Here is a 277,146-nt window from a genome sequence, read left to right on the forward strand (position 1 = left end):
CAGAGCAGGTGACAGAAACCTTTAATTTTCTTCCATGTGGCAGGAATCTCTGGATTTGTTCCTCCAAGCTGTGCTGATGTAGTATTTCAGCATTCAAAAAGGCACAGCTGGGACCTGGGCATCTCATAGGGTTGCTTTGTTTGCATCAGTTTTGTTCCAGATCAGAAACTGTGTGTCCTGCCAGCTGCCCATGTGCTGAATGAGTAGCTACAGCCAGGGACTGATTCTAGCTGAAATGGAGTGTGCTGTGCCTGAGTGCTGGAGCACTGGGTCACATCGGCAAAGATGTGCTCTGAATGACTCTGAGAAGCCCTGCTCTGAAGTCCTTATGTGTTGCTGTCAGGGAGCAAACTACAGGGGCAATAATGAACCTGAGCCAGAGCAACTGCAGAAGAATACAGGTGTTAATACTGGATTGTAGGGCTTTACATGGATGCAAAGGACAGGGGAGAAATGTGTCCTGTAGGTTCAATAGGACTGCCACCAAACCCTGTTAGAACAGCTGGTAGTGCAACTGTGCTGATTTTGTTTAATTTTCCATCTCCACAGGCCCTGAGCTCAGCCTGCTGATAAACTATGATATGGAGTTCCCTTTCTGTGGCACCAGGCCCTCACAGTGCTGCCAACCTTTTTCAGCAGGCAGTATTTTGGCATGGGAAATGTAGCGGGGAAGGTAGGGAGATTGCTTTCAGGCCCCTTGTGCAACCTGGAAGAGATGAAAGTTCAGCCAAATGGGCTCAGGTATAGGGAGGTTGAGACCCTAAACTGGATCACTGCTGGTTTAAGCCCAATGCATGTGCACCCCTTTATCCCTCTACCTGCACACTTCGATTGTACACCTGTACCACTCTCCCTCACATTTCTCGCCTGCTGGTCCCCAGCCCTGGCCTCCCCCTTTCCCCTGGCTTTCTGCAGGCATTCCTGCTGATGCCTCTGCTCCACTTAGGGCAGGCAACCCAAGCAGTTTAACCCTGCTCCAGCTTTCACGTTGTCCTCATTGGCGGAGCAGCCCTACAAGTCTCTCTGCTCAGCTGCAGGCCAGAGCAGCAACAGCAGCCTCCCTCCTGTGATGCTCACTGTTGGTTTTGAATGCACATGTGGGCTCGCCCTTCTGCTCCTCTCCTCACCAGAGGCACTGACCTCCCTCTCACCTCTGTATCTCTCAGGTCCCTTGGCAGCCAGCTCCCTGCACTCTGCCTGCTTCAAGGCCATGTTCAGCAGCAGACTCTGGGGCTGTCTGGGGAGCAGACTGTGAAGTGCTGGAATCCTGGGAAGGCAGGAGGGTCAGATGATGGCACACTGGTATGAATAATGCCATACTCATTGACTTGTAGGCATCATGGTAATTATCGAATTGAGGCAAATCCTCCTGTTCTTTATTGCTTCAAGGCCTTCCAGCCTAGGTCTGGTCTACAGTTCTAGGCAGCTTTTAGCCCAGAAAGCAGAGGATATTTTGCTGACAGGAATGTAGAGGCAGATGTCACTTTTTGAAGATGCAGTTCCCACCCCAGGCTCCCTGACCTTCCCTATACCCTGCTCCGGCAGTCTGGAGCTGTCATCCTCTGCAAAATGGGATAAGGTGGGGGGGGACCCACATATTTCACCCATCTTACCTCAACATAGGGTACTGTTCTATCCCATCCCATTTTCACACACACATAGCCCCAAAAATGCTTCCAGCCTTGGGTCGTGGCCCACCCCCCACTTTTTATGCCCCCACTAGGCTGCCTTGTTGCAGTCCCAAACTACCCCACTGCCCACTGATTCACTCCAGCCCCTCTCCACATTGCTGTTTCCATCCCGAGCAGTGACCCAGCTCTACCCTTTCTCTGCTGGAATTCCCTTGCCCTGCCTGCAGCCCTATCCATGATGCAGGGATGCCCCAGCTTAGACTGAGCCAGCAGTGGCTGGTGCAAATGGGGTCTGAACCTGCTGTTCAGTGCCATAATTTTTCCATCCCTCATCCTTTGCTGGAGATAAATGCTGCACAATTCTCCACTGGTGCTAATGCCTCATAGCAGTGATGGGTGAGAGGCAAAGCAGCTGCACCCTCCACCCAGGGCTTTCGGCGAGACAGAGCAAGGACCACAGCCATCCCCACGTCCTTCCTGGAGGTTTATTTCTGTTCGGGAGATTTTCCCCCAGCTCATAGGGTGAGTCCAGGCAAATGTTCAGGCCTTTTGGCTGCGGGACCAGGCAGGCAGGGGCGGTACCTCCGTAGCGCCCCCCCCCCTCAGCGGCAGGAGCACTTGCAGGCGGCCACGACGGGGTATGGGATGTGCCGCCAGGTGCAGTTTGGGGGGCCGGGGTGCTGCGGGGTCCAGCAGTGCCAGGCCAGCAGCTTGATGCGGGTGAGCTGTGCGGGCCGGCAGGTCATGCCGGGGGGCCAGGAGCAGCCGGGGGGGCCGGTCTCGCAGGTGGTGTGCCGCACCCAGCGCGGCCAGAACACGGGTCCCAGGTCCACCCAGGCGGAGGTGAGGCGGCAGCTGGCCCGTTCCACAAGCCACTGTCGCAGGCGGCGGGCCAGGGACCCCGCCAGCTCTGGGGACAGCTCTGGGGCGGGGGGCAGCAGGGTGGGCAACTCCAACCCCTCCACCTCTCGCCACAGCTTGCGGTGATATCGCCCGGCACCCTCGGACAGCTCCCTGCTCGTGGACTCCAGGTTCCCCTCGAGGACGCTCCCGTTGCGGCCGCGGGGCTCCTCGGTCGCCATCCAGAAGGGGTCGAAGGCTGAGCCCAGGAGCCGGCGCAGCCGCCCGGGGCGCAGGTGCCGGGGCTTGGGGGCGTAGCGATAATCCTCGGGGGAGAGCGACAGGCTGTAGGGCCGCTCCGGGGCCGAGGGGTGGCCGCGCAGCAAATGGGCGGTGGGGTCAGCGGGGCTGGACGGCGGCAGCGGCGGCTCCCGAGGCTCCTCCAGAGGCGGCGGTGGGCCTGGGATGCCCGGCGGTGGGAGCAGGCAGAGGAGGAGGAGGAGGAGGCAGCTGCGGTGTGGTCCCTCCATGGCTAGCAGCACTGTGGCAGGCTGTGCCCGGCTGCAGGCTCGCTCTCTGCCGCATCTTCTGGGTTATCGCCGCGTCCCGAGGCATGGCCTTCCCCTTTTCCCTGGTTACAGCGGCTGATAGGGAGCTGGCGGGGACGCCTCGCTCCTTCCCACCAGAGGGGCAGGTGGGGGGGGAGAACCCGCATGGTCCCTCCTGCCACAGAGCCAATGGGGATAATTTGGGCTGCTGTGGAGGAGAAGGGGCCAGTGGCTCCTTCTCCACATCCTGCTCCATTACTGGAAGAGGTACCCACAACTTTCCCAGTGAAAGGAAGCTGGTGGCCTTTGAGTCTTGCTGAGAAAGGATCACCAAGCTCTGCTCAGTCTTAGCACAGCTGGAAGACCTCAGGGCACAGGTGCTGTCACCAGGATGGACATGGCAGCAGAGTGGCAGGGCAGGAGGGCTGCGTGGGTCACTGTCCTCTCCTGGCACAGCAGCCAGCCCCTATATGTCTCAGACAGCAGTGATGGAGCTGGACCTCTGGAGGTGGCCATCCTGGCGGTCTCATCCTCCCTCCCATACTGCAGTACTGGTGGGGTGGAGACCTGGACTGGATGGAATCCAAAACCTGCTGTCTTCCCTAGGTCAGACATTGTGGGAGAGGCTCAATCTGCTCTGTGCTACTAACAGTTAATTAATAACACCTAGTGACAGCAATTAATTACTCGTCCTCCAGAGGGTTTAGGACCCTATATTCAAGGGACAGGGCAGGGACCAGGTTCACAGTGGTGGGATATTTCCATTCCCTGAAGGTGTTGGACAACACGTTCTGAACACTCAGCACTGAGAGGTGGCCACTGAGGTCCAAGGGACCCTTTCCCCCTCCCTCCTCCCTTTGCTACCTGGGAGTAGTGAGCTTTCTCTCTACCACCCCCCTCTCAGCAGGAGGAGTAGGGAGCAGCAGAGCCTACAGGAAAACTGGGCAGAGAGGAGTTAATTTCAAACCCAACCTCAGGGAGAGGGGAAAAAAAAACCAACAGAGAGCTATGGATCAGCAGCAAGAGCAGAGGGAGGGAAAAGGGGGAGTCAGAGAGAGAGGAGAGGAGCTCCAGAAGGAGAGAGAGCAGAGCTGGTAGCGGGCAGGGGGAGGCAGCGGAGCACCAGGCAGGAGTGACTGGGATGACCGAGCTGCCCAGATAAACTCTTCTGTGGTTTGCATTCTCCCGCTACCACTGCGTGGGCTGGACTGGAGGCCTCCTCCTGAGCAAGTGGCAAAGCTGCAGGCCCTTCCTCAAAAAGGTGAGTGCCGGGTTCCAAAGCTGAAAGGTGGTCTCAGTCTCCCTGAGCAGAGACACCCTGGTGCATTATGCATGCCCAGGAGACTGGGCTCCTCAGCTTCAGTGAGGAGATCCCACGGGGCCAGACAGGTAAGCTGGAGGGTACCTATTAGTAGGACAGAGGGGACCAAAGACACAGACAGGCAGGGACAGTCTCTTGGTGTGATATACAAAGCAGCTGGGTAGCAGAAGTGTCATGAGCTGAGAGATGGGGGAGCATGGAGTGAAGGAGCTTGCATGACCCAAAAACAAGTTAATTGCTTGTCAACGGTAGCTAGATAACAGTGTCTTTCCTTCTCTGTTTTTGCTCAGAGAAGGACAATTTGTTCTAATGACAGCACAACAAGGGGAAGGCTTATTTGGAGATAGGCTGCTGGTGTTCCCTGCCTGAGCACAGTGTTATTCGGGGCTGGAGGAAGTTTCGCAGCAAATCACAATACCTTGAGCTGTGATAATAGCAGGCTCCTTCACAATGATCATCATGTTGTATTTCAAGCAGCTCCAGGGGCTCCTCCCAATCATCACCTACCTGCCACCATCCAGCCCTTGACTACCTCTCACCATGAGGAAAAGGTGCATTTAGTTGCCTCTTCTCTGTGGAGTATAACTACTGCACAGGGAGCAAGGAGCAGCCAGCTCCAGGGTGGAGGTGGTCCCAACTTAAGGAGCAACCTTGGGGTGGGAATATGTTGGGGTGCTGCTGCTGTGGGGTGTGATCCAGGCATAAGTTCTGTGCTGCTAGAGGTGGCATAGCCTCTGGGCTGAGTGTGCATGCAGCCCATGGTAGCCTCCTACCCCATGGGCCTGTTGAATACTAGCCAGGGTTTAGACTTGCCAAAGCAAGCAATCCCAAGGGGTTGAGCAGCTTTGGGAGCGTAGGAGGAACATGGGTGAGGCCAGGTGGCAGGGCAGGAAGGATCCTTTAGGGTGCTGGGAGCACAGGAGATGTTCTGATGGCAGTGTGAATCCAGGCAGAAGAAAGAGGCTTCAGCTCTGCTCAAGCCAGGCAGATGTGGGCTGACTGGCCACAACAGCATTCTTCCCAGTGATGTCACAAGGGTCTTGGAGGCATCATTTAGCCAGCTGGTTGGGATTGGCATCTCTGAGAGAAATGTGAGTGTCAAAGGCTGGAGTCAAGCACCTTGGGGCCTATTTTCCCTTTCTCCCAATGCAGGTCCCTGCAGTCTGACAGGAAGATGCCAGGGGGATTGAACATCTCTTCTGACAGTCCAGAGCTACAAGCAGCGGGGATTATTGTGCCCATCATCTTTTCCCTCATCTTCCTTGTGGGTACTGTGGGAAATGGGCTGGTGCTGGCTGTGCTACTTTGGAATGGCCAAGTCAAGTACTCCACCACCAACCTCTTCATCCTCAACCTGGCTGTGGCTGACCTGTGCTTCATCATCTGCTGTGTCCCTTTCCAGGCCACCATTTACACCCTGGATGGGTGGCTCTTTGGGGCCTTTGCTTGCAAGGCTGTGCATTTCCTGATCTACCTCACCATGTATGCCAGCAGTTTTACCCTGGCTGCTGTCTCTGTTGACAGGTAAGTTCCCCCTTCCCTTTGAGTTCTGCAGCTCAGGGACACTGTGTTTACCACTCTTGAGCTAAGGGTGGGAGAAAAAACGCTACTTACCCTGTTGGGTGTCCTGTAGGAAGTAGGTTGGGTCTCCCCAGAGGTAGGGCCAGCAGAGCCAGTCTCCCCAGCTCCCCATGCCTTCCCCCTCTACTAAGCCAAGTTCTCAGCCTAATAACCCAGTGCTCACCTGGGAAGGAGGGGAATCCACCATGCATAAGCAAGAACAGCAAATCTCCCAGGGCAGCAACACAACTCAGAAGAAACAGGAGAGTCCTGCTCCTCTCCTTCTCTTACCCGGTTCAAGAGGTACCCTGCCTTTCCTGACCTAGCACAGCAGAGTGGACAATTATTGGAGTGATCCTGATATTTTTGTGAATTCACTGTAACCCTCACTCCCAGAAGGTTTGGGAGGGAAGAGATGGGTGGCTGCATGGGAAGAGGTACACAAATGGCAGCTCCATAGGGCAGGAGAAATACCTCATGTCACCTGTGTTGTGTTTGTTTCTCCTTCTCCTTCCCCTCCTGGCCAGGTACTTGGCCATTCGCTATCCACTGAAGTCCCGGGATCTCCGCACATCCCGAAATGCAGGAATGGCCATTGTGGTAATCTGGTCGCTGTCACTGCTCTTCGCAGGGCCTTACCTCAGTTACTACCAGATAATCTATTACCATGGTGTCCCCATCTGTGTCCCCATCTGGGAGGACCAGAGCCGAAAGGTTCTGGACATCATCACGTTTGTATTTGGATACCTGCTGCCTGTGACCGTGGTGAGCCTGGCATACACTAGGACCATCAAGTTCTTGTGGACTTCTGTAGACCCCATAGAAAGGATCTCAGAGTCTCGGAAAGCCAAGAGTAAGGTCACCAAGATGATTGTCACAGTGGCCATCCTGTTCTGCCTCTGCTGGCTGCCCCACCACCTGGTCATCCTCTGCTTCTGGTTTGGCCACTTTCCCTTCAACCGGGCCACTTATGCTTTCCGCCTGGCTTCCCACTGCCTTTCCTACACCAACTCCTGCCTCAACCCCATTGTCTATGCCCTCATCTCCAAGCATTTCCGCAAGCATTTCAAGCAGGCCTTCACCTGCCTCTTCTTCCAGAGCAAGATTAGGAAAAAGAAGAGGAGGAGAGTTGGAAGGAAAGTCCATATGGTCAATGTGGAAAGAGGTTTTGCCAACAGGACAGGAGATTTCTGTGGAGGCAACACTGAGGTGACCCACATCCCAGAGGAGAACACCAGGAAGAGGGACCAGGAAGGTGCCAGTCGAGCCAGAGCATGGACTCGGCAGGTACAAGATGCCATGGTCTCTGTTGAAAAGGAGCTGCTGGAGGAGGAAGTTTTGGCAACAGCTGGCCATTCCTTAGATGTGACCCCTCTTAGAGAAGCTGTTGGACAAGACCAAGAAGAAGCCCTAGAAAAGGGCTAGAGAGGCAAGAAAGCAGTATCCATTTGTATCACATTTTCTGACAACATCACAGTGCTTTTGCTTTCCTCCAGGATTGTCATACCCACACCTTATTCCCCACTGAGACGGTTTTGGTGGTGGTGAGAGATGAGCTCACTCATTCAGACCCAGTAAACAAAGTTCAAGTCCCCCAGAACTCCTCAAACACCTCCTCCACAATCCTGTAGCCATGTCTGAGACTTGTCATCATCCCAGCTCAATATTCACAGTAAACTTTAAGTGACTGCAACAGCCCTGCTTTTCTTTATTTACGTATGGTGTTTTATTAGTGTTATGTGGATCCTGAATATGTAACTCTTAATGTGAGGCAGATCTGCACTTATAATTTTTAAGAGGTGAAAGATGGGAAGCTCAGGAAGAAGTGTTCAGGAAAAGCTGTGACATTGTAGGACACTCAGACTTCCACACTGAAGGTGGGAAACAATTACAGGTTGCCATGGCACTTGTAGGTGTCCTGAGCCCTGCATGGGCTACAAAATCCTCTGGTGTCCTCACTTGTCCCCATGCCTGGTGCTGGAAGTTGTGTCAAAAGTAAAGAGGTTTTGGCCCCAGCCAGTGCTTGTAGGCATTGTACAGTGGGGCTGGGTGACATCAGGCAGCTTGCAGAGCTGTGATGTGCATGAGCAGAGCCATGATTCTCCCCCTTATTTCTCTTATTTTTCTGTTCCCTACTTCTGTTTGTGTAAATCTTTCCATTTTGCTTTGTCCTGCCCACTCTTAATCCCCAGGTGACATGATATTTCTAATGCTCACTGAAGCTCTTCTTTGCCTTGCTAGAGCTCAACTCCAAGGACATCCCTTTTTCTGTGTGGAGGCTAACTGAAGAGGAAGGCCAACTGTGCTGGGAATTAGCTTTCTTTTTCCATTCAAGTGCCTGATGTTGTTTTCTGCACTTTGAGCCCCCCTTGCCTCTATCCTTGTTTCTGATTTTTCCACCTCTCTCCCTTCATGGTGGCTGCCACTCCTCTACAGTAGATGTCTTTCAGAAACGTGTCCAGTGTGCCTTACTCACCTTCCTGGGAACAGTGAGTTCTGCAGTCACCATCTGTATGTGATGCCATGGCTGGTGGCCAGCTCACATGGCATCAACATTTTTCCAGGTGAAGACTCACTGCACAGACCAAAGCATTGGAGGGAGAAGGGAACAGCAGGCAGGAACAATGATGTGGCACTGCTGGATGCTGCTTATTCTTGCCTAGAAGCAGCTGGGCTGTTGCTCACCCCTGATCCCGGTCCCAGCTTGCAAAAGGAGCAGATCAGACCAGGACTCACAGCTGCATGTTGGGGTGAAGCCTAAATGAAACCGGACAGAGAGGACAGGGAAGATCTTGGGGAGAAGGTGCATTTAGCATGAAAAGTGTCTGCAAGCCCTGGGCCTCTTCACTAAGCTGTGCTTGGTGCTAAGCCCCAATTTTGGGGAGCACATGAACAGAAAGGACAGGTGCTGAGCCTAGGGTGAGAAGGCTCTGGAGTCAGAAGGGGATTCCTTTCTATCCAGTACCAGTGTACATGCTTCAACTGGTTTCTTAGCTCAAAAGCAGAGGTGAAGCAAAGATGTCACATCCTTGATATAGAGTCAGGTTTAATTAAAACTGAAGGAGTTTGATTGCTGCTTTCCACGCAGCCTGCCCTCCAGACTGATTGGCATTCTGCAGTCCCTGCTCCCAGCTTCTTGCCTTAATGACTCTTTCCTCTTATTTTCTGTCCTACCTTTTATCACTCAGGCTGACAAGATCATCTTTAACCCTGCAGGGGCTGGTTTGCCACATCAGTAGAGTGCTGCTGTTCAAAGATCTGGAACGGGATAGATTAAATGGGAGAGGTGCGAACGGGTCAGGGTTTTGCATCTAGCAGTAAGCACCAGCTCTTGTCTGTGGAGTAACTTAGTCCTGCCAACTGTGTGCTGATTCTGGTGTCTGGCATCTCCCTGGCATGTGTGATATGAGCATGACATCACTGGGAGGTGTCAGACCCAGGTGCCAAGAAGCTCATCCCACTTATGACCCTGTGTGCAAATCTGGCAGCACTGGAAAGGGAATTCTGGTTATTTACTTTTGGATTTAGCTGCTGGTTGCTAATCTATTACCAGCCTTAGCAGGCTGCCAGCTGATTATTTTAATTCTTCCATGTGCTCTCTTCCCCTCTCAGAGATTTCGTTAAAAACCCCAGAGGAAGGCTGTATGCCATACCTCCTTTATCATCTTCCTAATCAAAACTTGCTGATTCCTCCACCTAGTCACCCCATGGGCCCTGGCCTGCCTGGGGGCTGCTCCCCCAGGCTGGCCAGGCACAATGCATGAAGAAGGCATCTTTTGGTAAGTATCTTTCTGTGATGGAAGAGAGTGAGCAAAGGAAGTGGGTGAAAAGATGAGGTTTGCCAAAGGTGCTTCATGGGGCGTCCTTAGCAGCACAGATAATTGCTGTGCTGGATTTGAAGTCTGCTAGAAAGGCAAAGTTGGAGGAAGTAAATGAGTTTAGCTGTTGGAGATTAATTATTTTGGCTGCTGAAGAGCTAAAAAAGTTCTTGATGTTCAGACACATTGCAGCGTGTGCTTTGCGTTTGTCTGTGTGGGTGAAGTGACTGCTCCAGAGAAAGATCATTTGCTTAGTAACATCCATGCAGCTTTGCTGGGAGGCCTTGTCAGGGCTGTTGCTTCTGCTGTGGCTCCTCTGTGAGACACAAGTAGGTTCTCAGCTGTTTGCTTGCTTGAGGCAGATCCTCAATCTGGCTGGTTTGGGTTGCATCTTACAGAACTGCAACAGCCTCAGAGCCAGGCAGGTTGATGCTGGGTTCAATGGCTGGGAATTCTGCAGATCACATGCTCTGTATTAGGAAGGGAAATAAAGTGTATTTGGAGTTCAGGTAATGGTGAGAGGGAACCAAAGCCTGAAGTCCCAGTTGATACCATAGTCCTGAGAATGGGGACTAATCATTGCTCAGGAAGGGATCTGGGGGTGCATTTGGTGGTGTAGCACAAAGAAAATTAGAAGTTGGGACTGATATTAATGGCAAAATAAATAGCAGAGGGAAACCTATGCTTTTGTTTCCATTCTGCACTACTGCAGCAGACACCTCTGGGACACACAGAAAACTGCCACCAACCTCACAGGTTGTGCAGGGGAATCGGTGGCACAGGGTGCAAGGACAGAGAAAAGCTGCTGGGAGAAGCTGAACCCTCTAGGCCAGAAGCAGGAAGAAAACCAGGCAGTGCCAGTCAACAGCTCTCAGCATGGTGGGAAGCCATGTTTCTTCCTTCCCTATAACAGCCTCTTACCTGCCCAGCACCTGACTCTCACTCTGCATACAGCTGCTGAGCATGACAGGGTAGTTAAGGCTCTGGGTATGACTGGCTGACACAAAGAAACCTAAAATTTTCCTCCATCCAGTGCCAAACACGATACGTTGTGGTAGCCCACAGGGTAGCCCACAGCTTCAAGCCCTGAGGCAGGAAAGCAGAAGTGACTGTGGTGATTCATGGAATACAATTCCTACATCATACACTTTTTTCCTTCACTGAAAACCAGGTGCGCTTTTCTTTTTCTTACCTGATGTTACTGCTAATGCAGTGGCAGAACTTCCTACAGCCATTTGTTTTTTTTATTGCCTCTCCTGCCATGGTGGGAGCAGTGCGGCAAAAGAAACAAGACAATTGCTCCTGGCTGGCTGCAGCACCCCTACCTTTCCCCTCTGTCAGGAGCTGTTAAGAGAAAATCCAGCACCAGGCAAGAGAAAAGCCTGAAGAGCTGTGGACAGCATCACGTGTGCTGAAGCTAAAAGCTTCTCTCTGAGTCTCAGCTAGATGTGTTCCTGGGTTTGAGGTAAGCTTCTAAGAGGTGTCTACTTAGAGACAACATCAGCAACTGAAGTAACTGCGGGGATAAAGAGCATTTTAACATTTAGGTGCTCTTCAGGCACCCTTAATGGTCTCCTCAGCAACAAGGCTGCTGAGGGCACACACGCTGGCAGCTGAGTGTATGTGGACACCAAGACTGGGCTGTAAAGACAGGAAGAAACAAGTTCAGTAAAAACTGGGCATGAAAGTCACCTGCCCCTCACATAGGGGCCATGTTGGAAGTTCTCTGCCCTGCCCAGATGTCCCTCATCCTCTTGCTGTTTCTTCACAGCACAGACATTTAATTTGGCATGGGGCAAGGCTGCTTTTTCTCTATGCAAAATATATTTCCAGCTTGAAGCACTCCTGCTGGGATTCTCTTTCTTCTATTTGTACGGTTTCACAGCAACTACCTAGATTTTAAATTTGGATTTCTTGGCTCTGGAAGTCAGGATCAGAAAAGGTCAGCCAGCAACCATGTACTTCGATCTGCAAACAAAGTGGTGTTTAAACTCAAACAACTTTGTGTTGTTACTTTCTGATTTGAGAAGCAGGTATGAGAGTAGCAATGTGTGTGTGTGCAGTGCATGGAGCCTGGAACAGACTTAAAGAAAGGAATGGGCTGCTCTGAAAAAGAGAACTTGGCTGAGGAGATGCAAAAGACTGACAGGATTTTATTGAAGCTGAAAATACAAAAAGGTCAGATTGTCTCCCACCTTCTCAGCATCCTTCCCATCCAGCACATCATAATGAAGTATCAATATGCATAGTGACAGCTCCAGTCCAGCCATTGGACTGCTGCTCCCAGCTGTGTCCTCCAGCAGGCCACAGACTAAACCATCTAAAAGCCATGGTTATTTCTGGTATCTCAGCTTTGAACAGAGGTCCACTTAGCCTCTTTCTGGACAAGAGGCAGATATCAGAGGGTATGCTGACCTAAAGATCTCTGAAGAATGCTCCAAACCCTGGCTGCTGCATATTTAAGCTGAATCCTAATAATAAACTCTTTCAAACCAGTGACTCCCAAGCTGTGCAATAGGTATGGGTACCAGCACACCATGGTGTGGTACACAGGTGGGAATTCAGATTACTATTGGCATGTTCCTGTCACCCTGTTGCTGTTGGTGCCCTAACAATGAGATTTCCTACAACAAACCAGCCTAAATCTTCATTGCTAACCACAGTGGGCAGAAGTAAGAGAGCAGCAAGAGCATTTTCCTGTATCACTTCAGGTTCCCAGCATAAGCCATAGTTAACTTCTCACACTGCACTTAAGGCTCTCCATGACAAGCAAGAGACACAGAATGGCGGAGCAGTGGGTTTGGTGCTGCTGAAGCAGAGGTAAATCCACCTCCACCCTAGCCCAATAATACAGCCTGAATGCACAGTACCTCCTGCCACAACTGGACCTCTTCCCTGACACTGCCAGTAACAGGAAACACAAAAGTTAGTTAAAAGTTAACAGAAGTTAGTTTTTTTTGCAAGATGTAGATGTTCACTAGAACTGTGTTAAGACTGCCACCCTCCAATCCTTATGCTCACCTGCTAGCTGTGTACCTGGGCATTTTTTGCAAGTGTTACACTGTAATATTTAAGCGCTAACTTGCAGCAGACTTAAAAAATGGGTCCAGTGAAAGGTGTTAGTCTAGCTGTGAAAAACTTTGTATTCCACTTGTAACCAGACACATTCTCCGCCCTCTGACAGCAGGCTCTGGAAAAGGTGAGGATTAAGCCTCAGTGCACATTTCTTAAGGCAGAATGTTTACTCAGCTTCTAGCATGCAGAATTAAATGTGTGTTCTTCTCATAGCACAAAGCCTCCTGCTGTTCAAGGCATTCACTTTCTCTCTCATGCAGTTGAGCAGTATGGAGGTGGCAAGAGGTGCCTGTTCCAAGCATTTCCGTGATGCTGGCCAGCTGCTGAGTGCACTAGTCAGGGCTGGTAACTGCACGTGGCACTGGTCACCACCTACATCGAGCTGACATACTTAGGAGTAGGCAAAATATCTCTGGAAAGGGTATCTTATTCATCGCCAGCCCATCTGGTAAAAAGTAGAGCAGCTCTTTTACCCCAAAGTCACAGCTGCAGCATTCTTGTCTGTTGGCTTTGTTGTGCAAAGCTTGCTGCCTCCCCATGGGGCAGCTGTGGCAGCACCAACAGCAACAGTCTGAGCACCACTGAAGAGTCAGTCTGGCAGGAATGGCCACTGGCAGCAATGTTTAGTCAGCAATCTGGGAAGCAAATTTCAGCTTCCTTTTCTTCTCTCTAAGGCTTCTCCTGCTGTTTCAGGAAGATGATTTGGCGCCTATTACCTGTTGTCCATCTTCTGCATCTTCAGGCTGAGTGATGTGAAGCTGGCCAGGAGGTCTGTAACCTCATCCACCTGACAGAAGAATACAGATGGCCATCAGGAAGGGGAATGCAGCTGTGCAGCTACCCACCCCGACAGAAGAAACCCCTATGCAGCAGGGACCAGCCCTGCACTAGAATTGCCAGTAATGCCCATGCTGAGCTTATACTAGGACAGGATCTTTTTGGTACCAACAATCATGCAGAAGGGCGACTATCCTCATGATCAAACAAGCCCTAATCTAAGGCAATGGGAGCTTCTCCCCATTCTTCAGGAGGTGATACTTAACTTCCACTCTGTGTGATTTAGCCAGTCCTTAAAATACAAGCATGCTGCTACATTACCCAAAATTCAACAAAGGTGTTAGGGCTGTTTCCTCTAAGCCTGTTTCTAGGGGCCAGTCATTTGAAGGAAAAAAACCCAGGCCCTGCAACCCCGTGTGGTTGTGCTGATCCTGGCCTTAAACTGACTATGCCCTCAGCCCATCTGATCCTCAGCTTCCCTGCTGCTTGGCAGGGAATGTTTACCTAAAGGAGCAGCATGAGTCATCATGTAACTTGCCCACAACTCAAGGAGGTGAGTCAGAGTAGCTCAATGCTGCCTACCTGCTCCTTTGTGCTAGTCATCTGTAGCCTGGAGCAGAGGTCATCCAGCTGTTCCTTCTGCTCATGCCTCCCAAGACGATCCAGGTATTCCCGCAACATCTGGATAATCTGAAACAAACAGGCATAAGAGGCAAACATCAGAGAGCTGTACCAGGCTGGGGTGTTTTTACAGGAAAAATCAAACTGCAATTAAATTGTCAAGCACACAGCCTTGAAGTTGCAGCACATGGCAGAGTGGCAGAGTACATGACCCCTAGAGACAAACCCAGGCAAAGCAACTACATGGCACTAATGGCAGCATCAGAGGCCAGTGAATCACCAAAGGCGTTCACCAGTCATAGACAGCCTAGCTGTGATCCTTGTGCCTGGTTAAGAACAGGGAAGAGAGATAACCCCAGCTGAAACAGCATAAGGTCTAGCCCTGAAAGCACCAGACTTTTCTTTATGGCTAGTTAGCTTCCCTCTCTGTGAGGAGCAGGGCCTTCTAATTCCAGCAGGATCTGCTTGTGTACAGAGGATAAAAATCCTTGAGGCTATGTGGCTCCTGAAGTGAGGCCCACACCCTATGCATCTGCAGCCCCAGGAGTGCTTTCCTATTCCAAGCCTTCACATACTGGAGCAGGATAGACTGTGCTAGGAATACAGAGAATGTGTACACCACAGCTACAGCCTCATGCTGTGGTCCCTCTCCTGCCAAAAGGCATCTGTCTTACATCGTGGTTGAAGAAAAGATAATGCTCCATGCAGCCCAAGAATTTAGACACTCAATGCATCCTTAGCTTACCACAGCCAAGGGAGGCCCTGGAAAAAAAAATAAAGTAGAGGCTGGGAAAGCTCTCCAAAAACAGAAGTCAAACTCCTCCCACAGCAATTAAGAGCCTATAGATAGGCATTTAAGTAAAGGGTGCAGGAGGCTGCTAGGGGCTGCACCACCTTACCCGAACGTGGGACCGTTTCTTTTACCTGTTTCACTTCAAGGCGTACAGCCTCCAGGCTGTGGGAGAATCCTTCCTGAAGGATATTCAGCTTTGATTTAGCAAGGTGCAGTGGGGTTCTGCCAGCTCGATCCAAGGCATCAACTCTGGCCCCTGGAAGATGCACAAACAGGGACAGTGAGGTCTGTCTCAGGATTTGGTGTCCCTGGGGAGTATCAACAGGGCAGGAAGGGGATAGGCTGTAACTATTACAAAGGAAATGTTACCTCCACGAAGCAGCGTGGTGATGACAGGAACGTGATTCGTGCAGGCAGCTGGGGAGGGAAAACACAGGACACAAACCTCAGAGGTACAAACAAAAATGAGTTTCTGCTCAAGCAAGAGCTTGGTGCTTCCCAAAGGGCTTCTTTGCCAGGGGAAAAAGGAACAGCCCAAATGCTAAAGTCACCTCCCACTCAAGCCTGAGTACTCTATCTGGAACACATCTTGCACTCCTTCGGGCTGGTAGAGGGAGGGAAATCAACTTTCTCAAATTTTTTCTTTGACTCTTTGTGAGGAGTGAATCTAATGAAGTGCAAAGAGACTCTCCTAGGTCCTTAAACTTGTGCATGCATTCTGTAAGGCACAGGCAAGAAGAAGGGGGAGAGGAAAGGAACAGTAAGGAGGCTCTCACCTCACTTCTCTGCATGCAAAGCTCATCTGTGTGGCACTTACCCAAGTGTAAGGGAGTATTGCCCAGCCCATCTCTCTGGTTTGGGTCAGCCCCATGGTCCAGAAGCAGCTGGACTAGAAACAAGGAAATAGAGACATATCAGTCCCTTCCCTTTGCCCCACAGGTCCATGTGGCAGCCACCAGCTGTCTTACGGGTGATTCTGTTGAGCTCATCAGCCTCCTTACTGAGACAGGGACAGGGGTTTGCACAGCAATGCAGAAGGACCCAGCACAAAGCCATGCAGTGCCACTGCTCATGGGCTCCCTGACGGGAAGAACTGTGAGGAAGGACACCCTTCCCTCTGCACCAGTATAGCTCTTAAACTGGGAGGTCCTGCTCTCCCACCAGGAGGCAGACATGGCAAGCCCTGGGGCTAGAGTTGGCAACTTTGACACAAAAGGAACAGGAAAAAGCAACCTCTGACACGTGCTGAATCAAAATTAAAAGCACCCTTCAAAATCTCTGCCACAGAGAGGCTGGGAAGACAGAACTCCCCCCTTGCTCACCAATGTGATCGTTGCCATTGCAGGAGGCAAAGTGCAGGGCTGTCCGGCCTTTGTCATCCGCAGCACAGGGGTCAGCTCCGTCCTCCAAGAGTTGCTGCACTGACAGAACCAAGGAGAAGAAAGCAGGTAAGCTGAAGGGGTACCTGATCAGAGAGGGGTAATGCTATCTGCTCTTTTGGGGGTAGATACACATGCTGCCAGCTGCTAAGTCAACTGGACTTGAATCAGTTCCCACCAGAATCCTAGCTCATCAAAACCAGCCTTAGCAGCATAACCTCCACCCTCTGATTCACCCTTCACCACCTTCCACATGTTGCCATAAAAGATAAGCCAACAGCTCTAACGGCTGAACGTCTACCTAGCCAAATTTTCAAGCTCCAAGGACAATCAGCAGCAAATACCTAGAGAAGAATACAAAAGGATAAGAAGGACTTAGGGCTAACTCTTGGTTTCAGTCAGGTGCATCTCAGGCACTTCCCAGGCTAGAATTACTATCCTGTGCTTACTACCCCTCCATGGGCTTTCCCCGTGAATTTACATGGTCATTTTGTGCGCCCGTGTAAACTTTTGACATCAAAATGGACCCGTGGTCAGAAGTTACACAGTGTAACCACAGGCAGAGATAAAAGCCACTTCTTCACACCTGTTTTGACTACGCTCCTTCCTAACCAATGGTGGCTACAGTTTGGGAAACAGGAAGGGGAATGCACCGAACTGCCAAGAGGCGAGCAAAGAGATCTGGTAAAGGGTGGAAAGATTAGGGACATAAAAATAGCACCTACAGCAACACGTGTTAGGGGCAACTGTAAGGGCTGTCACTCCTGCTGTTTGGAGATCATCCTGATATACTGTCTGGTGTGTAAAATAGAGCTCATTCCATTGCTGTTAAAAATGCTGGCAGGTTCACTACATTTTGAGATCTTTAAACAGCATATTCTACAACAGTCGAGACTCTTTCAGGCCACTGAAAATCACCATTCATCTCAGCTTCCAGAAAGTGAATTATAGCCACCTTTGAATCTTTTCCTGTACACCTCCTACTTCAAGTGTTGTACAGAACTAAGAGGAACACCTGAAAAGATGGAAGTGGCATTAACAAGGAATGTTTGATACTTCAGAAGAAAGACAGGGAGACTGACAGTGAGAACCATTATTAGGAACTCTTTAGCTACTCTTCCCCTGAACCAAGCAGGAATGACATAACCTCTCCACCTGGTGTCACCACAGGAAACAGTGAAGATGTTTACTTGTTGAAGAAAAATAAATTAATCATAGCACACTTCCTCAAGTATCAGAGTAAACAAAACACAAGAGGATTGTAGACATGGAAACCCGTCTATCAGATCCAAGGTGGACTGAAACCAAGACTTCCATAAAACTGTATTCTTTCATCTTCCCGTTGGAAATGATATAATTTTTCAATAATTTCAGTGAGTGGTTTTAATTTACTTTGAAATTAATTGCTTTAGTTAGTCATCATCTGTAAATTTATTAATTATAAAAAGTGTGTGATTCTTAAATTATTCTTAGCCAGTATTCAGCAAACAACATACTTTTGTAGGCACACAGCTTGGGGAAAATACTGAAGCTTTAAATTTCAGTACCTATAGAGGACACAGTACTAATTAATGAGAATTATGTAATTTATAAACAATGAACATTAATTTCTTTGTCTGCTAAAAAGCATAAATAAGTGAAGAAGTTTTATATCTGTGTCTGAGTGGAGGCCAGAATTTTATGAGCCAAAAAAATCCCTCCTGGCCAACAACAAAGTAATATCTTAAACACTAACACTAAAAAGAAAGTGTTAGAGGGGTTTATTCACCCCAACAATTTTAGAGGATTTTGTAACAATTTACTGGTGACCCAGGTGAGACAATACATTTGACATTCCACAGACTTACAGGATCAAGGACTTTGGTGCACACTGAAAGACTTTTTTTCAGGGAAATTTTTCAATCCTCTGATCCAGGTGAGTTCAAGGCAAAAACCCCTGGGTGCTTATTAAGACATCACTGAAGGTTTAAAAAGGTATATCTAATCATAAGTTTGCACTGTCTAACACGATGGAGTTAAGAAAGTGATGATATAATTGGTTATTTTCTATTAAAAATAAGTGTAAAACTCTCTAAGTGAATATTAATGGAATTGTGTTTGAGTCCCACTGCCTAGTTGGAAAACTGGAAATGTAAAACTATGTAAGTGACTATCAAAAGTTGTCATTTGAGTCTTCACCCTCTGCTTTGCCCACAGATTAGTCAGGCACAATGCTGCTTGCACAAAGAGCTACCCTGAGGAAGGGCTTTGCCCAGGTATTTCTTTGCTTATTAAAGCCTATGGTACATGTTAGTGCTGGACAATGTGAGCGTGTGGCAATCTGTGTTATACGTAAAAACTGAGTTTTTATGAAAATTCACTTGCTCCAAGAGTGCTGAAGCCACTGTATGTTTACTGTGAATTTCACGGTATTTGATGTGTTCTAAATGTTTGGTGTTCAGTAATGTAAATTGTTAAAGCAAGGATTGTTTGCTCAGAGCTTTCTCCTTGGCATTAGCACAGTGGCTACTGCTGTTTCAGCGACTGGAATTGCATTTGTGTGCACAGAGCGCTCTCTCATGGTGGTTTTAGTGATTGCTGGAATTTGTTTTGTTTTGTTTTTTTTTTTATTGTGGGTTTCTGTTTTTCTTCTCAAGCCCAGGAAGAGGGGGAATACCCAAATGTTTGCCTTTAGGTTGTATTTTGCAGCAATGGAAAGAATTTAAAAGCAATTCTTTAACTCTGACACAGTTAATGGAATATTGTATCCTCTGATGGCCAGATAATCTATTAGATAATAAAGAAAAGTGGCCAGTTAATGGTATTTTACACCAAAATGGTATTTTAAAGTTGATGTTATATTGCCAAAATAACGAGAAATGGAATGACATACCATACATAGCACCTCAAGCAGTGATGAGATTGCCAAAGACAAACACAGAGAAACACACTGAGGAGCAGAAGCTATTAGAGATAACTTGAAACATCAAGTAATTAATGTAAAAACACCACGAATCAAAAGTGTAGTCAGTAAGCGTAAAGTATGTTTGCAAAACAATCCACAGCCCAACAAAATACCTCCTTTAGTGACTGCAAAAGGAGGAAACTGTCATGGAGCTTATAGGCAAATAGATTTTTTTGAGTTGCCTGAACAAGAGGGATATGGATACCTATTGGTTTTAGCTGACACATTTTTGGATAGCTTTTTACACCAACAAAGGAAGAGAAGTTACCAAGATATTGTTAAGAGAGATGATACCCCAATCTGGAATTCCATTTGGAATGAATGATCTGTGACATAACAAGACACAAGCAAAATTTTTGCATTTTAATGTCTTAAGATTTGTTATACACCCAATTATTTAAGGGGAAGCAATCTGAGAAGAAAATGAAGATCACTTCCAAAGGGGGGAATTGTTGGAAATGTCAGAACTTTCCAGTCATTTTAGTTAATTGTTTTAATTACCTTGTAAGTTAATTGTTTAGTCATAATCAATAAATATGAAATAATTATAATAGCGTGTTATTCTTACATTACCCTTAGCCAGCATCTAGCAAAGTTGTCATTAAGTTATTTTTGTAGGAACGCAGATGGCAAAAACTACTAAAACTTTTAAGTTTTGATAAACCAATTCTGATATTCTTCAATTAACAAAGCCTGAGAGAGATAGATGTAGTGTTGAGGTTGAGACATTTGGAAAGCAGAATTTATGGACCACAGGGGCATTCTTCAGAAACCAGAAGGAAAGAGTCCAGCTCTGGCTCTAATCTACTGGGTCATGCTGCCTCATCACACAGGGTATGGCTTAGATAATTGTAACTTTTCCACCTAAATCAAAACATTATTCTCTTGCTGGTAACAACTGGGCAAAAGAATTTACCAAAACAGCTGGGACAGTGCAGTGCTGATTTAGGTCCAGGCAGATGGAAACACTATGAACCAGGTGCAGTGAAAAAGTGAACAGAATAACCAGCGCCACTCTGCTCAGAGAACAAATCCAGGCTTTAAAAAAAGCATCTTCTAGATCTGAAGTATGTAATGCTTGCTGTCCACAAACTATCTGCACCCGCTTCCTCCTCTCCTAAAGTATGAGCCCTTGATATACTGCATTTCCAAGAAGAGGTTCCAAGTGGGACTGACAGAAACCTTACCTGTGTCCAAGTCATTGCTATTGGCAGCTTCACGCAGCCTTTTCAGAGCTATGGAGGAAAGAAAGCGATTACTAGAAAGCACAGAGGACAAAGGCACGTTTCCCTACTGAAACATTCCATCCCGGTGCTCGAGCGCAAGTGCGGGGCCAAATCACGCTGCTACGGGCTGCAGAGAATGGGAAGCAGATCAAAGCACCAGGTAAGAATCGTTCTCCTCGCCTCCTCCCGAAGCCGGTAGCGGGCCCGCCCGCTCCTGACGGGCACCGTCCCCTGGCAGGACCGGGGTGCCTTCCCCAGCCGTCCACCGAACCGAGCCGACCTCCCTCCCGCAGCCCCGTGCGGAGCCGGCCGAAGGAAGGACTGCTCCGCAGCGGAACAGCGCCTCTGCGCGCCCGCCGCTCACCGTGGGCCTCCTTGCCCGTCGGCCCCAGCCGGCGGTGGAGGCGGGTGGCCCTGCGCAAGCGTCGGGCCGGGATCTTGCCCGCGGGCTCCTCCCGCTGCCACAAGACGTGCAGGTAACCGAGGGGTGCGCCCGGTTCCAGTGGCGGCAGGGCGATGCGCGCCTGTGACTCTGACTCCGACTCCGGCTCCGGCTCTGCCTCCGGTCCCGGTTCCGGCCCCGCGCCGGGCGCCCCGTCGGCCCCACCGCCGCCCTCCATCCCGTCACGGCCCGGGCCGGGGAGAGGGGCGGGGCGTCACCGTAGCAACGGGGCGGGCCGCGTCCTCTCTACCAATGGAGGGCGACACAACCCCGTGCATGCAGCCAATGGAGAGGGAGCGGGTGGGAGGGAGGCGGGGCGGGAGGGGGGCCGTGACCCGGAGAGCCTGACGGGCAGTTGTTTTCTCCAATCAGATAGAGCAGACGGCCATGGCCGGCCCGTGGCTGCTCAGCGGGATGAAGACAGGCAGTTGCTTTAGCCAATAGAAAAGCAGAACCGCCCCCGTGCCCGCCCCGCCCTTGTGCCCGTGCAGCTCCAGTCCCGCGTTTCCGCCCGGAGCGCTTTCCGTGCCGCGCTGCCGCCATGGCCTACCCAGGGGAGGACTACGACAACGAGGTGCGGGCGGGGGTCTGGGGGGCGCAGGGGTCGTGTCCAGGCTGTTCGCGGGGGTCTCACTGCCACTCTCTCCCCACAGGCTGCCTACGACCCCTACGCGTACTCCAACGACTATGATATGCACACGGGTGAGTGGGAGGGCCCCACGCGCGCCCCTGGCCTGCTTGCGCCCGGCTGGGCCTTCGCGCCTCACTGCTGCCTCACTGCTCCTCCTCCTCCGCAGGAGACCCCAAGCAAGACCTGGCTTACGAGCGCCAGTACGAACAGCAGACCTACCAGGTGATCCCCGAAGTGATCAAAAACTTCATTCAGTATTTTCACAAGACCGTGTCAGATCTCATTGACCAGAAGGTGTACGAGCTCCAGGCCAGCCGTGTTTCCAGTGATGTTATTGACCAGAAGGTGTATGAGATCCAGGACATTTATGAGAACAGGTACAATACTCTTCTTCCAGCAGATGGAAGTCACTGTTTTAGTTAAAACTGTGATGCCATTAAAGGGAAAAGCTGACTACTACCTGTGCTGTTCCAAACTTGGGATTTCTCTGAAACACGTTGGGGTTGGTTACTGTGGGAAAAAAATCCCTGGGTATTTCCAGCCCATTAGACTAATGTAGGTATAAACGAGTTGTGATCTGTCTGAAGGGAAGTGTCAGCCCTGGCCTAACAGGAAGGGAGGCTGCAAAAAGGGATCTCAATGGTGCTAGTCAGGCAGTTTTCAGAAAACTCTGAGGTGTAGCTTTTGTATCTCTTCCCAACAGCTAGTTCCACTCCTGCTTGTAGCCATGTCAGCTTGATATAAAGGGAATGTGGAAGTGACATACACATCTGTTTCATGCCTAGGGGATAAATAGAAATCTCACTGCTTAGTTTGCAATTCTAGTTCTTTGCTTCAAGGTCGGACTTGGTAACAGGGATTGGTGGTGCTGTTCAGCTTTCACCAAGTCCGAGGTCTCTCTCTGTTGTCATCTCTTACTCCACCACTGTTATACTGAGTGTGAAGTGGCTTCTCATACTGCATGTGTGTCTGTTTTTCAGCTGGACAAAATTGACAGAAAGGTTTTTTAAGAATACTCCGTGGCCAGAGGCTGAGGCCATTGCTCCTCAAGTTGGAAATGGTGAGTCTTCCACTTTCCCTTGGGTTATCAGAGAGAGAAGGAGCTGAATCCCTCCTGATCCTGAGTTAGCAGGTGCACAGCATTGTTGCTGCCTGAGTCAGTTGCCTTTGTTCACTCTGGCAGCTCCTTCAGCAGATGCCTGGCAAGAAGTCAGACTTGAGCAAAGCATCTTTTTGTGCCTCCCTTTATTGTTGTGGCAAGAGGCTAATAGGCCTTGTGTTGTGTTAATGTCCTCTTCTGTCATCTATTCCAGATGCAGTTTTCCTGATCCTATATAAGGAGCTGTACTACAGGCACATCTACGCCAAAGTCAGCGTGAGTGTTGGCCCTGTGTCTTCTTGTGGGTTGTGTGCTGGATTCTCTGTGCCAGCAAACTTGACAAGTCTTGCTGCCATTACAGTGTCAGTGATCCCTAATCTTTGCAGGGCAGGATTGGATGGGTTTGTGAGCTGTAAGTCACACTGATTTTAGGGACGCTTAAAATTCTTACCTTTTGTTAGTTTAGTAAGGATTCACTGATTGCTGAAAAGCAAGAAAGACTTGATTGCCTGTCTGAGGTTCATTAGCTGTCTCTTCAAGCTTGGTGGTGATGAGTGTGCAGGTTTCTCTGGTAGCTCAGGTGAATCAGGAGACTGGATCTGAGTGTTCAGGAGGCTCTTTGTTGCTAACAGCAAATGTAATGGTTAGTGAGTTAGGGACAAAGAGGGTGTTGGAAGATAACTGAATTTTCCTTTTTATTGCTTATGTGTGTTTCTTTGTGGGTCCTCGTCAAATGAGCAGGCAGTGAGAAGGGGTGGCACAAGAGGAAGGTTCATTATTTGTCATAAAAACCTCATGGGATCAGAGTGCCTTATGAAAAGGGAAACATGGATACTGTAAAGGATGGAGAAGGAGGAAATGAAAGGAATAATGATCTCTTAGTGAGAAAGTCATAGTACTTGGTTTTTAAAGGAAAAAATCTCAACACATTCATGAGTTATGGGTAAATAAGTAATAACTGCAGTTTTACTATGGACCAGAGGGTGGAGAAATGGGCACTTTTGAAAGGCTGCTGTGTTAACCCAAGCCAGGCTTCAACAGGAGAAACTGGTTTCTCAAGCTGTGCTATTAGTGGTTCTCAGACTCAGTGTCTCCAGCTGAAACAAGAACCAGTAGGTCAAAGTGTTTAGAAATGATGTCCAGAAATGGCATTGTTGATGTGTTCAGGCTTCTCATGAGCAGAGAAGTAAGGAGAGCTGGTGAAGGTAGTAGGAAGTTCCTGAATCTGAGCAGCAGAGGGGAACAGGGAAGGTTAATGCAGAATATTCACCGGAGGTTTGGCTGCTTGACGTCTTGGGAAAAGCTACCTGTACAGGAAAAGAAATCCCTGTTTTGTGGGACAACAGTGCTACCACTTTCAGGTTTTCTGGGTGATGCTGGTTAAATATTGGCTCTAGCATTCCTGAACTAGACCCTCTACTATTGTGACTGTCCTTATGCTGCTGCCCATGAACTCCCTCCTGCCCTTCTTGAAATGAAGCAGACTCTGCTGACTTCTCTTTGCAGGGGGGACCCACGCTGGAGCAGAGATTTGAGTCCTATTACAACTACTGCAATCTCTTCAACTACATCCTCAGTGAGTTGCTGCAATTAATTTCTGATTTGTGAATTTTGGAGAGAAAGATTGAATGGAAAGGGCAGAGCTGAAGAAAGGGTCAGAAGAACTTCAGCATGTTTGTTTATAAACAACAGAGGGAAAGGTAGTCTATAAGCTCTCTGCACATTTGAGTTTGTTGAATGAAGAGCAATTTACATCCATGGATTTAAAACCACTACAAGCAGAAATAGTTTCCAGTGCTTTCTGAAATACTGTAAAGACTAAAACTTACTTATCTTTCTGTCTTGCTGAGAGCTGCTTTACCTATCTTTATTAAAAAGTAAAATGAATCAGTAAGCTAAAGAGAAATTGCAGTGTTTCACAACTGTTTAGTGTTGTTAATTCCCCTTGGAACAAATGTTAGTGTTTATGACTCCCTGCCAAGCCTCATGTGGAGAATGGATCAGTTAGGGTAAACCCTTGCAGTCTGTGTGCAGCTTCTGAGAGTTGATGCTGCTGAGCAGTCGTGCTCTAGAGATTAACCCTGTGCCTGTTCATAGTCTTTGAAAGTGAAGACAGTTGAGGTAGTCAAAGCTGCATATCTCAGCCTTACTGGCAGCTTCATTCATCTGGTGCTCCATCTCCCATTTCAGGGAAATTCTTGTGTTCTTTAATTTGTCTATTCCTCCAGTTCTGACAATGTTCTTGCTGAAGGTGTTTACCCTGTCATCTGTTCTCCTACAGATGCTGATGGCCCTGCTCCTCTGGAACTGCCCAACCAGTGGCTCTGGGATATCATAGATGAATTCATATACCAGGTATGTGATTATAAGACTGGGCCATTTTGGGGTAACCTTGCCTTTATTAGTTATATAACTTTTCCATCTCTTCCCTTGCTGTGATTTCCATAGCAAGGGTACCATTGCAGGTTGAAAATCATTGGTGATCACTGTAACTCTTGTGTTAGCAGGTGGATGAAGTAGTTGTAAGCGTACAGGTTTTTAAGTTACAGGGTACTGTTTGGGGAGTCCTGAATTTTTGTGCCTGTTTGTCTTTCAGAACAAAATTTCTATCTTTCTTAGTCAGTGGGGCCTTTATGCATGCACTGAGAGATTGATGACCTGATTTGAAATAAGCTGTTGTCTGAGATCTTGACATTAAGGAATACTTTTCCACTTACTGTTCTGAGTGCAACAGTACAGATTTCGAATGCTGTTCGTTTTTCTCTTTAGAGAATACATTCCCTTCTCTGTAACTTTTTATTATAGAGCTGCCTGGAATTCCTCAAGTGCTGTCTTGTCAATCTTGAGAACAAAAAGGATGTGTGCATATAGGGGAAAAAGATGTGTGTATGCAGACACATTTTATAATGTGGTTATTCTCTTTTCTACCTGTTCAGACAGCAAATTCGTGTTTAGTTGCCTTTCCTAAGAGATCCTTTTTTTGCTTTGATCTGTCCCCTGGCCCTTTCCTTCTGTACTGTGTAATTTTTTTAGTTGCTTTAAAGGTGGTGTAATCTACCATTTTGATTTCCATGTGATCGCACATGAAACTTTTTTTTTCCCAAGAAACTTGTAGTTTATTGTAATGCATTTGTGAGAGCAAGTTGTAAGCTTAGTGCACTTAGCTGAGCATCTCCAAACAAGCTGCTCATCACTGAATCTCTGCTTTTCCCTGTAGTTCCAATCTTTCAGCCAGTACCGCTGTAAAACAGCCAAAAAGTCTGAAGAGGAAATTGATTTCCTTCGTTCCAACCCCAAGATCTGGAATGTCCACAGTGTCCTTAATGTGCTGCACTCTCTGGTTGACAAATCCAACATCAACCGACAGCTGGAGGTCTATACAAGTGGAGGTGAGCTTTGAGTGGTGCCAAGCAGCACTGGTGCTGCCTTGCTTTAATTTGACCCAAATTGCTTAACTTTGTTTGAGAGATGGATCAAACCCATAATCAGTGGATGGATTGGCTGGGAATGGGTTCTGTTTGCCTTAGGTGAGAAGTACCAGTGATTGCATTTCAGGCAATGCTCCCTTTGTTTTATACAGAAAAGTATTGAAAAGGAAGCTTGCTTCCTTGGAGGATGGCATTGTGGTTCCTTTTTTCCCAAGGTGACCCTGAAAGTGTTGCTGGTGAATATGGGCGTCACTCCCTGTACAAGATGCTGGGCTATTTCAGCCTGGTTGGGCTGCTGCGTCTGCACTCTCTGCTGGGAGATTACTACCAAGCCATCAAGGTGCTGGAGAACATTGAGCTCAACAAGAAGGTAATACAACATGGTTTAACCCTTGTATTGCATTCTTCCAAATGCCTCTGTTCATGCATGCTGGTGAAACATTGCTGTACTGAATCTTCCAGCTGAGGAACTGTTTGTATCTGCTGTAGTTGTCAGGAGTTTGTGGCTGAGCACAGCTGGAGCTTTGGCATTAAATCAAGCCATATGATAATGCCTGATGCTGTTGCAGCACAATTGCCCAGTTTTTTAGGAGGTTTGCTGTGTTGTGCAAGGCAGTGTTCTTACAGAGGATACTGCTGGAACAGCAAGTGGCAGTGCAGTGGTAACTACCTGAACACACCATTCTTATCTTTGTCAGTGGCTCTTTCTTGTATTTTTGACTTCTGTTCTCACTGTGCCTGCTATCACCCAGACTGTTTTTGCCTTAGGATTGAATGCTTCTTGTGGCTAATAAAAGTTCAGCTGCAAATGGGTTTGGGCCAAGACTTGGCACAGATCTACATACGTGCTGTCTGGCACAGGATGTGGAGTGAAATAGGGGGAAAGGGAACTGAGCACAGCAGTGTTAGGCACAGAGCAAGAGTCCTGTCCTTGCAGGAAGCTGAAACTGGAAAACATAGGAAATGGGATGATATAATAAAACAGTGAGGAAGCTGCTGCAGGGATGGGTGGGAGGTGAAGTATCCTGAATTAACCCTCTCCTTTCCGTATTTGGGATGGGATTGAAGGCAGAGGTGGCTGGATTGTGGCTAACAAGCAGTTTGAATTGTTTCCCCTCTAACATAGCATGTTATTCCTTCCTTCCCAGAGCATGTACTCCCGGGTGCCTGAGTGCCAGGTGACCACCTATTACTACGTGGGCTTTGCATACCTGATGATGCGGCGTTACCAGGATGCCATCCGTGTCTTTGCCAACATCCTCCTCTACATCCAGAGGACAAAGAGCATGTTTCAGAGGACAACCTACAAGTATGAGATGGTAAGAGATGGAATAAACTAGACTTCCTAAAAGAAAAAGCTGCTGTTTTCTTTCCTGTCCTTCCTCTAGCTTATGTCTAATGGTCCAGCTTTGTTATCCTGGACTTTGCTGGTGGTGGTGACTGGGGATCCTCTGAAGTCCTTTGCCACGTGTGATAATATTTTCTCGTAGCTACATTACTAATTACTTCGGGTGTTCCTTATTCTGTTGTCCCAGGTCCATCTGCACTCTAGCTCTAGGCAGGGTTGTTAATGAATATCAGCTGCTGATGATACTCTCCTTGATGCTCCTTCAGTCTTAGTTGTGTTTCTAGTCCAATGCAGGTTGCTGCCATTGTCCGATATATTTTCATTAGCTGATAATTATTCACAGACACAGCTATAAGAAAGCTCCTCTTTCTTTCTACCTAAGTTGTCTTACCTCCTGATTTTGGTTCCTGTTTTACCTGTTCTCTCCTTTTTATCCTTAGGATTAATTCCTAACTCTTTGTTTAGCCAAATCCTGCCAGTCTTAATTCCATGACACTTCAAAAAGTTGGTATGTCTGTTTCAGCCATGCAGCTGTCCGTTTCATGCCACACTCCAATAAATCTTTTTTCTCAGTCTTTTCTTACTGTCCCTTGCCAAGAGATGATTGTTAAAGTATCTGCCTTCCCTTCTCTGCATGTTCTTGTACCAAAACAGTCAAATGTGCTTCTGGCCTTCCGGGTTCTGTGTGGCTCTGGATGCATTTACTCTGCGCCTTCCTCTTATCCAGCCCTCTCTTTTATTCCTGAGAGCCTTGATGTGTTATTCATCCATTTGCTTTGCCCAGAGGCACTGCGTCTTTGTGTTGTCCCCCTTGAGCGTTAGGACCATAAAGGATTCTCCTCTGCGAAGTGCAGCTGCCAGCTCCCTTGGGCACCCTAAAACCTGAGCACTCTGTGGTGCTGACAGGGTCTCCTCTCTGTCTCAGATCAACAAGCAGAATGAGCAGATGCACGCGCTGCTGGCCATCGCCCTCACCATGTACCCCATGCGCATAGACGAGAGCATCCACCTGCAGCTGCGTGAGAAGTACGGGGACAAGATGCTGCGCATGCAGAAGGGCGACGCGCAGGTCTACGAGGAGCTCTTCAGTTACGCTTGCCCCAAGTTCCTCTCCCCTGTGGTGCCCAATTATGACAACGTGCACCCCAACTACCACAAGGAGCCTTTCCTGCAGCAGCTCAAGGTCTTCGCTGATGAAGTTCAGCAACAGGCCCAGCTCTCAACCATTCGTAGCTTCCTCAAACTCTACACCACCATGCCTGTGGCGAAGCTGGCCGGCTTCTTAGACCTCACAGAGCAGGAGTTCCGTATCCAGCTGCTCGTCTTCAAGCACAAGATGAAGAACCTGGTGTGGACCAGTGGCATATCTGCCCTGGATGGAGAGTTCCAGTCTGCCTCTGAGGTTGATTTCTATATTGACAAGGTTGGTATCTGCCACTTGCTGGCTGGGAAATTCTTTCACCCAGGAAATTCTGGAACTGGCAGCACCTAGTTTTGTTCCATTCTGTGGGAAACCTTCCTTCTTCCTTTGCCATTTATAGGGCTTGGCTGCCCACGATGAAGTTGTAGCCCTGCATAAAAATAGTGTCAGTGGATGAAGAGTGATGGAATATCACAGGCAGCTTTGGCAGTCAGTGTACCTAGAAAACAAGCACTTCCCCAGGACAGAGGGAGCTGCTTGTCAGTGTTCTGGGAGGTGATAACTGAGTGACAGATAGTGTTGTTGTTTTTGTGTCAGTGGGATTGTCTTTGTAGGTGTACCCCAGATCTCTCCTTTGTTTGACAAAGCAGAGATGTTGCTTGGTCATGTTACATGCAGATCTATTTTGCACTGGAACAGCATTTAGTTGTGGCTGCTCTAGGAGGAATCTAAACATAAGGTGTGGGGCTATCACCATCTATTCTTGGAGCTCCAGCAGCAGGAAGCATAGCAAAGAGTCTCGTAGGACTTTAGTCAAAGCAGTAGCCATTAGGTTTCTTGCTAGGAAGGAGACCAGGTTTCCCTGTGTTCTTGGTCCTTATAGCAGACCTCTTCTTGCAAGGTCTCTTGCCATGTCTCAGCCCAGCTCTCATAGCATATAGCATGACTGAAAAGAGGGAAGCACGAACTGGGGTTGGAGCTGTCAAAGTGCTGTAAGGAGGACAAAAGCAGAGTGTGTAAAAATGTGGGAAGTGAATACACCATAAACTGGGACCCATCCCACACAAAGGTATGAGGGAAGGCAGCCCAAGGAGAACTGGATGGGTGACTAGCACACAGCAGGTATGTGTGATGCTGAACCATGGCTGGGGTGAAGCCCCTTAGGTTGATCCTTATGTTTGGCAGTTCTTGCTGTTTCCCTGCTAGCAGTACAGTCCTTTTCCTAGTCTCATCCTGTTCTCTTCCCAGGACATGATCCATATTGCAGACACTAAGGTCGCTCGGCGCTACGGGGACTTCTTCATCCGCCAGATCCACAAGTTTGAGGAGGTGAGGCCTGGGCAGGAGAGCTGTGTAGCTCTGTAGGAAACATGGGGCAGTCATTGGGCTGTGCAGACCCTTGAGGGTCCACACTTGTGTGAAACAGCTGTGTATTTCCATGCTGGACTTAGCCTGGCTCTGCAAGGCACTGGACAAAGGCAGGTGTTCTAACCAGCAGCTGATGGCCTTTGAAGAATGGTATGTTTTTGTGAGAAGTGCTCAATTGAGCCACAGTGGAAAAAGACGAGTGTTTTACTGTCCAGGGATGCCAATTCCATTGTCCCTAGATAAATGTGGTGTCCCCATCAGTTAAAACAACCAAAATGACATCTCTAACTTCACAACTATGGCTCTAGAAAATGGTCTCAGAGATTTCTGGAGCATGGATGGCTTCAGCACTGAGCTTGGCCAGGAGACAATGTTCTGTCACTGCTCCTCTCTCTCCCAGTGGAGATTGTTCTGCACTGGAAACTCAGGGCAAAATTCTGAGATTTGGGGACTTAATACAGGGTTGTGATATGCTGCTACAAGTTTGCATCCTCTCCTCCCCTCATCTTCCTCTCCTGTCTACTTATTCCCCTTCTACTTGACACACTGTATTTGCTTGAGAACTCTCTCGCCAGAGAGCTGGAGAGGAAGGAGTTAAGAGGCATTGGCTAAAGTCTGAGGAGAACAGTAGTGTGTATCAATCATTGTGTATTTTTCTGACTTTGCTTTCTCTAATTCCAGCTGAACCGAACATTGAAGAAGATGGGCCAGAGACCCTAATGTGGATGCAGTGCAAGCCTGGGCAGAGAATTGGGTGGGAGAGATTATTCTCTGTGTTGAGGGAGGGGAGCTCAGGACTCTGGCATTTCTGGAATCTCCTGTGACTCAGAAGGTATTTTGTACTTAAATATGCGGACTTGTTTGGCTCAAACTATCCTATGAAGGATGAGACATCTAATAAATTAGTGGAATTTTCCTGATGAGCATTTGTACACATTTATTTTTCCTCTGTGGACAAATATAATTGCATCTGGAGACATGGGCAGCTGCTGTTGGCTTGTGCTCTCTTTGATCCGTGTTGTTGCAGGTAACAATAGGGAGCAGATCTGCTTTTGTGCTCTGTACATTCACCATGCACAGCAAATGGGGAAGGTTGCAGAATTGATTGACAGGAAGAAAATGAGCTGTTCCACAGTCTCTTCACAGGTTGTGGAAAGAGATGCAAGTTAACACTATTCCTTTTAGCTTTTGCCCCATGCATTGAATAGACCTGAGTTGTAGTTATGTTCTTAGAAAGATTGCTTTTTTGCTTTTCTTCCCCTCTATTTTATTTTAGTTGCTATGGAGTAGAAATGCCCCAAAGTGGATTGTCGTGTTTTTAAAGGAGTGGGGAGAATTTCTGTAAACATTGAACCAATATTAACTGGTTGTCTGTTGAAATGTCCTTGCTGGAGGTTGTGTTTTATTTCAGCAGAAGTGATACCCAGGACCTGGCCCTTAGTTGAATGGAGTTTAGTTTCTCTGGAAAACTCCCTGAGGGCGTTTAATTTATTAAAATCCTTTAAATGCAAATTTTCTGTGCTCTCCTGCCACAAGTTTGTAGGGCCTTAAAAAAGAGGGGGGAAAAAGTTGAAAATGAGTAACATAAAGGGGGATCAAGGATCTGTAGATATTGGGGAAGAGAATGCAAAGAATGAATCACATCCCTCCACACCCTCTCTCCCTTTTGCCATCTTTAAATAGTTTGGTGTTTGAGTGGTAGAAACAGGTGCAAGAGGAAACCTTGCATGTGTGATAGAAAGTTACACAAAGCATGTTTCAGAAACACTGTCTGCCTTCTTGTACCTCTCCCTCTCATTTCTTTCCACTGAGAGAGGGGTCCTAGCAGTCCAGTTTAGCTCTGTGTGTGATTCTGTTTAAACAAAGGGAATAATTAGCCTTTGTTGGATTATATTCTGTGTTTGAATGAGGGTCAGGTTTCCTGTGTCCTAGATACTGCTCAAAAGTATGTTTGTTTCCCATCACAAAGTCAAGTAACTCTGGTGGGCAGGGTACAGGCAACATAGTGAGATTGAATGGGCAATTCCTGTTGGCCTTGTAGCTGCTGTTGTTGGTGTTATGGATGCTAGGAGCTCACTGTTTCCAGTTCTGGAGGGTTTGAGGCAGACAAATGATTAAGAAATTAAAGGACTGAGATGCCACTGCATTGCAGCAGCCCATGGGGAGCTGTGTTTATATCAAGCCAAATCTGCTCCTTTTTGATTTTAGGGCTGGCACTTTTCGTTCTGTGTATTTGCCAACAGCAGCGCAGTAAGCATAGCTGTCAACAGCAACTGCCCTACTTTCTTACTACCCAAAGCCTAAATCTTTCCCAGGACGTGTTCAGGTGGATGTTGATACACAACATGAGAACCCTGACAGGTAGCTCCATGATCAATTCTAGTTCATAGCATAGCAAAGGAATCCAGTGTGTTACTTGGGATTTTAATAGCTGGTTGGCATGCTGGAATTACAGATTTTAAATGCATATCTGTATCATCTGAAACACTCCAGTGGTTACAGGCTGTTCTCAGGTCTGTGAATATGCTGCTGCTTTGTTTCCATCTGCCAGAGCAGCTTCCAAAGGATGCACAGAGACCATCCACTGATCTCCCTGGCTCCACGCCTTCTCTGAGGGACTGCCGAAGGTTAACTGAGCAGGACTGGCACTTGGTGGAACAAAGCCAGGAGGAGCTTGCAGTTCTCACTGGGTGGGAAGATGGGCTCAGCGAGCTGCGGTGCCTGGCACTGCTTGAAGCCGGAGGAATGCAGGGTGTTCAGCAGCCTCAACAGAGCCCCGCTGGTGCTGGGAAGGCGCTCCGGAGGGAGGTGGGGGTGGCTGGAGCTCGAGCCTCGCCTGCTGCGGCAGGATTTGGTGAGTGGAAGTGGTTCTGGACAAAATGGTTTTGTCAGAGGGAGCCACGGTACAGGGTCATGCACTCTGTCTCTGACCTACAGTTGTGAAGGGGCTAAATGTAATCATGGAACCTGGAAAAGTCAAAATCTCACACATCCTACTGTCCCTTAGGATACATCAGGAAGATCCTGTCAGGCAGACCGGGGGGATGCTGAGTAGCCAGCTCAGTTATTACAAAACCGACACAATGTTTCATTTCCTTTTTTGCTATAGAGTATTTTTTTTCTTGTGATTTACACCGCAGTTTATTTGGGGCGCTGAGTGGGGAGATTGTACAAACAAGTCAGAGAATTTATTTTTCACTTGTTACAGTTCTGGGACTGTAGAATGATAGAATGTAACACTGGAGTAGAAGAAAGAGAGTGCTATGTGTGGAATCTGAGTGAAGGAAGGAGTGTAGAGCCCATCGAAAATAACTGCAGAGAATGAACTCATTAAATGTTTGGAACTGGCGGCAGTAAACTCAACATCAGTGTGCTGGTTTGGTCTTCCACAGAGGTAGCTGTTGAAGGTGAAAAGAATGCTAAGCCAAATAAAGTAGCCTTTTAATAGTGTGCTTCCCCCCGCTTGTCAAACCATCACCCCGAGCGTGCACACCAGCTCTTGTGACAATCCATCGCCACGATGCTGCGGTTCCTGAGATTGTATCGCACTCTTCCTCCGCTTCTTCCAGGGCTTCCTGTGAAGCACTGCCTGTGACTCCAAGTGTCTTGATCTTCAAAGCTCTCCTTGGCCCTGAGCCTACCCTGGGAGCCACCTACGTCCCTCATGTACTCCACTGCCAAGGCTTATGCCCCTAGGACTGCTGAGATCTGCTTCTGCCTGGAGCAGCCTCTGCCTAAGCCTGAGAGGGATCCAGAAATCCCTTTGCCGACTGGTTTTTAATCTAGTTGAATTTAAATTGCATTCAGGCCCAACTCTTTCCCCGAGGTTGGGAGAGGATGTTCTCCCCAGCACGCCTCCCTGCTCCCCGGGAAGCGCCGAGCCCGGGGGCCCGGGAGCTTCCTCGGCGTGTCCGGGCCCCTCCCTCCGGAGCCCCGCCCCGGGAGGCCCCGCCCGGCCCCGGGCTGGCGGCGGCGGCGGCGGCGGCGGCGGCGGTGGGAGCGGCCGCCCCGATGTCGGGTCCGCGGGGCGCCCTGCAAGCCTGGTGCCGCCGGCAGTGCGAGGGCTACCGCGGCGTGGAGATCCGCGACCTCAGCGCCTCCTTCCGCGACGGACTGGCCTTCTGCGCCATCCTGCACCGCCACCGGCCCGACCTCCTGTGAGTGCAGGCCGCGCCTTGCCCGCCGCTCGGACGGGGCGCCGCGGGGCTGCTGCTGGCACGAGGAGCGGGGCCGCGGAGGTTTGGGGCGCGGGACCGCTGGGACCCCCCCCTTTCTCCAGGGGTTGGGCTGCCTATGCCCAGCAGCGATCACGGGGGGCTCACAGGGGTACGGGGGGGATGGAGGCGCCGTGGGTAATGGCTCCAGGCTGGCTGGCAGGGAAGTTCTCTGAGCATGGACATGAGAGGATCGGAGAGCGGATGTGTCTCCGTTGTGCTGATGTGCTGGTAGGGGATGCGCTGAAGAAGATGCTGTTGAGAAGTAGTTGGGTATTAGGAATGAAGGATTCCATATTCCCAGGCAGTGGTCAAAGCCAGGTTGTATGGGGCTCTGAGCAACTTGGTCTACTGGAAGGTTTCCCTGCTCATGGCAGCAGGGTTGGAACCAGATGATCTTTCAGGTCCCTTCCAAGCCAAACCATTCTATCACTTTGTGTTTTGGCAAACGACCTTCTGACCTGGTCCTGCAGACCTGTCATGGTCAGAGGTAGCAGAATTCCTGTGATTTAAGGCTGGTGAGAGCATGGAGGTGAAGTAGGTCCATTCCCCGAAATCAGAGCCTACCAGAGAAGAGACATGGTGTTGGTATCTGGGTGCAGGGGTGTTTTGCCTCAGCATAAAACGAGCTTTCACACTTTGGGAGGGCCAAAGGCCTGCCCTGCACAGGGACGTTCCCAGCTGCCAGAGGCAGCCACTCTGAAATGTGTAGAGGCCTGGTTGTTGCTTGCCTTCGCTTCTAGCTTGTTTTCTCTGGATGCCACAGTGAAAGCAGGAAGTAGCAAATGCCAGTAGGGGTGTTAAGCCTCTCTAGCCTTCCCCAGCTTGGGTGTCTCTGTGAGGGAATGTGAGTTACAGGAGGCAGACAGTGAATTTGGGATTGCTTGGGGGCACCGTGTCAGGCTGGAGAAACTGGCTGAGCTGCTGGAAGGAATCTGCCCAGACCTGCTGTGTAACCCTGAGTGCCTTGGTGGTGCTGGGAATCCCAGCTGGTGCCCATCTGCTCTAATCCTTGGTAGCCCTTGCAGGGCAGGTAGGCATCACCCCACCTTGCTGTGCCTCCACTGGGCACATGCTCCTTTGCCTGCTGCTGAAGCTGGCAAGGGTGATGCATCCCCTGTCACGTTCTGTTCTGGGACTGGTGATTCTTCCTCAGAGCTTGCCCATATTGACCAAGTTGTCTTTCCCAAGCTGGCCTGAGGAAGGCCTTTTGCCATGACAGCAAGCTCTGTCAGGCTGAGGGTTGACTGTGACTCCACTGTGGAGCTGTGGTGTCTATGAAAGGGTGAAACAGGTTGGTGTCTTTACCAGCTGAAGCTGAGCAGGTAGGCTGAACACTGAACTGCTGCCTGCTGTGTTCCAGGTGGTTGCCCTAAAACCCTCAGCATGGTGCTCTGGAATGATTGAGAGCCAAGACATTCAGTGTCTTTGCATCACTCTGGATCTTGAAGGAGTTGTGTAGTCTTGTGTCATGCAGCTCTTGGATGATGGTATGGCTCACTCTGACTAGCTATAATGGAGCCTCTGAAAGTGCTACCAGTTGCAAGGCTGCTGGGGGGGAAGCAGCAAATTAAGGACAGGAACACTTGCAATTATTAATTTTTTTTTGTAAATGGCAAAGTAACTGGGAACTGAAAAGCAGAGGTTCAGTAAAAGCTTATGATAAACACCACTAAAACCACCTGATGGTTTCCCATTAACTGTATTTACCATCCCATTAAAGCAGAGGCTGCTGCTCTTAAGTTGTCAGTGGGCTTAAATCTGCTCCTGGCAGATGTCCTAACTACATGCTTCACAGGTCCTCTGCACGAGCTGCATTGTAGAGACAAAGTCCAGGGCCTTACAAGGACATGGCATGTTGTAGAAGGATTTTCAGACCGCCCTCAGGAGAGTAGCATCATTTCATCTGATTCCAGCTTCTTCAGCCTGTCCCGATTTGGAAGTGGGAATATTGGATCAGAGACAGTAAATCTCCTGACGGCAGAGGAAAAGTGGTTGCCCTTCTTTTCTTCTAAAGTGCTTTTGGTCAGCCCAGTAATGGGGCTTGGCAGGGATCTGTGAGTGCATTTCTGACCCGGTGTGGTCTTCCTTTTTCTGGGGCTCCCCTGGCCCGCGTGAGACAGCTGCACTGCTCCCCGAAGGCTCTGCACGCAGCAGCTTCCCTGCTTCCTGCTGGCTTCTCCTGGGATTGCAGAGGGGAGGAATGGGCATATCCATAGGAGACCTGAACTAAAGCTCTTCTCTACCTGTGTGACACTGTTCCTCTGCCACCCTGATCCCCTGGGCAATGCTGCTGTGGTGGCTGTCAGACTGTCCCGGTCTTCTGACCTTGCCTGGATGCACCCCTGTTGTGCTACTGTGCTGAGGGGACATGCTGAGGAAGAGGCTGTCATGAAAGACCTTATGGGTATGGTGAGACTGAGGATAGTTTTCCATATGACCCCTGATCTGAACACAATCACCATGGAATAAGGCAAATGGCATCAGAGGGACGCAGCCCTGGAGGGCTTTGGAGCAGCTCCCAAAGAGTTCTTGGAAACACTATAGTTTTGGGCTTTTTCAAAGAAGTCGACTGGAATTCCTCAGTGTCTGGTGAGTCCAGCTAAAGGTGTCTTGAAGTGACCACCAAGAATGAGGTGCATACCTGTAGGATCTGTGTGTTGAACCATGCACATGAAAATCCCTGACTCCGCTGTTGTAGGCACTTCACTTGGCTTCTTTGCCTTGCTGTCCCAATCAGGGAAATGGGAAACTTGGATTTAGCCTCTGACTGTGCTGCTGGCTGTGTGATCTGGAGACGAGACATTTAATCTCTTCTCTTTCCTTTTCAGTTAAGCTGGCAACATCTAGACCAACTTGACAGTGGACTGTGGGGATTAATGAGTTTGTTTGCTCAGTGCTCTAGAAATCTGAAGCATGAAATTAGTGTTTACAAGGCATTTGCTACAGCTAAATGAAGCAAAAAGCATCTTTCAGAGTTCCAAGCTGTACAGCCTCCTCGGTGCTCAGGGAAGAATCTTGGTGTTCAGGGGTGAGAAGAATAAAGGAGTATGGCACTCTCCTTTGAAGTGCTGGGGGAAATGGAGACTTGAGTAAAACAGGAGATGAGAGCTGTTTTAGAAACGCTGTTTTGTGTCCCTAGAGCCGTGGTTTGGTTACAGGCAGGATCACAAATCTTATTTGTTCCTTCCCATGTACAGCCTGCATTTCCCTGACAAGACCTGGAAAGCTGAATGGCTTATTATGTGGCACTGCCTTAAAGTGCTCATGATTTATATTTGAGGAATCCAGGAATTTGCTCTGGTTTTAGCTGTACAGCACACCCTTCCCCCCTTCCCTGGATGTGCTGCTTCCCTGGCAGCTGCCCTAAACCCTGGAGTGCTTAGTGGCTGTGCATGTATCTAATTAGGTAAGTGCTTGGGGGGCGGGTATTTGCATAGAAATATTACTCCAGGATATGGTACAACACTGAGGTTTGCTGAGTCAAGACAGTTGTTCAGCTGGGATAGCCAGAGTCTTGCTTGTTCTTACATCCAATCCCTTGGATGGATATGTTGGCAGGAGAGCAGCGTGAGCAAGGCTGGATGAAAGACTGCTGAGATCAGGGCAAAGAAATAATGTGACATGCAGCCACATGTCACAGAATTGTGAGATGGCAAGTTCTGGACTCTCTGCAGAGGAGACAGTTTATAGAGGGGAAAGGGATGTGTCTGGTGTGATTTTTCCCCGTGCCTGAGAGGCCGTGCTCCTTGCACATTGGTACTGGGAGTTTACCTGGAGCCACAGGGATGCCACATGAACAAATGGCATATGGGAGTGCTCATGTCAGAAGCAATGCAGGTCAGTGTGGTCCTTGGCCTATCAGAGAGGGAGCTGGAAAATGCAGTGGAGAGGGACTGAATAAACTGATCCCTGGGGCCTTGTACTGATGGACCTCAACATCTTGGGTAAAGCTGAGCCTGCAATCCTACATTAGTGGAAAAGAATCTTCTATTCCCTTGATGCTTGGTAACCCCTCGATACCTCTGGAGCTTTACATCCTCTCTGCTGGCATCTGCTTTTCCTAATGGAATTGCCTTGGTTTATTAAAACAGCTTTGGTTCACTGGGGCAGAGTAGAATGGACATGATGTTTTGTCTGTCAGAAAATTCTGTCCCAGCCCAGCCCACCAAGGAGTCTTTGAGCTTCCAGCTACATCACTCCCATATCCTGAAAGTGAAAGCATTCAAAATGAAGGTCATGAATGTTTAGAGGGCAGTTGATATATAACTTTCCTGTCATTGCTTCTCCTGTGTTCCAAGTTGGCATTTTCTTTAAAAGGGAAAAAAACATACTGCAAGGTCAAAAGACTTCTCTTGGAAAAAGCAAAACAAAAACTTACAGAAAAAACATCTCTCAGTGGAGACTAGTTATAATTACAAAAATAGCAGTGGTTTTGACATTAAAGCTTAGGCTGCAGCTGAAGCCTTTGCTCACCAGCATGTAGAGAATAAAAAGTTGTGGTATTTTGAGCAGTCTGAGCTCTGTACATTTATTCACATGAGCTTTCAGGAAGGTAACAGAGCTGAACATCCAGCCCACCTTTCTATGTGTCTGCTGCATTTGCTCTCACAGCAGCGAGTGGCTGCAGCTTCGTTCATCTGTGAGGAAACAGCACCAGCAGTCTCTTGCTTTTGAACGGAGGAAGTGTGATTTTATGGTAGTGTAGGCAGCTGGGAAAACCTTCCTGAGCTCATCACGGACTTCCTCTGCAGCTTTGGGAAAAGGGGTGTGTGGGGGGCTTTGAGTCCCCCTGCCATGTGGCGCCGGGGCAGGTTGTGTCGGTGTTACAGGAAAAGGCAATAAAATCCAGAGGGGGATGGAGGAAGGAGGTTCCTGTAGCCCCTCTCTGCAGGTGCATGGTGCCACCTCACCTGGATCCTGCATACCACCTTCGGGGTGGGGAATGCATTCCCCCCTCTAGTCTGAATTGTCCTTCTGTTTTGATCTCCCAAGCTTTGGCACCTCTCTGTGGTCCACTGGGTGGGTTTGTTGACCCTAAACTTCTCTGAACTGCATCCTCCCATAAATCCAGCTAGCAGGTGCACCAGGCTGCTGCGTGAGGGTTTGGGGTTTTTTTGTAACAAAGCTGAGATCGTTGGCAGGAAGGAGCTGTAAAAATGATGCAGCGTGATGCTGTTTTCACACGTTATACCCATGCAAAAGGCATAACTAACTCCTTCCTGCATTTCTCCCCCTCTTTTGAAAGCCTGCAGACTGCTTTAACTTTCTTCCCTCTGCTTCCCTGGTGAAGGCAACTAATCAGTCCCTGTGGCCAGGTTGAACCCCCAAAGGGCTCCAGGGGAACAAGTGAAATGGGTTGGAACAAATTAATTCCCTGGTTGGAGACTGCTGGGATTCCTCTCTGTGCCCTGAACACCTTGCATTCAGCTCCAAGGGCTGCAGCTGAGGACGGTTTGTTGTACACTGTGAATGTTTGGGGGAAAGCAATGACAGAAGTGCAGTTTAAGATCTTCTGTGCCACCCCAGATTCCTTGAGGTGGTGCAGGGAGGTTTGTCTAAGGACCTTCATAGAGCTACCTATATTTGTTTCTTCTTTCTCTTGAGGTGAGGGATCTGTATCCCCATCCTCCACTGTTGTGCCAGTGGCCTTGGAAAAGAAAGTTTGGGATGATGTTGTGCACTCTTTGGTGCAGCCGTGTGTGGTGCTAATTGAAATATGGCCCTGGTATTTCTGCAGCCTTTAATCTCAAGGGCAGAAGCAGGTAACAAGAGACAAAAATGACATTTTAATTTCCTGGTCACCGCCCAATTGGGACTCGCTTTCTTTTTTTAATTGCAATTTCCCTTTGTCCTTTGGTTTCCTTGTCCTGTTACAACCTGAAATCTGCTTTGCCAAGGTTTTGTTTATCTAGGATTTTATGCGTTGAGTTGTTGTAAGGTTGATTGTCCTGGGAATCTACATGTGATGGCATAGGGGCACTTTTCCTCTGTACTTCATGTGGCTATTCTGTGCTTTCTCATTTCAGAGACTTTGATTCGCTCTCCAAGGATGACATCTATGAGAATAATCGCTTGGTAAGTCCCTGTTCTGCAGTACACAGAAGGAAGAAGTGATGTGAGAATGACTTGATGGAGGTCATGTAGCATGTGAGGAATTTGTGACAGTGCTGAGGTTATCAGAAAAATATGTATTTGTAACAGGCAGGAGCTTCTCTGGAAACAAGGGAATCTGAAACATCAGCTTCCAGCCTGGTTATCCTAATAGTTGCTAAGACAAAATATCAGGTGAAGATTTAAATGGTGCAACGTTTTCTTGAGTTCAGTTGTTCCAGACTGGCAGGCAATGGAAGCAGGAAGCTAGTTTTACTTCAGGCATCAGCAGAGAGGAAGGTCATGCTAGAGCCTGGTCTGCAACATTCCCTTCCTGCATGGGACAGCTGGAGCCAGTATCAGAAGCAGGCAGTATGGAATGGGGAGGTGCCCAACCCCAGGGGCTAGTGGTAGGACAGAGCAGCAATATCCCTGTTTTTTTTTTTTAAATGAAAGAAAGACCTAATTGCTGTAGGCTCCATCTGATAGTGTGTGGAAAGGCATAGCCCATCACCTTCCCAAGATAAGTTTTGCTACATACAAATATCTTAAGGGTGGATATTGAGGATGAGGCCAGAGTCTTCAGTGGTGCCCAGCAACAGGAGAAGGGGCAACAGGTACAAATTGAATTGCAGGAATTCCTCAGCTGAATATAAGGAAAAACACGTCTTACTGTGAGGGTGACAGAGCACTGGACTAGGCTGTCCAGAGAGGAAGTGGAGTCTCTTGCTCTTGGGGATATTTAAACCCCAACTGGATGTGATTTTTTGTCACCTGCTTTAGGTGAACCTGCTTTAGCAAGGGTTTGGACTAGATGATGTCTGAGGTTTCTTTAAACCCCAGTCATAGTTCTGTAATTCTGTGATTTGGGATTTACAGGATTAGGGCTGTCCAGCTGTGTCCTGGCACGTCCTTTCCTACACCAGTTGGCCTCTTTCAGTCATTAGCAGCTTTTTCCATTCAAGACTCACACAATGGGTATCTTGTCCTATTAGAGACTTCTCAGGTGGGGTCTGTCTTCACTCCTTGCTGCTTGCAGCCTTGTGTTCAGTAAGACTCAGTCCAGACAACTGGCTTAAAGCTAGGCTGAGCAGAGCAGCATGTACATGGGGGCACTTTTACACCCCTAGTTACTGCAAATATCCATTTTCTTTTGTTTCTCCATTCTTTTCCTTTATATCTCACACCCTGCACAGCACATCATGCACCAGACACTAGGCACCTTCAATCTTTACACACACTCAGTACTTTTACCTGTGCACCTGTACCTTACCATTCGGTGCCCAAACCACTCTCATCTCCTCCTGGCTTACTTCTCTTCAGTCCCTGCCATAATCTTGCACCCCCATCCCTGGGAGATCAATGTGGCTACGTTGCCCTTGGCTCAGCAGAGGGATGGCTAGTGTAGAGACAGTAACCCACACACCTTGCAAAGTGGGAAACTCTCCAGCACTTTTTCCCTCCTCCATTCCTTCCTTTTGGGTAGCCATTTATGCAGTTGGAGGAGATGGGTGCTTCTTATCAGTGTCCTTGTTTCTGCTTGCTGAGACACAGAAAAGCACTGAAAGTACTGGCTTGTGCATGGCAGGGTGCTGGATGTTGAGCCAGGATGGCTCTGTTGATTGTGGGAGGGGAAGGTGTGGCACCCCAGAGCATGAAAGGATGGGCAGTCAGTGTTTCTCTGGGGTGAGCATTTGGGGTGGCTGGGGACACTGCCTGGTAGAGCTCAGTGTCACTGGAAGTATCTGCCAGCCCTTGGCCATTTGCAGTGCCAGCCAAGACTGCCAGGCTCTTGTGTGAGGGCACTGCTGGTTGAGCTGAAAAAACACTGGGTTGGTTGGTTTTTTTTTTTTTTGTTTTTTTTTTTTTTTCCAGTGGAAACTGGAAGGGAACCTTGCTTCTCTTGCTACTCTTTTTAGTCAACCAGCATGTCTGTAAGCTTCTGACCATTGGGGATGCCATTTAACCTTCCCTGGGGTCCTTCCAGTTTGATATTTCTGTTATTTTTCATGAAGCATCAGTTTTGTTTCCTTAATGCCTCTGTGCTGTTCCTGCAGGCCTTTGAGTTGGCAGAGCGGGAGCTGGGCATCCCAGCCCTGCTAGATCCCAATGATATGGTCTCCATGAAAGTCCCTGACTGCCTCAGCATCATGACTTACGTGTCTCAGTACTACAACCATTTCAACAACCCCAGCCAAGGTGAGTGTCCTCCCACCACTCAGGCTTCCAGTTTGCTCCTGTTTGAATACAGGAAACCCAGTAGCACCTTGTGCTTCCTCCTTCCTGTGGCAACTGGGAGCTGTGTTTGTGGGGAAGGGGAGAAGAGCAGGTAGTACCTGCCTCTCCTGCATCTTGCTGGTGCCCCTGAGGAAGGCCTGGAAGAGAGAGTGTATTGGGGTGAGGTTTCACAAGAGGTGTGAGGTGATGTAACAGCTCAGGCTGTGGAAAAAGAAACGCCTTTCTCCTCCCTCTATGCTGCATTCCTGCCAACTTGGGCTGGGCCACCACCCCTGATGCTCACCAGAACCCTTTGTGATCTGCTCCAACCCACTGAAATAGGAGAAAGCTAGATAGGAGTCCATCTACCACAGCTAATTTTTATCACATAGCTGTATGTAAAGTGACTGGAGGACAGAGGGAGTGGAGCCAGGGTGGAATGTTTCAAATCAGCTCATCTGCCCCTACAACTGCAGCCTGAACTGAGTGCTCTGAGACAATTCTTCCCAGACATCCTTTGGCTGGGTGGAGATGACAGCTCCAGGTCCCTCTGTTTCAGTCTGTAGCCACAACTTCAGATAAATCTCTTCCACTTGTATATGCTTCTCCAGGGATGCTGGTCTCCCAGACAAGCCTGGTGTGCGAGTTCCAGCCCTGACAGCAAGAGATGCTTCACAGACTTGCTGACAGGCTGGAAGCCCTGGGGCCCAGTGGGTCACAACAATACCTCAGCCCAGCTGCTCTGGGCTTTGAGCATTGCTTCAGGAGTCAATTACAAGGAAGCCAAGTAACACGTGATGAGTAAATAAAATCACAGTCGGAGGCTGGTATCCTTGGGCCACAGAAGGGGATCCACAGCAGGCCAGGCTCTCTGGCAGCCTCACAGCTGACCCATTATTAGATTGTGTTTGTCTCTTCCACCTAAAATAAGCACTGAAGTTTTGGGAGCGGCAGGTCTCATCCTATGTCACAAGGCTGGATGATTTTACTTTTTTTCCCCTCCCCTTCCCGCACATGGGTGGTGTGAGTCATCACTGCTCTCCATGTCTGATCCTCCTTCCCTCTTGCCTCCAGCCAGTGTCCCTCCGCCTATGAAGCGACCAACTGCTGCCTCCTCTCCTCCTCTGCTGTCTCACAAGACGCCCGTGGCTGCAGTTGAGAGTCCTTCAGCACCACAGGTACCTAATATCTTGATTACAAGAGAGCCTGAGGCAGTGGTAACCCCTGCACTGCGGGTGAGGAGATGGGAAAAAGCCTTTCACGGAGCAGAGGCCTGCCTGTGTATTTTGGGAGTGAGGGGTGTTTGGGATTTTGTTTCCTTGTGGGATCCAGCTGAGAGTGAGTTTTTTCTCTGTGAGTCTGTGAACTGTGATTTGTCCATGGCAGGCAAGAGGTTGGGCAGATTGGTGCCGGATGGTTCCTTGAGCCACCCAGGGTACAAACATCTTCCTTCCTGTGTGGGGATAACCCTGTAGATGAAGGAAGAGCAGGAATCTAGGACTAGAAGGGCAGAAAATATACCTTTCATTTCAGATTCTAGCAGTTGTCTGGGATGGGACCTTTTTCAGTGTTTTGCAGGACCCTGGTACATGGGGTATATATTAGTCCCTTCCTTCCACAGCCCTTCAGCTGTAGATAGGGCCAAGGCACCTTTTGGAGTGGCTCCTTCTAATTTCGGAAGAGGCAGCCTGCCTGTGCCTGGGCTTGAGGGCAGCTGTTCTTTGCATTGTCAGCCCCTGAGGTCAGCCCCTGAGCTGTGCCACGAGTCCTGGTGACAGGCCGTGCACAGGGAGCAGCTGCTCTGGAGTGTCTGTGGTTTGGGGAGCAGCTCGTGGCCACCGCCCTGAGCTGCCTGTGCTTTGTGCCCCAGGATGATGTCCCCTTGGAGCGGTCCCAGCGCAGCACGCTCAGCAGCACCTGTGCAGCCTGCCAGCAGCACGTCCACCTGGTGCAGCGCTACCTGGCCGAGGGCAAGCTCTACCACCGCCAGTGCTTCAGGTATGTCGTGGCCAGGCCTGGTGGGGCAACCTCTCTCCTCAGCAGACTGGGGATCTGTGGCCTGCTGCACCCCATATTTGAGCGTCTGCATCCCTGGGCAACATGGAACTTAAACAGCAGTGCTTGAAGTGAGAGTGAAGGTGTTCCATTTGCCTGCCAGCCCCCTGTCCCAGAGGTCTGACTAGCTTCTTGTGTTCCTGTGCTCCATTCCTATCTTGCTCCCTGCCCCCTTTATGACTTATGCTTTCCCACTTCACTTCTTTGGAATCCCAGCCTCTTGAGCTTCTCTCACCTCCATAAAAAAGAATGCTCTGCTTCACCATCTGCCTACCCAGGACCATCCCCCTTCACCTTCCATTGAGGTCTGAGCCATGACATCATCCTACAGACCTCCTTCCACCTACACTCCACATCCTTAACTGGATATACAGGCTTCCATGCTGCCTGGGTGGTGCTGAGCTCCCAGGGAGCATGTGGAGAGCTGCAGACTGTTAACAAACTGAGGAATGAGGGTTTACACGTCAGCAGCTCTGTGGTTACTCCCTGAGTGCAGGTCCTTACCTGCAGCACCTGTGAAATCATTTCACTTTGCTTTCCCTGCTGTGATGATGAAGAAATGAGATCTCTCCCATGGGCCACAGGACAAGGATTGACATCTGAGGGCAGAAACATCAAGCCACTGGGAAGATGTGGGAGGCCTCATTCACCTGCCTAAGCCAATTGGAAATGTGCTGTAGAAACGGTGTCACAGGAGAGGAGCTGAGCTGGGGCCCAACAGGCTTCCCATCTGCAGCTGGAACAAAAGCAGGAGTTTTGGGGTGCAGGTGCAACATTCCCCCTGTCCTCATGGGCCAGAAATAGGAGAGGTGCCATGTCTGTCATGGCACAGCTCATGGCCCTTCAGACTGAACAGGGAGATCCCTGTAATTTTATCCCAAATGTTTTGCCTCCTGATTATTTTGTTGTCTATTTTCTGTTTGTTTGTTGCTTTTTTTTTCCTGTGCTGATTCATGGACTGTATTTGGTCAGAAAGGTCCTGTGGCAGTGGTTCCCATGGGCTGATGGAGAGAAACCCAAAGCAAACCACTTTTTTCCCCTTGTCTGAGTTTTCTACCTCCTCATTTCATCATACCCCTTTCTCTCTAGAGTCCCTATGTCCTCACACTTCTGCTCTCCATTTCAAAGGAAATCCCTGTCAACTGGATGCCCAGAGCAGAATTCCTTGCCAAAAATTATCTGCTGGCAGCATAGGACAGCCAGCTGCTGCAAGCACCAGTTATTCAGACAAGAAGGAACAAGCTTGGTTTTCATGGGAGTGCTTGATCAGCCCCTTGCCTTTGGCTGTCTTTCATACATGCTATCCACCTCCCTTCCCAGGGGGAGAAGGACTGACTTGGTTGCCAGTGGTTTGTGTCATGCTTGCACCTGGAGGGCTTCATTAGGGAGCATTCAGAGGCTCTATGGGGGAAGAATGGAAGATCCAAGGAGATGTGGCAGGCAGCAAAGGACAGGGAAGCTATTAGCCCAATTTCAACAGCCAAGGCAGAGTGTAAGAATGGCCCTGCTGCATAATGCGCTTGTCCTTCCAGTCAAATGCTGTGGCCCAGCTGGATGCCATGGTCAGCATTACTGAGGCTGAGCATGAGACCAGGCCAGGCTTGTGTGTTCCTTCTCCTGAATACTCTGGAAGCCTCCAATGCAGTAATTTCCTGAGTAGAAATTGATGTGATTTTATTTAATAATCGGGGAGTGGTTGTTTTGCAAACAAATGTATCTGACAGTTCTTTAACATGCCATGACCCTTGGCCCCCACAAGGCTGCCTGTAGGCTCTCTGTGCCAGTTCTGAACCAGTTACTCCCTAATTCCAGTTGATATTCACTGTTTCATGTCTGTGAATGGTTGATCCCTCTCTCCATTCCAAGTGTGGAAACCACACCATATCCCAATACCAACTGTCACCCTTCCACATCTTTAAATCCTTTCTGAGATGAAGGAAGGACCCAAATGCATGCAGTGTTTGAGTTGTGCACTTGCCATGGGTTCCTACAGTGGTCCGATTGCATTTCTCTACTTCTCTTCTTTCCCGAATGACTTACCCAAGGGCACTCTAGGATTTAACAGCAGGAGTAAGAACTAACTCTGTGTCCCCACAAGGGTCTTCCAGGTATGATGCCTTCTGTGAAGGGCAGGATGGCATCCCCCATCTCATGGTGCTCGCTTTTCTCATTGGCAGGTGTAAGGAATGCTCCAGCACGCTGCTCCCGGGGTCATACAAGCCTGGGTCAGAGGCAGGGACTTTTGTCTGCACACATCACCGTGGTAAATTGGCCGTGAGTGGAAAGGCAGAGAGGAGGTCCAGCCCAGACCGACAGTCGCCAGAACTAAGAACTGAGGCTGGGGCTGACAGCACGGGAGAGAATGCCCTCCAGGCAGGAGCACAGGTGGGGAAGGGTGATGACGACTCCCAGGAGACTGTGGCAGAGACACCTACGCCTGCAGAGGGCCCTGCTGGCCCAGCAGAGAAGGACAGCACAGCCAGCAAAGCAGAGACACCAACACCCCCTGCTCAGGCTGGCAGTGGGGCACCTGTCCCCCAAACTCCCCCCAGGCCTCCAATCCCCAGCAAGCCTGCAGGGCTCACCCAGGACAAAGCCAGCACGCTGGATGGACGGCTCAGAGAATCTCGTCCCACCCCAGCTCCAAGGAAGGCCACAGATGTGTCTGTTCTCTCCCCTCCATCCTCCCACCCTGTCCCTCGGCCCAGGTCCACTCTGCAGGGCGAGGGCAGTGAGTGTGGGCCCAGCATGGTGAACGGTAAGAGGGCACTGTGGTGGCAGGGGTTACCCTCTACATCCTCAGTGGCCGAGGTGGTTGGCTGAGTTCCCTTCCTTCTCTGCAGCCTGACACTCTTCTGCCTCTAAATCAATCTTGGGCTCAGACACCAGGTCTTTGATTGCCAACAATTGCCAGCCATCCCCATAGCAAGGAGAGCAGTATTAGTTTTCCTTCCTGTCTGCTCACTTGTATTTCTCCAGAGCTCTCCAAAGGCAGCAAGTCAGTGTGGAGGGAAGATGTTACAGCTGGAGGAGTTTGCAGGTGTGGGAACAGAGGGTCATGTCAGTTCTCCAGGTGTAGCTCCCAGAGTGAAGCGGGGAGAAAAAGGGAAAGGAGTGTTTGGGGTTAGCTGGCTGCATTGACTGTGGGAGAAATGCCATGAGATCTTCAGTGAGTGGGAATAGCCACCTTCCTGTGGGAAGGTATCTAAGAGGTGCCTCATGTTGATTTAACCTCTTTCTTTGTGTCCTTTTGGTGTTGTGACAGTCTGACTCTGTCTTTCTAGGTCGTGTACCTGACCCCAGCCCTCCAGTCCCAAAACCTCGAGGGAGACCCTGCTCCTCTGATCGGTATGTCGCTCTGTTTGCAGATCACCTGAAAACATAGCAGGGTGGGGCTGTGGGAATAGCACAGCTGTGGTCTTCTCTCCCACCTCCATCAGCTCCAGCTCTTAGGAGGATGTAGGCTTTGACCAGGTTTCTTTTCTAATAGGCGCTAGCCCAGCATGGTCAGGCTGACAGTGTTCATCCATGCCTCCCAGGGCATTTGTCTCATATTGTGAAGAGTTTGAGAGCCTCAGAAGGGTGTTTCTGTGGCGCAGGCAGATTGCCAAATGCCTTCTGAAATGGCCCTGCTTGTGGGTGTTGAGAAGGGGACGTTTGTCTGCACTGTGAAAGGTTTCTCCTGGGAAAGGTGGGAAGACTAGCTGTGCCCATAAAGCTCAAATTTTGTGCCTAGCAGATGAAGGCTGTAATATTCAGACACCAAAACACTTGGCCTAGCAGGCAAGTCGGGCAGGCTAGTCAGGCAGGCTTTGTTTCCCTAAGGCCTGTAGGTTTGTCTGGGTAAGCCTGGGGCCATCCATGGATGAGAAAGCTGCTTCTGCATAGGAGATATCCTGCTCCATCCTTCCTTTCCATGAGCTAAGTCCCTCTCCAGTGCCTCGCCACCCCACCTTGTCTCTGCCATCTCAATTTCTCTTTCTTCTACCAGTGGTGGAGCTGCTGCAAGAGCTAAGGACCCACCATGGATGGCCTTAGTGCAAGCAGAGCCCAAGAAGAAGCCAGCTCCCCCTCCTCCCCCAGGCAACAACCATGAGCCTCCAAGTAGGACTCCAGAGGAGGAGGATGGGACGGAGTTGGGGAAAGCCAGGAGTGAGGAGAGCAGGTCTGATACCACAGAGCCCAAACCATATAACCCCTTTGAGGAAGAGGATGAGCAGGAAGTGGAAAGTGCTGACACCCAAAAGAGCACACCTGAGCAGGAACAGAGTGAGACTGCTGCCAAACCTCTCCACCCCTGGTATGGCATCACTCCTACCAGCAGTCCAAAGGCAAAGAAGCGGCCAGCTCCACGAGCCCCAAATGCTTCCCCACTAGGTGAGCTTTCTTCCATTCCTTTATCTCTCCTCTGCAGCCCCTGTGCATCCCCTTGGAGGTTCCCCCTTCCCAGGTGCCTCTGCATGACCCTGGCAGGCCAGGCTTTATGCAGTGATGGTTGCATTAGCTTGCATTAGCCATGTCCTTTCTGCCCACTGCAGCACAGCATTTGCAGGCAAGATTTTACACTGACTCTTGTCTCCAGTGTATGCCACCCTCCCTTTCTGTCCTGGCTATCCCTTCATTCCTCCCTGAGCTCTCCCTTTGCTTTGCAGCCCACCACCCCATCTCCAGGCTGTCACACTCTGAGCCATCATCCTCCACCCCATCTCCAGCCCTCAGCCTCGAGAGCATCAACTCTGAGAGTTCAGCCAAGGTGCTGGGAGACACCGATGAGGCCTCAGTGCCCAAAAGCTCCTCCGAGCCCACGGTGCACATGCCAACAGCTGCCAAGATTTCCAGCGCTGATGCACCACTGGCCAGTGTCTCCTCCAGTGAAAGCCCTGCTGTCCCAGCCAGCCTCTCCACCAACTCCTCCTTCTCCTCCTCCAGCGAGCTGGCCAGCCTCAGTGGGGAGATGCAGCCCAGCACCGTGCCCACCAGCAAGAGCATCTCCACTGGCAGCCTAAAGACCAGCCCCAGCCGGCTACCCCCCAAGCCTCCAGCTGGGTCTAGCCCTACACCCATCCTCTTGGCTTCAGATGGAGGTGCTGGGAGCCCAAAGACATCTTCCTCACCCAAACCACAGCTGAAGGTGAGATGATGACCCCCATCCAGATCACAGGGCTTTTCTTCCCCATCCATCACTCGGTCACAGGAGATCTGTAAGTCCAGGATTGCCCCTTTGGTAGGCTTGGTGTGTGACCCCCTGAAAGCAAACTTTAGCCCTGTGTTAAATGGTGGCTCTGCTTGTACTCTGCCTACCCCATGTGCTAGAGAAGAGGCAGGGTATCATGTAGTCTGAGCAAATAGGAGGGGAACCATGACGGGAAATCTTTCAGCATGCTTGTGGGAGAGAGGCTGGGAAACAGATGTCAACCAGGAGCAGTTATTTTTTTGACTAGGTGCTTGTGGAGATGAGTGCTATGTTACTCCTTTAAGAAGCTATGGAGCAAGACAAACCCTAGAACTGCCCTGTCTGCTCATTCCCATCTCTTGGGATCCCTTCCCTTCCCTGGATGCTCATGTATCTGCCTTTGTCTGCCCTCTCCAGTCTTCTTGCAAAGAGAACCCCTTCAATCGGAAGCCATCACCTGCTGCCTCCCCCTCAGCAAAGAAACCTCCCAAGGGCTCCAAGCCTGTGCGCCCTCCTGCACCAGGCCATGGCTTCCCACTGATCAAACGAAAGGTAAAAGGGCCCTAGGGAGCAAGGAGGGAAAAGCCAGCTCTGTGCTATCCCCCAGGGCTGTAGCAGTCTGCAGGCACCCTGCTGATGCATGTGTGGGCAGGGATTGCAGCAGGTGGCTGTGGCTGGGGAGGAGGGTGTGTAGGTTACATCTTCTTCATGAAAGCACCACAGTCTTCCTTTGCTCCAGAGTGGGATGGGCAGTTCAAATCCACACTTTGATGGAATATTCTGTTGTCCCCCTGCCCTTTTTAGTGTTGACCTACCTCTGGATTACCCCTGGAAACTGGAGTCTGGTGGTAATGAAAGTATCTGATTTATGGTTTGGCAGGTGCAGACAGATCAGTACATCCCTGAGGAAGACATCTATGGGGAGATGGATGCCATTGAGCATCAGCTGGATGAGCTGGAGCACCGTGGGGTGGCCTTGGAGGAAAAACTGCGCAGTGCTGAGAATGGTGTGTGGGTTGGGCTGTCTATGGGTGTGGGGCAGGACAGACCCTAGGCCTGCCTTCTCTCCAGCCAATAAAATAGCAACAGTGACTTCCTCCCTCCTGATGGTCCTGGGGTTGGAAGAGAACAAGAGGCTGTGCTGGCCTTCAAGATTGGTCACAACATTACCCTGAACACGGAGATGTCCCTAGAATGAAAACAGATGGGAGAAGAGATAGGGTTTCTCTGGGCCTCATATAGGCTGAGGTTGGGTTGGCTGTAGCCCAGTGCCCCTCCCCTGGCTTGGCAGAGCCCAGCCTGTTGCAGGGGGATGGGATCCACCAGGGCTGGGAATGGTTCTGAATTGTCCCTTTGCTTGGCAGACAACCCTGAGGACAGCCTGCTTGTGGACTGGTTCAAACTGATCCATGAGAAGCACATGCTGGTGCGCCATGAGTCGGAGCTCATCTACATGTAAGTGTGTAAAAGTGTGTGGAGAGGCACTGACACTTTCTTGGGGAACCCTTTCTCAGCCCTCCTGAAATGATGCTTCCAGGGGAGATCCTGACAGGGCCTCCTTGCCTAGAAAAGGGAGGGAGTAAGGGCAAACAAATTTGTCCAGAAACACTGGGAACTGACCCACAGCAACACTGACCAGAGCCTCTGCAGCATCTAGTCCAGGAAGGCCTTGAGCAGCCAGGGCTCGTCCTTACTGTTCCTTGGCTCCCTGGCTATACAGGACAAGATCAGCATCTTGATGGATCTTTCCAAGCTCACCCTGTACTTTGGGATGATGTTCTGCCTCTCTGCAGCCTTGCAGTGCTTCCCAACATTTCCCCCTTTCTTTACAGCTTCAAGCAGCAGAACCTGGAGCAACGACAGTCAGACGTGGAGTATGAGCTGCGGTGCCTCCTCAACAAGCCAGGTAAAGCACTACTCTGCTGTGCTTACCCCTTTTTTCATAGAATCATAGAAAATATTGAGTTGGAAGGGATCCACAAGGATCATTTATCCCCTGGGCATCATATCCTCTCTCTCTAGGTAGATCTCAGGTGAAGAATGGCAGATCTGTAGGGATGCCAATGCAATCAGCTGGCTCTAGAGGCTCTGTCCCATCTCAAGATGTCCCAGCCTTGTGCAGGAACTTACTCCTTTGGTTCCCAGGGAATTCCACATGCAGGGCTCTGTCCCCACAGCACTGCTAGCCCAACTGGCCCTGCAACATGGCAGGGTAGAGGGGATTGTGCTGGAGATCTCTGCCTCGAAGCTCTGAATTTCAGTCCTCCTTCAGCTGTGTAATTGCCTGTCCTTCCCTGGGGTTTGGGTGGGTAGAGAAGGACTGGACCGATGAGGACCGAGGGAGGGAGAAGGTGCTGATGCAGGAGCTGGTGACCATCATCGAGCAGAGGAACGCCATTGTGAACTGCCTGGACGAGGACCGGCAGAGGTGAGTGAGGAATGGGGTGGGCTGGGGAAGAAGGGAAAAGCACGGCCTGTCTGACTCAGCACCACATGTGTGCCTTGTGGGAGTGTCCCAAGATGTCTGTGCTGCTGAAGTCTTTCCCAGGCTTCGCAATCCTTGTCTCTTTGAACGATTTGTGTGGGAAAGAGGACAACACGTGCAGCATGTGGGATTTTTCCTGCTGGTTGCAAATGCTCACAAGACAGTGATGGATCTGCCCCTCTATGGCTTCTAAGTAGGAGGCTCTCTGGCCTTAAACAATACAGCAGCTGTTTCCATGGCTGAATTCCTGACCTCTTTCCCATTCTTTCTTTCAGAGAAGAGGAGGAGGATAAAATGCTGGAAGCCATGATCAAGAAGAAAGGTAAGAAACAAATGGGAAGCTTTTTGGAGTGATGTTTTCACTGCATATCCCAGTAAGGGGCAGCACGAGCCATTCATGAAATTGTGTGCAGGAGAGATTGAATCTCTTCTGTGTGGTGTGGGGAGACTTTCCTGTAGGGCCAATAAAGTTAGAGGCACCGTTATGCTTCACACCCCTGTTACCAGAGGAAGTGTGCATGCAGTGGAGGGCTTTGATTCATGGCTCTCACCATTACCTGTTGTCTGTACAACCATTGATGTCCCACAGTAACAACCTCCCTTTGCAACCCCAGAGTTTCACAAGGAGACGGAGACCGAGAGCAAGAAGAAAGGCAAATTCAAGCCCATGAAGGTGCTTAAGCTGCTGGGCAACAAGCATGACTCCAAGAGCAAATCACCCAAGGAGAAAAGCTAGAGCAGGGGAACACCAGCAGTGTGAGGGAACCCTGACTCCCCTCTCCCTGGACCTGGCTTGCTTCTCCCCCTGCTCCCTCCCCAGGCACCAGAGCTGCCACCCCAGGGAGATGCCAGCCCTCAGCCCAGAGTGGGTGAGAATGACCAAAGCCCTCCCCTTCCCAAGGCTGTGGGGGAGCATGACCATACCCTCCGTGAAGCCTTGTTAACAAGGTGGGGAGAAGATGGATTTGCTTTTCAGATACGTTACCCAATTGTGTGCTCTTGTCATTAACTGAGAACAAGCAAAGAGTTTCATGTTTGTGGGAAAACTTGCACTAACTGCACCCCATCCCTTCTCCCGCTCTAACTGTGACAGTTCCACGTGCCTCTGACTTCTGCCAGGAAGGGACTGGGCCTCCCTGTCCCTCCTTGCCTGCCCACTCATCCCTTTTCTGTCCCATTTTTAACTTCAGGAGAAAACTGACATTAGAATCAGGATCCTTTGGGTTTTACTTGCCTAAACTAAAAGGTTAAGAAAATACTCCTGCATCACAAGGCTCTAGAGCCATAGCCAAAAAAACAACTGGTACCCTATTTATTTTGAGCTGTCCCCTCCTTCAAGTGCCAGGGGTGGGTGGGCTCCGTCCCAAGGCTGAGAGGACCCCAGGGGAGGCATACAGCTGCTAGGATGTAGCTCACGTGCCCTACTCAGGAACCCCACTGCTGCTAAACACTGCTGACTGTGTTGCCTTCCTGGAGAAGGAGGACCTGTTCCTTTTCCAGGCAAAGGCAGAAAAGCTCAAGATTGACTGAGTGTGGGCGAGGGGCACTAAGTTTGTGTCCCTGCTCACCAGTGCCACCCTTGAGCGGCAGGGGAGAGAGGCACGGTCACAACTGACCTTTACCCAGCTTCATCTGTGTATACTTAAAAATGTGCAGATGTGGCTGGTTATTTTTTACACTTCCTTTACTAGATGAATTCAAACCTATCCTAAAAGTTTAAACCCCTTATTTTATTTGTCATGTGTGTGTGTGTGTGTACATCAGAGGAGGGAATGAGGGGGCAGTGTTCTTCCAAACATCCCTTCTTCCTTCCATTTCTGTTTCCTGCCTTCACTTCCAAGACGATGAGTTATTTATTGAATTATTGGATCAGTCTGAATTAGAGTTTCATGGGTGTTTGGTTAGTCAGCTGTTCATGCCTTCTCATTAGCAAATTCGACATAACCAGCCCTGAGCCATCTGCTGCAGTCTCTTCTAAAAACCCAACAGGCTTTAGCCAAAATGCTCTCAGAGCAGTGCCTTGCAAGGTGGCTGGTGTAGCATTCTGGAGAGGGATCCTCATTTCCCAAAACCAGAGGGACCCAAGCCCCTCCTCAATCCCAGTGTGGCCCCATGCCTGGGAGCTGGCCAGCTCACCCCTGTGTTGGTAATGCCATTTCACCCTTGCCATGCCCAGCAGGCTGATGAGGATCAGTGGTAGGGGAGGGGAGATCCCAAAGCACAAGGAGAAAAAAAAAATCTTCTCCAAGGAGAAAAAATATCTGCTTTAAAACCTGCTCTCACATCACTGTTGCCAAAGGCCATTGGGATTGCTGCAGCTTGACACCCCTTGGCCATGTGCCCAGTCAGAAGTTTGATTTGTAAATTATACTGTACTAACTCCATGACTTCCATTCACCTGAACAGAAATAAAAGAAACATTGGATTTAAAAATGGTTGTGGATTAGGTTTCTGATTCCTTTGTGCACTCGTGCTGTCCCAGGGCCAGGGCATGCTGCCTGGCTTTGGAAAGTGGCTGAGTATTCCTAAGAAGCAGAGGATGAGATCTTAAGGAAATTGGAAACTGGACATTATGCTGGGATTTGCACAGGTAAAGTGGGGCATCGTGCTTCAGTCTGTTGGAGGACAGAGTTGCAAGTATTTACAAGGTGAGCAAACAGCCATTGCCAGTTGGTGGGAATAGAGTGGCTATTCTGCTTACCATGCTTTCAAGAACCAAAAAAATCACAGCAAGCCCACAGCAAAGAGCACCAGGCATTGGGATGAAATCCCCCATCCCTGCTTGGCACAGCTGTGTTCCTGAGCTCCTGCCCAGTGGGCTGCCACCAAAAGTTTGCTGATGCTGCAGGTCGCAGCCACAGTGACCTGCAGCAATGCCAAGGGCTTGTGATTGCACAAGGCTGTGCAGCTGCATCTTCCTCCAGAGACATTCCCAGAGTCACAGGGCCAGAAGCGAGCAGGTTATAGGTGTAGAGGCAGCATGTTCTCATGCTATCACAAGAAACCTCCACCTCTGGATAGATGGGAGGGAATGACATTTCTATGGATGAATTGCTGTACTCTGAGGTGCTGCACAGGCAAAAGAAGCCTCTGCTTTGTCAAGTTTTGGGATCCATTGCTATGTGTTTTCAGGTCTTTAATATTATTCAGCAAGAAGGGATCCAGTGTGTGGGAAGGATTTTACAACTTCTGTCTCTGTTTATGTACAAATGGGTCCTGCCTTCTAGTTTCAGGCAACAGATGGTGCTGCCCCCTCATTGGAAACAGACACAGACCACCCTCCAATTCCGAGAGTCTGGGAAGAATAGGTGGGAACAAATTGCACTTGTGTTTTCCCCTTGGCCTAGTCTTGGAGATTGGATTTGTTCCCAACAGGGAAGGCTTTTGTCATGATGTTTCTCATTTCCTCACTTCTCTTCTTGTCAATGGTTTCCATCTCATGCAATTTCTGTGAAGTACAAAGGCGAAGAGCTGAGCAGGGAAAAAGCTAGCAGCTTTCTTCCCCCTTCTTTTGCCAATCTCAAGAACAAAAATTCTATTTCCCTGATTAAATTACATGCAGAGATGGAAAGAAAGCTGAAAAATGGCTATCCAGCATTCCCCAGATTCATGCCTGAGCTGTGCTATGAAGGGAAGCAGCTCTTCACCCCCTTCCCTGCTCAGGTACCAGAGAAGACTCTGCTTTATGATCTCTGACGCATGGGATTCCCTCCATGTGCTGTTCAGCCAAGGCCCTTGCATACCTGTGAGATTTCAGTGAGGATGATCCCTTGATACTTCTTGACCTGTCCTAGAGCTTCCATCTCTGCCAGGAATTCCCTCCTCTCTTGAATTTCATTAATCACTGGTGGATAAGAGAAAGAACTGTGGAAACAGCATGCAGCCAAAAGGCAAGAAAACACGTTTCTGTCTAGGTCTGAACCCCAAATTTCCTAGTTCTACTTGAACAGCAGTCCCATCAAGGCAGGGTGATATCTGCTGTAACAGTCATCCTGCTCAACATGTTATCACATGTTGATAACTCAACATGTTATCATAACTCAACTCAGTAGTCCCTTACATAATGGGAAATGTCCCCTCTACCCAACTTCCTGCCACTCCCTGACTCCCAGGAACAGTAATTTTTTAGTTTTCTTTATGCAGACAATTCTCTTTTGCTTGTCAGAAATTTAACCAGTCTGTGGATGGAGACAGAACCTGCTGTTGAGGTTCATTAGGTGACATGCATCACTCAGTGACTGCAATGATCCAAAACCAGGCCTGGATCATCAGCTGCTGCTTTACAGCACAGACCTGCAGCCAAATCCTGTCACAGATGTGTCAAGGACAACATTCAGCTTGTGACAAGTGTTGGAGGCTACCAAGCATGTATGAAACCAGCTGCACTGGCTCCCTGCAGCAGGGACCAAAGCACCCCTTCTGTACACATTATTCTAGCATTGCCCATCTTTGTGCTGCCCTTGCTGGCAAAGGGCTTGCAGGGCTGTATACACACACTGAAGAGTAAAGCACAGAGAGGTATTAGGCAGGATTTTGCTATCCCAGGATACTCTCCAGGCCTTCCACTGCTTCAAAGTCTGCTCAACATTAAAGCTTTACTAGTATAACTGCTGTGATCCTGGAGTGGAATGGCCCAAACTGGGGTCAGGCTGTCAAGTGACCTGGTCTGTGTTGAGTCATGCATCATGGGAAAAGGATCAACAGTAGCTGAACTTGCTTCCTAGGTATCCCTGCACATCCCTAGGCTATTCCCCTGCCAGCAGGGTGCATTTTGTGTGGGCAGCCCAGAGAGCCGTCTTCCAGCAAACCTCAGCAGTATAAGTTCTGTGAAGATGGCTGGATCAGAGTGTCACAGCAGTGAGTCCTTTCTCTCACAAACTGGGCTTTGTGGCTCCTCCTGTAATGGGCTTCAGATTACTGGCAACACAGCCTGCCACCCCAGCCCTAGGAAGGAGCTGGCTTCCCAGGCTTCCTGCCTGCTGCCCTCCTGGAGACATGAAGACCTACATTCTTCAAACCGGTCAGGCTCAGCTATCTCCTCCTCCTTTTTCCGAACAAACACCTGCACTGCCTCATCCTCCACCTCATCCTTCCCTGTTGCTAAGATGTTTTGAAGTCTTCTCTTCTCCTTTTCCAAATCTCCTGTGAATGCCAAAGGAAAAAAACATTATCAGCATGTCTCCTCATGGAGGACCCCGATGTCACTGTTTCCTTGCTAACTGTGCCAGACGAAGTGTTTCATTAATGTCAGTCCATCCCTGGACTGTGTGCAAGCACCACACGGGTGTACAGAGCCCACCAAACCAACATCAGAGGTGTGTTTCACATTTATGTGCTAGTAAATCACATAGTGCTCCATTCTTACTCAAGGACTGTGCAGGTCCCTATCACCTGTCACCAAGAAGTCAGCAAGCACTTACAGCAGGGATCTATTTCTGAAGCATCTTTGAAGACTGAGACCATGAAGACATGTAGCAATTCAGATACACTGCCACTGCTGAGACTGAGGTAGGGGATGGACAGAAGGGGAAGAGAGGTTCCAGGCATCACTGTGTATTTATTAGCAATGTTTGCTGACTTACGTGTGGGCTGTGGCTTGAATTTCTCTCGGGTGTAGGCATCTCCTGTCTGGCAGACCTTGGCAGGCCGGAGAATTGGTCTAGGTGGAAGCCTGAGTGGTTGACAGGCTGCTGGGTAGGAAACAGGCACTGGCTGTTTGCTGGAGGGGGGGAATCTCTGAAGGGGCAGGGCATCTCCTCCTAGGGGATGAACCAAAAATAACAACAAATCAGGCAGAGGGAAGTCTGGATGGACGTCTCTGGGCCACTGCCAGCAGATCAACCTGTTGATCCATAGTAGCATCACAAATAAAGACCCCAGAACCCCAGCTGTCTCACCCTGGTGATTGGGCACGACAGACTGTGACTCAAGTCACGCCGTGACGCCTTGTTTCCTGGCTGACCCGTGGGGAAGCTCGCCCCATGTGTCAGCAGCTGCTGCGCTGCTGTTTTAAATCACTTGCCCGTCTGAGCAGGCTGAGGGCGAATGTCACCGTCTCAAGCCGAGAGGCAAAAGCTCCTCACCACAGCACAGCAGCGGGCAAGAGAGCCAGGGGGCCTCACTCACGTTTTACATAGTCCATCAGGTACCGCTTCTGGGAATGCGTCAGCTGCAACTCCTCCATCATCCCTGAAAAACATAACATGTCCATGAAAAGGCAGCAGACCGGGCAGGGGAACCCGCCCTGGAGTCACCTCCCCACACAACTCCAACCCGAAGGGGAAGATGCGGGTTTGGGAGACCAAGCACCAGCTACGGGCCCGCCCGGTTGCCGGACCGCGGTGGAACGCTCTACGTCGGGGCGAGGCACGGCGGGCGGGACTCTGGCGCCCCGAGCATCCGGGCCGGGCCCCGACCCGCTCCGCCGTTACCTCTCACTAACTCCCGCGTGCCCGTGCTGTACCGAGCCGGCCTGCCCGTCGCTGAGCCCCTGCCGCGGCCTGCGATCCCCGCCGTCTCCATCGCGACAGGCGGCGACCGGGAGGGACGCGGGGCACAGGGGCGGGGGAAGCGGCAGCGGTCGCCATGGCAATGGCGCAGGATTACTTCCGGTAGCGTCACGGCAACACGCGGAAGTGGGTCCCGGAAGTGCGGGTCAGGGGGCGCCGGGCGGGCAACATGTCCGACAACGAGGACAAGTAAGAGCGAGGTGGCCAAGGGAAGGGAGGGAGAGATAAGCGGCGGCGCGGGCCAGGTGGGGGTGGCTCGGCCGGAAGTGCGATGCGTGTGTCTCTCCCGCAGCTTTGACGGGGATGACTTCGACGATGTGGAGGAGGATGAGGGCCTGGAGGACCTCGAGAACGCGGAGGAGGTGAGTGCCCTCTTGGCCGCTGCGCCCGGGCAAGCTCTGTCGGGCCCGCAGGGTCGCGTCGCAGCCTGGCTGCTGTGGTTAGGGAGGCCTCAGTGGCTCCCCCCACACCTCACGGCCCCAATGGCGGGTGCGGCTGAGCAGCGGCGCGGGTCTGTTTCTACCAGGAGGGACAGGAGAACGTGGAGATTCTGCCCTCGGGAGAGCGGCAACAGGCAAACCAGAAGCGGATCACGACCCCCTACATGACCAAGTACGAGCGAGCCAGAGTCTTGGGCACTCGTGCTCTCCAGATAGCGTGAGTACTGCCCACTGTCTCCCCAGCATTGCTGCAGTTGTGTCTCCCTTTGCGCTGATAAGTGCTTTCCTCTTCCCTTAAAAGTTTCCAGATCTTCTGAATCCTTTGCATGACTGCTGAGCTTGCATGTCACCCTCTGCTCAACAGTGATGCACAGGACTGTGGGGCTCTTAGTTGCACCTGAAGTCTCTGTGTCTCTCCTTGCCTGAAACTGTGGTACTTCTGCATAAAGAGGGAGCGGTTAATAGCCACAATGAGTTTTCCTAGGTCACAAACAAAATTACTAGGGAATGGGACAAGACAGTTCTGGTTTCTGTCTTTCCTAAGAGAGCCAGCATAGACTTGAAAGTTTATAACTGGCTTGCAAGAGGTAGTGTTGGAGGGAGAGATGCTTCAAAACAGCTTCAGCTGATGCCACAGCGATGTAGGAATTGGGAGTGAAAAAGCCAACCTGAAATCCATTTTGAGTGCAATTGCATTGTTGGAAGCTTTTTTACAATATTTGCAATAAGGCCTTATTTATAATAGACCGTAACATGTAGAACTTATTTTATGTGCTGTCAAGGCTGGCTGCTCCATTTTCCTTTTTAGACTTGTTTTAATAATAAGTATTAAAAAGTGTTGTGCTTTTTGAAAAACTACCTTTTGAGTGAGATTGTTAGACAGTGGCAAGGGCTTACTCTTTGTTACAGCCACCTTGAAAATGAGGCTTCGCTTGTGCATGTTTTAGAGGCAGCCAAGCTGTTCTTTGCACAGCCTGTGAAGCTGTTCAGTGCTCATTCTTTCAGTTGGTGAAAGGCAAGAAAAATGGGGGGAGATGAGATGGGCCCATGCCAGGCCTTTAATCCAAAACACTCTGGCACCTCGTGTGCTTCACCTGCATCTTCTGCTTTCGGTGCTGAACCCAGACCAGCAGCACCCCCCATGGCCTTATCCATGCATCATGTGAGCTTTCTCTGCCACTGCTGTCCTGTGGATGGCTGTAGTCACAATCCTTTGCAAAACTATTAATTTTTTCTTCCAAGAGGCAAAATTAATTGTAAATCCAGCCCTTCTCTTCCCTTGATCAAGAGGTGGATGCTGTGAGCAAGTCAGAATGGAAAAGATGTGTTGGAGTTGTTGGAGGCTTGCTTTCATTGGATTAATTTTAAAACCACTCTTTTCTTCATGTTTAAGTATAGCAGAGGGCAGCTAGGAGAGTGTGGATTTGACCAGTCCTTGAGCACGAGCTGGTTAGCAGAGCCCTAGGCGTGGGACAAGAAGGACACTGAAGTAGAAGTTTGGTCTGTAACCATCTGTGGAATTTTCTTCTTGAAGTGCACAACAGAGCAAATCCGTTTTGCCAGGATGGTGTCCCACCCCCTACTTTATTGGCTCTTGTAGAGATGACACAGGTAGGCAGGTGTTTAGCTGTCCCTCTTCCCTCTGTGTGTTTTTGCTCAAGTGCTTGTTGCTGTTCTTCCTAGAATGTGTGCCCCTGTGATGGTGGAGTTGGAAGGAGAGACAGACCCCCTGCTCATTGCCATGAAAGAACTCAAGTAAGTCAAGTAAGATTTTTGTACTGATTTCTGTAAAGTCAGCAGTCCTCCCTCCTCCTTCCAGCATTTAGCAGTTTGTTCTAAGACAACCTTGTCTTCCCTCAAAAACAGTGAGCACTACAGTTGCTTTTTCCTTTTGTCACCTTGGAGTTTCTCCACATCTGTTCTCTCCCATCCTAGTTACTCCTACAAATACTGATGATTAGGAGTGCTCTGGATCTCTTCTACTTCACAGTCCCAGTGTTTTTTATTTCTGTGATGGGACCCCAAGGTCCTCATCTTTTGGGAACTGATTTAATTCCCCAAATGGAATTGTTTTGAAGCACCTGTGTGAACGGACCTTTGTTCAAATGAAGTGCTGGCAAAAGTTAAAGTAAGGGTCAGGATGCTCAGAATGTTTGTTTCCTGCACCCTTGCATGCTTGGCTTTTTGTGCTTTCCCCCTGCTTACACAAAGGTAAGTAAATCCTTTCTGATTGCAGCAGAGGCAGCTTTTGGATGACCAGTTGCAAGACCCACCTTTCCACAGCAGAGCTTCCTGCTTCCACAGTTTTCCTGCATGTTCTAGATCACATGGAGGAATCCTTCAAACAGCTGGACTCTGTTACTGATTAGGTCCCTGTTGTTGGATGAAATTGTCCCCCTGCTTCCCCAGTTTCTCAGTGCACTGAAGGTGCTCTTGCAGATTTTTTTATTGATTACAGCTGCCTTTGGCATTGCTAAAAGCTCCTTAGATCATATTCCTATCAGATCTCCAGACTCAGACTGACTTGCTTCTGGTCACTGCCTGTGTGTGAGCTCTGGAAAGTAAGTCAGGGTGGTGCATCCTCTTCTGTGCCAAAATTCAGTTGTAATTCTTAGCATCAGGGAGTTACTTTACTACTGAAAAAGCAACCTCCCCCGAATGTAAAGAAGTTGTGTTACTTTTCAAGTCTGATACAGTTCAAACCTGATGCCCTGGCTAGGTTCCAGACTGTCTGATTATGCTTTGCTGACTTAAATTTACTTTTATGAACTTAAATTGTATTCAGCATTTTCTTACTCTCTAATCAGAAGCACTGTTAGCAGGTGCTGTGCTCCACCCCAGCTATAACAGGTTTTGGTACCTGAATAGTCACTGTTTCATGTATCCTTCTTAAAATGTAATTGATGCTCTCAGGATGCAAATTTCCCTGTAAATACTGTTTTTTCCTGAAAGTTCTTACAATTCTGCCACCTTTTTAGTGTCGTGCGGGGGAGAAGCCAAGCAAAAAGTGGATTTGTTCTTCAAGTGCCTTGATTTATATTTCCCCCCTATATCAGGGTGTTGTCTCTTAGTGGGTTCAGACTGCAAGGCTCAATTCCTGCAGTAGCAACAGAGGTCTGAGAGGTCTTTGGTGTTCATAGTCTGAGTATGCTGAGTGCTTTGCATTGACAAGTGACAGAAATTTGTTGGGATTTTGATATATAATATCAAATCACTGGTGCTGCACAGCTCTCAGTTAAATCTGATGAGCTTATTGAAGCCACCAAGCACCTCACTTCTCTCACCTATTGAAGTGATACAGTGGAGATTCTGACATTTCTGTTCATCTTTCTTTCCTTCAGAGCACGGAAGATCCCCATAATCATCCGTCGTTACCTTCCTGATGGGAGCTATGAAGACTGGGGTGTGGATGAGTTAATCATCACAGACTGATGAGATTCCAGCCACTGGTTTTGGTTTTGCATTTCCAGGGATATTTCTAATTTTGGTTAGTGTTTGTGTAAATAAATTCTAAATCTTCCTATTTTAAATTAAATGTATTTGGGGATTTTTGCCCTCTTTCATCTTATGCATGTCTGAGAGATGACTTTCTCAGCTATCTCAGCCACTTTGGGTATTATTTTTTTCTCTGTGTGTCTTGTATTGTATTAGTAAGATTAGATTAGGGAGCCAAGTGCAATGCTGGCTTTTTAGCTTTCTTGCACTGTTGAAAGCCTTTTAGCTAGGCTAAACTCTGCAGTAACTCCCTCCTCTAGCACTGCTCCTCCCTAGTTACAGGACTGCTACCCAATTAAACTCCTGCTGTACAGAAGTGCTCTGGCAGATACTTTGGATTCAGAAAGACTCCAGCCTTCCACCACTGTCCCTTCTTAAAATGGGAGTGCTGAGACACCTCCATTGCTTCCCCCTAGACAGTTGGGCCTTTGTGCCCTGAACAGGTTGCTGTGGAAACCCCCCATTTCCTCTTTGGCCAGTGCTGACTGTGGGGCTTCTCAGGAGTATCGTAGAGCAGCTCTCATCAAGCCACCTATTGTTTCCCTGCTCCCTCACTGCTTATCAGAAGTGGGGATCCCCTTTCAGTGGCACTGCCCCAGCCGGAAGCACGGCCGCCACTCGCCGTCCCACCAGCTCGGCAGGTGTGGGTTGTTGTTGCACTTGCTCCTGGTGCAGCCATTCTCTGACACACAGTGGAACTGAGGTCTTGGGGATGGACCAGCCATCTCAGTTGAACATACACTGGTGGTTCTTATGGTGGCACAACTACAGCTAAATCCTAGAGTTCCTAGTGTCCCCTTCAGGTGCCTGCACTCTCACCTCTGATGTGCTGGGAGGTAATGTGCTTGAGTCGAGAGTTGGGTGGATGCCTTACAATCTGCAAGGGCTTCCAGCCAGCTGCAGATTTTTGTTAATTCACCTAGTTTTTGTTTCTTGATCTGTGTGTTTCAAAGGGTCTTTCTCTGCATGCAGAAGATCTGAGCTGGGGCAGTACACTCCAAATCTTTCTCAATTATCTTACTAAAAAGAGATCTCAGTGGTTTTGTTTTCTATTTTTAAAGAGAAGAAGGAGAAAGGTGCACCTCACCTATGATTTCTGCCTTATATTATATTTTTCTTTGCTCTGGTCCAGAAATAATATTTCTCACTAGTCTGTGTTAAAGCTTGTGCTTATATATAAAGTGATCATTCTCCATGCTGTATGTGTGGTCGGTGCCTGCATGTGAGTTTATAGCCACCTCCTTCAGAACTTGGCTCATGTAACCAGCCATGAATGTCATTCTCATACTCCTCCCTGTAAAAGCACCAGTCTATCCTTCCTCTCTTGGTGTGCACAGCAAGGGCTGGTTTCAGAGGTAGGAGCTTAATGGGTCCCTGGGAGATATGACAGGTCCAAGGAGATGCGGAGATGTTTGCAGGTGCATGGAGGGGGTTGACTGAAGAATGCAAATGCTTCTTGGTCTAGGCCATCCTTACCAAGAAGAGGTTAATTTGCAGCACTGTGGCCTTCAGCCTTCTCCCCCCACCCTCCATGGAATCCTTTAATCATGTTGGTGTGGTGAAATTTCAGCCCTGAAATGGTGCCTTTGTGCAATCGTTTTGGCGTCTGCCATGGAGCGCGGGGTCATTTTCTTGTCCTTTTTTTTATTTTTTTTTTAAATGGCTTCTTTGTTCCCTACCGGACTCCCCTCCCCAGCCTTGCATCTGTATCAGATACGATTAAAGGGATAGGGAATGATGCCGGGCCAGCTCCTGCTAGGTTGCAGGAGGAGTGGTTAACCCCTCTGTTACCAGTGCTGTTCTCAGTACTGTCTTACTTGCAACAACCCTCCTGTATGAGAGGATTCATCCCCTTCCATTGGAGAATGGTTGAGGCAGAGCCCACTCACCTTCCTAATTTGCTTCTTGAAGAGCTGGAGAAAAGTACTTACATGAGATTAAGAACTTTCTTTTCCCATTCATTCATGCCATGTCACTTCTCTCTCCCACCCCATGATCAATTTATCTCTAATTCCACATGGCTTCCCTTCCTCCCTACCCATGCTCCCAACTTGCTCAGCAGTGCCCTTCTGGGCTCTTCCACAGCCTGTGATTTTGCGTAGAGGTTTCTCCTCCTCTCCATGAATGGCCAGTCCTATTTTGCATGGAACTCTTTAGCTGGCATCACTATTATCAGATTAATTAAGCCATTCTGCTGTGAATGCTCTTGGCCAGAGCATCCAAACTTAATCCAAATAGTGCTGAGCTTTTTAAAAAGCATTGAACATGTTCCACAGTTCCTAGATGTTCTGCTTATTCTACTTATCCATAAAGTGTTTAGTGCACAGGAACTCACTAACATGCACCAGTATTGAAACTCTTCGGAATCAATTTGAAATTATTGGGAGTGTGGTAATTGAGCTCCTTCTGTTCTGCCATTTGCCTTGAGAGATGTTCTTAAGCAGAGTGATACCTGCTACATATTTTTCTTTCCAGACAAGTTCAGATACCCTCCCAGGACCTGACTATATACAGAATGTCTTCTTCAACAAGTAAGGAAGTGCACATACATGTGTTCTGGAATATACTCTATGTGTATGAGTGTTTGTGTTTAGGTTCTTGCCTGTGGAAGGCAAGAAGGTGGGGGGGTTGAGTTTTTACAGAGAAATTAATGGCTGCTTCCAAAATACACAATTTTTTGTGTATGTGGGGAAGTTGTTTTTTTTTTTTTAAGGTATGCCATCTGCTACCTGGTCATGAGGAACCAAGATGAGAAACTCCATCCTTCTATGCTAGAGAACATTAGCAATCACACTTAAGAAATTTTTGGGTGAAGCACGTGCAAAATAGTACTCTTGATTGCATGTGCTAATTCTCAGAACAGTTAATAAGTGTTAGTCCTTTTCTCATGGAAGAAGTAACTGGAGGTGAGTTGTAAACAGATGAGCTTCATCTCCATGAAGGAGTCTGGACAGCTAATGAGAATTGTGCCTGTGTCCTCTTCCTGGGAGGCACAGGAAGGCTGTGGACAGGATCTGTGTGGTGATGGTGTGTAACCCATCACACATGTACTGGGGGAAAAAACAGAGACTTGAAGGGAAGAGGTCAAAAAAACACAGACATGTGAAAATGAAACTTTTAAGTTTATTATTCCATATGTTTAATGCAGAGTTAATGGTGCTAGGATGGCACAGAGACTGAGGAAAGGGAGGTGGGGGAGGAAGGTGCTACTTGCATAAATAAGGGGACAGGGCTGGAAGAGGTTACATGCGTACAGGGAGCAAACATTCTACATGATCTTTTCAGACACCACAAGGATAAGTCATCTGTAGCTAAGGGAGGCAGGAAGGGCATCTGACAGTCATATCAGCAGAGGGATACAGCAGCATCCATCACAGTCCACATTTGGTTAAAGTCTCTTTCTAGACTGGACTATATATTGGAAAGTCCCACAGCATGTCTCTGCAATCAGCTGCCAAGAATCATCTTTTCCTGCAGCAATTTTTGTGCCATTTCACTCCCTGGCATGACAAACCACCCCAGTCCTGGAGGTGACAAAGGAGAAGCAAGCAGACTGTCCTCAGATGTTGGGCTGAAAAAAAGGTTGATCTCTAAGAGCTGGTTGCTTCCAGTTTGAAACCCAAAGACAAAGAAGATTACTTTGCACCTAAACAGGCTTCTTTTCTTTCATCATCCAAGACGGAGTCTGTATCTACCTTGCTTAAAGCCACAGGAGTATCTTTCCATTCTCAGCATAGGTGGCAGGGAGGTGTTGGCTGACTGGGAGACATGATGAACAAATGAGATCAGCCTGGGTTTGGAGTAGGAGCTCAAAGAGTACTGAAATCAACTCAGGGTGTTGGCAAGTGCATTGTAGCTTTCTTGGTACCTCTTCCTTTCATGTAGGCACCGTCAGACATGGAATAGGAAGGACCAAGTTTGCTCAGATGTCGTTCGGGGTTCTGAAGAGATTAGAAGAGACTGAGAGGGCAGAAACACCAGACATAAATGAATGATACAGAGTAATTTTTAAAAAGGAGGATTCACCCATAGCACCATAATGATTCATTGGTCCTTCCCCACCTCTCCTCTGCCTTCATGCATGAACACATGTGTGCACACAGGATGTGATATGACTAATGCCAGGACTGACCATACTCTTCCCAAATCCCATGTACTGTTCAGGCAAGCCTTCAAATCTCCATGCTGGGAAGAGAGTGGGATTAAACAGACAGGATGGAGGGAGGAGGTGGGGAGAAAAGCTAGAGTGCAGCTGTGGAAATCAGCAGGGAAGCAAGCGTAGGTTGGTCTTCCAAGGGGTTCAAGATTCATGCATGTGTGAATCTTAGGCAGGACTGGTGCACGATGCTGATCGCAAGGAATTGCAATCCTCCCCACTGCTCCTCCCATGACACATCTGCCGAGGCCGAGCGGCCACCCTGCGCCCGCAGCAGGTGACAAAGTGTTGGCCATTGTGGCCTGTTGGAAGCACTTGCAAACCCCCTGGAGCGGTGTGGGAGGGGAAGGAAAGGACAGTCTCTCTCACTGTTCAGTCCAGGGTGCACACAACAAAACCCACCACAGACCAGTCACTCCATGTCTAGAATCCTCATCTAGAAGGCCAATAAGGCATTGCAAGCCAGTCACGTGGCCTGTATGAAATCGATAAAGGGCGAAAGGACGATAAACCTTCCTCTAGGTGGGTGTGCCAGCAAGAGCTGGGATCAAGAAAGGCACTTCTGTATGCTTGGTGGGTTCTGGTGGCTGGATGGCACTGAGTGACCTTGGAGTTCGGAGGCTCTTCTGCCTGTGCTGATTCTTCGGAGCCTTTCCGTCGCTGCTTCGGTCACTGTTCCCCATTCCCTATGGTCTGGAGAGAGTTGTGTACACGGGCTGTTCCCAATGTGTGGGGCTATGGGACTGTGGCACGGAGGGTGCAGGGTCAGAGATGGCAGTGTAAAGGGGACGTTGGGAAGGTCCCATATAGGAGAAGGCAGAGTAGAGGCCAGAGGCTTGGGTGGAATGGCTGTAGTAGGGTCCCGAAGGCTGGTGGTCCGGGTAGTCAAACTGTGGCCTGGAGATGGAGGGGAAGGCCGAGCCGTAGTGGGGCAGACTCAGGGATGTGTAAGCAATCTGGGAGGTGGAGGGCTGGTCAGTGTAATGGCCTCCAGGGGCAGACCCCTCCGTTTTCACCTGGGCCTTTGAGTCCACCACCGTTGAGGTGGCAGTGGACAAGGAGACTCCATGCTGCTTGGAGATCCAGGCAGAGTGTCCGCTGGCCGCAGCCAGGGCGCTCCCGAGGCCGTAGCCAGCAGCGGCTGCTGCTGCATAGCCTCCAACGTGGCCTGGGTGGCTGGCGTGTCCATTGGGTGGCAGGTATTGGTCGAATTCATTGACATCAAAGGTCTCCATGTTGGACATCACCTCATGGCTGATCTCCCCGATGTCCACATTGCCAAAGTCAATGTGTGGCTTTCCCCCTTCCCCCAGGGAACGCCCTTCTCGTTTGGAATCGGCCTTGCCTGCCTGCATCTCGGTCTTAGGGGTGGTAGGAGGTGTGGGGGGCCCATGGCTCTGACCTGCAATGTGAAGCACATTTTCAGGAGGAAGAAGAGAGAAGAGGTGAGTTACAGCTTTATGATTGGCTCTATACACAACCCAGCTCTGTTCTTCCCAGTATGCCAGCAGCTGTCTAGCTGGAGGCTTTGGTGGAGGGAGAAAGAAATAGCCAAAACCAAATCTCTTTATATCATCTTATGGAAAAAAGGGAGGATGCAACAATACCTTGCCTGACTAGAGGAACACAAGTAACTCTGAAATTCAGGTATGTCTCTGTATGGTATGTATAGGTATGTACTGGTGACACCAGTCACGAGTAAGGTGTGAGCCCCATCACTAAGGCTTTCACCATGACGACTTATATGTTTTGAGCCTCTGACTTGGCTGTAGTCTGTCAAGAGATTCACTGAGACCCAAGACTCACCTGAAGAATGTTCTGGATGACCATCAGACATGGGCGACCCTTCGCCGGGATGCCTGTGATCCAGGTGGGCATTCTTGTAGTGGGCCTGGATGGCAGCAGCCCCACCAGCCTCCCCCTCTACCTGGCCTTCACCCTCGCCCTGTGTGGCCTTGCCATTTTTCCGCCGGCGGGGCTGGTACTTGTAATCAGGATGATCCTTCTTGTGCTGCATCCTCAGCCGCTCCGCCTCTTCGATAAAGGGCCGCTTGTCGCTTTCGTTCAATAACCTGCAGAGACCAAGGTGGTAAAGAAGAGAAGAGGGAAAGCAGTGGGGTAGGTCCATGAGAAAAAAAACCCCTAAGTTCAGTATTGTGGGACAGTGCGTAAGTCCGAATGCCAGGGTGTTGCCCCATGGAGGGTACTTCCCTGAACCATAGGAAAAACTCGGAGCATTTCCATGGAGGCAGCAATGCTTTCCTTCTTCTCCTTAGTCATTAAGCTCTGCCACCAGTTGGTACCAGTGCTGGGTCCCCCTCACCCACCTGTGTGAAGCTTCTCACCTCAGTAAGTTCAGCTTACCCTCACTTCCATTGCTAAAGGGTGAAGTGCTACCTTTTGTAGCTGTGTTAAATAAGGTTGGACAAGCTGCTATGAAAAACTTCGGGCAAATTAAGGGCAGTTGGAACTGTCCTTTGGACAAATGTAGTGTACTGCCTGTAGTGCTGCCTGCCCCATGTCTCTTGCTCTTTCCCATATTGTATTTGTTGTAGGTTAGCCTCCCCCCTTCTATAGGCTCTGCTCCTAGTCTGAGGTTGAATTGAGCACCAATAGAAACAATTGATATTGGCTCCACAGTAACCATGTAAAGCAACCTTTAGTCATCTGGCAATATTCTAAAAGGGAATTAAAGAAAATTTGGAAGGGGCAGAAACAGTGTATTGTACTATTCCTGGAGCTCCTGCTCACCTCAGACATGGATAATGCAAAAGGCTGAAGCACAGAGGACCAGCCTTCCTTGAACTTGGCTGAGCAGTTGTAAAAAAATTTAGCTGCTATTTTTCTGAGTTTGTAGAAGTAGATGAACCTTGGTCTCTGGATGAAAGGCATTGCAGAAATGTAATCTCCTTGTCTGTATTCCTGCCAGATCCTGGGCTACTCTAGTTAAGGCTCTCTGAGGAAATGGTGAAATGCATAGGCAGGATGCCTCAGAGCACTTGAAGATAATATCAAACTCATTGCTCAAGCCTTTTGCAGCATTTCAGCTGGAAGCACTTCAATTTCATGTTATGATTTTCCTCCTCATATTCTTGTGACTCAAGGTCATCCTGCCTCCAACCAAAAACCAGTGCTCTCAGAAGGGACCTGTCTTCTCATAACTGGGAACTCAAAACAGCCATTACAAATGGCAGTGCTCACAAACAGCAAAAGAAAAAAATCCATTAATGTTATGTCCCCACTTCTTTCTCCCCCCTAAAGAACTACATGGGGATGGGACTGTGCCAGCACCTCGGCACCCCCCAAGGTCCTTAGCACTAAAATGTGACTAATTCTGTTTAGCTGTAGGCTCTGGGGAAGAGAGAAAAGCCTGAACTGACCTGAAAAACTGAAGATGAAGAGGAGGCATGGCTCAAGGAATACACAGATGAATCTGGTGGGCGATCAGATGGGTCACCAGCAAGTAATGGGTTGGTCCCTAAACTTTCCCCCTACTCCTTGTGCATCCCCTCAGCTGGTGGACAGAAGGTGTGTGGCATGGTGCTGACCTGGGTTCACTCCAGTCAGCCTGAGTGGGTCGTGGCCACACACCACATTCCTCCACTGCCTTAATCCTGGAGATTAAAGCAACTGAGCCACCATGAATCCAACACCAGCTTTCCTGTCTCCCTCCCACCACTGTATACCACACTCACAAGTCCCAGAGGACTCTAATCCCTCAGCCTGTGCTGCTCCAGACAACCCTCCAAGGGTCAACCATTGTAGGCCTTGTGGACTGGGAGCAACCTTTTGTCTTGGCAAAACCTTCATCCTTGTGGAATGTGGGATATGGAGACTAGAGGTAAAACCTGCAAAGCTCAGCCTCTGAGATCTGTCTTGCAGACGGTGGGAAACCGTCCATTAGAGGCTACGCAGGTGTCGGATCCCTGCCCTCTGAGCTATGCTCAAATGCTTCACCTCCTCTCCCCTTGACAGCAGCCCATGGTTAGTGCCACCAGCAGGACAGAGGCAAGTCCACTCCCCACATCTTTGCCTTCTCTCCAAGGCTGCCTGCTCCCTCCTCCCTCCCACTGGGATCAGAATTCAAATCGGCTTTAGCAAAGTGAAACTGGTGTGAGCAGGCAAAGGCCAGGAGATTTGGGAGGATTTGGATTTCGCTTGCTTCCTGCCCTCCCCCTCCTGCCCCCCACACTCTCCAGGCCATAATGCAAAGGAATCTCGCATGGGCAGAGAAGTTAGAGATCACAGAGCAAAGCCCTTCATGGGGCTTACCCAAGCCCGACACCAAAATGCTCACCCCTGAGCTGAGGGGAGAGGGGCAAGCATCCAGCGCCGCACTCTGGGAGGAGAGAGAAGGGCGAAAACATTCCTGCTCACCTCTCACAGCCTCCCCTTCTGCTGCCTGGAATTGCACCACTCCGTGTGCCAGGCGCCTGGCTCAGCAGACAGAGGCTGACCCTGGCTAGGGCTCAGCTGCCAATGGGTCAGTGTGGTGATGGGCTTGGGCACTGGGGTTGATGCAAGCCAAGGGCTGGCTGGGAGCAGAAAGCAGCCTTCCTACATGTCCGTGGCCCTAGATTTTTGTGGGCATGAACCAATTCCCTGGGTGTTTTCACCCTCATGCAAAGATGCCTCCATCGGGGCCCCTTGCTCCTCCCTGCAAAGCCTTCCTCCCCTTCTTCCCATGCCTCCCTTGTTTTCAGCCCTGGAGGTGGTGCTGGCTTGGCATTTTGGCTGGGAGTCGTGCCGACATTTTCAGCAGCCAGCCTCCATTTGAGTGCTGCTCCCTGTCCCACCCTAGGAAAGGAAAGCATTCAAGGATGGATTTTGTGACCATCAAGCACAAAACCTCTCCCTTCTTTTTTAGTATGTCCCATTTGTTGTCTGCACCCATCACACACCCGAAGGCAGTACGGACCGGGGAAGGTGGATAAGGGGGCCATAAGCCCCCAGCACCATGTTCAGGGTCAGGCAGGCAACATGGCCATCAGGGCATATCCTGCAGCTCCTTCCATGAGGGCTGGTGTCTGTGGAGGACATGGCAGTGCAAATTCTGGGCTTATAAAAAAAATCCTGGGCCGTTGCATCCTATTTTGCAGATGCCTCAAGATTTCCTAGCCTCTTGCATTCCCATCCAGAGCTGATTGCTGGGGATGTGCTTGGTTTAATGGTGGTCTGCGGGGAGTCCCTGTGGTCACCAGCCTTTGCCTCTAACCTGCCCTTTATCTGTATAAACTCAGAACAGCCAACATTTTCCAAAGTGACAAGCCATGGCAGTAGGGTTTCGGCAGCCACCTTTGCAAGGACACTCATCAAAAGTCTGAGGCTAAGCCATCCAGACAAAATCTTGTCTGCTTGCAGCTGTACCCATTTGTAGGAGCTATACCTGGGGGAGAGTGTAGATAAGGCAGTGGGAACCTCAGCAGAGGAAGCCCATACATACCATGGTTGGAAGGCAAGGCTTTGGGCTACTATCCTGGTAACCTTTGGGCTGCCTCCCCTGGAGTTTTGTGGTTGATATTTCCCCCCAGCCTCACAGAAAGACACATGCATATGGCCAGACACTGACTGTACCCATAACCCAGCTTGCTGTGTTGTGTGATCTCCATAAGGGCCAGCACGGCTCAGGGAGCCTCAGCATGCACTAGGAGAGGAAACATTCAAGAGAAGCACCCAGGTGGCAAACTCAGCAGCTTACAACAATCCCAGGCCTGACCCCACAAGCTTCTCATCAGAGCCATGCTTCCTGGCTGTATTGTGCCCTAAGAAACACATGGGGACCTTGGCCATTGTCTGGCAGCAGTGTCCCACTGCTCTGAGTCCCATGTGGCCAGCAGCGGGAGCCATGTCCTGGAAGCAGGGAGGCATTTGGGTGTGTGACTGTGGCCACGGGCTGGGGGCTATATCTCCCTGTGCTCTGAATGCAATACCTGTGGAGGTTTCACTGCTCTGCTATATTTTCAAGGAAAATGCGGTGCTTGGAGGGAGACACCATTGCTCTAAAACCTGGTAAAATTTTGCAGTAAAGGAATGATATATTGAAATCAACATTTTAGGAATAAAAAGGATCCCCCCCCCCCCCCCATGACACACCTCCTCTTTTCAACACAGCTTCACAGCCCAGAGGCTGGCAGCAAAGTCCCAGGTGTTAGCAAGCGCTGTGGTAAAGGGAAGGCAGAGGGGATCCAAGCAGGAAAGGAGATCAGATGAGACATTTACAATCAATGCTCTGCCTTTGACTTCCCAAAGAAATCCCTTTGCTGGGGTTACATTAGACACTCAGGAATCAGGGTAAACAGGCTGACAGAGCAGAGGGAGAATCTAATGCCCAAGGGGTTGGTTCCTTGCAAGCTAGGCGGTTTGAAGCCAGGAATGAATAGCTGCTACAAGAGAGTGTTTTGAAGCTTCTGCTTCAAAAATTGTGTTGTGGATCACCCAAAACTGAGGGCTTCCTCTATGAAATGCTTTCAGGGTGAGAGAATGAGAGAGCTGTTTGCATGAACCTTGGTTTGTGTTGGTTGGTGTGAGGCAGGGGACTTGTGGCAGAAAGTAACAGATTGATGGGGTTATCAGCAGAGGGTGTCTGATGGGATGGATGCGGCACAGCCAGCCTGACACCTTTAGCTTTGGCACAACAGCTCTCTGCACATTCATGGGCTGGCTACACTCAATGAGGGCAGCCTATGGATCTGCAGGAGGAAGGAGGGGAGGCTACGCAAAGGACCCAGGATCTGCACAAAGTGAAAACAGGCTCACAAACTGGTGGTGCCAAAGGACAAACGTATGTTTGCTAGTGAGAAGGGAGGGCGTCACTCTGGGTGCAAAGGAATATGGGGTTCATTTGAGCCAGCGTATTCCAGGAGAGCCTGCTAAGGCTGGGTCTGTTGCAACTCTCCTCCTTTCTGTTAAGCCTCAGCTCCCGTTTCTACCTTTGTCTTTCCTTGTCCATCTCAGTGCACCTGCATGGCCTGCCAAAACTGGGACCATCCTGGGAAGGATGGGTGTCAGGCTCTGACTGCCTGTCTCCTTTCCCCTGACTTTCCTCCTCAGCTATAAATTGGTTTTCCTCTTGCTTTGTGGCACTGCCCAGAAAAGACACTCTGTTAGTGCTGGGATCTGAGTTCAGACAGGCTTGAGGCAGCCACCTGTGACTTAGCTTTTAAGTCTTGAGCTCAGCCAGTTTACCGCTAGTGCACATCTGAGCCCAATAGGGAGGGTGAGCCAAGAAAACAAGATCTCCCCAGGCGGTCAGGCAGGGAGGACCAGAAGGAAAATGTCCTCATGAGAAACAACAGGGAAACTTAGTAGGAAACACATGGAAAGGGCTACTGCCCAGGACGGAGGTGAGCTCTGCTGAGGAAGTCCTCCCTACATCCAACCACCACTCTTGCTCCAGTCAGCAGCTGCGCCTCCTGTGAGGGGGCTCACCGTACAGAAATGCCCTCAAGGGACACCCCTTCCATCCTGCTGAGTCTCCATCCTTCCACATGACCACACAGTCCTGTAGAGGACACCTCCAGACCTCAGCCCTCACACCCCACGTTCCACCGCTGTCTCTTACCTCCAGAGCTTCCCCAACGTCTTACTGAGCTCAGCATTGTGCAGGTGGGGGTACTGGTCAGCCAGTTTCCTCCGGGCAGCCTGTGCCCAGACCATGAAGGCATTCATGGGCCTCTTGACATGGGGTTTGCTCTTGTTACTTCCATTGACCCGGACGGGCATGGGAACCAGGGTCCAGTCATAGCCGCTCAGCACCTGGCTGACTGCCTCGCGGATGCACACCGGGAACTTGTCATCATCTGCCTCCGAATCTTGCTGTTCCTTCTTCACCTTCCCCATCTCCCCGTTCCCAGAGCCAGTGAGGTGTGGGGAGTTGTCTGATGCCATGGAGGGTCCTGGGGAGAGGCAGTGGTGGTCTTCAGAACCCACTGGGCTCATCTCCACTTCTGAAAGGTCTTGGTCATCAGCCATCGTTGCTCTCAAGCCTTCCTTCCCTCTTCCTTCTCGCTGTCCTTCTTCTCACTGGGGAGGGAAGGGAGGAAGACAAAAACAAAGGAAAGGAAGGAAAAAGGGGGAAAAGAGAGAAAAGGAGAAGCAACCACCAAAACTGAAAGGGACTAGAAGGTCTCTGAGGAACTGACCACGAGACAGGGGCTGTTCAATTACAGTGCAAGCAACGCAATTGCTGTGCACACCACAGAACCCGTGATCAATGGGGGTGGGGATGGGTTGGGGCCCCTGATTAATTAGGATATTGCTCCCTATATCTGCAATTGTGTGGAACTGACACGTGTGGAAGGGCCTGAAGCAAGAGGGATAAGGAAGGCTGGGGACCTGAAAGGAGGGAGACAAGTACCATTCTGCCTGGGCACAGCACCCCACAGAGGAGTGAAATGTGGAGGAGAGCCACCAAACTTATGTGGGGAAGTGCCCCTTTATTTCAAAGACATGCAGTGGTATGTCTGGGGGAGGCATGGGAGGGGAAGCACCAGCACCATATCTGTAAGCAGAAGAGACTGATACCCCAGGTGCCAGGGAACCTGAGCAGGTGGCACCACCATGCAGGGAGCCAGCCCAGGCCCAGGATCCACACCCAGAGACCCTGACCCCAGCTGTGAGAAAGTGCTTCTTGCAGGGGCATCTCATTCCTCACTATCCTCTCATAGCTGATTAACCAAATGCTTAAAATACATCTACACTTCATCCACAAACACACACTCCAGTATATGTGAGTGTATGCATATGCATGCTCACATTCATGTATGGATATCTATAACCGTATCTTTATTTATATATATCCAGGCAAAAAACACAACCAAGTTTAACTTTGAGACAAGACATAGCTTTGGGTTGCCTGTCCCACACATTCCGCCTTTCTCCTTCTGTCTGCAGTCACCTCTATAAGTCCCTGCTACTGTGCAGCATTTCCCCCCTAAGAGAAAGAAACACTCTAAAGACCTCTCTATCCTCCCCATCTAGAAATGAAAAAAAAAAAAAAAAATTAGAAGAAGAAATTAAAAAAAAAAAAAGTGATGGAAAACATGCCTTTGGCTTAACTGGGGAAAAAAAAAAGAAAAAAAAGAAAAAAGAACCACTGTCCCTCTAGTTTCAGAGGGCAACACAGACTCTTGTTGGGAAAAATGAAAAAAGTAAGAGAAAGTAGAGGGTGAAAAAAGCAAACGAAAGTGCGCGTGTGCAAGTGAGCTCAGGTAGGAAAACTTACATTGCTGGCCGGTGTGCCGGGCAAATCCTGCGAGGGCTGTGATTTGTATCCCAATAGCCCCCCTGTTCTCTCTCCCAGCCCCAGCCGTGTCGGGGCACGCAGCACGGGGAGGCTCTCAAGCGAGTGCCATTCCTGGAGGGAGGCTTGGTTTTTACTAATACCCCGGCTGGATGTCTCTAGCTGGCTTTGCTGCTTAGCACCGGGGGAGGGAAGGGCGGAAGGTGGAGCCAAGCACTCCTCAGAGCCAGAACACGGTCGGCCAGGGACGGCGGGGAGGGGACACAGGCAGCCCCCCACCCCACCTCAGCCACCAGTATGTTCCCTGTTTTCCATGGTGCCAGTTTGTTCCTGAGAATTGCTGGTATTGCTGCTCTCAGTGGCATGGCCACCCCGGAGATGGTGCTGGAGGATTGAAACCCTGGCAGGCTGAGGTGGTGGGATGCTGGAAGGGGTGTGGATGGTCTGGGGAGAAGGGTGTGCATCCTCAGGATGGCGGTCCCCCTCCTTCCCCCTGATAGCATGGTTACTCCTGAAGGGTCTAGCGCTCCCCGTGTGCTAAATGAGTCCCTAGTACTCCTCACAGAGTTGCATGAGGATTCCTGTATGCTGAAACAGGTTGATCTGGGACCCTGGCACTGTAAAAAGGGACACAATTCAGACCTGAATCTGCAAGGTAGGGAAGGAGATGCAGGGGATCAGAGGTGTTCTGAGTGTGGAGGACATCAGGTCCAGAGAAAATGCCATGCTGCTGGACAGTGGATACCAGTTTGAGCTTTCTTAAGGTTTTTGCACTCCATGGTGGGCTCTGTGGGATCTTGCCAAGACAAGCAGGCTCTGCTTCCTCCAGCATGCTGAGCTGCTCCTGAAGGCAAACATGGTCTCACAAGGAAAGTGGGATTTCCTGATGAGAAGGACTCTCACACTCACTCACCCTCATTCTTGCTGCTGGTGCACTGGGACACGTAACAGATCTCAGCTCTCAATACTTTAGAATGTTCTCCCTCACATCTTGTTTTCCAGCTCACTTTCCTTCCCACATTCCTCTGGTAGTTGTTTTCTTCAATTTCCTTTGTTACCAGGACTGGTATAGACCAACACCAACTCTGTAACCATGAGTAGTCACCCATAAAAATTCTGATCATCTCCTATAGTAGCAATGAGATAAACCGAGCTCTTGCCCCAGCTCCCTGCTGGAGACCCAACCTGAAGATACTTTAGTGCTAAGTCAGAAAATACAAAGAGATTAATGCATATGACTCAGGCAAACAGTTTGGAGGGATTTCAAGAACATTTTCAACTCCTATAGCAGATATTCACTCCCCAGAAGCTTTGTGTTAGAAAGACCCAGAAAACCACTGGCTGGCATCACATGGATTGTGAAGGAACCAGTCCCAAGGATGGTGCTGAGCACCTGAGCTAAAGCCCTCAGAACAAACCTGTGGGGCTAGTTGCTGTCCCTGAAAACTGGCTGACAGCTTAGGGCCATTTCCCTACATGCCTGGTGTTGTCTGGAGTAAATAAAGCTCTGAAAACATAGGGTGGCTGCAGGGAAAACTTCACTAATGCCCAGTGAGAAGACTTTACTGAACAGAGCTGGAAGGAGGAAATGGCTATATGCCATTGGGATCAAGCAGGCAGCTCTGCTTGTAAATAGGCTTCTTGCACCCCACAGGAAAAAATAACTGTCAAGGGATCATCTCCTACCTTTCTTCTCTTCAGCATTACCTACTCTGGATAAAAAGATGGGTTCAAATACCTTTTTGTCACATGATGCCTTTTTCCTTTTGGAAGAGAGGAATATCTTTTTGATGACAAGAAAACCCAATGGAGAACCTTGAAACAAGTGAGGAAAGGTCGCTTCACACACAGTTGTCTGTGGACCACTGGATGCAGAGTCAGTGATACTGCAGAGCTCATGGCAATTTACCCCAGCCAGTAAGGGTCATCCTCAATCTAGAGGGGCCCTGCATAGGAGTGTGGGAGAACTGGGGCTGGAAGTTTGGTCTCCTGCCCCTCAAGGAGGCAACCTCTGCTCAAACACTGCCCTGCTTGTTCCCCTGGCTGCAGTCAACCTCCAGCCTGGGGCAGGGAGGGAGAATGACACAGAAAATGGCCAGAAAATGGTATTTATTTCCTCTCCCTTCAGGTGGCTAGTTAGTTCCTATGGATTCCACTGGAAAGAGGCAGTGAGAGATTTCTTGTTTTCCTCTGGAGTGGGGATACAGGGTGCAGGGCTTCAAGTGGTAGGGAACAAGAGGCCTGGAGTCCTCTAGTGCTTTGCTGGAGAGGATCCCCAGTCAGGAGACTAAATAAATAAATAAATAAATAAATAAATAAATAAATAAATATTAAAGAAAAGAGCCCCACAAGGCACTGAGTGAAGTTTACAGCCTGCTCAGCTCATACCCCAAGTGCAACAGGTAAATTCTGCAGGGAGAGCAACTCCCAGCTGGGCAGGAATCAGACTTAGAAGGGATTTCAGTAACCTCCAGGGCACTGGACCAGTGTTTTTCCCAGTGCTTACTATCCCCGACAGAGCCTGCTGCCACCAACCAGCCAGGAGCCAAGTCCAATTTGTGCCTTGTTGCACACCCGTGGCTCTGCTGCAGAGAGGGATGTCCTCAAAGTTTGTACCAGCCACACAGTCTCTGCAATTTCAGTGTCTCCTCGTATTTAAGTGTTGAGGAAGGGGCTTTCCCCCTCCATTCTGCCTTTCTCCAGTTCTTGTATCTTGTCTCCTTTGGTCCCGCCTCCACTTTTTGAATTCTCTTTTATTTTGCAGTCCGTTTACCCCTTTTTTCAGCCCCCTCTCTGAGCACCGAGTGTTTGTATATCCTTGTCCAAGTCTCTATTGTCCACGTGCCCTGTGTCCTTACCACTCCCGAGGTTGATAGGAAAGACACTCTGCTCCAGTCTGGCTGCTCGGAGAACCAGGAGCATCATGGCAGTGGCACCTGCTTCATAGGGTTTCAGCAAGGACACCACAACGGTGGGACACCTCCTCCATCAAGGTGGGACCATGGAGGTTTCAGGGGAGGGGTTTTGCTAGATGACACCTATCTCCTGCACCTGTGGCAAGGGAGGAGTCAGAGGGGAGAGCCCATCCACAGCACAGGAGCAGCAGGATCCCCAGCACAAGAGCCAGCTTTTGTCCCCTGCCCAACTCAGGGGCACAGCACTGGTATTGTCCCAGGACTGCCTGGGAAAATGGGAGGGGTTCCCTGTGAAATCTTTCCATACACTAAAACAGCGTCAGAGCTGGGGAGCAAGGAAGGGACTATACAGACATTTAAAAAAATACACATACACACCCCCCCAGCCAAACAATACCCACAGTGTGCTGAGGGAAAGGGAGACCCATGAATTGGGAGTTTGATAAGGATTTTCTCCCGCGCACGCCTGCTCTCTCAACAGCCCCTTCAGTTTTCCCAACAACTCCCCCCCCCTCCTCCTCCTTTCCTTTCTGGCTTTCTTGTTTGGGCCTTAAACAGTGCACGGTCTTTGTTCAGGATACAGGTGAATGACAATCATGTGATTAACACACACTCGAACACACACACGCACGCACATAAAAAGCTTTTTAAGAGCGCCCAGCTTGCTCCAGACCCAAAGACAGGAGAGGAAGCCCAGGATAAGAGGAGCTGAGGCGGCGGCAGTGACCAGGATGGAGACAGCCACTGGGATGGATGAGCAGGCACCACCTCCTCTTTGCAAAATCCCCTTCATGTGGAGTTGGGCACGTGAGACAATGAGGGGCAGGTGGTTGGGGGGGGCAGGGGGCGAGGTCTGGAATTTGGGAGTGGGAGGGGGTCTTGTCCCTGCTGCCTTCTTGCCTGCACCAGGCAGGTTGGTGTGGATTTGCTGTGGCTGTATTCGCCCTGTGATGCTGTGGGAAGGACAGGGAATGGCCATACCAACATCATGTTAGGGAGGGAAACTAGATTTCTCACACCAAAGCCAAACCTTTGACCTGCCCTATCTCCAAAGTGGGATTTGCATCTTTGTCGGTATGAAGCTTGCTGCTGCTGTCTGACATGGCTGATGGGCATGGCTTGGTGAGGAAGACGGGGGGACAGCCCTCCTACTGGAAAGGGGGTCTGTCTCCTTTCCCATGAGGGAGAAAAAGGGAGGCAGAGGACCAGACAACCCAGATGGTCATGAGAGCTGAGCCATGCTGGAAGTCCTGCTGTCCCAGTCAGAAATAGTATACCCATGTACCCAACATCCTCAGTGAGGACTGCATGTGCCTTTTGGTGTGAAGATGCCACTGGGCCTTATCACATCTCATCATCATTGCCATGGGAGAGCTGAGAAGCTCATTACTCAGTCCTGGGGGCAAGTGAAAGCTAGTGGCCAGGTGATCATTTGACCCTCCTTCCTCCCCTCCCCTCCCCCCCCCCCCCCCCCCCCGCCCTCCCAAAGAGGAAGTCATGAGAAAATTGGAAAAACTAGAAAGGTTTCAAAGCGTTATCCTTTTAATTTGACGATTGCATAAGTGTGATGATCTGAGATAAAGCAGGGAAGAGTGAAGGGAAAGACCACTATAATGTCTGGAAACTCTGTGAGTCTGCAGATGGTCTGACTCGTGAGACATCATGGGACATGACTGATAGCAGCCTGAGAGAGATTTGGACTGGGTCGTACCCTTTGCTGGAGCACCCAAGCCCAGCCCCGTCTCCACCACTTCCTGATGCCCTTCTCTCCACATTCCTCTCCCATCCAATGTCATGACCGCTCTCCAAGGCTCCTAGAGTGCAGGTCATTTTCAAGGCTTGTCCATGAACAAGAGAAGCAGAGGCCATGTTTATGTCACCCTCCTCAGTTCTGTGTCTGCCACAATCTCCAAAGAGCCCTTTGTGCCATAGGCAGCCTCCAAACGGAGAGCTGGGCACAGAAACCACTGCTGGGGTCTGATCTTCACCACCCCTCATTGTTCTTGGCTGAAGCTTCTGTTGTTTGTCCTAGACCCTTCCAGGTGCTCTGAGCTTCCAGTTGTGGCACTGATGACCTGGTTGTTTGTGATGCAGCCTGAGGAGAAAGGAAGTGGTGTGGGTCATTCAGGAAATGCAAAGAGTTGCCTGCAGCCCTACCTGGGTTTTGGCAGCACCATACAGCATCCATGTGGTTACAGGACAGCTGCTGGGACTGCACAGGAAGTTTTGCCATGGCATATCGGGGGGAAACACAAGGCAGGCAGTGCCTGGAGTCATTTACTGGTGGACTGGGCTGTTTGACAACCTAGTGTTGTGTGAAGACAGCTAAAGAAATGTCACAGTGGCTGTCCTTCTCCAGGATTATCATTCTGCATGGGCAACAAAGCCTGGGGGTGCTGGTTGGTGCATAACCCTGCACTCCCATCACCTCAGGAAGTGGGGGGAGTCCTCAGGAGCTGGGTCTGGGATGTGGTTGCAGAGTCCTGCCTGGCTCCAGAGCAGGAGTAAAACCTGTTCTCTCTCCAAGGGGTGGTGTGGGATGCTACAGGATAGGATACCACAATGTTGCTGCCACTGTATGACCTTGATGTGGCCAAGCAGATTTTGCTCAACTTCATTTTTTGTTTGAAAGCAGTGGATTACAGTGTCAGCTGCTCCAGAGAGGAGGTGTAGGGAAAACCTTGTGGAAAGTGGAGAGGAGAATGATCTCTGAACATTGCAAAGACTCCAGCAGCTCCTGGCCTGTCATCTTGGCCAGTCTAATATTGCATGGGCATGGCAAGGACCTGTGATGGCTAAACGGGAACAATTTTCCTGCATTACTCAGGTTTGGGAAGATCAAAGAGGAATGGGGCAAGCATGTCTGTCTGCTACCTGCTTTGATAGATGGCACAGAGCCTGCCTGGCTGTTAACCCCTGCATCTCCTGCTGGAGAGGACAGGTGTACTTCCAAAAGGCTAACCCCAAAAAGCATGCACTGAAGAGCTGGGGGAGAAAGACCAGGTTGCCTGTTCTTGGATGGAGTCTGGCATATCCAGTGTTATGTAATGGAGGGAACTGGACACTCTCGGTCTGCACACCAGATGAGAGATGCCTAGAGGGGAAAAGAAGGGAATTGTACAAGATTGGGCAGAACAGCCAGAAAAGGTGATCCTCCCAATGGGACCTGTGTCTGTAGCAGTGCTGAATGACCCCAGTGGGCTCATTCTGTGGTGGTCAAGGTGGCTCTGGGGTGATCTTCACCTCTGCTAGTCCCCTGGACACAGAGAGGCTCACGGGGAGCCGGGGGAAGGGTTAAGTCAGGAAGGCTTCAGCCTGCTGCCTTGGCCCCTGTAATTCCTCCAGAGAGTAGGACTGGGAGAACAAGGAGCCCTTTCTGTTCACAGGAATTAATAGCAAAGAGTCATCTGGGGTGTCATTCAAGCCCTGATCAGCTCCCAGAGGAATGTGAGGGAGAGTGAGTGAGGGAGCACGGCCTCAAGGCACCAGAGCTAGGGCAGGAGCAGTTTGGCTGGTAACCAGAGTTACCAGCCAGCATTCGGGCAGTGGGACTGTGTTCCTCTTCACCCCAGCCTCCATGTCCTCACTGCCCTGTGCAGGGGCTCACCCTGACACCCACATTCAAAGGGCTCTCAGGCTTATCCCTTGCTACCCATCCCTTCATTCTGGGGAGGGGTGAGATATCCCAGCCCATCAACACAGCCTCCCCTCTGCTGAGCCTGGAGGGATGGGCCAGGCAAGCAGGGGCCAGCACAGCCCCACTACTCTCACAGTGGACATGAACTCCAGTAGGCATCTCCTTTCCAGGGCTGTCTCACCACCCCCAGCCTGTGATGGCAATGCTGTTGTCCACCCAAGCAAGCTTGCCCATGGAGAGGGCCTCCAAGGAATCCTCAAGCACAGATGGGGATATGGGGCCTGTACCTCAGGGTTCAAAGTCCAGTGCTGAAGCCTTTGTCGCTGCAATGGCTCACTCAAATTCATCTGGTCACTGCAATTTCAGGAGAAAAGGATCGGTCTAAGGATTTGCTATGCTGCTGTTTCACAGTGTTGCTTCATGTCTACACAGGAAGGCTTAAAAATACTGCATGGTGACACTGAAGCTTTGCCTGTAATGGCAGCCAGCTCTGGTGAGCTAAGGAGAGATTTTGGGCAAATCTCTATTTTTCTGAGAAGAAGACCTTAGAGTGATCCATCTTCTTCCATGACCCCCTGCCTCCTCTCTGCCCAGCTGCATCTTGGACAGTCCACGTGACACACCTGGTAGCACAGGGTGACTTAAGGCTCTGGTGATGCAAAGTGGTCAACTCTACCATGTGAAGTGCAGAATGTTCAGGTCAGCTCTCAGTGTGTGCATGGCCACAGCATGGACAGCAACCTGAGCTCACCAGCCTGGCAGCAAGTGTAGGTCAGGCAGACAGTGACCTGCTTGCCATGTAAACAGAGTTGTGCTGGAGTCATGGGCTGCTTTTGCTGGCCAAAACATTTCTTAGCAAAGCCTCCCCTCCTCTCTCCCCAGCACCAGGTCGGTGTAAAACCAGGCTTAAGCACCAGCCTGCATTCTCAGCATCCTCTGGGAGATGCATGGTGCTACTGGGATGGACTCTGCCTGTGCCCCACTCCCTGTGCCACCACCACTGCCACAATGAGTGCGCCTTGTCATAGATGGGTTAATAAATGATGCAAGAAAGAAGCCCTTTAATGCACAGTGACCTTTGGCCTTTCATAAATCACAGTGTTGGGCTGCAAATACATGGGGGGCACGAGGCACCGGGGGGAGAGGATCGGAGGGGGTCCATGCAGCTGCGCCACGGAGTTGACATTGTTCCCACCATCACTAAAGTGCAACAAATCCCTCTATTGTGTTCCTGGTTTATCTGGTTCCTCTTGTTTATTAGCAGAGGTTGTTTGGCACTGGCTCCAGCCCTGGGCGGGTGGAAAGAGTGTTGGCACGCACCAGAGAAGGGGAGGGAGGGAGTGTGGGGGGATCGGGACTGGAGGACGAGAGCAGTTCATCAATGGCTGTATTGTCCCATCTTTTTTGTTGCTCCTGTAATGATATGTTCGAAAAAAGGGGATTAAAAAAAAAAAAAAAGGCGGGGGTGTGAGGGGAGACGAGAGAGGGAGAGAAAGACAAACTGCACAGAAGGACTCGATAAGAATGGCCGGTCTGGGCCCACAGCGGATGCTGTTGCAGCTGGGGAGGATGGGTCGGGACAGAGCCGCGACGGGGCTGCTCTGTGCCTTTATGCTGCTTATTCAGGTCTGGAGTTGTGAGCCTCAGTGGCTCAGGCTGGACCCACCCGTGCCAACTCTATTCATGGCCAGCCGGGACCACGTGCTTATGGCAGGGAGGACGGGCAGCAGGAGAGAAGAGTTGGGGAGTGAGGAGTTGGGGAGGAAGGCTAATCCTCACATCCCTCGAGACTGAACATGTCTTTGCACAGAAGAGGCCGTTGAAGGACACAGCATCTTCTAAAAATACTGTCAGTGTCCTTCATCCTACTTGGTTGTTGTCCCCTAACATACCCACCTGTTATAAGAAGTAGTAAGGCTACTTCCCAAATTAGCAGGGATTTTCTTGCACCCAGACTTTGTTTATGCTTGCATTTTTTCCCTGGATCTGCCTATGGGCACATGCCCATGAAGAGGTCCATTAGTTTTCATGGAGATCAATGGGACAGTGCTTCCAGGACTGATGAAAAATAATAACTCTTTGGTTGCCACTGTGCTTAAAGGCAATTGCCGGCAGAGAAAAACTGCCCTAGGCACAGGGGCTTTGCTTGTCACTGCTCTGCCTGTTGCTACCAATGGAGCTGAAGGGATGCAAACATCCCTAAGAAGAGCACATCCCTCCATAAAGACCCTCGTTGAGATCAAAGTGAAATTTATCAATGAAAGAGTGAAATTCTGTCCGGGATGCTTAAGAGCATTTTTTAGTTCATTTCAGGCCACTACGGGCTGGTTTTATCCCAACCACACTGTCTGTTTCTGCTCCAGTGACTCCACCACCTCAGAGGTGTCAGGTAGGGCCATGCTGATCTGAACATACTTAAGAGTTATAGGGTTTTTAATTTTTATTTCAAATGGCATAACTCAGAGATTGAAACATTGTTTTGAACTTTAAATAGCAAGTTTTATTTCATTGTTTTAGGGTCTTGTGACAGATCTCTCATCTTTCAGCCTGGGTCAAGTTTTAAATGCAAAATGCTGGCTTGAAACAAAATGTCAGAAATTCACTTTGAAAATGTCCATTCAGAGCATTTTGGCATTTAGAAAAGAATAATTCAGGAAGATTGCCTTGAAAAGAAATGTTTTGATATTTTGAAAATCCATCTCCTACACTCACTTTCCAGTCAAAAGTGCTTGTTGAACTATGTCTGAATTTGCAACTTCATTCCCTTGAAGTCCCATTTCTTAGCAAATTATTTACCAATAAATGCTTCCTTGGTACCAGTCATTCCCACGAAATGATGCCACATCTTTGCCATAACTGGGAGGTCTCAAGGTCTCCACAAAGTTGTGGGGCATGCTTGAATTCATTGTTTCCCTGAGTCCCACCTTGGCACAAGTGATCTCAGAACTCACAGCAGGCCTGCATCAGTCTGTGTAGAACTCCCTGAAGGTCAGGCATGCAGCCCAGCTCTGGCACTGCTAGAGCTTTATGGCCTTCAAAATTAAGGTTAAGTTCATGGAACGTGGTCACAGAAGTTAGTGTGGTGGCAGCTCAGGGTGTTTCTAGAGGGACATATGAGGAGTGGCAGGGATGTGAAGGTCTGAGAGGAGGGAACAGGACAGAACCCCCTCATCACAGGGATATATGTCAGTGCACACAGAAGAAACTCCTTCACCTGAGTGGAAAACAAAGTGTGTCAAAGCCAAGAAGGATTGCTGACTTGATTAAAGTTAACATTTTTCATTCTTCCTTCTCCCATGTGAAGATAAAATGAGAGAGTGAATTGGCCATAAAGAAATGTGTAAGGTAGTGATGACAGGATTATACTAGCTGCCAGCAGCTTCCCAACACTCTATTTAAAGAGTGGTTCAGCTCCCCACCTCCTCCTCTGCTCAATCACACCTCTTCAAGAAAAGTTTGATGAGCTTCTCCACTATAGAAAATTCTCAAACTGGATTTTGGCTTCCCTCAGTCAGATCCTGCTCTATATCCAGCAGTTACTTCCACACCCAGTGTTAACTAAAGCATCTTCATGAAACCTCTGAAAAGAAGAAGTGAATAGGCAAGATTCAAAGCATGAATAAGCAATTGTCCAAGCAGCTGAACGAGAGGGAATAGGCAGAAACAAATTAACAGGAAGTTCCACCTGAATATGAGGAAGAATTTCTTTACTGTGCAGGTGACCGTGCACTGAAACTGGCTGCCAAGGGAGCTTGTGGAGTTTCCCTAACATTCCAGAACTGCCTGGACACAATCCTGTGCCATGTGCTCTGGGATGACCCTGCTTGAGCAGAGAGATTGGTCCACATGACCCCTGTGGTCCCTTCCAACCTGACCCATTCTGCGATTCTGTGAATAATTCTCATCAGCACTCGACATCACTTCTTGTTCAGATGAATCACCCAGGTCCACTTGTCCTTCCCATCCTTCAGTCCAGTGAGAGGGGACTTTATAGGACTTCCAAAGAGTTTCAGGGTTTTCCTTAAAAACATTTGGTCACTGGATGAGTTTGACAGCAACCTGGAAACAGAGTATAGTTTTCCTGGACCAGCTTGAACTGGTGGCAACATCAATCCTACACCTGAGCTGGACAGTCACGGGAATGTATTGAAACCAAATCCCATCTGACATTCTCATGTCTCTCTGTTTTCTCATGGGCAGTCTAAGTTTGGCTTAACCTAAGGCTGCCTCCCAGTCTCACCAGCCCTCGCAGCAGGTGGCACTGGTGACACTGAAGGAGAAGTTAGTGTCTGCCCAAAATAGGCCATGACACGTGGCAGAAAGGACAGAGCACTGGGACCTGGATTTATGCAGGCAAGTGCACCCCTGAGTGTCCTCAAAGCCTAGCCTGAGCTGCCTCCTCTGCAGGCAGCATCTTGATCACTCTGCAGATGTCCCCAGGAGCATTCAGTCAGCAGGGGTGAGGACAAGCCAGGTTACCTCAAGGCTGTGCCTGCAAAGTGCCGTAGTTTGCAGCAGGGACCACCTCTCTTTCCACATCAGCAGGTAATGGAAAGTAAAATAACTACATGCACGTGAAGAGGATGTCTCATCCCAGACCATTTGGAAGTCACTCCCTGGATTCTGAAGTCTCAGCTGTGCTCAGGGTAGGCTTGACTGCTTTCAGTGGCACCCCTTGGGACAGGGACAAGACTGTGGACTCACTATAAACTTCACAGTCCAAGCCACTGTCAAGAATCTTATCACTAGGTTTTGCTTCCCAAAGTTCAAGGAATCACTTTTCTGCCGGGAATGGTCTGGGAGTTTTTAAACGGGTATGAGCATCAAGCCAGAAATTCTTAAGAAGCCCAGATCGATTTCCTAATCAAGAGGTGCATTTGGGATGTTTTAAACCTAAGTGCCACCTCTTGGGCAGAGCACAGCCCCCGTTCCTCAGAGACAGCCGAGCCCCGTGCACTTTGCTCAGGAGCAGGAGAGGAGTCCCAGCCCCCCTGGCACGGGGGACACACGGTGACTAGAGGAGCATGGCACGGCTGGCGGAGCATCCCGGCCCAGATGGCACAGCTGAACCTGCGGGGTGGCAGGACTCCCCGGCACCGCCGGCTGCGCCAGTGCCTGCTCCCACGCTGTCCAAACCCAGCTGGCTGTGTCCCCTCTTCTCCCTGCCCCCCTCCCCAGGAGACATCGTGGTCCCCTAACCACCAACGTGGCCCCTCTGTCAGGAGTCGCCTGGCTCACTGGTCAGCTCTGTTTGAATGGTGGCATGAGAATTTCTCCCTCAATCGCACAGTCATCTTGCCTTGCCCCCCGCCCCCCTCAGCCATCAATATCCTCCTTCCCTGCCTCCCTCCTCCTTCCCCGCCACCTCCCCCTTCTCTCCCTGGAACTTCCCTGCAGCTGCAGAGCTGGCCAGACAATCGGGTGTTTTAGAGAAATACATTTTTGGGCTAATTTGCCATGCATAAGTGTTTCTCTTACCCTTTAAAGGCAGGGAACAAAGAGCACATTCTCTGGGAGCTCTGCCCTGTTGTGAGCAGCCCTGCAGCTGTACAGCACTGTGCTACCCTCCTCTCTCCTGCTCCACTCTCTGCTAGCTGTATAAGGAGATGGGGCTCTGCTTCTCCCCGGGACCACAACATCTCTTACCCATCACTACACATTTCCTTCTACTTTGTCGTTTTATTTTTTTTTTTTTTTAAGCAGAGACAGAACAAGTGCAGAGGGAAAGGGTTTGGCAGCACTGTGACCTAGACTGACTTGCCAGATCTGCCAGGTAGAATCCTTTATGTTGAGACATCATTTATTTGGAAACAGTCTTAATTTTCTTAAAATTTATTTGGGGTTTAATCCTGTGTCAAGTATTTTATTCCCTTGATAGGTAACACTGCGGCAATATCTTACACACACTATATTAGACTGGATGAAATTTTGTTCTATCAAGGAAACCTAGTCAAAATAGAATTCCTGTAAGAGGTTTTCAGATGCTGTTTTCTCACTTCAAACGCCTGTTACCATCCCTGCTCACCCCTGGAACTGCTTATGGTCAGGTTAAGTGGACTTTGAGGAACATGGTCTAGTGAGTAGCATTCCTGCCCATGGCAGGGAGTGGCAGAACTAGATGATCTTTAATGTCTCCTTCCAACCACACCATTCTATGATTCCACTATTCTGTGAGTCCTGGCTAGGGAATTTATCAGACAGGATGATTTTCCTTTCTAGGGCTAGAAGTGATGAACAGATTCGGCCTGGTGGATCAAATTGAGAAGAAGATACAGATGTTCTAATATGAATCACTCACAGGTTGTGGAGAAGGAGATAGCCTGGAGCAGCTGGACACTGAGGAACTAAAGATTTTTTGTCAGTTTTTTGGGAATCCCATTTCAGCATTTGCTGAATTATCTTTTTCTGTCCATGGAAAGCAAACAGCTTGCCAAGTGGGGTGACAGGCTCTGGTATAAGAGAAACAGGGCTTTTAAACCAGGCATAGTGTAATTACTAACACCAGTTCAACAGCACTGTATTGAGGCAAACTCTTTCCATCAACCCCGCTTCCATCTGCTGTAAATATTAATTCAGTCCAAATCAGTCCCATTTGCAGATCCAAATTCAACACAGCCTAAGGCAGCTAACAGGGAGAAAGAAGAGAAGAGAAGAGAAGAGAAGAGAAGAGAAGAGAAGAGAAGAGAAGAGAAGAGAAGAGAAGAGAAGAGAAGAGAAGAGAAGAGAAGAGAAGAGAAGAGAAGAGAAGAGAAGAGAAGAGAAGAGAAGGCTGAGAGTGCAGCCAGCAAAGGTGCACTGGGTGGAATGCATAATGCAAGAAAAAGTCTTATGAACTTCAGTCTCAGATCCTGAGCTTCTAAGCTAGGAGAAGCCAGCTTAGAGGAAATGATAACTTGGGAAACATATGGTAGAAGAAAGTGTAATCAACAACAGCACCCAAGTGCTAGGACAATGGGACAGGTTGAACCTCACCTGGCACAGCCCAATAAATCCCTCAGTTCCGTCCTGGCTCTGAGTTCTTTGCACTCAGCAAGGTTGGTTGGCATATGCACCTGAGGCCTCAGTTACAATAGGGGACCGTGAGTGGAGCCAATGCTCAAAGACCTGCTTTAATTGACAATGTAGTAACATATTTTGTTCACAGAACACCACCTGCTCTTAGTTCAGCTGAAGTCTCAATGTTCTGAAATTCCTGCTTTGCTGTGCTGTTGTGAATGAGCTGTATGAGGCAGCAGTGGAGAGCTTCAAGTTTTTTTAGTTTACAAACGCCAGAACTCTCTCTTCTGACCTTACAAGTAACTTCAGTAAGTGCCCATCAGGTATTAGAACCACACTGCCAAGAAAAAGACAATTTCTGCCAGACTCACCTGCAATAGTGAAAATCCCATTGAGCAATGGGTTTAATCATATTTAGCATCCCCTCTGGGTAAATGTCTTTAAATCCCTTTAGGAGACTGAATTTTCAAATTCCCCTGGTAGGCTTGCAGGGGACATCACACAGCACAGGTGGTCTGAGTAGCACAGGTAGGTTAAATGCCAACACTGAGTGCCAACACAAACACTCCAAAGCACTGGATGAGGTTAGTGGGAGCAGAATCCAACTCCAGCTTTTGAGGTTACCATCTTAGCAAGACAGAGAGAGAGAGAGAGAGAAAGGAAAGGGAGCAAGAAGGTTAGTGAGTGGGGGAGGGCTGGGAGCCTGCAGGCTTCTGTTGCCACATGATTTTCCTGGTTTTCAAATTGCTGCTCTAACAGACACGCACGAGTCCCATGTGATGGCTTATTTACGAAAGCAGAGTTGTAAGGCTGTTTGCATCTCACATCCGCTCGGCAGCCGACCTGACCACGGGCTCCAGGGGCACCCACTGCATCCTCCCCATCTGTGCCATCGGGCCAGGGGGATGGGTGACCCATGATGGCAGGACACTGCTCCTGGGTTGGTGAAATGGTAAAAGCAGAGAGGAGAAACGTCCTTCCACTGCTCTTTGCACCCCTTTGCTTGGCACTGTGTTAAGGGGCTCCAGAGGCAGGGTGCTCTCCCTCCTGCACTGTTCTGAGGAGAAGAAACTTTCTTTGAGATCTGTCTGTCTCACTCCTTTTGAGTACCCAGAAGCAAGATCACAGTCAAACTGACACAGCATATGCCAATATCCCATATTTATCTTCAAATAGGTGCAGATTCTCTTTCCTTGGGTAGACCTTTTTCTGGTACCATCAGCCCAGAGTCTCCTTTCACCCAAAGATCCACTCAATTAAAGAGGAAAATTCCTTATAAATAATGTGGAGGAGGCTAAGGAAGAGAGTTCACAATGAATTAAAGATTGTTGTTTAGGCATACTTTCAATTTGTTTATAAAGAGAACCTCTAACTCCGGTAAAATTGTTCTTCTCAGTCAAAGAAAGGACCAAGACATGAGCAAGAGAGGCATAATGTGTGAGGAGAGAGTTTTTGAAGGCCAGCAATAGAACAGAGGCTGTGATGGGACAAGATTATGGTGCAGTAAGCCATATATTTTAGGGGCGGTATTTTCCTTACTCCATAGCATCCCTAGGAAAAACATCAATAGAAAAGTCATGACCTCATATGCTGCAAAAACCCCTCCGGTGATCTCTTACAAAACAAAAGCTCCAATGAAGAAAGGATATCTGACATTTTAAAACTTCAGTATGGTCAAACCACCAACATCATCCCTAGCTCCTCTTCCCGGACAACCAACCGTTGTCTTAAATTGCCCAAGAGCCAAGACCACTATCTCGCTACACAGATTACATCTCCCGTGGCCATGCCTCCTCCCTTCACACTCAGGAAATCGCCTCCATGAAGGGTTAATTCAACCAGGGCCTTTTACTCCAAGTTGTTTTCCAAGTAGCCGAGAGAATAGGTCTCTTGTTACAAACATGGCTTCTGGGCATTTGGTGATGCTTTCCCTTTTCTCTCTCTTAGTGCCACAAAAGAATCTTTTGTTCTCGTCTCTCTGTCTCATTACTCTCCCCCACCCTGCTCTCGCCTCTTCCCTCCATTGGCTGCCAAGTGACTAAGGAATGGCAAAAAATGACCATAGCTTGGTCATGGCAAATATTTCTTCACCTATTATCTGATAGAGACCTTCAGCATCTATGTGAAGGCCCCTCTGCTTCCATTGGGCTTCTCTCAGAGATGGGGAAGAATGAGTCAGACACAACGGGGAAGGATATAAGTTGAATCAGCCCAACATGCTAATGGAAATATCCTGTGAATTGAGTCACAGTGCCTGTTTCAGGAAAATCAAATGATAGGGACCCAGAACTGGCCGGAGCCAAGTGGCAGCAATGTTGGGTCTAAACTTTTATGGGAATTTGTTAAAAAACATTTATTAAAAAACACATGGGAGGCACAAAATAAGTCTCTTTCTTCCTCCACATTTACTGATGCAGCTGGTTGTAAGCTGGAGCTGACACCGTTGGATGGGTTGTATCATCGCACAGTTTCCCGGCACTGTTGCTGTAAATCTTCTTCTGCATGATCTCCTACCTCAGAAAGGTTGTGGCAAATCCCCATGAGCATCACGTCTTCCCACACCCCACTGAAATTATACTTCAGGCATTCCCACAGGCATGCTTCCAGCTATAGTCTCCTTGCACACACTGCTTCACTGAGTCACCTTACACATACACAGATATGTAAAAAAATCACATGATGACAAAGTCACTGCAACTTCTACAATGACCTTTCTGCAGCAGAAACAATCCCTTAGCTAAATTCCCACCTCACTTCCTTTCATAGCATTTGGGTATATACTTCACTGATACTGTGTTCTGCAACAAAATAAAATTCTTCAGTCTCACCTGATGCAAATCCTTCTGCCTTTGTGCTCCCCTTCTTCTCTACTGCCCCTCTTCACTCCTCTGACCACCCTTTGTCCTGAGTCGGTCTCAGTCCATGTCATGTTTTAGATGAACACGGCATATGCTGCCTGTGTCCATCTGCCAAGCTTTCTGCACTCTTCTCCCATTTAGTGCCTTAACTATTTTGGAAGGTCCTTGAAACAATCCTTAAATTTCAGCCTTAACCACATCCTGCACACACACATACAAAGCTGTGGATGTAAGGCGTTATGCAGAGCATTTTTACTCTTGTAGAGAAGGGGAATGGACTACAGATAAAAGGGCCATTATATTCCCATATTAGAAGGACTTCTTGTCTGGTCGATTTTAACCAAGCTGGTTAAAACATCATGAAAATGCTGCACTGACCAACTCTTTATATTCATATGGGTCTGCCCACAGTAACAATTTTTGCTTAGTCAACCATAATGTTTCAAAGCAGCAGGCAGGGCAGCTTTCACTGGAAAGCCTCAAACTCATCCAATATGTAACAACAAAGGAATATATAATAATCCTTTCTCCTGCCTCTTGGCTTGATAGCATCTAAATGAATCCAAACAAAGACACAGAGATTTTCTGCAACCTCAGCTGTGGTCCACCGCTCCCTTAGTAGCTCTATCGTAGAGGGTGCTTGCCAGGGACACTGATCATCTCCATCACAGAAGACAACCAAAGCACCCTGAGATGAAGAATTTTGCCCTTGTCAAAAAAACAAGTCCCTGAAATATCCAGAAACTCATTAATTCAAATGTTGTGCATCTAACGCCTCAAATCTAAACCTTCCCACCAAACAGTGCCCCTGATGAAGCAATGCGTTGCTGGATACTCTTGGAATTCTCCACTAAAAATGGTAAAACTTCAAGGAAAGGGCTGTACTTCTCCCTGCTTCAATTCTCCTTCACACGGTGGGATGCCACACTCCTGATGAGGAGACTACTGTAATTGAAGGCATTAAACTGTCTAGAGAGCCCCCTCAGGGTCATCTCTGATCCCTGTGGAGACCAAGAGGTCAGCTGTTGGAGTCCCTTTGGAAAAAAGAATCTACCACCATCTCTTTCACAAATGAGAAGCCCAAGGATGGATTATGGATTCTTACTTAGATAATTTTGGATGAATCAAGAAGAGAGGAGGGATAACTGGATGTCTAAATTAAGCCAATGAGATCACATGTTCCGCCTTTTTATCTGCTTTTCTCTTTCTGCTTTTGGACAACAAAGCTTCCTTTGATACAGAAGAAGAGGGGGGTAGGGACGGTGGGGAGAGGGGGTGCCAGAGTCACCCCAATGGCCCCTGGTCACTTATCCATGCTCCTTAATGTGATGTTCCCACTGACAGGGACTGAAAAAAACAGTGATCTCATGATTCCAGAAACGATTCACGCAAACAACCCTGCGAGATCAGGGTTGAAGGGGACAGGAAAGAGGGATAAAGGATGACTGAGGGAAAGCAAGAATGAGAGAGGATAGGGTAGGAGTGATAGGGAGAGTGAACATGGGAAGCAGGACCTTGGGGGACAACTGTGAATGGGGGTAGAAACTGAAGGTCAGACTCCAAAAAAGGGTTTGTAATAGGAGTTGTAGAGAAAAGGAGAAAAACGAGGAGTCTTGAGACCAAGGGCAACAGGACTGGTGGAAGAAGATTGTGTGTGAGGTGTGACACTGTATGGCAGAACTTGAGAGCAGGGTCAGGGATATGAGTTGACTGAGTTGTCTATATGTAAGGAAAGGGAGGCTGGGCTCAGAGCTAGATGGTGGGATGAGGAACAAGGGCTTGATATGAGGGTGAGAAGGAAAGGAGGCACAATTACCTATGGGATTAGAGCAGAAGAGTTAAGACTTGCTGAAACTTACTTCTTCTGCATATTGCTATACAAAACCAGGTCACCAAATCTGCCAAGAGAATAAAACTGGACTCTCTTAGTCCCAGACCCAACAGATGCCAGACAGATTTATTACCTATTTATGGTATGGCATCCAGCCATATCCAGTGGTTAAGCAGTGGGGTTGAAAACAGGAAACCTGGTTTTCACTTTCGTTGGGCTGATCTTGCTGAAGGAGAACTTCACTCATTCACAGACGAGCACTATCTGTGTATTACACCTCACCTGCCAGCAGCTGTTTCATTCAGCCTTCTTCCTTTCCTTCCTTTATGTACTTTCATTAGTCCTTTCCTTGTCCCCTCCCTCCACCCTTCCTTGCCACCTTGCCACAGGGAGACGAGATCCTCACAGCTGGCAGCAGGCATCCCCTCTTCTCCATCCCCCCAGGAGACCTGCCACCCCAGCAGCAATTTGTCCCTAACCAGCAAAGTAGCCGTGGCAAGGCAGGAGATGTTTTAGCCCACAGGACTCCTGATGGAGCTGGGACAAACAGTGGGATAAACGACTAGGGAAACAACTGAAAGAAAAGGTGTCTCTCACAACAAGCTGCCATCTTCATGTCTCACAGCTCTCCCCGACACTGGCCTGTCCCAGGGGCTCATCACATTTCCCCCCTCCTCTGTCTGCTCTGTGGCAGCTAATCAGTGACCCACTGACAGTCTCTGTCCATCACTCGTCTCTGCACGCAATGGGGTAATTAAACCCTGACCCTGGGCTCCTTTTATCCATTTCCTCTGCACAGTCACTCCCCAAAATGGCAGAGGGGAGGGCCTGCTGTGAAGGCTACTTCCCCAGTCTCCAGCTCTAATAAAGATGTGGAGCACAGGAAGGACTCGTGAAAAGAAAAATGCTGAGGGGGCAGCCAAAGAGGTATTCAGTGGTACAAGGCTTCCTACATGATTGTGCTGAGCTCTGCTGACCTACCTCCACCAGGCAAGGCTTTGTAAACCTTCGATTGTTAATCATCGTGCCCACAGGTTGTCCAGCATCCTTCCCTTGCCCAAGCATACCTACAGAAAACCCACCGCTCCTCTGCATGTCTTCAGGGCAATGCCAGGTGTGGTGTCCAGCTCTGGTCCAGTGAAAAAAAGAAAAAAAGCTTTCCAGAAATCTCAATATATCCAACCCTGGGCTTGTGCACCCACAAGATCAATGCAAAGTTTCTGCCCTCCCTGGTATGAGCCCATAGCCTCCGCTTGAACTAAGCCAAATGCCTCAGGCCTGACACAGGGCTTTCCTCATTAAACACCTGTAGAAGGGCAGAGGGATGGGTGAATCCACGGAGCACAGTGGATGGATGCAGGAGTTGGCTGGGACAAGGTGATGTTGCTCTTGTCTGCACAGAAGGACAGTGGAGGATGCACCCAGTGACAGACAGGAGTCAGGAAGGCCAGGAAGTCCTTTTTTTTAAAATAAATTTTCTTTCTCTTTCTGCTTCCTGTACTGTGCCATATTTTTTTTCTGCAAAATTTATGACACAGATTGATAAATAGCCAGAAATTATCCTGAGCAATCCAGACTCTGCTTCCTCCTCCGTACCCTGAGTGGGGATGCTGCCTCCCTCCCACGCATGAGCAAGAAGGGCTGGGGCCACCCGGGGAAGGGCATGACGGGTAAAGCAGTGCCCCCAAACAATTAAGCACTGTCCCAGGCACTGCACACCCTTGTCCTGGGAACAAAAGAGTCACACACAAGAGACCTGACTGTGAAGCCTCCATCCGCTTTCATCACTGACCCCCAGGGCAGTCAGGGCACAAGGTCAGCCCACTTAAACTCCAAACTCGGCCAGAAATAGAGCTGGGAAGTGGGCAAGGGTGGCCAACTGCAGGGGTCCCCAACCATTTGAGGGGTTCTTTGACTGAGCCATTTCATTTCATCAAAGACACATTTTTTTCTGTAAGGAAAATGGAGAGCAGTGGGTGTGAAAAGAGTAGAGGGGAGGCAGGGTGTTCACCATGAATTATGACCACTCTCAACAACAGTCTTTTACATTGCAGAGGTGAGGAGAGGATGGGGTAATTGGGCATGTTAGACCCATGCATAATGAGGGCAAGTATCTGCCTGTTTCCCACCCCTCACTCTGCTCCTGCTCATGAGATGTATTCCCCCACATGTCCTGTCGCTATTCCGCTGTGGAGCTCAGCATCCCAAGGGCTCATCCCAACAAGCTTTGATAGTGTGTTGCCAGACCAGTGGTGCCCCTGGGCTGTGCAAGACAGTGTAGTCATGCCCCTGGAAAGGAAAGGCTTAAAGTTGCCTTACAAATCAAAAATGATCAGCAAAGTCAGAGCTCATGCTTTCCCCCTGCAGGGTCTCAGAAAACCCATTAGGCTTTAAGTTGCCTTGAAGGTTTTTCAGGTTGCAAGTACTGATTTTGTAAGTAATGCTTTCATATAGGTAACAGCTGCTCCAGATGCCCTTATCTCCTTGTCTGGGAGAGGAAATCTGTGGGGACAAAGTCCAGGGGCACTGAAACATGTTTGGTGCATGTGAAAATACAATGCATCTGCCACAGAGCATTGTCCATTTCCCCCAGCTTCCCTCTGGATAAATCTCAGAGAATCCTAAATGCAGGAAATTTCAGAGGAAGGACAATGAAAACAGCCAGTGAAAGGAGTCCCCTGTTCCACCCCAATAGGGCCATGTCCCACCTGCCCCATATAGAGGCTGCTGAAAGTGTTTGCAGCACCCAGAAGAAGTGGGGTAAGGACAGGGCAGGCAGGTGATGGGCAGGGAATACAATGCCCACACTTACTGAAAGTTTCCCCAAAACCACACAACATGGCTCAAGGGACAGCAATCAAAGAGGATGTTAGTCCAGAGTTTGTTGTGTTGACACTGAAAACAGTAGCAGAAAAGCAGCCAGAAACATGAGATTCAGCACAGCCCCAGTACACAGAAATACATCTGCGTGCCAAGAAGCTAACCAGTCATGCAACGTGTGATCTGCTAGCAGACTCTTTATTACATGTGATGAAAGACAAGCAGAAGGGAGTTTTGACTCTCAGAGTAAAACTTTTTGCAGATTATGTACTTGAGGATAGAAAAATCTCTGTATGTGCAAACTAAGCCCTCTTGATTGAAGCCATATTGTTAGACTGAGCAGTGAGCCCAGTTTTCAAGAGAAAGCTGAATTTCAAGTTTTTGATAAAATTAATCAGACCTATAATTGAGAATTAATAGCTTCCTGGAATTTTTTTAAATGCTGGCTAACCTTACTTCTTTGGATTTTAGGCAACCATTTTCATCAGCAATTTGTTACTTTTCCCCTTGGGAGGAGGCGATCAGCTGGATTTCTACTATTGAGATAGACATGGCTTTAGGGCGCATGCAGATTCATTCTGCATCTCACACAGAGAGAATCCAATCAATCTTGGACACTTTGGGGCAGCTGTGCACAAAAGGCAGGGTCACTCAGCACACGTGTACAAAGGCTGATGTTTCAGGGATATACTGAAGGACATGCACAATGCACACACTTCACTGGAGCAGCATAAAACAAGGCTCATCAGACCTACAGGTTTTGGTCTTGTCAGTGTCAGCAGGTCTAGATTTTCACCTCGGGCGAGTTCTGTTTATTGCCTTCCTTTTGAATGGCAGGAGCTGCCAGCAGAGGAAATACTCACTGCTTGTTCATCTCCCTTGAAGGGACACTAGAAGGGGACACTAGGAGAAACGAAATCCTGCAACTTCTTTTAACCAGTCTGACAGCCAGCCAATGCACAGGGCTCTGAGCAACCCACTTGAGCGCAAGAAAACGACTCACGTTATGCACGTGTTTTCCTATCTGTGTGAAAAAACTCTTTTTTTTTTTTTTTTTTTTTTTCCCCTTTGCAGTAAAATAGGACAAATATCCCACTTCCGCAAGCCCTGAATCCAGGCCCCTTCCTGCAGCAGCAGTTCCGGGAAGTGCCCACACGATGGCGCTCCGCCCTCAGAAATGGAGCCCAGCCGGTGGCCGGGGGGGACCCTGCGGAGCCCCGGGGACAGCGCGGGGACGGTGCGGGACACACGGAGTTCTGCCCGTGTGACATTTGCTTAACCAGCTCTCTGTATCAGCTGTCAGCTTCGGGGAGGGTTCTGCGGGGTGACCTCTTTGCTTGTGTTGCAGGATGTCTCGCAGGACCGCGGCACCGCAGAATCAGTCCAGCTAAATTGTCACTGTCTCTAGGGATGGATACTTCACCACCTCTCTGGGCTGATGTAACAGTGCTTACCCAGCCTCATAGTGATTTTTGTTTTCCTTTTGTTGCACTGTAATTCCATCCTGCAACTTGTAACCCCTTCCTCTCGTCTTTAGCTGTGCAAAAACCCACAGCGGAGTCTGGGTCCGTCCTCTCCTCTCCTCTCCTCTCCTCTCCTCTCCTCTCCTCTCCTCTCCTCTCCTCTCCTCTCCTCTCCTCTCCTCTCCTCTCCTCTCCTCTCCTCTCCTCTCCTCTCCTCTCCTCTCCTCTCCTCTCCTCTCCTCTCCTCTCCTCTCCTCTCCTCTCCTCTCCTCTCCTCTCCTCTCCTCTCCTCTCCTCTCCTCTCCTCTCCTCTCCTCTCCTCTCCTCTCCTCTCCTCTCCTCTCCTTTCTCTCCCACAGCCACAGTCAAGTGCTGTTGACTGCCAAGCTCCAGCAAGCTCTCCTGCAGAAATGAGGGTCTGTCTTATCAATTCTGGAGCTTCACTGATATAAAACTCCTGTCAGTGGCCAGGGTCGGGATGTCAGTCTCTTTTCTTCAGAGAGCTCCCTCCTGAAGGACTGCATTTCTCATTCAGCTTCCCCTCATAAATAAATCACATTTTAGACCCAGGACTTCAAAATGATTATTAACAACACACTCTTGCCCTTGTAGTCCAGCATTGTGAGTGGCTTCAGTCAGTGTTTTGATGTATGCAGACAAGAGGCTCACAGGGCTGCATACCGCAAACACTAACCACCCTCTCAGCCAGCAAGAGAGGTCATCGCCATGGGCCAGTCCTTGTTCCTAGTCACGGAGGAGTTTTCAGTTCAACGAGCACAATGTTGGGGTTTTTTTGTATCTTTTTTTCATCTGCGTCAGTAGGTTGGGGTTGGGTTTGGCTCAGAAGCCAGGAGCAGCTGGAAAAGATGACACATGATGAAACAAGGCGATCACATTTCTCTGGGAAATCAAAGCATTCTTCCAGTGGTGGTGCTGTTCATGATGGAGGCAGGAAAACCGTTTGATCAAGCAACCGCTGGGAGAGGGAGAGGGAGAGGGAGAGGGAGAGGGAGAGGGAGAGGGAGAGGGAGAGGGAGAGGGAGAGGGAGAGGGAGAGGAGCCTGGACATCGCAGAGGAGAACAGAAGGAAGCCTGGTGATGCTGCCACACACATGGTGGTGCAGTGGTTCTGTGCACAGCTGCGCTGACTGGCTTTCCTATCCACTGGCATCCGATGCTTCCTCAGGTCACTGCTGGCCTGCCAGCAGTAGGGGTGATTGTGCCAAAGAATTTCACAGAATCACAAATTCAATTAGGCTGGAGAAGACCTCTGAGGCCATGGAGTCTGTTATAAATGAGAAACAAAGTGTCGATATTTAGCAAAATTTAGATTGCTTTATTTGATGCAAATTGAGCAAGCAGCGCTGGGGAACGTGAGATGTCACCGCCCACTCCAGGCTCCGTCCAACCTTGGTTTGCAGCTCCTTTTTATAGCATTGTTTTCCTGGTAGTCTCCGGACAGTTTGTCAAGCAGCCATGTGGTCTTGGTAGATAAGGAACAGTAAACATGGGGGGGTCTGGTCTTAACAGATAGTTTGTGATTGATTACACCAAGGCAGGAAATCTGATTTTGCAGTATCTTTCAGGCCGTGGGAAACCCCCGTTTTACAAACTGCTATCAAATACAATTTACTAAAAAAAACAATATTCATAACAGGGGGATTTAAACAGAATGATTTAATCATATACATTTTTCTCTATCTAATGTCCGTGCTTCATTTCAAACCTTAGCATTCTGGTTTATACAAACCCCAATACTTTTATGATTAACACGAATCTTTTATCAATTATCACAGAGGCCAACCATATCAACAGCACCATAGCAATGTCACATCGAGTCTTTCCTTAAACACGTCCAGGGACGGTTACTCCAACACCTCCCTGAGCAGCTCATCCCAACACCCCATCACCCTTTCCGTGAAGAAATTCCTCCTAATGTCCAACCTAAACCTCCCCTGGTGCAGCTTGTGACTATGTCCTCTTGTCCTGCTGCTAGTTGCCTGGCAGAAAAGACCGATCCCCATCTGGCTACAGCCTCCTTTAAGGGGGTTGTAGAGAGCGATCAGGTCACCCCTCAGCCTCCTTTTTCTCTGGCCTAACGAAGCCCGGCTCGCTCGGTCCCCATGGCAACGCGGCGGGAGCGTGGGGGACGGGGCTCGGGCGGGCACTTCCGGGAGGCGCCGGCGGTGACGTCACTGGCGGGAATTGACGGCGCCGCGCGGCCGCTTCCGGTGAGCCTGGGGGCCCCTCAGGGACGCCCCCCCGCGGCTGCCCCCGGGACGGCCCCGCCGGGCGCGTTTGGGGTCGGGGCTGCGCTCGCCCCTTCCCCGGCCGGGCTCTGCCCTCAGCCCCTGCCCGACCCCTCCTCGGGGGCTGCGCTCGCCCCTTCCCCGGCCGGGCTCTGCCCTCAGCCCCTGCCCGACCCCTCCTCGGGGGCTGCGCTCGCCCCTTCCCCGGCCGGGCTCTGCCCTCAGCCCCTGCCCGACCCCTCCTCGGGGGCTGCGCTCGCCCCTTCCCCGGCCGCGCTCTGCCCTCAGCCCCTGCCCTCAGCCCCTTCCCTCAGGGCCTGGTGTGGTGGAGGCTACCACCTTCACGGCGTCACCGTGCCTTGGGTGCTGCCGAAGGGTGGGCTGAACCCAAACGTGCTAGCTAATTGCTGCCCGCAATTAAATGGAAACTGTGTTTGTGCACGGGGAGATAATGAGGTTTTCGGTGGAAAGTTCGTGCACGGCCTGCCGAGACAGGTGGTGAACGTCAGAAAGTGTGGTGTTCTTGCTGTGAAGTCAAGAACATGGAGATGTGTGATGGATGTCGGGGATAATAAAACTGAGTATCTTTAGCAGCCGTGGTGCAGGTAGAGCATGGGAAGAAGCAGCTTCGGGAAGGGACCGCGTTTTGTTCTGTGCTTTGGAAATGCTGTACGTGTGTGAGTCTTGGGTTTGGAACATGCAGCATTCAAACTCGAGGACTTTATCCTGTCGCATGCAGAGCAGAGAACCAGGGACACTTGACTCGTTTTTCATCTTTTGATGTAGGAGCAGAGACCACCACGTGGCATTCCAAAAAAGAAAAAGGAGATTGCTAAGGGTGACAGGTTGGTTCTCTGGGGTTTTTTTCTGTTGCAATCATTCTTTTATTTGTTTTATTCTGTTCTTTCTTCCCAGAGAGTTTGGAATAAGAAGCTTCAGACAAACAGACTCTGCTGAACCAAAACAATGTTTGCAGATTTGGACTATGATATTGAGGAAGATAAGCTGTGAGTATTTCACTCTTCTTTTTCTGGTAGGCTTTGCAGCCAAGACCTAATGAGAGTTGATAAATTTACATGTGTGTGAGTGACACTGTGTGCTGAACATCAGACTTCCTGTTCAGTGCTGATATCTTGCTCCCTCTGGAGACTGGGGATGAGGCATTGTTGTGCTGGTGAGCAAATGAGAGTGTTTGTGTTGCTCTGCAGTGGCTGCCCTGCATTTGACATAGAGCACTTGATTTGCATCGCATTCATGCTGTGCAAGTTGTCTTCTCACTCCAGCACTAAGTGCAGGTGAAACACTGAAGCATGATAGTGTTTCTTCAGTGCCTGGCGATGGATGAGGATGTCTCTTCCACTTATAATGCAATCCCAAGAAAAAGATTGCACAGAAGGTCTCCCTGCTGGCCTGTGCTGGTAGACTCCAGGGCAGAGGTGAAGGAATGAATTTGAATGTGCAGTACCCATGATGTTTTCCATTTGTATTGACTCAGATACTGGAGTTGTTTCATATACAGGCAGTTCTGCCTAAGTTCAGTTATTCCTTTCTCTTCATAGCGGCATCCCCACTGTACCTGGGACAGTGACCCTGAAGAAGGATTCTCAGAACCTGATTGGGATTAGCATTGGAGGAGGAGCACAGTACTGCCCCTGTCTCTACATTGTCCAGGTGAGCACCTGGGGAGGAAAAACAAGCCATCTTTTTAAAACAGTGTTGGCCTGAGAGATGGGAAGTATGGAGGGACAGCCCTATGCTGTTTGTTCTTCTTAAAGTGGGAGATGACATCTCGTTTTTCAGTGAAAATATTTCCTTCCTCTAGTACCTAGTGGGTGTGGAAGAATTAAGTTAAGATTTCTGGAATTATCCTTCTCCTTGGAGAGTTCATTAGAATTCACAGGGGAACAGTGTGACACTCCCAACATCAGGAAATCCTATGCTCGAGGAGACACATCCTAAGGGCAAGAACTTCCTGAGGGAACAAGATGATCTGTCCATCTCTTGGTTTGGAAAGGGGGAAAACTGCAGCTTCACCATGGACAAAATAAAAATGAATTAAACAGGTGGAATGCAGCTGTTTGGTTTGTGCTCTTTAGCTCTGCATTGACCTTCCTCCTGATTGCAGACTGCCTGTGCTCTGTCTTAGGTGTTTGACAACACTCCAGCAGCCTTAGACGGCACCGTAGCAGCTGGGGATGAAATCACAGGAGTCAATGGGAAATCTGTCAAGGGGAAGACCAAAGTGGAGGTGGCCAAGATGATACAGATGGTAAAGGTGAGAGGTAGGAGGGGGCCACTGGAGCTTCAGGGTCCTTGTTGGCAGCTTATTGTCCTTGGGTAAAGGGATCCACTGCTGCCTGCTTCCAGCACAGCAGTTTGGGGTTTTTATCTTTCTGCAGGGAGAAGTGACAATACACTACAACAAGCTTCAGGCTGACCCAAAGCAGGGCAAGTCTTTGGATATTGGTAAGATGGGTTTCTTTCTCCCTAGAGTGTTAAAATGATGTGGAGGGGTGAATGATTGGACCCAGCTAAAACCAAAGTAAAATTCAATTTCCTTTCTTGCTTTTAACTCAGTCATTTTTAAATGGATACTGTCAAAGAGAGTTGCAGGTTTAAAAAAAATCCTTCCCTGACTTTTTGAAATAGGCTTGAAAGTTGAAACAAGACAACTGTTGTTGTGGGAGGCTTGTTTTCCTGTGCTGTGTTCAGCATGGATAATGAATCTCAACTGCATAATAATTTAATTAGTTTATTTTTTAAATATATGTAAGTTATGCTGACCTGTTTTTCGATGTACACAGAAATGTGTCAATTGAAAGGCATTGGTGGTCATTTCTAAGCTTGGAGAACAGTGATGAAATACCTATCTACATGAGTTTTGTACAAACATAAATCTTATGGGAGACAGGAGAACCTTTATTGCTAAAACAAAGAGTCTGGATTTGAAATAAGCCTCCACAGGTGTCTCCTTTATATGGTGTGCCTTTCTCACTTTCAGCAAAATATATCCATTCTCTTTGTTCTCATTTCTTTACCTGGTGATTATGGTGCTAATAAATTGACAGGAGTTCTGGAAAATCATGAATAGTGAGATGGATTTCTGGGAAAACAGAAGTGTGAGAAGAATATGGTATTTTCCAGAACACTGTGCCTTCAGCTGAGTTCTTGGGATCTGCAGGCAAGTCTGCCTGTAAATAAAGGTGACTGAGTCATCTGATTCTGAGGAGGGCATAGATGTCTCTAGTAATTTGCAGGGTATGACCACTAGACTGAAATTCCATCAAGAGGTGATGAAAGGGTTAAATTAGGATTAAAAATGTAAAAGTAAGGAAAGTGACAGCACTTGAGCATTACATCCCGATTGTCTTTCAGCCTCATCTTCCAACTTCAGCTGAAGTAATACACCAGATAGAAGAAGCAAAGTATAGTTCCAAATATCAAGATAAGTGCTTTGCACATAGCAAAGTGATTGATGGGAACAGTCTTCCAAAAGAATTGCTGGAGCTCTATTGATTGAAGTGTTTAGGATGTGAGAGCAGAACAGGTTGTGTTCTGCATGGCTGGACCAGAGTGCCCTGTTCCTATGGCACTCTCGTTCTGCTTGCTGCCTTAATACTGACTTAAATGCAGTTTATCCAGTGCCTGGAAAAGCAGTGAAATGTGCTGGTGAGCTTTTCATGCCCATGGAAGTGACCCTGATGCAGGTTTGTAACTTTGTTTTGGCCTTTAGTATTGAAGAAGGTGAAGCACCGACTGGTAGAGAACATGAGCTCAGGGACAGCAGATGCCCTGGGGTTAAGCCGAGCCATACTTTGCAATGGTAAGTATTGCCCAGGAGCACATTTCTCCAGTGGGAATTTTACTCTCCCGTGTTTGCCTACTTTTTTATTGTTGCTTGCCTGGTCCACATTCTTTTCTTCTGCTCTGCCTCGATGTTGTGATTATCTCTGCTCTTCCTGAGTGATACAGCCTGTCCTTGTGACCACTTAAATGTTTTATCAGGTCAGATTAATTTAAAGCAGAGACCAGCGTAGTGAATGACAATAGATGATGACCCCACACTATAAAATAAGTTTGCAGTAATTTTAGAAGCTTCTCGTGTTCTATCACAGGACAGGCATTAACAGGTGAGGGAAATTCAAACCAAATATGTGGAACTGGTGTTTTTCCACCTAATCAGGTCTTAACCGTATCCTGAATGTGACTGCTGTAATTCTGTATTCTGATTCTTGTTTCTATTTAGATGGACTAGTGAAGAGATTAGAGGAGCTGGAGAGGACTGCAGAGTTATACAAAGGTAAACTTGGTATTCCACCAGACACTGGATGGGAGGAAATTATTCCTTCATCGTGTTTCTGTGAACTGACTTACATGTTTTTTCATTTCTTCCATCACAGGCTTGACAGAGCACACCAAGAGTCTTCTCAGGGCTTTCTTTGAGCTGTCTCAGACACACAGAGGTAAAGAATCTTGAGCAAAGGGAGCACAGATCTTTAACCTTCAGTTTCAGGAATTTTTTGCAATACTTAGATGTGTGATTCCCTCACTCAAAGAAAACGAAGACTTGCAGAAATGAGCTGGAAAGGGCTGTTCTCCTGCATTACCAGTCATGGTGCTAGCACAGGCCCTGTCCTTCACATGGGACACTGGGGAAATGCCCTGCCAAACTGTAGTCTTTAGGGAATATGTAGCATCATCCCCCAGCCTGTTGTAAGGTTATGGGAGAGACTTCTAATATTGGAGATAGGATTTTTCTCAGGGTTCACCTCTTTTTTCATCTGTCTATGTTTATTCTGCTCCTGCAGCATTTGGAGATGTTTTCTCTGTCATTGGTGTACGGGAACCACAACCAGCTGCCAGTGAGGCCTTTGTGAAATTTGCTGATGCCCATCGCAACATTGAGAAGTTTGGGATTCACCTTCTGAAGACAATTAAGCCGGTAAAGAATTTAACCATAGGAGTAAAGGGTTTGGAGAAGAGGGGAATCCAGACAGGCAGAAGCCTGTCTTATAAAGGTGTGATCTTAAAAGTTCATTCATTGTGGGAATAAGGACCCTTATCTGTTTTCCTTCAGGGTGTTCTTTTCATAATGAAGACATAACAAAATGAATATATCAACCTTGTCCCTGTGACTTCTGCACATGAGCCTTTTCCTTTACCTTTTCCTTTTCCGGATGAGAGAGTAGTCTGACCAGTGTAGTACCTGATATTGTATCCATAACTGCATTGTGTCACTAAGAGTTCAGATAAGCAACCCAGGAACAATGTAAGAATTTCAGTCAATATATTTGAGTGAGAGTCTCCAGGGGATCTGTGCACTTGAAGAGAGTTTAAGTTTTGATTTGGGCACCACTTTCAGTGCTGTGTTGGATGGATGGTGCTGGGTCATGAAACTTGGAATCAGGGAGAGCTGTTTCCAGGACCAGCTGAAAATAAAACGAGTCCAAAGCACATGAATCCAGGCTAGAAGTGAGGAAAGCATTTCTAGCACTGGAACCACTTGCCAGTGACATTAATGGAGGTTCTAACCATTCTGAGCCATGATCAAACATTTTCTTTCAAATATGCTGTAGTTCAAAGAGGAGTTAACTCGAGGCAGCCTCATGACCTGTGCTGGGTAGAAGGTTACACTTGAATTTTAGTCATGCCTTTTAGTCTTAATTCAGCAACAGGGTGTTTCCCTTGCAGATGCTCACTGACTTGAATACCTATCTGAATAAAGCCATTCCTGACACAAGGCTGACTATCAAAAAATACCTGGATGTCAAGTTTGAATATTTGGTGAGCTGCTTGTTTTTTGGGTTTTTTTGTTTGTTTTTTTTTCTTTTTCTTCTAAGTGCTAGTTGAAAGTAAGTCTCATAGAATCATCCTGAAAGTCACATCTAGCCTGTATGATCACATACCCATCCTTCCATGATCCATGAGAGAATGCCCTGTTTTTTCCAGTTCTTTGTTTACTGCCACATTACTCAGATTCAGATACCTGCTTTTAACCTAACACTTCTCCCTGGTAAGAAAGATCTTACAGTACCCACATGACTTATTTTCTACATTATCAAAATTATTTCCTGATTTATTTCTAAGGAGTTCCTCTGCAACTTAGGCTCTTGAACTCCTCTAAAGAGCTCCCCAGTCCATATTTTTCAGGTAATTTTGGACACTCTTTCTTTAGCCAAACAACTGTCAAGTCGTATTTGCTTTAATTTAGACCTTGCCTTTTTTTTTCCTCCTTCATTCCACTCAGGCCTTTTTTTTCTACCCAGAAAGGGTTAAGGTTACTCAGTGCACTTGTTCTGCAGCTGTAGGAATCTATTTCCTTTTACCTGTTGAGAGAAGTACTTGGAGCTGCATCCCTAAGGCAAGGGAATATGGCAGATTTTCTTCCTACTTCAATCCTTCCTGCAATTAATAATTTTATTTCCTTTTTTATTTATTCCCATCTCATACTTTTTTTCTACTGTCTTTTTCCAAAGAGTAGATGAACACAGGATTTTTCCCACTGTACTTTCTTCCATCTATCCACTGAATGAAGGCTTGGAATGGTACAACCTCATGGGTATGGGTGATGATGAAGTTGTTTCTGATTTTTAATAGTTCCTTCTTGTTTTGCTTTTCTTTTTTTTTTCATCTTCAATTTTACAAAGTCTTACTGCCTGAAAGTCAAAGAGATGGATGATGAAGAATACAGCTGCATTGTGAGTATCAGTAAAATTGGAGTTTGTTCTTAATGTATTAGAAATAGGGGATCCTTAAATGCTACATGGGACGCACTGCAGCTTGTTTGCTCAGGGGTTGCCTTTCTCAGTGTTTAAGAACTGGTAGGTTATGTAAGGAGGATTAAGGTGTTATCTTCACAGATTCCATTTGTGTGTAGTGTACAGCTTATCATTAATTCTGGACTTGTTTCTGAGAAATGGAGATTTAGCTTCTCTGCTGCAAAGTGCATCTGAAACTGCATTTATAAGTGAAGAAAATTGATTAAAGGATCTCTCTTAACAATAGGAGGTTTATAGTTTAGAGTTTTAGGACATTAATCCTTAACAGCTCTGTTCAAATTAGCTAAAGGTATTCCATAAATTCCAGTTTCCGTGCATAAAAGTAACATCTTTTTTTATCCTAGGTGTCAATCTCAGAGCAGGCATTTGATTTTTTGGAATGCCTAGTTCCCAGGTGCCAGGAAGGAATCAAACTCCTAACACCATCTTTCATTGTATGTTTCCTTCTAATTGGGAAGGGAAGAATCCCAGTCTTGCCAAGCAGAGTGACATCTTTGAGTTTTGGCACATGCAGTGTGTGTTAGGGAGCTGTAGTCTGTAGCACGGATTTTTCTATATGTTGTGTTTGCAGGTGCAAGGGAAGGATGCTTTGTTGCTGACAGCCCTAACCCCTTTCCAGACTTTTGCAGGACCATGTATAGGTCCCTCCCTGTTGGTTTCCAGCATTGTGTCTGGATGGTTGTAGATACCAGAGGGTTCCCAGTGTAGATACGTAATTCATTACGTAGTCCACACAGGGCAAACCTTACAGAGGAGAGCAGAATTTTTGTGTGCTTGATGTAAACTTGTTTGTTCTTAATGCCTGTCTTACTAGTCCAAGTAAGAACCCATGCCATTTCTCCATGCTGGGCTGAAAAGGTGCCTGTCCTTTTGTATTTGCTTAGTAATGATGCTTTTCTTTACCATGGTTGGTGTGTGTTTGGCTTTCAAAGTGGCCCCACTGACTGCCAGTTTTTGAGTACAGCTCAGTGTTCCTCATGGTTCCTGCTCCCTGACAGCAGTTCCCATGTGCCTGAGAGGTGTGTAATAACCCAAGGTCATTGTGAGTCCACACTGGTAGGCAGACTGTGTGTACAAGCACTGTTGTGGGAGTCTCTAAAGTGGTGCTGTGTTTTTGGCAGGCTCTGGGTGAGCCTCTCTACCGGGTCAGCACTGGGAACTACGAGTACCGCCTCATCCTGCGCTGCCGTCAGGAGGCTCGCACGCGCTTTGCCAAGATGAGGAAGGATGTGCTAGAGAAAATAGAGCTCCTGGACCAGAAACATGGTGAGTTCCACTGCTGAGTTCTGCAGACATGGCTTTGGCTTTTGTGTTCCTGCCTTGTCTCAGCTCAGATGATGACTCAGTTCTTCTTTGCTGAAGAACTCCTTTGTGGCTGTACCCAAGACATCAGCCCTGAGGGGCCAAAAGGGATTAATGTGTAGGAGATGGTATCTAACACTGGTAGGGGAGGCTTGATCACAGCCTTCACACTGTTGGAGAAGGAAATCTTCACACTTTTTCCCTCCATCATGTCTCCACTACAGTGCAGGACATCGTGTTCCAACTCCAGCGTTTTGTCTCCACGATGTCCAAGTACTACGATGACTGCTATGCCGTGCTCCGGGATGCAGATGTCTTTCCCATCGAGGTGGACCTTGCCCGCACCACTCTCAGCTATGGGCAGAAGGACACGTACACAGATGGGGCAGAAGAAGAAGGAGAAAGTGAGAGAGAAGGTAGTGGGAGGGAGGATGCAAATGGAGAGAAGCTCATTGATGATGCCTGAGTGTGTCAGCATGGGCAGAGGGAGAACTTCGCAGACTTATGAAAACACGTATTTCAGGTGGCCATTCATCCTCCATGATTTCTCTGTGTGTCCAGCCTGGGATTCCTCCTCTGCTTTGGGTGGGGTAGCTGGTTGGATTGGGACCAACCTCTGCTTTCCTCTCTTTTCCTTTGCTTGTTTGCCTGGATATTCTTTTTGCCCCTGGAGACTACTGCAACCCAACCTGGTACTGTGGTGTGGAGAGGAAAAGCCACTCCCACACTGCCACATGCCACTGTGCAGGGAGCACGTGGGCAGCACTGCTCCCCTCTGGCACATGGAAGTGGTTAAGGGTTTGGAGGTGATTACAAATGGTGAGAACTGCCCCCTTCCGTCCTCACCTTGTGCTGTGGGGAAGTGTTAGCATCGCTGCCTGCTGTCTTCAAGCTCCTTCTGAGGATCCACCTTAGGACTGTGATGGAAATGCCCCATCTTTAAACTAGAAAGGAGACACAAAGCTTTGAGGAGAGAGGAAGTTGTGCTCTTTAGGCAGAAGCTTTGAGATTTTTTTAGTGTAAAGAATGACTAGTGTGCTTTCCTCTCTGCAACACAACAGCTATTTTGTGCTGCTTCTGGGCCAGCCAGCAGCAGTAGTAACTATCTTCCCATTCCCTAGCACAAGGGAGGGGGCAAGAGGAAAGCTGAGGTAAGTGAGACTGCATCTTTCCTCCTTCCTTTTCCTCTCCCTCCATCCCTGTGGGCCAATCCCAGATGCAGATGGCACTTTCTCTGTTAGTGGGCAGCACAACTGGCAGGAGTGGTGTGCTTCCTGGGGCAGGGGTTTCGACTTCTCTGTCATTACGTTCTAGTGGTTGTGGGCGAAGTTATTTATGGGTATTAATTTATGATCAAGATACTTTTTTATTTGTGTTTCTCTGATTGTTTTTGGAGCTCCTTCATCTTTGTGGGTGACTGGAAAAATGCCATCCATGGTCAAGTTCCTCTGGAGAATTGAAACAGACTGATGTAGTGACTATTGTCTGTAATAAAGAAGTATGTGACATTTCATTTCATGTCCTTCATGCCTTTCCTATGAGAGATTTGTTTGCTTATCATCCATTGGTTTTAATCTTAAATTATAATCTTGGGAAGATGGGTGTCATGTGCTGGCTATTTTTTTCTTCTCATACTGGTGCGTAATCTCAATATCAAGTCTGATGGTCAGTGCAGCACAGATTTCCAGAGGAAGAGAGTTATAAATTCTGTAGCAAGGCTTGTTCTCCAGTAATACCAGCTTCCCTGCATTTTAGCTTCCCAGGGGAACAGCAGCCTTTTAAAGGCCACCAGGTGCCTCAGTCCTGCCAAGGTGGGCATCCCTGTGCCCCTCCAGGGCCAGCTTCTCCACACAGCTCAGCTGCTGCATCACAAGCTTCAGCTGATGCTTAAGTCCCTGATCCTCTTTCAGAGTTGTTTGTTGTGCCAAGACACGGAGCAGTTGAGAGGAACTGAAAATGCTTCAGTAGAGTCTGCCTGAAAGCCATTGAGGCAAAGTGTAAGCAGCATAGCTGGGTTTTTCAGGAAGAGGTCTGGGAATCTTGCAGCACTGTCTGTAGTGAGATCTCATACCCTAAGGGCTTTTATTTGCTTTTGTTGAAAAAAATTTGAGAGCGTGAAGCTTAGTGGGAAATGTTGACTTGTGACAAGGAAACAGAGGGGACCTTGTTCTAGTGGCTGGCCTGGCTGACAAGGGCAGTTGTTTTGATGCTGTGGACCTTGGACCTCTGGGAAGTTGTGAGTTCCTTCTTGGAGGGCATAGTAGTGAATAAGGAAAACCCACCCTGGGGTTACTGGGGAAGGAGCTGCAAAGCAACTTGGTCGAGCAGAAACAGCGATCTTGCCTTGTAGGCAGGGAAAACAAACTTTGAGGGCACTGGATAAAGGCCTGCAGGGCCCCAGCACCCTAGCTGCTGCTCTCATTCTCCCAGAGATTTGCATCTGGGGTTTGTTATGGAGTTTAGTCTCGTTTGGGATGTTTTTAAGTGAGTTTGAATAGGAAAAAGCCCAAAGTCACCACTATGAATGGCTTGAAATCAGATCTAACAGTGGTGTTAGCTATGGTAGGACAGAGTGCAACCTCATGGTTTACCTTCTCCCCTCCAGTGTCGAATTCTTCTGTCTCTTCTTGAACTGGTATTCTTCAACAGCTTTATTTTGCTCATCATTTACTTCTGTTTTTGTTTGGGAGCACCTAGAATGCCCCCAAAGAATGAATTCCTTCATGTCCCCTCTCCCCTGCTGTGTTTAAATGGCTTTATGGATCCTGCAGACTCTGCCAACTACCCATAAATTTGTAGTCAGTCTGGTCTGGAACAAAACACAATTTTTGGTGGCCCCACGAGCTGCCTTCCCTGTAGCCCTGTGCTAATTTTCTGATCCCTTGTTATAATCACAGGTTCCCCCAGGGTCTCTGAGGTGAAGCAGTTCAGGAAACCGGAAGAAAGAGCTTTGGCCAGGGGTGTTTATAAAAGATCCAGTCTTAAAGCAGATTAGAAGTGGTTTAAGCATGCCAGGGAAGGTTGTCCTCTCTGAATCTAGAAATCCATCACTGCAGCGGGGGGTGAGGGGGTCAGGCCTGCCTTACCACGTGCTCCAACACCCTCGTTAGTGGCACTCAGGACTGGGGTTTGTCCTTCTGCCTTACCTTTGATTCCTTTATGTAAGGAGGTTTTCTCTGTTTAAGAGGAAAACACAGGCATGTCTGGTACCATTCCTGCTCAATGGCTAATCACCTGGAACATAATAGTTTACCTGTCTTGAAAACCCCACCCCCACAGGGGCCAAGTTGTTCCCTTCACACGTCAACAGGACTCACTTGAGCCTAGATAAAGCTGGCTTGGTGCTATTCCTGTCAGCGAGGCTCCGTACTGTGGCTGCACACCTAATGGCATTAGCCTTTCTTAGGTGTCTTCTTCTTGTACCTCAGCAGCAGCCTCCAACACAGTGCTTCCCTTCTTGGGGAAGCAGCATCAGGTGTCACTGCCCCAGCTTTACTGTCCACAAAAGATGTGCCAGGCAGAGGTGGTTGGAGCTGGTGGCCTCCTGTTTTGGCAGTGCCTGAGGGAGGTGTTGCAGAGAGCCTGGTGTCTACCCCCATGCTGGTGGCCCCTGGAGGTGGCCGGGTGGTAGCTGTGAGTTACACCACCTCCTAAAAGTGCTGCCAGTGAGACTGACACTATCAGGACCGTGGAAACGGGGTGAAGGAAACACTGACACCAGAACAGAGCATAACAGAGCTGATTGCAAAGAGTCTCTAATTGTTTGTGTTCTGTATTGTGACAATGCAGAAGGAAAAGAGAGTCCTTGGCAGCCTTTTCAGAAGACTTTCTCCAGGGCTGATTTGACAGTGAGGAAAGAAGATTATTATTTTTTTTCTTTTTGGTGTTTGGGCTGCTGTGAGCCTGTGTCGTACCAGCATGGGTGTAGGATGCACGTAGACATATCACTGGGTGGGTTGTGGACATATGTACATAAGGACCAGCTATTCTTATACCTCTCCCTCTTATTTCTTACATCTGCCTTTGTCCCAGCTTTCTGCTCTCCACATCCCATCTACCTTCCCATGCTGAGGTGCTTGCAAACAAGGCCAGTTTTATACATCCCTGTTCTCTGCCCTGGCTAAAAACTGTCCCTCTCCACCATCTGGTCAGCATTGCAGCCGTCTTGTGCCAACACCTCCCCATCCCCTGCAGGACAGCCACCTCCCTCCCCTCTCTGCTCCTCTGCCACATGGTTGGCCTCCTCGTTGCCCACCACCACGGCGTTGTCAGTGCTGTGGGTTGGCTGGTGGTTGTCACTGCTGTGCTCCTCGGCTTCCTGCACATCGGACTCTGCTTCCTCGGTGTCGCTCCCACCTCCCACAGAGGGGTTGTTCTCTGGGGGAGGCTCCTTCTTCCCTCGGTTCAGGCAGCAGTAGCTGGCGACACCCAGGAAGAGAGCGGAGAGCACGACCTCTGAACCCGCCAGGTAGAAGATTACCTCGTAGTTCTTGAGAGCATCGACCAGGCGGCCTGATGGTCGGAGAAGAAATGAAATGGTTGGAGAAGACATGAAATGGTTAAATTTGGCTTGTGCACTCCTGCATGGACAGTCCAGTGCAAGTGGACAACACCTGCATTTGGCTGAGGACCCATTCCTTAAGGGAAGAGCAAGAAGCCTGAGTATCTAAAAATCACCCTGGGAAAGAACTGTACTTCCAGAGAAAGTACAGTAACAGCTCATGGTTGGTGTTTTCCCTGGTTTGGACAAGCTTTAATAATTAAGACGCCCTCTTGTTAGGGTCTCACTCCATGGTGGTCCAGCATCTACTTGCCAAGGTGAGAAAAGTCTCTCATAATTCGGACTGGCCAGTCTCAGAAGAGAAAGTTTGAGAGGCATTACTATTTTGTAAGCTATTGTGTCAGGAAAACATTCTGAAGGGAAGAACTATTTTCTCTTTGGCATGGAAATCCCTTTGGTTGGCCCACACATGATGATTTCTATGCCAGAGATGTTCTCAATATATTTTTTGAATTTGCTGGGGCTGGCAATGGAGGAAGAGTTGCCAGTCCTTGGTGCTGGGGAGCACGAACAGCTGCCTTGCTGCAGTTGGGATGCAGCAGCCATGGAACTGCACTCTTCATCCAGGTCTCGCACGGTCCCAAATGCACATGTGACCCCCAGTCCCTGCTGTGCTACAGTGCATGCCCTGAAACCAGCCCCAGGACACGCTGAGGTGCCTCCCAGAGCAGTCATGGGAGGCATGTGGCGAATTTCTCCGCAGGTGAATGTGCCCCTGTTCAGCCAAGCTGGATGGTGAGCGAGGAGCCTGCGTGTCCCAGCACGCGTGCGTGCGTGTGTGTGTGTGCGTGTGTGCATGTGTGTGTGCAGCTTATCCTGTGCCAAAACCCCTCAGCCCCACGGAGTGGGAAGCAGCTCAAGAGGATTACACCAAACAAAGCCACTTTGTTCAACCCCCTTCTCCCAGCCGAGCACTGTTCTCCCCAAGTCCAAGCCACCAGGATTGTCAGAGCGCTCAAGCTTCCTGCACCAGGGGGGTCCTACAGCCCCCAGCACGACTTGGTTGCCCCCAACACGGTTCTTTGGTGACCCTGCACTGTCTGTGTGCCATTGTACATGCACACAGCACCAAGGCACAGCTGAACTGAGACAGGAGGGCTGAGGGATGTCCCTTGTTAGCACACCACTGGTGTGGGGTGCAAGGTGCTGTTAAATCCCCCTCTCTCCCAATGATCTCTGCAGCTGCCCCCAAGACATATTTCTTGACCCTCCCTGGCTGAGGACTGCTGACTGCCCCACAGCTTATTAAGTGACACATGAATTATTGTTAGTATTTTAGAGGGTCTTCTCTTGGCTGCTTCTCTTGAAATTCTCAAATTTCACTTGAGAACTGGTTGGAGCTGCTGAGGGCAGGTTTTACTCATAACAGGTGGTTTGTGCTGAGGAAAAGACCATTCACACCACGGTCTTCAATGATGGGATTTAGCCTATGTATTACAGCTGAAGGAAGGGACTGCAAGAAACAACAGAGTGGTTCCTGTCTGGGGATTTTCCATAATCTTGTCCCTGACTCTTCCTTGCAAATCAGGAAACTGCACTTTGTTTGGAAAAAGGCTTGGGCACGATTTGGTTTTTCACATGATCAGACACTTAACATTAATCTACACCAACCTCCATTCAACAGCCTGTTTTTTATGGGCTGTTTGTGGGGCATGGACCTTACCAGGGACTGTGATCTAGACTAGACTGCCTGTGAGTGTCTTAATCCTCTTAGAAAAATTACCAGCAAATGCCTCAGGGGACTGTACAAACTGTTTTGACTTGACTGACAGCAAAACACCTGTGCCTTGGAATTGGGATCAGAACAAATTGAGATCACTATTCACGTTGCCAGTCAAAAGGCCATGGACACCGAGGGGAAACTGAGAGACAATTGCTTTGTCCTAATGAAGACTCTCAAAGGTTTGCCTACAGCATGTGCCTGACTCTCTCCTTAACATGATTCTCTTCAACATTTGTAGTGAAGGCAGAGATCAGCTCCCAGCTTCTAGAGCACATTTAAAGTTGAGAAATAGGATCTTTCTTCAAGTGCTGTCTCCATGCCCAATCCCTGCAATACTGTGGAACAGTGGCAGCCAGACAAATCACCTACCTGCAGAGGGTGGGCCGATGAGCACAGCGAAAGCCTCAATAAGTAGGACCAGCCCAATGGCGCTGGAGAATTTCTGGGAGCCAACGATGGCCATCAGCACCTCAAACTGCAGTGCCCCCACCATGCCATAGGAGATGCCAAAGAAGACACAGAAGATGACCAGCCCCGTGTAGTTGCTCGCCCTGGCACTACAGATGTCTGTCAAGCCGTTGAAGAGCATGGAGAAGCTGAACAGATATGCCACGTGAGGGCGGACCCACTTCAGCCCTGCCACCATGCCACAAGCTGGGCGGGCAAAGATGTCTATGAAACCAATGATGGAGAGCAAGAATGCGGCCTCTGTGTCCGGTACGCCCGTGTCCTTGGCATAGTTGACCAGCAATATGGGGGGCACAAAGAGACCCAGGACCAGGATGAACTTTGAAATGGTGTAAATGATAAACCCTCGGTTGGAGAAGATACTAAAATCCAGGAGTTTCTTTCCTTTCTTGGTCTTCTTCTTGGCTTTCTTGCCTTTCTTGGTTCCATCAGTAGTGCTGATCCCCTCCTCTGACTTCCCTCCTATGGGCAGCATCTCCTTGGCTTCATATTTGTCCTGAGCTTTCCCCATCTTCCTCTTCATGCCCATGTCCAGGGGTCTCATGACTGCCCCACAAGTGCAGCAGTTAAGCAGAAGGCCCCCCATGATAAGGAACCCTCCTCGCCACCCAAACTTCTCCAGCAGCACTTGCCCCAGTGGGGAGAGCGAGGAAAGGAAGACAGGGCTCCCAGCAGCAGCCAGTCCATTGGCGAGAGGCCGACGCTTGTCAAAGTAGGTGCCCAGCATGATCAGTGAGGGCTGGAAGTTCAATGCCATACCCAGACCTACATGGAAGTGAGAGCCAGGAGGGAGACATGGAGTGCAAGAACATGAGATGTTTTGCAACTAGCTGAAAACTTCCCTTGGACTATCCTAGTTCCAAAGTCCCGTGATGGGATGAATGTATTCCTCACAAGCCTCTGTGCCTTTATGCTGGTGGATTTGCCCTGCAGAGGATGGGCTAAACCAGCCTGTCCACCTGAAGTGGGTTCAGTTAACTGTGCTCACACTTAGGCAGGACCTGAGCCTCACACAGGAATTTTGCCTCTTCCCCCTGCCACTGTGTACTGATGTCGCCTACCACAGTCACCATGATCACTGAGCACCACTTAGATTTCTTCTGTCTCTCAACCACAGGCCCTGGCTGTTTAGATCCAGCAGATGAATCCCTCCCATGTGCAACATTCAGGACTAGATGCTTCCCGTAGCGTGTGCAAATAGGCGAGGGAGACCTGATACTAAACACAGCATTGCTAAAGGGAAGTACAACATGGTCTTGGCTCTTCCCCCAGGTAATCCCAGGGCTCTCACCTGTCAGCACACCAGCTGTCAGATAAAGCTCAATGATATTGGTGGTAAAAGATGCCAGGATCATCCCAGCAGAAGCTAGCAGCCCACCAATGAGCATCACAGGCCGGCAGCCAAACTGGTTCACCATGATGCTGCATACTGGTCCTAGGAGGAAGCAGAGGAGAGACAGAATAGGTGACCAGAAGGAGACAGGACAACTGGGAAGGGGAAGGCAGCCCAAGCAGGGCTGTCAGGGAAGATGAAACTGTAATATGGAGCTCACTACTTGGCTGCTTAGATACACATCTGTTGGGCCTGGCCAAGGGAGAGAGGCTGGTGGTGTGGAGACTTCTGTTCTGACCTGCCTTTGGACCCCTATTCCCTGGTGCTTGGTGTGATAGGGACAGCACTTCAGCAGTGGGAGCAAGCCCTGTATCAATTGTCTGGGATGTAGGTGGGGTGATCCCTGAGGTCTCCTGGGGCAGAGGAAACAGGGATGCGAGATGCAGCACACTTCCAGAAGAAAAGTGATAGATATTCTGCATCGTGGTTCATGATCAGGCTAGTGAGCGTGAGAAGAGTCCATAGGGACATGGTCTGTGCCCATGGAAGAGTGGGAGAAGTGGGAGTTGAGGAGGAGGAAGTGTGTCCAAGCATCACCTGTCCCATAGAGCATGGCCAGCATGATGGAAGAGATCCAGGCTGTGTCGCTGTAGCCCACGTGGAAATCTTTCATGAGCTCCTTGAAGTAGACACTGACGGCTTTTGGGAAGGCATAGGAGAAGCCAGTGATCACAAAGCAGCCAAGGAGCACGATCCAGCCCCAGCCACCATCTGGAGGCTTCACAGGAGCTGGGAGTTGCCCTTCTTCTGGGTCAGGTCTCCCCATCTTCTAACCTAGGAACAGAAAGGCAGGCTGGGAGGAAGTAGGGCAACAGAGAGAAAGAAAGTCTGCTGGTGCTGCAGAAAGAGAAGAGGAAAGCAGAACCGCAAACATGTGCCCAATGTCTCCAAGCTCTGAGAGGCTCATTGGGGGACCACATATGGTCTTTGTATCCTGGTCCTGCCAGGTGAGGTGGGATTGCTTTGGGGCATAAGGTTGTGCCTCAGTGGGGCAGAGGTGGGAAGCTCCCCCTGGCATTGGTGCAGCGCAGAGCTCCATAACCCCTGGCCAAACACAGCTAAGCAGTGTCACGGCTCCCAGCTGAGCTAGGAGTGCTGCATCTGATGCAGCACCAGGACCTGCGGCACCCTCCTTGATTCATATCCAGCCTTGCCTACAGAGGGTGTGAGGCAAAGACCAGCAATGTGAACCCTTTTTGCCTCCTAAAATCTGCCTTTGAGCCTCTCCCATGCTGGTGTGCTCCGGTGGGGAGCCCTCCAGGACCTGCCCTGCCACAGAAACCTCCAGCAATGAGGCAAGGAGATCCATTAAACCCTCTGTGCTTTCCTCTGGGAGGCCCCAGTGCATGGCACTCTCCATCTCCCTCCCCTCCCTGCCATCAGGGGCTAGATTTCTGAAATAGGTGAAGGGGGAGAGCACAAAAAACTGGTGGTTATTTGCATGCCAGAGAGATTAGGGCTCTGTATGTACACGGAGGAGCCGGAACAAAGCCTAAGTGGGGAGAAGGGGGGAATTAGAGGGGATGTCTTGTGAGTCGCTCTCAGGGCTCTTAAGCTGCCCAGGAATTTTGCTCCAGCTGGCTGGTATGGGTATGTTTTTAATTTCTCCCTTAGGGACCAGGTCTCTGCCCCTTCCAACGCCATTGGCCACAGTTTCTTGATCAGACAGCATTATTTTCACAGCTCTATGCAAAGCCATCACTGGATCTAGGCTACAGATGCTCCCAAATAGATTAGACAGGCATTCTACATGCCTGAGCTGGGCTTTTTAGGTCTGGTTTGTTTCCCATCACTGTCGTGCTGGCAGCACACACCTAACAAGGGTCCTCCCTCCTGCCCATCTCTCTTGGCTGAAGGACTGCAAGATGGCAGCAGCATCCTCATCTTTTAGCACCAGCAGTTGTGGGAAATGCCAGGAGTCACACATGGACTACAGAGTGCCTAGGGAGAGGGACTGTATTACGGATGTGACACACATAGCCGGGGCCTGGGAGTTTGGATCTGGGTGCATTTCTCAAGGAAGTTCCTGTTCTCAGTGTCCTCCAAGAAAAGGGGGTGAGTTGAGCTGATTCCCATAGCTGCTGTTGCCCTGAACGTCAGAGAAGTGCAAATCCTTTATCCAAAAGTATGAATGGCACAAGCTGGGGCAGACCCCAGGCAGAGGGTTCTTACTTGGCAAGAGTGGTCCTACCCCACAGCCACCCTCAGCTGTACACTTCCTTCCCTGCTCCAGGGGGCCTTTGCTCCTGAAAACACAGAGTGCAGCACGCAGATGCATTGTCACCACCATGGGTCCCTGCAGCAGAGTTCCCCAAACTTTCAGGATGCTTTGAGCTGCAAAAAACAGGGAGCTGCATCTGGCTCTGAGCATGGATTGGGGCAACTCTTCTGGATGGCTGTTTCCTAGCATCCCTTGAGCTGAACCACTGGGGCTGGCACAGGCTACTCTAATGTCTCCGTCCCAGCCCAGGTCTCAGGGACTGTGGCAAGGGCCAGAGGCATGAACTGAAAACAGGGAGTTATAAAGATATTTTTAAGGCAAGGAACCACTACAAGGAAGAAAAGAATAATGATACACTCTCCAGGTACCCATACCTCCCCCATCTCACCCTTGCTGGTGATTTCTGGATCACTGACACCTCTGAGAGCCAGACTGAATAGCCTCGCTCAGTTTCTGCCATTTTGCCCACTGTTCCTGTCCCAGCTCCAGCTGACTGATGAGCTAGATCCAGTTGTACAAAAGGCGACCTGCTGCCAAAGCACAGTGATTTCTCAATCAGTGCTGGTGCTGCACCACTGCCTATCTGCTGCACGTAGATACTCCAAGTAAGAGCTGCCACCAAACATAGCCTGAAACTTTTTATCCGAGCCTTTCGCCCAGACTTGCTTTCCTTGAGCTCATCCTGCACCACAAATTAAATGAATCAAGCAAACCACTGCAATCCATCTTTCCCTCAACCCTGCCACTCCCTGCCAGCCTCCTAGCAAGAAAATATTTGTCTGTGACATATCTTTCTTCAGAGATTTTGTAGCACTGCCTGCCAGTGATGAGCCCACGGCATCTGATTTTGAAGAGCACATTAGACAAACATCTGTGAGCACTTGATTGAGTTTGGAACTGGAGACCACCTCTGCAGGAGCCACTTGCTCAGTGCTGCAGAAATCTGTAGCAAAGCATGAAAGCACTTTTCCTTGCCTGCAGCTAGATATTGGCTGAAAACCCCAGCTGGTGACAGGGTGCGCTAGAGGAGATCACCTGGAGATACCTCTGAGGCCAAAATGCCATTGCACACCTCTGCTGGAGATTTATCCCAGCTGTGAGCTAGTTATCCCAGTTCAGAGCTCCCTAGTTCCTAACACCATGACACACATGCTTGTCTGCCCACAGCTACATGCAGCACCACATACCCTGCACCTGCCTTTGTACACTCTACAGCTCACTATCATTTTGTCCCCAGGTAAGGAGCTTTATTCACAGGTAAAAACACCGTGTGTGAGTTCACATGCACACAAAAGCTCATTAGCATGGGCACCTGCCCTTCCCCATGCATCACAGGAAGGTGGGCCAGAGCAGGCACTGCCACAGAACCTGCTGCAGGTGGCTGCAAGAAGACTTGCACCCATACCAGGAGGCACAAGCCCATGTTGGAAGGGTGAAGACCACAGCAGTGCAGCTGTGGCTGCCAGTCCCTGGAGACACACAGAGCACAGTGCAGCCAGTGCTGGATAATGCCCAGAAAATCCCCACTGTGACAGACAAGCTGCACCCGGAAGGGTCCACATAAATGCTTCACGCAGTACAGGTGAGGTGGGGAGTCTATTTATTGAGTGCAAGGGCCAGGATTCATGCCACCAGCCTCTCCAACCCACAGACAGCCCCCTGGGAAAGCATTTGTTAGAGAACTAAATGAATGCAGGCCCGGGATGAATTGTCATATAAGCTGCTGGAGTGAGGGTGCAAGCATCCCTCCACACCACTGACCTGTGCAATGAAGCGATGACCTCCTGAGCACAAGCTGAGCCACCAAGGGTTGAGCAGATCTGTCAACAGTGCTTCCTTCTCCCACTGGCTGGCACTTCCTGGCTCCGGATGAGGGTGCCTGGTTAGATGGTCCTGCTGGATCTTTTCTCCATGGTGGGCACAGGACAATGCCTGCAGGAATCTAGCACCTGTCGAGCAGTTTCTTGTGCTCTGCTCCTTCCTTCGGAGCAGCTATGTCCTCAAAAGACAGCTAATCCCCCTCTCAGCTAGCTTCCCTCTAGTTCCAGTGATGCCCAGCAAAGCTCTCTATGGCAGATCTGGGGGGATACCCTATGTGGGGCACCCCCTTGCCTCCTGTGGGTGGAAGTAGTGTCCCACAGCACCCCCAGTGTGGATGTGGGTCAGGAGCTGCTTATGGTTTCAGGTCGGCAGAGACCAGTGGGTGCTGAGTGGGCAGAAAGCACTTCTCCACTTTTAAGAGGCTTTTCCAGCCAATGGGGACGAGGTGGCTGCCTGCCACAGCCCGAATCCCCTGGTAATCCCACTGCCCAGGGGCTCCTTGCGTTTTCCCCAGCAGAGGAGGGCAGGCTGGCAGGGATAGATTCAGTCAGAGGGACCGAGACAGGAGGAAGCGGGGTGAGGGGTGTTGGGTGCTGGGGATAGCAAGGATGCTGGGGAGGGAGGCAGTGGAGGAGGAGACCATGTGCCATGCTTCAGTAAGGGGCAAAATAGGTGAAGTGGCTGCTTTTGGAGGTTCCTCAGCTGCCAGCCATGATGGAGAAATGATGGCACGGTTTTGCAGGGCATGTGCCCAGCAGAAAAGTGAGACAGAAAGATGGAGCAGCCAAGGAATTGCTGCGAGCTGTGGCTCAAACTACCAGATTCTCCCCACCCCAGGCAGCTCAATAACCCCCCTTAAAAACAAACTCCCCAGTAGCTGACCCCCAGAAGGAGGACTGGCAGGTGAAGGGGACAAGCCAGTCTCTGGCCACACATGGGTGAACCTTTTTACTTCTAGGGAGAGGGCTGGGGCTCAGCCCAGGGGGTGTTTTGGGGAGGAAAAGGCCTGGACTGTAAACCCTTGACACCCCTCAGGAGCAGGGGGGCTGCGGGGGCTTGGTCACACTCACAGCCAGGGTTTAATGTCTATTAATAAGGCTAATCAGCTAAGCCCTGGCCATCGCCAGTGCTCCATCCCTCACTCACGCTGCCTCTCCCGTGAGGGCTCCCCCAGCACACATAGGGTATTCCCAGGTTGGTGAGGCCCCCACAGGCCCTTGGGGAATGTTTTTCCCCTGCACTGAGCAGCCCTGGGGTGACACATTCCAGCAGTGGGTGAGGAGAAGGAGGGGCCATAGGTTCTTGCTGCCCTCCAGCAACAAGACAGACAGGGGGACTCAGGGGCTCCTGGTGCCCTCCACATCTACCCCAGACCCCTGGGCTGGTGGCTGCCCCGTCTGGACTCACAGCCCTGCACTGTCCAGCACCACAACTGTGGGCAGCTGTCATGGCCCCTGTCCTGGTGGGGAGCGCCTGTCCTCCTCCCCCTGCATCCTGTGACTGAAGTGATGTCCCAGCCACTAAAGTGGACACAGAAAACGCATTCTCCAGTTTATTTTTAAAAACCCCATATATTTTCCACAAGACAGTACATGAAGGAACAGGGCAGTGGTGCAGCACAATGTCACCTGCCCGTGCCTTGCCCCAGCACTGCCCAGCAAGGTAAGGGGCTGCACCTGGGGTGAGAAGGAGCAGGTGCTGTTACAAATGGACACAGCTGTCAAAGGGGCCAAGACCAGACCCTGTCAGCTGGACCACATCACTGAGAACCTTCCTTTAGCCTTCTCTTTTGAGGTTCATTCTTCTGGTGGCAAAGGAACTGTTTGGTGATAGTTCCCTGCCCACAGCATCCCAACAGCAGTGCCCTGGCTGCAGATGATCATAGCCAGTCCTACCTCCACCTCCAGCCCCATCCCTTCTCCCAGGCCACCAGCACCACACTGGTCCCTCCCACTCAAGAACAGTAACAACGCAAGGGGAGGGAAGCAGGGATCAATCCAGAAAGGGCAGCAGAGATCTTCTTCTGGCTAAAGCACACCAGACACCCAGGTAAGATGGATCCCATTGTCCCAGAGGTACTGGAGGGGAAAAGAGAGTTCAGTCCATGAGTGGTAGCACTAGGTTGCTGCCCAGCTGGAGTTCACAGCACTATCACTTCTCCTCCTTCTCTGCTGAAGTTGTTCAGTGCCCACAGCCCTGTTTCATCGGATGATGGGTGCTGAGCGGTCGTTGGTGACTGTGGGGCGCAGCTTCACTGTGGCAAAGGGGTTGGTCCCTCTGGAGTGGGAAAGGAAACAGGCAATCATCAGAAAGTCTGTAAATGCCATCAGGGATCCCTGTGACCAAGCAAAGGCTACTTAGTCCTGTTGCAGTCACCTCCATGCCAAGGAGGAGAGCGTAGTAAAGCTCATTCCTGAGTACGTTTTCTCCATCCTTAACACACCCTGTTGCACATTCCCATGTGGTTCCCCTTGGGCTCTCCTGAGGGCTTCTCACCCTCCCTCTTCCAAAGGATGAAGGGACACCAGCACATGGCTGTCCCTCATGATAGCACCTGTAGAGTGTACACCGACCCTCCAAGCAAGGAGTCGGGGAGCAGAAAAAGGCCACAGCACCACACCAGAAACACAGAGACACCAACCCAGCTGCAGGGGGAAGAAAACCAGAGATTTATGGCAAGTCTTATCTCAACAGACATGACTCATCAGAACTCTAAGCCACGTCCTTTGCTTCAGCCCTTCCCAAGCAGGCAGAGATACACAGTCGTGTAGCTCCACACTCAGGCTGAGAGATGGTATTGTTACCCTTCCAGGATGGATGGGAAGGAATATGCAGGTCTGAACATGTGTTCAGGGTGCTCAGGTCCTACCTCATTTTATCTGAGTCAGGATAGGACCTTCCCAGTCAGCAGAGGCCAGAGTAGACCACCTCTGCCTCCTGTCCTGGAAGGTAGGCTGTGCATTGCTTTTCTCCAGACACCTCCTTGTTCCTCCCACATTTGGTAATCCAAAAGATTAAATAATAATAGCATTGTAATAATACTCCCCTCTGTCAGATGATTGCAGAGTGGAGTTCCATATCTTACCGTGGGAAGAGTTCAGGGGGCTGATCTGCTCCTGATTTCTGCAGTGAAAAGAAAAGCAGCAGTGAGAAATCTGGAGTGGAGAATGGAGAGAGAAAAGTGGGGCAGGAGACACTGCACACATGGAGGAAGATTTCACAGAACACTTAGGTGAGTTAGGAGCCCAAGTCCTCTTAACAGGGCTCTGTCTCCTTATTCATTCAAGCTTTGCAAAAGTCCACAAATTCCCCACTGCAGATAATACCCTGAATTTTGTTGTGGTGGGCTGTCCCTACACCGAAGGTTCCTTACTCCCCTAGGATGTCTTCCTTTGTTTTGGAGAAGAAAGGAGATGACTCAGATCCCCAGAATGTCATACCTGGAAAGCACAGCAAACAGTGACAGTCTGAGCTACATTTCACCCTCCAGCACAGCCAGAGATGCCCCCTCATGTTGCCCACACACCCTTGAAAAAAATCTGTCATCCAGGTCCTCACACACTTCCAGCATCCATGGGGAACTCCAGAGCTGTACCTACCTACCCTACACCACATACTACTTAGAAGTGGACAAATCTGGTGGACAAAGTCAGACCTAGGTCCTGTGGCCCTTATTCTTGGCCATTAGATAGTGAAGGATCGGTGACAGCTGACCTACTAAAGTACTCTTGTGGCAGAAAAGAAAGGCACACGTGGCTATCTGGGATCCAGTTGGGAAGTCACATCCATTTGTTTGTGGCTCAGCTGGGAGATGTCTTGGGCATTCACTTAAAGCAAGGCTGAGTCTTTCCAAATTAGTCTTTCCCTCCTTTCTAGGGAGGTTCCATACTCTGCCATGCTCTTCCAAATGCTGCACACAATTAATGACTCAATCCCAGGTCTATCCCACACCCCAGCTCTGAGACAGGATGAAAACCCAGTGACCCAGAGGGTTAGAAAAGCTACAGAAACTGTTCCCCTGTGTTGTGCAGCCCAAGGCTGCCTGAAACCATGGAACAGGACATGGAGGGGGAAAAAAGAGCAATTAAATGTTGTGGTTTTCAGTTCTTTGAGACATCCAATTGCTTGCAACCTTGCACTGCCTTGGAACCAGTGACCATGGAAAAGGTTTTCCAGCCCTCTGTGACAGTGAGCAAGTAATGCCCCATGGGCAGCACTGTTCCTTCCTCCTCCAGGTCCTCACCTTTAACTTGGTTCTCTCCAGTCAATTCCCTACTGCTGGAAGCAATGGTAAGTGGAGGACTTGCTCCTCAGTATGCCATACATAAGCCGTGGGTTGGACACAACTTGTTCTAAGGCTCTCAAAAATAGCTGTGCCCTCAGCCTTTACTTCTACCTTTCCTCTATCCTGTCACTTTAAGCCAACCCTCATCTGAATTTAAAAGAGGAACCTTATGAAACTCCTCTCCATTCTCTGAAGGGAGAAGAAGGATGGCATCTCTGTTAGCTGGTCACCCACTCTCAGACCAGCCTGGTCACTCCATGGTCCTACTATTAGCAGAAAGAAGTGCTGCCCTGGAGCCACCAGAAATCAGGCTGGGAGGTCATGGAGAAAAGGACTGAACTGAAGGGTCCCTGGTGAGCAAAAAAAGAGAGCAATGAGAAGGGCAGGGGCAGAAAAGCAGTTCCCTGGGGGAGCAAAGCCAGGCACTAAGGATCTGCACACAAGAGGAAAACTGGCGGGGGTCATCAGACAAGGTGGCACGTGAACATGGATGAGAAAGACTGGTGCTAATGAAACTCAGGGAAGCAGCAGGTCCCTTCACCAACCATCAGAAAGGTGATTTTCTGTCTCTACTGGCCAAAGCAGGAAAGGTGTGCCTTGGAGGATGAAAGTCAGATGTGGCTCACTTCACACACGCCTACCAGTCACTGCTCCTGCACTCACCTTGGAGCCAGAACTGACTGGGGCCACCACCCCACTCTGGTGGCTGCTGGCACCCACTGAGAGGGGAGGTGGGTTCGGCAAGCTGGGCTGGGCAGCAGCAGGCCAGTAATTGCTGGAGGATGGAGTGCTGGGACGGTCCAGGATGTCATCCATACTGTGACTGCTTCGCAGCGGGAAGGACCTGAGCAAGAGCAGGCAGTGAGATTGGGTCAAAGAGCAAGGATCAGGGAGCAGCACAGGTGCTAGCACAACATGGGATGTCTCTGGAGGAAATACACGTGTCTTGGACTGGCCCAGCTGCAAGAAACTTTGAGATGACATTGCACGTGTTATGGGAGCTGCCTAGAGAAGCCAGAGATCCCAGAGAGCCACGATGAGGCTCCTGGGAGGTTCCCCAGCATGGAAGCCCTGCAGCTCTCCATGGGGCATACTCTAAACAATTACCCCACTGGCATTCGTGGTGTACCAGTAGCTCCTGCCTGGCCAATTGCTATCCTGTTACCTGGTGTCTGGCTCCTCCATCTCCCTCGTACTCTCCAAAGGCTTGACATAAGCTTCAGGGAACCAGCCACACCTAGGGCACAGAAACAGAACAAATGAGGTCCAGGCATCCATGGTTTGTGGTCTTTCAGATCAAATTGCCATACACTTCTGATCTGCACCCATCCCACACATCAGTCAAACCACATTTACCACTACCATGTGTGACAGGGTTCCTGCACTTCTTTCACCCATAGGTGGGGCACAGGGGTTATCGTGGGACAGACCTTGAGCTTGGAGCAGGACTCACTTATCTCGGGAGCTGTGCAAAACCTGTGCTCCTGGGAGTAATGTTGGTGCAATCCAGCAAGAGACTCCAACCACAATCACAAGGCAGCTGCAGAAAACTCATCCAGGGATTTGACAGCAGCTCCACTCCAGAACAGCCACCCAAAGAAAGGCACTGCCTTTGCTCATCTCACATCTGTGAGCATTCCTGCAGACCACATCCCATGTGGGACAGGGCAGATTTTACACACAGATGTTGGCTGGCAGTGTCACAGGGAGTAATTCAGTAAGTGCTGGCCACAGCAGTTTCCATGTCCTGCCTGTGGTGGAGGTTGTGGCAGCAGTTGCAGCGTGAGCTAAGAAATGCCAGACCTCTCAGGTAACTCCAGCAGTTAGTTCATGGCCCTGAGCTGGATCCCATGACAGGAGTCACTCAGTCATGCAAGCCAGGAGGGGGTCACTGCATCCCCGGCTCTTCCACCCAAAGCCCCTGGAGGTTTTTCAGGCAGCCCATCCACACCAGCCCTGCTACTGGCACGGAGAGCCCCCATCACTGAAGACACAGCATTGTCCCACTGAGGTGTTGGGTGGGACACAGTGTCCAGACCGCACCAGGAAGCAAGAGGGGGTGACAATTTTGGGCTTAACCCTTCCAGCTCCAGACCCAACAAGCCTGCATCTGGCCAATTTCCAGCAGCAGAGTCACGTACGTGGATGAGCCCTCCAGTTTTCCGTAGAGCCAGCCGTTCTGTGCCTCCGGCATCAGCACCGCGATGACATCCCCGGGCTCAAACCGCAGCAGGGTCCGGTTGGCACCCACCGTGTGGGGCACAATAGCTTGAACTCTGGTTGTGCCACTCCTCTTTCTGCCCTCACTGCCACTGCTGGCCTCACCAAAGGAACCCGAACGGGATGTACGGCCCGTAGGGAGAAGACCTGTGGGGAGGCATGCCAAGGGTCTGACATCCCAAATCTGGAAACCCAAGCCCAAGTCTGGCATCCTCCTGCAAGGCCCACACTGCCTCAAAGGGACCAGTGCTTTCCCAGTCACGTAATTACTCTAGTGGAGAGCAGATGGCCTTGCAGGGAGAGAGCAAAGCATAGCATGGGAAAAGCAGGGTAAGCATCCTGCAGGAGACAATCAACTCTAGCCAAACCCATTTGTTTTTGCACTGTGCCTTCTTTGGCCAAATGCCTAGACCATAAGCACTGCATGCCCTGGCTGATGCCCTCCCTGCCTGACAGTCCTTTTCCTGACTTGCTAGAACTACTGATTGTTTGGGTAACTTCTCTTTCTTCCTGTCATTTTTTTTTTACTTCTTTTAAAAACATTAAGCTGAAATTTCTCTGGAAGGAAAATCAGGTGTGTCATGGGTTAATTGGCTGGGTTTCACAGGGCAAGCTAATATTTAATCTGGTAGTATGAGAGAAGGTGCTTTACTAAAAAGGGAATTCTAACAAGAACCAGTTCTTGTAGTTCAAGGAGCCTTGAAAATTGCACATTCATAGGTTCCCCACCTCACACAGCCTAGCCTTGCCCTGGATGGACTCTGCCCTGAAGGCTGAGCTCACCTTCTACTTCAGCCTTGCCCTTTACAGCTCCCCTAGGCACTGTCCTCTCACCATGCCCATGAATGCAGCTGAGGTCTGGTGGTCTGATAGAGTGGTGGTCCCTTCCCAGACCCAACCCTCTTCCCAGAGACATCCAACCCCTGCATCTCCCCACAGCACTGCTCCCAGATATGGGTCATATATGGCTCATACTGGCTGCTGATGGTGTCCTCCGCAGTGGCCGCCTGGGAGACTCTGGCTGAGGAGACATTCTCATTTCTGGAGGGTCCGGAGTGAAGATGCTGGATCTACTCCCAGTCATAGAAGAAGCAAAATCCCCAAGGGGTCTCTGGGGCTGTTGGAAAGAAAGGGGGCTGAACACACCTCCACAAAGGCTGTATTAGGCAGGAGATGCTCTGGGAGATATGCAGTTCCTCTTGGAAAGCCAGACTCAGCACATTCCTGCACTGTGGCTCACACACAGACTGCTCTTCCTCCTCTTGGCCAGGAAAGGCCACTGGAGCTGGACAAAGGCAGCAAGCACTATGGTTGGCCAAGGACTGACCTTGCCCTGCAGCATCACCACCAAAGAACCATTGAATATTTTGGGTTGGAAGGGACATTTAAAGGGCATCCAGTCAACTGCCTGCAACGAGCAGGGATGTCTTCAATCAGATCAGGTTGCTCACAGCTCAGTTCAACCTGATCTTGAATGTTTCCAGGGATGGGGCATCCACCACCTCTCTGGGCAACCTGTTCCAATATTTCACCAAACAAGGTTAAGCTGTCTGTGGGCTCCTCACCATGTCGAGGTGGGTGGGCGTGAGCCGTCCTGATGGATACCCCTGGCTGTGGGAGGCTGAGAGCAGCCCCTGTGAGTGGCTGTTTGAGGGGTTACGGCTGGCTTCCAGCTGCTCCTTCCACCGTGGTGCCTTGGTCTGGATCATGCCCCGAGCCTGGGGAGAAAGAGAGAAGAGGGGGTGATGGACAAGGCAGACCAGCTACAGAGGAGACCTAGGGCTTACATGTGCATTAGAGACCAGGTCCTCCCACAATTAGGCTTCTGGGAATGGCCAAACAGCTCCCTGTAGGCAGGAATTTTGAGGATGGCGCTCTCCAGCAGAGATCCCCTGGTCCCAAAGACCCTGCTATAAACACCTACACCACCCTTCCCTCCCCCATCACTCAGACACCCAACTAACTCCATGCCAGCACCATCCTCAGCCCCAGGCATGTGTTCCCAGCCTAGCACAGCCAGCCTGAACCTCACAGCAAGAAACAAAATAGTTTCCTGCCCAGTCCATGCACAGATGCATCCTTCACCTAAGGGATGGCTCAGCCCTGGCTCCCTCCTGCCTTCATGCTCTCCCTCCAGCCCTGCTCCCCAGCATGTCAGGGCTATACCCTGCTGTAAAACTGGAGGAGAGTGTTGTAGAGCATCTGGTGTTTTTCAGCCAGGAATCGATAGCGGCGTTTCTCCTCCAGCTCAGCCTCCCTCTGGCTCTCAGAGACGAACGCCTGCATCTCCGAGCGCAGTCGGATCACATTCTCCTGTGTCACAGGGGGAAAAGGGAGGAAGGGATCAGTGAAAAGCCAACAGAGCGGACTCAGGGGATGGGTTGGAAGGGGTCATCATGTCTATCAGCTTCCCAGTCCACTTGCAGTGCTGGAGCAGCAGAGAGGAGCTAGAGCAGAGTGCCAAAGATTAAGTCCTTGCTTCCTGAGGCTTCCTAAATGAGGAAAGGGCTTATCAGGAGTGAGTACCACAGGACAGTAGCACATGTTGAACAAGAGTTTCCTGCTTTCCAGATAAGCCTGCTGCCTTTTGAACATCAAGGCAACCCCTTGGCTAAGGCTGCTGAGAAATCAGCCCTGGCTCCCAATAAATCATCCAGTTCTTATTATCAACTCCCCTTCCTGCAATCACTGCTTACCTTCATCTCCCGGGCATTTTTGTCACGAGCCCTCTCCATTCTCCACAGCTCTGCCATGCACTTATCCAGGTTGTTGGCTCGTCTCTGATATTCCAATTCATACTGCTTCTGGCTCTCCTGCCAAGGAGAAAACAGGCTCAGTAAGGAACCAGAGACCCAGCCACACTGCGAGGCAGCAAGGGTCCTGCTCTGATGGGTGTTGGACATCTGAGTCCACCTGCAATCAGGTTTCACCTGCACTTCTTGTAAAATGTCTTTCTTTGCCTTTCTTTTAATTTTAAATGGCCCAAGAGTGCTGATGAACCTCCAGATCTCAGAAGCAAGGACTGGCATCCAGCTGCCCCAGCACCGGGTCCCAAGGCCTCTGTCTTCCTCTGTGACACTACCCACCAGCATGGCCAGCTGGGCCATGGCAGCACAGGACCCACAGACAAGCAGACCCTGTGGTTTGGGGGAGCTGGGAACTCTGCTTTTGGAATACTGAGTCTCTCAGCCCCGCTGAAGTATTTGGCAAGCCCCACTGCACAAAGACCAGCCACCTGCCCTCTTTAGCTCTCCATCATCAGCTGCACAATGGGAGTTTGTTCCATAATGGGAGAAGGTAAGACCCCCCCCCACCTCCTGCTGAGAAGAATCATGGAAACACCTCAAGTGTTGAACCAAAAACCCTTGGGTGAAGGGGAGAGAGAAACAAGGATAGCTGAGGAGAAGGGAATTCATCACTTACACTGATAAACTGCACATCCATTTTGCTGTTCTTCTCCATGTGCTGCAGCAGATCCACATGGAAGGTCTGAGCCTGAAAGAAGTGAAGGAGCCATCACCAGTATCCCTTCACCATATGGGATGTTGCATGCACTGTGATAAGGGGTGGCTCATAAAACATGCTGAGCAAGCGACTGGCAGCCAGGGTCTGGACATGCCAGCCCTGTGATCCTTCTCTGCCATGTGCAGCAGGGAGGCAGGCATGTGGTGAATTCACGGTGGAGTAAATATAGTAAATGCTGATAAGCTGTATTTAAGGAAATCACTTTATTATCCACCTCTGTCAGCCCTTGGGAAAACCACTCACCACAACTTCCAAATCAGAACTCAGTAGTCTCTGCATGTCAGACATCTGCACCAGAATTTCACCTTTGGGGGGAAAAGACAGGAGAAGATGAAAAAGTCCTGTGGCCATTTTCTCGTGTGCCCAAGCTGCACAGCAGCGTGCAGCTCAGACTGATGATACACAGCTGTGAAAGTCCAGGAGGTATCACAAAGCACTGCTCTCTGCACCCTGGCAGCCTTCCTTCCCAGACACTGCCAGTGCAGGATTACTCCAGCCCAAGTGGTGGCTGGACCACTGCTCTGCTACAGCCCCAGGTGTCAGCAAGCAGCCTCACCTCTGCCATGGGCTCTGGGTGCTGGGTTTCTGCTCTGCCACAGCCCCCACAGACTCCATTTCTAACCCCAGTGGCTCCCCAGCTGCCCTGCACATTTCTGGCTGTCCTATGGGAAGGCAACTCCAGCACCCACTTCGATGATGTGCATGGTCTTGCTTCACCAGTGCTGGCATTTGAAACCAGGAAAGCAAGAGATGGATGACAAGGAGCAGAGGAGCTAGCTGGGAGGTGCAGATGACAAAAAAAGTCTGCTGAAGGAGCACATCTGCTGGAAGCTTTTTGCTAAAATGTTTAGCTGTGGAGCAATTCCCTGACCACATTTTCAGCAATTGCCACCAGGCTGCAGAGTTACTGACACTGCTAAGTGTGAGTCCCTCAGCCCCAGGCTGCCATTCCAGCAGCTTGCAGGCTCAGGAGGACAAAACCCCATCAGTCGTTGTCAGTGCATGCTCCCTGACCTTTCCCTCACATCTCCAAACAGGAGAAAAGTATTTCCTCCATGATGAAAATTTCATCTCTGGGGGCAGGATGCCTCAGCAGGGACTGGTTTCTGTGAGAGGTCCATCACTGGAGCTGAGCTCACTTGCTAATCTCAAAGAGATACAGGGAAGAGTGCTTGGACTGTGAGAAATACTCAAGGACACACAATATATTTGACTGTCACCACCTGGACAGGGCCTGTTACAGAGTAACACCATTTAGAGGAACTGTCCTTCTTGCTCCACTACCTGGAAATGGACTAACTAAGAGAGTAGACCAAAAAAAGGTAACTGTGGCTCACCACAGGAGAGCAGATGATGTGCAGGAGAGCCTTACCCAGCATGTGTGAAGTGGAACTCTGCAGTGCTTGCTCCCCAATCTTCTCAATTGCCTTAAAATACACTTCAGCTGCTTTGGATAATGCTGTGGGGAGAGGAGAAGGGTGATAAGGGTCCAGCCTGCTTCCCCACCATCACCATCTCCAGCAAGCAGCACACAGAACAACAACCTCCTGATACTTCTCCTGTAGGCACCCCATCTCTCCCCATCAGCAGTGGGTCCTGGAGCTGAAGAGTGCTTTAAGAGCAGCTCAGAACATGTCAGAGGTGTCAGGCCAGCACCCTTATCCTCTGTGAGGGGACAGGGGATGCCCAGGCTGGATGCAGCACTGTGGTCTGGAGCCCTGGCTGTGTGGAAGGCACACTCACTCACCATGGAAGGCTCGCAGGTAGTTGTTCCCCAGGTACACCAGGTTCTCCAGCGCAGGGTTGAACTGCTCCAGGATACTCTGTGGCCAGGCAGAAACACATTAATGCCACTCTTCCTCATGCCCAGGGACCTCAGCAGGTCAAGGCCCCTGTGCTGTGGTTTGGCTGGGTGAGAGTCCCTTCTGAAGCACTGGAACCAAGGCAATGTACAGCCAAGCACAGCCAGCTCCCTGCACTGGGGCTGGCTAGCAACTTCAGTTGCCCTTAGCCTTCCCAAGCCAGCTAGGAGAGGAGCCGTGCCAGAGGGCAAGGTAGCCCACTGCAGAGCCAGTGGTTGCCTAAAGGAAGATGGCATTCTCCCAAGGGCCCACACCCACTGCAGAGAGGGGAGTAAATGCAGGGGATCTGAGCAGCTTTTTCCCTCATCCCAGAGTGAGCCAGAGGTCCACTGCTTATTACCTAGGCATGAACACAACCCTTCCCTGGCCAGGATGTGGTGCACTGCCAGACTTAGCAGCTTAGTAAGAGAAGGGATGGACAACCAGCTTCTCTGCTTTTATTTGCATTTATCAAAAGTATCCATTGACTACAGAGAAGACCAGAGACTGGAATAAGCAATTCCCCACTTCTGTCAGCTCTCCCCCCCTTGGGTCATCATTGATGTGTGTAGGGAAGCATTTACGAGATCAGAGATTCTTTCAAGGGAGGTGCAAAACAGCCAATCAAACTTCCTGCCAGCAACCAAGGTGTGTCACTCTTCATGCTCCATATCCCAACCACCCTGGCTGCCCAGTTCCTTCCCAAACCTCCCCTTAGGACTCACAACACCCTCTCCTGCTCCCAAACAGAGCCCAGAGCCCACAGGAGCTGCTGCAGTTCAGCCTGGCAATGGATTCAGCCCTCAGCAGTCCACCCAAGGGAGCCTTTAGCAGAAAACAGTCATCTCCTACACGCAGTCAGGAGCAGCCTTTGATGCCAACACTCACCTTATAGATGGAGATGGTGGATCTGTAGGACAGATCCATCTCTGGAGTCTATTCACTCTCCCACAGAGAAGCAAGGAGTGAAGGAGAGTACGAAGTGCTATTCTGGCCTGAAGGACTCTGCTTCTGCACAGCAAGCTGGATGGAAAGAGCCTGTCACCAGCAAGGAAGGACAGCAGGAAGACACAGACGTGGTACAAAGGGAGCACTGATGTAGTTTAATAATTCACCAGCCGAGAGGCTGGAACTTGATCTCTGGAAGTAACCAGACTCTGGGGGGGAGAGAGGAATCCTGCGACAGCCAGCAAGGACATGTGACAGCCTCTTTGCATTATTGATTGCCTGCTTGGTACCCAGCTCTGCCTGTCCTGACACCTGCGGCGCCGGCCACCTGCCCGAGCCACCGCCTTACAGATCACTGCCTCCAGCACTGTCACTGCTCCAACCTGGCTTGCTTAGCCTCTCTGTGCTGAGGAAATCTTCAGGTCTCTCTCACAAAGGCAGCTTGAAAGTCAGGAGATCCCCATCACCTTGTGATCAAAGAGCAGCAGGGAGGAGCGCAAGGAAAGCTCTACACATACTTCAGCTCTCCCCTGCCCCTATTCCCCCACCCCAGGTTTCAGCCCTCTGGCTCTTAGCCTCCCTCCCACTCCTACTCTGTGAAACTAACAGCAGGAACAGGCTTCTGTCTCAACCCTTTCCCTGGTTTTACTTCTTGGAAGTAAATGAGCTGGGACCAGTGCTACCATTGTGATTTCTTCTGGGTATGTGCCTGGGAAGAGATGGATCAAGCAAAACCCAGTGTTCTATTTTTCAGGCCTGGACAGCTCCAAGAGGATCCTCATATTGCAACTCTCTACTCTGGTTGCCACTGCTGTGGGGTAACCAGCCACCCACATGCTCCCAGAGCTGGCTGCAGGGACAGCTTGTTCACCTCTTCAGCCCAGACAAAGGGTATAAATCCTCTGTCTCAAGGAGCCCCTTTTCTGATTTTCTACCTGTAAGAAATTCAGAGTCTGCAAGCCTAGATCCCCTCTGGGAACTCACAGGATGGAGAGAAAGAAAAGACCACCATGGACTGTGTGACATTGGAACAAAATGCAAATCACTCTTTATTTTAGGACATGTTAGTTTCTCACAGAAACGGGCAGCCAGTCCATTCACTCAAAAGAAAACCATTAAAAATTCAGTTTTTCAGGTTACCCCTCAAAACATTTCCAAATAGATACATAAAATATTTATAAATATGCAAAAAATACTGCAGCAACAACAAGTGGTGTAGCAATCATAGCAGAATTTCCAGTAGTAATAAAAAAGTAAATCCACATTGTCATAGGGTTGGCTTCTTTGGTGGGAGCCAATCTCAGAGCATTTCAGTTTCACATTAAGAATAAAGAGAAAATCTCTACAAAGCCAAGCCTCTTTCCCCATCCACTGAGCTTGATGTGAGTAAAGACAGGCTTTCACATCTCAACCTTTGAGCAAAGTGTAACACAGCAAATCAGTGGCACAATTAAGTCCTGGCTGGGGGAAGCTGCTCCCTCTCCAGGCACAGTGTTGCCAGCCCATCTCAGAGGGAAAAGGATAAGCTGTTGCAGAAGACAACTGTCTGGGGAAAGGCTTGCCCTTCTCCCAAGGACAGCTGCAACTTTCTGCATGGTGTCTACTGCAAAAAGTTTCAGCATTTCTGCTTCCCTCCAAACTGGGTGTGTTGAGAGGAAAATAATCCCTTTCCCCATACTAAACACTCAGAATTACCTTGGGCCTAGTGGGCCAAGCAATCTCTGAAGCTTTATCAGGCCTAGGCCCATTCTGTGACATAGGAAGGTGCATAGTGCTTTGTCAGTGGAGGTACTGCACAAACAGAATTCCAGTTGCTACAGCTCAAGACAAGTAGGTGAGGGCCCTGGATTCTGGGTCAGAGAGCAAGACAGCAAAACCAAGCACGGCAGCAGAGATGGGGTTACAGCACAAAGATAACTGTCAGCATTTCACAGCTATCGTATAGGTCATACGTTCTGTGTCTGGGAATACTTGTGTATATGCACTGTTGTCTATTCAATATTAATTCCTCTCTACTATTGCAAGTCTCTCCCCACCTCAACGCCTTGGCTCAAGGGCAAATCCGAGCCATTTCAGTGTCTGCTGCTCCTTGCCTTCAGAATGCAGAACGGGAACCTGCAGGTCAGTCATCGGCAGAGATGTCGCACCAGCTGCTCGAGCTGCTCCCGCTGCTGGTAAATGTAGAGCTGGGTGTCCCAGAGAGCGTTCACCAGCACAGCATCGTTCACCTCGTCCAGCATCACCTCCGTGTGCAGCTGAGGGCTGAGCCTGTGGACAGCCAGACAGCATCACCAGCTGGCCACAGACGTGGAGGTGACCAGGCACGAGCCTGCCGAGCAAGACACTTCCACCAAGGGGCTCCCACTGCCGTGGTGCTCGCTGGCCCTTGATCTGTCACGCCTGCAGAGCAGAGGCTTTCCCCTCCTTCAAGGCCCAGTCACGCTCAAGGCTGAGCCACAGCGAAGCAACTGCAGCACATGAGGGACAAGTCTAAAACAGGATGTGCAGGGTGGAACGGGGCAGGATGCACCTCCCAAACCCCCCTTAACCAGCCCAGTGTTGGGCACCCACCCGTGCTGAGTGCCTCAGCTCATGTGGAGGGCCAGGGCACGCTCCATCCTGTCATTGAGGTGTGTGCAGGGGGCAGGTCTGGGCAGGCATGACTCTGCAGGGGATGCCACTTGGGATGATGCATGCCACAGCCAGGTCTGAAGCGAGAGGGATAAAAATAGGTCTGTGCAAGAGAGAGGAAAGGGAGCTCCTACCGGAAATATGGGACATCTGTCATCTCACACCAGGCCCTGGCACGATCCACAGCTGGGCCATCTGCGTCAGTGCACTGCAGGAGAAACAGAACCACAGTTACAGCCTGGCTGCTCTTCCCCTGCCTACAGCAGGCTTCCCTGGCACCAAGTCCAACTGCACAAGTGCCAGAGGGATAATAAAAGCCAGGAGCAAGGGCATCCTTGCCACCAACAGTTGGGCGGCTTTTCTTTTTCTTTATTTTTAATGTAAAGACAGTGTTCCTGATCCTCGGGACACGAGAGTTGCACCCTACAGACCCTTCAACATCACAGCACAGAGTGGATTGCTTCAAGAAAACTCCCAGGATGATCTGAATGACATGCTCCTTGGGATTTCATCTGTATCCATTCTGTCCAAGCCCTGTACAGCAGAGTCTGTGATTACTTCAGGCTTACTGGGCTATCCTGGGACAGCTTCCCTGGGAGCCCTGAGATAAAAGACAGGAGAAGGAAAAGGACTCTGGGCATTTTCTCACTTCAAGAAGTTAAAAAAGGAGATAAAGCAACAGCATTAAAATCATAGTCAGAACTTCAGTTCTGATCTTTCATCCATTTAGAGTGTTTGCATGAACAAAATGTAATGATTTTTTTCCTGAAGCACACAAGTGCATATGCCAGCAACACATTCCTAACAACAGCTCTCAACTATTGTTTTTAATTAGTGACTGTCTCACTTCTCTAGTATTTACTAATCTCCCCAGTGGGAAAAAATAAGCTTTTCTAAAGAAAAATGAATTGCTGTTTTCTGAGGCAGGATTAATTTTTTTTCCCAGGTTGCTCAGATGCTTCCTGGAAAGATACTGAGTTTCACAAACTCATACCTACAAATGTTTCTAAGAGTCACTGACCACCATCCTGTCCTTAGCTCCTTTCAGCTGCAAGAATAACCCTTGGGGATGAGTGTCCCTTTGGGACAATCAAAACCCCAAAGAACCAGACAGGTTTTCAGGTCTGCAGTACTCCTGCAATTCATAAGCTACTCACTACATCCATGATGAGAAGTTCCAAGGAAACAGAATTTACATCCAAAAGGAGGAAGCTGGAAACTGGAAACCTTTTCTCCCTCCCTGCAAGCAACCCCAAGGGTCTTTCACCATCCCCTCCTCCCAGTACTCACACAATCCACCACCATCTTGCCAAGCTCCCTGGCCCCAAAGACGGTCTTCGCCAATTCCCAAGGGTTTGAGGGGCGGAAAACATCCACAGAGCTCACTGGGACCTGTGGAGGCTTGCCTGTTCCCAGGGAGACCACCAACCCCAATTTTCTCACTTCCTGCTTCCGACCCTGAGGACAAACAAAAGATCTGTTTGCAATGACCAACAATGAAAGTGAAGCATGCCTTTCACAGCAGCTTCCTGAGGAAGCTCTGAAAGCCAATGCAAAAGGCTCACCAGCCTATTCTTCCCCCATCATCCTCCTAAGTATGGCCTGGTGAGACAGCTGTAACCCACAGGACTTGCAAGAGTTGCACTGCTCTGTTCCTTCTCCCCTGACCACACCCAAACCCATGGGACCACCCTGGAGATGAGTCCTAGGACAAGATGACCATGAAACAGTCCAACTCTTCAGTCACTTTGGCAACACACCTCCCCTTACAGCTACAGGGAGCAATAGCTGCCACTGGTTATTCAACTTTTTGAAGAACTAGCCACACCACAGAAGGCATCCACTCTTCAGCATTGCAGAGTACCTTATCCATGTCTTCTCCATTTATTTTCAGGCAGAAAAGGCCCTGTAGAGCCATATCAAGGGCCATATACAATGATCAACTGAAACATCCTCGTTCAAAGAAGGAGAGGCTGATGAGACTGTCCCCCTCTCATACCCTTGTTAGAAGAGGTATCTCACCTCCCAGCCACTATTCCCAACACGTATCCCCCTCCATACACTCCCTTTTAGGGTGCTGCACTGCTAACTTGTTTACCCATTAAGATACGTCCACTCTCATACCCACTTCTTCAAGAGAGGCTCAGTGGGACCAAAAACCTCTAGCTACCAGTCAAGGCTAGGATTTCCCTCACCTTTTTGATCAGTGTCTTGTTGTACTCATGGATCTCTGCCATGGCATCAAGGGTGGGGTTGTTGGCCAGCAGCCCTCCATCCAGGAAGCGGCCAATGGGTCGGAAATAAGTGGGAGCTGCACCGCTGCAGCGGGCAGCGCGCCACACGAGTTGCTCTGCAAGGGACAGAGAGCAAAAGGCCTCTTGCAGCAACTCTGCTGTGCACGAGAAGCACCCCAGCTCTACCAACAAATCGGGATGGCTTGCAACCCCAGGAAATCCTTGCCTCTTTCTCCCAACAGCAGCAGGGCTTCTGCTCAGATGCACAGGATGACTCTGCAGGGCTTTAAAAGATGCTCTCACCACTTCCTACATATCCTGGGTCAAATTCACTCCCTATCCATTCCCTTGCTGCTATTTTGATAGTGAACTAGTTATGCGTGCCAGACAAGGCAGCAAGCTGGAGGGACTTAGATGGCTTTTCTATGTTTTTCTGTGGGAGCCCAGGGAAAGATGCTGACTGTATGCAGGACTTCTGTAACAGACCCCTTTCCTCATGAACCTTACTAGCCAGCCCCTGCTCCTGGTACAAGAGAAGCCAAGGGAAGAGGAGAGAGGACAAATGGGAACCATCACTAGGACCCAGTTACAACTCAAGACCAGGGATGAGCCTTTGCTGATTTTCAGAGCAATGGGAGGAAGAACATGAAATCTGTCTCTGAGGGATGAAACCTCCCCCACCAACCAGCTGGACTTCTGTGTACCATCATTTACCTTCTGGCTGAGTGAGTGGTTGGAAAGATGCACTTGTCTTGTATTCAGTGGAGTGTTTTGTCTCTGGTACAGGGTAATTTCGGAAAAGGTGGAGCTCAGCTGGCTGTCTGTCACACAGTGTCCCTGTCACCATAACCCTGAAGAAGTGGACATGAGAGAGCAAGAGTAAAATGGGGAAAAAAAAATACTTGTGGTTTCAATAGCCTGCACATCACACTCCTCCAGATCCGCTCTAAGGAGAGGCTGAGCATCTCTGCTGAGACAGGTCTAGAGCACACATGGGACAGCATCAACCAGCACAGCCTGAGGCAGGACTTACTTGGGTTTTTGGACATCTGTCATTTTGGTGTTTTCCCCAAATTCCTTCTTCAAGAACTCATCCAGGGGCTCCGACTCGTAGGGCCGAGACCCCCGGAACACCATGTCCTTCATGCGGAAGTACAGGCAGCGCATGTAGTCCATGGACTTCCCTGAGATGGGCAATAGTGTTGGCAGGAGCAGGCAGTGGGAAGAAAGGCAGGCAGAACAAACAGCACATCAGAGCAAGGACTTCCCAGGACAAGTGGGAGACGGGAGGCGTTGCTCCCAATCCAATCCCCTTCCCAAGCTGCCTGTCATCTGCTTGGTTCTCAGCAGCACTACTGGGAAGGATTACAGAGGAAGAGTGAGCTCAGAGCAGCCTCCCGTTACCAGAATGTATCAATCACTTTGCTCTAAGGCTCTGTGGAGAGCACAGAAAGTACAGAACATTGAGCTCTGCCACCATGCACTCCCCAAAAACCCAGAAAGCTGCTCAAAGCCAGCTGACATGAAAAGCGAGCGTGAAGCCAGGTAGAGGCTTTCCTTCGTTAAGGAACATCCCTTGCCTCCTCTAGCAGGCAGAAAAGATCTGTTGGAACTCAGAGAGGCAGCTCCCACCACACATCCGCTCCCGAGAGGAACACTCGGGCTCACCAGAGTGAGAAGGGACCCATTATGTCCTTACCATGTACAATAGCCAAGGCCAAGATCCCTCCAGTGCTGGTCCCTGCAATCCAGTCAAAAATCTCACGAATGGGACGGCCTGCAGCCTTTTCAATAGCCAGGAGAAGCTGGATGAGCACAAGGCCACGGATGCCCCCTCCATCCAAGCATAGGAGCCGGTCCTGACTGGAGAGAGACAAACACAGATGACTGGGAGCTGTGGGACAGACTACAAATCACAGAACACTCTGTGGGAACGTGGCCCTGGGGACGGGAAACTATGCCAGTAAGTAGATTGCTGCAGATAGTGTAACTGGTGAATAAATAAATCCAGCAGTGCCTTCTTAGGTGCAAATAAGACACATCCAATAAGCCCTTTCAGAGCTGGTGGAACATCCTTTGCCCTTGCATAACCATCTCTAACCTTTACACCAGAGAGAGAAACACCAGCCAAAAACACATCCAAGTCCCTTACTACACAGTAATACGTATTGTGTCATAAATAAAAAGAGCAGACAGACCTAAATCCTGCCAGCAGCACTTCAGTGCCAACTCCTCCTCCACTCCACACGAGGTAAGGTGCAGGCACTGCCAAGACAGTGCAGAGGAGCTGAGTGAACATCAGGGCAGTGTATAAAGATGGGGAAATAACAAACCCAAAACAGTGTTGGGTGTCCAGTAGCATAGGGGAGGGACAGAGAAGGGCTTCACCTCCTGAGCTCAGGCTCCACTGCAGGTCCAGGCAGTACAGACAGGGGTCATTTATGGAAACAGAGATTTCTCAAAAGATGCTGGAAAAACTGCGACACTGATGGACACAAAATAATGCCAGCTCTGAGGATGCCATCCCCATGGGTGTGGGAAGAGAGAATTCACACACAGATTTCACCTTCAAGTTGCATAGGAGCCTGGACAGAAGCTGTTCCTCACTTACTTTCTTCTAGCCTCACTGGGCATGTCCACAACATCTGGTGCCTTCAACAATTGTCCAAGTGTTGTGGAAACATACAGAAGGTCCTTGTACCCTAGAGGACCGTGAACGTGCAAAAGGAAAAAAAATAAATTAGAGATCACCAGTGTGCTAAATGATTTCCACCATAAATAAAGAGAATACCCAACTCCCTTCCCCATCTAATAAAGGTCTCTGCAGGAGACACAAGCCATCTTACCCACAGCCAACAGGTAACCCCCCAGATTTAAGTCCACACCAAAGGACAGTAACACCACCCTTTAGGATAGGCAGCTGTAGATGCACTGGAAAAGACAGGACTTGGAGAAGCAGATGATGTGCACAGTGGGTGAGAGAAGGCAGAGCCCAGCAGCATGCCCACTACGCAGTTTACTGCAAGCTGTTAAGATAAAACCTAAATCTACTCCTCAAAGTAACCTAGGCAGGAGGCCTGTGGGGACAGGGTGACTTGTCATTACCCCTCAGCTGACGTTCACCCAGGCCACCCTGGGTGCAGGCACCAATCCAGGCTAGGTGAGAAGCCAGCCTGTGAAACCAAAAGAAGAAAGAACAGGGGGAGAGAAGTTACATACTTCCGCCAGCACCCAGGCCAGAAGGTGGCTGTGAACAACAATGAATCGTGGTGAGGAGCTTCTTCAAGGGCAAGAGTCCATGATAAAAAAGGGTTTTGCTCTGTCACTGCATCAGAGCTGAAACTGAGCATGGGTTGCCTTCACCAGGCTGTGGTGAGAAGAAAGTCCTGGTGCCAGCAGCCACTGAGATTTGTGGTGACACAGACATATTCCAGGATTGTCCTCTAGCCCCACAGGAGAGCCTTTGCAAAGAAAACCTCCAACCTAAGATGAGAAGTGGTTCACAAGCAGATGTTAGCTGCTTGCATGCTCTTCTCATGACCCTCCAAGTCAACACCCCTGCTGCACAGTCCATGACACCTCTTGTTGCCTCTTCCTGAGCTCTGGAGCTCTCTGAAGGCAGAAAGCCCACCACTTAGAATAGACCCACGTCCTTATCCACACAGTCTGGGCAGCACAGACCACAAGATTCAACACAATCTTATGTCCCAAGGTAGATTTTTCCTATGCATAACAAACCCCATGACCAAGGTTGCTTATCCTCAGGCTTCACCCTTTCCCTCTCCCAGCTGCTGGCCTCCAGTGTCACTGAATAAGTGACACTTCTAAATCCCCTTGGGCTCAGCACAACACTGGGAGGTGCTCGAGGCAGACCAGCAAGTATCTTCACTTCTACACATGACCCAGTGGATAAAGTACCTGCAGGCTAAGTGACCCCTCTTCCAGAGATGTGAGGGAATCAGTCTTTCTTTTCACAGAACTACATTGTGTCAGGTCTATAAGACAAATGTTTTGAGTACAAGAGCTTAGAATACACACAGAGGAAAAGCAGAGAAAAGAGATGGGATCCTGCAACAGGTGAATGAGGACAGAGTCACCACAGAGTCACCAGATAGTGAGAGCTTTGACAGTTCCCAGAGCACAGCCCAACTGAAGAAGAGGTCTGAGACAGCACTGTGAAGCAAGAAGTGAGAAGAGTGAGAGAGGGCCAGGGAAGGCTTTACCTAAACTGTTGAGGTTGCTCCACGAGGAAGGTTGGCCTTCCAGGAAGGAGGCAGCAGATGGTGCCAGGCTTGGGGAGTCAGGGTTAGGTGGTGGGTGGCAGCGTTCGGTCCCTACAGTTTGCAGCAGGTCTAAGAGCACTTTCCGGTTCGCACCTTAGGTGACCAAGGGGGAGTTACAGATCAGAAAGAGAATCAGTGCATGTGCACACCATGGGAGAACGTGCTCTGCTTAATTCGCAGCAGGCCTGACCTCACAAAGCCTCTGGGATGACCTGGGGAAGGGCAAAACACATCCCAGTTATCTCTCCCCAAACACTAGGCAGCAGGACTCATGCACAGCAGTATCCACTGCTATGCAGCTTCAAGGGCGTGTGCCACACACTTCTTGCCCCTGAAGAACTGCCCATGTCTGCCTGTGCCTGGGCAGTTCAGCAGTGCTACATCATCCCTTTGTGATCCTGCAGTGCCTGACACGGGGACCTGAAAGGGAGGGAGTGTGTGCCAGCTTTTCCTCTTCCATCTCTGTGTCACAGAAGAGAAATTCATCAAGGACTATTAATACAAAGCCTGTGCTGCTAGCAAAGCAAGTGCCTACTATGTGAGCAACTAGAAGCTGGAAAAGCATGTTGGAGAAGCATCACCCATGCGTGGCATGTTTTCACCTCTCCTCACGACACTGTTTTGGCCACCAAGGGGAGACAGGAAGCTGGGCTCACCCTGTAAGGCTGCTGACATGCTCCCTCACCTTTACTGCTCCTGGCTGCCAACAATCCTGGTGTCTCCCCAAAATCATTGGGGATCTCGACATCTCCTCCAAAGACGATGATTGCTTTGATCATATCCAGGTGGTCATGCTGGGGGATGAGAGAAATCTCAGTCAAGAGCCGCTACATGATTTCTCATTCCTTCCCTCCCCTTTTCATGAGCCAAAGCACCCACAAGGAAACACCACGCAAAACAGCCCAAATTTCAAAGGACTCTGTTGCTGTCTCAACCCTTCAAGAAAACCACCTCTCCTTTCCCAGCAGCCTCTGCAGAGAGCTCACCTTCATGGCCAGGTGCAACGGCGTGTTGCCATCGCGCCCCCGGGCGTTGGTGCGGGCGCCGTGTGTCAGCAGGACCATGGCGCAGTCCAGGCGGCCCCTCTGGACCGCAATGTGCAGAGCCATGTCGGCCGTGCGGCTGCTCACGTTCACCTCAGAGCCGTACTCCAGCAGCAGCCGCGTCATCTGGGCCCAGCCCAGATGTGCAGGGGCCACGCCAAGAAGAGATAAAGCAGTCGTGAGGATAACCAGCTGAGCACTCGAACCAGCCAGGTTTTGTGGCAAGCAAAACAGGGGAAGAGGCGGGAGCCCGGGTACGGTTGGCTGGCAGATGCCAGCTGGATTGTTCCAAGCACTGGGGTTTCTTTTACCACAGAACTAGTTGGTGGCTGCACAGCCTCTGGATCCCTTGGGATTGATACACAACTATAATGAAAGGCTGAGATAAATGGAGGAAAAAAAGCAGTTCCTACTCAGGCCAGGATCCTTGCAGACTGAAAAGAAAAATTTTGCCTTTTGAGCTTCTTTTTATAAGCCAAGCAAATTCAAGTCTGCTCTGAAATTCCACAGGACATTTCCAAGAGGAATGGGACACTGCAGGAGGGGAGAAAACACTGCAATAGCAATGCCCTCTGCCTGCAACAAGCGCCATTCAGGTGCTCCAGCATGGAATATCACCATCCTGCCCAGCTCTGGCAGGACATGGACTTTCCCCCACGTGCCACCACTCTGTGCCTACCTCACACTTCCCCTGCAGTTTCTAAGGCATTGATCTGTGTGCTACCAGGAAACTGGCAGGTATTGAGAAGAGAGCTCCCTCCAGGGGCAATTGTACTTCAGTGACAGTGCTGCAATTTCTCCAACAAAAGGGAAAAGGGATAAGGTGGCAGCTTCAAGCCAGGGATGAGCCCACCAGTTTATTTCACTGCAAGGTACTGCTGCTCTGTTCCCTGTGGTAAACAGCACTGACTGGCACAATGTGAAGAGAATCAAACACTGGGCTGCTGGCTGGGCTCTGACACTCCCAGGGCTCTGCACATGCACTCGGAAAGGGACAAGTTAGCCACACAAGGAATTAACTGGGTGCTGGGCAGCAGCACAGGCCCTCCCCATGGATTGGCTCTATTTACCTCTGCCTTCTTTGCCCAGTGCAGTGGAGTGGCATCATAGCGTGGGTCCTTGGAGCAAACCTGGCTGGCGTCTGCCTCAAGAATAGCCTGAGCACACCTGGGAAAGACAGCGAGACGACAGGATGGGTGGCTGCTGTCTTGACTCCAGACCTCCACTTAATCACCTGCCTTCTGCTCAGAGGAAATTCAGGAAACCCTGCAGCAGCACCAGTGTCTCTGCAACACCCATGAGTTCCTCAGCTACAATTTTGTTTTGCTCTTCACAGAAAGTGTGGGCACAATGGGAAGCATACAAGCCCAATGGTGTTGGGAGCAGGAGAATCTCTCCAATTACAAGTTGTGGAGCAACATCTGAATGGTTCTCTAATACAGGAATATGGCATTTCTGGAAGTTCTCCAAACCTGAGAAGCGAAATTCTTCTCTTCTCCTCTCTTACCATGGAAACATGGGGATAGAACTGTAATAGTTAAACACTTGCTTAAATGAAGAGTCTGTGTACCTCCCTATGAGTGAAAAACCACACCTGTTGAGAACAGACCAATATCTGGTGCCTAGAAAACAGGGTAGGTGGACTTACAAAATTTGGCTATCTTCTCCGCTACCACTAAAAAAACCCTGCACAAGAGATGGAGCCCCAGTGCAACCTCAGTGACCTATGCTCATTCTGGGCTTTTAAATGTGTGTCTGATGTTGGAAGTACTTTTCAAAATACTTTAAAAAAATCAGCTACCAGCAGCTGATAGTGCTGCCTTGAAAGCCCTGTTTGTAGAGCTTGGACACTCTCTGAACATTAAGTATTATAAAGTATATACAAAGGGAATTGAAGTTCTCCAAAGAAAACAGGGAGTAAATATTGTGCCTCTTTTGATTCCCTTCCAGAGTGTGTTATTAAGAGTCAAGAGTATCTCTGGCCTACAGGAGATTGGAAAACCTAAGCTTTGAAATGAAAGCTTATTAGGATCAGAGTACTCAAAGACAGAGGTACAGCAATTAATACTATCTAAGCATCACTCAATCATCTTCCTACAGCTCATTCTGAGAAGAAGCATTTCACAAATATACCTTTTTAAATCTGTGTCTTGCTCCTGATGTCTAATACTGAAAAAGGTATTAATTCAGGAACAAAAAGGTTTTATTCTGAAAGTGTTTCTTTCTTTTCCATACCTGCACGTCCCTGTTCTTTTGCCAATGAATACACACGAGACCTGTCCTACGGAGCACAGCCCTGGGCAATCCTGAGCAAGTACACAAGTCCCCAGACTAGAGGGGATATTACATACCCCTTCTGGGAGAACTTCAGTGCTGTGTGGATGGGGTAGCCCAGCGTGCCCACGACGCTGCAGCTGGCACGGCACTTCAGCAGGGACCGAACCATGTCCTCCTTGCCCAGCTGGCACGCGAGGTGCAGAGCTGTCAGCCCTTCATGGCTCAGGTGGTCCAAGCCAGTAGTTGGGGTTCTGCCCAGGAGCTGGAATGAGAAGACAGCAAATAAATAAATAGGCAGACAAAGATGGAAGAGCACTGCCTCTTCTTGAGCTCTGAGGACAGACTCTGGACCCACTGGACTTCTCACAATGTCTGTCCTCTCCATCCCTGCTGGCTGTAAATTGTAGATCTGTTATGTGCCGACTGGTTTGTTGCAGAAAAGTATCCCACTGCCACACTGGAGAAACCCTGCAAGCCCTGGTGCACACATGAGAAGAACGGAATTTAGTTTTTCTTTGGTTTAGCAAGGAATCAATACAGAAAACAAATAAACAGACATGAGACCAATCAGACAAGAAGCCAAGTTGATGCCAGAAAAATAAAGAAGACGATATCTATTTAATACAAAGTTCCTAACTGCCCACTGCACAGCAGGACAAGCCCTGATTCTCATCCTACATCATCATGCATTAGACCAACCAACACAGACTGGCAGGCAGAGGGAGAGCTGTCACAACAGGTATTAGGCAAACGTGGGGATTGCAGCCATGGGGAGAGTCAGTCTCAGGCTTGCACCAAGTCTTGGGAAGCTGACAGACCTCAGGAACCATGTGCAAGGCACCCACGCCTTACAAACCCCGTCACTCGGTCCAGCATTTCTCAGCAATCAAGAACACCTACGACTGTCTCTGTCTTGAGGCTCTGGTCACTGTCCCCCATGCAAGGCCACTCAGTTCAAACAGCAGGTCCTGCAGCTCAGGAGAGCCCAGGGCAGCTCTGAGCTGTCCTTCAGCCTGTGGGCAACACACGATCCCCCACGGCAGCCTCAGCACAGGTTTCCCTAAAGCAGCACTGTGCCCAAAACCAAACACCCTGCTTGAAGGAAAGAGGGAAGGGACAGCCACGGGCCTGAGAAAGAGCAGGATGAAGGCCTGATGCAAATAGCAGTGAAGGATTATTTTCTGAGGAAACTTGCTTAACCTCCTTGTTCGAATGCAGGGTGGAATCTGCACTCTGAATATGGGAAACAGCACCAGTAAAGAGGGGATATAAGAGGCTGAAATCAGGATCAAGCAATAACTCAATAGAGGGAAGTGACTTTCTCAACCCCTGTCTGCCGTTCCCATCTCTGTCACAACACAAAGACCCACTCTAGTCCCACTTTCTCCCAGACTGGAAGCTGCTCCCACCTCAATGATCTGGGGGTTGTTCCCTCGCACAGCATAGTGGAACACAGTCTCCCCATTCCTGTCGGTGATGTCCACCCGCGCGTGGCACTCCAGCAGCTCCAGCAGGCACTCCATGTCCCCTTTGCGACACGCCAGGTGCAGTGGGGTGCAGCCATCCTCACTGTCCGTGCTGTTCACACAGCTGCAAGAGAGGACTCAGCCTGAGGCCCAGGAAATGGCCATGGGGAGGAGGAGGGCATACATCTGCTCCAGGAGCTGACATAGAGGTAGCCTCCACCTCTGTCCCATCTGGTGTGAACCATGAGGTTCAGGAAAGCCCAGCCTCTTGCCAGGGAAGGGCCAATAAGCAGCCCTGCCCTGGACTCTCTCCCTGACATGCTGCTCCTTTTCCTGCCCTCCATATGGGATCAGCTCCCTCTGCCCCAAAGAAGGCAGGAGACAAGTTACAGTCAGCAACCTGGTGATGGTGCTGCTATTTGCCCTCCAGTTCCCTAACTTGTCACCAGTCTGCCCTATCCTTGGTAAACCTGTGCTGGTTTTGGCTCAAGTAGAGCCAAAATTACCTCAAGTAGAGGTAACTTTCTTCACAGTGGCTGGCGTGGGACTGTTTTGGATTTGTGCTGAACACAGAGTTGACACTACAGAAATGTTTTTGTTATTGCTAAGCAGGGTTTACATAGAGCCAAAGTGTTTTGTGCTTTTCATACTGACCCACTGCTGAGGAAACTGGAGGTGCAGGGGAGGGTGGGAGGAAACACAGCTGGGACAGGTGACCCCAACCGACCAAAGGGATTTTTCCAGCCCCTGTGACATCCTGCTTAGTATATAAAGTGCAGGGAGGAGGAGGAAGAGGGGGGACATTTGGAATGATAGTGTTTGTCTTCCCAAGTCACCATTACATGTGCTGGGGCCCTGCTCTCCCAGAGGTGGCTGAACACCTGCTTGCCCTTGGGAAGCAGTGATTCAATTGCTTGTTTTACTTTGCTTGTGTACATGGCTTTTGCTTTCCCTGCCTTTATCTCAACCCAGCTTTTCTATCTTTTGCCCTTTCAATTTTCCCCCCACTCCCTCTGGTGGGAGAGTGAGGAGAGGCTGCATGGACCTTGGTTGTTGGCTGGGGTTAAATCACAGCAGAACTTCCCCATGAAAAAAACAAGGCCTTGTGGCCAAAAACTGTTTCCAGACAGCCCTCCACTCTCATGACTTACAAAGTGAACAAAATCCCCCTCCAAAAATCTGCTCCACAAGGGTTGCAACAACCTAACCAGTGTCTCTAGCAGGACACTTAAACTCTTTACTTTAAACACCAGAGCTCCGGACTCTGCAGCAGCAGGTTGAAACCCACCAACCAGTTTCCACAGCAAGGAAGGGATACTCTAATACAGCCCAGCCTGCCCTCCCAAGCTCCTTCTGAGCACTGCCCCCAATGGAGACACCCTGCTCCTTGCCTCACGATGTGGTTGTGCCGAAACATCTCCCGGCGGCCAAACTCCACTGCAATGTGTGCAGGGGACCAGCTGGGGTAGCTGCGGACGAAGTCGCTGAGCTGCTGGAGCTCCTCCAGGGACAAGGGCTGGCATGAGCTCTCGTAGAAAGGGCGCAGCTGCCGGGCATATTGCTCAAAGTACACCACGGCGTCTGCTTCGTTGTCCAGCTGGAAGAGTCTAGAGAAAAGGCAAGCACAGGGTTCATCCTGCTCAAAGGAATAACCCCAAACCCACGCATCTGAGGGAAACAGCTCTTTTCCAAACAGCAGTGCTGGGAACTTTCCTTTATTTGTTCAACTAGTGTCATCCTTGCTGAAGGGGAGCAGGGAGATGGTACTGGAAGAGAGCACCCCTCTTCCCGAACAATGTTAGGTTTTGCTTAGAAGCATCTTCTAGATGCTGAGCCACCAACAGGAACGAGCAGAAATGCGTGTGGACCTATGGATCCCCTGAACTGTATCACAGCTGCCTGCTGTGACAATGTTTGGACCTTATCTTGTTTCCACGAGCTGTTCTGCGGCAACTCTTCCACCAGCACACGCATGGGCCTTCCTCCCCTCCCAGCCCACCTGCTGCTTCAACACAACACCCCACACCCGCGGCCCCGACATCAGCAATTTGGGGTCTTTGGTTTCCCACGTCGGCAGGGATGGCTGAAGGTCTGTCACTCACCGGAACGCGACCTGCGGGCTCTGGGGGTTCACCAGCAAGCAGTCCCAGGAGCGAGAGAGGCTGTTCTTGTAGAGGGCCACCCTGCCCTCCTCCCGCAGGCAGGCGTGACCGGCGTACTCGGCGGCCGGCACCTCCCTCACGCGGTACGGGTTGGAGAATATCTGCGTGACGCTGCTGAAGGTGTCCAGCAGCCGCCCAAAAAACTGCATCTTCCCAGAGCCTCAGGCGGCTTCTCCCGAGGGAAAAGCGGCCACTGGCTCCGCCTGGCCCCTGCCCTTCCACGCACGGTGTGACCCGGAGCGCCGCCCCGGGACCGGCAATCGGATGAGAACGGATCCGGAGATGGCGCCGGGCAAACCACGACGGACCCTGCGCGCGCCGCCCGCCAATCGCCGGCGCCGCCCTCCGGGACGGACCAATCAGCTGCGCTGCTTCCGGGGAGGGGCCATGGTGGGCGGGATTAACGCCGCGCCCGCCGCTTGCCGGGGGAGGAGGGCGGAAGGGCGGGAGGCGCCATCTTTGTGAGGGGTGGGGCGACAGGGTTGCGGCCTCCCCGCTTAAAGCGGTAGCGGCCCATTTCTGTGGGGCGTTCCGCTCCCGGCAGGGCCGTTCATCGGTCGTGCATCGCCCCTAAATTCGAGTGCAAACCAGCGCTGTCGGAGCGCGGCCGCATTCACCCCGCCGTGTGCGGTGTGCGCCGGCAGCGCGCGAAGAGAGCTGGCACCCCGGGGCGCTTTAAGAGCAGCGGGCGCTTTAAGGGCAGCGGCCGCCCCGGCGGCGAAGGGGCGTGGCGAGGGTGACGTCACCGCATGACTGTGTTTTTATGAATGAAAAGAATCCGCGGGTGAGTAATCGCGGGGAGCGAGGTTGGAGGCGCCGCCCGACGCCCCGACCCGGCAGCGGCCCCGCGGGACCAGCGCAGCCGCCAGGTGAGCGCCGGCCGGAGCGGCCCCTCCGCTCCCGCCTCGGCTGGGCCCCCCGAGGGGCGGCCGGGAGAAGGGGGCGGCGGGGTCCGGCACCGGCTGGAGGCCTCGCTGTCGCCGCCGAAAGCGGGGATCGGAACCGGGACTAGGGCTGGGGGAAACGGGACGGGGGGGCCTGACCGACTGGCCGCGCTCCGGTCCGTCCGCTCTTCTTTCCAATTCACGGCCACCGCCCTGGAGGGATCCGCCGCCGCTCCTCCGGCTCCGGCGGCGGATCCCCGGCCCGGATTGCATCAGCTTCCAGCCGCCCGGCTCCACCTTTCCCGCCGCCCCCCTCCAGCCCCTCATTCCTCTCGGAGCGCTCTCGGCCCCGTCCCGGCCCCCCTCGTCCCTCCGAGGGCTCTCCTAGCGAGACCAGGGCTCCCCGAGGTGGGGAGAGGCTGCTGGGCTGCAGTCCGGGGTCTCGGACCCTTCCTCACTCTCCAAACCCGGGGACGGGGAGGGACCGGCCATCGGCGAGGGGCAGGCACCGCTTCCGTGACTTTCACCCCTGGGCTGCTGAATCACGGGGCGGCCACTTCTCACCCGCTCGCGCTTCGTGGCCGCGACCCTTCGTCCCCGGAGCCTGGGGACAGCCGACCCTTGCGCCGAGACCCGCGGTGCTGTCGCCGGGCGGTGGGGCGGCACCTCCACGCGCGTCCTGGCCGGGTGACTTCGCCACGGTGTCACTCGGTGGGGCTGCTGCTTTTACTTTCCCTTCAGCCTCGGGCGGATCTCGCCTGTGTTTCCTCTCCGCGGGGAAGGCTTGGCTTCCAGCAGGCGGCTGGGTGTTTTTGGGTCCCTTGGGCAGAGCAGCATCCCAACCGTCTCGTGATGGGATGAAGGAGGACGGGAGGTCCATCCTTGTCCCATTACTATTATTGCTTGCAGTCATCATTGCTATTAATATTATTACTATGTGCTTTTTTTAAAAGGAGTGGGATGAGTCATGCGGCCCGGGGTGGGGGTGATGTGGGCAGCGGGCAGGGGACCAGCAGGGCTGGTGTTCTCTGTTCTGAGGTGAGGAACACGGGACTGGCAGTAACCAGCTTTTCTCCTGGCTGCTCAGCAGGGCCAGAGAGAGGGAAGGATGGCTGCAGACGGGCTCTCCAGCAAGGCTTTAAAGGTGAGCACCAGTGGGAACAGGAGCTTGGGAGTCAGGGGGGACTGGTTTTGGGGATCTCAGGCAACCACCCCTCTCTCTGGCAGGTGAAGCGGGAGCTGGGGGAGAACACTCCACTGCTGTCAGATGAGGAGCTGATGGGGCTGTCGGTGCGGGAACTCAACCACCACCTGCGGGGCCTCTCCAAGGAGGAGGTGGCGAGGCTGAAGCAGCGTCGTCGGACGCTGAAGAACCGGGGTTATGCTGCCAGCTGCCGGGTGAAGCGCGTCTGCCAGAAGGAAGAGCTGCAGAAGCAGAAGATGGAGCTGGAGTGGGAGGTGGACAAGCTGGCCCGGGAGAACGCTGCCATGCGCCTGGAGCTCGACACCCTCCGTGGCAAGTACGAGGCCCTGCAGGGCTTCGCCCGCACCGTGGCCACTCACGGGCCCCCTGCCAAGGTGGCTACTGCCAGCGTCATCACCATCGTCAAGTCCAGCACCAACCAGGCCGCCTACTCCTAGTGCTGGCCTCCATCCCCCGGCTGGACACAGTCCTCCCCGGGGTGCCATCCCCATGAATTGCCTCCCAGCCCTTCCCCAACCTCCTCCCTGTCAGGACCTGTGCCCAAAATCCTCTTTCTCCCATGATCTCCAGCTCTCCCAGGTAGGGAGGGCTGCTGCTGTGTGGGAGCTGGGGTAGAGGACAGGACCTCACTGGTGGCCCTCATAGCCCCCTCCCCTCTTGGGTGTGCAGACAGGAGAGAGCAAACCCACACAGGCAGCAGTGGAGAAGCATCCCACAGCTCCAAGCTGGTAGGAAAATGCCTGTTGCCTCTTTTTTTCTGAGAGAGCATGGGAGAAGTAAATGTGGGCCAGGCAGTCCCAGGAGCACGTGCCAGAGAGGGAAAAGAGGAGAGAGGTTTTGCAGTACAGGGGAAGAAGGCATGATAGAAAGGTATCAGCGCTGGGCAGACAATCTGGACCACATCTGGAGCATGGAGGAAGGTGGCAGCATGTCTGAAATCTCTGGGGATGCAGAGGGCAAGGGAAGGTTAAGCAGGTCAGAGGGAGAGATGAAGTGGCTGCATGTTAATGCCTGGTAAGGGTGAATAGAATGGAAAAGTGCTATGGCAGGCTTGTGGTGCTGGGGTACCCCAGAGCTAACAGAGATTGTGCAGGGGGGAGCTGGGACACACGAGTGGGTCAGCCCAAGCTGTTGTCCACAAAGGGGAGAAGCAGTGGTGCTGTTTTATCTTTAACGTGCACAAGCTTTGACGCCTCTTCCTGCTGATGGGACACTCGGCCTGGCCGGGTGTCTGAAATGCAGCAGTGCCGGCAGGAAGGAAGCAGAGGCAGCTGGAGCAGAGATAAACACTGTTTTGCTCAGCACAGGCCAGCTTGTATGGCCCCACCAAGTCCTCCCCGGTGCCCCACCGCCTACAAAGCCCATGGAAAGGTGCTCCCAGCCCTCAGAGTCAGAGATTTGGAGGCAGAGAGAAGGGTGGAGGTGCAGGAGGTGGGAAGTAGGGGCGGAGAGCATCTGTGCTCCTGGGAGCTGCCTGGCAGGCAGGTAGGCTCCTCCCTTTGGTTTTCCTCCAGCTTGGACCATGGTGTAGGACAACCAGCTCTTGAGCAGGCTAAAAGGCTGGAGAAGAGCTGGGTTTGCTAAATACAGCAGCACAGGGGAGGGAGCAGGAGGCAGCTCTATCTCGGGATCTGCTGCTGTAGATGATTCCCCTGCCCCTCTGTTCTGCCCTTACCTGGGTATTGCCACGCCAGCCGTCCTCGGCTGCAGCCTCCATTATTCCCTGTAGAGAGGTGCCTGCCACTCTTGGTTGGCATTCCCCACCCCAACTCCTCTTGGGTTTATTTATTGCACGAACATAAGTTATTTTCACGTCCTCTTTGCCATTCCGCCTCTCGGCACAGCCAGGATGTTGGTACAGAGCTGTACTTTATATTTTATATAAGCAAATCACATTTTATCTTATATAGAGAAAAAAAAAAAACACTTATTTATTTTCTGACTTACAGTATGTGTCCTACCCGACTCCTCTGTATTTTGTAGACTTTACAAATAAAGCAAGTTCTTTTTTTTTTTTCCACGGCGAGAGTGTGTTTGGTTGTTCTTGCACTTGGTACAGAGCTGTGTCTGAGACTAGGTTTTCTGTCTCCCTCTGGCTTTGCTGTAGGACATGCTCAAGAATGTGTTCAAAAAAGATGGGATGGGGGGGTAGCTCATGCCTTTTTAGGACAAAATCAGATTTATAGTCTTTGAGAAAAAAGGGCTAAAAAAGCACACTTAATGCTGAATACCACCCCCCAAACACTTGCTTTCCGGAGCAGTGCAGCTGTGCTGAATCAGCTTTTCACTACAAAAACTCCCTCCAGGCTGTCCTTGGACCAGGTACAGGAGAGGCAGGTGCAGGGCATCTGTGCCCACAAACTTCTCTGTTGAGTGAATCACCTTATCACCTTACCTGGGAACAGCAAGGACAAAAGTGAGGAGCAGGAGAAGAAGTGTAGGTTTGTTACTGGGAGGTTAAGCCAGACCTCCTCCCTGTGTGGAAAAAAACCACCCTTCCTCAGAGCTGAGTGGGAAAATGGTGAGCATGTTCCAAATGCCCAGGTGGGCCGGGTCTCCTGCAGCACTCAGGCTGGTTTTGGGGTTTGACATTCCCAATCTCTGCCACTGTAAATGGCCCCAGCCCCAAAAACTGCTCACGGAAGAAAATTCCCAAAGCCATTGTTTGCTGGGGCTCTCTCTCTCTCCTGTTGGTGTTTCACAGTGAGCACCTAAGGTAAGATCCATCTCTACTCCAGGTTTTTGACACGTGGGCTTCACTCCTGCCTTGTGCCAACAGTGGTGTTTCTCAGCCCAGAGTGCTGCAGTGATGCTTCCCCATCAGCTCCTACACACATGTGGAGTCTTCCTTGCAACAAGAGGACAAGAGATCCTGACCCACCCACCCTCAGTCCCTGCAAGGACAAAAAACTCAGAGAAGTCACCCATACAGCACCACACAGAGGCAGCTTAAGTACAATCTATATTATCTCTATATTCTTTATTTGTCATCATATTTGCTCATTTCTGCGGAGTATAACGCCACAAAGACCAAAATAGAGAGCGGCTTGTCGCTGAGCTCACATCAGTTAAACACAATAGGTACAAAACTAGGTGACTCTGTCTTATTTATCATACTTTTTTTCAGTCATTTATATACAAAGAACTACTCTATATGGAAAAATAATAAACAAATCCCATGGGTATGTTACATGGTAAATGAAGGAAGGAAGAGCAGCTCCAAGGGTTTACTCCTGGAACTGGCACATTTCTTGGGTCCTGGGCTACCATGAGCAGACCTACAAGACCATGGATGCCTTGGCCTTCTTGGTCTCGAGCTCTGGATCTCATATTTGTTCCTCCAACACAATGTGGCTTCAGAGCCAGTGCTTGCTCTGGCACTTGCTGGTCATGATGGAGAGCAGGAAGCTCAGTGATGGATGATTTTGCGTGTGTTAAAAAACATATATATATATATATATATATATATGTATATAAAATTATAAACTAGGGCAGCTGGCTTGTTGGGTACTAGCTCACTAGGCTCCTCTGAAGGCAGCTGGTGCAAAAGAGTTGTACTTGAAACCATTACACACAGGATACTTTGAGAATATCCAGATCCTCTGCACAGCATATACATATATATACATTTATATGTATATACGTATGCAGGAGACATTTCAAAATAAGTTCTCAGAAATGCTTCTCTAAGACTGGACTAACTTCATGCTCAATGGGGCAATCACACCAATTTCAGCTGCCAAAATGCAACAAATACTGGGGGCAGCCACCAAGTGATACTGGGACATCGTCAAGGCCTGCAAATCCAAAGAAAGGGGAGGATGGGATCCTTTCCCATGCCCCACTTTCCTAAGAGAGAGAGAGTAACAGTATCAGTATCTCACATTAAAGGACTATTAATCAAAGCCCCAGAAAACAGAAGCAAAGTCTGTTCAATCTTCAGCCCTGCTTTCCAGGTGGCTTATGCATGAGGAAATTTTACGCCAAGCCCACACAAAGCCTGACAAAGTGTGTTTGCATGTCTAATTAAGCAGCCACAATCTTAGGAAAATTAGTAACCAACAGCATGGCACTGCAGGATTTGTGTAAATGGGAAAAATCAAGCAGCAGAGAAGCTGTTGGATCTACTGACCCTGCTTCCAGCTCCCTCAGCAGTACTGTTGCTCTCACCTGCTTCACCATCCCCCAGAAACATCAGTACAGGAGGAGGCACTACCCTTAAGCTTTTCCCTTATCCTCAAAGCAAGGAGCAAACCTGCCTCTGTTAAAACCCTTTTGCCCAGCTTGGGTAGAGGTGCTGAATAAATGAGGTGCTCTTCACTCACTGTTGCTTCTTAGACACTCAGTGAACAAGCAGATGGATTAGGAAACAAATGGAAAGGTAAACTCCAGGCACCAAACCAGACTCCAGCTCTCCTAGCAGAACAGCAAGGAATAATCCAGAATCATACAGGTCTGCTCTTGGCAGGGGAGGCGTGAAGCTGGAGAGGAACACAGAAACTACAGCTGAACACAGTAGCTTGCTCCAATCTCTCAATTTTGCTTCCTGCTTGCAGGTAGGAGCATCTGAGCTATAGCACTTGAGCGTGCTGCCCACTTCTCTCCTAGATAATTTTAAGCAAACAAGAAGCATTTCCTAGTCTCTGGATAGATCTACAGAAGGATCATTTTCATTTTGGTTCTACTAAATACACATGGGTTCATCCAAAACCCAAGAGAAGCAAGGCAAAGCTTCTCCCACTTCCATGGATGCTGGTTCCATCCTTGGTAGCACTGCAGGTGCAGCAGAGCCTATGAAATGTGCAGCAGCAGCAATTGCTGCCTGAGAAAATAAAAGGGACAAATTTGACCAGCCAGGTCATGTCAGGTTTCAAGTCTGTTCCAGCCTGCCCCAGAACAGCTACAAAGGAGTGTGCAACATTCCTTCCTGAATATTCCAGCCTAAGGGTGAAACTTGTGTAGCTCAGGGAAAGTCAGTGATGATGAGCATGGGGAGAGCTACCTGTGAGAGACCATGACCTACTCTGGCAGCTACCTCTAACAGGGGCAGATGTGATGCTGGGGGACAGGAAACAAGATGTAAAACTGGTTCTGTGTTGATGTATCTTCCCTTTCCAACAAGGGGTGAAGGGGCCAGAGCTCTACAAACTTCCACCATCTATCACAGCCAGTCCTCAGTCTTGTTAGCAGGAGACAGATGCTCCAGGGAGGCTTCCTGTCACAGGAACACAAGGGAGATGGGAAACTTGGACACCTGGTGATTAAAAAACTCCACTCTTGTGAAAAAGTTATTCTGTTCCCACTGAGTTTCAACAAGCTTTTATAACAATTGGGGATGCAGGGAGCCAAGGAACATGAATAAAGTCCCGTCCTTTTCCCCTTCACTCCCTCCAGTGACTCAAGGACTCATAACCAGGTACTCAGGAGGGTGGGGACAGATGTTCCTTACTTAGCACTCAAAGCAATGGCTATACAGAAAGACCAGTCTCAGGTCTGGTCCTCTGGAACACTTATGGCTGCATCCCCATCCTATTTGCCAAGGATTACAGAGATGTTAGTACCAGGGAGTTGGGGAGAAAACTGCGCCTACATCAACCTTTCAGGAAAAGAAATAGAAAGCAGTCAGGTTTTCCTGTTAGAAAAAAAAAAAAACCAAAAACATTTTTGGTTACAAATCTAGGCTCTGGCCAGTCACACTCCACACCAAGCTGGGCAGGTGTGGGAAGTCAGAGCCCCAAACCCTGGATCTTTGCTTGAATCAATTCGATTGCTGCTGCAAGGAATGAGCTCGAGCACGGAGTCCTGGCCATTCTGCCACCTCTGCATTGCTCATCATGTCCATACCCACAAAAACTAATGGGAAGTGCCCACTTCTGCAATCTTTACTCTCTAGGAAGTGATATGACTTGTGTATTTCTGCATTAATAAATTATTAAAAAATAAAAATAGAAAGAAAATGACAGCCTGTGCTGGCAGTTTCCCCTCCTAGAATTCATCATCAGAGCTCAGCAAGAGGGTCTTCTCGTTGTCACGGGCACCGGAGCAGCTGTGGGAGCGTGAGATCACATGGCTGCCATTGCGCCAGGGGGGACCGTGCTCCAGTGTCGACTGCTGGGTGTACTGCTGGTAGGCTGGAGAGAAGTTGTGGATGGCATCTTGGACAATGTCATGGGGATTCATGGTCTCCTTGAGGCTGCTGGAGATGCTCTTCATGGGAGCACAGCGACCTGTTTGGGTAAGACAGGAAAGGACAAGTAAAGAACACTGCTGCCTTCCTCACACCCCTTAATACAAAGGTAAGGAGAACAGGGAACATGCAGTCCTAGATCTTGCAGAAGGTGCCTTACAGACTTCCTTAAGCAGCTGCTGAGGAAATGCCACACAAATAGTGTTGAGTTTTATCAGTGGTGCTCCTAAACCCAGATACTGAGCCAAGTGAATCCACCACAGGACATACCCACAGTGACAACCTCCACTACACACTATTGGTGCTGGCCTGGGTGTGCAATGAATACAGTCAGGTAGGGAGGTGCTCCCCTAAACACTTTCAGAAGACAAAAAACTAAGTCAATTTTAAAAATACAGGAGAAAGGGCATTTGCCACTCCACTCACTGGAAATCAAGACTGCTAGGTGGTATCAAAGTGCCCATGGGAAAGAGATCATATGAGTAAAAAGCAGCACAAAGTAAGGAAAGGAGGAAAACAGGCAGTACTAGAGGCAGAACTACCCCATGGGTCATGATGATACCATGAAGAAAGCAACAGATGTACCGCCCAAGTGCTAAGCACAGAAGGAAGCTGTGTCTCCTTCTAGGAGCTGCCATGTCTCATGGCTTCTAGGTTCCATTTCCAACGTGGGCTTCTACCTCTGCTCAGTTCTGGGGATGAGCTCCCCAGAGAACCAAAGTATGCTGATCATCTGTGGCAATTATAAAAGTGAAGGGAGGCTGGGGTGAGAGCAGCTCCTTTGAGAGCCTGCATAACTCTTTGGAGAGAGATTCCCACAGCTCTGACACAAATGCTCTAAAGCTATGCGTTAATGCCCATGCAGCCCTTTCACTGCTTATAATCCAGGCAACCCTAAAGTAGCTGTGTGAGGCAGATTTACAGACTTGTGAGGAAAGGGGAACAAGTGACAGGGCAGGTTGTAGGCAGGCTGGGAATCAGGAGAGAACAGCATCCCAGCTAAAAACTAACTGAGACAAACACACAAAACATGCTGTACCTACCGTATGGCCCATATGATGGAACAGCTGCATCAGGGACCAGTGGCCAAAGCAAGGGAGAGATAAAAGGAAGAGGAGAGAAATACAGAGACAGAGAAAGAGGAAATAACAAGAACTGAACAAGGCCCACCGCTGAAACATTCCCCACTGTACTGACCTGTAGTTTACCCTTTCATCACCCATAGATTTCATCTCCCCCCACTGCAACCACTGTACTTCCAAAACCTCTGGGGCTGGCTGGGACGGAGGGGTCACTTACATTGACACTGCTCGAGGGCTGCTGTCTTCCAGCACCTCGGCACAGATCTCCCCCAGCAGGAAGGAATCCCTTTATTTGGAAAACACTGCGTAGACTAGGTACAAACCCCCCTCTTCCAGAGATAACATCCATCCTCCTCTTCCCCAAAATATGAATCTTCCTTATAGCAGCCCAGCCCTCACAAAGTCATTACAGGAAGATCCTCCTCCTCTATGACAAACATATTGCCAAAGCATAGCCTCATCTTCCCAAGCCAGATTCAAAACAGAGCCTGATTTAGGCCCTGTCCCTCCTGCCTTCAGTCTGTTGCACAATCTGGAGCAATGGAGTTCCCCTTTGGGGAGACAGGAAGAAGGACAAACCCACTCCACCGAAACAATGCAACATCTTACAGCCCTCAGGTCTGCAACAAGTTGTTGTGGGTGGCATGCTGGGGAACTGAAAAGGGAACAGTGCAATTGAGTGCAAGGTTTCTGCCCTGGAGAGCTGTTGCACAATAAATCTGTTCAGACACCACGCAGGAGGGGATGTGGCGTTTTCCAAGCTATCGGGTTGGGAATCCTATCAGTGTGCTGGCTGCCTGAAGGACCAGTCACCACCCAGTCTCACTACCAAAGAGTCAAGCAATATGCATTGGCATACGTCCTACCTTGGGCATCAATTCTCTTGTCCACATACACCTTGTATGTGAAGGCGTGGCGCAGGGCAATGGCTGCAAAGAACATCTCCACACAAATGATGAAGTCTTGATAGCCAGCAGCTACTGTGCCTTCACCCACAGACACATTAGCAGAGTGGATTTTGGGGATGGCACCACATTTTTCCAAAATGGCCAACAGCATCCCTAAACAAAGTAATAAGTTCATGTAAATGTGCAGAAAACATGGTCTCACAGTAACTGCAACGAATGGGAACAGTTTTTTGTGGTCTATGTGCTAGACAGAACCCAACTCACCACAGGAGCTACTAACACGCACCTACGGTCACTTGTGCAACAGAGAAAGGAAGAATAGAAACAAATACTTTTAGGCAAATAATGGTCAAACACTCTTCTATCAATGGTCAAACACCTCTTCTAGTCTCAACTGACACACAAACTGTGGAATTAACTGCTGCAGGACTTAATCAAGTCCAAAAGGGTAAGAGGAGTCAGATATTTCTGTAAGCAATCCTGTGATCTCAGTGTTGTCTCAAAATAGGTTCTTTCACATAGTGTGCAAGAGGTCAATCCACACAAAGAATAGAGGTATTTGGCTTATTTACAGTTCTGCATAGAAAGGGGTGCTGGCTGGCAAATCCACAAAGCCAGCATGATGACTACCATAGCTTTTTGCTATTTATACATTTTAGAAAACAAAGCAAATAATGTTCCTTGGCTAAAAATTACCTAATTCTCTTTTTAATTAGTATTCTGTCTTCTATTGGTTAATGATCCTCTCATTGTTCATGCTAATTAGTCTGCATGCTCAGTCTTTCTCTCCTTTTTAGTCGGTGGTTTCTTGGGTCCCTGACCATGATCTCCCCCTGACAGAAGTATCTTTAACCCAGTTGCTGAGCTGTCTTTATTAGTTTCTTCCTTGTCTTGGGGGTTCTGCCAAATGTCTCTGCGGCCTGTAAATTCTGCATTCTTGGAGCCCACTACCTGTGGTTCGTTCATCCTTCTTCCCACGCTTTGTTAACCTCCCCTGAGGTCACTGAAAAATTCTGCTGTCAGGTAATTTGTCTAACACCTGGACATCACTTGGAGCTTGTTTGTTAGCTGCTGTTTCACAGATTAAACCTCTTTTCTTGTTGATTAGACTTGAAAGCATACCAAGATCAAACACCAAAGAACATCCTTTCTTAAGAATATTTTGACATATTACACATTTTGCAACATCAGCACTTGCACTAGATAGAACAAAAACTGAAGTAAGCGAACTTTTCATTTAAGCATATTAGTGTTCTTGACACATCACTGTAAGAAAGAAGTTTCTCCCTGTCCACAGCTTAGTGGCTGAAGAATTTCAGAGAAGATAAAGTGTGTGACCAGATGCCGCAAGATGATAAACTAGACAGCCTATTAGTTTGTCTGTAAACAGGGAGGATGGGCTGTACTCCAACAGCCTAAATTCTACCTAAGTTCCTACTCAATTAGTCTTTGAAGTGCAACTCAGTAAACCTAAGTAGGGCATTCAACAGGGAAACGCTTCAAGCCAATTAGTCAGAAGCACTAAGCTTAGGTGGAATTTCAACTTTACGACTGTGCCTCTGCTTCACGTGTATGAATTCTGAATGTCCTTCTCCCATCAGTGGTTCTGTGGCAGCACACACTGCATCCAGCCAGCTTGCTGCTTCATATACATCACAGACATACCATTAAAATTTTATTTATAGAGTACTAAAAAAAGCACTAAAATTTTTTAGATGTGCTGCTTTAATCGGTAAAATGGCAGCATGCAGATAAAAGTTGGCAGCTTATGCTTTATGGTTGTTTCAGGAATGCAGAGGACTCTTCACCCTATCAGCTGATTTTGCCAGGTACATATTCTTGTGCACACACACACAGGGATAAAAAGAATTCAGGAGCATATAAACAAAAATTAAACTGAGCAAAACAGGTTTCTCAGAGAAAAGCAATGAATGACTACAGACGAAATGGAATACAAAAAGAATTTCTGTCTATTAATCAACATATGCTCTATCAACTCCTGTGTCTGAGCTCCTGCAGAGAGCTCTTTGTGCCTACCAAGGGAAGGGGAGAGCAGCTCACCTTGCCAGAAGGACAGGAAGATGACAGACTTCACCATGAAGAACTTGAGGACTGGGCTATAGGGACTGAGCAGCTCACGTGTGGCAAAGTAGAAAAGGAAGAGGGCATACAGTGCCAGGCTGACAGAGATGTTGTAGATGATCGTCACATAGAGGTAGCCACTGGTTACACTGAAAAGAGAAGATATACATGAATGCCTGAAACATCAGCATGACGTTTTCCCCTTGCCACTGTCAATGGAGAGTTCAGAAAGTCCATTTCCTTCCTGCCTCCCTGTCCCATTCCTACCTCCAAACCAAGGCAGAAGAAACATGAAACTAAGAGGGCTACCTCTCCCTTCTTTTCCTATGTACATCGACCCACGTACTCCCTTCTTTTCCCAGCACACACACGGACAATAAGAAAAGCCAGGCAGAGAAGGGGCAGCCAAATTCTTGCATGCTAAAAAAAATAAACTTACTCAAAGTCACCATCCTGGTACTTGCCGAAGGCCTGAAGGATGACTGTGCTGATCGCCATAAGGGGCTTCACCACACAGAACTGCAGGGTAGCCTACAGGAACGAGAGGGGAGGAATGAGAAGGCAGGTGGTGCAAGAGGACAAGCTGCCAAACCAGCACCACAATGGAGTGTCCACTGGGACCACTCAGCAAGGTAACACAATCCAGCCCTAACAAGAACTCTGACCCTGTCACTTGCTAATTAATTGTGTTTGAGGACTGCAGCACCCAAAAGGAGATGAAGGAGTTTCAGAAGATGTACATGTACTATCTTGTCCAGAATGGGAAGAAAAACCTCTCTGTAGGGTTCTTCTAGAAACTGCTCAGCCCCCCTCTTCCAGAGCTGCTTTTCACAGGCTGTGCTAGAGCCCATTTATGAACTGTAACAGTATGAAAAACAAAAAATCCTACACTGTGCTATGGCACAGATACAGCAGGTCTAACAGAGACATACTGGGGAAGGGAAGCAAACTCCAGTCCATAGTTGTCACAAAGTTAGGCAAGAAGGTCCCCTGGATCAGAGGGGAATCCCATTGTCAGAGGAGGAGCTTTCGACAACTGCCACAATATTCAGGCATTTTGTAAACACAGCAATATGTGTTGCCACACACAAGTTAAGAGCTATTCTGTTGTCATCCACATGACCTTTACTGAATCTCCCCAAGGATTCTGTGGCACTTGGGATCAGCTCTATCCATTCTGCCTGTATAAACTACTGCTCCTATTGGGACTGAGTGCTCTCTCAAAACCACCGCATTCTTCAACTTTCTGCAGATGTTGAACTTGGAAGTCCTAAAAAAGAGAATCCTAAAAAGGTCCTAAAAATGTCTCCCTGTAGAGATGTGACCTGTGTCTCCCTGAAGGAGGCTGGAAGAGCCTGGGTAGGTGCTGACCTGTGTGTGTGTGGGGAGAGCTATGTAAGGAAAGAAGGTAAAACCAAACAGTAATAATTGCTTTGGATACGATGCAATTTGTTAGTGGTCATAAGACTTCAAGGAGATTAAAAACCCCAGCACATGCCAGTTAGTGAGTCACTTTAAATATGTGAACTGGAAAAGGTCAAGCTAATTGGTAAACAACTCCATCCTCTGAGCTTCCCCTCCTTCTAATCTGGGGACATTTTAACCATTTCCCTGCAATCCAAACCACCACATACTATTTTTAGCTGCTTCTGTAGAAGATGCTATAGCGTATGGGAAGCACATGGACGGTGTGTGACCCATGTGTGAGGGTCACCAGACAGAGGCCCAGCAAAGAATCTTGATCAAGACATCTTTAAAGAAACAAGCTGTTGGGATTTCAGACCACAGACACCAGCACACCACAACACTGCTGGATGTCCACAGGCAACACAGGTTCATGGACTGACCCACAACAGGCACCTGCCTGAGAAAAATTGGGGGCATGGTTGAAGGTTGTTAGAAAAAAATGTTTATAACACACAGATCCCTTCAGGATGAAGGGGACTAGAAAGAGCAGAAAATGGGCAGGTGGTGATGGGAGGTAATAGAAATGCCAGAGATGCTGAGAGCAGGGCTAAAACGGGCAAGGTGTTCCTTTCAGCACATTCCTCTTCCTGATCATCACGATCGTGGATACTGCACAGAACAGCACTTGACATTTGTTCTGTTGCCCTTTCAAACGAGCCTTCCCAGGTATTTGCCTTGAAAGGTCTTCCCCCAAAAATCCTGGAAGTCTAGAAGTACTAGAAAGTGAACCTTGGCATCAACAATTTCTCACCAAGGCAGTATTTAAGTTCAAGCCAAGAAGGATGGAAGTATTTAAGCATCTCTTTGCAATACACCTCCCTCACAGCCTCCACAGCAGACTTAGCAGTTAGCAAAGGGCAGGCATGAGTAGAAAAATTGCTGCAACATACCAGCAAAAGAAAAGCAAAATATCTACCAAAGACCAAGTTATCAAACAAGCTGGGATTTGTGGAGGCCAGCAGAAAAAACACACCTTCCCCATTCCCCAAGGTGTGCTTCTAGTCCTCAGTGTTGTGAACAAACTTTCCAAACACAGACACGTGCAATCCAGGTGGTGATAACTGCAAGAGGCTGTAGGAGCCTGAGAAGCAAGAAGTCTTAAGGGAAATTATTTCTCCAGCATTCTTTCACTTTCATGGGTGCTTATAATATATTTAAAAGGTAAAAGTTAACATTAGGAGCAATAGGAATAGTTAATGCAGTGAATCAACCAAAGGGTGTCCAGGTGAAATCCATGAGACAGTTGAAGCAACATATTGGGTTCAGACTAGAAAAGAAAAGTATCAGTCAAGAAAACAGAAAAGCTGTAAGGACACAATATGGGGCAGGGACAAATAGAACAGATATGCAGAAGAAGTCATCTTTTGAAAATGGCCACTTGTGCAGCACTGCTTAACACCAGATACTACCATGAGGCTACACTGTACTTTTGATGCTCCTGCATATTGCTGAAACACAGAAGATGGGCCATGATGTTCAGTTAGAGAAGCCAGGGCAGATATCTAAACCTGCTGACTAAAATTACAGTGACCTGAGCCCTTTCAAAGAAGCAGACCTGCTTCACACTGCCTCCAACAGAAACCTCCTGTGTTCATCTGAGCAAGTGAGCAAAGCTTTGAAATTCACCTGCTGTTTCATGACAGCCAGAGGTGACTGACCTGCCATGAGCAGACAAGGGCTGTACAGAGGTTTAGGTCTCCCCTATTCCACCACCCCCAACATCCCCAGTTCAGCACAGACAGACACACATGCTGAGCAATACTCCGTTCCTCCTACAAACCAATGTGTCATGCTTAACCTCCACCCCCTCCTCAGCTCCAAACCACAACAGCAGCACTGGGAATTCAGGAGGCTGTTACACAATGGTGGGGTGTCTGCGACACAACACAGACATGAATTTCTTAGAGTTGGGGCCTCTGTAATCCAGAAAGGAAGAGTTTCTTCCTAGGATTAACATCAGTTCTAGGAGATAACTTGTATCTTAAAACTAAGGCCTTCCTGATGTGGTGTTGAGTAGAAAATGATGAAATCATTCTTAACAAACAAACCAACCCTCAAACACCTCCCTCTTCTCAGCAGTCTGCAGGCTTCTCAAAATGCTATTAGAACCACCCTCCCCCCCCGAAAGATCTCAGAAATTCAGCAGCAAAAGGCACCACTGCCACTCCCACACACCTAATTTCTGCAGAATGTCCACGTCCCTCCAGCCCATACCTGTTTGCAGAATCTCAGGAATCCAATTGAATATGTCTTTCCCCACAGGCAGCAAGTCCCATACACACAGCTGGACCTGAAAGAGCCAATACAAGATGACAGAGTTCACAAGCAAGATTTGGGCAAGAGTGCAAGATTCCTACCCTCTTTATCTACTTCTCTGTAGCAAAGTTGTAGGACTGGTGCCTTCTTTAACAATGACTGCAGTTATGGCCATACCCTCTTTTGGAGACATGTCTATAACAAGATCCTGACTATACACTGCAATTTTTTTTCTCCTGTCACTGAGTAGCATGGAGAGAAGTATAGATCCTAGAGGAGACACACAGAATGAACTGAAGACAGAAAAGAAATAAAAGAAGGAGAAGAGAGTAAGAAAATAAGCCAAGGAATAGGCAGGTGTCCAGAAAAACTGTGAATCAGTTCCAGCTTGCCTAAGAGGATGTGATCAGCCTGATCTGTCTCACAGCAAGGTACTGGTAAATCATCATCATCCATGCTGCCCAGTTCAGCAGACATTTGCCACCTGACACAGTTTTTCAGGACAGGGATAGAGAAATAGTAGATAGGTACAGAAGGAGGACAGCGTCATACTGTAAGCACAATAAATACTCACTCAATTGGTTTCCCTCTGATCTCAGACATGATGGAGCTCTCCCCTCCCAGGTACTCATAGCAGAGGCTGAGAAAGTTGTATATTACAAAGGCTGCAAAGACATTGATCACAGTAAAATGACAACCAACTTCAAAACAGGTGCGAGGACCAAGAATACAGTCAGCAGCAGACCAAACATTAGCAGGGACTGCTTATGCAGCACATTTCCCTCCCCAGCACTCCAGATTTTCACTGCATTTATCATCCTACCTCAGCACTCACAAGACTATCTGAATAGGAGTTTGGCCAAGGTCCCAAGCCAGTTCCATGACTCATACCAAAAGGGTCACAGAACCATTTAAAATTGTGGTCAGTCTCTCTTTTATTTGGCATCTGTAAGATGCCATTCTTTACAGGCTTCCTGTACATTATTCCAGGATATTACACTGGTACTAAATAATCTGGAAAAGGTATCTCTGATCCATCAGCCATATGTTATCTCCTGTATTTAACCTTTAAGCTGATGAACACGATTTGTCTCTGACAGGTAACCAGGCTATAGACATAACAATCAGTGAAATTCTGTTTTCATGTCTTGGGGGGACTTTTGCAAAACAGACTCTGTGCTTCATTTTCCCAAAAAAAGATGAAATTTCTCGTGTGCTGACTAAACTTTTCCTTAGGCCACCTCTTTTGCACTTTCCCCAGCAACCTGGTACAGAGGACAAACAGGCTGACCACTAACACTCTGCTCCATTTCAGTCCCCCATAACTACTGGTGTATTTCTTTTTCATGGGATCCAAACTCACTTAAATATGCATGAAGTGAGCCTGCACACACCCTGTCTGCCACTCTCTTGACTTTTATAATTGCTGTTGGACCCTCAAAGTTAAAATATTTTTTAGGGCAAGGACTGTACTTCTTCATTTGTCACAGATAGCCCTAGGGCAAAATGACAGACCAGATGACCCTTCTTGCAACATTATATTCTATGGTCACCTCTGTCTGGACATTCCCTGGAATGACAACACCCAAATCTGCTTTTTGCCCCAAATAATTTGGACAGAAACAGCTGTCTCAAGGAACTTTAAGACAAGAACAGAAACCTAACAACGTACAACACTGAGAAGCTGATCTCCCCAAGCATCCAGTTATTAGACCTGAGGTCAGTTTTTCCACATGAATGATACTCCAAATTCAGACAAATTCTTCTATAAGCATCTAAACTATGCCCTGGCAAAGAGATACTCCACGCTCCCCAGAACACTTATAGTCTCAAAACATTGTACTTATGGCTTCAGATGTGTCTAGCTGGCAAGACTGCTATGGCACATAAAAACCAGTGGTACACATGCTTCTACGTATGTAATTGGGATATTGTTACTCCATCTGTAATCCTTATTACTGAACGATGTTCACACAGCAATGATTCTGCTAAAGCTTTAATTAGGACAGAAAACACCAACCACTGAAAACTTATTTAAATAACTGTGGTAACCCCTTTTGCCTTCAATTTTCCTGCAACTTAGCTGACAGCTCCCAGCACCCAGAAAAAGAAAGGCTGAGCTTTTCCTATTGTCCTCCAGTGACCCCTGCCCTCTGATGTGGTCATTTACAATACCAGCTGCCCATTCCCAAGGGAAGAGATGATATCAGAGGAAGAAAACAAAACAAAACAAAAAGGAGACATTTCTGCTCATTCATTCCCAAAAGAAGGGCTAACTAGCAAATCTCATCACACCAGCAAAGAACTCTTCTCCCATTCCTGATCCACATCCATCGCTGGTATTCATTATATCAACATAACAAAAAAAAAAAAGCCCAAACAAACCCTACTTGTGTCAGTGTTTCTCACACCCTGGTTTGCAGTTACATGAAAGAGTAACACTAGAACAGGATCCTCCTAAGACCCACTACAAAATACAGTCCACAAATGGCTTAAGACAGCTTTCAAAATTTATTAGTAGGGTCTTCTTCCACCATTCCCTAACAGCTCACTTTGCAATACAAAACCTTTACAAAAAAAAAATAAAGAATGTGGATGGTAAGAGCGGGAAGAGGACTAAAAGGCTGTTTTGAAGCAATCCCCAGAAAATGTGAGGGAGACAACCTGCCTTCCAAAGGCGTTTTCACCTCCACTTGTAGTTTTCTCACACAGGCCAACATGCTGAGGTGAACTCAGGAGTACAGGCAGCCTCCTGAGTAGATGCTCAAATATTTGCAAACTCCCAGAGAAGAGAGGCAGAGGGATAGTGGTTGTTACTAGGAGAGCAGCAGGCTTCCTGCTAGACCTATCCGCATGCACAGGGCTGGGAAAGAAAAAAACTGAGGCCCAAAGATGCTTTAATGCACCATGTGTGCAATTTTTGCCATCTGCTGCTGCATCCAGAGCATTGTTGTGGACCTGAAGGAAGGCATGCTGGCTGGTCCCTTCAGCTGATTAATTTGTTCACATGCCCAGGGGTAATCTCTCTGCAATACAGATCTCACCAAAACAACTGCACTAATGACTTAGCATTTAATGAGGGTATGGTGATAAACTGTCTTCAAAAAGAAACTGCTAGAGTGCAGTATCTCCTGCTGAGTGGGTAGAGGCTTCTTTCAGGATGAGACCAGGAGGGAAGTTACAATAGAATGTACAGGAAAGCAACCATTTCCCCCACATACAATGCTAGTGGTATTACATCACTGCAGCAGATAACCAAAACAGGTGCTCATTCTGAACATGGCACCCTCTCTTCTAGACGATTCCAAAGCACTTTACACTTCAGCAGCCCCAGTGGCCACTGTGCTGCCCTGTGCAAGCAGACAAGTGGCCACAGGATGGGACCAGAATACATTTACTAACAAGCTGCACCAGGACAAAGCAAATGTCTGCCTGCTAAGCACTGTTAAAGAGACAGGAGCTAAGAAATACCTCACTTTCTAACACCCAGATACCATCAGATTTTTTGGCTTTACCAAAAGCTTTCACCTTCCTGAAGCAAAGGACCCCAGAAAACCATAAACAAAACCCTGGAGGGAACGCTCACGCTCAGAGGCCAGTGAGGGAAAGGGTCAAGTTGGACAGGGCTTTGAGCAACCTGATCTAGTGAAAGATGTCCCAGCCCATGGCAGGGGTGCTGCACTAGATGATCTTCAAAGGTCCATCCTGAGATAAACCATCCCATCATTCTATGATTTTCAGTCACTGAGCAAGCTATGGTCCTCCACTTAGGTACACCATTCAGTAGCCGACACCAAGGCTCTCTCCACGTTCTCAACCAGAAATAAAGTTCTCTCAGGCCAGAGAGTTCCCACCCCCTCAGTTTTCTGTCAGACCCCTCCTTACCTTCATAGCAGTCCCGCACTGTGCCAAAGTAAACATAGTACTGGTCATTGGTGAAGAACAGGAGACTGAGCCATGAGTCAAAGGCATAAATGGGCACAATGAAGAGGATCCGAACGATGTAGCGCTGTTCATTTGGGCAGCTGTAGCAGCGGAGATGCATGTAGATCTGAGAGATGGAGAGGGGAGACCAGGATCAGTGGTATACAGAGCACAGAGGAGAAAGTAGAACTGGAGAGTCAGTTGGGCCAGGAAAAACCAACTCAGTGAATCACCTCTCGATTGTCTCCAGCAGCCTCAAGGTGATGAACATAAAAGAAAAGATAAATCGCTGTTATCATATGGCATTGATATAGCAGCCCTTAGTTTGCAGAGATGTGGAAGGAGAGGAAAGAAAAAATGGAGACATTTCTAATCTAGTTTCTCATAGGAAATTAATTTATTTTTACATCACCTTGCCCACATTCTTTTTGTTCATACCTTTTTTTTCCCCAGTCATTGGTCCTATATTCCTGCTATCCTCTTTTAAGTACCTAAGATTCACAACACTGCAGGCTGCTTTCCTCTGAAAGGGACGCTCATTGTGAACACTCACTCTTTTGGCTCTTTTGGATGCTTTTGAGATTGTCACCTGAAACAGCCTAAGAGAGCCCTTTATAGCACATCTCAAAGCTGGTAAGCCATAGTCCATCTGCTCGAAAGGTGTCATTCTGCACATGGCTGACAGCACAGCCACAAAGGGTCAGCCATCAAGAGAGCACTGAGCTCATGCAGTGTGCTTAAAGAAACCACACTGTTCTGTCTGACTGCACACATGCCAATCCTTCTAAGTCACTGGCTGGGGGGAGCACAGCATCCCCACCCTGCCTGCTCCCACCACTCACAGTTCCTTAGCCATCATTAAAACCCACACCTAAGATGCTTTTTTAAAGAATACCCACCTCTCAGAAAAGGTATTGACCACGAGCACACCCTGAAGATGAGCACAACCCCTGTAATGCCCTAATAACACAGGCAGAGCTTCAGCACGATTTGTGGGTACACTCTCTTGACCACAGAGTCAGAATAGGCAAGGCCTCTGCACAGCAATTCTCACTTAGCTGCTGTCCTAGATGCTAGAATTAGTACCAGCCAGCTGATTACATATGTGCCTCACCACTGACTGATTCTGCTGCTTGAAGGGGTACAAGCATTTGTTTGAAGCTTCACCCTGCATCTTGGGGTGCTGTGAGGATTCTCCAGAGACTGAAAAAAACACACACTGACAATCTCATCTTTCCACTGTAAGGAAGAGGGGCTTGTGTCTCTCCAGCTGTCTGTTGCTTGTCCCTCCCTGGTCAAAACTGACTGAAGGGCTCAAAAATACTTGTTTCCTTTGCCTATGAAGGGCTTAAAAGTACTTCCAATTCCTCTTCTTACCCACGAGGAGCTCACAAAAAGCTCATTTCCTGAGAACAGGTTGAAAAGAAGCTATCAAACCTTGGAGATATTTTTGCCTTGCGACAATCCCAGTGACACATCTCATCCAGCACAGAGACAGCTGACACCAGAGTTCAGATGACTCCAAGCTTTGCCCTTGGGATGTCAAAAGAGCCCTGTGATCTGTGTGCCTAGGAGAGCACAGGAACTGCTGCTGTGTAAGAGAACAACAGCGCATTTCAATCAACAGTGTCTCTCTGGCACTGACCTCCACTGGTTTCTTCACAGAAGGACATTAATGCCTAACTGCAATGTTATACTGCAGAGGAAAATTTCTTCCTACCCTCAGCAGGTAATCAATTTGACAGGAGGATCCATGGCACTTGTAATTGTTACCCAAGCTGGTGAAACTGCAGGTGTTACTCTTATTCATCTGTGACTAATCCATTTTTTACCTCCACTGGCCCTTGTGCTCCATCAATACACTGTACTTTTCTATATTCTAGTCATCACTCTGGAATCTTCAATCCAACAAGTACAAAACACGGGTTGATAAATAACAGGGCTTGTGTTTCCCCACTGTATTTTTCAGTTCACATGACAACTGCATGAAAGAGAGGTACAGAACAGGATGCAGGGTTTGACTTATTCTGGCTCCCGGGACACCCGCCCCAGAGAGAAGGGAAGGGAAAAAATTAAAATTAAACATTTCCTGCTACTCCTTTCCTGCTACTCTGCTACAGGCAGCAGAGTTCAGTCTGTGGAATCCACTGGCACAGGAGATCAAAGGAGGAATGTCAAACAACAGGTGACTAGGATCTTTTAGCTAACAGGTGACCCAATAAAAAAAATGTAAGATTCAGCTAAAGACCTGTGAAAGGACAGGCTGAGATAACACACCTTTGTGTAAACCTTCAAGAGATGGCCCAATGTTTTACACCTGCCGGTTTTAAAGAGTGTGCTTCCTCTCCATTCACACTACAGAAATACTCAGTTCCTTCATGTGGGGAAAAGGAAAGGATGAGAAGTACAAGTGACCGGGTTTTACCTGATGGCAGGTGATGAGCAAAGCTGTCCATACAAAGAAACCTGAGATAGCCTGAGCAGCAGTGGTCATGAGGAATATTGGCTGCTCCACAGCTGTGGGGCTGCCATCCTCCGGCATCCAAGAGAAGTTAGGAGCCACAGCTGGAGTGGTGGCAGCTGACCCCAGTCTGGGGGCTGCAGTGACATCAGTCATCATAATCATGTTGCCTTTTGGTGTGAGGTTCCAGCTGGGATTGCTAAACTGCCCACGAGCCAAAACCTGTCAGAGAAGAGAATCAAAAAATAATTGAACCCAGTAGGAAGGAGACAGGAATGTAATAGAACTTTGCATCTCTCACATGCTTTTCATCAGGCTGCTCACATGTTTTGTGAACAGGACCTGGGGAAGTCTGCCACTGCCACCCATCATGATATAACAGATCATGTGGTACTCAGGAACCTCCAACAGGCTCCCAGAGATAATGAAATCTGGCCACTGCCATTATCACCACCCCTCTGCAATAAAAATATACAAGATGAATACAGCATTCTCCAGAGATCACAGAATCATGGGATGGTTTGGGTTGGAAAGGACCTCGAAGACCATCTAATTCCAAGCCCTGTGTAGTGGGCAGGGACATCTTCCACTAGACCAGGTTGCTCTGAGCTCCAACAGACCTGTCCCTGAACACTTTCAGGGATGGAGCACCCCTAACTCCTCTGGGCAACCTGTACCACTGTCTCACCTCTCTCACAGCAGAGAATTTCTTCTAATATTTAACCTACTCTCAATTTAAACCTGTTTCCCTTAGTCCTGTCACTACACACCCTTGTAAAAAGATCAGAAGGAAGTATATAAATCATCCACACTGGAGGATTACAGGAACTCCTAAGTTAACAGCTCTATTTTCCATAAAAGCACAGGTTACTCTGCTGTGTCCTAGGGTCACGGTTAGCCTGCCAAGCTACAACAAGAACATGCACCACAGTGTCCCTGTGTAGGAAGGGGGCAGGGGGAAGAACACCCTAATTCCTCCAGCAAGCAGTGCCCACCTCTCCTACAGCCACGCTGAAAACCACACTCAGCCCAAAGCACCCTCTTTGAAGGATTCGCACTGAAAGCTCTTCTCACTGTGACAGTGCGGATAGCATGAAAGTCATGCTTTTACCAAAATGTGTATGGCATGGTACATTCAGCCAGCCTGTCACTAATTTTACTAACTTTGCATGATGTCAATTTAACCTGATTGGCTTTTAAAAGCCAGCTGACACATAAAAACACATGCCGAACACAAGAATACACAAGGTTTCAAAGCATCATGACCCTTGGCCATTTCCTGGATAAAAAGCTATATTCTTTCAATGGAAAAAAATACTGAAGGTCTAAGACCTGAAGCAGCTATTATTTTCAGTCTGCTCATAAGAAGGCTCTAGTGTGACCTCTGGACTGTAGGAGGATAATCCACTTAAACCAAGATCACAAACAGGCAGCCATTGGTTCTATCCACTAGAAGAGCTGCTTCTGATGTGGCTATCAAAGGGAACAGCATCATATTGCTTCCTTCTGATAACATCCTAATATTTTTCAGAATAGCACTTCTATAAAAGCTCAGACATTGCTCTTACACAGGCCTTTATGATCAGTGGATGGAAAGGGCAATGACCTATTGCCAGCCTACAGCTGCAGCAGGGAAGGACACATCTGTTGTCTACTGACAGGTTGTTGCAGAGCACAAGAGAGAACATCTATTCACAGAGGAACTGCCCCAGGCCTGCTTCACCTAAAGCCACAGCACAAACTAGGGAACAGGTACCCAGTAAAAGCAGAGTGCCAGTAGCAAGTCCTTTCCACATGCACACTAAGGCATGAAAATGGCCCCTTTAGCACAGGTTTTCCCAAAACACACACTTGTATCACTGGTGTGCAGCAGTCTGATATTACCTTATGTTACACTCCACCTCCTTTCTGCTTTCTTCCATGGGGGAGAAAAAAAAAAGTCCTGGGAAATACCCAGATTTATTTAAGCATGTATTATTTTATTATAGGTGGAGCTGCATAAGTGATGTGCCTTAATTTACAAACTGATCATCAAACTTAGCTTTTCTTTGTTCTTTCCAGTGTTTTTTCCCAAAATACCCCTGCTCTGAGTTACAGCTTTCCATAACTGCATGTACAGTAAGGTAATTCCTTTCCAGTCCTGATCAGTACCGGAAACGTAACTTAAGTTTTGAGCTTCTAAGCACATACACACACACACATTTCATTATCTGTACTATATCTAAAAATTTGGAGAGATGGAGGCTGGATGGAGATGTCACAAGTTAGCAAGGTTTTTATTGCTTTGAGAAGGGATTTCCACCCAAATAACTTCTGAAGCAACTGAATACGCATGGTGCTGAGAGGACTTCCACAAAACTCAAAAAGGGCACATCTAAAATGAAATCAGGGCAGATGCAACTGTGGTTAACCTAGCTCTAAATAAAGTCCAGCCAGCTGCAGTCCTGCACATCCCACTGCAGTTTGGGAGCTATGCAACACAGGAAACTGCTAAGCCCTTCCAAAAGTTCATGGGGGAGAAGATCAGTACAGCAGACCACAGGTGCCAGGAGGAACAGGACCAGAACCTACACATTCCGGCTAATCAGACCATAGCAGCAGCACAGACCCAAATGCAGCAGTAACATCCACAGAACTGAGGATCTGAAAGGGAATTCTTCCATGTCTCTGCACTAATTTTAAAGTAAGTGGAAACAGCAAAAAGTGATCAACAAGCATTTTGTCATGACAGGGTTATGTATTCATAAGCAAGGTCAGTCATAAACTGAAGTTGTGCATGTAATCTTAACACTGCCCCCTTGTGATTATACATCAACAGCCATTAATTACAGGATTGTGCATCATTCTTCACCTAATACCCTTCAATTCACACCATCATTAAAATTAATAACTTTTTCCACCACTGTGTTCTGAAAGATAATATACAAACTCTCTTACAAAACAGGGTTTACATCTCCTACCCAAACCACCTCACCCATGAGCGCTCAGGGCTGCCCCTGAGGACAGCTTTTTATTTTCTTGACACCTTTTATTGGTTCTGTGCATCAGTTTGCAGTCCATCCTCCTTGCTAGCAAAACATGAAGGACTGCTGTACTCCAAAATCCGCAAAATTAACATAAACCTTCCAAAATATCCTTTCTAATCTCCTCAAGTCCCACACATCACAGCTACAGTGACAGGTATAAGCAGTGTACAAAGCTATTATGAAATTCTACCGTATGCAAGAAGCTGAAGCTATAAGAGCAATTCTGGTCTACACTCAAGAAACAGGTAATAGCACAGGTGACTGCAGACTTAACCAGGAAAGTGGATTTCAGCTCATTCACTACCACCAGCTCAGTCTGCTAGCTCCTCTTCTGCCTTGTTAAAAAGAGCATTGTGAGGGTGGGCTGTGGCAGCCCTCTCAACAGGCCTTGCTTTTGAGATGTCTCTTCCCACTGTGTGCAACAGGACACAAGCTCAGTAAAGGTGGTGCCTGGGAAGATGTCACAACAAAAATACTGCCTTGATAAGCTACAGATTCAGTATCTTGGTATCAGCAGCTTCCCTCTTACCCGACACTGTGAATGTGTTTTGACACTTATGTTTTGGACACCCAGCTCCATCACAGCCCAAGTCAGTGCCACAACACTTTCCTGGTTACTCTCATGCCTGGGGAAAAAGGTGCTTTCCAACAGCCATAAAGCAATTCCCTATTCACCCCCATCAGCTCTGGGCTGTGATCTCTTTCCCGGTGCTCCTCCCAGCTCGCTGTATTTCTCTGTTGTTTCTTGTGCATGTTAGGCTCCCTGGGACAACCATCTTTTTGTTCTCTGTCCATACAGTTCCCAGCACTGCAAGGTACCAAACCACGAGGAAAGCTCTTCACATTACCATATGTCAAATTAGGGCCGTTTGGAAATCCAAATTACCAAGGAAGTACAAACTAATCTAACACATAATAAATTTTGAAGCATTTCTTACTCTTCTGCCATGTCCTGTTTTCTCTGCCCACCTGTTTCATCTCCACCTCGCTGCTTTCAGTTCAAAGGAGAGTAAAGTTCCTTGCACACTTATTCTCTCTCTCTGGAGAGTTCTCCTAAATATATCAAAGGAAAATATTTCAACACTTCGAAATTTCACTCTTGGAGCTTTCCCCATCTCCAAGTGACTACCTTGCTCCCCCCCGGAGGTAACCTGCAACATAACAGGACCAGAACAGAGAGCCAGGAAAAGCACCAAACCTTGGAAACTGGAAACAAGCACACATTAAAGTACACAGACATACACAGGGCTTTTGGACACAGGTTAGGTGCGTTCCAGAATGGCAACAGGAAATTTGAATCAGAGCTAGCATGATTCTTCTACATGGGCTACAGGAGCTTCTGGCAGTGCTGAAGTCTGTGTGAAGTCTACACACAACCACCTCCCAGCATGGAAGGCAGAGATCACATCCCCATCCCCTACAAGCTGCCACCTGCTCCTGCCCAGATGTCATTACAAGTTATGTACATTAGAGCAAGACAAGGCCTTGTGCTGCCAGGGCATTAGCTTAAACACCAAACTAGTACCTCTTACACTTACCTAACACATCTTCTGAAAACACTTTAGGAGTATTAGGGGGAGCTGTCAATGTAAGGAGGGGAAACAAAACAAAACTAAGCCTGTGTTATTTCTATCAAGATAACTATCCTGATAAAAGTCCCAAGATGCAGAATACTGTCACTAATATTCTCGATAGAGAAAAAGCTCCAAATGGCATGGGGAGCAGCTCTCTTAATGACATCACACAGATGTAAAGTACCAGGGATGGTCCACACTGCCTGCATCCACAGAAAAAACAGCACACTAATTCTCCATCAGGAGTAGATTGCCAGTCCTGTATCTTTTGGAAACAGAGATCTCCTGTCTCCAACATGAACATGGCAGCTTCTTCTGCTGAAAATAAACTCAAAACAGAAAACAGACAGGATGTGGTAAAAGTGAAAACAAAAAACCTCATTCTTGGCTTGCATAAAGGCATGGAAAACGTTACCACTGAGGAGCAGCTATTTCTACATAAATATAAACAAATATAAATATGAAAACCTCACTTCTGGTGCAACAAAAGTGGTGTAAGAGGAGGGCAGAAAGTTTCAGGCGTAGTTCTTCAGTTCCATGGGGTACATTAAACCACAATCTAGTAAAGGAGAAGGTGTTTGCCTGCTCTGAACAAGACCTACCCCAGTGCCAATAGGAAAAGAACCCCAAATGACAGGAGTCGGAAGCTGTTCTCTTCCATCTGCAAACACAATCTGTGTTTTTAAAATAGATCACCTCATCCGAGGCTGAAAGTATTTAATTTCTAAACTGCTGAGTGAGCAAAGAGTGATACACAAAGCTATCTCATGAAAGAGTCTTAACAGCTAAGCCACCTTCTGCTGTACAAGACACAAACCAAAAAAACACACACAACCTGGCTGCAAGGTTCTCCTGCAGAGCTACAAGACAACACAATATTCTTCCTTAAAACCTACTCCACACTTAAATTGCTTTAAATATCCACCATACTGAACTTTGTTAAAATACCAAAAAAACATTTTCCATTCCCCTCAAATTCTTACTCTTTCAAGAGTTTCTCCATTAAATTATCTTTATGCTGGGTCCAAAAAGGCCAACACAGAAGTGCCGTGCAGCAGATAAATCAGAGCCTGAACTTTCTGCATTTATTAGGACACAAGCAAGAGCTTTGTATTACTGAAAGCAGCAGCTTAATGATTTTTGACAATGTGCCCTAGACTTACAAGGAATACAAAAACACAGGACAAAATGGTTCAAGGTTTAATTTTAGACTATTTTAATTATAACAATACCTAGAATTGCCAGCTGGGACCAGCTCTTTGGATTGTGCTAGGTATATATAATAAATAATTAATCTAAGGTATTTTCAACACCCAAAGGGATGGCATCACCAGATGAAATGGCAAAACAGAGGAAAAGGAACAGGTAGAGAGGACAAAATAGCACTACACAGTAAGACAGTCACTGGCACAGCTGAAATCAGTGATAGCAATCCAAGAAAAATCAAATGCTTTTACATTTATTACTTCTTAAATTGCTTTTGCTCTCTGGGGTAGCATCTAGTTTATTTAGCTATGAGAGATGAAAAGGTCCCAACAGTGCATTTTTAAGCTCTCCAGCAGCACTCCCAAAACAATCAGAGTTAAGTATGTGACCCAGCATGCAATTTTAACTAGCACGACCCATTTACGTTTTACTGCTCATGCTGGGCAAAGCTTTTTTAACTTCAAGTCAGTGGAAGTCACCCCACAACACACACCTACCACACAAGAGTAACTCTGAACACACATGAGCAATGCTGTTCTTAGTCATAAGACAGGCACTCACCAGACTTACACACACAGTGCTTGCATCTGCAGTTGCTGCACTCCTTGTCAACTTAACATGCTTGTCTGTCTGCACAACAAATGCAGATCTAAATGCAGTTCTCCTCAGCGTTATTTCTTTAGAGGAGATGCCCCAGTCTCAGTTTCACAGCTGTCGGTACAGTCAGTGAAACAAGGGGAAAGTGTCACTGGGACAGAAGACCAGTGGGGTCAGCAAGAGTGGAGCAGGGAGCCATTAGCTCAGAAGCAGAAGGTAGAGGAGTCAGGCACCTAAGGAAGACCAAACCACAGAGCAAGGTACACACCTGCTAAGCCACACTCAAGAGATGATCCAATGCCTACATATACATAAGACCACAATGTACACACAAACAATTTAACCTTCAACAAGGTCACACTCCTATGTTTCTCATTTTAGGGAAATTAAAATCTGAGAATACCACAAAAATCTTCTCCATTTGCAGCTCACACAGTCCCCACCCATTCTGCAAGCCTATAGTCATCCTAAGAGAAGCTCATCCTCCCCATGTGCCCATTAAAATACTCAGAATCAAAAACAAAACCCTTTTACCCTGAGCCATGCACTCTTCTTTCCAGAGTTTTTTTCTGCTCTATTAATTTCTGTTGTCTCACTGTATTTGCACAGCCCTCCTCCCCCCATCCTCCTCCTCCCCTTTTTTTTTTTTCCTGTGGACTGACCCACATTGTGATAGGTCAACACCCAACATCCAGTCCCTTTTTTGGAAGGGGACAGGAAAAAGAGAGAAAGGGGGAGGGAGAGGAAGAGAAGAGATGTTCCCCAACCTTCCAACCTCTCCTTTGAGAACAGGATCAAACACACTTGGGCCACGCACTGCATCCCTTTCCCATACTCCCAGCAGACCCACTCCACACAAACCAGGCAATCCCTCTGCTCCCAGGGGAGAAACACAGAAAGACTATAAAGATATTCTGCAACTGGTAGAGGGGAAAGAGGCAAGAAGAAAAAAGGATGTGTTGTAAACAGTTGTGTACCATATGACAGAGAACGCTTGCATTTCATTTTCCAAACTCTCAAGAACAAAGTCAAATCAGAACTTATTCCACTGCCACTTGCATTCATTGTTTCCCATCTCTGAGTGCCAAGACAGGGTAGACAACTGTTTTAAAAGTTACCACAGGGTATACAGTTGCTTTAAGAATAATCAGAACTCAAACTCTACAGCAGCATGGAAAAGTATTGAACTTGTGGCCGTCACACACAAATTTTCTAATACACTAGAGTATACTTTTCCATGCAGAAGATGACATATAGACTCTATCAGATCAGATCCACACTTCAATTTAGCAAGTAAATGAGCTGAAAGAACCCAGACATCTTATCACAGGTCTAGGCAACTGTGCAGTGGTGCATATGAGGGCAATGGCACATGTGACTTCCCCAGCAATCATTCTCTGATGCAGACATGTACTAGTGATGAGCACTGCAGAAGTAAAATCAGTGATTCTCAACAGAGCACCCAAGGCCACACTCACTATAAAGCCATTTCATTATTGCTGCAATAACAACTGATTGGCTTATTTTTGTTTGTAGTTTGTTGCTTTCTTAAAAATTTTTATTTAAACCTCTGGACATAAGACACAAACATCCTTCCTAATTCCCCAAAACCATGAACTTCTAATTTCATTGCTCCTATGTAACATTAGCCCCTCCACACTTCTCTCCTGCCCTGCTATTTCATCAATAAAAATCCTACAAAGGCAAAGTTCTGAAAGCAGAATTAGGACCTTTGTATTCCTGAACTCATGGGAGTCTCTCTATCCCAAAAGCCATCAGCAGCAATGCATTTTCTCCATACAGAAAAAAAAACCATACCACGCATCAACCTTTAAAAAAAAGACAAAATTTCAACTCAATGTTTCCAGACATCCTGATATTAAATTACCCAGTTGCCTGAAGTTACCTGAAAGGTAATTTGTATGAATGACTTCTGGCTTAAGACTCTTGCAAAATCTGTACCATCACAAAGACATTGGGAAAGGGGGGAAAGGAAGTCTGTAAGTCAGGGGAGTTTGGAGAAGGAGAGAAGTCACTCCCAGCTGATGGGACAAATAGCTGCAAACAGCTTCACCCACCACTAACTATAGTCTTTCATAGCAAAGCCAGCAAGGAAGAGACAAGATATGGTGAGCCACAAAGAGATATTCACTCACTTCTAAGCTGCCTCTTGAGGTGACTGACTTGTCCATGTTCATTTCAAGTAACCTGGACAGAGGCACAGGTACCTTACTGCTGCTGGGGCTGTATCTGTGTTGGAGATGACCAGGCAGCTGCAGGCTCCCAGGCAAGCAGCTCAGCAGCCTCCAATAGCATCCATGTCATGTTCTACAGCCTGAGGAGGGAACACTGGGTCGACAAGGTCAGCTTTTAAGGTATTATTTCATCTCATCTGCTTCTTGAAGCCTCACTGCTGCACTATATAACACGTTGTAGTCTTTTTCTTTGCTTAATCAGAGGGAACCTTTTTTTACCAGAGAGTTCATTGGGGGCCACATGTACAAAATACCCAGGCAGAGATGGATGCTTTAGGGCTAGACACAAAAAATGTGAGGCCATGACACCAACTCTCTATGCTCTTGGTCACTCTTCATTAGACAACATCCTCAAATAGCTGATCCTTTCAGTATCATCAGACTCCCAGGCACTGTGGCTGTAAGATAATAATAGCAACATTCCCATCCTTTCAATACAGAGACAGACTTGAGAGTGGGGAGACAAATATCCAGGTACTGCAGGGGTTAATACAGTAGGTTAATACTGCAGGTAGAATGTCAGTTATTTCCCTTTGCAGGTTTCCTGTGAATTATACCCCTTGGGGGCTATAAAGACCTGGTCAAACCCAGATACAGCACAGTTCCTGAGCAGCTTGCCTATACACTGCATTTTCCATGGACACAGCTTTCTCTGTAGGCTTCCCAGACATGTTACTTATACCATCAGAAACAAAAACCCCAATGGAGGTTGACCTGATTTTTAAAGAGCGAGAACCTGGCTATGAGCAAGTACTTCAGCTCCTGCTTCTTCTTAGAAGAGAGGGATTCTGAGGTGAGACTCCTGGAGGAGTGCAACTCACTGCTTTAGCTGGCAGAATTTCACTTCCAAAACCTTCCTGGGGAATTGCTGCTCTAAAAACTAGTCCAGGTACTCTCCCCAAAAGTAGTCTATAATGGGGGAAAAGAAAAAAGAAAATAAAAAATAAAACCATAAAAAAACAGGGGAGAGAAAAAAAAATATCCCCAAACCTCATACTATAAGGGTGTTTTCAATTCAAGCACTATAATATTTTACAGTTGTTTTAGCTAAGTGTTTCAATCCATCTTATCACAGTGTCAAACTGCTTTCAGAGTCCCAAGCATTCTGGTAGGGTATGATGTCTTGACAGGAAACCGCTCATCCACCACAAGAAAGCAAACCACAATGAATCTGGGAAGAAGTAAGAACACAAGAGACACAGTGCTCCAAGTGAACAGCTGGGCAAGCCAGCACACAGAACTCCAACCCAGTGCTATTCTCAACAACACCTCAAATTTCCAGGGCCTCGGCAAGCACAATCAATCACAAACTCTAAAGCAGAGCAGTGTTTCTGCCCCCAGCCAGGGCTGTTCAATAACACCCAGCTGCTTTGTTACATGGGCAGCCAGCGCCAAGCGTGTACTAGAAAACTCAACTGTACAAAGGTTAAATGCAACTTCTCTCTGAGGCTGTGCTATCCTGTTCATATTGTAGACAGACCAACCTGTACATTCACTGCTACTTCCATTGGTTTCCTCAATTTTAGGCTGGAAACACTGAGAAAATGAGTCTTAGTGGTGGCACTTCAGAATCAGCAAAGTCTGATTTGAAACTTTGTCTTTTACATCTAACTTCATTCAATACAACATTGAAGCACCTAGAACTGAACAACAAACATCTCCCGAGGAATTCACTGTTTCCACCAGATATTGCTGAAAGAGCTCCTTAAAGATATCCTTAGAGCTGCTGGAAAATGAAACAGGTACTTCGGCTAGAAGGAACAGGTAACAGTTCACCTCTCTTAATGCAAACACAAGCCAATTAAAAACGAAACCAAAACAGGAAGGGAGAAGGAATGAAGGGTAAGTTCCTGGCGTGGAAATTAAAAGGTTGTCATCTCACACCAAAACATTATTATTAGATGTTTTAGTTAATTCAGCAGAACTGTGTAGAAAAAAGAACAACCTTTTTTGAGGAGGAAGAAGGTGTTTTAAAAGTTATTTTGTGCTAGGAAAAAAAACCCGCCCACCCTTCCTTTATCCTTTAATCCCACAATTGCAGAAGCTCACCTCCCAGCATCCCACCAGCAAACAGGCAGGGAAGCTGACAGAGAACAAGGCAGATTTCTAGATGGATTCTGTCAGATGGTTAGAGACCAGACAGCTCAGAATGCTTTTGTCATGCCAAACCAGCCAGTCACACTGAACTTCATTTTCTGACCAGTTTATCTAAGAACCTTCCCCTTTTGACTGACACGTGTCCTAAGGAGACAGACAAACTAAAGTCCAAAAGGTACCCAGTGGTTGGGAGGTGCTCATCTCCTTGCCCCACAACTCCAAAACACAATCCATCCAGTGCTCTGAACTGACTGTAGACACCTGAGCAGAACACAAGGAAAAACATCTGCCCACGCTACTGAGCTGGTCAGAAATGCTGACTTCAGTAAAAAAGCTTCCCAAGCATTTTGCACCAAGACCAAATCACTCCTGCTCCAGATGCAGAGGCACCCACCTGTTGCTTCCATGCCACCTAGGATTTACAGCACAATATAATGATGAGTGTATTAAGGACCTAAAAATCTGCTCCCCTAAACCAGATCAGCTTTGAAGCCCATTTTCCTGGGGACAACAGTGAAAAGAAAGCCTGAAGTAGGTCCTTCTGGTATACTTTCACCGTAAGAAAAGCTCTCCCCAAAACCCTATTACTTACTACTTAGCCAACATCCTAAAATCATGAGAGTTTTTTCAGGTTTTTTTGCCAACAGTATCATAAAAATACAGACCTTCAGTATTAGAAATCTGAATAACATGAACATTTCTAAAGAATTCCATGTTCCCTTGTAGGAGGCTGCTAAGCTCTTAGGCCAAAGGGTAGCATCCAGCAATACAAGTTCAAAGGCATAGTTAAATACTGTACTAACATAGCCAAGTCTTTGTTAGTGGGATATGTGCTCTATTACATTTTCACTGACTGTTTTCTTTACAGGATAGGAAAGCCATTTCTATTCACTCTATTAGCCTTTGCTCTATTATTGATCAATGTCTTCTATTTTTATCTTTAACAGACGTAAACAGTCTTCTCTCTGGGGAAACCCGTCTTTTATGTCTTCAGTAATTATTCCTGTTCAAGCTCCTTACACGGCAAGAACAATTTCAAACTTTCTGTAAGCAGGACCCATCTTCACTATTTCCTCTAGATTTCCCACTCCTCCTCCTCCGCCGCCCAGTCTTGACAGCTTCAGTGTCCCAGGCAGCTTTCATAGAGCTGTCCCTGAAATCACTCTAATCTCTATCCACAATTTATCAGAACTCAGTCACGCACACGTTCTTCCAAAGCCCTCCTTCCACTACACACTGCAGCTGCCAAGGCTGAATTTAGCACTCACAGAGCAGTTGAGATTTTGAGACACCACGAACATCCAAACAAGACCCACCACAACTCACCTACAGTGCAAGAGAATACAGGCACAGTGACAACCTCCTCACACACCTACCACACCAGCACATGCACGAGGCATCTGTCAGTCCATCCAGCCTGAACCACAGGAAACCCAGCAAACACAAACCCGGTGCCCATCACGTTACTGCAGTCTACTGAGCTCCCAGCCCACCCAGGACCAAACACGTCCGTGCAGACAGTGACACACACCCAATGCCACTAAAAAGCGTGACAGCAACGGGGAACGAGGGGGCTGTGCGGGTACGTGCATAGGGAGAGCGTAACAACTGCAGCAAGGAGAGGTTGCGGAGAGGGAGGGAGAGAAAGGAACTGGGTGGGCTGCACGGGGAGGCTGTGGGTAGACGCGGGGATGGGAGGTGTGTGTGTTGGATATGGAGGCCACACGGGACGAACGTGCGCGGAGAGGGAATGGCGGGTACAGCCCTGAGGAGCACGGGGCTCAACACCGGGGGAGGGGAACGGGAGGAGGAACTGGGGGGAGAGCGAGAAGCGCGACCACACCGGGCCCACGCGGGGAGCAAGGTGAGTTCGTGGGCGTCTCAACGAGCCACCCCCGCGCCAGCGCGGCCCCTCCTGCCCGGCCCGCCCCGCGCGCCCGCAGCAGCCCCCGCCACGTCTTACCATGCAGCGGGCGAGCGGGCGCGGCCCAGCCCCGGTGGGGCGAGGAGGGGTCGGGTCGGGCCCTGCCCGCTGCCCCGCGGGCGGCGCCGGCACCGGCGCGGGGGCGCGGAGGCCTCAGGAGCCCATGGCGACGCCGGGCCCGCGCCGGCCCTCCCTCCGCGCCTGCGCACGGCACCGCGCGCACCGCCCACTGCCCGCGAGATAGGGGGGGAACAGGGTGACGTCACCGCCCCTCTCTTAAAGGGGCAGCGCCGCCGGGATGGGTGACGTTGGGCCTTTCCGCAGCGCTTCGGGCGGAGTCGTGCGCTTCCCGGAGCCGGGCGGGCCAGCGATCCAGCGGCTCTTCTTGCCCGCCAGGCTGGCTAAAAGCAGTACTGGCCTCAGGAAGAGCCTCTCCCCGGCAGGTTTCCTTCCCCCCGACCTCAACGCTGATTATTTCCGCCAACCACCGAGAGAAACAAACATACGCAGAGGTGTTGAAAACCAAAGCCGTGTCTCTGCTCAAGTCTGAACAAGGCACTTCGAGTAAAAGAAAAAAAAAAAAAAAAAAAGAGCCAAAGAAAGAAATCACGCGCACTAGGCCTTAGAACGTTTAACACGACTGTGTTAGCAAAAGAAGGTGACACCCTACCCGAGATAGGGTGGATGGCTTTCCCCTGCTGCGTTAGAAACACACTTGCCCATTTGAAACCGATACGGATCTGCTATCATATCACACGTGCCCCAAAACAGCAGCCCATCCCCGCTGTGTCCCAGGCCGCAACTCTGACCCCAAACATTCCCAGTGCTCCCGGACCCTGCCAGACCACGGCTCTGCTGCCTCCACCACGCTGCAGGGATGGCGGTGCTGTCTTACAGACGAGGAAACTTTCTTTCTCACAGAAAACAGGATTTACAACGGAAAGAGCCCAGTTTCACTCTGATCCAGCAAAAGCACACTCAAAATGGAGGCAGGGCAAATGCAGGATTCCACACCTCTGGAACTACCTTTCTCTTCCCATCCCTCCTACTCTCATCCCTGGAGCTGGAAGACCCATGCAGCAGGGAAACAAAGGATCAGCTCTTCCTGGCCAGCTGGCACGGAATAGGCTTTGCAAAAGAATTTGCAGTCACCAAGGTCCATCATTTATTCCCAGCAGGTGTTTCTGAAAATAAGTTTCAAGGGTGTGACAGAGCCTGGAAAAAACAGGCCTCTCATCAGGATAATGCACTGGTGCGTAACTATAGCAGCAGCAATTTAGAAATAGATCAGTATTAAAATTTAGTATTTTACTACCAGACAGGTCAGACAACCAAAGGAGGAGAAACCCAAACAAACTGCGCCACCGCAGACACCAAAGCAGCAGGTGCCACTTCACAGGGAGTTCAGTCTGTTTGCATCAGGCACTGTGCTGTTGTCAAGTGCTCTGCACCCCTCCTTCAGGGCTTAGATTTGAAGAAAGCAAAAAACACAAAATCCAGGGTTCAGCTCTGTTGAAGTCAGTGCACACCCAAAGCCAACAGCATGGAAAGGCCCATCCCTCTCTCTCCTGCTCAAGGCCAGACACATGGGACACCAGAGGCTTAGATCCAGGAACCAAGAGATCCCGAATCAGATTTCACATAACTCTCGCCTGTTCCAAGGCTGCAACTGCAGAGATCAGCTCAGGTTTATTTTTAGGCACTCCAGTCCTGTGCCTTTTTTTCCAGTAATTCTAATCAAACTTGTTCCTGGAATTCAGAAACAGGTTCAGCTGCAAGACCATGCTTCCTGAGTGCAAGATGTGACTCCCAGCAAATATGCCAGGGCCTTTAAAGAAAGAAATGACAGATGCTGGCATCACTTTATCATTTTCTACTTTATTACTTCAAATTAACAACCACGATAAAGCTCAAAAAAGTCCAATATTTACACAGGAAAAAAGTACAAAATCCCCCCCAAAGTTCTCCAGGTTTTTTTTTGTTTTTTTAAATTACAAAGTAATAAAAAGTTTTGCTCTTTAATTAAAAAAAAGAGAGAGACAGTAAGAGGGGTAAATAAATTAGGAAAAAAACAGGGAGGAAAAATAAAGTGTTAAATAGAAAGGGTAAAAACAAACAAAACAAAGACTAACCCCACCCTCCCCGCCCTGCCAACAACCCATCGGCTCCACACTACAGTGACAGTGTGTCTGCTACAGGCCATAGGTCGCAGTGGTGATCATTGTGTTTCAAAGCCCCAAGTGCCACAAAGCAGCTTGAGTATTCCTAAATTATATTTAAAAACAACTAAAGTGGGGGGGGGAAGGGGGGGGGAGGGAGACGAGTGGGAGAGGGCAGGAGGGGATTGTGCATGTATTGGTGGATCTTACTTGGGGCTGCATGAGGAAAGGAGAGAGCAAGAACCATCGCTCTGAAAGAACTCCAAACTCCAGTTTCTGTGCGCCCCTCTCCTCAAGTCCCACACTCTCTCCGCAGGAATTAAAACAAGTTTTAATTAAAAAATAAAAATAGAAAAACACGCACAGCCAGACAAAAAAAAAAGACCCCGCTGCAGGGATGAGAAGTATATTTCTCCCTGTATGTCAGCTCCAACAATCCCATCCTCCATGGGACCAGGTGCCTCTCCAAAGAGATCCCTCGGTGTGTGAGGACCACTTGGATCAGGGAAGGCTGGCACTTCTCCCAGCAGCCAAAAAAGAAACCGCAGAGAAGCCACCCAAGGAAAGGAAGCCCGAGTCAATGATTAGGCTGTTGCCACAATTCCCCTCACAGCTTAAAATGTGTTTAATGCTTGAGAAAATAAATTCTGTTATAATAATAAAAATCAGACTTCCACCATCAAGTGTGGCTGGAATCTGATTCCCTCCTGATTCCCTCCACAAGGCTCCTGAAAAAAAAAACCAAAAAAACAAAACAAAGACCGAAAAAAATCTGACCCACCCACCACCGACCCCTGCCCTCAGAAAAAAAGGAGAGCAAAGTTTAACTTTATATGGCTAGAAACCATATGATTTGAAAACAATATTAAAAAAAATTAAAGCAGAAGATATCCAAGAAAAAGGAAGAAAAAAAGAGAGAGAAATCAAAAGCAGGAGCGGAGAGTCAGGAGAGGGAACTGAGGGTAGCCAGTGGGGGCAGCAGTAGGGGCTGGGGGCAGCTCAGGTGTTCCCACACGGCTCCCACGTCGACAGCTCCTCGGAGGCGCTCACGCCGGGGACAGGTGACCCTCTGGAAACGGCTCACACCAGTGCAGGGGCACAGCTCGACTCCTCATCGTTGGCAAAAAGAAATTCTGTTGGATTTTTTTTGTTTGTTTTTTTTTTTGTCTTTTATTTTTTTTAGGTTTTTGTTTGTTTTTTGGGTTTTTTTGTTTTTTAAAAGAAAAATACAGTGAAGACACTAAAAAGAGAATTCAAAAGAGAGAAAAAGGCAAGAGATGTTAGGAATAAAGGCTCTTCCCAGCACTTCTATTGCCAGTTGGAGTGTAACAGATCAAATCAGCCCTTTCTTCTACACTCCTGCCTCCCCTCAGAGTTACCTTACCCAGCTACTGTAGTATCCTCTGTAAGAGGCACTCAGTAGCTGTACAAAGTCTTGCACACTTGATTACCTGCTCAGCACCCTCCACCTGAACATTGTCACACTGCCAGAAAAGTATTCATGAGGAACTAATGAAATGGCTCCCCAGCTCAGCACCTTCTCCACCCTTCCTATCCTCCTGGAGAAATGGAAGCTACCTTTATACTTAAGACAATCTGTCCCCTCAAGGTTTTGGCAGCCAACCTTACTCTTTCCTCTGAAGCCAAAAAACATCTCAAAGTAAGGTGAAAGGAAAGGAAATACACCGATTCCCCACAACAACACGACGTCTTAACTTAAGGCTTTTTATTCCCAGTACTTCCCTCCTCAGGGGTTCCCAGGCATGAGTACAGGCTCACCTAAGCAAACACTGGTCCAGTGGCAATTGCTCCTCACTTCCCAAGGTGATCAAATGGCACACTTGTCTACAAAAAAAAAAAAAAAAAAAAAAGTTACTAAGGGCTGGAAAGGAAGAAAATAGCAAAAAAGGCACCAAAACAGGAAGGCTGCATGTTTCTCTCAGGACACCCTCCCTCTCAAGAGTTCACTGCTTTGCTTCTCCAAACCACTGTAGTATGGAAGACAACAAGGTGAAGGCTTACTTACTCCAAGCAAAGCAGAGGGCTAAAATGGTAGTACTGAGCATGGCCTCCAGAAAATACACAACAGAAAAGCAAGGGTGTAACTTGGTACCACTCCCCTCACCACACCAGAAACTTCCAGCTCATGTCAGCTCCAGCAAATCAGGCAAAAACTGCTCTGGGGCCTGTAGACCTTCTGGCACATCCAGGCCGAGGCCAGGAACGCTGCAGCAGGACTTCACCTGTGATGCTGAAATCCGTGACACTTCTTGCCGCCCTGTGAGGTCAGATGAGGAGACGTTGGCGGGAGCTCCCCGGTGTAACCTCATGCTGACCTTCCGCTCCCTGTCCACTCTTGAGATTGCTCTGGGGGACGTGTTGCCTGTTGGGGCAGAGAAATGTCGAGACAAGAACATCAGTCAATAGTTTTGGTTTCCAGCCACAAACAGGGGTGGCACTCTCCCCCAGCTCTCCCACCCTCCTCACCGGACTGCTGGATTCGGGAGGTGGGGGTGGATGCCATGGGTTCGGTGACATTCCGAAGACGGTTGGCAGTGGCTCCGGCAGGTGGGCCAGGGGGCAGCGCTCGCGTGGCTGACCCTCGAAGCTGCCCCATCCTCTCCTCTCGCTCATGCTCTCGCCGCTCACGGTCCATATCCTCAGGGTTCCGGGCTGCTCCCTGAGGAGAGAAACCCCCATGCCACACACGGCTGTCAGGCAGGAAAGATAGCAGCAGCCCCGGACAGAAAATACACGGTGCTCCATCATGCTAAGGAAGTGGAGCTCCATCCCCAAAACTCCCCCCACCGTCTTCCACTGCACCAAGAAAGGACTTTGTTCTATTCCAAAACAAAACAGACAAAGCATATGAACTACAGCTGTTATGGCAATCCACATCTGTGTCCCAGCTCCAAATATAGTTCTCCCCTGAAAAAACTACCTACCTCTAGCTATAGATCTACTGACACACATACTCCATCAGACACACTCACTAATACAACAGTAGCTATATCCCCAGTTACTCACACACCAAACAACTCTGCCTCTTTTTCATTCTGCCTGGTCTTTTGCTCAAGCTGTTCATCAGGGCTAAGCACAGACAGCGGGCAGTTTTCAACCTTCCTCCCCCATCTCCACGATACAAACCAACCCTGGCCCAGCCCTTTTGCAAAACACACTCACAAATTTAAGCATGTTCCAGTCAAAGACGTAGTCGTAGGAGAAGCCTTGGCGGTGGAAGAGGTTGCGGAAGAGTTGCCGCAGGTACGAGTAGTCAGGTTTATCATCAAACCTCAGTGAACGGCAGAAGTTGAGGTATGTCGAGAACTCAGCTGTAGAGAGCACAGAACAGCTGATGGCTGCTCTTTGGGCCATCCAACCTCCCTGGTCCCACCATGAAGCTGCTGCAGCCTTTCCACAGTGGCTTGTTGGACCAGGACAGCACAAACAAAGAGCTCTGTAACACAAACTGAGCCTGCTGGTTTGGCAGCGCTTTGGCCACCAAAAGGACCCCATCTCTCTTTTTACCAGAGAAAATGTTATGCATCTCTTTCTGTCGGCTTCTCCATGCAAGACCTAGCAAGGTCACAGTGCCTGATGAAGGACAGGAGGAACACAGGCTTAAAGAAGAGCTGGAGATGAGCTTTGGGAAGTTCAACTCAGAACAGAAATGCTCCTAGCTCAGTAGCCTGTTGTAAGCAGTGGCCAGGAGTAGATGAGAGGAGAAAGAGTGAGGCAGGTATGTCTGACACTTCCACCGACATTAGCCCAGCACCTACTTTCAGCTCCAGGAACTTCCTGATCTGGATGTAGTTCCTAACTATTTAGTAATCCTCACAGGATCTCTCTACCACATACTTGTCCCTTCTTTCCCTTAACTCCCGTAAAGATTTAAGTATCCACAACATGTTCTGGGAAGGACTTCCACAGGTCTATTACTGGCTGTGTGAAGAACCACATCCTTTTTTTTTTTTTTGAAGCTGGCAAAAAACAGCATTGTTTCTCTTCCAATAGAAAAACTGGGGCCACCAAATAATCACCTCCTATCCAAACTTCTCTAGGCATAGCCATCTCTCAACACACCTCTTTTTCCAGCAAACTCGTTACTTGGGCAGAAATCAACTCAGCTCTATCACTCTTTTGGCCCTTTCCCAGGCCTTTTCTCAGTAATACCATATCCTCTGTGAAACAGTGGGATGGACCAGACCGACATAGTGCATGAAAGGTGCAAGGGGGCCATGGGTTTATGCACACTGTTTGGGCTTCTTTCCTAGTAATTCTTAATGCTCCCCTTCCTCAGCAGCCACTGAGCACAAAGTTGATGTTTTCACAGAACAATCAATTGCAATTGCAACAGCTTATTGGTGAGTGGCACTGGTCAGCCAGAGCAGAGCCTCCTACTGTGCACATGACATGAGGACCAAGGTGTCTCTCTGTTCTCACATACATTGCTCCATGTTTACCTACAGAGAACTGCATTTGCCACTTCATTGGCTGTTTATATCTGGGGCTCCTCATTAACCAGTAAAAATTCATCATCACCAGCAGACCTTCTCAGCTCAATGCCCACTCCCCTTTAAAATGCTCACAAGGTCCTAAAGATCCCTCCTCTTAGCACCCTCATGCCCTTACTAACATAAGGTTTCACTGTTCACAAAAGCACATTTCCCACTTCTGAACCTGAACTGTATCACGATTGCTCTGTTATCCTTCTCATCACTGGTGTCAGCAGCATATCCTGGGCTGGGGTATTGGGCACTGCCCTTTAGGATTCAGGATTCCAGGGGGTTTCAGCAGGTGAACAAGTACAGCAGCAGACAAGACAGCCATCAAGACAAGAGCACTTACAAGGGTACCCTTTGCAGAGCACCTCGATGGGCGTTGACATCTTTTTCTCGCTGATCCTCTCGTACTTTTGGCGCTTGGTGGCAGCCTTGAGGCCCTGCCAGGGCAGCGAGCCCAGGTTGAAATACATGAGCACATAACCCAGGCTCTCCAGGTCATCACGGCGACTTTGTTCTGTGAGGAGTTACAAAGGTGCAAGGAGTGAGCAGCAACCAAAACTGCTTTGGCAATCACAGCTTTGGAGGTGAACACTGAACAGAACAACTAACCCTCTCTCTTTTCTAGTAGATTTATATAGATAGTCAAACTTGTAGAAGAGATTCCAGAGCAAATTCCTGTGATGATGGTCATACTACAAGAGTTAAAGTGCTCCTCTCCCATACAGCCCAACCCACTTCATAACTAATGACTCTGACTACCTCCTCACTTGGACAAGCCTTAATTCACACAAGAATTTCACATCTCAAGAACTGCTGCAGCAACCCTGCCTACTTTGCTCTTCCCAGTCCCAGAGGAAGGGCACCTACACTTCCCCACCCAGAATGATTCTTTAACCCAGGGATTAGTCATGACAGAGGTAGTCATAGATAGACAAATGTAACAGAGGTAAGTCCAACACAGCCCTTTCAAACACATCTTCTAATTAAACTGCTGATAGTCTTTAAGCAGGGCAGAAACAAGGAACTAGGGACCCTTTCTTGTAGTAAACAACATTGTTGATAATTTGCTGATAGAAGCCTAACATGCAATGTGCAAAGATGTCTTTCCAGCTTGGTGACATTTTTCAAGCTGTGGAGGAAAGGGACATACTTTGAAGAAAAAAATTCCCCTCCAAATGGGGAGTGACTGTGTAACTGGCATCACTACCAACTCTACTCAGACCAAGGGTCACCCTTAAGATGCCATTGGAAGGACCCATCTTTAGATGCTTATTTATGAAACAAAAGAAACTGCCTCACAAAACAAAAACAAAAAACAAACAAACAAAAAAACTAACATTACACACTGACCTTGTTCTCTGGAATAGCCAAGCCATTTAAAATGTCAAGCTAGCTCAAGAAGGATTTTATGCAGAATCTCAACAACTGCAAATATTGCCTGGTTAACTCCTCCAAACTCCTCCAACATTGCTTGCAAATTCTTTTATAAATCTTGGCAAGATTGTCTTGTTCTTGTTTCCCTCCCAAATAAAATAAATGCTTTGGAGAAAGTACTTTACATCTCCAGAAGAATAACAACTGACACAGATAGCAGGCCAGCAAAATATGGCTTAAGGGAGAGCACAGGGATAGAGGAAAGACTAAAGAGCTTCATCTATTAGATTAATTTACTACAGCACATTTTGTTGGATTCAGTGCCACATCCTGGAAGATGCTGCAGATTGTGTACTAGTCTGTGGGCTGTCAGTATCAGATACATGCTACCACCTGCCCCATTCAAAGGCCAGTAGATCACCACAGCTGTCCTTTTTTCTGTTAGCTGAGCTGAATCATGACAAAAGAGTAGCTGTAGCAGGTCACAGATATACATATCCACATGCAACAACACAAGCTGTGGGTCACAAGGTTCTTTCTTCTTGTGAATCTCTCATAACCTCCTAGTTGTTTTGAGAACTGAGGGCTTGGCAAGTTAAAACTGTTGAGGGGGAAAAAACAGTACTGTGGTTGCAGAAAAAAAAAACAAGGGTCTCATCAGTCCATAACTGATAGGCGAGATCAGGGTCAAAAGCTCATGAAACACCATAAAACCATCACATTCCAAGATGGTAGAGGAGAGAGCAGTCCTGCAGATTCTCAAAGTGTCTTACTTTGAGCATGCAGAAGTTACAGCATTTTTTGACCTCACTAACTTACTGTCTCAAGTTGCCCACTTTAAAGGGGCTAATACTTCCTAATTTTATCAGGCTACTGCTAAAGATAATTACATGACTGTCTGGGAGATACTTGGATGCTATGACAGGAGCAGAGAAAAGAAACTCAGTTTTGCATTTAGCCTAAGGTTGGGATACGTGTACTCTCAGAGGGCTGCGATTACTCATCATACTTATCAAATAAACAAAACTAAACACTACTGGCTAATGACCTACATCCTTAGACAAGAGGTACGTGGAAATGGAGTCAGAACACACATCCAGGGCTTGAAAGTACAAGAGACAAGGATAACCTCAGTCCTTGCCAGCCCTTGATTTATCCATGCTGTAGCTTTAACACCTCTAGCTGTGGCTTCTTGACTAGAGCATGGTGGTTCCCCTCAGAGGAGTAGGGAAACACAGGGCAGGAACTAGAGAAACCTACTGAACAAGCAAATCAGCTTTTCAGGAATAAATCAGGATGTCGCCTCCAAAATCCGACTTGAACTCCAAACTGCTTAGGGCAGGCTGAATAACACACCTCCACTTGTGTGAAGCACAGCACTTTTGAGCACAGCGACCAATCCCATCCAGAACGGGATACATTCTGCAAACATATGCCTGGGCACAGTCCTAGCACTTTAGGGAAGGCCAGAATTAGAGAATTGAGATTAGGGAGCCTGAAGTCAGTGGGGGATGCTACAAGCCCTCACTGAAGGCAATGAGAGAGGTTAAAAACCAAACTGGGAAGCTAACTAGTATCCATGACATGCATGCAAACACACCTTAACTGTGTCTTAACACAGCAATATGAGCAAGGAAAAACAACTGCAAGCACAACACCTAATTATTAAAATGCCAAGTGATAAACGTTTGACTGCGCTGCACTCCCAGCGTTTAGCACCTCACGTACATGTGGTCATTGTAGCCCACTTAAACAGCTTCAGTGGGATTCAAACTTGTGATGAGCCTGAAGTACCAACACCATCACAGTCACGGTTGGGCAGCTACCTCAAAACATTGTGGCAGTCTGTTACCTGTAACCCCTACCTACAAGATCCTGAATTAAACCTTGGAGGAGGGTAAAGGACAACAGTTCCTACATCCCGTTTCTTTGTTTCATCTTCAGCTACTATTACACACCTCCCACCATTTAATTACTTTTTTTGCAGGGTCTAGTACACCAACATCCTCAGGATACTAGATAACATTAAACAGCCAAGTTAGAAATAAAGCTTTACCTCTACACACCAAGGAAACGTTATTTAGTGTTACTACTTTCCACTTTTAGAAACCTGACAATTCGTAACTAACTCTCACTGCATCCCTGGGCTGCAGGGAAAAAAAAATAAATCTCACTTTGGAGTTTGAAAAGAGAAAGAAAAATACCAGTGTAGTGAATGCATCTGCTGAGCAAGTCTGTCCAGAAGCAGGATTATAGTCATAACCTGTGATACTACACCACACTTCCTCTCTCCATTTTATCTCAGCTCTCCTACAATGGGAAGGGGGTGATTTTGAAAGCAAATTGTATGAAAAATGTCTTTTTTGTAAGACACTCATCCTTTACTCCCTTCTTCCCAAAAGCCCTTCCAACAGAAAACACAAGGTCACCTTCCCACACAACCCAGCATGACCTCTCAAACCCAACCCACTCTGCAAGCAATCTCCTGCCAGTTCCCTCCCACCACCAGCAAGCTTTCCCAGCCAGTGCACACCTTCACTCCCCTCCCAGAGCAGGGTCCTCATAAGCCAAGTCAGGGTTGAATGACAGGACAGGACATGCTTGGGCAAAGACTGAAGACTGGTTGCCTCGGACACAAAGTTCATGACAAAACATGTTTCTTTGCAGCCTAAACTGTCTCCTGCTCCCCCCTGTCCAGAGTGTTTTCCTCCACCCTGATCCTACCAAAGTGATGCTGCTCCCATGCAGAACTCCCTAGAAATCAGCTGTCTTCCCTGGAGCCAGCCCAGCTGCAGCTGCAGGCAGGCTTAACTGAGCAATGTTTTCCTGATTACATACTCAGATCTGATCTTGCACATGCTGGACTAGAGTTCCCCTTTCTCTCCCCGCTGCATGGCGACAGCCTTTAAAAACACACAAGAATCTGGAATGGGTGACAGAGGGCAGGATAAGCAAGAGGACTTATGATCTGCATAGCCTACACCAATACCATGTAAGACATTCATTTGGGAAGGCACTGCACCCCCCACCCCCTCTGTCACCCAGACAGAGACCACCAGGCTTCTTCCAAGACTGTCTCCTGGGCACACCAGGCATCTATTTCAGATGTTACAGACTACAGTGGGTGCAAGGGACTCTCATCCCTAGAGCATGTGAAAATTGACTGGAATGCGTGAACCAAAGCCTGCACAGTCCAATGACTCCCGCAACGGCAAGTCTCCAGCTGTGGAACCCTCGCCAGTTTCGCCTCCTACTTTTTTCCCCAGTCACTGGGAAAAGAATGTGTTTCCTCCAGACATCAGAATGCCCAATCCTTAGCTTGCAAATTCAAATAAAGACATTTATTCATTCGCTATTCCTGTCACACAAATACCCCGGCACCTGGTTCCTTCCCTCTCCCTAGACCGCATTAACGTAACATTAGGACAGAGAATTTAGACTCTGAAAAGTCAAAAAATTCAGAGTGATGGTTCCCATGGCAATGCTGCTAACTCACAAATGTCTCTGTTATATACCCTGTGGCAAGGTCTTGAGAAACAGGAACTCCAGCTGAAACCCAAACACCCCCACCCCCTTTCCTCCAGGCAAGTCATGTAACCCTTATGCCGTTCATGGCAACTATCTGCAATGTGGAGATAATACACCCCAGACCTGTTGCACAGAGTAACTCACACCCAGACTTTCCCAAATCAAAGGGCATGGAGAGAGCGGCGGCTGCACTCAGACTGATGGCATATGCAATTTGCCCTCGGATTACTGTTTAGACATTGTTTGTTCATCCTGACACACAAGCCAAGCACCAGTAGTAAAGGGCTAAGTTGGGGTGGAATGAATAATGAAGTCGTTCAAAAGCCACGACCAGACATTTAGCCTCTCGTGATCAGTTCAAGCAGAGCAGGCACACACAAAAGAATCGACAGACATAGTAGTGAGAATTATTTTGTGCATGTCTCCTTGTGGCAGTTACCATGGCTGTGGAAATCTTGACTGAGAATTCAACGGAGAGTCAGTTATATATATGCAGGTCAAGCCAAAATACAGAAGGCCAACTCAGAAAGCTCTATGAGAACTATTTTTATAACATGGAAGAGGTCAGGAGATTATAGCCCACTCTCAACAAACAACAGTCCTCATTCTGATATGAATAAAGCATTCTCCATCTAAAGTTACATAGTATTAAGCAATGAAGACAGTGGGAAAAACTGCTTTATTTTCTGCAGGCCAAATACTGACTTCAGATTTCTGAGAAATATCTGCAAGAGGGGAGAACGTAGGAAGAATGAGGATGTGAAATCCCATGAAAGCTGTTAGTTTAAAAGGTTTCAATGCCTCGCTCTGATTTTCAAATTCCCAGATTAGGTTATACACTTCAGAAGAAGGGCCTCCCAGAGATATAAACAATCCGCAAGCACAGCAGATACTTCCCTGGGTCCAACAGGCAAGACAGCTTCAGTGTTTCTGCTCCTCAGAGTTGCCAGTCAATAGTAGAACCAAGTCAGCCTGCTCTAAATGGATCCTACAGTAAGTAAGGAAGCCTCACACTATGAACAAAGTTTAGCTAAAATTTAGCAGAGAAAGGAGGTCAAATGCTGGAAAGAAGTTTTTGGGCAGAGCAAAGAAGAGAAAACTGTAAGAGATTTTCAACTGTGTTCCTCACAGCCAACAGAGGCTGACTCCCAGGAGAGCAGTTTGGGTGACTTCAGGAGGTTTAAGCGCAGCGGTTACTAACCTGCACAAGGTTTTTACAAAACCTGGGGATGATGGTCATCACCAATGATCCATCACCTGGCTGAACACTCATTTCCAGCCTAGTTTCATCCCTTCAGTACTAACCACACACATTAAAGGCAGAACACTACTTCCCTGAAGTTGCCTTATTGGGTTTGTGCAGTTCACAGACACATCTGTATTTTGAAGGTCTGTCACAGCCAATCCTCAGTCACAAAACAGGGGTGTCCAGGCAGGTGGGAGCCTCCCCTCATTCCAGCTTCTAGTACATTTCCAGCACAGCCCCCATCCTTAGTGGTGGGTAACACCATATTGCAGTGGGCCTCTATCTTCCAGTTCTGACAGCTACAGAACAATCACTAATGAGGGCACTCAGAAGCCAAAAAAGACAAGTTTCAACCGCACATACTCCTGAAGGCTCAGTGCCTGTGAATGTCTCCTTTACACATCTAATCAGCCTGCAAAAATTGTGCAAAGGCAGATTTAGCAGAAGCAGAGTCAGGGAGGTCACAGTCTTGATGCTCAACAGGGCTCCCTGCACTAAACAGTGCACAAACACAGACCAGGAAACGATTTCTATCTTCAGGAGCTCAGAGTGCCACCACAGCAGCAGAAATAACACAGGCGTAGCATTTAAGTTATTCACCCACCATCTCAAGGCAGCTTAACAGTGGAGTCAGGCAAAGAACCCAACCCCCTCCTTCTGGGGACATAAACCTCCCCTGGAAAGCCCCACCAAGAGGCAACAGCAAGCAGGCTCACCAATTCCCAGGTGGGTGTTGATAGAGGCATAACGGGCTGTGCCAGTCAGATTCTTGTTTTCCCGATAAGGGATGTGCTGGTGGGTCCGGGCATCTCGGTACTTCTTGGCCAAACCAAAATCAATGATGTATACTAGGTTGCCCTTTTTGCCAAGGCCCATAAGGAAGTTGTCTGGCTTCACATCCCGATGGATGAAGTTCTTGGAATGAATGTACTCAATACGGCTGATCTGGAGGAGGGATAGATAGATAGATAGATAGACAGACAGATAGATAGATAGACAGACAGACAGACAAGAAATAAACTGATTTTAACTGCATCTGTTAAAAACAGTACCCTGTCTAAGACACTGGCCTGTCAAGAGCAAGAAAAGGACATTTTGCATTGATTATCAGCAATGACAGCTAAGATAAAGACACCCTCTGGATGCTGCAGGATCTGGAGATGGAATTTAACCCTGCACACCAGCCCAGTCCTCACTCTGGGAAGGTCATCATTATCATTACAAGGAAGGACGGGAAGCAGGTCTATAGGGACTAAAACTTTGAGCTTCAGCATTGACAGCTGTCAGCTTCTGAACTTAGCTGGGCCAAGAAAGGAACAGGTGTGTCCAGAAGAGCTAAGGGTCTTAAACCCAGGACATGAGCAGTGGAATTAAGATAGGTGTCAGTAATTCATCATGCAGGCAAAAGTTCCTATGTGTGCAACACTAACAGGAGGCAAGCAGCAGGCAAAAGAAGGAGGGATGGAGACAAGGAAATGCCACCAGTGTCTAGGTTCCAGGCCCCCAACTTCATCAAGAAATAGAAAGCTGGCAGCCATTTGTGCTAAATGAAGAAAGCCTGGGATACAGCACTTCTCAAGCAGAGGGGATGGGAGGGGAGTGTGTAGGGGGGAAAAGGCATGGAAAAGGAGAGTAGGCACAAATGCTTCAGAGGAAACTTACCATCTGGTCTGCCAGCAGCAGAACTGTCTTGAGACTAAATTTGCGGGAACAGAAGTTGAAGAGATCTTCCAGGCTGGGCCCCAAAAGTTCCATCACCATCACATTGTAGTCCCCCTCTGCTCCACACCATTTAATGGAGGGGATACCCACTGGGGAAAGAAAAAGATTAAGCCCAGGGAACAGAGAGAATAGATGTTGAATCCCCTGCTGAGAAGATCAAGTGTAACATCAAATAATTTCTTTTCTAAAGCCCTCCAGAAAATTTCCTTCTCCAACCACTCCCCCGGCCCCATCCTTTCCTCCCATCTCACCTCCTCCCTGCATCATCTTGTAGAACTTGCTTTCAATGTGGAGCTGGGGATGCTTGGTTTTGACACATTCCAGTTTGATGGCCACCTCTTCACCAGTTGCAATATTGGCTCCTGCATAGGAATGAGAGTGAAATGAAGACTGCACAAGCTTCTACTGAAGTTAAACACTTTAACAAGGTCTGTAAAGATGTCAAAACCTAAAGATTTGGTCTGAAATTTATTCTCTATGACAGAAATGAGATTCAGCCACTTCATACTGTTTCCAGCACTGCCATTTATAAATGCAAGCCCAGAGAGAGGCACATGAGGAAACTAGATCTGATCCTGAAGTCAATCTAGAACAACAATCCTACACGTGAACTGCCGTGTTATCTCAAAAAGTGCCAGACTTTGGAAGGTCAATCTGCACATATCAACAGTACCTAAAACCGAGTGGAAATTGTAGCTTCCTCTGATCATGAACCTAGCCCCTAAATCCAAGCAGCCCCTCAGGCAGTGATATGGAGTATCTCTTCCCCAGCAAAATTACTGGTTACTCAGTAACATCATTTCAACACATCCAATTAGTGCAGGAGGAGACATTACTAACATGCCAGCTCTTTCTGTTTTCTCCACAGCACTGACCTGCTCCATACAGACAATTTCTAAATCCCCAGATTCTCCCTCTCCTGAGGGTTTTAATAATACCTTTATCTTTTGCCAACACAGAAACATTCGCTATCTCACAAATTAGAAGCATGAAGAAATAAGCAGAATCCTGTCCTGAATTAGGCTACCTGGACACCTTCGTTGAAGGTATTGCTAGATACTCTGCAAGGACACTAAACTACCACCCCACATGCTTCTCTCTGAAAACAACTGAGCTGCCAGCTGCAAAAGCCAGCACTCTGGTCCCAAAGTGCGCTGTCAAAGAAGGAACAGGCTGCTCTTTTTCTTGTACTAGCTGAAAGGATTCCAGATGTTTCACATCATCCTAAAATGGAAAGAAGGAATATCTGTACATGGGTCACGGGAATGACACTCAAGGCTTGCTTCTCTCCTCCCCAGCCATGCCTGCTTCACCTCTGACAAGCCCTTCCTCATATCTGGAACTACTAGAAATTGCACTTAAAACACAAATCAGAGAGAGCACCCCTGATCACAAGCAGCTTATGAACACTGTCATAAAATAAATTGCTCCAAAACATGAGTGCCAAACATGAGCTGGAGTCAAAGGTGATGTTTTGCAGCTATCCCGTAGCTAGTTTTGGTAGGTCTGGCTAATTTGTGCCTCCTGAACTCCATGATAAAACTTTAAGAGTCCACAAGGACAAGCTGCAGATAAATCACTTATCCTCTTTCAGACACCACCTCCAAAGCCAGAGACCAAAGAAAAGAAGGAAATGTTCACACAACTGGATTGCTTCTCCCCATGGATCCTAAAGAGATCCATCTCCAGCTGTAGAGTTCTGGCTTGTACACAAAGTTAGCCAAGAGCTGCCTGCTAGCAAAAACACATGATCTAGATGCTGCAGTGCTGGGTTGAGACAGACAAGCTGCTAGGAATTTGTAAGAGAGCAACAAAAACGATCGGGGCCTAGAGGGATTGATTTACTAAGGAAGATTAAAAGAGCTAAATATGTAACATAGACAAGAGATACAACTAAGAAGGGTGGAGAGGAAGAATGGGACATGACAACAGTCTACAAATATTTGAAGGCTGTAAACACTAAGGAGGGAGAGGAATTATTTAGGGTGCTCTGAGGGAGGGGAAAGAGAAGCAATGGGATCAATTTAATACAGATTTTAATGCAGGATCCAGGAGAAGGGAAAGGAAAAAAGCCATCCTGAGGGGGTACAAACATTTGTCCAGCATTTTGGAAAAATGCTGGCATTTTCCACTTAAAAACTGGTGGCCAGTAAAACAAGTCTGTACATTTCCTTCACTCCATCACAGGACCACTCTTAAAAGCACCAGGCAGTGCAAGGAGGAAAAGAGCAAGAAAAGAGACTAGTATCTGCCCACCTTTTAGATTAGTGTTCTACCACTGGTCCTCATTCAGCATGGAAACACCCCAGAAAACCAAAAAACATATGAGCACTTCCTTCCCTTGTCTCTTTCCCCTGCCTTTGTGAAGACTTCCCTCCAAATCCTCTGAAGCAGCTCCCTTGTCTGTTCCCCAAGGAGAATCTTTCCCTCTCCCAGTACATTCTCTGACACACAAGCAATGATGAACCTCTCTGACTTCTTGCAGCATTAGCATTTTGAATGAACCCAATTCCCAGAACATGAATGGTGGGAACATATGAGTTCTCATCTCCACATTATCCTGGGTGTTCAGAAGATGCATCTGCCTACTGGGCTGTCTGCAGGTAGGGAGTGTTGTCTGTGGGCACATAAAGCTGGAAAAAGGAGAGCAGGGGTAGACATCAGGAAGACTCAGATTCTTCAAAATGTGATTATGCAATTCAAATGCTCAGATACTCACATTCCCCATAGCCCAAACACAGGTGTTACTTAGAGAAAGAACAACCCTGTGGCCTAGAAGAGCACAAGTAGACTCAGAGAATGGTTTGGGTTAGAAGGGACCTTGAAGATCACCTAGTTCCAACACCCCCTCCATGAGGGACACCTTTCACTAGCCAGGTTGCTCAGAGCCCCATCCAACCTGGCCTTGAACACTTCTAGGAATGGGGCATCCATAACTTCTCTGGGGTACCTTTTCCAGTCTCTCACCACCCTCATAGCAAATAATTTCTTCTTAATATCTAATCTAAACCTTTTCCAGTTTAAACTCCTTCCCCTTTTCCTATCACTATGTGCCCTCGCAAAAAGTCTCTCTCAGTCTTTCTTGTAGGCTTCCTTCAGGGAGGGAAGGCTGGAAATAGGTCATCCCAACGCCTTCTCTTCTCCAAGGCTGAACAATCTCAGTTCTCTCAGCCTTTCCTCATAACAGAGGTGCTTCATCCCTCTAATCATTATTGTGGTCTTTCTCTGGACCAATCTGACCTATTCTTTGCTGAGGGGGTCACTGTCTGAACTCTTTAGATTTGTTCCCTCTGCAAACCTCACCATGCCTACAAGCTGCTCCCTGTACTGTTTCTTGGCTAGAGATCCACCCAGATCGAGACCACCACTAGCGAGGAAGAAATTTAAGGGCAGGAATCTTTCTGATCCTTTGTTCCATGCTTTGACCACCATCTTTTTTAAAGCTACAAGTACAAAAGCAACAGTTCTGTGCTCTCTTTACAGACTGGAAAGCACGGTGTTTCAGACAAATACAGCAGAGCCTGCTAGCTTCAGCCACTCGAGAGACTGAATGTAGGATGGGGGATAATTCCTAACATCCTCCCCCAGTCTCGCTCCGCTGTGGGGGCTGCACAAATTCAACTCATTCATCACAAGCTCTTTGAAACGGGGCCCTGGGGACAGAGGATGTCACCGGCTGAACAGGATCTTTTCAGAGTGGAATCCTAACTGCATGTCTGATACAATAAACACCACCCTCCCTGAGCATCGGGGGCAACAGGCAGAGGCCCTGCACTCCCCACCGCCTGTGCCCCTCTCCACAGCCTGTCGAAGGAAGAATGGAGGGCTGGGAACAGATGGATGAAGGCAGGGCGAGAGAGAGTTAACAAGCTAGGAAACAAAGGGAAGGCACTCTCCTCCCAGCAAGGGAGGAGCTTGCCACCAGGAACTGTCCCCAGCCAGCTCAGGTCCCAGCATGCTTTGTCTGCCCAGCTCCTCTCCACCACCAGTATGTGTCCCAGCCACAAACGATTCCTACACGTCCAGCAACCCTGCCCTGCCTCTTGGCCAGCACCTCTGACAAACCACCTCCCCCTCCAGCAGCCCAAAGGACGAGGCAATTCCTCTGCAAACTGTGTTTTGCTCTTCTGAATGAGCAGTCTTAGAGGTAAATGGGCTAGCCAAGGCCCATGGACAGCCTGAGCTTATTTCCCACCCTCTCAAACTAATGGGTGGAAAATATTCCACCTAGCACATCTATCCCTAAAAGCAGGGCACAGAAGGAACATGCTTCAATACGCAGATAAGGATTAACACAGTCCATCATTTGTGTCTACACATGTAGAAACATCCAAGTTTCCTTCTGACAGACAAAAAACCTAAAACAAACCCCAAAGAGGACAGCACACAGCACCCACTGGTTACAGAGCAGGTGAAGGTAGTAACACCCTAAAAGAGAGAAGCTCAGGATAAACCATATAGCCCCTGCTAATCCTCAGAGACAGACAAGCCCTGCTCTGTGTCCACACCATTATCAAAAAAGAGAACTGTGAGGTGAACCTGGTGCAGGAGAGAAGTCCTCGTGAATGAGTCCTTCTGTCTGCAGAGCAGGCCGTGAGAGTACAGCATGAGCACAGGCGTCCTCCAGACACACCACCACAGACTACATGCCCAATCCCTCCAGGCTGGGGAGTCACCCAGGCTCCATAAAGTCTCACTATCACTGCTTCAAAACATGCTGGCTTGCACCTCAAGGAACATCACAAGGGCTTTGATACTGCATCCAAGTAACTTGGTTGAATCCTGCTGTGCTCACCACACTGGGGCACTGGGCTTTCTCTGTTTGGTGACAGGCAAGGCAGGCACAACCCCCTCACCAGGGCTATTTTCCATACCTGACTTTCACAGATGGATGACCTGTTACATGACACAGAGCAATACAGGATCAGGCCTTTCCATTCAGTACCTCCTTTCTCTCCCCACACGTACACCAGATGTTTTGCAAGATCCTGACATTTTATGCTGTCCTAGAGAGGGTCTGGAACACTTCAAGCCCTAACATAGGTGGAAAACGCTGTGTCGGAACTACCACCCCTAATCCTAGCGTCTGGGAATTAAAAGCACTGTCACCCAAGACACTAACTGGTTTTAGGGTCACAGAGGAGCAACATATAGGAACAGGCTGCAGTAAAGGCAACACACAGTGGAACTGGGATCCCAGATCCATTATTTATCATCTCTGTTCATGTTCTGGATAAAGGTGGCAACAAAACCTGTTACTGATGATTCCCAGAGGACACTTAATCAAGAAGGGCTGCCAACACCAATCAAGAGAAAATAATAAAGCAAGAGGGAACCAGAGATAAAAACCTGAGGTTGAAAACAGACAGTGATTTACAATCACAGGAGAAAGCAATCTGAACTAGATACATTCAATGAAAGGGATTTGGGGAGGGATGGGAAGATGTTGGAGATCCTAGAAGAGCTCTCCTGCAATACAGCTGACAGTGCATTAAGGCCAATTCTGCAACCTGATAGTGTTGGTGATGGGGAAAGCCAAGGAGAACCAAAGCAGCCTGGGCAGATCACAAAGTATCACATTACAGATCACTCGAGGGTAGTCCTCCACTGCCAGGCACTAGAAATGCCAGACCTCAAATGCAGTGTTGGCTCCAAGCTGCTCAGCAGATTAAGAAACTAGGAAAATTTGAAGGACCAGTGAAAGTGAAGAGTGGTGTTCAGTATCAACTGAACAAATTAACAGTCAAGGAGCGCATGACAACCACCTGCAAAGAGTGCAGACACCAAAGCAGAGGGCAGCCCTTCTGCTGGCCTGCAGGACCACAGTGGAACAGGTAGTGGTGAGAACAAGAGACAGGTAACACCAGCCCTCATGGAGGCATCGAGCAGGCTGCTGGCTGGGTAGTCTCGCCACTCTGGCCCCACATGGTTTGAGCCAATAAAAACATGAGCAGGCAAAGCATCAGGGAACATATCTATACATCAGCACACTGGTTTGGAAGAACTTCTACCCAGGTGACCTGCTGTGGTAACAGGAAACCCAGCACCTCATGGGCTCTGTCCACTGAGCTTCCAGCTCAGGTCATTCCAGACATTAACTCTAAATCCCATTACATATCTAACAAATCTGAGCCTCAGGAGTTCAACCAGGCCAGGCTCTCTGACCTGTTTTACACCTCCTAGTCTCAGACCTCTTACAGGTCCTGGACCACCTCTTCCACTACCAGTCTTTCCAAAAATGTATTCCTTCTATCCTTGAAGGAATAGCTATGTCCTCCCTTTCCAGCACACACTCTGTGAACAGAGTTTATACCCACACACACCCAAGCTCAAGAAAAGGAAGTGAGAATGCTGGAATAGGGTGTATGACAAATATGCCTCAAACAGTCCAAATCTAAATCAGTCTGATCAACCACCACTGTGTCTCCAGTATGCAGTAAAGCAAAGCAGAGCTCATCTCCCTTTCTTTGCCAAGAAAAGGCCAGCAGCCACTAACAGTATTCCATTAGTTCTTTCTCTTCTCCACCCCTTCCAACCTTACATGGTGCCCACAAATACCAACAGGCAAGAAAAACAACCCCAAAACAATGATGCAATTGAGAAAACCAACCTTGAGACAGACTCTCACACTCACCTAGGTAAATGTCTCCAAACGATCCACTTCCAATCTTTCTGCCCAGCCGGTATTTGTTTCCCACTCGAAGCTCCATGGTTCAGTCGTGCTGAGAAAAGAAGCACAGAAAGAGCAGTGTCAGAGCAGAAACAGGAAGTGAATCATGTAAGACTACAGAAGAGACTTCCCCACTTTACCCAAAGACTGAGTGGTTTTAAATCTTAAAATACTTAAATACATGGCTTCTATCACCTCCCCTGATCTCCTGAACTTCCAGGGACAGCATGAGCAAGAAACACTGCAGGAACGGAACACTCTCAAGCATATTTTACCCATGTTCCCATTATTAGAACGAAGCATGATTGAACATGACTCTTCCCCACCATTTTGCTCAGAGACTGGGGAGGGGTGCAGGAAACCCCTCCCAAGAAGGTTTCAGTGTGTGATCACACCACACTACTGTAGAGAGGTACTACTTCTTGTACCTTACAGTACCTGGCACTGGGACAGAAGTAGCCTTGTGAGACAACAGAAGGGTCAGGCATAATAAACCCTGTCAGGAGTTTCTCTCTGACCCAGCCCTACTCCAAGGGGAATAGCACCCTACACCGAGGGGTGGTGGTGAAGCACAGGTACCAAGGGCTGTGAGAGACAGACAGACTGCCAGGAGCAAGTGACTCCATTGCTCCTAGGCAGGGGCCAGCACGGGGGACAGGGAGGAGACATCTCGCTGAACTAAACCCTGCCAGGCACACACACTGACTAGGGAACGCCATTTGCTCATCTCCACATGCTTCTGCTGATGGGATCACCACCTCCTTTGGTCTACCTGAGCCTCTACATCTCTCTTGCCTACCTAGGTGTGCCAGCTATTTGTTTTTAGCAGCTCAGGCCTTTCCTCATCCCTTTACCTGAGATGATTAGCTAACCCCTTGACCTGATACACCCCATCAACATGCCCAAGCTCAGCCTACTCATGTTCCACAGAAAACCAACTAGGTGGAAGGACCACAGCCACAGTTTGCTCTCTCTGCCAACCTCAACTTCTGCTGCAATAGCTCCCTTTCCCCTGCCTCTTTATGGCTACCAACTTATTCTAGAGACCACATCTCTTCCCAAGACAGCCAGCATGTCTCCTTTTAGAAGGATTTGCCACAGTCCTAATTTATGCAATGCCACATTATTAGCGTACAAAATGCAGACACAGAGCCTGTTGGGGACAGGAAAGGTGAGGAATGATTCATGCTTTCACAAGTGGGTGCGAGGAACTTTCCCTTGCTGGAGCTTGGTGGGAAGCAAGCATCACTGAAAGGAAGAAGGGAGAAATGGCCTTGTGAGACAGAAGTACAAAAAAATAATCCCAGCTACAGGATTCTGGGCATACTATAAACCCAGAGCTTCTTCTCCTGCCCCAGGAGATGGGATTACAGAAAGAAGAATGGACGGGCTGCAGAGATGTACAGGGATATAATCCTATCAAGGCATTCAGGGGACATTGTGAACCCTGAAAGCAGAGCTCCAGTCACCAGAAACCACACACAAAACACTCAGAGGTGGAGTCCCCTTACCTAGTATTTGCTTATGCATGTGGGTTTCTGTGCATCTAGAGTCTACAAAACCCTGTGGCCATTTCTGACTTTCTTACTAAAAGGAATTAAGGCAGAGCCTTGGGAACCAGGAGGCAGGCATACCTGGGAGAGGGCGCAGCAAATAGACATGATTTTTATCCGCTGCCCGCTGTTCTGTAGAGCCACATATAGATCTGACTTGCTTACACTCCTATTCCAATGAACGATCAAAGGTCTGTGTCCCCGGGAACCTGTCACACCACTGTCAAGAAGACAGCTCTCGATCCTCCTTCCTTCATGGAGTGTTTACCCAGGCCTGTGAACCCTGAACACTTCCACTGGAGTCCAATTCCCAGCCGGGGCAAGCACAGCTGAGCACACGGCAAAGACTGGGCAAAAGATCCCGGTGGGGTCTGCTCTGCACCGGGACACAGCAGGTACTGCTCTGCAACTCCACAGTCCCAAACCTAAATTCAGACCCACCCTTCTAGGACTGGCAGGAGCCAGGTTGAGAAGGGTTTCTCACAAAACGAGGCAGCAGTCCTTGTAGCTGATTAAGCAACAGGCTCCAAAGGGGAATCTTAAAAATGCTCTGGGGCGCGGGGGTGGAAGCGGGAAGCAGGATAATGGAGTAAAAAAAAATCATGGTCTCGCACAGCTGTCATTTTGCCTTATCTCCCCCCCAACAAACATACATACACAAGTGTGAGTAGAAAACCTGGGCGGAGGATCGCCAGAGAGCGAGAGCCTGGATTCCTGGTAAGAGAACAGGACACACACATCCCACCCCCTCAACAACTGCTCCAGGAGTTCAAACATCTATCCCATTTGCTTCTACTTCACACTCGTACCCCCACCACCATCTACAGTTTCCGCCCTTTATCTTCTGATTTTCAGGTCTACTGTTACAAGAAGAAAGAAAATTGTACCTATAAAACATACATATTCTTACATGTGAAATTTATATCAGCCCTCAATATATTATTTATACATGTAATATTTAAAAAGCCATCCCTCCTTCCCACACCCACCCCCCAACAGGCTTAACCTCCTCAGCCCTGCCACCCTTCCTGCACTCTACAGCCAAGGCAGCATTCCCAGGGGCTGCAGGGCAATCATTTAGTTAAACCATTTAGTTTTCCATAAGGGATTAACACACATACAACCTCAGAGCGAGAGTGTGCTCTGCATGAACGTTTGCATACGTGAATATCCAATACTACACAGCCACAAAAAAAAAATAATAATACTATCCTGCCACCAGCGCTGCTTCCCCACACACACACCATTTTGCACCAGCCCCTTTTATATAATATAAAATACCCACGTACAGGCACAAAGGCCATTATATAAACACACGATAAGAGTTGATACCACATTGCTGTGCCAGCAACGATGGCGACCAAAGATGCAGGGATCATCGGGGGGGGGGGGGGGTGGGGGCCAAGAGGGGCTGGGGGACAGCAGGGACACCTCTATCCCACCCGAGGGGGTTGGGAATGAGAAGATGCCCTGTCTAGCAAAAGCCATACAAAAGCAAACCCACAGTTCCATAATGGAGGCTGCCGATCCCAGCACCGCTCCAGCTTTCAGTGGAAGTGTGGGGAGTGGGGGCTGCTTTACCCATAGACCATTAAGGCTTTACACGGCCTTTCCTGTTTTTTTCTGGGGGTGTTGGTGTTTGAAGGGAAAAAAACGGATGAGGCTAGGAAACCAGTAATTTGAACTGGCTTAAAAATGTGAAGGAAAAGAGAAAAAAAATACATTTTGATTGAAATGCAAAATACCAATCCCCTCAAGACCCTTAGACACTTACAGAAAGAAGACCAGCAAATAAGATGGGGGAGAAAAGAAACCCCAAGCACAGAGCATTTGAACTACATTTGAGGAAGAAATGGCCACAACAGAAAAACAGGGAAGGGGGCGGACACACAAAAATATATAATAATAAATATGTCCCTTACACCCCCCACCCCCTACAGGCAAACACTACGCGAAGACAGCCGTACCCGAGCTGTTATTTTTCCGGGTAGGTAACAAAAAGCTGCCACCCCCGGGAACGGCGCTGAACTTCTCCTCGTCCCCCCACTCGCACCCGGCCACGGCCATCGACCCCCGCCCCTACCGCCCCCCACGAGAGGAAACACCGACCCCACAGCCCCCCAAACGCAGACACCCTTTCTCCCCCGAAAGAGGCGATGATGGGGGCCGGGGAGGGAGACCAGGAGCATCAGTAAACGGAAGGGTTGGGGGGCTCGATCCCCCGGGGGGCGGCCCCCCGCCCGGACCCCCGCAGACCCTCGCCGAGAACACACGGCACCCCCCTCCCCGCCCGGCCCCGCCGGCAGCCAGGCAGGGCCCCGGCAGGCGGAGAAAGGGGAGAAGGGGGAACGCTCCCCCCCAAAAAAAATCTGCCGCTGGCGGAGGGGGCGACCCCCTCCCCGAGCCCCCACAAAGGGGCTTTTGTCCCCCGCATCCCCCCGGGCCGGCGCATCGCGCCCTGCCCTCCCCTCCCCCGCCCCCTCCCCCTCCCTCCGCGCACACAAAGAGCCGGAGGGGCCGCCTTTCCCCCGGGGTTTGCGCCCCAAAATGCGGGCGGTCGCCCCCCATACCCACCCTGACGGGAAGGGGGCCGTGTGGGGATGCTGCTCCGCCGGCTGTCAGGGGGCCAGGCGGCCGCGGCGGGGAGGATGACGGAGGATTGGGGAGGGCTGGTGGCGGCCGTGCCCGGCGCGTCCCTCCTTCGCTCGGCTCGGCGCGGCGCGGCGCTGCCTGCCGCCTCCCGCCCGCTCGCCGTCCCCTCCAGCCGGCGTGTGCTCGGCACAGCCCGGCGCTCACCCAGTTTCCATTGAGCCCCGGAGCCAAACCCACTGATGTCACCCAGCGCAGCCCCGGCCCTCCTCCTCCTCCGCCTCCTCCTCCGCCCGCCGTTAAAGGCGCAACCGCAGCCGCTCCCGCCGCCTTCCAAGCTGCCGTCCCTTAACTCCGGCGAGCGGGGCAGACGCACACGGGCTCGGTTTTGGGGCCCGCGACCCTGCTGGAGGTTTCTCCTCAGCGTGGAACGACAGCCCACCCATAGATAGCCCCACACAGCGGTGTGGCCCCGCGTGGGGATGATCAAAAGAGGGTCCCATCGCGCTGGCAGCGGGTGGTGAGCAGGGGTCCGTCAGGAAAGCCCAGAAGGCCCCACAGTGTTCAGGGCTCCTCAGCCCACGCCCCTCAGGAGTGGAGATGCCTCTTGGGTGAAGCCCCTGCAAATCCACAGGAATAACCAAGCACACACATAAACCAACAGATGGGTGCAAAGCTGGGGCTACCCCCAAGGCCCTGGGTTGTTTGGAGGCCGGGTGGACACAGCAAGCTCCGGAGCACCTCCAAAAGCCAGCTGAGTCAGGGGGAGCCGCCAGGTGTATCAGACCTATATGGGGGTGTAGGAGAAAAGCCCAGGCTGGGGAACTGTTTGGGGGCTTCTGGGAGATTTGGGCTGGATGTGCAAAGGAGGATGGAAGTGCTGCTGAAAGCTCTGCGAGCAGGACTGCAGGAAAGGCTGGAGGCCAGTGTAGTATGAGCTGAAAGGGACAGAGGGTCCGGTGGAGCAAGAGCCAGGTGCTACCCAACTTTGGAGGCACCGTGATGCCGGGAGTTGCTCTCGCACAGCCATCTCAAAGTCAAGATCCCCAGTTCCTGCAGTTGGAGATAAGTGTGATGGGGAAGCTCTCAGGAGCCCCCACACCAGAAGAGCCCTTAGATGCTTCTAAGCCAGGCCCCTGATGTCAGCTTCCAAATACATGATGTAAGCACGGGCTGTCCGTGCCAAGAGGCCCAAGCTGCAGCCGTGCTGGCACTGTGTGCTCTAGAGAGCAGTCGTTGCTCAAAGTTGTACCAAGATGGGGGGGCTTCAACATTCTGAATGCCACTGGCAGACAGTGCCTGCACTGACTTGACAGTCCACTGAGACCTGGGAATTGTTCCTCATTTATGCAAGCCTTTGGGATCCAGTACTGCTTCCCTCTCTCGCAGCTGGGCCTGCTTTGTTGCAGAGCTTTGTCTGCACTAGGAGAATTTAAAATGTAATCGAGTTTTTCGTAGTAATGACATTTCCTTACACATGCTCCATTGAGCCTGTTTTTTTCACAGCTTATGTAACAGTGAGCAAATGGGAAGGCAGGTAATAGTATGCAGCCACTGCTGGATTCAGCCAAGGGTTGCTCTCCTTCCCTGGGTGGCTGCACATCAGTGGATAAGGAATTTCCCGAAGCCCAACACCACTCGTGACTTTGCTTCAAGTGGCATGCTCATACAGGCACTGAGAGAGGTGGGCTCTGAAACAGAGCTGGGAAGGATGGATCTGAATCAGCATCCAGGAAAAGCAACTCTCAGCATGCCTCGTGGGAGCAGTTTAGGGTGACACTGCTCGGCAGGCAAGTGCAAGGTCTGGGACGACAGTGGCCATACCAACTCTCCCCCTCCTGCTGACTGAGGCAGCGGGAGGGAATTTGAAGAAATCCCCAATGTAGATGCAGCCCTTGGGGATTAAATTGGAGTGTGTATGGACACTTCAGCTACCTTTATTTTAATCATTGGCAGCTTAAAATAAGAACTCTTTAATTAGAAACATTCCCTTAATTGAATTGTAATCAAGCTTTTAGTGCTGGCTAGCCATGTGATCTATTAACACCCACCTCTCTCCAAGCATTGCCTAGTTACACCTCTCCTTATGGAGTATTTTTTTATTAGGGAGCCTGGGCCAGGGGCTGCTGAATTTGACTATGCATGTCACAGTCAGTATTGGAGGGAGCCTGTCTCCATCAGGGATGTCAGTGCTCCAGAAGTGCAGCAGGTAACTTCTGCCCCAGTGTCTGAAAATGGACGCTGTTGTATATGACACAAGCAGCAGGATCCCAACTCGAGAGAGGCCAGCCAGGGTTGGGTTGGACCGGGAGTAAATTTGAGGGACAAGCAGAATCCATGCTCACAAACTTTGCTGGGCCATCTCCATTCCTCCCAGTGATCAAAGTGGTGGGTAACTTCGGCACCTTTTTTCCTCTGTGCACCTCTCCAAAGAGTAACGCCCTTTCAGGTTAGCACTGTATTAGGCACCAACCAAGGTACACTAAGACTCTGTTCAGACTACAGCACCTGGAAGGCTGTCTAACCCCCCAAACCCAGTAGTGGGGTGCAGTTCACACATTCAAAACAGCATTCCCATATGAGGCCCCAGGAGGCCTCATCTTGTCCTGTCTTCCTGGCTTGCCTAGAAGGGATCTTTGGGTGCAAGAGCATGGAAGGGAGTCCAAGCCCCTCAGCAAGTGGGGGCCCTGCACCTGGGACACCTCATATCTACCTTTCCCAGGGTTCAGATGTGGCCAAAGCACCCCTAGATGGTACAGGGAGTGCTGCTGCTGAAGGCAGGCAATTAAAAGACGGGCTACATTTGGCTACTGTCCTATTCACGCACGAAGTCCCAGTGCTCTCATTGCAGCGCTGTAGAGGGAACCCACAGCAACGTGTCTTGAGCTGAATCTTGTGGGCTGGTGTACCCAAGGGGCTACCAAGCTGGGTGCTCACTGGGCACCCAGCCAACCTCTCCGCTGCCCATCATGTCATTCCTCAGGTGGGATAAAAAAAAAGAAGGGCTAGAGTTGTGCTGTTTATTCACAGTGTCACGGCTGGGTGGGTGGCCTTCCAGAGTCACGGTATATGATATTCATAGCAGCTAGTAAAACTCATGGGAAAGCTGAGCTCCAGTGACCTAGCAGACCTCAGAGAGCTGCCAGGTCACATTTGGCAGCTCTGCCTGATCAACAAAGAGCAGAATCCCATTTCACCCACTCTCTGGAGAAGGACAAACTGCTTTGAAGACCAAGGTCAGTTTGCCACAGAGATACTTGTTTGTGCTAGGGAAGTGTGAGCAATCAGGGGAAGAGCAGACAAAACATTGACAGTGCTGAAGTTCTACTTTTCCAAGACCAGTGAAAGTAAGAAGAGATGAGAAGAGAGAACAAACACATTGCCACCTGCAATTCAACAGCAAAGATACCTGAGGAGGAAGGTGCCTGTGGCTTGACATGTCCAACAGGGCTGACAGAGTTCTTCAAAGCATTGACTCACAGCTCATTCAGAACGTGCAGCCCCCACTCCAAAATCGATGTGATCAATGTTCAGAGAGTCTCTTTTACACAACATACACCTAGTTTCTCAGTACTTTACAAATAATAATAGATTTGCCTTTTCAATACTCATACTGAGCAATACAGCAGCATTTTAGAGAAGATCCAGCATTCCTGGAGGGAAGGTCAAATGCAGCCTGCAAGGTGGGGATGCTGATCTGAGCACTTCACCAGAGCGCTCTGCAGTTTAAAGCATTTTCTATAGTCAGGTGCAAGTCCCCCTTCACATGCAGCAGGGAGCAATAAATACTCCTGCAAATGAGACATCAGGATCCCAGGATAGCACAAGGCTAAAAACAAAGCAAAATTGCCAGAATAAATAAAACATAGCTAATAACTACCTCTGAAAAGATTGCTGTGAGTGACTCGCTCAGCATCAGGTAGGAAATCCGCAGCAGGGGAAGGATCCAGGCCAGCACACAACTGCCTCAGCAATGAGTCACTCCTTTGTCTTCACACTTTTAGGGGAAAAAAAAAAAAACAACACAACAAACCAACACAACAAAAAGATGATGCTGAGTCCCTGCAAAGAGCCTTCTTGGTGACAAAACCCAGACTCATCCAGAACACCATCAAACCTGTGTGCTGCAGGTGTCCTGTGGAAAATAAATCTGTGGCCACATAATTAAAGACTCGACCGTAATTCATATGCATGAGGACATTGAAGGGCAGTTGTGTAGCCAGCCTTGGTGCTGACATTTCTCAGTGATGAGAAATGTGTATTTGATATAACAGTGAGTAGCAACTGCCTGTTGTCCTCAGCAAGGAGCAGGACTAGCAAGAGGTGACATGTGCTGCCCGGTGGCATTTGGGATAACAGCACAGGAACAATAAGAGTTGGGAGGAAGACTTGGGTGAAGACCCTTGTTCGGGCACTGGAGAAGTCTCCAGTCCCAGAAACACAAGCTGTAATGGCTGGCCTCCCTAATTCCCTTGTCCCCTCTAAGCTTTCCCACTTTTGATTTCTCTTCTTGTTAGGAAGCGATGGGCTCTGGGCTCAGCCACTGTCCCCTTTCAGGTCCACCTCACTTGCCCTGTTTCTTCTCCCACTGTATTCCCAGGTCCAGTATCCTGCCCAGACAGTATGAGGTTGTGTCTGCTGCAAGTCCTTGGCCAGTCAATCCCAGCCTTCCCACCACATGCTCTCCTGCTCCACACAAGCTGCCCCTTATTGCCAGTACAAGCCTTCCTTTGCAGTTGGATGGATGATGGGAGCTCCCCTCCATCATGTCACTAGAAACTCCCACCACCCAGGCAAATGGGCTGAGTTCCTCCAATCGCCTCTCCCCATCCCACTGACAATCACCCCTCCTCTTCTCTTCCCATCCCCATCTGTAATCACCATGCCTTTGGTCTTCCCATTCCCCATCTCACTGCTCCCAGACCTGCTTTCTGCTTCCAATCTTCCTGCTCAGCTGTCCCAAGTCACTACAGCAGCTGTCAGGCAATAGCCCCTTCCCCAAACAGACACAGCTTTTCCCTTCAGCCTGTGGTTTCATTCGCTTCCCAGTCTCATTTGCTGTTCCCCAGATTTTTGGTTTTCTCCTTTGAGTTTTATTTCTTCTGTACTCTAATCAGGGACTTTTCTCCACCAGGTTTCCCAGAAGTCAAAAGAGAGGTGGCCAGGAGCACAGGGCAGAGGAAAGCATTGAGAGATGCAAACAGTTTGTGACGCATAACAGCAGCCCCAGAAGGGAGAGCCCTCCCTGTTTCCTCCTGCAGTGCTCCACCCTGGGAAAGCCCATACACTGTCATGACAGCCTCAGAAACCAAAAGGGTTGGGCAGGTTAGCAAAGGTTGAAAAGTTTGTAGCTGTGAAACTGTGACAAGTCTTCTTTCCATGTTTAGCAAAACGATGTAATTTGTCCATGCTGGTGGGGGAGAATAGTAGTGTTTCACAGAGCTGGCAAAACATAGCCTCTGTTACACAAAAACTGATGTCCTGCCCGAGGCCAAGCCCATAAATTCCACAGTTTTTGTCCCCTGGGCTACGTATATACATAGTCTAGCCCAGAAAAACTAGTGGTGGGTCCACATTTTCAAAAATAACTAAATAAATGCACCCAATTCCAGCTGAGACAATCATTTTCTATGGAAAATGTCTGCTCCAGTGGTGAAACTTTGACAAAGTCATAAGCAAGTGAAAACAGGGTCTTGAAAGGGGAACTGCTGGCAACCTTAATAATAGGAGCTGTTCCTGGCCACACCTGTAATTAAGCACATTTATTGCTTTTTTCCATATAGCCTTGCCTTTTTTTATCCACGTGGTATTCCCAGCCTCTACCAGTTTGCAACTGGCTCTCTTTATTACACCCCTGCTGGTTTGCTTTGGTGAAAAAAAAAAAATTAAGGCGCATCTAATGGGGAAAAGAAACAAACAATCAGGAATATTTAGGTGCACTCTCAGACCTGTGTCAGGCCAGGGCAGATGTATCAGAGAACCACAAGACAGGCCAAGGTTCCTTGGGAGGAGCTGGACTCAGAGCTGAATCAGCAGGATCTTACTTGAAGATGTGTAACCTCATCCTGCTCTCCTGCATGTTGAGTGCTCTCTGGGCACCAAGGCAGCTGAGTGCCTACAGGCTGGTGGAAGAACCTGGCCCAGCAGTCTGGACAAGATGAAGGGCCACAGGGGAGGCACCTGTCTGCCTGAAGAACCTGATCACCTGATTTGATAAAAAAACCTGGATTTATGGGTGAAGGGAGAGTACTGGAAATAATTTATTTCCAATTCAACCAGGCTTTCAACACCATTTCCCAATGTTCTGATGTCCAAGTAAAGATGGTGTTGTCTCAATAGGTGGACAAGCACATGAACACAAAAATATTTGTCTGGCCAGGCACGGGGAGTAGCTAATTGTTAATGGGTTGTACTCTACCTAGAGGCTGGTTCCATGTGGGATGCCTCAGGGTGCTGTCCTGGGAGCTCTCCTGTTTTAACATGGTTATTGATGACCTGGAGAAGGTGATGGGGTGCACTTCCAGCAAGATTTCGGGTGACACTTAGCTGGAGGGGAAACAAGTCAACATGCCTGAGGGGATGTCAGAGTGACATAAGGAGGCTGGAGGGATGGGCATGCAGGAACACTGGGAGTTCAGCAAGGGCAAATGTGCAGCCTTGAACCTGGCATGGAAGAGGCTCTGGCAATGATGTGGGCCGGGGATAGATGCAGAACAGCTGTGTGGGAAAGGACCTGTGAGTCTTGGTAAAATACAGAGCCAAGCTCTTCACAGTGGTGCTTGGCAGGAGGATGAGAGACAAAGAACACAAGTTTAAAGAAGAGAGGTCCAGCTTGAATACAAAGAAGACTTTTCTATCCTCAAAGGCAGTCAAGTGTGGGAAAATGTTGCCCAGAAAGGCTGTACAGTCTCCATCCTAGTAGTTTATAAGATCAAATAAAGCTCCAAGCAACCTCATTTGACCTCTTTGCTGACCCTGCTCTGAGCAGGAAGTCAGACTAGAGCTGTCCTGGGGTCTCTTTCAAACTGAATTATCCATCAATGCTATGATGCCCAGATCCCTATTTGTGTGTAGTGTGTGTCTGGCAAGCGCCAGGTGTGTATGTGCTACACACGTGTATCCATGGCAGGGGCGAGCTGCAAGCCTGAATGAATCCCGTGGGTAGGGTGAGGCTCAAGAGAGACAAGGTATCTCACAGGTATGATGGACAATGGGTGAGGAGCACAGCACGGCAGGGGAGCAGTAGCTCCATAATACCTGTGAAATCTGTGCCAGTTTTGTGCACCCCGAGGAGCTCGCTGAGCATCACAGGAGCAAAGTGAGTTGGCAAGGAGCCTGTGGTACCCCTGGGGTGAGACTGAGTGTGTGTGTGTGTGTGTGTGTGTGTGTGTGTGTGTGTGTGTGTGTGCCAGGGAAGTGAAGATGTAGCCGTAGTAGTGAAATTTGTGTGCAGCACAGGCAGCAGGGAGCAATGTCTGTGTGAGCTTGCTGTTCACAGCAGCACAAACCGGCCGTAGTTAAAAAGCCTCCCATGTATGAGCATCTCCCAGGTGGGCTCTGGGGCTGAGGGGATGGGACAGAACGCAGGCGGTTATGAAAGCAGGTCCAGTCAGAATAATTCATGTGCTGCTGTGGAAGGAAAGGGAGAGATAAACAATGCACTGGAAGGCGGGAGGGCAGGGAGAATGGCTTAAAATGCGTCTTCCCGACATGCCCTGGTGGATTAGTTCAGCATCTCAGCCCAGCTCGTCTTTAATTCTTATGCAAAGGGTTTCTCTGGAAGGGACAGTCTGTCCTCACCAGCCAAAGACCAGGCACAGGGCACCAATTAACAAAAGGCCATCTCACCATCCATCCCACACAGCAAAAGGCAGCTGGGACTCATTACCTAGGAGGACTGAGGTTGTGTATTTTTATTTCTGCCTCACATCATACTGTTGCTCATCAGAGACTGCAAGACTTGCTCATCTGAGCCTCCCATGGCCTCCTATTCACTTCTAGAAGGTAATGATTAGTATCTGCAAGGCCCTATGTAGGCTATTTTTGGGGAAGCTTTGAGACCAAACAGCTCCCAGTTCCTGTAGCTGGATGTTTAGAGGCCAGGGGTGTCTGAGTTGGGAATATGCACAGCACCTGGTCTGTCAGAACTACTGCTTGGAATTGTAGGCAGTGGTACAAAGGTGATAGATGTTTTGTGTGTACCTAGGGAAGTGCAATGTCCTGGCAACAGCTTTGCTGCAGCTGCAGACCCAGGATAGGCAGAGAGAGTTTAGGAACTGCTCCTCGTTCATTTATTACTTGCAATGTCCTTCTTTATCTGTACAGGAGGTGACAGGTTAAACCCACAGTGGAAGGTTAAATCTGTCCTTTCTCCACTGACTGCTTCATGATCTTGGGAAAGTCACTTTGCCTTGCTGTCAGCTACTTCTGTCCCCCTGTGCTTGCTTTCTCTCTGAGAACAGAAGCTGTCCCTTCTCCTGTGACTGCAGCAACAAGCAAAATGGAGCCACGGAGGACATGAGGACTCTGGAGGCTTTTCCATGGGACAAATCATCAAATAATTACAAGGAGTCAGAAAATCCCACACTTTTCACAAATGGCTCTTGCATTTTAACTGTTGACAATGCACTTTGAGCTCATGAGACCATCTGACTGCAGGAGAGCTGTCTCAAGCAGAGCAGCAGGGAACATGCAGCTTCATCTGGCCAGTACAATACTACCAACACACCTTGTACCTCCTCTGCAGCAACCCCAGCCAGTTTCCTCCTCCACTGACCTCATGCTGCTCCATCCCGTTGGCACCCAGTGGCTTGCTGATCACTGCTGGCTCCTTGGACACTCCAGGTCACCCTGTTATTTGTCCCTGTCACCCCATGTCTGCAGCTCTTTGCTCCAGAGGTAGTTTACATTGCAGCTCTTCCCTGCTTTTCCTACAGCCTCACACAACACTGAAGGGGTCACATAAGTTTTTCTGTTCAAGGCAGCCTCATTGCTAGTGAGCACAACACTGTATCCCAGAAAAAAAAAAAAAAGACACATGGTGTAACTGAGCAGCCTGGAGCTAAATGATGGCTCCACTCTGCTTATGTTTAATCAGATCATTCTGTGTGGTACCAACCATTCTGCTATAGGTCTGCATCGGCTGTTGTGCTTGCACCCACTCTCCTACTGATTCATTGTCTTATCCCTGAAAGAAACATGTGAAGACTGCAGGTCATGTCATAAACACACTCAGAGTCTTCTCTGGAGTTCCTGCATCAGCTTGTTCTCCTCTCTTCAGTACCCCAGAAGTGGTGTGCCGGCCTGTGCCAGGCTTGGTGAGCACCTAATTACCTGTCAGGAGCAATTTCAAGCTCCTTATTCACTTTCATGTACAGCTTCTGTAATGAGGTTTTGTGCTCTACAGCACACTTTCAGCATCTGTACTGCCGGGACATTCAAACAACTCTATCAATTCACTACAGCCAGGGACCCAAATATTTCCAGGTCCCAGGTTTCAAGACTTGCTGTTTCAAATCTGGGGTCAGCACCAAAATAAAACTGCTAATTTCAGAGACCAAAAAAAAAAAAAAAAAAAAAAAGAAAAACAACAACAAAAATAAACTTTCAAAGCTCAAATATCTTGTGTCACACAGACTATTTCATGATAGTGCTTGTGTCCATCCTGAATTTCTTCACAGACATCAGGGCAGTGGAATTGCATTGCTGCACTTTACCTCTTTCCAGGCTGACCTGATATGGACAGTGAGTCACTTGGGGTCCACATGCCCAGGCTGCCCAGAAAGCAGAGGCATTACTCACATCAAATGCTCCCTTCTGGAGGGGATGTGATCAAGGTAAGAATTATACTGCAGCCCACTGACTGCTTTGCTGGTGTTGATTTCCTTGGGACTTGGAAGAAGCCCAGGACCAGTGTTCTTCCAATTGTCAAGCCAGGCTGTTGTTATCCTTTGTCCCAGGCGCATACAAAACAGTTAGTTGCCTGAAGAGCTCTCAGGGCATAGCAAGCCTTCTACCTCACAAGGACATCACTTCCATACAACTTCACTGCCCCTCTCCCACCATCGGGGCATGCTGGCCTCCCACCCAGGATATGGGAGAGGCAGCAGCACCATGCTACAGCCATAGGTTGGATATGTCCCATCAAGGGACTGAAAAAATAGGAAAAAAAAATAGGAAGCAGATTTTATGCATTGAGCATATGCAACCAGGCAGAGCTGAGAAACAACTGAAGGACAAGCAGACATCAAGGCAGCACCAGAGGGACCTGACTCTGAACAAAGGTCATCTCCCCCTAACTTCCTAGAGCTGGCATGGCTTTGCAGATTTGTCCCCAACAAGAATCAAAGTGGTAGCACATATCTGAACTGTTTTCAGAGTCAGTGTCCACTGTCAGGAGGGCTGACCTTTATTGCAGCATTGTGATGTGGATGCTGGTCCTCTCAGTGGCCTCTTTCACTCCAGAGCAAACATTTCCTCCCACAAACCTCACCTGTGCCCCATGGCACTGCCTGGAGAGTCAACCTCAGCCCCAGCCCAGCCCAACAGTGCCCATCAGCACTGGGGCCAGAAGCAGCACTTTGTGAGCCTGGGGAGTCAGGAGTTGAAAGGATGCTGGGATCTGTGGAGATGAGCAAAAGTCTTATAGGGAGCATCTGAGGGAGTCAGGGTTGTTGAGCCTGGAGAAAAGGAGGCTCTGGGGTGACCTTATCACTCTCTACAGCTGTCTGAAAAGAGGTTGTAGCAAGGGAATTGGCCTTTTCTCCCAAATACCAAGCAATAAGACAAGAGGATATGTCCTCAAGTTGCACCGGGGAAGGTTTAGTTGGATACTAGAAAAAATTCCTTCACTGGAAATGCTGTCAAGCACTGGAGCGGGTGTTTCAGGGAGGTGTAGAGTCACCTTCTCCAGAAGTGTTTAAAAGATGTGCAGGTACGGTGCTTAGGGACGCGGTTCAGTAGCGGGTTAAGGGCTGCGCTCGGTGACTTCAGAAGTCTTTTCCAGCCTGAGAGAGTCTATGATTCTGCGACGCCGGGACCCACGGGGATGCCAACCTTGCTTTCATCTCTAGATGGTGCTCTGAGGCCAGCAATAGCCGGGTTTCCCCAGCCCCGCCGAGCCACTCAGCCTCCCAGCGCCGCATCCCGCCGGCGGGAGCACACCGGGGCTGGCAAGGGCAGGATCCCAGCCCTGCCGACCATGGCAGGAGGAGAAGCCCGTGCAGCCCTTCCGAGAGCTGGCTGCCATCTCAGCTCCCGCTGGTGTGACATCCCCCGGCTGCGGGATCCCGTGCGGCAGGCGGCTGCGGACAGACACTGCCTCCCCATCCCTCCCCATCCCTCCCCATCCCTCCCCATCCCTCCCCATCCCTCCGCTGTCCCCTCTGTCTGCACCAGCCAGGCTGCCCCAGCTGCCCTGCACCACCCCAGATTTGCAGCATCCCAGCAGGCTGCATTCCATCCTCTCTCCCTCCTGCGCATGCAGCAGCAGCCCATCCCATCTTTGCGGATTTAGCACAGGGCCGGGCCCTGAGGGGTTTTCCAATAGTGGTGCTCCATTAGGGCCCAGCTCTGCTCTTACCATGCCCAAAGTCCCATTGACTTTACGGGGTCAAGCCCTTAATGGCCTGGAAAGGTAAGACTTTTTTTTTTTTTTTTTTTTTTGGTGGGATTTTTTTTTTTTTTTTGGTGACATTTAAAACCATAGCCACTTAGTACTGCCTGTCCAAAAGCTGCAAGAGACCTCAGGCTCTCCTGCAGAGGCACAGAAGAGCTGCTAAAGCTCAAAGAACACAGAGGAGGCATCCTTGCAGAGGTCATGAGCCTGTGCACAGCTGCTGTGGTAGTGCCACGTGCCCTATCCACTCCTGGGCAAAACTTGGACAAAACCAAGCTGTTTGAAATCTAACATGTTTGTTCAGAAGCACAGACATTTTCAGCACCATTTTCTAATAATGGAAATCCAAACCTATTTTCTCCTCAATTGAGATTATTGTTGTGTTTCTTAAAAATATTTTTAGTTGCAGCATGTATCAAAATGTTTTGCTGAGCAAGTTTTGTGTGAGTTGAAAGGTGCCAACGATGATTTCTTTTCAAAAGGGTTGTCCAAAAGTGTCACCAAAAATAAAACATGAAACAAGTTTCTCAAGTGTCATTTCAAACAACAACATTCATTTGAGAGCTGGCAAGAGTGGCATCAATATGGTTAGTTGTCATGGGGTAGAGGATCTGAACCAGTGCCTGGATCTTATTCATAGAGAAAAGAAAAAGTCCTTCCTCTCCCCATTATCTTCCTGGTATTTGAATAGCTTTCAATAATGAGCCAAGTAAGACGTTCAGAAGTAAGACAGGAAAGAAATATAGATTGTGGTTGAATAAACAAAGAAGCAGTATCTTCCTCCTGAAAGGCAAGTTGCCAGTCCTTCGGGATTAGAAGCAGGTCTTAGGGAAGCAGTGTCTCCATCAGATCCTAGAGGAAGGACATGAGGGACACCACGCATTAAAGGTATCTTCTCTGGAGAGCACAGGGCGGGGATGTGTCACCTACATGAAGCTCCACACACTGTATGCAAAAGGTAAAATACCTGGTGTGTTTACAGTTATGAATGGCCTGGACAGCTGATTTGCAGAATCCTTAAAAATTTCAAACCTTCTCTATAGCAAACAGTTTTCCAGGGTGGATTCTCCTGGTGGCTTTTCATAGGCTGCGTAAAGGAGTCTCCAGCATACAGCCAGAGAGGCACTTGTTGAGACACTTGCTGCTGTGTGGCATTTTTGTGAATGTGGTTGGGTGTTTATGGGATGAAGTTGTGCTGTAGGATGGATTATGCCCCCGTGTGTGGCATACCCATGTAAGGCACCTGCAGTGTGTGCTTGGGCACAAGTGCTGTGGGATTCCAGTGTGCAGGTGCAGAAGCACCTGTGCAGAAGGATGTCCTGCTGCTGTGGATCAGCAAAGCCTGTGGGCATGTGTGCAGCTTGCAGGAGCAGACACTGGAGTGGCTGCACCTTGTTGTTGGAGGGGCTGTGTGTGGCAACAGCAGCACAGCTGCACGAGGAGTGTCTGCAAGGCAGAAACTTACTCATCACCACTGTTCTCCTGTGCTGGCTGTTTCTTTCCTTCCCTCTGCCCCCTCCCGTCAACCCCCTTCTCTCTCCCCTCTCTAATGATCTGACAGCACTGAAAGCTTTCTTGCAATTTTATTATGAACAGCAGGGGTTTAGATGGGCATTCTTCAATGCTTCGCTGTCTTCTCCACTGTGATGCCAAACATGACATGAAAACATCCAGCAGGTTCAGACATACGGAGGTTGCTGGAACCAGGATGGCTGAATGATGCTTGTTCCCTCAGATTTATTTCAATTTTGTCCCATTTTTCCCACAAGTGCCCTGACATGTGAAGGGAGGGGTGGCAGTGCTGACCTGAGTGCTGCCCCAGCCACCCCATCTGTGCATGCCCATGGCCCTGGTGCACCATCCTTGCCTGGCATCTCTGCACACTTGCTCCTTGGTGATTGATGAGTCTCCCAAGAGCTAAGGGCACAATTCATCCCCACCAAGCACTGCCACCCGCCTCCAAAGGATGCTGTACATCAGTGAGGGCGTGCCCAGCCATGAGGGGTCCCCTCTCCTGGAGGCCACCACCCCAGCCTGTGTCCTGAAAGTCCGTGTCCTCTCACGCAAAGTCCTTCTCTCTCGGTCCATTAGTTTGTTTCCATGGCCAGTGGCAGGCACACGACTCTGAAAGCTGTATTAAAAGCCAGGTCAATACCAGCCCCTGCTTATTCCCTCAGGGGAAAATAAGTAAATAATGAAAGGAGGGGGTGACTTCAATTCCTAAACCAGCAAACTCTTGAAGTTAGTGCTGAGAAAGGTGCCCCGGTTCCCAAGTGGGAAGCATTGGAGCTCTGAGGAGAGGCAGTTCTGCTTCAGCACCAGCAGAGCCAGGAGGGATGGGGGTCACTCAAATTCCAGTGAGTCCATCATTTCAGTGAAGGCTTTGAGGCAAACTGCTCTGGCAGATGAGCTCTGGAGCTGAGGATCACTACAGGAGTGAGGTAGAGGCTGAGGTACATAATACCTTCCTTGCCTCAGTCTTTAATAGTGAGACCAGTTGTCCTCAGGGTACTCAGTCTCCTGAGCTGGAAGACAGGGACAGGGAACACAATGAAGCCCCATAATGCAGGAGGGGATGCTCAGTGACCTCCTGCATCACTTAGACACTCCCAGGTCTGTGAGGCTGGATGGGATCCACCCAAGAATGCTGAGAATGCTGGTGAAGAGCTCACAAAGACACTTTCCATAATTTATCAGAAATCCTGGCTAGCCAGGGAGGTCCCAGGTCACTGGAGGTTAGCCAGTGTGACACCCATCTACAAAAAGGGCTGGAAGGAGGATCTGGGGAACTACAGCCCTGTCAGCCTGACCTCAGTACTAGGAAAGGTCATGGAGCAATTCACCTTGCCAACATACAGAACATGTAGCACAACCCGGGAATCAAGCACAGCCAGCATGGGCTTAGGAAAGGCTTGTCCTGCTTGACCAGCCTGATCTCCTTCTGTGACAGGTTGACCACTTAGTGGATGAGGAAAAGGCTGTGGATGATGTCTACCTCCACTCCTGTGAAGCCTTTGACACTGTCTCCCAAAGCATTTGTCCTGGAGAAATTGGCTCCTGGAGAAATTGAATGGGTGCACTGTTCATTGGGTAGAAAACCAGCTCCATGGCTGGGCCCAGAGGGTGCTGGGAATGGAATTATTCTGGTGACTGGAATTATTCTGGTGAATGGAATTATTCCGGTGAACAGAGCAAACCCAGGCAGGACAGCTGTTCCCCCACAAAACCTACATCTTAGGATGAGAAATTACCATGTCTGGGCCTAGACACATTTTGTGAGTCTATTTGGGCTCTTTCTCAAATGCACTTCCGTATAACCTCACTTTGTCTTCTTCTTTTCCCCTTCCTTCTCCACCATCTGCCTGCTGTGTCTGCTTCTTTCTCTCAGTCCTGCGGTTTCCCTCCTTGCCCTTCTTCTTCCCCTCTTCCTTTTACTTCTTGAACCAATTCCAAATTGATATTGAGATGTTTTTATTCTGCTTTGTAGATCAGGGATTAGGTGGGGCATAACTTCTTCAGCCATTCCCCACCACAGCACAGCTATTGGGTGCCCAGAGCACATTCCTGAGCTCCCTGTTTGCTTTTCTGTCCTCATCTCATCTGCAGTTTTGAAAGGGTGATTCTGCTGCTCCTGAAGGAAGATGCTCATCAGGTTTTCACCCCTTTTGTGAAATGACAACAAAGTGATGTTAGAGGCATAACTCTGGGGTTGATGTCCTCCCTCATTCTCCCTCCTCTTGCCTCTAGCAGAAAGAGAGGCTTTGTTTTTTTTCATGGGATTTTTGAATCCAAAGCAATGTCTTGCACATCTCTGCCTCTTCACCAAGGATATCTATAATCCTTCCCTGGGCAAAATTCTCACTATCTCCAAAGCAAACAGTATTGCTTGGCCCATCCTACTGGTAATTTTAATGCAGATTATTTCCTCCATACACATATTTGTATGACCTTCTCCCTGAACAAATTCTCTGAGCCTCTCAATATAGGTCTTTACTAGAGAGGCCCAGAACAAGAGAACCCTTGTGGTGGAGCTTCCAAGGTCATACAAATTTGCCATACAAATAGCAAACACCAGCCCTAATAACCCTCATCAGTCTCTATACAAGGCTGCAGCCTTGGAGTCTGTCCTTTGCTTCCAAACCTCCCCTTGGGATATTAGACTTTATTAAAAATAAATAGTTACAAATTCTCTTTTACAGCTGATGGCATCAGGGAGAAGAATGGAGGAGGCAAAAGGAGCAAGTGGAGAGTTTGCTGTCCAGTCAGGTCACCTGTCTGTCATCCTGGCTGTGCTGTGCCAGGGAGCAGTCTGAGTGTGGTAAGCACAGGGCCCTGCCTCCTCCGCCACGTATCTCAGGAGAGGAGCAGGACATGTTTTTCAAGAGGATTGGGAGAACCGGATCTGAATCCATGGAGCCGAGCTGCTTCTGGAGGTGACAGACACCAAAAGCCAAGGAGAGTGCAGAGCAGCCTATGTAGAATGTCCTTGTCTCCTAGCTTGGTGTTTGCATGGAAGAATATCGATTTCAGTTCTCCTTCTCTTTTATATACAGAATCATGTGCAACAAACAACAAACATGCAAGTAAACTCCTTCCTCGAGATCCTTCCCCACTCCCTCCAGGAGTCCCAAACTCTCCCTTCTATCCTCATCTGGTCAGTGTTCAAGTGTCACTCCTCTCCCAGTGACGGTGATGACCATTGACAGCCATGGGGCCCACCCATAGTGAGAGGGGACAGAAAGTCTGCCATTGCCTCAGCAGCAGAAACACTTGCTGTGGGCCCCAATCTGTCCACTGAAGGCAGGGACTCCAGTCACCTCTCCAGAGACAAGAAACCAGTCCTGCTGCTCTCCTGTCTCTGGGCAAGAAAAGGGTGCTAGCCCAAGCTGCATGCCCGAAAAGAGCAGTGTATCCTCACTCCTCTTCCAGGCAGTATGACCTCATGAGAAAGGGAGTATATCAGAGCAGCTCCAGGCCTTGGTGTATTTGGGGGCTGAGAGGCAATCATGGGAGGCATTATTTGGTGGTGAAGGGACTTATCCAGTGTGTGGGTACAGAACAGAGGAGACTTTGGGCAATGGGTTTGAAACGGGGAGGCTGGAGGATTTAGATGGCTGACTCCCTGCGGTATGAGATTGTATCTAGAGGCAGAGTTGCCTGGAGCCGCTCCAGGTCCAGGTGGCTTCCAAAATCCATCATCTGGATGATACCTCCCTCCTCCTTAGTGTTGCCCCCTAACACCACACCCACTTCATCATCATCTTCATCTTCGTCTTGACTGACGAGTGCCAGCTCATTCTCATAACAGAAGGCACTGGGAGGTGGTGGAGAAGGTAGGATGGTCATCTTGCTTTCTTGCAGCTCCCGGGCTGAGCAGCAAGGTGTGCCAGCTACCTCGTACGTCTTGTGAAAGCGCGAGTAATCTACTTTGTAGTGGTTCTTCTCCTCAAACACAACTGGTTCAAAGCGATGCCCCCAAAGGATTTCGCTAGCAAGGTAAGAGCTTCGTGCCTGTGTGGTCATGGCTGTGGCTTCCACCATCCCCTCCAGAATAACCACAATCTCAAAATTCTCCGTCTCCAGCTCTTCCTTGCCAATCCCATAGAGGGGGCTCTCCTCATCAATCTCATGAACGATAATAATGGGTGAGACCAAAAATATACGATCAAGACCCACATCGTAGCCCACATTAAGGTCCCGCTGGTCCAGGGGGAGGTATTCCCCTTCCTCTGTCATGTAGGGCTTGATGAGCTGGGCTCGGACATGGGCCTCCACGATGTGACTCCTCCTCAGGTTGCCCACCCTCCACATGAGACACAGTTTGCCATCCCGCACGGAGATGACCGCATGATGGCTGAAGAGGAGGGTCTGGGCCCTCTTCTTGGGCCTTGCCATCTTGGCCATGATAGTGCCAATCATGAAGGAGTCAATCACACAGCCCACGATGGACTGCACCACAACCGCCATGATGGCCAGCGGGCACTCCTCAGTCACGCAGCGGAAACCATACCCGATGGTTGTCTGCGTCTCTACTGAGAAAAGAAAAGCCCCCAGGAAGCTGTTCACGTGCATGATGCAGGGCTTGAGGAGAGAGGGACTACCTGCCACCGCTGGCGCATTGAGGTCTCCATGGAAGAAAGCGATGCACCAGAAGAGGAAGCCAAAGAAGAGCCAGGAGACCAGGAAGGCGGCGGAGAAGATCATCAACATGTACCGCCAGCGCGTGTCCACGCAGGTGGTGAAGATGTCGGCCATGTAGCGCTGAGATTTGTTGCTCAGGTTGGCAAAGTAAACGTTGCACTGGCCGTTCTTCTTCACAAAACGGTTGCGGTGCTTCCGGCGGGGAGCGTGGCCCTTCCCGTTCCGGCTGTGCCCGTTCATGCTGCCCAACGCAGAGACCTTGTGGCCATCCTCTTCAGTTGAGACGATGCTGTACCTGGGAAGAGAAGAAACAGGCACTTCCATCAGGAATACGAGAAAGGTAACAGCAACCACTGAGACAGCAAGGGCAGGAGATGTGGGTGGCTCACAGGGTTACAGTACCTCCCTGGTGGATCTCACAACAGCACATTTCAGTGATTATTGCACCATGGTGCCAACCTGACCAAACCGGTGGAGAACAGCTGCAATGTTCACTGAGTGCTGCTGCCAGGAGGGTGCATCTAGCAAAGTCCTGACAGGGCACCAAAGCACCAGCAACTTGTAGTTCTGTGGTCCCTTCCAGCCTTTATGGTGAGGAGGGATGCGAGGGTTTGAAACCTGACAGCAGCGGGGACAGCCAGGAAGCCTGGAAGCAAGCACCCACAGCCTGACCACATTTTGGCCCTCATATAATACAAGGCTGGGAGCTTCTATTTTCTCCTCTGCTCTGCTCATTGATTTCATGGTGTGTGGTGACAGTGTTTATACACTTCCTGCACTCAGGACAATTCCGTTGCCACAGCAACATGTGTGTCTTCCAGCAACCCTTATCCAAACCAAAGGTGTAATTTGGAAATCAACAAAGTTCTGGCAGTTTCCTAGGCAGAAGCTACACACACACTTTCTGGGAGACCTCTGCCCCTCTGGCTCCCCTCCCTCGCAGTCGGCTCCGACACTGCCCCTCATGTGATTCCTGTGACAGTTGAAGATACTCCTTAAAGATGTGATGGCAGAAGGTGCTCTGACCACTGAGGAAGTCAAGAGAGTGCACTGAAGCACAAAGAGTGCTCTGGCCTCATGCCTGACAAGCTGCAGCCTCACAGGACCCTGGGAGTGTCTCCCTCCCATGCCATGGTGTTGACATGTCAGCTGGAGTCCTCCAGCATGGGCCTCCATCCACATGTCATGGCAAGGACAGTACTGGTGGCTGGAGAACATGTTCCTGGCAACATGTGGCTTCTGCAGTGCTGCTGGAACCTGTAATTTCTGGTCCAGCATCATGCAGCGCTTGGCTTCTCCTCCATAGTATTCCTCCAAGCACTACCCCTACATACAGCATGTTTTGGATTGGAGAAGGAGAGAGGAATCATTCCTTGGAACAGGAAAGCCACTGATGGGTAATTTGAGAAGAATACATCAAAAGACAGTCTGAAGTTAGGGTCTGAGGGGCCAGATGAGGAGGACCAGGTCCCTCAGGGCAGCAGCAGGTCTCGAGAGGAGGGTTACTCACCGATTGACTCGGACACTGCCCATGGCTCGCTCTGTCATCCGGTGTCAGGGGGCCGTGGGAGCTGGCAGGGCGTGGGAACTCATGCAGCAGCACTCACACGGGACTGGGCAGCTCCAGGTTTCACCTCTGGCGAGCTGGGACCGGCACTGCCATTGTGATTACTCCTGGGCACGCGCCTGGCAGAGAAGGACAAAGCAAAACCTGGTCAGATTCTCCCCTGACAGCACCCGTGCCAGTCCAGAGCAGAGGGCACAGGGCTCCCAGCCTTTTGCTCAGGGTGTGTTGGGAGGTCTCCTTGGGGCACCTGCTGCAGCCTGGCTCTGGCAGGTGCGAAGCTGATGGATGCAGACTGGGTGCACAGCCCTCAGACCCTGCCCTCCCCAGCACCTCCCTCCCGCCAGCAGAGGAGCAGGGCGGGCTGGTCACCGCTCTCCAGATCAAGGGCACGGCAGCTGAGCAGCTCACGGGGCCCTCGCCCTGAGCCATTATATTAATATCAGAGCTTACACCAGGAGGAGAGCTCAGGAGAGGCTAAATACCTCTCACACAAGGACTAGCAAAACACGGGAGTGCACAGCAGCCCTCAGGGATACCAGTCAGCCCAGCCTAACCCTGAGGGGATTTTTTCCAGGGTGTGCAGAACATGCCCCCCTGTTTCAAATCAAATAAGGAAAGCAATGGGTAGGGCCTAAAATAACTGATGGAAAGGAAGGGCTCAGGAGTAGCCAAGGAAAAGCCAGTTAGAGGAAACAAACCTTGTGACATGCCCTGTGTGCAGCATCCAAGGAGCAGCTCAGCAGTGGAGACCTGGGAGGATGTCCAGCAGATGTCCCAACCCAGTCCTCTCAAATGGAACAATGGGGAAGCCAAAGACTCAAGAGCCAACCTATTCCACCTGCCCAGAGCTGCTGGGAAGTGAAATGCACTGAGGGGGTAATGACTCACAGATTAGGAAGGGCTTTGTACACCCGTGCTAATCCTGCACTGTAGCCTTTGGATTACAGCAGCAAGTGCAGAGCAGGGATGCAGACAGAGCCAGCTAATTTGCTTCCTGCCAGCCTCACCAATGAACAGCCACTGGTTGTCAGATATGTGAAAAAAACACAAAGATTTTGGGATCAAATGTAAAGCTTAGAGCTGCTTACAAGTGGTTGTGCAAGGACAGGAGAGAGGAACAGCAAATGATGTTGCCTAGGATAGAAAAGCTGGTGACAACCATCCTTGTCTCATCATCAGTGCTGCAAAATGGAGCTGCACGTGGCCAGGGGTGCCCACCAGCTTTCGCCTCAGACTGAAAAGCAGCAAGAAGGGAGCTCCAGACATCACCTCTGATGGGATGAAGATTACTCAGTTACTGAGGCAGTTAAAGCTCTGCAGCAATACAAACATGGTTGTTCAGACCAAGGGTATTATGAGACCAGGAGAAGAAAACAACTTTGTAATCCACAACTCACCATATAGAGACAAAAGTGAACAGCTGCCCAAAAGTCCCTGTCAGGAAAAAGCACTTTGACACTACCAGCTCCCACCAGCTCACTGCCCTACATCAACCAAGTCTTTCTGAAGTCAGTTTGGCCAGGAATTTTTGCTGTGCAGCTGAGTAAACCTATATCAGACCCTGGGGCTAGTAACCCAAGTTAATGAGAAATGTTGATGTGACAAAGAGACGTCACTTCATACCCACAGATGGTCCTGCTGGGATAAAGCTAACTAAAGATCAATTACATGGTGAGTTCAGATGGTAGGATCCCACATGGTTTTGGGAGGTGGCAAAAGTGGGAAGTTTAGGTACACCCCTCTGTGCCAGCCCCAACCAGGAGAAGAAGGGAATCCTCTTCATCTGGCATCATTCTCAGCCAGCCTGGATATTCCAAGCTCACCCTTAGCCAGCACTGACCCTGATAACAGGGAAGGTACAGTCACAGCTCACACATATGAGTAATTCACAGTTTCCTGAAAGTTTCTACAACTAATAACTCTCTTTCTCCAGCTGCAGAAACAGGTGCATTATTTCTAGAGATTTTGGATTACTAGCTCAGGCAGCAGCCAACTCTGAAAGGAAGGAAGGAGGACCTAAGCAGCTTTGTGAAACCATGTGCAGCAATGCCTGGATCTCTGCCCCTCACCTTCCCCCCCTTCCCAAGAAGGAGCAAAGGAAGCAGATGAAATTCAAGGGCTTTGTTCATCTCCAGTTCAGGCTGGTAGCGCTGTGAGATGAGATGAGCACGCTGTGTAAGAGCACTGCATCCTGTGGTGCTATGCTTCCTCCTGGCTCCCCCATGGGAGCTCATGTCAGCTGGAGCTGTGGCAGAGCCTCTTGCACAGAATCCACCATGGCTGGACCGTGCAGCTCAGAGCCTGGGCAGCCTTTGCTGCTGGCTCCACAGCGCCCAAACAGAGTATCAGCAGCTAAAGCCACATCACTACCTGCAACTGGCACTTAATCACAAGGAAAGTATCTCCACAAAGGATAAAGGCTACCTCTATCTATCTATCTATCTATCTATCTATCTATCTATCTATCTATCTATCTAATATATCTATTTTTACCTACCAGTCTGGGCACACACATTTGAGAATGGGAAAATAAATGTTTTTATTTGTAGTAAATGGTTGCAAATGGGAGACCAATGGCCTTGGACCATGCATGGATCCATGGAACTCACACAGAATTGCACTCATAGATCTTTCTCTGCTTAAAATTTGAGAATTTTTCTGGTAGATTCAAGGACCTCAGCAACAATGGGCAGCATTCCTGAGGCAGGAGATGCCTGAGGGAGCCATCTTTGGCTATTATGAGCTTGTGGGGGTTTTGCCTGGTGAAGCCTAAGATGTGCTTCGCTGCTTCCAGGCCAGCCTGTTCTCAGGCCTTCATTCCCCAGCTTGAATCTGTCCAGCTGTCCTTGGAGAATGAAGATCTTCTGCTTCAGCCTCTCCACATTCATTTCGGCATCCAGAGCCCGCTGGTTCATCAGCTGAAGACGACTCTCAGTCTGCTGGACTAAGGACTTGGCCACTCGGGCTTCCCTCTCTCGTTCAGCCTGGCTGGTCTCCAGCTGATCCTGCAGGCTCGCCACCATGCACGCCTGTCTCTTCAAGTTGTTCTGGAAGTTGTTAAACATTCTCCTGACTGTGGCATTGTCCTTCCTGAGTGCAGCATTCTCACCCTCCAGCCTGTCATACTGTCCCCTGAGCATGTTGTATTCCTGCCTGAGCATGACGTCCTCCTGCCTGAGCACAGGGCTGTCCTTCTTGAGCTCTCTGAACACCTGCCTAAGTGCAAAGTTCTCTGACATGAGCACGATGTTCACATTCCTGAGCATTTCGTTCTCCGACCTGAGGCTGCTGTTCTCCTTCCAGAGCGAGTTGTAGGTTGGCTGCAGGGATGGGCACTCACTGTCCTCCTCATGCAGCACGTGGGACTCTGCTCTCGTAGTGCTCTCTGGGTGTCCCACGTAATGGTCACTGGCATGAGCCTGTATGGCAGTGGCCTCTGTCCCCAGGTGCTGGCCTGAGCTGTGCTGGAAGGAGTGGTGGAAGCCACTTGGTGCTGTACCAGCCTTTTGGGGAGCAGGCAACCTCTGATGCCCAGGAAGGCAATAGGTGGGGCTGGGCTCCTCACCTCCAGCTGAGCTGTCAGACATTCCCATGTCTTTGTAAAATGGTTCCTGAAGTTCCTGATCTTCCTCCTCAAGCTCCAGCGCATGCTTGGCCAACCCCACTTGTTTATGTTTTACCATGTAAGAGTGGCCAGGCATTAGGGAAAATGGGGTGGGTTCTTCCAGATCCTCTGTCTGATTGTCATCTACGCTGTCACTGCTCTTGCACAAGGATGAAGGAAGCTCAGAGTGGCAGGAGTTCCCTGATTCTTCACTGTCATCATCATCACCATCACTGTCATCATTACCTTGCAAGCCTTGAGAGTCTGGATAGATCATCATCATTAGCCCAAAGATACGAAATGGCTGCGACATTTTTCAGGATACTCTGGGCTGCAGCAAGTAAGAGAATCCAAATTGTCCTCCTAGAGTGCAAGCAACGCAGGCTCTTGACACTGACAAGCAGTGTGCCACCTTCTGCAACCTCAGCAGTGCTTGTTGTGGCCACCAAAATTCCCCTGTTTAGAACATCAGAGTGTTCAGGAGCGAGAGGAGAACCACACACCTCTGCTTCTTGGCTCTGGGGACAAGCGGAACCACCAACATCCCAAGGTCTGTGATGTCATCGAGTTCCATGTGTGCTGAGTGTGCAGAAGCAGGGGAGGGGAAGGAAACAATTAACTGCTGTCCTGATTCTCTCTAGGACTGCGTTAATTTTCTTCATAGTAGCCAGCACAGCATTAGATTTAGTATGAGAATAATGCTGATAACACAGACACGTTGGAGTTGCTGTTAAGCAGTGGCTTACTCCAAGCCAAGGACTTTTCTGTTGCCCATGTTCTGCCACTGAGGAGCTGCACACAAATCCAGGAGGGAGCATGGCCAGAACAGTAAACAGCATACCCAGTATGTAATTGGAGGAGTTAACTGGAAGGAGCTGACGACTGTTTGGGGACACGCTGGGCACTGGCCATTGGGTGGTGAGTAATTGGGTTGTGCATCACTTGTTTCTCTTGGGTCCTGTTATTCTCTCTCTCTGTGTTTATTATTACTATTACTACCATTACTATTGTTGTATTAATATGATTAACACTTATTATTGTTATATTTTTTTTTATTATTAAATTGTTCTTATCTCAACCCACAAAGACAACCTTTTCTTTTCGATTCTTCTCCCCACTGGGACTGGGGGCAATGAGAGGGAGAGAAGGGCTGAGTGATACTTAAGTTGCCTGCTGGGGTTAAACCACAACAGCTGCAAAAGGTGTTTCTGGCAGCACGAGGATAAGCTGTCCTCCTGGCTGCAGAGCCAGCATCCAGCTTGAGGATGCTGCCAGTGAGCAGTGAGCAGCTCATGAAGCCACCTGAGACCTCCAGTGTAAAGGAGGGACAGAGACAATCCAGCCCGGGCAGGCAGCATCAGGCAGGGTCAGAGGAGACAACTCTGTCCCACAGAGTACTGAGACATCTCCACCAGCAAGGTCGAGCCACTGGCATTTGGTGGGGACTCACCCTGGACAGAGGCAGGAGACATCACCAGCACTTTGGCCACAGGAATCACTCTAAGCTGAATGGCCAGTGAAGGGTCCACGCTGTGGTGCTGCCAATCTGATTCATCCCCTGCTGCCAGCTGGCACAAGGATGTGTTAGTAATACTGAGTGCCACAAACTCAGAGCGGCACGAGCCAGGAGACGAACAAAAATAAACACATTTCCCACTTGCACACCAACACACCCCCACAGCGCGTGGTGCCACCATGAGAAGGACAGACAGGCAGGCAAGAAACGCCTGGGCTGGGGACTGCTACCATGTTGGGTCACTGTCCCTCCTCAGCAGCTGGTGGACCAGGGCCACCACCGACATCCCTGCTGGCAAAATCAATACTGCCAGCTTAGCAAGGCCGGGGGGCTTACCAGGAGCCCAAGCCCTATGCCAACATAGTTCAAATGGCTGTGAAAAGGTCCCATTGCAACTTGGAAACCTGAAACACAAATGGAATGAAAAGGGAAGGCTCCGAGATGTCTCCAGCAGAAGGAGATGATATGAATATCCTGAACAAGCAGCTGCCTGTCACATGCACAAGGGGGAGGAAAGCCTGGCTGAGGACAGAGACACGAATTCAGAGCATGCCTGAGGACATTTCTTGGACCTTGCTCTGCCTCCTGAGACCCACATGTGAAGGTGGAAGCTGCAGAGTCAGTGGCAGCTCCTATGGAGTTGTATGAAACCAAGCTGGTGGGTGCAGCAAGGAGAGATGCTAGGCAGGAGGCTGCAGCCTGGATGGATGCCTCCCCATCCCTCTGCTGCCTGTCCTGGATGTGCATGAGCACCTGTGTGTTTCACGGCCTGCAGAAGCCCCCCAGCACTTTTGAAAGCTGCTGCAGCACGGCTGTCACAGCCACTGCCTTGAAGCATTGGAACAGTCAGTCAAACGAGTCTCCAGCCCCAAAGCATGTGCTACCCTTCCTTCTTCCCCAACCACATTCCCCCTCCTGTGGCTTAGACTGAGGAATGCCAGGGACACCACCACGGTGCTGCAGTCATCTCCTCCTTCCCGTGTGACACCGTGCTCCAGCAGCACAAACCATCACACCAGCCCACGCTGCCACCCCAGTTCTGCTCTGGCCCTGAGCAGGCACGTGGGGCTGCGCTGCTGCTGTCCCTTTCCAAGGGATCTGCAGGATAATAAGGTCAAGGTGCTTGGTGCCATGGCAATACCTCCATTGGTCCATCCCCTGTACACAGTGCAGTGCCTCGCACATCCCAGTCTTTCTCCAGCCCCTGCCAGAGTAGATCATATATTGTCAATCCTTCCTTAAATTTGCAATGGAAGAGTCTCATGAAACAGAACAGAAAAGTCCACGCTGAAGCACTCCCCCACTTCTCTTTTTATAACAACCATATCTGGTGCTCTGGGACATACACTGTGAACGACAACGATGGAAAAATCCCAGGGTATTTTTACACTCTTAGTCTTTGCTTTATCTGGAGTTGTCTGGCAAATGCTTCTCTCCTGTCTGTGGTCAATACCGCAGCCACTGGTTGCGCTCCTCTTTGTGCCTTTGTCCCTCTTGCTGGCTGCATAGCACCGGCTGGCTTGGGATCAGCATCCACAGCCCCATCCTGCCAGCTCGGGCACAGTGACAACACGGCAGACGAACTTCTCTCCTCTTGGGGAGCCAGGGCGGAAACACATGCAGCTGAGAAGGGACCTCTGTCTTTTTTCAGAGCCTTGCAGACCCGCAGCACTCGGTGTGTCCTCTCCATCCTCTGTGTAACTCCATCTCTTCTCCTATTCCTCACGAATACTCCCAGGGTTCATGTTGGGGTTCATAGGGCAGCTCTGTGCCGTGGGGGGCTGTCCTGCCACAAGAGTCACCGGCCGAGCTCTCGTTGCTCCGTGCCGGCAGGGCAGGCTGCCAGACCCTGTACGGGCACAGTCACTGTGCAGGAGAGTTTTACCATATTAAAAAGGCAACTGACATATGGAAGGTGAGGGGAGGAAGCTGTAATCAACTCTATACCATTTTTATATACACACTTCTGCCTTTTCGTTCAATAATTATAAATAGATTAAGTGCCAACAATCCCCATCTGCCCCTCGAGGCATGATCCGCTGACCAGTTTCCCTCTCCAAAAGAGGATTTTATTCATGTGCCTCTGCCCGGTTTATATTTTGGAGTGGAGTGAGAAAGGGGGATATTTTTTCCCCCGTGAAGCTCTGGAGCCTGAGGATGGGTAATATGAAAACAAAACAAAATGATTTGAAGTTAAACCATCTCAGTGTGTGACTCAGAGCTATTCATAGCTCCCTGAAGCCAGCTGCAGCAACGGAGCCAGAAGGATTCTGCCCGTATTATTATTCCAATTACCATCTGAATTAAAAGTTTGAGCAGTGATCAGCCCACATGCTGATGGGAGGGGGAGAGAAGAAAGCAAAGAGAGAAGGAGAGAAAGAGTGAGAGGGAGAAAAAACAGATAAAAATGGGAACCACACAAAGGTGCCCAGGATGACAAAGTCAGGAAGAGGCACAGAAAGGTGACAGCATCACCTCCTGCCTGCTCCCACACCACCCCAGGAATCCCTGCTGGAACTGCACCGTCCCGACAATGGTGCTGCAAGAACAGCTGCCTGCTCCCCAGGATCTCAGACTAGATGGGGGATACCCCATGGTGGGGTTAGTGGGACTGGCAATGGCATTCACCCACTCCTCTCTGGCCAAAATGGGGCTGGGGGTACAAGACACAGGAGCTGGGGGTTGACTGAGCAGGATTGTAAGGAGACGATGCTGCTGGCATGGCAGCTGGGGAGAAGTCCCTGCTTTTTCTTGCTGAGTGAGGAAAGTGGGTGTTATTTTTTGTAGCTGGCATCACAGGAAAAATTAAATGTTCAGAAGGTCCCTGGCCTTCCCTGGGTGTTGTTCTTGGCCAAAAAGGAACCGGACTTCTGTAGCAGCCAGGATGCAGACTGCATCCCACCTGCTCCCGATGAAACACAGGGGCTGAAGTACCCCCAGCACCCTGACTGCCAAAACCATGGACTAGACCCCAAAGGGTTGGTGCAAAACCTGCAAGAGCTGAAAAACTGAAAGCTCGGGGCTGTCCCTGAGGTCCTCACATCCCAGGCAGATGCAGTGCACTCAAGCTTTCCAGCACAACTGCACAGTGCTAAAGGTGTCTTCACCAGTCTCCGCATCCCTGGAACTCCCTTCGCTGGGCATCCTGCCCTGTGGGAGCCCTAATGTAAGGCCATTCCCAGCAGCATCCCTGTGCTTCAGCATCTATTCAGCACAAAGTGCCTGGCCATGTGGGATGTCTTGATGGCTTTTGGCTAGTCAGGGGACAAGGATGATTATTGGTGTGCAGGAAAAAGGGGGGCAAGGGTGGCTCATCATCATTTGCCTGCCTGCTGCAGTTGTGCTCTTGACAGGGCAGGGATGGACTGACCGTGATTCTGCCAAGCACCCGGCAAGGCAGGTGCCTGCAAATAGTTTATGTATGATGATAACAACAGGGACAGCAGCAAGGGCAAGCAATAACCAGGGCAAAGCCTGCTCCACACCTAGCCCCCGCTCGAGAGAGGCTGCAGCCGCTTCTCCGCACCCAGCTGCTGCACAACAGCTGAGCTCCCAGCCTGGCCTGGCTGCTGAGCACTAACCCATCGGTGACAGAGAAAAAAAAATCTCCCTTCACCCCCACGGTCGCTACGCTAACAGGGAGCTGAGCAGAGCCATGAGCCTCCTGAAAGGGCCCCAGCTTCTCCCCTTTCAGCCATGTCTGCTAGGCACCAGAAGCAGAGCAGAGGGAGCATCCCAGGTAAGCTGCAGAACCGCATTCCCGCAGAGAGCAGATCAAGTATTTCACTACAGTTTCGCTAACTTGTATTGCCGCGGCTCGATCCCTCAGCTTTAACAAACGCATCTGGAAGGTGTCAAGCCTAAGCGCTGCCCAGCTCACGCGGTACCGAGCACCATTGCCCCCCTCCTTCCCCTGCCCCCAGCTCTCCGACAGGGAGGGGCTGCCACCGCGGGCAGGGTCGGGATGGAGGAGAGCAGTGAGAAGCGGGACACGGCGGCTGCATCTGCACGGTGCCCGGAGTGCCACATCCCCCCCGCCATCACTACGGGCTGCTGTCATACCCCTGCTCCTCCGGGCTGCGACAGTCGCTCCCGCTGGCATCCTGCCTGCTCACCTCCTGCTGGCACTCGGTGCTGCCCGCAACTTCTGCCTGCTCACCTTCGGCCAGACACGAGGCTGTTTCTTGGTGCTGGGAACAACGCGAACAGGAGAGGAGAGGACTTCTGGGGCCGCTGGGTCTGGTCCCGTGGAAGGCACCGCCTCTCCGTAATGCCATCGAGATTTTCAGAGGGATGAAGCGCCTGTCTGCCCAGCCTCTGGGATCCCCAGTGCCCTTCATTCCCCGCACTCACGGTGCTGCTGGCGGGGCCGATCTATACAGCTCTCCCGAGGCTCTACCCTCCTCTACAGCAGAGTCACTTTCGACATCCACTTGCTCTAAGACTCCTTTCAGCTGGTCAGTCTGCGCGGGTGCTTTAGCAGGCTGCCAGCAGAAAGGGAGCCGGCGAGAGGAGAGGGGAGAGTAAAGCTGAAGGCAGGGGAAAGAACAGGCAGCTGGGACAAGGCCAGCAGCTCTTTGTACCAATGCTGGTACCGCTTGCCAGGGAGGGAAGGAGGTGGGGAGAGGTGCCAGGGTCGTTTCTCTAAGCCTTTTGCAGGGGACAGAATGGGAGACTGCTTCCCTCGTTATCTAACAGCACCAGGCTCCCTCTGAAGAGTTTCAGGAGAAATGTTGCCATAGAAATAAAACAGCCGTCCAGATTGTGAGGGGCAGACCCACTGCCATGGTGGCAGGAGCGTGGGCAGAGTGGTGGCAGGAGCCCCTGGCTGACGGCGTGGGGAGGTGCCGGGCTGGAGAGTATCTTGTTCTCCACCCTCCACTCTCTAATTTCCAGGGTGAGCAGCAGGGATGCTGCTGTGCCAGCATGGCTGGTGCCAGGAGACGGTGGGCATCTCCTCCCCAGATAAACCAATGGGTGAATGCCAAAACTGTCCCTGGAGCAAGTTGCCTGCTGCCAGGTTCCCAGGAGGACACACATGGAGGCATACGGGTCTCTGGGGCCACGGGGACAGGGTCAGATCGCAGCCAACTCCCATCCCTCAGCAGCACCTTCACTGCTGGAGAACGAGCCTCAGAGGTCTGAGGGCAAGAACCAGCTCAAAAGCAGGATTTGCCTGTCCTCAGCTCCCCACTGCCAGAGAATCAGCATCTCTCCCCAAGAAGGGGCTCCGATCCCGACCACCTCCATTAAAACCACTTTGTCTGGCGGTGCCGGTGCCTCTGGGGGTTCCCCGTGAGACCTCTCCGCCCTGGTAAGGGGGACAGGAGCAGTGACGTCAAGGAGCAAGGAATTCAGCCTGACTCAGTTTCGAAGCGTTGCGAGGCAAGCGCAGACGGCTTCACTCAGCCCCTGCCATTCACAGAAAAGCGAGCGGGAGGCTGGGAGCCGCGTGGATGAGTAAGGGATCGATTGCTAAGACGCCAGCATCCATCTATCGATTGCTGGCCGCACTGCCGAGTTAAGCCAACCCAGTGCAATAACGAGGCGGGATTGCGGGATTTGCTGGGGGCAGAGGGCCATTAACTGCTCCGCTCTGCGTCCGCGCTGATGTCAGTGCGCGGCCGGGCAGGTATCCATCACCGTGCCCTCCTCCCCCTTGCTGGCACCCTCCGGTCATTGACACCACCCCAGGGATGAAGCTGCTTTCCCGGGCGTGGCCGATGGCTGCGCTTGGGGTGGCCGAGAGGCAGGAAGGGCCAGTGGGGACTGGTCCTGCCAGGTAACTCCATCCCTCCCCAGCCACCTCCTCGCTTTCCGGTTTTCCTTGCAAACCGTGGTGGGGGCTGCAAGGGTCAAGGACCACCGCTCATCCCTTGCCAGCACCACACGTCGGGGCACTTGATCTTAGCAGCCAAACAGGGGGAAAGATGGAAGGAAAAAAAGGTGGAGGAGAGGGAGCCCACTTCCCTTCAGATCAGCTCTATCCAGTTTATCCTCTCTGTGGTCATCCACACCGACATTCGTCCTTTTCCCCACCACTCCCTGTCCCCACACGATTCACGCTTCCCCCTGAGGCACATATTTTCCCTGTGCTGATTATTACTTTCAGAGGCTGCAAACAGGAATGGCCACGCACGGCTGGGGTGTCTCAGGCTTCTGTGGGTGCCACTTCTGGTGGTGAATGGAGAAGGGACACATTGCCATGTCTGTGTCAAGATGGATTCGCCATGCACCTGCCTGATCCTTCCCAGGCTCTGGGTAACCCCAAGCCCTGGGCTCATCTCCACACCTCCCACCTCCTGCGGATGACTCCTCCCGAGGAGCCAAGGAGGGCACAGAGCAGGGGTTGAGGGTAGCCTTGGAGCAATGTCACCTCTGCCACGTGTTCCCGTGTGCACTGTCACTGTCTGCCCTTCACAGCACACCCCCTCAAGGGGAGGAAGGGGAGAAGGGAGAGGCCCCAGAGCTGCTGTTTGCTTTGCCATCGATGGAATCGGGGCTGGCAGCAGGGATAGGAAACTCCAGGCTCTTGACAGAAGGATTTGGATGACTCCAGGCGATTTACCCAGGAGGGAGGGCCTTGGGGACTGAAGGGCCAGGGGTGTCCGAGGTGATCTGCCAGCACCATGCAAACCTGCCTGCCCTCTCCTGCCTGCCCTGGTGGGGAAGCCAACCTTGTCAACAGGGAGCAAAAGCAGAGTTTCTCTGGTAGTTTGCTCATGGCTCCCTCCTGAGCTCCTTCATCCAAACCCACGATCCAGAAGACCCTCTGCACTGTGCCTATCTGGGGGGTGTTTGGACCACCACCGGCAGGATCATCCATGCTGGGACTAGGAGAGGTGGAAGACAAGGGAGAGGGGGGCAGGTCTGGAGCCCAAAAAGCACTACAGGCAGTGGGAGAACGAACACATGCACTTCAGCCCCATTTGCACCCGCGAGCTTGGAGAGCAGGTCTCCAGCTGCCTTTTTCTCTGTGAACTGGCCAGGACCAGCACAGAGAAGAATCTACAGAGCAGGAGAAGCAAAAGGTGAGCAAGACCCAGCCCAGGGCGAGAAGATGCTAAGAAAACACGGGGAACTGAAAAAAAATGAAGAAGTTACCTGCAAAGCGACAGAAGTCAGGGTGGCAAGGGGGCGGGGAGGGAAGTTGGGGAGGTTTAGAGGCAGGAGCCCACCCCTGCCCCTCGGCCCGCGGTAGCTGTACGTGCATACGCCATGCACACAGGGTAACTTTATTATTCACTGGCACGCTCACACGAAGCCACGCATCTCTCCCTAAGTTATATTTATAGCTGTTCCTCAGAGCGAACGCAAATGAAACAATACATTATTTTGTTAAGGGGGGAAAAGCCCTTCCCGCTCTCATGCCGGTGAGGAGAGCAGCGCTCCCCGGCACCGCCTCTTACCCGGGTCCTGCCGAGGGCTGCCGCCTGCTCCAGCCGTGCCGAGCCAACATCAGAGCCAGGGGAAAGCGGCCGGTCTCTCCATCTCACCATGAAATGTCTCAGCCGGACCGGAGGAATCAGAGGAGTCTCTCTGCAGTTCTCGCTCGCCTCCAGGCTAGGTCTATTTTTTTCCCCTCCGAAGAGCTACTTCTCCGCTGCGACCTGCTCCTCTCCTAACTCTGCCCTGCCCACGCCAGCGCTCTCCTTCTGCCTCTGCCTCTCAGAATTTTTTGCTCCCAGGAGCGTCCATCCCACGGAGTGCTGATGTGCCTTCGTGGCTCAGCGACGAGTTTAGGTCTCCCCCTCCTGCCTGGCTCCCTCCTTCTCTGGCATTATTTGCCCGTGCCCCTTGCTGCCCCCCTGCTCTAGTCCCCAGATCCCCCCTCTCCCTGACACTCTTCCTCCCTTCGCGCTCCGCTCCCTTTCCCTGGCTGCCTCTCCCCCTCGCTGATTGCTATGCAGTCTGTATCTGAGAAGTCAGTAACTCTGTGGTAGGATCCAACAGCTTTCCGCTACTTTAGCCCATCCTCGCATGTGAGCTCAGAGCTGCGGAGCGGCCACGGGGGAGACAGAGCAACCATCGGCAGAGGGAAAGGGATGGTGGGGTCGTCAGATGCCCCCAAGGAGGTGAATCCTCCTCCTGGGCTGCTGCACAGAGATTAAATAACTAATTGTCTCGTCAGAAGGTTTTCTCCCCACCTGGATTTGGGGTGCTGGGCTGACACCTCACCCTGAGGAAGGACCAGGCTCTCCCAGCTGATGCAGAATGTTTGCTGTGGGGCATTTCCTCCCCACTGTACAGAGCTGGTGATTTCCTGCCGGGATGAGCAATGCTGGGACAGGAGCGTGGACACAGAGGGACCAGCCCTCAGGGCTCCAGGATAGTGCACAGCCATCCTGCTGGGAAACCTGTCCAAGAAACCCCTTTTGGGTCTCCATCTCCAGCAGCATCTCAGAGGCTTTCACTTCTTGGTGACAAGGAGAGAAGATAGGGGATTCTGCTACTGCAAAGCCAGAGGTTGAAGAGACCCCTGACCATACAGACAGTGGCTGTAGGCACTGTAGGGTCCTGGGGACAGCCCTGCTCCAGCATGGCAGTTTTCAGAGCATGGCTTCTGTCTTGGTGTCTCATCTGCTGACCCCAGAGTTAAGGTGTGTGCTGAGAAGTCAAAAAAGATTTTTTATAAAGCATGTTTTGAGTCTCTTCTGGGCCCCAACCCTGCAAGGATCATGACCTTCCTTCACAAAATCCACCCAAGATGTGGCACATAGGGTATGCTGTGGAGCCTGCTGTGCCAGTGAACACCACCGTGGTGAGCACAGCCTCCTCCCACCTGGCAAGGCCACTGCCAGGGCAGCAGAGGGTGGCTTTAGTAGCTCCACACAGATGGCAAACCTGCTCCACAGCAGCTGCAAACCAGGAGCACATCAGCCTCCTGAACGGATCAGTTCACCCTGGGAAGCTGCTGTGCCTGGATGGAGCAGGGCCAGCCTGTCCATCCCCTCTGCAGCCATCCCTGTGAGGACCTCGTTCAGGGTCAGAGGGGGATTTACTTTCCCAAAAGCTCTGTCTCTAGGGCCTACGGGGCTGCTTCCCAAGAACTACTGACCAGTATCTGCCCAGCTGCTCTTTGGCCAAGTGCACCATCCCTCTAGCACCGTGACAGGCCTTTCCTCTCCATGTGGTGAAGAGATGAAGATGGGGCTGAGACATCTTGCTCCTTCCCAGAGCGGGCAAAGCCACCAAGTGCAGCCACCTCAGCTTCAGGTCAGGTTTCACCCTCTCTGCCTTTTGCTCCTCATTGCTGGCTGCCCTCGAGACCTCACCACATTTCCCTCTTGCTTTGCAGCAGGAGGATGGACAGCTGCACCTTGCGCACGGTGTGGCAGCCTGGTGCCGCCAAGAGACAGGTGGCGCTTCCAGAGCCATTGAGAGGGTGGTGGCGATGCCATGCTGAAGATGTCACCGGCCCCTTGCTGTCCTAGGGCCCCCCAAGTGCCATGCCCTGACCGCCCCATGGCCGCCGGCCCCAGCAGCGGGGTGGCTCACACTCGCCACCCCCGCCCGTCTCCACCAGCACCGTCTTTAATAAGAAGTGTGGAATATTTTAGCACCTATGTAAAAGCCACCACAGACGGTGGTGGCAGCCGTTGCCAGGGAGACGCTCCCAAAAATAGCCCCACTCCGCCAACCTTTCCCAGTGCCGCTGTGGGGATTGAGGGAGGCAAAGGGATAGAGGGATGGAGGGATGGAAGGGTGGGACAAGGGGTGGATAAAGGGATGGATGAAAGGAGGGAAAGAGAGACATAGAGATGGACAGAGGAATCTTTGGAGGGATCAGTGGAGAGGTGAATGGAAAGAGGAGGAGTGAGTGGTGGTTGAAAAGATGGAGGGAAGAATGGATAGAGAGAGAAGGATGACTGGAGATGGGTGGAGAGGTGGTGCAGTGGAAAGCAAGAGCTCCTGGGAAGGTGAGCAAAAGCTGCCTGACCCTTCTCCTGCCTGGGCATGAAGAGAAGAGCTACCTCGATATCAGCAGCCCCTGCTTGGACACCGCCTTGGTCCTGCATCCCTGTGATACCAGCTAAGCCAGCACAAACCCTGAAGCCCTCTCTGTGCTGAGCAGGTCTGACTTTGGGTGTTCAAACCAAAGTTTTGGACCTCTTAGCACCTGCCACACTCCCTCTGAGATCTTCCTCCAACCATCCCATCTCTGTTCTGTTCCAGAACTGCCCAGCCAACCAGACCTGGTCATGGGGTCACAGATGGTGAGACCCCACCATGTTCCCCAGCCCCTCTGGGAATGCAGAATCATTTCCCTCTCTTAGACAAATCGCTGAAGCTGCCCACTCTCCCAGGAGGTCTGGATATAGCCTGAGCTACATCCTGCAGCAGAAATGGAGGGAGACACCTGGAGCACCCCTAGGGGCAAAAGCACTGAGGCCTTCCTGAGAGAAGAAAACAAATGTTTTTGTTATAAGGAAAGGCCCTTTTGTCCCTCTTCTTGTCCCATAGCTGTAACCTCACAGGACAGGCAGAGGTGGAGAAGGGCCCTGGATGAAGCTGCTGCTGCCTGGCCCAGGGGCTCTGCAGGAGGAGCCTTCCAGACCAGCAGAGGCAGAGAGGGAAACCCCAAAAATAGAACTAAAGGAGGAGGGGTTGGGGGGGGGGGGGGAGGGGGGGAAGAGAAAAATAAATCCAACAACCCCAAAATCTCATTTTTAATATCAAATCCCAGCTCACTTGCCTCCTTGTCACCCTGGCGACATTCTTTGTGGTCACCATGGAAACGGGAGGCATGGAGAGAGCATCACCGTGTGGGGTGGTGGCAGCACCCGGCATTATTTTGGGAGGCAGGGAGACACCCGGCGCAAGGCGCTTTGCATTGTGGCAGGGAGGGAGGAGGGAAGGTTTATTTTTACTTGGTCCCACTCAATGTGCCAATTTTCTCTTCTCTAAGAGCCTGGGTGCCCCTTGCCCTGCAGCAGCTTTCCTGTGGCCCTTATGTGCCACACAGGGATGTCCCATAGGGACACCCCAACCCTACCACCCTCTTCCAGCTGGGTGAGCTTGACTGGGCTGCTCCCGTGAAATCCCTCTAATGGTCACCTCCGATGGTGGTTCCTGGTGCCACAGTGGGAGATAATGCTGGGACTTGGAGACCATCAGTTCTTCTTGGGAAGGTGCAAGATGAAGGGAATAAACCTTTTCCACCCCTCTGCAGGGGACTTCTTTCCTTGGGTGGGACAAGAAGCTGCAAAGAGGAGTGCAGGGACAAGAGAAAGACAAGGGCTCTCAGACATTGCACACCAGGGGATTGGAAGAGGATCTCTTGGAACGGAGGACCCCAAATCTGTTCCTTCCCCCACAACTTCACATTCCTGCTCCATGGGTCAAAACTCTTTGCACACCTGCAGAAGGACCTGGGATACCAGGGACCTGCAAGGCCACCAGGGCTGGGGCTTGACTTTCACCAGCGCCCACACGGCCTTGGGAAGCCCTGCTGAAATTCCAGGCAGCTCCACTCTGATGTCTGGAAACCCACTTCAGGCAGTCCTTACCCACTGAAAATTGTCCCCTCTGTTCTAACCCACCCTTGTCCCGCCACACCAACTCCTGCCTCAGTGCCTTGGCTGGGAACAGGCAGGGATGTCTCCAGTTTCGTGGGGCCGAGCAGGTGTTTTCCAACCCAGCCCGTGAATCCATCTGGAAAAGCCCTATGATGCAGGTGCTGGAGCGTCAGAGAGGGAAAACACAACCGCCAACCTAATGGGCAGGGAGGAAATGTATGCAAATATATTCAGAAAGGGATCTGGTGATGCTAATAGGCTTGTTAATCCTCTCAGAAAGCACCAGGAATAATATTTTTACACTTTGGTTGTTAAGGATTTTACTGCAAGCAAGCCCATAAGGACAGAGAGAGATGTGTAGGGGACGGCCACAGGTCATGGCTGGGGACAAGGGAGGGCAGCAGCCAGAGACAGCTTTGGGACAGGAGCAGGCAGGATCACAAAATCCAGGAGTAACCAAATTAGACCCACAGCCAGATGTGATTTGCTCAGGGACAAGGAGACAAATTAAAACTTCCATTTGGTTGTACTAAAGCGACTTTAAATTAGTGATTAGATATTGACTATCTAACTGCTGGATCTTGATGCAGAGGTCCCCCTGCTGCTGTGACGAGATCTCCGTGTGTAACTGCTGCTCCAAGGACAAGGTTAATCCAGAACAAATATTTTTCAATATATATTGAAAATATATATTTTCAAATATATTAAATATATTTTCAAATATATTAAATATCTTTTCAAATATGTTAAAACTTTCTAAGAGTCACTACTGAGCTCTTTTCCGTGAAATCTATAAAACAACAGCAACCACAGGCTTCTTTTATTCAACATGTTCCCTACATTATTTGTAACCCTCTTACAGGAATCCAGGATTAATATTTTCTGTGAAGTCTGTTTCAAACCAGCCCTTGGGAGGATTTTTTGTTTTCTCTGGGGCTGCGCTCGGAGATCCACACTGCTCCATATAGGCCACCTGGAGGAAGGGGTGCCCGGTGGGGCAGACACCCAGGAATGGCTGTCCATCCACAGCTGTGGAAAAGCCACAATGGCTTGATAATTCAAATACCTCACCACTTCTTTGGCTCCTGGAGACAAGGCGGAGCACTGGTGAGAAGGTGCTGGAGGTGGGATGGGGCCGGGAAGGGCAGGGAACAGAAAGTTGCCAAGTGGAAGCAGGACAGAGGTAACTGCACCCATGGCGAATGAATATTCCTGGAAAGCCTGGCCCTCTCCAGAGGGTGTGTCCTCAAGGCCAGAGGATGGGAGTCCCGTTCCCTCTGCCTTTTCCCCTTTGACCACACTTCCGCGTGTAACTTGAGACAAGCAGGGGAAGAAAAAAAGAGGAAGGAAAAAAAAGAAAAAGGGAAAAATAGCGCAGTTATTCCCGCCTCTGCCTCCTCCTCTCTCTCCTCCCCGGCCAGCCAGGAGCCACGTCACCGTCACCCAGCGCTGGCTTCGGGGCTGGAGAGCTCTCCGGGAGACAAACTCCAAACTTTCAGCCCAAAGCAGAGAGAGGAAGGCCCTAGGCTGGAAGAGGGAGAATCCACCTCGGTGGGAAAGTAAACAAGGGAGACATCCAGCCTGGCAGGGGAAAAGGCGTCTGCAGCCGCGGGAGAGGGGAGACTGAACTTTGGGCTACGAGAAGGAAGGGCTCCGTGCCCAGGGAAAAAGGAAAGTTGAACCGAAGGAGTCCGGTCATTCACCCTCGCCCTCCGTGCCTGCAGAAAGAGCCCTGCTCCCTTCACCCCAGAGGAGTTCCCCCGGCACGATGAACATCTTCCGCATCCTGGGGGATGTCTCCCACTTGCTGGCCATCATTATTCTCCTGCTGAAGATAGTGAAGTCCAAGTCCTGTGCTGGTGAGTGCTCCCATGTCCCAGGGAAGGAGGGTGTCCCTTCTCGGGGGGCAGCTGGTTGAAGGGTACAACAAAATGGGAACTGGAAAGGCCAGTGATAGCCCATAGGAACTGGCAGTGGGCTCTTTGAGGGAAGTCATGCTCCTCCTCTGGGAGGTCTCCCTGCCAGGAGAGGGTTGTGTTGGAAGGATGTGATGTGGCAAGGCACACAGCCTCAGGCAGGTGTTGGTCTCAGGGTGGTGAAGTGAAGGAGAGGGTGGCAAGGCTGGAGGGAGGTAAAAAATGAGAGCAAAAGGTTGTGGCAGCACCAGTACCAACAACCTGGAGAGGAAGTTGCTTTAGGTTGGAGGTTCTGCCAGTGGTGGACAGATGCCAGAGGCTGCCCCATCCCAGGGCGAGGAAATCAGGACAGCAGCTTCCTGCAGGAGAGTTTTGCTCATAGCTCCCTCCTCATCGGATTTTGGGGCTGGGCTGCCGGGGCTGTGGCCATTATCACAGGTACAGAAGAGGGTGGGCCTGAGTGCATCTCTCTGCCAGCAGTGGCCAAGTGCCATCAATGCCCCAGGCTTGGTCCTGCAGCTCTTCCCTCCTGTGACAGATGTCACATCACACAGTCCCCCGTGAGGTGGGCAGGCAAAGGGGCAGGGGAGGGAAGGGAAAGGCCTTTTGATGACAGCAAGGACTGAGCTGGCCAAAGTGGGGAACATGCCCACCGAGCACCAGTTCCTACAGGCAGCACGCAAGGGCATCAGCAGGAACCTGCCCTGTTACTTGGCAGACTCTGGCCGCTCTGGGGTAGAGCTACCTCAGCACCCACACACCAGCCCTGGCTCACAAAACAACACACTCACATACAAATGCTTCCAAAGGAGCTGTAAGGTGTGTAATCCCACAGACCCTTCCCTTCATCTGCTTTATTTTCCTTTCATTTTCCTGCCACATAGGAATCTCTGGGAAGAGTCAGGTACTTTTTGCCCTCGTCTTCACAACCCGCTACCTGGACCTGTTCACGAATTTCATCTCTGTCTATAACACTGTGATGAAGGTAAGGAGAGGGCAGTGCTGCAGATGTTTCCCCTCAACTCACTGTGGTTTCTCAGGGAGGTGAGGGTACACAGTCACTGAGTTTTTCAGCCAGGAAGGATGGAGAAAGACGCTTCCTCTGGTGCCACTGTCCCTCCATTGACCAGGAAAACCCCTTACCACAGTCAGTAAGTGAGCTGAGCCATATTTAGTGCCACTAAAACCAGGACAAGATGCCATAAACCAAGCCTGGGTATCTTTGTACAGTACGAGCATTAACATAAAGCTGCTACCAAGCCAACCCCTTCACAGAGTGCCCCAGAGGGACTCAAATGTGAGATTCTCATGGTGCAGCAAGCTTTACCTGACCACTGGAACATCTCCAGCAGACGTCAATCTGAAAGGCAACACAGGCAAAGCATTCACCACGCTTGACTTTTGGGAAAGCCAGTCTCTCTTCAAGCACGCAAAGTGCAGTTGCAGGTAAGGTCTTGCCATCTCTCTTTTCTCCCACAGGTCATTTTTTTGATTTGTGCCTATGTCACCGTGTATATGATCTATGTGAAATTCCAGAAAACATTTGACAGCGAGAACGACTCCTTTCGCCTCGAGTTCCTGCTGGTCCCTGTCACAGGCCTGTCATTTCTGGAGAACCACAGCTTCACCCCCTTGGAGGTAAGGAAAAGCTGAGGCAGGAAAAGAGAAGGGAAGCAGCAACAGCCTGACACCAGGCAGCAGAGTGAGCAGCATGTTGAGTAGCTGAGGTTTTTAACAGCAAAAGCAGGCAGGAAAGGCAAAGTTGGCAGGTCTTGAAGACAGTACCATCTATAGAGCAGCTCAGCACTGTCTCCTCTCACTCCCAGTGCAGCAAGCTCATTTTCCCCAACTTCAGCAGCACTACTCATCCCCCTCACACACCAGTGATTTGACAAACACAAAGCTTTGGGTCTTAACACATACTAACCAGCACTGACTCCCCTCTGCCTTCATTTTGCACCTCACAGATCCTCTGGACCTTCTCCATCTACCTGGAGTCCGTGGCTATCCTTCCTCAGCTCTTCATGATCAGCAAGACAGGGGAAGCAGAGACCATCACGACACATTACCTTTTCTTCCTGGGTCTCTACCGTGCTCTCTACATTGCCAACTGGGTCTGGCGTTACCACACAGAGAATTTCTACGACCAGATCGCTGTGGTTTCTGGGGTGGTACAAACCATCTTCTACTGTGACTTCTTCTATCTCTACGTCACCAAAGGTAGGTAAACAGGTTGCTGTAATACTGAAAAGTTCATTCAATATTCTTGCAGTATTAGGGCGGAGCTACAGCTTGCCATGTGTTAATCCTTTCATGACTTTATTTTTTTGCTGTTTGTGATGCATATAGAGCACTTAAAGTCCAGTTTAAAAAAATGTATCTATTCATTGAGAGTGGGCATCGCTGCTTGCAAGGCTCTGGATGTGTGTGTGAAACACAGCAAGAATTAAACCAGAGTTAAGTTTGGCTTAACCTCACCTCGGGAAGTTAACAACTAAGGTACATTCAATTCTACATATATTTTGAAAGATTATGAATCACACACACACAAAAAAAAAAACAAAAAACAAAAAAGCAAAAGCACCAAAAAAACTTTGAGGGGGAAAAAATAGCTGCAGGCAGACAATGTACCTGAGAAAGCAACTGCAGACATATGGAGATGTTATTAAGCCTTCTTTTCCTTTGATAGAGAAGATCCAAGTTCTTGATTTTCAAGAACTGATTCTGTAGGAAGATGGGCATCTCCACAGGCAAGACACTCCTGTTTTCCAAAATCAGATACCTCCTCCATTTTAGTGCCATGCTTTGGTAAATGTCTACTAGAGCTTAAAAGTACACCAAGGGCATAAATCCTGATAGAACACACCGTGGTTTGCTGAGGCTGAAGTACACTTTAAAACACCTTTCTGTTGAGGATGGAATTAGATGAAATTAGCCAAGTGGACAACTATTTTCCTCCTCTTTCACTTTCTCCAACAAGTCTGCCAAAAGCAGCAATGACAGCCCACGTTTGAAGTTTCAAGGGATGGATTTTTGGTAGCTTCATGCAATACACCTGCTGATAGAGAGGTGACAGGAGCACTGAGCAGGTGGCTGGCCTTGGCAGATTAAGACTTCCTTCTGTCATTAAATATTTTTATAGCCAGAAAAATACTTTCTAAAACTGCCATCAAGGTGCTCCACGTCAATTCCTTTTTTTTTTCTTTTCTAAACTAATTCCCATTTTAGCTCCGCTCAATTCATGCGTCCTGTGTCCTTCTGTATTTTGTGAGAAATCCATACCCTTTGTAGTTGTGATGGTGGAACAAAAGGGGGAAAAACACAACTGCTAGCTTCCAATCTCACACTGCTAGTGACAGAGGTACAAAATTTAGATGATACAGGAGGCAGAAGAAAAAAAACATTTGTAGATGGAACATCACAGCAGGAAGAGAATGGTTTTTCTCTTTTCTTTTTCACAAATGTTCTGGATCATGGGAGAGAAGTGGTGTCTGAAGACATGCAAATACTTTGCAATCATTTATGAGAGCCAGCAATATTATAGCAGGTTGCATCTCTTACATTCTTTCAAAAAACCAAGCTCTTCAAAACATTTCTAACACTGAAGAGCTCATATAAAAGGGCAGTGATGCTGAAAAAAGAAAGCAAAAATGTATTATTTAAAGAAATTGATTTAATAAGACTTCTGAGCCTATAACAAGGCACTGCAAAGGGGTTTTTATAGAATGCTACTTCTTTTTTATCTTGTTTTCAAAACCAGATGACCTCCCTTCTGTTTAACACAAGGACATGAAAGATATCCTGAGGAAGCTTTCAGCTCCCCAAAGCTTGTCTTTCACAGAATGGCCAGGGGTGTGGGCAGTCAGGGTGGAAGGGGAAAAATCATCTAATCCATGCCCCTGCTCACATTTTTCAACATCCTACCCAGTAAGGTTTTGACTATCTCCAGGGTGAAGCCTCTCTGGGCTACATGTGTCACCGTCTGACCACCCTCAATATAAAATATTATTTTCAGATGTTTAAGTGGAATTTCCCATTGTCCCTTGCCTTGTCACTGGGCACCACACAGCAGTCAGGGTCTGTCTCCATTCCTCCCATCCAGCACCTGTGCTGTGGGTAAGGTGCCCCCAGCCTTCTCAATGCTGAGCACTGTGCTCCTACATCAGGATGCTCTTGCTGGTCCTTCTCGACTCCCCCTCTCTTGTTCTGAGAGCCCAGAGCTGAGCCCACCACTCCAACTGTGGCCCCCCAAGGCTGAGTGGAGAGGAAGAACTCCCTGCTCACCCTGCTGGCAATGCAGCTCCAGACTGCTTCATCAAGAGGGCAGACTGATGGATTGTGTTCAACCTGGTTCAGCACACCCAAGGCCTTTTCTGCCGAGCCGTTTTCCAGCTGGGCAGCCCCCAGCACAAACTGGTGCCTGGGGTCATCCCACCCCAGGACAGATGTGCACTCAGCTTTGCTGACCTTCACAAGGTCTCCATTTCTCCAACCTGGCATGGTCCCTCCCTCACCCAGTCCATCAGGCCCTGCTGTGTGGTGCACCCTCAGCACACCACAGCCCTTCCCTTTGGCACCCAACAGACGTGGGCCCCAGCGCCCACCCCGGTACCACCCTGTCCCAGGCACAGCCACTCTGCACATCCAGGACAGTCCCTGCTCCAGTCACCCCATCTAAGCCTATGGACCTCTGCCATTTCCAAGAGGCATCCCCGCCATCCCAAGGTACAGCTCAGAAGGGCTGGGAGGGGCTCAGTGGGGGTCTGGCCACAGACATCAATTCAGGCCCTGTTCTCCATCAAGAGGGGAAAGCACTAGGAATAGCACATCATCAAGAAAAATAATTAAGATGGTCCACCCACGAGAACAAACAACCATGGAAGACAAACAAGAACCTTTTCCTTTAGCATAAAGGAGAATAAATAGGTTGTGCTTTCCCCTCTTCTTAGCAGCATTTCATAGTGGTTGTCTCCCACTCGCAGTTTGCAAACCTGGCACCCCACTATCTAGCACTCGAAATCACAAGTTAGAAAACATAAAATTATTAAAACAATAGAACGGTTGAATTCCACTAAATTTATTCATTACCTTCTCTTTCTCTTTGCAGTCCTAAAAGGAAAGAAGCTAAGTCTTCCCATGCCAGTTTGAAGACATCCCACAGGCAGTGCAAGAAATTCCAAAGACGAAGCTGTTTTAAGATCACAGCTTTCCTTCCCTGGCCCTTTTTGACTAATGGATGGCTCAGCTGAGTTTCAACCTAGTGCCAGGAAGACAAGGCTTGGAAAACTGAAATGCTTTCAATCCATCAGACTCTTCCCCTCCCTTTTTTTTTTTATTTCTTCTCACTTGAATTTGGTGCTAGTGCCGGCCAATACTGAAATAGTGCAATTTCTTCTCTCCCAGCTCTTCCCAGCATCTACATCCAAAACACCCCTCCATCGTGACCCTGAGGAAGGAAAGTCCACGAAGGAAAATGTCACTCTAGTCCTTCAGCAAGTGCCCATAGTAAAGGGAACATGTGGTAATAAAGTCTGTTAACTTAACGGACCCATTTCACAGGTGGCCATGTCTGACAAAGCAGATGCTACAAACTGTGTAACTCTGAATTTTCAAGAGGGTGTTAGTTCATACATTCTGCCTGACCCTCTCTCTATTCAGGCCCTGTAACAGCTAAGAAAAACACACTGCCCTTTAAATAACATGAATCTTCTAATTCCACAAGTATTCAAACATCTTCCCCGCTCACTTATTTTCAGTTTCCTTGTTTTCTACAAACAGGGACGATTTAAATTATAATTCAGTGGGTTGCCAAGAAGTATTTCCATCTTCTTGAATCTGACTTTTAAGAACTGGGAAGAACTGGGGCAAAGACAGCTTTATATTCAAAAAATAAAGACAAAGTTCACAATTTATTGACAACAGTGTTTTTATTTATACCTACAAAAGAAAACAAGATGGTATCAAAAGGACAATTTACAAACTAAGAATAGTAACATAGCTCTTAGTATCCTGTGCCTGAACACCACAAATCTATGAATCTCTCAATTCAAGTCTTTGTTAATACAACAGGAATGTGTTCAGAGACCAGCAGGTGTGTGAAACAAGATGCTGATCCCACACAAAGCTAGTAACCCTCCCATTGTTCAGAGAAATCCAAACAGTAAATTGCTTCAGGAAGTGGGAGGGGAGGAAACACCCAGCTCAGATATCTGACACTCCCACAAACTTTTTACAGATTGAAAACAACGCAAACAACACTAGAGGTTAATACTTTATCAACAAGGGCCCTCCAGCTGGTACATGGAGCAGAGCAGAGAGCACCAGGTAGGACAGGGGCAGTACATGCCACGGTGCATTTAGTGGTCTGGTTGACACTCTGAACTGAACCGAGACCCTGGACTTCAGCTGACCTCAATGGCGATAAAGCACTGCAAAACTTGGCATTGATGTTTAAACATGCACAAGTCGCCCCCAAAAGTGAAAGCTGTAACAGACTATAAGGCAGCTTTGGCAGTCCAGAGACCCTTTTTAAAGCCAGCCAGTGAGATGTTCTACTCCTACACCCCTCAAATGCATTTCTGCATTCTACTCCCAAATTTAAAACAGAAGAAATATCAACTCTGCATTTGCTTGCAAGGGAGGCCAAAGACCTATCAGTCAGTGCCTGGATAAACATTTCTGGCTTTCACGTAACACAAGCAAAGGAACTTCCTGTCCATGCACTGGAAATATAAAATGGAACCAGGGAACTAAGGTTCTGAAAGGAATCTCCCTTCTCCCTGTCAGCAACCTACCTGTGTACTGCACAAAAAAAACAAAAGAAAAAAGAAAAAAAAAGAAAAAAAGGAAAAAAAAAGCACATCCATCCCCCAAAATTTTACTCTGGGAATAAAGTAAATTTTTAAAGAAATAATTTCTGTATAAGCAAGCTCTTTTCCAAGACTATAAGAAGTTCCACTCTGCTACAGAAGGAGTGGGCTGCCTTGTTGATCCATATGCAAAACGCCAACAGAAAAAACCCACAACCCCCCTGCACTCTCCTAATGCAAAGAGCGTGCCTCAAACCAGGAGATGTATCCATCCTTTTGTCATCTTATCAGACCAAGAGCAGCCAACTCCTGTTATCATCTACTGTCTCTGAACCGTCTGGTATTAGAAATAACAAGTCAACAACATGCTTTACTAAAGGGGGAAACCCCCCTCACACCCACCTTAGCCTGTAAAATAAACAAGTTTTATTTATGTATGTACTAAAATTTCACTCTTCTCTAACATTTTCTAAAATACTACCTACCTGCAAGAGTTCAGCTCAAAGGGACCAATGGAGCAGGGAAATGCACTCAAAAGCCAGAGAAAGCAACAGTCAGTGCAAGGTACAAAAGAAACAAAGCTTCAGAATCAAGATGCACTAACCAGCTCACTGCTTACCTCATGAAAAGGAGACCCCAGGCAATCTCCTCCTGTCTTCCTCCCCCCCGCCCTCCCCCCAGCCCACCGTATTCAAACCTCTTAAATTTAAATGTGGAAAACTCTGTCACATTTTATCGAGCGCAGTGACATTCAGAACATTCCCCATGGCAAAAGGGAGTTTGTTTGTGAAGGACAAACGAACAAGATAATGCTGTCCATCACTTCAGTTCTGCATAATTTCCAGGCTCTCAAGGAAGACTTTTTTCAATAAACCAAACAGAAATCTGAGAGCAGTAACCAATTTAATGATAATTGGGCTCCACATTTGCGATGCTGCAATTTAACTATTGTAGGGAAAGAATTTATTTAGCTGAACATTCCAGGAGAGGTACCCACAGCTACTACCTGGTTTTCAGGCAGTGAATGCAAGATAGATTTGCTCTCTGACACACAGTTTTTGAACCCAAGCTCCCTACTGCAGGCTGTTACAGGTAGCAGAAAATGGGGCTTCCAGAACTTGAGAAGCTGCCAACAATATACCCAAGGCTTTACCCTGAACACCACCCAGCTCAGACAAATGAACCGAGTTTTCCTACGGAAAGTCACCTACAGTAAGATTACAATCAGTAATAGTGAGCTATTAAAAAAAAAAGTTAAGATTAGGAGAAGTGAACATTGCTCCCTTGCATTTATACTTTAAATGAAGTGCTTTTAGGCTCCCCCAGAGTTTCCCATCTCTCTTTATACTTCCTGAAATTAAGTTAACGTGTTACAGAATAGAAACTTCTTTCCCTCAAAAGCAAATTTTCACACAAACCTTAGACACCAAGATGATCCAGCTGGGACCTATCTGCCTTGTACCCTTCTCTTTTAGAAAAAAATAAAATTTCCAAATTCCTCAACATGCAAGACAAAAATAATAAATTTTCCAGTCAACTATACATATATCTTAAAAAAAAAAAAGAACAAAAAAAAAAAAAGGACAGGGTCATAAATGTGGACTGGGGGCCATTTCTGATGGGCTCAAGGGATTTTTGGATTGTGAATTCTAAGTCTAACCTGCATGAGAGACATCACAATGGGAAAGAAGAGAAAGAAAAGGTTCCTTTAAATGCAAGAGGTCTACACTGGTCACCAGCAAGTGGTCTCATTTGCGGGAGGGGGGCGGGGGTGGGGGAGGGGGTGGGTACTGGTAGGTGGCAGTCTGTCCCATATAGCCCATCACGTTAGTGGCAGGGGGCTGTGGAAACTGTTGTGACATGAGCGGCTGTGGCTGCTGGCCCGAGCGCCCCACCATCCCTGCATACTGCTGTTGGGTAGTGCTCTGTGAGGTTCTCCCAGCCGTGGCAGCTGTGGTGCTGGCACCATAGCCACTAGCACTGTACTCTGCAGTGCCATAGCCACTCGTGCCATAGGCAGCTGCTCCATAGCTCCCTTGAGTGTAACCATACTGGCTCTGTGCTGCCCCAAAAGCAGAATTTGGGCTCCCGTAGGCACTGCCATAGGTCTTGTTGGCTCCGTTGGCATAACTTTCACCACGCTCACGGTCTCTGAAGCCACCTGAGTCTCTCCGGCCCTCTTTCACTCCCCGGAGCCTCCTGTCACACTCTTCCTGGTACATCAGGTTAGGGTTGTTTACTGAACTGCTCGTTCGGTAACGAGAACGACCTCCTGGCGATGGATACATCAAGATTTAGTACCATAAACAAGTCTTAAACAATGATCTCTGGTACACTTCTGCCACCCTTTCTCCCCCTTCTACATCCTGAATTTTGCTCCCAAGGAGCATCATCTTCTGACTGACTTTAACTTCTCTGCATGGCTGTGCATACGCCTCTTCATTTTGTTCAAGGTGTAAACATGAAGTTCAACAAGGGTTCTTTATGTATGTGCTTGGAGACAAAGAAACTAAAGGAATTTAGGACTAATTTGCAAGTCTAAGGAGACTGCTTATTCCTCCAGGGAATGGGGGGGAAAAAAAAAAAAAAAAAGTCTTGTCAGTTCCTGAGACTCACGGTATCCCTTTACTGATTTCAATTTTGCACATTTACCTTGTTGCCTTGTCCTTAGTAGGAGCTGTGAGGAAGTAATTACTTCAAGCAAAATCAGCTCCCTGAGGACCTTGTGAGAGAAAAAAACTCTACATCCAAGATAAACAGGGTACTGCCTCTCCCTTGGGACAGAAGTACTACATCTACATCAAGTTTTGGGACCTCAAGTATAGAACAGCTTTATCACTAATGTGTTAGACTTGTACTTACGACTTCCCTACCCTCTTTTAACATTCCCTCCCTCAAAATGGGGAACATATCCCCTGTGTGGCCCTTCGCCCTTGTGCCTTTACCTCCACCGCCACCTCCTCCTCCTCTGTGGTCCACAAGCTGCATCAGCTTTGGATTGATGGCTTGATTGGCTTCTTCCAAGACTTTGATAAGCTCCCTGGCTTGTTTCAGATTTCCTGGTGTGAAGAAGGTGTAGGCAGTACCTTTGTTGGTACTACGCGCGGTACGGCCAATACGGTGCACGTAATCTTCGGAGCTGTTCGGATAGTCGTAGTTTATCACAAATTTAACATCTTCCACGTCTTGTGAAGAGCCCAGGAGCGAAGCACAGTGAAAGGGTGGGGTTGAGGAAAGGGGAGAAGAAGAGAGGACGTGCCAACGAAAGGTGGGGAGCACGAATGCAGGTGACAGTAATAAGAAAAAAAAATACAAAGTTAGTAATTGCATGGAATAAATACAAGACAGACTCATCCCAAAAGAGTAGAAGACTGAAATTTAAGATCATCAGGAACAAAGGTCAGTGTCCTGAAAAAGAATGGCAATTTTAAAGCAGCTTTGCCTGCACTCAAAAGTCATCCTCCCCGGAATGCATTTCTCTGCCTTCCTGTGTCAAAGACACTGATGTTTGTAAGTTAATTGAATTTCATGTTTTTTTTTTTTTTAACACAATCTGTAAAGTGAAAATGTCACCATCAGACAGAGCAAACTGGGGTGGAGGAAGGGCAGAACTGCCATGGTAAAGCTTTTACTCTGTTGGGAGAAGTCTAACAAAAAACAACAGTAATGAGATCACTTACCTTTCACTCAGTAACATGAAATAAAAGGCAACCTTAAAAACACTTACTTTTACATTACTAATAAAATACAGTGAACTAATTCCCCTAGCCTAAAGCTTCAGGCATTCAATTTACATTAGTTTCATTCAGCCAACTCATTAAAAATTATTCAGACCTAAAGTATCTTAAGTCAGCTTTGTAGTTATCATCAGAATGCATTGCACTAACATTTCTGTGCTGTTCTGTCCAGTTCTGGCAAGCCTGCATAATTTGGACAATCCTGAATTCCTTAAGCAATTCCCTACTTCCAGTCTCAGATGGAAGCAGGAAATAAAATTAATAAAATGGCTTTGTATGCAACAGTTTTAAAATTTAGGAGATCAGAATTGTGTGTTTTAAGACAAGACAGACTCTGTAAACTTCTAGGACAGATATCAAGTAAATGTTAGTGTAACACTTCAGTGAAAGCACCTTAAGTACCAAAAGCACCTATTTGCTATATTACACAGTATTTTCAAATGCACCATTCTACAGTAAATACCCTAACAGCTCATTAAAAAAAAAAATTAAAATCTGCATTTTAACAAGAATATTCTGAAAATATCCAAGATAAAACACAGATTTTTTTGTGATTTCCTTTCCTTTTTTTTTTTTTTTTTTTGTTTTGTTTTAAAGAGAGAAACATTCTCTGTTTGTTACCAGACCGATGCACACTCCCTCCTCCTGTGGGAAACCGCTGCAGCCGATCCCGTCTCTTTGCCTTTTATTTTTGGCGGCCTCCTTTCGAAAACTCCGCCCTCTGACACGGGACCACTGGAGCGCGGGGAGCATGCATCAAGGGTCCGTGGCAGCGAGAAGTCCCCACACACGCTCGCTCTGTGAACTGGCTTAGACGCTTCTCTGTAGCCCCATTTGGTTGAGAAGCGCCAGAGAACCTGGGCTCAGGTAAAAAGTTTCAGGTCCTCCAACGCTTTCTGTCCCCTATTTGGGGCTCTTAGGGGGGCGATTGTCAAAAAAATGAAGATACAAAAATTACATCCAAAGGGTCAGACTGCATCTATTGCCCAGACTGCATCAATTTCAAAGGGGTTGTAGGAAAAATAAAAACATTGAGGGTTGTTGTGACAAGAGGGGGACTTTATGTCTGTTTCTTATTACAGCAAAGGGGGGGCTCCTCAGTCTTTGCTGACTCCAAAGTCCTGAATCACACCAAAAAAAGGGAGTGAGAAGGCAGGTTTCACAGGGGGCTGCGCGAGTCTCCAGCTAGGGTCCTTGATGCAACAGTTTTTTTAAAAAGGGAAAGTGAAGTATAGAGAGGAGTACGTGTGACAGATTGCATCTTCACAGCCAGGGTGTAGAGCTAGACTGACAAGCTCCAGGCTACATGGTCCTCAGCCAGTCCCGTTTTACACATCCAGTAGCAAGTGACTTGAATTACCAGAGAGGATACAAGGATGTGCTTTCCTGTCAGAAAGCACAAGGAATTGTAGCTACCAATGCAGACAGAACTGACTTGACTGGGGAGGAGTAGAAAGAATAGGAAGGCAGGAAGAGGAAGATGCAAGGGTGTTTTCCAGACTAGAAAGCGGTCCTGGTAGAGCACACAGCTCGCTGAAGACCAGAAGTGTACAAGACTCAGCTTCTCCAGTCTAGCGTGCTCCCAAGTGCTTGTGCACACTCGTAATCCTCCTGCACTTTCAGAAGATAATGTAGCAGGATCAAGAACTGAGACTGTAAATAATTTTTGACAGCTACCTGGGAAACATTCCCTTTGTCAGACCATCAGAACACTCTATGGCACAGACAGTCTCCAATTATTAAACGGGACAGATAAACTAGCCAACATGCTAGTCCAGAGAGCTGTTTAGACCATCATTGTAGATGTACCCCCACCCCTGCACTGAGAATTATCTGCAGCTAATATGAAAGCTTCCGTTAAACCAAACCAAACAAAACAAATCCAATGTTTTTAGTTTAATAGACTGAACAAAATAAAAGAAAAAAAAAAAAAAGAAAAAAAAAAATCAGCGCAGAGAGAGGACCTCACTCCAGGGAATTATCACAAAGAAGTCATTACGGGACTCAGAACTTACCTGAAAGAAGCTTTTTTGAAACCAATGTTCCATTAGGAAGAGGGAAAGCCCTGGTGACTCAGCCAAAAGGCGCGCGCCCCTGTTTTATGTTATTTAGGTAGAAGCCTTCACTTTCCAGGATCTTGGAGGAAGTCGTCCAGAAGTTTGCCAGTTAAGTGACTTACTTTAAGCAGCAAACTCAGGGCCCCAAAACAAGCAGAGATGTTGTTCAGTAACAAGAAACAGACTCGGATACCTTTCCCCCTTAGCTTGGGTGAAGTGGACGGGAAGTGGGGAGACTGTTTTCTGAAGTGTTATCCAATTGAGTCGTTTTGGGGGAGAGTGTTGGTTTTTTTGTTGGTTTGTTTGGGTTTTTTTTGAGGGGGTTGAGGCTGTTTTAAATGTCTAGGCAAGATGCACAAAGAAGCTACCAGCACATAGCAAGCCTGTTTAAAAAATGCTGCTAGAGAAAGCAGCTCTCTTTCATACAAACTGGTTTCAGGCCTCAGTCCCTTCTCCCAACAGGCCCAAGTTCTAACTGCACAGGTCCAGACATGACCCTAGAGGGCAGAGACTGAAGTCCATATAATCACTTCCTGAGGAAGTGCTGGACATTTTTTGAGGGGGGAGGGGAAGGAGGGGTGAAGGTTGTGTGAACAAAGGCTGCCAAGTCTGTTAATGGTCTGCCTGTGTTAAAGTGACCATATGATGCACAGCACAGCCACCCTTTCAGCATACAAAGAGCTCAGGTAACTGAGGTTTTTAACCAACTAGATTGTCTGAGTTAAATCTCCACCGATTTGCAGTAATTTTGTCTAGAATTTACTACAATGAGACATTGACTCCAAAGTAGTTTATCATCTACCAAACTCAGGGTGGGCAGAGTATTCCATGTGTGTTATTAAACTCAGAGCACTTCAGCAGCCATCCTCCTCTTCTAGGATGGGCAGATGCATAAGGACGGCACTCAGCACATGGTGTTTCACAATATAAATATGCTTATTATAAAAGGGGGCACAACTGATGCATCCAGACAGATCATTTTCATACCACAAGAACAGAGCTGTGCGATTTTGATTCAATTACACATCTGGGTAACAAGATGTTAAAGGCCATAAATCATCTCAGTGGTCCTGCCTAGAAGGAACACAGAGGAGGAGGGAAGGTTACACATCAAGAGCAAAGATCTGGAGCAGTGCTTTCTCAGATGTGAATACATCTGCAGGGTAAACATGCATGTACGCTGGGTTTGGTATGTTCAAATCTGTGGTGTGTCAAATGGGGAGAATATTCGCTATTTGCTGTCGAAATGCTCTCCCACAACTTCCTACTTGAACTTTATCTGACATGCTCTGAACTGAGAGCAATCCATCCCTACCATCCAGCAACAAAAGCTGGATTTGGGGAAGAAGTGAGTGTGGTGGAAGGGTTGGGTTGCATAATTGGACGTCTCTTCTCCCTCTTGGCGATCGATTGGTCATGCCTAGGCCTTGCTGCAGACCAAAGCCTGTTCATTAGGAGCAGGAAGAGACTTTGAATATGAAAGAAAAAAAAAAGATTAATGTTAAAAAACGTATTTCACATGTGGGGGAAAATCACGCTTTGAATTTTTTTTTAAAAGAAACATTTTTCAGTCCAAAGAAGAAAAATATGCAGCAGTAGGCAAGAGTGGTCTATGTGTACAAACCTAGCCCACGAGATGCAACGTCGGTAGCAATGAGGATAGGAGCCTTTCCAGAACGAAACTCTGTAAAACAAAGCATGCTATGAAGTAAGATTTTTCAAAAAGATAAAGTTACCTGAACTTGATTTACATTAAATGCTCATTTTCCAGAAGCTAGATAAGGTGGGTTAATCCAGAAACCACAAGTCAGGATATAAAGCCTCAAGGATTTTCCAAAATCCAGCTGCGTTAAGCAATTTTCCCCACTTTGTTTTATCAAAATAAACAAATAAAGGCACAGGTACTGAAATATAGAGTACAAAGGCAAGAGAAGTCCTTTTACATGTGTCTATTTGGGCTAGAGATTAAAAAAAACAAACAACAAGAACAACAACAACAAAAAGGAAAAAAAAGGAAAAAAAAAAACAAAAAAAAACCACATAACCCAGACCAGAGAAAATATTGTCTAGGTAAACTAGGTACAGCAGCCCAGGTTATTCTCCTGTCAGTCACAGACTCACCATTGAGCACCCAATCTCTTTCTGGCTGACTCTTGTCTCCATGGATACACATGGCTGGCCACCTGCCAAAGAGAGATGGACATTAGTATAGATAGAAAGTACATACATTAAAGGAAACAGTTAGTTTTACTGGCTTTTTGTTTAAAAGGGAAAAACACTAAGATTTGAGAAATATCTTATTCTCTGGCCTCTAGCTACCCAGCATGTGTACTGTAAACCCACTACCTACATAAACAACCATTTAAGACAAATCACTTTTTTGCTATACTGATGCAGTCCCCATCAGCATATCACGATTCTGATACACTAAAAAAGCTGCACTGCTTACACTCTCTCTTGTACTAATACTTTGATGGAGTGGAATCTTCTGGGAAACAATGACTGAATTCAGCCAAGAAAATAATGGATAAGTTGTTCCCAACAATAGCATCACGAACATTTAAAGCTTACTGCTTTTGATTTCAATTTTTGTCTCCCACTAGGAAAAAAGGGGAGGAAGGGGAGAAGCTAATCACCCATCTCTGCGCATCCTTCGAGTGAGATCATCACATCGCCTCTTTGTCTCCACAAAGATGATAGTCTTGTTTTCCTTCTCTGCCATGATTTCTTCCATCAGTTGTATCAGTCTAAAACCAACAAGAGAGCCAAGGTGTAGAGCCACACGTACCAGAATACAGGATCTCCCTCCCAAGAGACATATAGATGTGTATATGTCCTCAATAAATTAGTCAGCATCACACAGAATTCCTGCTGGTTGTACAAAGGTATGGTCAAAATATACACCAGACTAGTTAATTACAGGATTAACTTACTTTGTAACACTCAATGGTTAAACAGTAGTACAAGTAACTTCCCTGTGTGGAATTCCTAGTAGGCTGACAAAGCATGGGAGACTTTGAAGTACAACCAAAGAAACTGAAATGGTGAGAACACCAGCTTACTTATGGTCTTTCTCGCTTTCCATGCATACATCCACTATCTGCAGGATATTGTGGTTGGCACTTAGCTCCAAGTTTCCCACATTGATCTGAACATAGTCCTGCAGGAAGTCCTCAGCAAGCTGGCGCACTTCTTTTGGCCAGGTGGCACTCCACATCAGAGTCTGGCGGTCAGGCTAAGGAAAAGGGAAAACAGATTTGTTTATGGTACTAGATTTCAAACAGGAAAACAAAGGAGGCTGCCCTTCTAAAAGGATCACACACCCTGATCTGGTCAACAATTTTACGAATTTGTGGTTCAAATCCCATGTCCAACATTCTGTCAGCCTCATCCAGCACCAGGTATGTACACCGACGAAGGTTGGTCTTTCCAGCCTCGAGGAAGTCAATCAAGCGACCTGGTGTAGCAATGCAGATCTCCACACCTTCAGAACAGAATAAGGAAAAAGAGTAAGGCTCTTCATTTGAATGTCAACTGGTATTTTTAGTCAGAATGAATCACCTTCCAGAGCAAAATTGTTTTTAAAAAAAAGCACCACCCTCATTCGTACCCAAGACTGAATCACTTCAGTAGAAGCCCTAGTTATGTTAAATATTTTTTCCATTCTGAAATTACAGTTACAGTGCCATTTGAATAATAAATGCAGTACAGAAACTAAAAGGTTACTGCCAGAGAACACCTGTGAAGATTTGTCCAAAAATCAGAAATTCTTAAGCTTCTACTCAAGCCTGAACTACCTTCATCCAGAATTACACAATCTGGAGAAGCTCCTCTGTGTAGTGCTCCTCTTGCTATATTTGTCAAATTACTTTCAGGTTTTTTTTTAAATACATAAAGCCAAAGCACAGACTCATAGTGAGCAATTATGCACCAACAATGAGAGACAACCATCCTACCAATGTCTGGGGGGATAAGAAGAGAGTTCAAATATTCCTAACTAACACTGATTTGGGCAATTTACACATTCTTTAAAAGGAGGATCTGGTTTCCACCGATTTCCAAATTTTACAGTATTTTAGTGTCACTGAAATGCCCACAGAAGGGGCATTTCAGGAAGTTTCAGGAAGAAGGGGCATGAAAAAGATTTTCTTTTTAAGCAGAGTATCCATTTTAAAGCACTCCAGAAAGGTGTGCAAAAACCCAGCAAGCTGATCATCCCAAGGACTCTTCATGAAACCTTGGACTCTTCCACTGAAGATGCTGGTTTTGAATTGGAAAGTATTGCTTTCTTGAGCAGAGATATCCCACAGACTTTTACTATGCATGCCTTTCTCCCACTGCTGAAGTTTGCAACACAGACCCTGCAAACTGCAGTGGTAAGCTAAATTTTCTGATTTCTTGAATAGATCTGTATGTGTATCTGCCTTGATAATAGTTCTTGCATCTTTTCACATAATTCCATTACGTATTTTTTTATCTGGTGAAGATGAAAGCCATCAGCACATTCCTGCATTTGAATTATAGATCACTTAAGCACTACCATGTTACAGTGATTGCTTACAGGGTACATAGTGTTTAGTGCTTAAGAACAATTTAAAAAAACCCCAAAAACTACAAAAAAAACTACTACCAAAGCAAAACCACATGCTGCTACTGCTGTCCAAAGAAGTTTCTACATATTCAGGAACAAAGTTTGATTATTTCAATGAACATAGGCAGAAAACATGAAATCTGCCTTAAGAAAATTCCTTCCTTAAACATGCTGGTATTGCACTTCCTTAAAATAATGTTATCTTTCTGTTTTCTTTTCTTCTTTCTACATCTGGAAAATCTTCACAAGTGGAATGTTCAAAGAGCAAACAGAAAGAAAATCTAATATCCAAGTCACTATACAGCAAAGAAGAGAACTACCTCATGAACTATCACTGCAACTGGAAAATGAGACGCTCATTCACTCTCACCTCCTTCCAAACAGGTTTTGCTAAGTCTTATTTTTACAGAGAATTTTTCCTCCAGAAACTGGAAGCACCCATTTTAAAATTACCTCTTTCTAGATCTCTGATCTGGGGACCTTTGGGTGCTCCTCCATATATACAGGTACTCTTCAGTCTTGAACATTTGCCATAATCATCAGCCACCTGCTGCACTTGCTGGGCCAACTCTCTAGTAGGTGCCAGAACCAGACACTGCAAAAGGAAATGATTCAGGAAGAGTCAAGCTGAATAGACACCTCTAACATAAAACCACAAGCAAAGTTGGACCATCTGCTCTTTATTAGCTAAAACATTTAAATATCTTCAGACTATATCAGCAATTGCACAGAATTTCAACTGAGTGGGATACTCACACTGTGATAGTAAAACTTCCTATTCTGATAGGAATAGGATAGGAAAAACTACTATCCTGATACCTCCATTAAATAAAACACCACCTCACTAACAATGTCATGCCACACATACAAAAAAGCAGAGAATCAACAAGCACTTACAATTGGCCCATCCCCTCTCTCCAAATATGGCTGGTGGTTGATGTGAACAATCGCAGGCAGCAAGTACTAAAACAGAAGAAAACAGTATTCTATAATATATACAAATTGTGATTCTGAAAACCAGATTACCTGCATTTATCGAGCAGAACATACGATTTTCAGAGCTGCTGACCAACTGCATCCACTTGGGCTTGAGCACAAAAGTTGGTTACTCAGCACTTCTGAAAGGAAGGCTCACTTGCATTTGGAGTGTAAGTCAGCAGAACTGAGTAATCATTACCTTAGCTAATGTTTTTAATAAAGAATAAAAATTCTTTTTAACATTACAGTTAAAATTAATGTCTATGCTAAAATTCAACCATTTTTTATTTTAACCTGTGTAGTTCATAAAAAAAGCGTGCTAAAGTGTGGTCTTTTAAACCACAATGTAAGCACAGACCAAAGAGAACTGACCAAACGTCCAAACAGAAAGATGCACAAAAGACAAACCTGTGAATACAACAGGCTTGTATTTGAGCTGAAACTCAAGCATATTCCACGATGCAATACAAGAAGCTTCAAAAATGTAATCATCCCACTGCTGGTACTGGCAAGCCCAAAAACTAACCCATAGGTAATTTCTGCCAGGTGAAGAAAGAAAAGGAAAGAATACGCACTGCTAGTGTCTTCCCAGAGCCAGTCTGTGCAATGCCCACCATGTCACGACCACTGAGGGCTAGTGGAAAGCCTTGGCACTGAATCGGAGTGGGTTCTGTGAAGTTCTGGTCCATCAAGGCATCCATCACATACTCTTCAGAATTTAAGAAAAAGAATAAATTTCTTAAAGGATAACTGAGATTTTAGAAAACTCTTCACGTAACAGAACCAGTAACTGCTCAGGTACTTTCTGAGCAATCGTCATGATCTTAAAAATTGGTAAAAATACTTACGTGGAAAGCTACACTGGTGGAAGGCAAACACTGGCTTGGGGCAGCCCTCCATTCCCCGAATTGTTATCTCCTTCTTCCTTCGCAGTTCTTCGACTTCATACTATTTATGTAGAAAGGAAAGAAAGAAAAAGGCATTTAAAATGCGTGTTTCTAACTACTCTCTTCTCACCTCTGGATAACAGCCTTGTTAGAGAAATAAATTAAAACAGATCTAGAAAATACTTCTTTCCTAAAGAATTTATATATAAAGACTGAGTTATTGTACAGCTTCTCAGGTATTCAGAGGTATGAACTCTCTCCATAGCCTAGAAGGACAAACTTCAATCTCTTCTTACAACCAGCCCTTCCAAACAAAAACTATGGTAACAGAATAGTTTTAAGAATTACACTTTTTCCAGAAGCCAGAAATGACCAACAGCTTCAAAAGTGATTAGAAACAGAGGATAAGAAAGATGCTTTATGTGACAGTGCTAAGAATTAAACAAACTAAATAGGTCCTAATATACCATGAACAGAAGGCAGGGCAGTGTTTCTCCTTCAATTAACACATTCCAGAGGTAGATAAATACAGAGTTGATGCTGGATAACTTGCAACTCTAATTGGTGCTTGGAATTGTTTCAGAGAATCAAAGAAGCTCTGACAACATCATAATGATACCCTAGGACCTCACAATTTTTTTAAGGAACTTCTTGTAATATTTCTGAAATGTGTAGCCACATAAGCACACTTTCAAGATTAGAAAAAGCTTTTTTATTTTTGTCTAGGTTATCTTGCAAGTCCAAGAGTCCTTTGCAACATGCTTTGACAATTCATGACATTATTGTAATCCTTATTAGAAACCAACAGAGGCACATCAATACCAAATATGGGCTTTATCCAAAGCAATAGATCCAGTATTTCTGAGAATCCCCTGAGCTTGAATTAAAAGGTAAAAAAAGAAAATTACTTCTGGTGAAACATGAAAATCCTTTTAGCTGGCTAAGACACAGGCAGGTACAGCAGCTCATGCAAACCATGGTTCAATAGCTGAAGATGTAGTATCTTTAAGAAGTCAAAATCCCCTTCAATTCCTTTATGCCATATGCATATTTCACATAAGGATGTGTAAATCTATGCAATCAGATAATTACACTGTTTGTTTGTTGCCTCATGTTAAAAACAAAATCTCTTAATTTCTAATTACAAAAATACAGTGCAAGAGAAAATGATGACTAGGCTTAAGTTCAGTAGGAATGGAAGACTACTGTATCTACAGAGTAAACACAGAGTACTGCACCTGGTTTTGAGTCCCCTAGGTGAGAAGGACATTGTTTTCACAAGGCATGTCCAATTATGGAGCAAAGCTGGAGGCTGCAGTACAGGCCATATGAGAACATACTGGGAACACTGGATTTGTTTAGCCTGGGAAAGACTGAGCTAACAGTGACCTTTAACAGCTACTTTCAACTATTTGATAGATCACTATTGGAAAGATGTTCAAAATCCCATGAGAACCATTAAGCCCTGAGACAGCCACCCAGAGAGGATATAAATTCTCCTCATCTCTGGGGATATTCAAACACAAAAGGACAAGGCACTAAGCAACCTGCTCTAGTTCTACTTACTGCTGCTCTAAGCAGAGGATTAGGCTAGAGATATCCCCCAAGGCCTCTTTCAGCCCAAATTACTCTTATGACAAAATATTACTTTCAAACCTTTCTCATGGATTTCTGTCACTTTTAGTTCATTACCTTAGGTTTTTCCAAGGCTTCTCCAGTACTGTAACTTTTTAAGTTTTATTTCCACTGATAATTCACTAGACCAGACAAGCATTATAAATATGCATTACAAATCACAAAATATAAAATATCTCATAAAAAAAATAAAAAAAACCAAAACAAAAAGAGAAGCACATCCTTTGCTAATGTTAAATAGAAAAGGCAACTAGAATCAGTATCCAGTAGAGTACACATGCCAAACAAGCTTAAATTAAGAGTCAGCTCTGTTTTACATGCTGTCCCAGACTTCCAAGGACAAGTTTTTCAACTTGTAACATTTTCTGTTGCAGACAACATAGCACTTACTGGAGTAAGCCTGGCCACTTCTGGATGTTCCACGTAAAAATTCTTCTCAAACTTGGGCAGTTCATTTAAATCCCACTTTTTCTTACGTAAACGTTCCCCTGGATTACCAAATTTCTTTGGAGGAAGAGGACCTCCACGACTTGCTCCAAACCTGTGAATGTGAATGTCAGTTATTTTAAAAAAATACTACCAGTACTTAAAAACTATCCTAGAATTACTCTGAAATTTTCTTAACAATTTTCAATTGTGTTCTCCCCAAGCTGACATATGAGCACAACATTTTAGCAAGTCACCTCCCTCCAATCACTACGATGGTATTAAACTTCTTGAAATAACATAAACCTGCTTTGGGCTGGTTCTGAACCTAAAACCATTTACTGTAAATCACCCCTTTAAAGCCCCTGTCTCTAGGACACGGCTGTGAGTATACCTACAGCATTTGTCTTGAAACTGGCAGTGCACTGACAACATGGTTTATATAAAAGGGATGAGAAAAATATCTCCTTGCAAGTTCCTTCTCTGTCCCTCAAGGTTAGTTTTACACTAAACAGCTATTTCACTGTCTCCTCCTCTCTATCTTCTCTCCCTTCTTATCAAGAAGTATGCCTCTAATGAAAAACAGCAGACCGAAGAACAGAAAGTAAACAAGTCCAGCCAAGCCAGGAAGTCCATATGTAATTCTGTAATCAACAAAAATTTTAAAAAACAACTTACTTTTAAAACACAGCCTATTAGGAAAAAAAAAAAGCCAAAAAAATATCTGGGAAAAACCACATCCTCTCTCGAATGCACTGTGATGAAGACTGAAGACAGCAAGAAGCTCATGTTCACAAAAAGAATTCTAACTAGCAGTACAATTAAAAAGTTACTGCTCTTTCTCTCTAAATTTTCTTTATCCAGTTAATTATATACACTTCAGAAGATAAGAACTGTTATGACTGGTTATTGCAATAGCCAAAACATGAGCTTCTGGCAATAAGCTGGTAAGACTCAGTAAAAACCCAGTAGCATTAAATTATTATTTACTGTAAATATCATTAACTGTATTTTAAAACAACACACCAAAAGAAGAGTTGTTGGACTTTCATCAGTATTGTACAAATACAGCACAGAAAACTTTCCAAAATGCTGTCACAAGTCCATTTTTGTCCTAAAGGTACAGCTTTATGCAAAACATGAATTCATGAGACATGCCCATTTCAAACAACTTCCAGACAGCAAAAACGAAGTGTCTGCACCTGACCCAGGCAGTCCACTACTACATAAAAACCTGGTAATGAAATAAACTGAAAGCAACAAAAATCTCTAAGCAACATTATTACAGGAGTAACTTGTGAACAACAGGGGGTGGAAGGGTTAACAAAAAATAAACAAGAGCTGAAAAATACTTCTGAATTACCTTAAGTACAGGACTACCTGCTCAAACATTGAGTACCTTTGTTCTTTAAATCACTTCCCAATGGAAACTATAAATTATAGCGACTAAGAGACCAAAGAAACAGAACTCAAATCAACATTCTAACAGGACAAAGCAGCTAAATTGTTGGAAAGGCCAAGTATGGTAGACATAATTTAACTTAAAACTTGCTAAGTTAGTTTTAAAATGTCTCCTGTGTTGCAACTGTGCATTAGGTTTCTTCCCTTTCCCATGAATATCCCTTATTTTCTCATCTGTGTGTCTATCAGATCCCCCAGACAGCCTGCACAGTCATCAAGTTTTCTCTTATGAAAAAGACTGTGAAAGACAACTTTAAAAAATGCATTTAAGCATTACATTTCCTTTTAGGACAAAGGAAAAAAAAAAAAAAAAGCACAGACTTTCATTTACAGGGACATTCACCTCTGGTGATAATGTTTGTTGCCAGTCATTCTAAGCTGAGGTCAAAAAGTCAACAATTTCAGTACCCAAGCAGTTCCGACAAAACACATAACCTCACTCAAAGGGTTGATGAGTTCCCTTAGAAAAGGAAACATGTGACAGAGCTGCTTGTAAGACTGGACACTGCCAACAGCTGGGTACTATGAATACTTTCTCCACAGCTATCCAGAGGGAAAAAATGATATATTCTACACAGAAGGCACATAGTTTCATCTCTCCACTCTTACACACAATATGCCTGGATGCTGAGCTGAAAAGAAGGAGCCCTACAGTAGCCCTTGAACCCTGCCTCTGTGGGGGTTCATTTGCTAAACTGGCAGTAATTGACACTTCACATTCTGACTACAAGTAAAATGAGATTCCAACCCCAATTAAACTGATTTAAATCTAGTATTTCACTGCTTTGCCAACAGAGCTCTTTTCAAAGATAAATTCAGGCTGGCTCAAAACATTCTTCCCCAATATTACTGGTGCCACCACTTCTGGAACAGAACTGAGTAAACCTGGTACATTCCAGAGCAAAACATAACCAAGCATTTTCCATCCTAAGAAGTCACCTACACCTCATTCCTGACAAGAGAAAACCAGAAACCTTGTATGTGATTAGACTACAAAAGAAGTGGTGATAAACCTTCAAATGGTGCTGAACCAGCACACTGGGTGGCCCACCATTTTATACAGGTTATTTATGAAGACAGTTGTTAGTGGTTACAAATACCTTCACACCTTAAAAGAACGTATGCAACAAATATAATCCTAATGCATTAAAGCTTCTGGGATAATAATAATTAAAAAAATCATGCAAATGTCCACAAACTTTACAAAGAAACATGTAGGCACTCCTTTTACTCATGAAAAACCCCTGATCTAAAAGAGAAGCATCCACTTTAATTACAGACTTTAGAGAAAATTAAATTGCACTAATTTTAAGGCACATCAAATGTTGTGGCAACGCTTTGGCCAGCGTTCTTTTAAATAACTATATATCAATCTGCATACTCAAACTCACTCACTAAACTCCAAAAACAGCTGTGGTCTGATCTATCTCAGACTTGCCAAAGCGCTTACTCCAATGTCCTTGTGTTAAACTGAGCTGGAAAACTCTTAGCAGAATAACACCAGTACCCTCCTCTCTGTGAAAAAAAAAAAATTAAAGCATCTTTTAATTTCAGAATGTTAAATGTGGGTGTAAGATAAAGCAATAATATAATTATCTCTCTCCACAGACAACAAGAAACTGAATATCAAAGTGCACTGCAATGTATAGCAAAATACTCTTTTAATCTCCCAGTGGCAAAGGAAAACAAGAGGAAAAGGAAGTGGTGGAGAAAAAAAACCGAGAGAAGACTCATTAATTGAGATCTACCTTACCATATAGAAGAACCCACATTATATGTTTTTTGCTAATCCTTGAGAACTACTCACGATCTGAAAACGCAACTCTCAGAAATCAGTTCTTTCTCTTTAAAAAGGCCTGGCATAAATGCTTTATTACCTTCAACCCCTAAAAACCTCGAGACTCAATCCAGTTATGTAGTATAACGTCACTGAATTTATTGCTGCCATTGTCGACAGGAAAAAAAAAAAAACAAAAAAACCCAAATCAAACCCGCAAAAGGCTTTTGCGAGCCAAGCCTTCTTCAAGCAACAGATTCAACAGTACCAAGCACTAGGCCTTTACAGAACCAGACAAACAATTTCTGTAGCACTACACAAAGCTTGGCAAGTGTGGTCCAGCACCACGGCTCACCGAAACCCCCCTCCCGAGTACCCAAGTGCCCCGCATGGCAGCGTTTCCAATCCCATTTCCTATCACGGTAAGCCCGGGAGAGCAGCTGAGACAGATCCTTCCCCCACTGCTATCTTTCCAGCAAGTCCAGAAGGAGCAATGACAACCAGAAGGACAGACAGAAGGACAACCAGCCCTGCCAGGGCCACCGAGACCTTCGTGGCTGCGGGAGGGAGGGTGCCACGGGTCTCGCGGGGCAGAAAAGGTGACTGCCAGAAAATAATTAAGAGGGCAGGGTGGACGCAGGCCTTAAAATTGCAAGCAAGGCTAAGAATTAGTTACACGTGAACGGTGGAAAAGCGAAATTTTAAAAAATAAATTATTAAAAAAAAAAAAGAAAAACAAACCACAAAACGCTCAAAACCCACCACCCCGCCTTGGGGACAGGTAAGTCTCCAACTATCCCCGCCCCCACACGAGAATCTATGGGGGGAAATCTCCACAAAAAAGTGGATTTTGTCTCCCCCAATACCGCCACTCCAACACACTGCCCCCGACCCCGCGGCCTCCCCGCCGCCCTCCCAACGCAAGCGCTCGGCCTCCCCCACCGCCCCCCCGACACCCCCTCCCCCTTACCCGCCGCGGTCTCGGTCGCGGCCCCGGTCCCCGAAGCCTCTCATCGCCCCCGGAGGGGTGGGTGAGAGGCAGCGGAACGCCGGCCGTGGGGACGGCGAGGGGCTGGGGGTACGGGGAGAGGGTCCAGCCAGGGGCGGCTGCGCCTCGGAGGCCTCGCTTTGCGCCACCTCGCCTCTTTGGTGGGACACAAAAGGAGAAGAGGTGGTCAGTGGGTCCGAGACCCGCTGGGCGTCAGCGGCCGGAACGGCGGGGCTCTCGGTCGGCTCCAGGGCCCGGGCAGTGTGGAGACACCAGCGTCTTCTTCCTCCGCGCTCCCGGCACAAAATGGCCGCCGCCGCCCCGGCCCGCTCCGCTTACGTTACGGGCGGCCCGGCGCTGCGCAAACTGCGGCCCTCCGAAACACCTACGCCTATTCACAGAATCCAACTACGCACTAAGCGCGCTCGGCGAAACACCGCCCCGTGCAGTAGCGGGCGGGCTACGAAAGGTGCGTAACGTTCTTTACTTAGGGCTGGGGACCCGCGCGAAGAAGGCGGAGGGGAGGAGTAATGTTATTCCCCAAAGTCAGCTGCGCAAGGGGCGCGCTCCGTAACCCTTTCTGCAGGGCAGGCAACACTTGGGCCGAGACGCACGTTACGTAAGTGCACGGCGTACGCAAGGTGCGTAACTCAGCCTGGAGTAGGGCGGGAAGAGCCCGGTGCGCTTGGAGTAACATTCTTACGCGGAGCGTGCAGGCCGGGCCGGAGGGTTACGCTAGTTTCGCAGAGGGTTTGAAGAATACGGCCCGCCGCCCTCAGGCTCCGCCGAGGTGGCGGCGGAGTTGAGGACGCAATGATGGGACAATGGCGGAACAATAATGGTACGCTGGGCGGCTGGCTGGGAGCGGCCCTTTGGACCTCTGTGGCGGCTCAGGCGGGCCGAGGTTGTTCCCTGTTAGATTAGCAGGGGGATCGTGGCGCGGCGCTGGGGCAGGAGCAGAGTGACAGCGGCCATGATGTTTGCTGTCGCCTGAGCGCCGGCAAGGCCGGGAGAAAATTCCCCAGATGAACCAGAGACTCCTCGCTGAAAGACAGAATAATCCACGAGGCGAATACGTGGCACAGACCATAAATCCTTTTGCTATCGCCGAGTCAGCGTGTCCTGGCACAAGGAGCCGTGTCCCATGGATGGTGGGGTGACACCAGCCAAAGCCAGCCCCGGCCCACACCGCGTTATCGCTGCCAGCAGTGCTTTGTGGGCTGTCAGGTTATCAAAAACTGCTTATACTGGCAGAAGGGAAAGCAAGTCCCCTTTTCTTTCAGACCCTTGGATAAAAATAACAGCCTAGAACAACACACAAAATACCATTTTAGTTTCACATGCTATATATATATATATATGTATCCGTGTATCACATGTGTGAGAAAGCAAAAAGCAATCTGAGTTCTTAAAATAAAATACTGGAAGAAACCTGGGTCTTTTTAAGTGGGTGGCAGGGAGTCAAATGACACTCAGTGCAAGCTCTCACGGGGTACTTGGACCTTGGTTATAAATGCCTAGTGTGGGAAAGCCTGGCACATAAATGACAATGGTTGGTCCATTCCTGGCTCTCTCAGGTCAGCCAGCCATCAGCTCTCTTAGACTTTCCTCCACTGTGAAAAATAGTGCTTTACCTCAGGAAAAAAAAAAAAATCAAGTATGTGTTAAGAAACCACTTAAGGAAGGCAAGTCTTCTAGATCTGTCACAAGGAAAAGCCCGGCTAAAATGTCAGGCTCCTCTTCCATTAACTTCTGGTCGTTGCTGCCTTTTTACTTTATGTTATCTTACATGAATTTGGTAATCTAAACCAAACAATTATTTTACCAGTGAGGACAAGTTCTTTGACCAGATACAAAAATTAAATTCATTGTAACTACCAGAGGACAAGGTAAGACTACCCCATTATATCCATGTGTGGTGTTGTTTAATTTATGTTAAAACAAGCAATGCCATTAGCATTGGAGATATTGCAAAAGGAATTATTATTTTGGCCTCCAATGCCCTGTTTCCCTCTTTATTCCCAGCTTCTTCTTTTGCCCCCTGTGACCTACATCTCTGGCTAGTTCAGAGCTGTGCCTATGCTGGCTGGCTCTCAGCAAGCTGAATTTTAAGTGCCTTTTCCTTGGTGTAGGTGCTGGTGCCAGCCTCTCTCTCCTATCTAGCCACTGGATTTGTTTTATCCTTTTTAATAGAAACAATATTTAATGCTACTTAATAGTAATCTTTAATAATCTTACCTATACTAAAGAATGACAAATCCATTATATCAAGTTTGTTTCTTCAGAGAACTAGAAAAAAGGTTTTAAGATGTTGGCTTGCACCCAGATTATTTTTCTCATGAAAGATCGATGAGATTTTTGAGAGTTTAATTCAAAGTACCCAAACACAGTCAGACTTCTGTTCTAATTCATAGTCTTTATTTTTAACTTTAATAAGAACAAGTTTAAAACATTCTGTCCAAAAAGTAGAAAATGCTAAATAAAAACATATCTAGTCAAGATAAAAATGTTTAAAAATGTATTCTTAAAACTACTTCCTCCTCTACAGTACATGAAAATCCATCAAGTTCTTCAGCTGTTGTTCCTCCCACTGCCTTTTCCATCTATATATGTCAATTTTATAACTGAGTTTATTCCAGTTCTCTTGCATTTCACACTGTTAAATTACCACTTTTGACACTCTCTTTGAAATAAATTAAGAAAGAGTACATTCACTCCCATGTGAAAGGGCAGGTTTGATTTTCACAAGACACAGGAAAAGGTTTCTAAGAACAATTCACAATCTAATTGCTTAAATCTTTGGCTGCTAAAAGTTCAGTTGAAAAAAACAAAACTCCTAAATGAGCCAAATTCTAGTTTAGTAAAACTGAACTGTACAAAGTTCATCCCAGTGTTCTCCCAAAATATCTTAAATAGTTCCCAAAAGCTACAAATGCAGCCAGGTAGTTGTCGACCTTTCACAAATCTTCATCCCAACTACCCAGCTGTTTTTTAGCCATACATTTGCATCATTTTTTTTTTTACCTATTCTTTGGCATCCCCAATCCCTCCAGCAGTTATTGCAAATGTGGCTTCGTTTTCAGGCATCTCAGGGCTGGGAGAAAAAAAAAAAAAAAACAAGAAACCTGTGGGTTTCTCCATGTAAAATGCAGTTGTGAAATAGTCTCCAAACTGTTGTGGGTGTGAGCAATCTGGAATACATCAGTGCCCTCATACCTATGTGCAAACTGTAGAATGTGATCAATACCATCAGGACCAGAAAATGTGAAATTATCGTGTCAGGAAAACTTAGGAATTTAACATGTCCACAATTTTCCTGCCAAGGGGCCACTAGTCCTACCAAAGTATTTGATGGTCTTCATTAAGGGCTGAGCATCTAGTAGGATTTATGAGGAAAGATTATGTTTTTTAACGTATACA

At 48.7% G+C, this 277,146-nt stretch overlaps 20 protein-coding genes across 36 annotated transcripts in view; 7 read left to right on the top strand and 13 right to left on the bottom strand.

Annotated features, from left to right (window-relative positions):
- Positions 1 to 2,102: 2,102 nt before the first annotated feature.
- On the bottom strand, positions 2,103 to 3,004 carry LOC134043611 (noggin-like). The gene has a single exon (XM_062492165.1). The coding sequence runs from the start codon at positions 2,999 to 3,001 to the stop codon at positions 2,234 to 2,236; it is 768 nt and encodes a 255-aa protein (XP_062348149.1). The 5' UTR covers positions 3,002 to 3,004; the 3' UTR covers positions 2,103 to 2,233.
- On the top strand, positions 2,744 to 10,022 carry GALR3 (galanin receptor 3). 4 transcript variants are annotated; one of them, XM_062492162.1, is made up of 4 exons: positions 3,014 to 4,280; positions 5,493 to 5,604; positions 5,743 to 5,864; positions 6,428 to 10,022. In XM_062492162.1, the coding sequence occupies exons 2-4, from the start codon at positions 5,515 to 5,517 to the stop codon at positions 7,323 to 7,325; spliced, it is 1,110 nt and encodes a 369-aa protein (XP_062348146.1). In that variant the 5' UTR covers positions 3,014 to 4,280; positions 5,493 to 5,514; the 3' UTR covers positions 7,326 to 10,022. The 4 variants fall into 4 exon arrangements, with proteins under 4 accessions (XP_062348145.1, XP_062348146.1, XP_062348144.1 ...); XM_062492161.1 differs by lacking the exon at positions 3,014 to 4,280 and adding an exon at positions 2,744 to 2,767 and having other exon boundaries at positions 5,493 to 5,864; XM_062492160.1 differs by having other exon boundaries at positions 4,818 to 5,864.
- A 1,821-nt stretch (positions 10,023 to 11,843) lies between these two features.
- On the bottom strand, positions 11,844 to 21,153 carry ANKRD54 (ankyrin repeat domain 54). The gene is made up of 8 exons (XM_062492164.1): positions 20,898 to 21,153; positions 20,495 to 20,542; positions 16,307 to 16,405; positions 15,802 to 15,873; positions 15,354 to 15,401; positions 15,116 to 15,240; positions 14,153 to 14,260; positions 11,844 to 13,580 (listed from the first exon to the last, which is right to left on the bottom strand). Exons 1-8 carry the CDS (start codon positions 21,151 to 21,153, stop codon positions 13,506 to 13,508), a joined length of 831 nt encoding a protein of 276 aa, XP_062348148.1. The 3' UTR covers positions 11,844 to 13,505.
- A 315-nt stretch (positions 21,154 to 21,468) lies between these two features.
- EIF3L (eukaryotic translation initiation factor 3 subunit L) lies at positions 21,469 to 32,686 on the top strand. 3 transcript variants are annotated; one of them, XR_009933170.1, is made up of 14 exons: positions 21,469 to 21,549; positions 21,629 to 21,677; positions 21,773 to 21,983; positions 22,587 to 22,666; positions 22,920 to 22,981; positions 24,212 to 24,281; positions 24,987 to 25,060; positions 25,923 to 26,094; positions 26,349 to 26,503; positions 27,282 to 27,452; positions 28,407 to 28,904; positions 29,871 to 29,951; positions 30,672 to 30,822; positions 32,542 to 32,686. XR_009933170.1 is itself a non-coding variant. In XM_062492156.1 (13 exons), the coding sequence occupies exons 1-13, from the start codon at positions 21,517 to 21,519 to the stop codon at positions 30,708 to 30,710; spliced, it is 1,695 nt and encodes a 564-aa protein (XP_062348140.1). In that variant the 5' UTR covers positions 21,480 to 21,516; the 3' UTR covers positions 30,711 to 30,903. The 3 variants fall into 3 exon arrangements, 1 of the variants encoding a protein (XP_062348140.1); XR_009933169.1 differs by having other exon boundaries at positions 21,480 to 21,549; positions 32,547 to 32,563; XM_062492156.1 differs by lacking the exon at positions 32,542 to 32,686 and having other exon boundaries at positions 21,480 to 21,549; positions 30,672 to 30,903.
- A 1,315-nt stretch (positions 32,687 to 34,001) lies between these two features.
- On the top strand, positions 34,002 to 54,536 carry MICALL1 (MICAL like 1). Its single transcript, XM_062492166.1, has 16 exons — positions 34,002 to 34,147; positions 40,234 to 40,282; positions 42,355 to 42,496; positions 43,589 to 43,692; positions 44,385 to 44,512; positions 46,747 to 47,327; positions 47,854 to 47,917; positions 48,561 to 48,946; positions 49,222 to 49,700; positions 50,160 to 50,294; positions 50,623 to 50,749; positions 51,107 to 51,197; positions 51,575 to 51,648; positions 52,056 to 52,170; positions 52,503 to 52,549; positions 52,842 to 54,536. The coding sequence occupies exons 1-16, from the start codon at positions 34,002 to 34,004 to the stop codon at positions 52,961 to 52,963; spliced, it is 2,790 nt and encodes a 929-aa protein (XP_062348150.1). The 3' UTR covers positions 52,964 to 54,536.
- A 1,034-nt stretch (positions 54,537 to 55,570) lies between these two features.
- On the bottom strand, positions 55,571 to 58,749 carry C4H22orf23 (chromosome 4 C22orf23 homolog). Its single transcript, XM_062492167.1, has 6 exons — positions 58,659 to 58,749; positions 58,354 to 58,416; positions 57,810 to 57,986; positions 57,235 to 57,369; positions 55,971 to 56,071; positions 55,571 to 55,675 (listed from the first exon to the last, which is right to left on the bottom strand). The coding sequence occupies exons 1-6, from the start codon at positions 58,747 to 58,749 to the stop codon at positions 55,571 to 55,573; spliced, it is 672 nt and encodes a 223-aa protein (XP_062348151.1).
- Positions 58,750 to 58,889: 140 nt separating this feature from the next.
- On the top strand, positions 58,890 to 62,724 carry POLR2F (RNA polymerase II, I and III subunit F). The gene is made up of 5 exons (XM_062491328.1): positions 58,890 to 58,925; positions 59,029 to 59,098; positions 59,263 to 59,393; positions 60,860 to 60,931; positions 62,518 to 62,724. The coding sequence occupies exons 1-5, from the start codon at positions 58,906 to 58,908 to the stop codon at positions 62,606 to 62,608; spliced, it is 384 nt and encodes a 127-aa protein (XP_062347312.1). The 5' UTR covers positions 58,890 to 58,905; the 3' UTR covers positions 62,609 to 62,724.
- Positions 62,725 to 67,513: 4,789 nt separating this feature from the next.
- SOX10 (SRY-box transcription factor 10) lies at positions 67,514 to 75,067 on the bottom strand. The gene is made up of 4 exons (XM_062491329.1): positions 74,836 to 75,067; positions 74,389 to 74,803; positions 68,634 to 68,899; positions 67,514 to 68,229 (listed from the first exon to the last, which is right to left on the bottom strand). The coding sequence occupies exons 2-4, from the start codon at positions 74,796 to 74,798 to the stop codon at positions 67,514 to 67,516; spliced, it is 1,392 nt and encodes a 463-aa protein (XP_062347313.1). The 5' UTR covers positions 74,799 to 74,803; positions 74,836 to 75,067.
- Positions 75,068 to 101,759: 26,692 nt separating this feature from the next.
- PICK1 (protein interacting with PRKCA 1) lies at positions 101,760 to 110,431 on the top strand. The gene is made up of 12 exons (XM_062491331.1): positions 101,760 to 101,844; positions 102,397 to 102,508; positions 102,984 to 103,112; positions 103,237 to 103,303; positions 104,571 to 104,660; positions 105,084 to 105,137; positions 105,238 to 105,300; positions 105,646 to 105,779; positions 106,529 to 106,621; positions 107,485 to 107,535; positions 108,738 to 108,882; positions 109,143 to 110,431. The coding sequence occupies exons 1-12, from the start codon at positions 101,804 to 101,806 to the stop codon at positions 109,382 to 109,384; spliced, it is 1,221 nt and encodes a 406-aa protein (XP_062347315.1). The 5' UTR covers positions 101,760 to 101,803; the 3' UTR covers positions 109,385 to 110,431.
- A 2,607-nt stretch (positions 110,432 to 113,038) lies between these two features.
- SLC16A8 (solute carrier family 16 member 8) lies at positions 113,039 to 117,829 on the bottom strand. The gene is made up of 4 exons (XM_062491332.1): positions 117,601 to 117,829; positions 116,962 to 117,105; positions 115,572 to 116,435; positions 113,039 to 113,430 (listed from the first exon to the last, which is right to left on the bottom strand). The coding sequence occupies exons 1-4, from the start codon at positions 117,827 to 117,829 to the stop codon at positions 113,039 to 113,041; spliced, it is 1,629 nt and encodes a 542-aa protein (XP_062347316.1).
- Positions 117,830 to 122,708: 4,879 nt separating this feature from the next.
- Positions 122,709 to 133,903, bottom strand: BAIAP2L2 (BAR/IMD domain containing adaptor protein 2 like 2). Its single transcript, XM_062491333.1, has 14 exons — positions 133,865 to 133,903; positions 132,883 to 132,958; positions 132,508 to 132,594; positions 131,379 to 131,440; positions 131,034 to 131,105; positions 130,307 to 130,423; positions 129,777 to 129,923; positions 129,176 to 129,328; positions 128,586 to 128,727; positions 127,532 to 127,757; positions 126,556 to 126,627; positions 126,054 to 126,234; positions 124,191 to 124,228; positions 122,709 to 123,382 (listed from the first exon to the last, which is right to left on the bottom strand). Exons 1-14 carry the CDS (start codon positions 133,901 to 133,903, stop codon positions 123,307 to 123,309), a joined length of 1,488 nt encoding a protein of 495 aa, XP_062347317.1. The 3' UTR covers positions 122,709 to 123,306.
- Positions 133,904 to 134,944: 1,041 nt separating this feature from the next.
- PLA2G6 (phospholipase A2 group VI) lies at positions 134,945 to 150,269 on the bottom strand. Of its 6 annotated transcripts, none has more exons than XM_062492168.1 (16): positions 149,961 to 150,269; positions 149,250 to 149,465; positions 147,802 to 147,982; positions 146,467 to 146,654; positions 145,186 to 145,282; positions 144,059 to 144,241; positions 143,758 to 143,866; positions 143,013 to 143,165; positions 141,401 to 141,491; positions 140,489 to 140,652; positions 139,823 to 139,973; positions 139,504 to 139,640; positions 138,751 to 138,905; positions 137,846 to 138,013; positions 136,690 to 136,763; positions 134,945 to 136,192 (listed from the first exon to the last, which is right to left on the bottom strand). In XM_062492168.1, exons 1-16 carry the CDS (start codon positions 150,167 to 150,169, stop codon positions 136,051 to 136,053), a joined length of 2,418 nt encoding a protein of 805 aa, XP_062348152.1. In that variant the 5' UTR covers positions 150,170 to 150,269; the 3' UTR covers positions 134,945 to 136,050. The 6 variants fall into 6 exon arrangements, 2 of the variants coding, with proteins under 2 accessions (XP_062348152.1, XP_062348153.1); XR_009933172.1 differs by having other exon boundaries at positions 136,118 to 136,192; positions 136,690 to 137,156; XR_009933171.1 differs by having other exon boundaries at positions 136,118 to 136,192; positions 136,690 to 137,156; positions 137,846 to 138,032.
- A 322-nt stretch (positions 150,270 to 150,591) lies between these two features.
- MAFF (MAF bZIP transcription factor F) lies at positions 150,592 to 154,134 on the top strand. 2 transcript variants are annotated; one of them, XM_062491334.1, is made up of 3 exons: positions 150,592 to 150,804; positions 151,992 to 152,048; positions 152,132 to 154,134. In XM_062491334.1, exons 1-3 carry the CDS (start codon positions 150,784 to 150,786, stop codon positions 152,543 to 152,545), a joined length of 492 nt encoding a protein of 163 aa, XP_062347318.1. In that variant the 5' UTR covers positions 150,592 to 150,783; the 3' UTR covers positions 152,546 to 154,134. The 2 variants fall into 2 exon arrangements, with proteins under 2 accessions (XP_062347318.1, XP_062347319.1); XM_062491335.1 differs by lacking the exon at positions 150,592 to 150,804 and adding an exon at positions 150,822 to 150,889.
- A 928-nt stretch (positions 154,135 to 155,062) lies between these two features.
- Positions 155,063 to 185,329, bottom strand: TMEM184B (transmembrane protein 184B). 3 transcript variants are annotated; one of them, XM_062492171.1, is made up of 10 exons: positions 185,194 to 185,329; positions 172,440 to 172,697; positions 169,976 to 170,141; positions 166,665 to 166,755; positions 166,049 to 166,124; positions 162,807 to 162,898; positions 162,347 to 162,516; positions 160,244 to 160,438; positions 159,339 to 159,362; positions 155,063 to 158,335 (listed from the first exon to the last, which is right to left on the bottom strand). In XM_062492171.1, the coding sequence occupies exons 1-10, from the start codon at positions 185,194 to 185,196 to the stop codon at positions 158,094 to 158,096; spliced, it is 1,317 nt and encodes a 438-aa protein (XP_062348155.1). In that variant the 5' UTR covers positions 185,197 to 185,329; the 3' UTR covers positions 155,063 to 158,093. The 3 variants fall into 3 exon arrangements, with proteins under 3 accessions (XP_062348155.1, XP_062348156.1, XP_062348157.1); XM_062492172.1 differs by lacking the exon at positions 159,339 to 159,362; XM_062492173.1 differs by lacking the exon at positions 172,440 to 172,697 and having other exon boundaries at positions 185,194 to 185,315.
- Positions 185,330 to 187,483: 2,154 nt separating this feature from the next.
- Positions 187,484 to 206,398, bottom strand: CSNK1E (casein kinase 1 epsilon). Its single transcript, XM_062492175.1, has 9 exons — positions 206,323 to 206,398; positions 199,940 to 200,050; positions 199,629 to 199,777; positions 198,683 to 198,911; positions 192,162 to 192,332; positions 190,497 to 190,645; positions 189,801 to 189,993; positions 189,557 to 189,696; positions 187,484 to 189,158 (listed from the first exon to the last, which is right to left on the bottom strand). The coding sequence occupies exons 1-9, from the start codon at positions 206,396 to 206,398 to the stop codon at positions 189,126 to 189,128; spliced, it is 1,251 nt and encodes a 416-aa protein (XP_062348159.1). The 3' UTR covers positions 187,484 to 189,125.
- Positions 206,399 to 227,223: 20,825 nt separating this feature from the next.
- On the bottom strand, positions 227,224 to 229,806 carry KCNJ4 (potassium inwardly rectifying channel subfamily J member 4). The gene is made up of 2 exons (XM_062491336.1): positions 229,769 to 229,806; positions 227,224 to 228,553 (listed from the first exon to the last, which is right to left on the bottom strand). The coding sequence occupies exons 1-2, from the start codon at positions 229,804 to 229,806 to the stop codon at positions 227,224 to 227,226; spliced, it is 1,368 nt and encodes a 455-aa protein (XP_062347320.1).
- Positions 229,807 to 232,446: 2,640 nt separating this feature from the next.
- On the bottom strand, positions 232,447 to 233,742 carry LOC134043793 (endosome-associated-trafficking regulator 1-like). Its single transcript, XM_062492524.1, is given in 2 exon segments — positions 232,447 to 232,894; positions 233,105 to 233,742. Coding segments are annotated over 2 exon segments (1,086 nt in total).
- Positions 233,743 to 248,232: 14,490 nt separating this feature from the next.
- On the top strand, positions 248,233 to 254,140 carry KDELR3 (KDEL endoplasmic reticulum protein retention receptor 3). The gene is made up of 5 exons (XM_062491337.1): positions 248,233 to 248,323; positions 249,265 to 249,365; positions 249,860 to 250,018; positions 250,348 to 250,600; positions 253,488 to 254,140. Exons 1-5 carry the CDS (start codon positions 248,233 to 248,235, stop codon positions 253,526 to 253,528), a joined length of 645 nt encoding a protein of 214 aa, XP_062347321.1. The 3' UTR covers positions 253,529 to 254,140.
- Positions 254,141 to 254,288: 148 nt separating this feature from the next.
- Positions 254,289 to 274,039, bottom strand: DDX17 (DEAD-box helicase 17). Of its 4 annotated transcripts, none has more exons than XM_062492178.1 (13): positions 273,709 to 274,039; positions 269,465 to 269,615; positions 267,401 to 267,500; positions 267,128 to 267,261; positions 266,472 to 266,537; positions 266,028 to 266,169; positions 264,307 to 264,467; positions 264,046 to 264,218; positions 263,620 to 263,730; positions 263,105 to 263,166; positions 262,608 to 262,667; positions 258,135 to 258,374; positions 254,289 to 257,458 (listed from the first exon to the last, which is right to left on the bottom strand). In XM_062492178.1, the coding sequence occupies exons 1-13, from the start codon at positions 273,750 to 273,752 to the stop codon at positions 256,938 to 256,940; spliced, it is 1,965 nt and encodes a 654-aa protein (XP_062348162.1). In that variant the 5' UTR covers positions 273,753 to 274,039; the 3' UTR covers positions 254,289 to 256,937. The 4 variants fall into 4 exon arrangements, with proteins under 4 accessions (XP_062348162.1, XP_062348160.1, XP_062348161.1 ...); XM_062492176.1 differs by having other exon boundaries at positions 254,289 to 257,461; XM_062492177.1 differs by having other exon boundaries at positions 254,289 to 257,461; positions 258,129 to 258,374.
- Positions 274,040 to 276,000: 1,961 nt separating this feature from the next.
- The window catches only part of DMC1 (DNA meiotic recombinase 1), a 10,723-nt gene continuing 9,577 nt past the window's right edge, over positions 276,001 to 277,146 (bottom strand). Inside the window, exon 13 of the mRNA XM_062491338.1 lies at positions 276,001 to 276,820. Within this exon, the coding sequence (XP_062347322.1) occupies positions 276,751 to 276,820 (70 nt within the window). The 3' untranslated portion in view covers positions 276,001 to 276,750. The remainder of the gene's footprint in view (positions 276,821 to 277,146) is intronic.

This window comes from Cinclus cinclus, chromosome 4, assembly GCF_963662255.1.
Source record: "Cinclus cinclus chromosome 4, bCinCin1.1, whole genome shotgun sequence".
Lineage (NCBI taxonomy): Eukaryota > Metazoa > Chordata > Aves > Passeriformes > Cinclidae > Cinclus > Cinclus cinclus.

Coding starts and splice junctions, on each gene's coding strand:
- LOC134043611 (XM_062492165.1), bottom strand. CDS start 3,001: ATGGAGGGACCACACCGCAGCTGCCTCCTCCTCCTCCTCCTCTGCCTG.
- GALR3 (XM_062492161.1), top strand. CDS start 5,515: ATGCCAGGGGGATTGAACATCTCTTCTGACAGTCCAGAGCTACAAGCA. Junction 5,865..6,427: donor GCTGCTGTCTCTGTTGACAG/GTAAGTTCCCCC, acceptor CCTCCTGGCCAG/GTACTTGGCCATTCGCTATC.
- ANKRD54 (XM_062492164.1), bottom strand. CDS start 21,153: ATGGAGGGCGGCGGTGGGGCCGACGGGGCGCCCGGCGCGGGGCCGGAA. Junction 15,241..15,353: donor CACCACGCTGCTTCGTGGAG/GTAACATTTCCT, acceptor TGCATCTTCCAG/GGGCCAGAGTTGATGCCTTG. Junction 14,261..15,115: donor TACGCCTTGAAGTGAAACAG/GTAAAAGAAACG, acceptor TGTTTGTTTCAG/ATTATCCAGATGTTGCGGGA.
- EIF3L (XM_062492156.1), top strand. CDS start 21,517: ATGGCCTACCCAGGGGAGGACTACGACAACGAG. Junction 21,550..21,628: donor GGGAGGACTACGACAACGAG/GTGCGGGCGGGG, acceptor CTCTCCCCACAG/GCTGCCTACGACCCCTACGC. Junction 21,984..22,586: donor CAGGACATTTATGAGAACAG/GTACAATACTCT, acceptor TCTGTTTTTCAG/CTGGACAAAATTGACAGAAA.
- MICALL1 (XM_062492166.1), top strand. CDS start 34,002: ATGTCGGGTCCGCGGGGCGCCCTGCAAGCCTGGTGCCGCCGGCAGTGC. Junction 40,283..42,354: donor TCTATGAGAATAATCGCTTG/GTAAGTCCCTGT, acceptor CTGTTCCTGCAG/GCCTTTGAGTTGGCAGAGCG. Junction 49,701..50,159: donor CACCCAAACCACAGCTGAAG/GTGAGATGATGA, acceptor TGCCCTCTCCAG/TCTTCTTGCAAAGAGAACCC.
- C4H22orf23 (XM_062492167.1), bottom strand. CDS start 58,749: ATGGAGACGGCGGGGATCGCAGGCCGCGGCAGGGGCTCAGCGACGGGC. Junction 57,370..57,809: donor ATTCAAGCCACAGCCCACAC/GTAAGTCAGCAA, acceptor TGGCATTCACAG/GAGATTTGGAAAAGGAGAAG. Junction 55,676..55,970: donor TCCTCACTGAAATCTCACAG/GTATGCAAGGGC, acceptor TGTACTTCACAG/AAATTGCATGAGATGGAAAC.
- POLR2F (XM_062491328.1), top strand. CDS start 58,906: ATGTCCGACAACGAGGACAA. Junction 59,099..59,262: donor ACCTCGAGAACGCGGAGGAG/GTGAGTGCCCTC, acceptor TGTTTCTACCAG/GAGGGACAGGAGAACGTGGA. Junction 60,932..62,517: donor ATTGCCATGAAAGAACTCAA/GTAAGTCAAGTA, acceptor TCTTTCCTTCAG/AGCACGGAAGATCCCCATAA.
- SOX10 (XM_062491329.1), bottom strand. CDS start 74,798: ATGGCTGATGACCAAGACCTTTCAGAAGTGGAGATGAGCCCAGTGGGT. Junction 68,900..74,388: donor ACGTTGGGGAAGCTCTGGAG/GTAAGAGACAGC, acceptor TGGTCTCTGCAG/GTTATTGAACGAAAGCGACA. Junction 68,230..68,633: donor TCATCCAGAACATTCTTCAG/GTGAGTCTTGGG, acceptor TTCACATTGCAG/GTCAGAGCCATGGGCCCCCC.
- PICK1 (XM_062491331.1), top strand. CDS start 101,804: ATGTTTGCAGATTTGGACTATGATATTGAGGAAGATAAGCT. Junction 105,138..105,237: donor GACTGCAGAGTTATACAAAG/GTAAACTTGGTA, acceptor CTTCCATCACAG/GCTTGACAGAGCACACCAAG. Junction 105,301..105,645: donor GCTGTCTCAGACACACAGAG/GTAAAGAATCTT, acceptor CTGCTCCTGCAG/CATTTGGAGATGTTTTCTCT.
- SLC16A8 (XM_062491332.1), bottom strand. CDS start 117,829: ATGGGGAGACCTGACCCAGAAGAAGGGCAACTCCCAGCTCCTGTGAAG. Junction 117,106..117,600: donor GGCCATGCTCTATGGGACAG/GTGATGCTTGGA, acceptor GCTTCCTCCTAG/GACCAGTATGCAGCATCATG. Junction 116,436..116,961: donor GACAGCTGGTGTGCTGACAG/GTGAGAGCCCTG, acceptor ACTTCCATGTAG/GTCTGGGTATGGCATTGAAC.
- BAIAP2L2 (XM_062491333.1), bottom strand. CDS start 133,903: ATGGATCTGTCCTACAGATCCACCATCTCCATCTATAAG. Junction 126,235..126,555: donor ATGGAGGAGCCAGACACCAG/GTAACAGGATAG, acceptor GCTCTTGCTCAG/GTCCTTCCCGCTGCGAAGCA. Junction 124,229..126,053: donor CAGTCAGTTCTGGCTCCAAG/GTGAGTGCAGGA, acceptor TTTTCACTGCAG/AAATCAGGAGCAGATCAGCC.
- PLA2G6 (XM_062492168.1), bottom strand. CDS start 150,169: ATGCAGTTTTTTGGGCGGCTGCTGGACACCTTCAGCAGCGTCACGCAG. Junction 136,764..137,845: donor GCAAGATGGTGGTGGATTGT/GTGAGTACTGGG, acceptor TTTCTCCTGCAG/TGCACTGACGCAGATGGCCC. Junction 136,193..136,689: donor ACAGATGTCCCATATTTCCG/GTAGGAGCTCCC, acceptor GGCTGTCCACAG/GCTCAGCCCTCAGCTGCACA.
- MAFF (XM_062491334.1), top strand. CDS start 150,784: ATGAATGAAAAGAATCCGCGG. Junction 150,805..151,991: donor TGAATGAAAAGAATCCGCGG/GTGAGTAATCGC, acceptor CTGGCTGCTCAG/CAGGGCCAGAGAGAGGGAAG. Junction 152,049..152,131: donor TCTCCAGCAAGGCTTTAAAG/GTGAGCACCAGT, acceptor TCTCTCTGGCAG/GTGAAGCGGGAGCTGGGGGA.
- TMEM184B (XM_062492171.1), bottom strand. Junction 166,125..166,664: donor ATCAGAGGGAAACCAATTGA/GTGAGTATTTAT, acceptor TGGCTCTTTCAG/GTCCAGCTGTGTGTATGGGA. Junction 158,336..159,338: donor TCCATCATATGGGCCATACG/GTAGGTACAGCA, acceptor TTACCCAAACAG/GTCGCTGTGCTCCCATGAAG.
- CSNK1E (XM_062492175.1), bottom strand. CDS start 206,398: ATGGAGCTTCGAGTGGGAAACAAATACCGGCTGGGCAGAAAGATTGGA. Junction 200,051..206,322: donor GTTTGGAGACATTTACCTAG/GTGAGTGTGAGA, acceptor ATTCCTATGCAG/GAGCCAATATTGCAACTGGT. Junction 192,333..198,682: donor CAACACCCACCTGGGAATTG/GTGAGCCTGCTT, acceptor AACTCCTCACAG/AACAAAGTCGCCGTGATGAC.
- KCNJ4 (XM_062491336.1), bottom strand. CDS start 229,806: ATGACAGAGCGAGCCATGGGCAGTGTCCGAGTCAATCG. Junction 228,554..229,768: donor GGCAGTGTCCGAGTCAATCG/GTGAGTAACCCT, acceptor TTCTCTTCCCAG/GTACAGCATCGTCTCAACTG.
- KDELR3 (XM_062491337.1), top strand. CDS start 248,233: ATGAACATCTTCCGCATCCTGGGGGATGTCTCCCACTTGCTGGCCATC. Junction 249,366..249,859: donor TCTATAACACTGTGATGAAG/GTAAGGAGAGGG, acceptor TTTCTCCCACAG/GTCATTTTTTTGATTTGTGC. Junction 250,601..253,487: donor CTATCTCTACGTCACCAAAG/GTAGGTAAACAG, acceptor TTCTCTTTGCAG/TCCTAAAAGGAAAGAAGCTA.
- DDX17 (XM_062492177.1), bottom strand. CDS start 273,752: ATGAGAGGCTTCGGGGACCGGGGCCGCGACCGAGACCGCGGCGG. Junction 266,538..267,127: donor GCTCTGGGAAGACACTAGCA/GTGCGTATTCTT, acceptor CTTCTGTTTTAG/TACTTGCTGCCTGCGATTGT. Junction 264,219..264,306: donor AAATTGTTGACCAGATCAGG/GTGTGTGATCCT, acceptor CCTTTTCCTTAG/CCTGACCGCCAGACTCTGAT.